Source organism: Enoplosus armatus, chromosome 21 (assembly GCF_043641665.1).
Source record: "Enoplosus armatus isolate fEnoArm2 chromosome 21, fEnoArm2.hap1, whole genome shotgun sequence".
Classification (NCBI taxonomy): Eukaryota; Metazoa; Chordata; class Actinopteri; order Centrarchiformes; family Enoplosidae; genus Enoplosus; species Enoplosus armatus.
Window position 1 is genome coordinate 10,481,543 of NC_092200.1, and position 288,358 is coordinate 10,769,900.

Sequence of the window (288,358 nt, forward strand, 5' to 3'; positions counted from 1 at the left end):
TTTCAGCTTGTTTGCTGAGAGCCGTGTTCACCCTTGAACTTCCTCCCCTCCCACAGCAAACAGCTACCCACATGCACAGGTCAAGAGATTCACTCTAAAGGTGCCCTTTGTCTAACTCAGTGCTCATTATAACACATTGGACTCTAAGAACGCCATACAAAGGAGAATGGGTGTGTGTGCACAAATGCATCTCTTCTCCATTCACATGGCACGCATGTACAGTATGTGCTGCAAGTGCATGTGCAAGATGCATTTCTGTGTGGGAAGTCATTTGCAGTGATGCATGTGTTGGTGGGATGCCTGCGATTGACCAGTGTGTGGGACTACATTTGTGTGTGTGTGTGTGTGTGTGTGTGAGCTCATATGTGTTGGCGGAGGTTTCCCTGGAGAAGCCGAGCCACAGAGCTGACCTTGCAGAAAAAAAAACGACAATAATTTATTCATTGGCATTGCACAAATTTCTTTCTCTCTTCTATCAGGTGTTCAGCTGTTATCTCAGCTGTTTTAAAGCGTCTCTTCCTGCACTCTGCGGATTATTGATTTCTCCAAACACTGTGTCTTTAGTTTAGGACAGCAAGATTGAGATCATAATTTATGATCTAATCAGCGTGCATTCAGTGGCTACTCCTTCATTCGGAATCGGTTGTATGCCTCCTCAATTCTAAAGGTCCACTCTTACCAACCTCGCTGCATTGTGTATTTCTGAATCCTGAAGCTTAACCTCGCTGTAAAAATGTCTCTTATCGGACAGGGTCCAGCTGGCAATGTCAAACAGATGGCTTTATACCCTCTAGGGTTTCCATTCAGAATAAATTAGTTCAATAAAATACCAAGAGGGCACTTAGAGAGCAGACAATTAAACACCTTGCATAGAACGCAGTCAAGCTGTATTTCAAATGACTGAAAGCTCATACAGATGAATTCAGTCATTACAACAATGGACAGTAAACACACGTCCAACCTTGAAGCCGAATGGGCCGGAGTTGAGGTACATTCACAAACCACTGTTTCAGTGTATATGAGTGTGTTACTTGCTAACGCAGAGGGAAAAGTGGTGATGATGACAACACAGTCACTGTGCTGTATAAACACTGTAATTCAGTGCAGTAATAGGACCCATCTATCGTCACATCATGAAGGATGATGGCTTTTAAATTACTTTGTTCAAATCAAACAGTAAAAAGAATTACGCTTAATTCAAAGATACTCTAAAGCATGATTAACCTCACAAAAATGCAACTTTAATGACTTTTACAATCAGTGAAGAAAAACAATATATTTTCCGGATGAATTATCAAACAGATTGCCCGCTCCTCTCAAGTGACTTTTGGCTATACATGTTAATTGGCTGAGTATGGTGGCTGTGGAAGTGTTAGTTTCCAGAACCACGTCCAAACTCCCATCCGGCAACACTTGCTGGCTATCTCACGCTGCATTATGTGCTGCCAATAACCAGGGATAACAATGAAACATTCATTGAATCCTACTCAACATAATTAAACTGTATTAACTTAATTACCTCTGCCTCTGTCACGGTAATCAAATGGATAGAGTTCAGCTGTGCGCTAACCTTTCCCTCAGGTGTGAGTTACAGAGCACCCGAGGGATAGCATTACCACCGCTGCCAAGGGCCTGTCTGTCGTTTCTTTTGAGGGCTTCATTCCTTTTCTGTCTGTCTGCCAGGCCCGGAAGGGCTTTTCCGCCACAGGAACTACTGAACGCAGGTCTCTATCACTGCCCTCCAAAAACCAGAGAGGATATTCTTGGAACAATGACCCAACTCCCTTGTGAAAGTAAGCTTGCGCCTGATCCCTTCACAGGAAGGTTAATGTGGGTGCAATGATCCAAGGACCGCCATCTGTCCTCAGGGGTTCTCCTTTACAGTGACAGCAATAACTCATTTTGATACTTCATTTCACCACTCCACTTTTGGACAAGGGTTTGGACCTGTGTTCTGTGTAGAGGGCGTGTCGAGCGGCGCAGGGTTGCCAGACATGCCGTATGATGGATGAAGGGAAGGAAGCCATAGTTACTGACAGGATCCTTTCAGCCTGCCTCGGCAGTGCGGACTTGGAAGTGCAGGACTCGTGTCAGATGTTTTAGTGCAGTAAAAATCAATCAGGGCACTGGTTTCCAAAAGCCTCTTAAGGCTGAGACAATCTTAGCCCATACACTTAACAACTTTTTGATGCATATTTGGCCATCATCACCTCACAGATACCTCAAAATAAGGACCAATTGACCTTTTCTACTTCGGGAGGAATCTATCCAACAGGGTTTTCTCTAGCTCAGCATGAGGCTATGGCGGTACATAGAGGGGCCATGGCATGTGAAAAGGTTTGGCCTTTCTCCCAAAGTGGGCTTAGGTAGTCAAAGAAAAAAAAAGTAAGAAAGAAAAGACTTAAGTGGCCTGTCTCAGATTTACAGAGGCAGAGAAAAACCTATTGACTTCTACTGATGGCTAAGTGTATTGAAGTACCAGGCCATAAATAAGTCTGTGTGTGTGTGTGTGTGTGTGTGTGTGTGTGTGTGTGTAAAACTCATGACATGCACCACACAAGCAGACCAAAATATAAGCCATCCTAAAAGACCTCACAACACATGTACCGGCAAAAGACATGAATATTCCAACATATCAACATCAAAAATGACTTCATTCAATCAGTATTGAATGAACTTCAACTTGTGAGGCAACTGCTATGGATGTTAGGGAGGTGAATTGGATGGGAAAAAACAAATGACACCTTGCCTTTCAACTGCACTGAAGGCACTGATCCCCCAACTGTTGTTGAGCTGTACATTCAATGACAGGAAGCCGGTGGTCATGCTGGACTTTGAAGGTGTGTGAATCCCTCTCCCTGGAACTCATCCCTTGGACATTACTACATGGCTACTTAATAAGGTTAAAGTTAAGGTACAACCTTTTCTTCCTCTAAAAAGACATAAAATCTTGTCTAGTCTCAGCTCCTCTGGCTAACTTATTGACTGCTGCTATAGCCCCCCCCCCCCCCCCGCCCCGACTCTGAATCCCAGCGCAGGGATAATGGGTGGTAAATATATGCACCATGTTCCAAGTGATTGAATCTGAAAGTGTCTCGCAGTGTAGCGAGGCAGAAAAAGAAACACAGTAGAACAGGGACAATTTAGAAAAGCAACGCAGAGGGATTCCCTGGACTCTGCTATTTGGAGTAAGAGAGTCCTTGCACAAAGGGTACAGAGTGTACAAAAACATGACTCGCTCTTTAATGTTCATCTGGGACGGATGGTATGACGGATGGTATGATTTTACTTCTTTGTCCCCAGCATGACCGCACTAACCAACTAGAAATGAACTGTCGGGCCCCTATCCCCCCACTTTCTTTGAAATATGTACAGTTTTTCCTATAACATTAAACGCATTATTTCATAATTACACAACATAGGAGCACAAAAGGCTCTTACAGTATCATGTTAGTTGATATTGTGCTTTAGTGGTGCACACTTGTCACTTAAACTGGCACAAACCAGTTAACATACAGTACATCTGGCACTTGGTACAGGCTTGGTCCTCAGTCCCAAATGTTCCATCTTAGTGTACCATGATACTGGTCTGGGCCAATCGCTGCCAGACACGTTCAGAGGATCACCCACCGTCAAGGACAGAAATCAAGATCAGCAACATTGACCTCTTTAATAGACTGGTTTAAATTAGAAGGTGCTTTCAGAGAGCATGTCCCATCCAGAGTCCATCAAGAGCCTTGACATCTCCAGCAGTTAGCATTATCTTTAAAGTCCAATATGTGTAACCTTGAAGGACACAAGCAAGATAAAATGATATCATTCCACCACTGGACCCTGATAGTGATTGAACATATCAAATGTGTACTTTGGACACGTCTACTTGATGAACTGGTTAATGCAAATATCCAAGGTTATCACTCACTCATGCACACACACACACAGATGCTCTGCCACAGTCCAGTTAGCTGAGGGGATGGCAGATTGGATGTCAGTGCAATGCCATCTCCCATACTTAAAGCCCAGAAGCGCTATTGCCCAATTCCCTCAACATGACCACGGATCCACATCAGCCTGAACTAGGAAACAAGATAGGACAACATCACCTGCTCCATTTTGACCTTAACACACAGATAATGTCACACGTCTGTAGTTAGCCCGATCTCTATAAACAGATTTCTGCATATGAATGAAGCATCCATAGGTTTAGGTTATGTTTTACGTTTGTAGTCCATTTGTAATCCAAGTATTATTGACCAATCACGTTTGAGCGGGCTATGGTCGCATGCAGTAAGTGTACACAGTAAGTGTGGAGAGCAAAAGAGGCAGAGCGCATTGGCCGAAATGCAATCTCGTAACCCATCGGCTATTGTCTGAGAGATTAGCTTTTTATTAGTTTTTTTAGAATGAATCTGTTTTCAAATATTTGTCAGACGATAGCCGATGGGTTTCAATTGCTAATCGGACTGTAAACAATGACACTGGACACAAAACATTGGCTGTTGCCCCCAGAGGCTAAATCATCGTCAGATGATAGCCAATGGGAAACCCATTGATGGGTTCACAGCAGGACACAGAACGCAGACATGAATACATAAATCAAGTAAATTAGGCATGGATCAAACATCAGCAAAATGAATGAAAAAGTAACGGTGGGAAAGGTGGGAAAACAGCTAAAAAAGAAAGCTCCGTAAGAATTTACATAATATTTTAATATTAGGGCACTTGAGTCTCTTAGCTTTGCTGTCATTAAACTAAACCCCAAAATTGACATAATACATTAAATGTTGTTTCAGCCAGCAAACCATTTAGCACAGTGTAAAAGGCTACGTAATTGGACACATTAGCAGTTAACTATCAATACTACAGGGGGCCATAACACCAAAGTGTAATATACTGTATGGCTAGTATCTTAACAAACTGCCCCATCATTGCCTGTTTATGTTGGAAAATACGTTTCCCGGTATAAACCCCATCAGTGTTTTGGACTTTGGATTTTCTTAATTATGTTTATGCAATTCTGCCAGCTTTAAAGATGAGATCCTTGGTGAAAAGAAGCAAACACAGTCGGCATTACACGCCAATTTAAATAGACCTCCCTCCTATTTCTCCTGTGTTCATTTGTGAGAGGAGGAAAGAATTTCCTGATCACAATATCCCTCCCAGGAGCAGGCAAGTTTTGGTTTCCTGTCCAAATGATTAATCTTTCACATTATTTTGCAGAGGGACTCATAACACCATAACACTACCTGTGGACCCAATTACACAACTGACAACAGTATCAATGCAACTCCCTGACTTATGGCAGCATAAACAACAGCAGCTTTTGTGCCACGTCAGCAAAAGTGATTTGCAGAAATTAACTGCATAGATTAGAAGGCCAGTGTGGATGCAAAAAGATTTGAAGATTTTGGAAATGTTAGCTTCTCCTGTTGAAGGTGCAAAACTGTGAGAAAGCTGATAACAATGATGCAGACGTGTCACCAGCGCCCATGATATAAAAACTCACTTTCTAAATCGTGTCAATAAAGTACAACGTAAAAGTATGTGCTCTATGTTGTGAAACATATTGTCTATAATCATTTTTATATCACAGGCAGGGTGCTGTGCGTTGGAAAAAGCAGAACATAAAAATGGCACTTTCAGCTTCAATACCTTTGTACAAGTCAGGGGCAGACTGAACATACTAAATGGTCCACCCCAGGCCCAGCTAATATGCCAGCTACACTCCACGCAACTTCATTGCTATTCATACCATGGTCTCTCTTCCTCGTCTTTCACTTGAATGTACAACACACAGTGATCACTGGAACACGCCAGAGGTGCCACACCTGCCCTGATTACATAAATGCTTACTCTCATAGGTCGACTCTTGACTGTAGCAGCACGTCAAATTGCCAGCCTGGGTACTTTTGCAGCAATTAGACCAAGTGCATTATTTTGACATTATCATTCTGCCACAAGCACTTTGGGTTACGGTGCAGCATTGAGCATCTTGTCTACCCTGCAAGTCAGAGTTATTCCCACTGATGAATGCTGATGAGTGTGTGAAATTTGGAGGTTACACTGACACTGTGCTGCGAAGGATTGATTCTGTACTTGGTAAACAATGATGCTGAGGTGTATTGCAAAGCAGAGTAAAGTGTCTCTGTGTGTTTCTTTCTGTCTGCCTGTGGCAGCGTGCATGCTCTTCTGTGCTGGACAACATGACTGTGAGCAATTGACCAGCAGCTGAGATCCCAATAATAAAAATATAAAAACAACACCCATTCAATTAGTGATCTATGGCCCTAGATGTATTATGCAAACATAACCAGCAGGACAGAGGAGTGATCAATCATGTTTGTTTGTCCCCTGCTAACAGCAGCAGACAGAAAGCTGTGGCCAGAGCGCCATGGACTACACATACGTTAAGGCAACACAGTATGTTTTTTTTAAAAGGTTGTTTTTAAGGCGTTGCTTCCAGGCTTTGATTGATGGCCGTAGGGAGTGACAATAAACACAGACAGATAGAGAGGGAGATGACATATTGCAAAGGTCCCTGGTTGGATTTGAACCAGGATTTAGTAGATGCATGGTTACATGATACGGGCTTAGACCAATAAGCCCTCAGGACACCCTGCGTACTACATCCGTATTCTGCACAAACAAATACCAAAGCATGCTCATGTTCATTGTGTTGTGTGTATTTTTGACACATTAGGTGTTGTTGGCAGCATCAGAGGTGAACAGGTGTGTTTGGTGGGATGAATGAAGAGATGACATAGATTAATGACTCTGGTCTGCAGCAGACCATTATATTGAAGGCCACTGCTGCCCACTGTGGGTGGGTGCTTGTGTGGACCTTGACATGGCCAGCAGCTAAAAATAACCAAAGAGAATAAACAGGCTGCTGCTATTGCGTGTTTCCTCCCTCTTATTGACAAAAAAAACCACACACACTCACAGGGACATACAGACGCAGCCACACACACACCCATTTGTCCATACTGTACTGCACCATGACATGCTAAAGACTTCAAACTCGTTCGTGGCCTCACATTAAACCAGTCATGGGCTTTCCTCAACTTTGAATTTCACAGAGTAATAAATGACACCTTTAAATTACGTTATATACAATCCTTCAAGTCACCATGCACTGGCAGCAGGCAGCAGAGAAATTGAGTAGGAGAGAACGCATGCTTGCAGTTTTTAACCTTGCACACCCATGTCTTTTTTCAAGTATTCAAATCTAATGCAGCTTTCTATTAATAGAAAGGTGTCCAACATTGATTGAATGCTTATTATTGTAATTTAACTGAATGTGACTTTTGCTCTCCCCCTCCTGCAGAAGCTCACAGTAAATTACAGCCATCCGCATTTCTTTCTCTCTCTCCGTCTCTCACACAGACCCACTTTACATGCGAGGCAATACAGCTTGTTTGCTTAAAATCTGCTCAGCCTTTCTTAAGAAAAACATGTTTAGGAGTACCTTTTTCATGCAATACAGCGCCTAATACTTAAAGAGCCTCCATTCTTACATTCAGCTGCTTGCAGGGAAGCTGAAAATGATTTGTGCACTGCTTCTTAGTGCATCGCTCTAATGAAGGCGTTATGAACAGATGATGGTGTGTCTCTCTCATGTGCTGACAGCGTCAGAAGCAGGAGCTGTGGATTGCAAGTGTGTCCACAGTGTTGTTTGGATGATGGAGTGGACACATTTTATGACAAATTGGAAAGGGAAAATACAGCAGGCAGTGACGGCTCAGGGATGAGGCAGCCGGTATAGTCAGTCAACTCTTTCTGGTCTGAGATTGATGAGAACACGCTCACAAAGAGAGCTGAGGGTGACTGTTAGGTTAGCTTTGCTCCTAGCCTTTGAGTTCCTCTTTATAACTTCTCTGTCGTCACTCGCAGAATGTGCCGCATAAAACTTCGGCATGGCATTCAGTCCCCATTATCACATCGCGTTATCGCCGTCAGGCTGCATAATATATTTTGATAAATAGAGACAGCAAAGGTTAATTGACCAAGCAGTTGATTCAATCACTGTCCGCCGCGCTAGTACACAAGTCTATCTGGCTCCATGGCCCAAAGTGTTTCTCGTGCATGATGCTACAATTTGGGTTGCTATGGCAACCACCCACACAAGCACACATGCCCACATAGAACACAGGAATTAAAAAAACAGCATAACTTCATCTCTTTGAACACCCTCTAGGATAAAGAAAAAGAGAAATTTGTGGTCTTTTGTAACCTGCAGTGCATCAACACACTTCTATATGGAAAGTTAGTAATTACAGATATCAAGCTGCTAACTAGAGTTATTCCGCCCACATGGTGGGACGCGGGCTGGCTTCAGCTCCTCAGAGAACCCATGCATGCAGGTGGTGTTAGTACAGAGCTGGAAGCATCTACTGCACAAAGTATGACATTACTCCACACAACACATTTGTCTGCTTTAGAAGCTGCAATCCGGCTCTGCTGACTGTTTTGTGTCACTGTCACCTCACAAATCATGACTCACAGAGTAGCTGATTGGCTGCCAGTTTGATAATAATTAATGAAAGGGGACACAGTCAATTGCCCTTAATCATTTCTCTGTACCCTAAGTAATTAACGACCGTGTCATCAGCGATTTTGTTGTCATCAAGAGAATAATTTACGTCTGTCAATTAGGGGTCAGGGAGATGCTTCACCACTCAAGTCCTGAGCACTGTCAAATGAATGTCATCATGGTATCAAGGGTTTAAGAAAGGAAAGATGCAAACTTTGTCTGGATCTAAGTGGAAAACATTGACTTCTTTTGCACCTTTGAAGCATATTTGAACTCCTATAACCCTCTTGCAATATTCAAATCAAATGTGCATGGCAAAGAGATGGAGGCAGCTTATGTGCCAGAGTGATGAAGTCACATTCAAATAATTAATCAGGTCCATATGTGTATTGAACATAAATGTGGTGTGGGATTATACAGAAAATCTGCAGATGCATTTGTGAAATCTGGACAGCGCCACAGCATTTGACCTTCAAACAAACAGTGACCTCGCAGTAAAGACATAGTATACGTTGCCCACAAAGGGCTCTGTTCAGTCAATGCGGCAATATTGATCACTTGTCACTGGAAGGAAGGAACATGGCAAGGGAATCAATTACACGTATGCAGTGTATAATCAAATTTCTGGAAAAGCGCTTGGCTAAGGGGAAATGTTCAACTGACACATAAGCTGCATGGGGAAATATCACTGCTGTATTGAACACTGTTCATATGAACTGATCGTGAGGGATAGAGAGAAAGGAGAGGACACTCCAGCAGTGTAGGTAACGATCTGAGCGATAATAAGGGATACATAATTTAATAATTCTATTAATGCATTTAAGACCAGGGAGTGGGGAGATCATTACATATTGATAGCTAATAGATGAGACGGGTTTGATTACTTGGGAGGTGTGTCTGCCTGGGTTGATCGCTTACTGCTGACTCTCAAGTGGTCAAAAAAAAGGGTCAGGCCATCGTCTTGTCTTCTGCGGATCAGGTTTCTTACTGTGGGTCAAATGGAGCATCTCTAATGGTTGCCTAGCTGTTACCTGTGAGGTTTTAGCTGTCTTGCTTGTAATGGGTGTGTGTGTGTGTGTGTGAGTGGGGGAGTGAGGGGTGGAGGAAGCAATTAGTTGCGCTTATGTTCTAAAAGAAAGCTACATTAAATATGGTTTTCTATCAGTTTTTAGAGGAGCTTCTTCATAGTGCTGCACAATAAAAGCCCGGGCTCTATTGTGCATTTACAGTCATTTTGTGGCAAGCTGTGCCCCTAATATCATCTGCCACCGACACTTCAAACCCAGCCTTTACTGATACTGATATGAGATAAAGGTTATGGCTTGTGTGTGTTTTTTTGTTTTTGTTTCGGTGTTTATACGAGTGTGTGTTTGTACTATAGCCTAATGTTATGATATCTCATAATGACTGAAACAAAACAAAAAACTCAAATCAACTCTCTTTGCGTCCGTTCTTCACCCGTATGTATAGAGCTGGTTTCAGTTTGTAGTGTTATGGAACATAATCTGCCACCCAGTTGCACTGAGGTTTCCACCTCTAGGATGTGGTGCAGCCCGTGCGCACCCCTCCGCTCCTGCTTGTGTAGTGTACAGCGGGACACTCCGCAGTTCGCTTATCCCGTTCCTTCCAGTTGCCTTTTTACGCGCACGACGTCTGCAGCACCGTGATTCAGTGAGCCCGTCTCCTCCGCACGCTACAAGCTTTGGTGAAGGCAGGACTCTTTCTCCGAGTGTTCGGATGGCGAAACAGCGCTGGTTGTGCTCCGGTGATCATTTGTAGAGGAAGACATTCACGCTTTTTGGTTTCTTCTCGACTCGTTTTTCATCAAAATGAGGGACGCGCGTTCTCTGCGCGGCGTTCGGTCGTGGCCGCTTGACTGAAGGGGGATCCCGGCTCCCTTTTCATCCTCTGCTCCCTCAGGAACCGGAGGAGTTTGCATGCAAAAGGTGGTTTACCTCGGCAAGGTGAGAGACTATTTTTCTGTGACTTTTCTGTTTTATTTGGATGCTACTTTGAACAGGGTTGAGAACATATCCCGTGCGTTGCCAGTGCAGATTATGTGGAGTGATTTACATAGATGGTGCTGGATTATGAAAACCTTACAGGACGCAAAATACGTTGTAGCGTAACAGGTATGCAGTGTTTTTAAATTTATAGGACCGCAGAACAAGGTGATCAATGATTTGCTGCTTTACATCCCTCCATGTACACATCTACTCCTAATGTCCCATTTGGATTGTACAATTGGCTGCAAATGATTGCCACAAATAACCAGGTAGTTCAAAAATGTAGCCTAACTAAAAACTGTTGCATTCAAGAAAATCTGCTTATCTCAATCCTGTACAAAGATGATACTTCCAGTTCCTAATTAAAGAGGTAACATGTGTAATTAAAGAGTCTAATATTTACAACTTTTTATGTGATTTTGAGGAGTTATCCAAGTGTAAGGGGCATTTTAATCACTCTGTTAAAATTAAAAAATCTATGCAGTGGCTACCTACCACAGAGTCCCATTTTCGACTGCACAGAAAGTAGTGCTCCAGCAGGAGTTCGTTGCCTCACTCCAGCCATCACAGTGCTGGAATGGAGTGCAAAGTAAAGCAGCCATATTGACTGTTAAAACAAAATCATTGATTCTGCCTAACACCTTCTTAGCAATGTGATGAAAAGGATCAATAACACTGTGCAACTGTTACTATTTTTGACTGACTATGTGAAGTAACAGGTGAAAGCGCTGCTTGAAAAGAGCTGGTTTATTTCTTGTTTCCTTGAAATATGCTTAGCATAGAGCTTAAAAAGGATGTTTGGTTTAATAATACATCCGATATTTGGTGCTGACGTTGATTAATTTGTGTGATCAGCCATGTTGTCATCTCACAAACTCATCTCTTTTGTTTTCTCAGCCATGGAGGGACGTCCCTAAAGAGGATCCAACATAATTCAAACATTTTTAGACTTTTTTTTTCTATTTTCCTGTTTTTTGTGTCATAACATCTTCCCCCAATAAGTCTCCTTCTCCATCACCATGGCTGAGAAGCTTGGACCAGCAGGGCTCAAGCCCACCAACACCCGAAACTCTCCCTCCCTGCCCCCCGAGCCCATCGACATCATCCGCACCAAAGCCCGCTCCCGCAGAGTCCGCCTTAACGTCGGGGGTCTGAACCACGAGGTCTTGTGGCGGACCCTGGACCGGCTACCCAGGACCCGGCTCGGCAAGCTTCGAGACTGCAACACCCACGAGTCCCTGATGGAAGTCTGCGACGACTACAGCCTGAATGAAAACGAATACTTCTTTGACCGGCACCCAGGGGCCTTCACCTCCATTCTGAACTTTTACCGCACGGGCAAGTTGCACATGATGGAGGAGATGTGTGCCCTCTCGTTTGGCCAGGAGTTAGACTACTGGGGGATTGACGAGATCTACCTAGAGTCCTGCTGCCAGGCCCGTTACCACCAGAAAAAAGAGCAAATGAATGAGGAGCTGCGGAGGGAGGCAGAGACAATGAGGGAGCGGGAGGGAGAGGGAGAGTTTGATAACACCTGCTGCCCAGACAAGAGGAAGAAGCTGTGGGATCTCCTGGAGAAGCCCGGCTCCTCGGTGGCTGCCAAGGTAGGGAACCGAAAGTGGAAGTGCGATCACACCACCCCCATCTCACATTTCACATGATCACATTCAAAGCCGAAACACTCTGCCTGGATCATAGCACATTACAAGCACACTTATTAAAGGCCTACTCCCACCTGTAAGAAATAATCATGAGTTCATCAGTTTGAATCTTAAACAGGCGTGCACTGTACTCTCATCAGGTGTTTTCTTGTGCCATCTGCCTTGTTTTCCATCTCTGTAAGTAGCAGCAGTTGTCAGGGATGAATTAAATATAGAGAAAGCTGTTTTGGGTAACAATCTGCGTGGATGTAATGGAAGAAAAGGAGCAGAAGATGAAGAGTGGAAGCAAAAATCGTGGTTAAGTAAAATGTTTAATTCTGGCACTGACAAATGAGTAGTGAAATCACTGTAAGAGCAACATTTAGACTCCGTTTGCTTTGACAGGTGCGTCAGCTTCTAGTGTTGCTTTCCTCGTGGGGATAAAGCATGTCAGTGTAGACCAGATCTGTCAATGACTTGTGACATGGCACATCTCTTGGAGGGAGCGGTACAAGTCTCTGTTCTATTATGCGTCAGTCCTGCTCGCTGATTGGTTGCGTTCCTCTCAGTGCAGGGCAGGGCTGGCCAGGATTATATTCCATGTCAGTGCGTGTGTTTGACCAAAGCAAACGTCATCCGCTCTGTGTGAGAAATGCAGCTCCTGATCCTGATGTGCTGTACGTGCCGTGTACTGCGTTGTTGAGGCTTCTCCCCTTGAAGCAAAGAATGGTTCCCTTTGGCTGCAACAGTTTTGGAAATCATGCTAGATTCAATTTCAGACCCCTGGCGCCTTGTGTTAAATTCATAGTGGCATATGATAATGGCACCACATACATAAGGTTCAGATCCTTTTATAGGCCTACTATACAAGCTCTTCCTTTCTCTATTAGTCCTGCATCAACTTGTGATTTGTGATTGACAAGGAATCCGCATCAGCTTAATAATTGTATTCCACCTCCGCGGAAGAAGCTGTATGTCACAAGAATCAATTATAAGGAGGCTGCCAAATCAAGGCAAACTCAGGTGACAGCGGTGGGGTAATTTGATGCGCTGTGTGATATTTAAAGTGATTTACCCCCCTCGATACAGCCCCTCTTTCTTCAGACACATCTCCGTATTGCTGACCTGTTCACTATCATGCAGGGGGAAGCCTGTGAAACCTTAAAGGGAAACCCCACACCTAATTCAAATTGCATTGACTTTCTGCTGAGTGCTCTACAAGGGGAACTTGAACGTGAGTCTAATGGCTCTTCCCTGTGACCGCACTAAGGTTGTACATTTGGAAAAAGACTGCCGGGGCTGCTCGACCATCACATGGCTGCCCGAGGTCAGGGAAGCCTTTTATGGGGCGCGCACCGTGCAGTGAGAACCCTTGAAAGCCCTTGGCCGAGGAAATGCCATTACTAGGCTGGTACACAGCCATGTGCTTTAATACAGAGTAACCTGAGCCCTTTGTCAAATGCAATCACAGAGTCTCCTGGCATATTCTCTCTCCCTCTCTGTCTCCTTTTCTCTCACTCCCTTCCTTTTTCTCTTACACTGCCTTAATCAGATGTAAGAGTCCAATGTTGATGCCACCTATGGCCCTCTCTGCCCTTAAATAAAGGTTAGGCATGAGGGGACTGACCTTTTCAGCAGGGTCAATCAAGCTAGGATTACATTACATCAGCAATAACAGCAGTGCACGCTTCGGGAGTACGGGCAAGCCCTTGCAGAATGGAAGAGAGAGGTGTTTAGAGAAAGCCACAAGTGAAGGCAGAGAGGTGGCGGATAGTGGTAGAGGAAAGCCCTGAGAGATAGAGTGATGTAAGAGATGCAGTCACGTAAGTTGCTCCTCAGGGTGCTGAGCTGGATCTTCGCAAACCTTTCCCAATGAATAATGAATGCAATGGTCAAAACAAGGAGGACACGGGCTAATGCGGTGGCTTCTCTGTGTTGCTGCGTGGCTTTTGGTTGGAGTGCCCTGTCGCGTGCATGAGGAGGAGGAGGGGCAGGGGAGTTATTTTGTGTCCGGTTCTATCCGGTGCTTGGCTCGTCACAGGTGAGCGTCAAGGGAGAAAAAGTGAGAAGTTCAAGTGACAACAAGATCCTGCGAGGCCTTGCACTGTAAATGTACACCAGCCGGAGCTTCCACCTGAAATTTCATTTAGTGGAACTTCCATCCCATGTGTGTTTTGGACATTTTATTTAAAATGGAATTGAAAAAATAGCAGACATTGATCACCCAAAAAAGATTAAAGTCATATCTGTCCACAGCTTGGATGCCTCTGTTGTGGTTGAGTACCTCCACTGGTAAAAGACTGTCATGTGCTATTGAATTATATTAAATTATAGCGGCAATCATGTTTAGAAAATAAATATCAGATGGATGTTGCCATTGTTTCCTTACTGTAGGCTATAATTTCTATTAATCCACTAGAACGTGTCATCCTTGATATTGAGCCAGAAGGATTTGTGCTGCCCTGACCCTCTTCTGTTTACAATGAGTCACGGGTGTTGTTGTGCACAAATACACTTAGCACAAGCTCATACAAGGAAGCCATATCCAAATGGCCGGATTGCTGTAAGGAGACTGGATTGCAGTGGCTTTTGCTTTTATACTTCCCTGTGTAAATGCATTACCATTACCAAACATAATTCCTGCGAAGACAGATCTTGGTGCATATACAACTTGTAAATGTAACCTGACTATGTTTTTCCACTGGAAGGGTCTTTTGTCAGCGTAACAGGAAATGCGATTTGATGCCGCAGATGCATTTCTTTCTGTCTGCAGATAAACACAACGATATATTAAATATCAGGACCTCACCCAATCATAACTAGTGATTTAATGAGAGCTTCAGCATTAACATATGAGTCAGGCTGTGCTCCTGCTATCGTAAATTAATGCTATTAGTTGTTACATGGATGCCTGCAGTGCTCAGTTTTAATATATGTGTAGTATAGCTTGCAAGAGCAGCATCTCTTTATTTTGATTTGTGTTCATGCAAAGCTTCTAGATAAGCTTTTCAGGATGTTAACAATGCCATGTGAAATGTTAAAGCTGTAATAAGATATCACTCTAAGAGACAAAACATTCCCCTGTTTAGGTTTTCTTCACTTCAGAGTCCATTGAGTCTGTGCAGCCCTGGAAAATAATGGATTCAGAACATTATAAAAAGAGATCACTGCTTTCACTGGCCAGACATTTCAAGTTAGGTTTTCCCCTCCTCCCTACATCAGCCATGTCCAGCCTTGTGCTTGCTCTTAATGTGGATGTGCACCATTACTCTTTCCCTTATCTAATAATCTTGTCTAGCTAGTGGGAATGCTAAGCAATGGGCCTGTATGGGCGCAGGCTTGTGCTGTTTGGTCCTCCCACGCTCGGGAGCAGCCAGAGTCAGTCCAACACAGACACTGTTGATGATGATGATGACACAATGTGAAGAAGCTGTAGCATAATAAGGTACTGTAGCAGACACATTTTTTATCATATCCATCCGTCTCAATGCAGTTTAGCCACAAAAGCACACTGTTTCGATTTTGCTTTCTTGATTAATTTATGGAATCGGGGATCTGTGACACAGCAGAAGTGACAATATGAATGCGTAGCTTTAAGCGTGACAGAGGCAAATTCAATTAGCACACTGTTGTGCTGTAACTTGGAACAGCCTGTTGTTTCGGATCACTGCAGACAGCCTCTTACTCTCCATCCGTCTGTTTCCTTCCAGGCTTTTACAGCACTGAAGCAAGCATTTGGCCTTTTGTGTGTATTGACATAGTTTCTGATATTGAGAGATGATGTGAGGTGGAGATGGGGGAAGCGAGGGAGAGGCCTTTAGTCAGCATTAAGTCAAATGATCTCTGCAATATGTGCCCACGGGTCAAATTCAAGCAGGAGGTCTTGTGTTTCATTATCATCCTTTCGTCTCTGCATGGATTGTGGTCAGTCTTCAGAAGGTTAAATCAATGGGCATTGGCATTTTATCTTTGAAATGTGCTCAACTTGTTGACAATTTTCTGCTTATTTTGTGGAAAGCCTTTGCTCTGGATGCTGACCTTGACTGTTGAAATCTGATTTGGGTGTTTGTGGGTCTCCAGTCATATTCATAAGCTTGTCTGAGTGTTTTTCAGTCCGTTATTTCCCTCAAGGTGGTGCCTCTGTGCAACCTGTAGGAGTTATTAATGTACTACATTATCTTATTTGGCCTTTAGGAAGTCATCAGGATGTATTACAGGAGAGGAGTTTGTCATTTAGGTAGAGCGCACCTTCTCCCCTCCTGCAGTCTCCTAGTTACATAAGCCTTTCCACCAGGCCTCTAATCAGTACAGCCTAGCATTTAGGCACCAGCACCTAAATCCTCTTTCCCTCGCAATCATAATCAGATAAGAGTGAACCTCCTAGATTATAGGTGGCATGAGTTCTTATAGTCTCTGCATTGGCAGAGGCAGCAGCATTTATCATCTGGATATCCCCCCTGTCCACTGCTGTCTTTCTTTTCTCTCTGTAAGACATCTGCAACATAAGGATTATCTTAAATTGAAATTAAGTTCGAAATTAAATTAAATTAATTTAAAGGTCCGTAATAATTTAGTTCAGACCAGAAATGGTTATTATACAATACTGGGGTTGAAATGATAGTGGAAGCTATAAGGTCACAGGCACTTGTTAACTAACAAGTAGTTCTTTTCCTGAACTAATTTCACTCCTTCAAAATGCACTCTGTCAGTCCTTGTATGCTTTAGCTGTTTCATTTGTTTAAAGCATTTGTAACCGTGCCTTCTGTTGTCTTCATGACAAGCGGCTGATTTGTTGTAGATACAGCGAATACTCACTAGTTCGGCTATTTACTCACTCTAAACACGACTTTCCTCATATGGACAACAACTGACTGGCGTAAGCAGTGGATAGAGCACTTTCCACTCTCCGCAGTTGTGTTAGTGCTGTTTGAATTTATAGTCATGTTACCAAGCAGCAAATATCAACTTTCACAACAGTAGAGTTGCACTTTTACCAGGATTGTGATATCAGTTGCCTGTGAAACACTAAGATTAACTTTAAAGTCTATGAAATTATGTTTTGTAGCTTAATTCTCAGCATTTCATGTGTTTACATTATATTCAGGGAGTTTACACTCACACTGTGGGTGCGTTTGATTTGTGCTGATAGTGTTGATGCACCACTGTATATGCAAAAATATAAATGTGTGTGGCATGTAATACACAGAGGGAACATTAACAGTCTAGATCTCGTTTGTGTTTTACAGCAGAGGTTTCTCAGGGTCATGTTTAAAATGAAGAGGAGGTTAGGACACTGCAGCCCTTTATCGATCCAACTAAAGCGTTGTATCTCTGAGTTTCACCCGCAGGGCTGAAAGGGAACATTTGAAGTGAGGCAAAGGAAGTTGTTGAAGACGAAGCGAAGAGGAAGCTATTGATGCTGCTGACCCTAAAAATTGATCTGTTGAAATCACACCGTTGTACGTTTTTAATTATTTCAGAAATACTCATGATCAATGTGTGCGGTAATTGCAAAACACACCTCCATCCTCTTCTCTTGTTTTTGCTTTGCTCTGCACATATGACCCACTGCTGCTTTCTTCCATCTACATGATTACCAGTGGGAACTTGCATGCAGAGGAGTTACAGTGTGGATGCAGCTCAGTGGCAGCGGTGTCCCAGCAGAGCCCACTGGCCTGTCTTAAGGCTTACTGCATTTGTCCATGCTTGTGGTGATTCATGAAAGAAGATATCATTAAATGAAACTCATGAGGCACGACTAATCTGCACTATGTTATACTCATACTTAAAGGAATTGAGAGGGGCGAGAACAACAGGCAAAACTGGATTCAGCGGCACTTCAGCGGAACAAGAAAAAGTCACTTTAACACAAGTCTAGTAGAAACCACATGGCCAATACAAGCCAAGGCTAATGAGTGGCCAGATGGTGTGAGAAGCCTGATGGCTGCAGTCTCATTAGCAATTCTACTGTCATCCACCCAGAATGCACCCTCACATTTCTTAAGTGAACAATTCTGTTTTGACCTGGGCTGCTACCAATGATGTTTCATCTGTCATTTTTTTTCAAGCAATCATTTATTCAGCATATAAAATGTTAATTTCCCTGAGGCGTGATCTTCAGACTTCAGTGGCCCAAAACTCAGAGATGATTAATATATTTTGCATTTTGTCTTGATAAATGACTTGAACTATTAATTAGTTGTTATTCCTGACGTGCACAACAACTCCACATAAACGTACGAAAGTGTTTTGGTTGATCTATCCTCAGCTCGTACTTAGTTACTACTTACTTGCTATATGGGATTTTTTTGGCTACTTGGGGGCAACAGAAAATAAGCTTTTTTGTTGTTGCCGAACTTCCAAAGAAATATTTATCTCTTTAGCTACTAAATGCTTTGCTGTGTTCACCAGCTAGTCACTAATTTTATCTGTCTGCCATTTGATGCTGGGCAGGTAGCGTACAATCTAAAAACAGCTGCTGGGCCAGAAAACCAAAACAGTAAAACAGTAAAAAGGCAACGTCAGTAAAAAAGATGCGAAAAGCTCCATAGAGCTAACGTGAGTCCAGAGAGTCTGGAATTATTTGTCTGTTGTTTCATTATTACAAAAAAAATCATCTCGTACTGAGAGAAATCTATTGTTAATAGAAAAATATTCATTATAGCGCCTTTAAATTATTAACTTTCCTTAGCCAACCACTTCTTGTTACACACTTTCTATGAGTTGCACACATCGTGCCCCTTCAGCCTGCAAAACGTCCCGTAGATGTAAATTGGCAAAAAGCCTCAAGTCTGAGCACCATCAGAGTGAGACGTAAATCCCAGTGAAGGCTGGGAGTGGCTGTGGAGCAGCAGCTAGCGGCTCTGGCTGGCACTGCCAGTTTGAGTGACACTCTGGGTAAGAGGCTAATGTGTTCCTTCCTCCTGCTGCCTTCCTCGTCTCCTCCCTGTCGTCCTGCTCGATGCCTCCACCTCTGCCTCTTGTGAGGTTTGCCCACCCTCTCTTTTGCTGTTTGCCTCGTCCCAGAAGGCATCAGAGATAGGAGGGAGATGGAGAGAGGACAGGGTCTAGAAGAGTCATCATTCTGAACGCTATGAACACCAGGTCTCTATTACATGCCTCAGTGAACCCCCCTCACACACACAAACACACACTATGTACTCACAGCCAGTTTTCCACATCTCTGCACGTACATACAATAATACACACATTATGCCCTCGGTACGTGCAGCACACAAACTGGCGTGCCCATGTGCAGACACACACACACCTCTTTATCTGAGAACCTTCAAATACTGCTGAGCCAGCTTTCTGTGGGTGCCACAACACAGTGAGTGCCACGCTGTTGTCTTCCTCACTCTCCCCATGTCATCTCTCTTTCTATATCCTTCACTTGCTTGTTTACCACCCCAGCTGCTTTCACAGCCTCCCTTTACATTTGCTTTTTTTATCACCAGTGCCCCACAATCCTCCATTTCCTCTTATAACTCTGACTTCCTGCGCCCTTTTCATCTCTCTGCTCTGTCCCCCCTCCTCTCCACATTTCTGTCTTTATTTACTCGCTGGGTGAAAGCTGAATTGTGGTCCTGCTCACCGCTCCATCTTTGAAGCAGTAATACGAGAGTATTATGTGCATTGGTATTCATTGTGGTGTTTTTACATTTGGCTCTATATCAGTCATGTTTATGATTCAGTACTGCTGGTCAGAGAAGTACTTCCTGAGGTGTCTCCTCTACCTGAGTTCCTGAGGTGCTCTGCTGCTTCTTGATACAAAAACTGCGTGTCTTTCCATACAATAAATGCACAAACTATCCAGACACCTTGAGAAATGACTTGTGGAGAAGCAAAACCCAAGTGATGCTTATTGAGAATCCTCACTAACAAAAGGGATATCCTTTGCAGAGTCCTGGCAGTCTCCCCTGACCAAGAAAAGCCCTCCAAGGGCCTCTTGAAAGAGAAAAAAAAAAAAGGAATGTGTAATCAACTTCATTTTACTTGTTTCCTCTGAAATGCTGTGTTTGCATAGTTTCCATGGTGACCGTGGTGTGCCATGGTGACTTATTGACACCCAGGGAGCAATTCATCTCTATACAGGCTGTGTGAGAGGCAGAGCAGCTGGTACCTCAGCCCCCACAGCCAACCCCTAATGCAAATGTAAGGGAAATGCTTGTGCTGTACATCATCCGCACAGTTCAGGTCTCGCTGACTTCAACTTGCCCTCAGATAGCTTTTTTTCACTGGGATGATTTTCTTTTTCCCAGATGAAGTGTTTTTGGTAATTTTCTGTTTGTGTAATTTCTACCAAATACTTTAATAGTTCTTGCTGACACTAAAATTACCTCCTTTTGTGCAGCGGAGCATTCAAATGAGCTCACACAGTCATATTCAGTGCAGTCGCTGCTGTGATATGATGAGCGTAAAGTGCCGTCAATTTTAATTGCGCCCAAGATGTAATTTAATCTGTTCTCCTCTGTTTGACACTGAAGAGAGGAAAGAAGTTGGGTTTGTGCTTATGTGAAAGAAAGAAGAAGAATGGTGTCTCTGCCTTTCTTGCGGCCCGGCTCTCCAGGCCAATCAGAGGGTCTCCGGAGCATCAGCGGCAGAACAGGGACTTGGTTTTGTAGGATAGAAGAGATTAATTAAAAAAACCTCTGCTCTATGAAGCAGCCTCTAAGGACGTACAAGAGAAAAGAGACAGATAGCAGTGGGAGGTTGCAAAGGGTTGAAGCCACTTGTTAGCCATCGCCTCATGGATACTGGCTGACGAGGCAGAAGTTATTGTGATTGGGCAAACACATTTCTTCACATTGCCCTCTCATCACCACCACCTCCTCCTCCTCCCTAGTCTTTAGCTTTTCCTGTCTTTTTCCTATTTTAGCTCCTCTGTTGGACCGCCTCCATTTTCATACACCATCTTCCCCTCTTTCTTGCTCCGCTTTTCTCTAGTGTCATTGTGCTGTTGGCGTCACTGTGGGCTGCACTGCCAGCTGTTTGCTGTCTCCGTGCGCCCCAGGAAGTGACAGAAGAAATTATTATATCTCCGGCTCTTTGTTGTGTGTGTGGGGCACCCACTGCCGAGCCACAGGAGTTCCTCTGTGCTGACCACAGTAACTCTGCCCCGCTTCAAATGCTTTAATGCACCTTCAATTCCAGTTTTCCTATATTTGACATCCTTTATGCAAAAAGTTTATCTTAAATAGTGTATTCTCATATTCAGCCATAAAAGTTTAAGCAAGATTTAACAGCTTTTGCCTGTGGCAGGAGATATTTCTGCTTGTTTCAAGAGTTTCTTTACTTGAATTTTTTGAGATATGTGGCTCTAAAGATGGCAACGTCAGTCTGTTAGTCGGTCCAACACTTTGGTCCAGACTGAAATATCTCAAAAATAGATATTCATGATGTCCAGAGGATGAAGAGTAATAACTTGTGGTAATCCCCTGATTTTTATCTAGTGCCACCAGCAGGTCAAATTGTTGATGACATTCCCATCCCCTTCAGATGTACTTTGTGTTTACTGCTAATAAGCAAATGTTAGCATGCTAAAATGCCAAACTAAGATAGTGAACATGGTCAACACTATACCTGTTTAACATCAGCATATTAGCATTTTCATTGTGAGCATGTTAGCGTGCTGTGGGTAGCATGGTTGTAGACTCTTAGTGTTGTTAAGAAAAGAAAACAAATAAAATAAAGAGCTATTTTGCTTAAAAATAGGTTAAAAAAACAATATAATGGATTACACCATATTGTTGCATATGCTAATTTTCTCATTTTAAGAAATACATTTTTGATTGAATCACTAAATTGCAGTTCCTCAAGGCAGCAGGGTCCCTGCCAGTTAAACCTAAAAACCTGTCTGTAACCTAAAAGTCACAGCTTTAATCCCCCTAACAGCTACTGTGTGAAATATTAGACAGAAACTAATAGCTTTATATGTTCCATTCATCCCACTCTTCCTACGCCTTTCAGTTTCTCATCCTCGTCAAACACATCACTAAACGTGCCTTCGACTGGAACTGTACATCTGTGCGTCTAGTCAGGCGAGGTGACAAGGAGCATTGATACAGTCCTTTAGCTCCCTAGTGTGATTATAATCAGCTTACTGCCTTTGGAGGAAAGGACCCGGCTAGCCCGAGGGCACGCAGGGACGAAGACGCACACTCAGATCATGTGACCTGTGTCAATGTCAGGAAACCAAGCAGTGGGCCAAAGGATTAGCGCCTGACACACCTGAAAGGTCACACTGCCTTTTGGTTTTCTGTTGTGTGTGTGCAGATGTGGGTCTGGTCCACTGTCTGTAGTCAAACATTTGAAATGAGTACGTGTGTGTGTAACGTGTTTCCGAGTTAAAAAAGAATGGTAACTCTGGACCTCTTCTGAAGTGTTGTCAGACACGTCACAGCACAAATTCTCTCTGTGTTACGTGGAACTGCCAGCTAAAGAAGGATGTGTCCTCCATCACTGCAGGATCAGGGAAGATTTTGGTCTGTTGGGTGTTGACATTTGGTTGAAGCCTTGCCAATCGATAGGATGACTCTGAGGTATTGACCAGTGTGCTGAAAGGCCCACCTGTCTCTTTGTATTTTGGAGTACAGGGCTGTGTAGTACGTACTGTGCAAGTGACACCAGAAGGCCAAGAACACTATGGCTGCACTTGTGCTTTCACACAGTTGGATGTTTCTGATATTTGCTGTTTCACTGCCTCAGCTCCAGCAGATATTGTGTATTTATGTCTGGATTCTTACATTTATTTATTTCTGAACTTAGTACTACTTTTTCAGCAGCTCAGCTCTTTTCTTTATGTCTGTCTGTGATTCACCTTCAGTGACCCTTTGATTATCCACATCTCTGGTGTGAAATATGCTTGTTCACCTCCTCCTCTCTAGTGTCCTCCAATCAGTCACCCTTGCTCCCAAATCACTTGCTTCCTCTTTAGTTTCCTCTCTTCTTTCTTACCAGCACTACAAAAACAATAAAGACATATGGGACTTCTCCACTTATTTGTATTTACTTTTCAATGGATGCCAGCATACGAATCAGCCAAACCCACTAGAAGTCTGGGTTCTGTTCTGTACCAGGACTTACTGGCCTCTATTTCTGGCACTGGCCCAACTAAAGATTTTTAAAGTATACTTGTTATGCAATAAATCCCCCTTAAGTAGCGTGACAGTATCTAAAGGCCACCTAGCACTCTTAAGCATCCCTAGTTTTCGCATCCTGTTCCAAGGTATTGAATAAGGTGTCTGAGAGCGAATAACAATACTAATGTTGATGGATGACTGTTGATACAAGGCAAAGTAGCAGCGGCCTTTGTCACGTTTCCAGTGTTGCTATTCTCGCCTTTTTGAGTGGTCGCTTTCCGTCACTATATAGTAAGTAGTCTTGCTCTAGTTGGATCACACTAATACCGCTTTAAAACTGCATTAATGTCGCCATAAAAGTCATCTCATGCCACAGATACACATCGTAAAGCTTAGTATTAAAACTGCTTAACACTTAGGGGCAGATGTAAAAGAAAGCTCACCTCTAAAAATACCAGGGAGGCAGCCAGTCCCACCACATTACGACACACTGTAAACAACAATATGTATTCATGCAGAGAATAAACCTGAAAATCTAGATTTTCTATTCACTGTTCAGAAGAGATTAGGAGGTCTCATTTAAACATATAGCTGCATTATGAATCGGTAAGGACTAATGCGGATTATAATGTGAAGCATTAAATCGGGTACGGCAGTGATTCATCCACCCTTGGATGCATGATTCATCCCCTCTGTTATTACTTCAATATGTATTTATTCCCTTTCCTCACATTCACAGCTGATGAAACCCTGGCCTTTAATCTGTGTTAAATTCAGCCGCTACAACGTGGAATTTTATAAAGTGACGCACTTCCAGGGTGACCTTTTGGCTGCGTATGTATATGGACAGTATGTATGTCTCTGAAGGAATACTAATTTAATTCTGAAGTAGTCGCAAGCACACAGGAGTACATACACACAGATAGACCCACAGTGTATGCACAGACACCTCCGACTGAGGAATATTCAAACAAGACAGATGAAAGACTAAAAAGATAAAATGGTGTCTGTTTCATTTCCATTTCTTAGACAACAGTTTCGTTCATTTGAAAGATCACTTTCTCTCTCAGGCAGCTGAAGAAGTACAGGGATGTAATCCTCAAAAGACATTTATGTGCATTTCCTTTGACATGGCAATTTATTTAATATTAAAACATTTATTTATTTTCTGGTTTTTGTCTCATTCGTCCACTTGAGATTCACTCCTTCACCAGATTAACAGGCTTACACAGCTGATGGATCTCCTCAGAGTTAGAGTAATGTGTCTGGAGAAACAGCACACACTTTGGCAGTGGAAAGTCGTGACAGGGGAATGCTGTTTATGTTTAATAGTTTAAAAGTTTGATAAATATTAATTTAAAAATGTTGCCGTGTTTAAGAGGCACGCAGTGTAATTTGTCTTACTGAACACGAGAAAATTCCACAAATGACTCTTTCCTAATTGAAAGTCCGAGTCTGACGTCTTGCTAGGATTAACTCTGGTGTCGAGAGGTATAAATCCAGCCTCCTGTCTGTCTGACTGACAGGCAGACACACCCCCAACCTGATGTGCCGCTACCCTAATCCCCTCTGACGACACTACAGAGACAGAGGAAAGAAATGAACTGCCCTGTTACATGGTGTCAGCTGCGACATCCTGCCAGCCTGTCATTGCAGCAATCACGTAGTCATGACGATGGTGAATCAATTAGCATTTCTGGCATATATCAGATTAAGGCTAAACAGGCTCATTAAAACGGCAGTCTGTTTTAGCTTGTCTAACAGAGGGCCAAGCACAGGCTTAATGTTAGAGGTTATGGTTAAAGTTGTTGAGGGACACTGTGTATTGCCGGGGTTCACAGCCTAATCTGGAGACATCTCTGTCTCCAGGCTGAACCAAAATCAGGATAAGGGGAAGGAACAGGTGGAGGTGGACATGAATGAAAAAAGTGGATGTTGATTTTATGTTGATGTTGATCTGAATTTAAAGCTGCTCTAATCAATATTTTTGTATTAACAATGGGTCAGATTGCTATGTGTAACATGAAAGGTGTTGCTTGCAGTGACAAACCCACTCCAAGTATCACCCAACTCTATAGTTTCCATTTTAGCGTCTTTCAGCTGTTACGGCTGTATATGTTTCCCTGTGCTACTTGTCCCTTTTTCCTCTGCTGCTTTGTCTTGCTCTGCCCAGGTGTTCATCCTCGTTGCCCAATGAGGTGCACCTGGCCTGGGCATGTGTATAAAAGGAGCCTTACCAGCATCGCGAGAGAGGCCTCTGGCATGGGGACTGCTGGTTTTACTGCTTCTCAGCCTGGGATTTTTGTGTTGCTTATGTTTTGACTTTGTTCACTTTTGGTTGTCTTTATTTAGTGTTTTGGTTGTTTGTCTTAAAGTAATAAATCCCATGGCTTTGGTTGTTCTAAAGGTGTCTCACTGTGGTTAATTGGGTCGGTGGTGGAATATCTGTTAGTCCCGTAGGGCCGCCAAAGGGTGGGACGTAACAGCTCATTGTTTTGTTTTTTTACAGCCTACAACTTTACTCCAAATTACAGTAATGCTAATGTTGCTCTGCTTGAGTGTAAATAGGCAATTATCAACCATATCAACTATCATCCCAGAGAGCAAAGTCTGCATCCCATCACAGACAAACAATGTTTTTTTCAATGTTATCACAATCTTTCTCTAACTTTAAGGAAGTGTTTGAGTTGTCTGAACTCAGCCATACCTTAAGCATGCTTAAAATACCATAACCAAACCTTATTTGCTCCCTCAACTTTGTCTTTGAATTTTGAATTGTCCAAAATCCTTTCTGGTGATATGATTGTGACATCAATGTAGACATATTTGAGGATGTGTACATACATGCATGTCCATTTGTATTTGAGTATGTGTATGTAATAATGTGTGTGTTTACATGCATGTGTACCCACATTTCTGCCTGTTTTCAGGTGCGATGCCTGCATGCCTGCAGAAACAGACGGTATATGTGCATGACTGTGTGGAAGTGCAAATGCAGCACACTGTAGCCAGCCATGTAGAACATTGCACAGGCAGCATCATGCAAAGCATGCTGCAGTTCAAGTGCTCCAGTGTGGGGCTCCATTCACAAGAATACATTACATACTATCTCAATAGTAAATGTCAAACAAATTTCCCTTTAGTTCTTTGTCCATTAGATTAAACATGGGCTCTGGTTGAGTGAACATTTTGCTGAAACAGTTTTTTTTTCTATGAATAGTAAGATATCTAATCGTAAGAATCTTATCAGTCGTAGATATCTTCTCTGTGTTCTGACAAAGGACTCGTTTGTATCTGGTAACACCGGCGGAGCACTATTCTAAAGGCAGATATAGTAAGGGAGATGTACTTTGATATGAAAAATTGATAGCCAGGACATTTACTTGAATTGCAACAAAGTGCTCGCAGACAGAAACAGGGACTTTTGGCTAAAGGAAATGAAAGATAGAGCAAGGACTGGGAAATACCATAGGCAGAAAGAGAGAGAGAGAGAGAGAGAGGTGAGCTACAGTGTGTCAGGAAACAGACTGCAGCAGTTGGAGGGATAAAAGCATATTATGTAGAAGTACAGTAGACACAGCTTCACAGGGATGGGGCTTTGGTTAAGGTTGCGACTCTGTGACCATAACAGGGAGGTGGCTCCTATCCACAAGATTTTTACTGATAGCTTCAGGGCTCGTCTCCTCCCCTCTCTCCCATGCAACTGCAGCCAGACTGCCTCACAGAGTGTTTGTTGCTAGGCCACATAGAAGACTGAACATGGAAGAAAAACACACTACTGAGGCACAATCAATAGTCCCTAGATAATTTCCTACCTCTATTTAGTTGATGTTTGGTTCGATCCAAGACTTTCATCAATATTGCTGTCAAATGAAATAATGTTATATTTGGCGATGTTAGCTGGCGACTCCCCCCTCTCTCTCTTGGCTACTGCACTTTGAGGTAAATGTTTAATGACTATGTGTGTTCGGCCTCACTCTTTCCAAAGTACATGTTCCACTCTGTGCATTTAAGTTCCAACCATGAGTGGATGTACAGTAAAGCTCCCATCTTACGTGTCTCCCTTTCTTCACATGAACTCTTTTTCACCTGACCAGTCCTTTGCCTCTCTTGTTTTGAAGTTCAAAGCTTAGGTTGTACCTCTGTTTATATATATATATATATATATATATATATATATATATATGAGACATATTTGCATTTAGCTGACTTGGCTGAAATAAGCCAGGGTGTAGTGTACAGTAGTACAAACAGAGCAAAGTCAAGGTGTCAGGTTCAGTTTAGGACTGGGACACTGAGCTGTCTACACATCAGGGAATATGTAGTCTAGAATGTGGGGTAGTGATCCACTGTACCTGCACCCAGTCCATTCATTTATTGATGCCGTAAAACAGGGCATCAACTCTTTAAATCCCATTTTAATTCCTCCCACCCACACGCCCACCCACTTTCCTCTGCTCCTCTATCCAGCAGAGAAAACTGCCCTGCATTTTACTTCTCCCCTGTGGAGGACACTGCATGTAACCTCTATCATCCCAAACAGTACGTTTGTACTTAGAGCTAGTTAATATTTCATGCAATTGTACCCGGCCATTTTTCTTGTTTCCTGGTTTTGTGATCCTGTTTGTGTGTGTGTGTGCATCCTCTACCCCTTGGTGAACTCAGGCCAACAGGCCCGTGTGGCAAGAGTGCAAGTCATCACACCACCTAGTCTGTCGCCACCACGTAAAACAATTTAGGCAAATTAGCAAGTGAGCCGTGCATGTGCTGCTACTAATCTGGCATAAACATAGAATGGGTTATTTAAAGTTCAGTTTCCACTGCGACAAGTCAAATTTAGCACAGCTACAGAAGTGCATGAATATCATTTTATCATCCTGATAACTTAATCCCTTCTTTGTGTAGTCATGCAAGAGGCAGAGATGGAGGGGGTGGAGTTAGAGGTTGGATGGGTGTGAGTGCGTATTAATAAGCTTGTGAAACTCTGGCTGGAGCAGAGCAAAAGGAAAATACTGCATACTTCTGGAGATACGGGAAGGTGATGGAGAGGGAATGACCATGATGGGCTTTAGTGATGGATGGAAACTTGTGTCTATGCTTCTGGTTAAAATGTTCAGAAAGAACGTAAAACTTGTCTGGGGTTGAAGATGAAGCAGCTTCAAAGGAGGCAGCAGGAGTGCTCGCCTCAGATAGTTGGGCATTTAAACACAACGCACTCCCACACAACTGCTTCCAAGAAACCGAACAACCCAATGAAAGTGATGTTTACTTTATTCCAAAATACACTCCCAGGCTACTGGGATATGTGTGTGCGGTTGTGTCTATGTGTGAGTGTGGTGTACACATTTCTCTGAACCCTATCACTATTCACAGTGACACTGATTAGCGTTTAATCAAGACTTTTTGCTGCAGTTTTCATTTGACTGTATGCTTACATCCCCATGCAAGACCGTATTATTGTCGGGCGGAGAGGCTTGGTGAGGTGGTGGTGAGGTGGGATATGGGAAAAGCTGATGAGCTGATGAACTGTCGCACAGGAAACACAATGTAAATGTGGGGCTGTACAATATAAAGTGGGAGAGGCATAGAGAGAAAGATCAGAAGAAGCAGCAGGAAGTGAAAGAGAGAGATGAGAGAAAGAAAAGAGAGATGGTGGGATGGAGGGCGGGGGGCCTAATGTGTCCTTCATGGGGTGATGCTGGACAGAAATGGCTCAGCGTGGAGCTAAATTGACTCCATTACAGGAGCAGTGCGCCGGAAAGCATCAGTGACATCACCCACCCATCCCAGAGAGGCAGTTACAACTCTCAGAGGGAATGATGGGAGCCGCCTATCTGCAGGATGCAGCAACCGCTGTGGTTTAGGCGTGTTTACTGCTGCTTTGCATGTTTTAACAAGCAAAACAACATGTAAGATGGAAGAAAACAGCATTTAAAATGATTTCCTTCATGCTTGTGAGTCAATAAAAAGTAAACTCTACCATAAATATCATTGGTGTCTACATTAGAGTGCACCCACAAACACATTTTCACTTGTCTCATGCTGGTGTAGTTTCATCTGCAGTGAAACATGCAGGCTCATGTTAATGTCTGACTATTGAAATACAGCAGATGCGGTGTGTGCAGTATAAGGGTCTGTGTATATAAACACATTAGCCTTCATGCACTTGAATATGTGCGTTTTTAGATTGAAGATGCTGTGAAACAGTGTGCATCAGAAGAAATATCACCTGCTGGGTTACAGCTATTTGCAAGTATTCAAATTCAATTTATCCAAGTTTAAGTGGGCATGTAATACATCTGCTGCTGGGTTGGGAGATAATATTTGACATTAGGGCTTCCTACTAACAATTATCTTCATTATTGATAAATCTGCAGATTATTTTCTGGATTAAATAAATTCTTTGGTCTATAAAATGTCAGAAAGCGGTGAAAATATCTATCATGATTTCCTAAAGGCCAAGCTGACATTATTGTTACTATTGTCTGGCCAACAGACAAAACAATACGTTTACACTCATAGAGGTCCAAGGAACCCAGAAAAAAACTATAATTTTGGAATCTGGAAACTTACTTAATTAACCTTAATTAAAAACGTACAAAATTATTTATTTTTTTGTTTTACAAATGTGATGTTTTTTCTGATGTAATGCAGTCAAACAGCAGAAAATAGTTAAGGTGATTTTGCATACATTTTCCTTATCAAAATATAATATGCATAAATATTGGTAAAACATCTTTATTGACATTGTAATATTGAATTCAACCATATCTATAAGCCTGCAAGGCCACCTCTTCATGTCCTTCTTCATGTCACCTTATCTGGACTAACATCCAGTATATAGCTGCTGAATCTGTCTGTACGTTAGCCTGTGTTTCACAGAAAACAGGTGCAGTTTGTGTAGAACACGTTCCACCATCAACACCTACACTAAAAACAGAGCAACTAAATACAAAATGCAGTTATAATTCTGTGCTAAATCCTACCTGCCAGCCAGGATCAACAGCAACACACTGGAATCTATCGGCTCGGTTCCAGTGTCGGATTGCTCATGCACAGGCTTAGGAGAAGGTCAAGCTACCACAAGTATTGGAATCACATGCCATTGTGTCATGTTGCTTTGTGTATTTGTTCTCAAGTACACAACATGTTTATGTTTATTAACTAAGCCTCATTATTGATACGGTGACAGATTTGTGTAGTTCAAATGAATCTCTGGTGTCCCTACTCACCTCCTAACTGGGATCAATACAGTTTATATGGGGATGTTAAATTTATCTGGTTTCAAATGTCTTTTTTTTTTTACATTCATTTGTGCTACTTGATGCTTCACACTGTGTTCCAACTGTTGACTCATACCAATGGGGGCTTCCTCTGAGTTCAGACCCTTCAGCGTTATTTATAGAGGCAGAAGAGACAAGAAGGAAGATGTAACCAAGACAACAGTGGATACTTTCACACTTCACACTGGATTGGGCTGAATGGAAAAGAAAGCATAGAATTATGTCTCTTCCCTTACTGTGATACAGCTGCCTGATTATAGAGACAGGACATGCACAAGCTGGTGAATACATCCAAACAGAGGCGACTGAGGAACAGAGTGTGCAGCATGTAAACACCTTTCAGACAATAACATCTCGTAAAATAATTCCACAAGCGTTTGTCTCAGTCTCAGAACTGCTCGTGTATCAAGTTTGTGCCAAACTTCTACGAAGCAGTGTTGCTGTTGGCTTTAGCCTGCACTCCCCGCTGTCCAATACAGTCAACCCTGAGTTGTCTGTTGGCTTTGCGTTATAGGGAAGAGCAACATCCAGGTAATGCACAATGAACAAGGGCAGAAAAATATGGTATGCACCAGCGAGCGACTGATTAGGGAAGGTTAGAGGAGTAATTATGCAGCTGTATGGAGTAGTTAATTAAAAAGGAGCACTTGGCAGATCAAGCGTGTTAGACACACAGAGCACAAGATGGAGGCGCCTTGCCACAGACCTGGCCAGGACAGTGGGAATTGTGCAGCTGCATTCTTTCTGGCCACTGGCCCAGGCCTTGGTTTGCGCCCGCGGACTCTCCTCCATTTCCCAGATCAATCCCCGGCCATCTACGAAGCCAGAGCACCTGGTGTCTGTGCTTACCCGGACTGATTTCCGTCTGTTCTTTTTTGAATTTCCTATGAAGAAGCTAAACTAGGGGAGGACAAAGGAGGGAGACCCTCTCATGGTTAATGCAACAGAACTACGTTGTCTACTCGTTTCATTTCTCCGGGCCCTTTCCATTATTGATGGCTTTTTCCAGAGGAATTGCAGGGCTACTGATTTCAGCCAGCTGGTCTTGATCCATGAGTGACAGTCATAGATCATAGGTCGCCTTTTGAGGGAAAGCTTTGCACAAAAGGTCCAACTATCCTTCATAGCAGAAGGCAGTGCATGTCCTGTATATCATATTTCAAATTTCATCCGGTCTACTATGAAATATTCCCTTGATTCCTTTGTTCCTACATGACACTTGATACCTCTTGATAGATCCTAATCCTCATGTTTGTCTCACTCATCTTTTTTTGTTGGGGAGAGCAGCAACAATAGAGATTATGATATGGGTTTGTGTTTGCTATGGTGAGTAGTAATTAGTGCATCAGAAGAATAGAGAGGGACATTCTGGTCTTTACAATTCACTTAACCCCCATTATCTGCACTGATTTGAACCCCCCCCCTTCCTCTCATTAGCAGGGTAATTATCGAACAGCGCCGCAAGACACAGAACTGGAGCAAAACATTTGGTAGAGCAGGAGAGCTCTGTTACCCTACCTTTATTAATTGGACATGTCCTGACGCAGCATTTGTTAACTGCTCTGAAGTTCTCTGAGTGAGTCTCCTGTAAGATCGGAAACTTCTCACACCTGTGTCAGTGTCTCTGTTGCTGGGCTATCAGTGACCTTGCATCTCCTCATTTGCTAATAACACAGTGACCCTGCTGCAAGAGTGAGTCCTGCTGCCCCCGTCATCACAGAGCGGCACTCCCATCATCACAATTAAAGCTTTATGTTTCAGGTCACCAGGTCTCCCACTCCAGAGGAGGTGAAATGAAAGACATTGGATGTTAAACGGGGCTCATGGGAAAGCGCGCATTGAGGTAGAAATGGAAGGAGGGTGGGTGTGCATTTAAAGGGTTGGGAGATTATCTGTCCTTGCATTTATCCTAATAAATAAGTTTCCTACTTCACAGTATTTGACAGAGAGGGGAGGGGTTATGTTTCATCAGTGGAAAAAGAAAAAAAAAAGGCTGATGAAAGGGAAAGGGAAAAGAGAGAGAGGTTACTTCTCAGACAATAGAAAGTGACGGAGGGAAGAAAGGAGAAAGAGCGGCAATGAAAGGCAAAGGAAAGGACAGAGGTCTTTTGATGTCGAGTTGGTTTGACTCTGGTGAGAGTCCCACCTTTATTGTTCAGGTGCACTTTGCCCAGATCTGAAACGGGCTGACTCGGACGGCTCTTTGGCGTCCTCTGAGGCTTATTTCCTTATCAAAGAGCGCTACCTCTTAGAAACCATGACTGCGGGGCTGTCTTACTGTCTGCCCTGTCAGTTTATTTAAATGAATCCAGCTTTTATGCAAGCTAGTCAGTGCGGGCGCTTCATACATTTCCATTTCTGTCTCAGCAACGGAGCACCGCCTCACTCTGCTGCTCTAGCTGATTTGTTGATATGCCTGACAGTGAAACTTTTTTGTTTTTCTTTGTTTGGGTTCAAAATATTCACTTGCATAGCTGAACACCCTTTTTAAAGTTATGAAAGACTTTCATTAAATCAAATTCAGTTTTTGATACTGTTCAGGGTAATAATTTTATCAGTAATAGCCATTAAATGTATCATCATAGTAGTTTTAATTGTTAGTGGCGGAGTCCGCTATTGTACACACGAATGGATTCACAGGAAACGATACGTGCTTGAAATCTAGCGTTGCTGTTACTGTGTAATTTTATCTCATTGATAGTAGCCTAACTGTTTATTGCTCACTGGCTGTATCAGAGCTGTAATAAGTTCTTGATAATGCAAACCGAACATTTCCTACAGCTGTTAGTTCACATTAAAAGCATTCAATTGCAGAAACGTCAAAATGCTATTCTTTATCGTGGTTGGCTGACAGCAGTCGTTCAGCAAAATGTGTCTACAAAACAGGACAACTGGCATTTTCTGCATTTCGTGATTGGTTTTAAATATCGCAGGAAGTTTTAAATACGGAAGGGAGAAATGGAACAATAAAGAGTAGCCATAGTTAGCTGTCAGATGAAGAAATGCAGGAGACATGCTGCACACCTCCAACTTCTCAGCAAGGTAACAAACTCCTTTTACCATGTCGGCTGCTGTGTGGCTAACTATTCACACGGTGTGCTGCACGAAATCAAATTGCGGTTTCTTACCGCCAATTACTTTTTTTATTAAAACAACAAGGGTTTGTTTGGCTCCACTGTAAACACCAGTTGCTCTTCTGTTGTATTTCTGACAGAGTAGCTGCTCAAGGAGTATTTGCTGCCCCCACATTTGTGGTACTGCACTTGTTGTTACCACCAGTAACCGGGGGTGTTGCCAAATCAATCAAGACTTAAATCTTAAGGATTTTAAATTTAAGATATGGATTTTATAAAGAGCTGATGACGAAAAGCTAATTATAGGCTCGCATTTTTTTTCAGAGCATTTCGGCCTGTGTTCGTTTGGTAAGCCATTCATAGTTTAAACCAGAAATATAAGAAGGAGAAGAACGTACAAGCCCGTTTGGTCTAAATATATCCAGTTGGAGGTTAAGTGTATTCTAAGGTGGAAACAGACAAGGCTGTCCCTGTGGGCACTCTGTCCCAGGATTTATTTTTATGTCTCGACAGCAGGACTGACTTTACTGTGCTCTACCTGTCCTACGAATGTGGCAGACTCCCCCTCATCCTTCTGTGATCCCGCCCACACAAAAGCAAGCCGACATGGCCGTTGGCAAAGTTAGCTTCTCCGCATCCATAAGAGAATGTACACACACACACACACACAGAAAACAAAAAACAGGCAGAGAGAGAGACTGGAGAGCGAGACTGCGTAGAGAAATGAACGACAAGAACCATAACCTGCGAGATTAATAAAGGAGAAAGACAGAACGAAGATAAAGATCCTAAGTGGTTGAACAGATATGCAGGAGAAAGAAAGAAAAGACAGAAAGGAAGAGATGAGATGATAGAATAGAGTAGAGACAGCTGAGTCACTTGGCTTCTGTCTGAATAATCAGATATTGTTATTCATGTGGAGCAAGCTGCTCCACACTGCCACGGGCCATGTGCAAAAGCTGAATGACTGTAAAGAAAGCAAATGACAAGCTAATGGACTTCTGTGGGAGTGTGAGGAAGCACTCTGAGGGAAGCTATGTGGATGTGCACACTGTTTACTTTGTGACATTTTCAACATCATTGTGGCTCATTATTGGGTTGTTTTTCTGTCTTTTCTTTTCTTCTCTTTTTTTTTTTTGCATTAGGATCAATGAGCCTGTCCAAATAACACAAGAGAAAGGGGAGCTATACTGTACCTGACCGGTTGTACCTGTTTTCAGTGAGATGGTGTTGGTGGTTTGAAAAGCAATCTCTCTTAGATTATTCCCTTCTCTTGTATTTACTTCACAGAGAACAATAACTCTATATTACATGACCCGACCAAAGCCGGGGCACACACACGCATAGACCTACACAAAGATCTACACACATATACACCCACATCCCCATGTAGAAATACATTAAAGATGCCACAATATGCTCCACAGAGAGTCATACTGATGTATTTAAGCAGATCATATAACCTACTCTATGCATAAATGCACATGCCCCTATTACCTTTGGTCTTTCTCTTTCATGTTCATACACCAAGGTGAACAGACACACACATATGTTCTCTCACCTCATCAAACCTCATAATATCCTGACATTTCATCTAAAACCCCCAGGAAGGGCAGAACCAGGAGCTGTGAACCATGTTAGAAGCTACAGTAATATCATCCAATACAGAGTCCAATTTCTCTCTCTCGCTCTCTCTCTCTCTAACACCCCCCTCCACCTCTCTGTGGTGTTAGCCCATGTAATGTACCACTCCAAACACATTGAGTGCATCATCCTCATGTTTTAACCAAACAATGAGACGTTATTGTATCCTCCTCTTCAAGTCCCACAATGCGGCAGACCATCAATTATGAACAAACGCAGGGGTTTGATGTTGCACTGAACAGCTGGATGTGATACGTGGAGAAGAGAGTTGGCAAATTTGTTATTCTTTGTGTAGTGCGAATGAATGGCTTTTCCCCAGTCTGCACTGAAGTTCTTGCTTCACCTCATGCAGGTAGTGGAGGGAGATGCCAAATATTAGAATTTGTCTGTAAGAATGCATCCGTTATACACTATATACACATATTTATGGTCAGTGTTGGACAAGTTACTTGAAGAATTTAATCAGTTTCTCATTACAGTACACTGAAAAGTATTCACATTAGTTTACTAATTACTCAACAGCACACACAGCAGCTAAGAACACACAACATGTAAATAAGACAACTTTGGAATTAGCGGCAGCCGCACTTCTAATTAGCAGGAGTTTTCTCTTTCTCCTCTTTTGCTATAGATATAGATATATAACTAAACTTAAGTAAGTAAAGTAAGTGAGCATTATGGGGATTAATAAATGTAATTAATGTATTTTAAAGTGTAATACTTTACAGTACTCATTACTGAAAAATGTATTCACATACGCAGCCTCTGTTCATAGTAAACACTAGTGGGGTCACATGCGGCTTGAACTTATTAAGAGTAAAGGAGATAATTATGCTAAATTACATAAAAACGCTATTTCAAATAATGTAATTCATATGGATCAGAAAACGCTTCCATTTCAACTTTTACCCTTGAAGGTTCAAATTCAGTGTAAGTTATCAGCTGGCTGGTCTTTACGTCCTATTATGTCTCGCTGGGTTTTAGACCTGCAGCATTTCAAAGCAATCCTTACTTACTTGGTGCGGATTTTTTGGGGGGGTTTGTTTCTTGCCTAAGGGCATAACATCATTAATACTGAGATCCACTGTGTATCTCCTGAGACCTCTCACAACTTAGTGAATTGCAATGAAATGAAGTACAACTTGTCTCATTGCTGTGATAGTTTTATGTTGCAGCCCTCTCTGGAAAAGCCAGGTGCATGTGATGAGTGATTCGTTGTCATCATTATGCTCAACAACTTACTTGTGTATGGGGAGCAAATGCAGTCATCAGTGGAGGCTGAAAGTCACAGGAGAGAAATGGCAAATGAGTTCATATAAGTTCTGTCATACATGTGATGACAGGGCCTGTGTGGCAAAAGGTTAGTGCAGGCTCTAAGTAGGCTCCTATAGCTGGTATTAATTTGATATCCAGCTATGGAGGAAGGGTGGAAGGAATCGTTACAGTATGAGGGTATTTTCCTTCTCACAGAAACCATTATTCTGTTTCATTTGTCACATGAGCCGTGCAGGACTGTGATTAATGGGCTTTATGTCAGTGTGTACATCTCCCTCTTTTTCCCCTTACATTCCTGTCTTCATTTCACCCCCCTCCCGTTTCTGTACAGTATCTCCTTACTCCATTTCTCTATGCTTGTTCTGTTTGACAGAAACAGCAGAGCATTTGGTGAATGATGTGTCCTTCTCTCTTTTTGGATGACACATAATGGGCATAATGCTTGTAGAATTTGTGATTGATAGGGATCAGGAGTGGGTGTGAGTAGGCGGCTGTCAGTCACCTTGTAGAGCATAGATAGATAGATAGATAGATAGATAGATGTATGATATATTGCACATGATGTACAGATTGGCAAATAATATCTGCTTTGCCCCCTTTTGGACTTTGGTGTAATTTGTCAGTGTTATACGACATTTTGGGAACACTGTGTTGCCCAAGGTTTGCCAAAATTCAAATACAATATATTACTGCTGTCAGATGGATCAGGGCTGATCCATAGTCTGTCCTCCGATTTCATTTTATAGGATGATGAAATCAGTCAGTTTTTCTCCCTTCAAACTCTTCGGCCTTCGAGTTTGTTGTTTTGCAGAAGAAGCTCCTCTGGAGAAGTGACATTGACTGCCTCTCCTGACCCTCCCCGTGACCTCACATCTCCGGGGGATGAGAGGATGGGTGACAGTAATTAGCCACCCTCATGAGATTGGGGTGACATTAGCCATGGTCTAATTTAACGCGAGCTGATTATATGACACACTGACACACCTGAAGGGTTTCATTGCCGGATAAAAGGACGTGAGCAGAATTTGTGGGATCCGCCCATAGTCTGATTCTATTGAAAGCATTGATTGACTATTTTATGACGAATGCCCGTAAACCGTTTCTGAGGTCCAGTGTTATTGGCAATCTTGTCAGTGGAAAAGAGGTTGAGAGATGTAATGAGGTTCAATATGGAGCATGATATAACCAACACATTATAGAACATCCCCCAAACCCTCATCCCATCAAACTGCTGGCTGTTAAGAGAGGTAACATCCTATATGTGGTTGTTTCTCAATGATTGGAGTTAAATATGCTTGATGTGTGTTTGGCAGGCTTACTAATGGTCAAGAGGCCCCGCTGCGATCTCCTGTTACTATTGAATGTTGTAATTTGCTGTACTCCACGTGAAAGCTGTCATTAACGTGAGCAGCTGAATGATGCTTTGTTGCTGATTGCAGGAAGCAGAGCAGAATAACTCCGCTCCTTGTAATACACCTTTTTATAGATTCACATGAAAAAACACGCAGAACACCATGCACCATGTGTTCATTAGGTCATTATCCTACAGGATCATCACATTACACAGGCAGACGCATAATCAAAACCCCACACACTTGCAAAGACACAGATTGCAAAGATAATGTGCGAGCGCATAGTGAGGCTCGTCCCTGTCAGCAGTGTGTCCCAGGAAATATTGACTTTATTACTGCACCACTGACGGCTCCGCCCACTGATAACCATCAGCTGCATCAGCCGCTGGTCTCAAGCACGTCTCACTTCATTAACAAGGCCATTATCACTGACGATGCTTATCGGGATGGGACGGACACTGAGCATGAATGTGTGTGTGAAGGTCTGTAGGGAAAATTATTTTTGTAACTGTCAAGGACTTGATGACTTTCCTCCTATCCAGATCTGAGGTGTGTGTGTGTGTGTGTGTGTGTGTGTGTGTGTGTGTGGTCTTGTCATGATCTGACATATAGGATGCGCAGGCCCATTCAACACACAGCGCAGCAGGTGTGACACTGCGTGAAAGGATCTGTATACTGAGACAGAGAGTTTGTCTGTGTCCTATGATGAGACCCATTTCAGGATGTTAGAGAAGCAAGTCATCATCATAACACAGCACCATTGTCCATCTCCACAGCAATTTGTAGATCCAGTCTAGTAGCCAGCACCAGCGTATGAGTCAGTGCAAGCCAATTATGATTTATCCATGGCTTTTGCCATGTGAAAATGATTCATGGCTCTACTTTATCCCAACCCATGCAGCGTGCATGGAGTCTGGCACACTCCCTGTAAATGCCTGCATTCATAAATCATGTTCTGAATAAGTATCGATTTGCTTTTATGGTAGAACTTCACATTGTTTATACATCACACAATTTAGTGTAGCATCCTCCCCTGGTGTGCCACATCTTATACTGTACTTGCAGTGTCTGATTTCTGTGGCATTACATAAATTAATGTGCCATGTAATTTATTTTTGGCGGGGGGGGGGGGGGTTATTTAGAAGAGCTATAAAGTGATTGGAAATGTGAAGGCAGTTGTCCTTTGTGTACAATGCCACATTAGGATGTGTAACACATGACAACATGCATTAGCATCAGGTTATTTGCAGTGGCCGGCCAAAAGGTTTTTGGGGACATTAATGATACACTCTGGCATCTCTGTGAGAAAGCTGCATATTGTTAGATATTGGAGCCTCCCTAAAGTCTGTTCTGGGAAATAGAGATGGTAAAAGCTTTTAGGGTGTTTTCGCACCTGACTCTGGTTAGTTGTCCCCATTGGTGTGATTCATTTGGGCACTTAGTTTGCCTAAGGTTATTTATTACCATGCCATTACTAATATGCTCCATTATTACGTTGAGATGTATTTCACATTGTTGCCCAGAGAAAGACATTTCCCCAAGTTAGTACCTGGTTGGTGTCTTGTTATTTCTGTGCTGAACCCTTTGTATATGAGCTCATCTGTGAATTCAGTGATTGTTTCATTTGTTCCTCTTTCAGTGAAGCTTTCAACAGTTTATAGAGTAAAGTGTCATGACGTACTTTTTGCGTGAGCACAAGACCTCTTAGACTCAACAGTAGAGGTAGGAGCAGTGAAGCATGCTGTCTCCAAGTTCATCATGTCTTTCATATGTACTTTCCTCCTGGGAAAGACAACAATGACAGTTAATAAGAGGATGGCTGTTGGCATCCAGCCTACCTGTCACTTTACTGAGGCTTGATGTAAAGCAATACCCAACATGTGACAAAGTCACCAAAACCACATAGTGTATAGTACGTAACTCATCCACATTTACACATGTATGCACAAAAAACATGCAGGTATACATGTCCCTATACAGTGTGTATATATGTACATATAAGAAAGGTTAAAACAGAATGAATATGCAGACCCTCTGCCACCCCTTTCTGAGATATGACATCAGTTGGCACTGCATTGCCTTTTCCACCTTCACTAGAGACAATGGTGCAGCACATCCATAATTCATAACATGATTACACATGTACATGAGGATACTCACTTTGATTTCTCTTTTCACATGTGTGTATGTGTGTGTGTGTGTGTGTGTGTATATATATATATATATGTGTGTGTTTGTGTGATAGGGAGAGTTGGGTCATGTTTAACAAACAGCATGGTCTGAGTTGCAGTACAACCTGTCTGAGTCAGTGTTGCACGTTCACTAAGCATTTGACTGAGGTTAATCTAGTGAAATGGGATTGCACCTTGCAGTCAGTGGATAGTGAGAAAGTGCTATGTGTCTGACAGGGAAGAGAAGGCAGAACAGAAACTCAGGGTCTCATTTATAAATGCTGAATATGCACAAAATAACATGATTGCACCTGTTTTTTGTTCATTTCAGAAGCCTTTTATAAATGACAAGTAACCTTTAGGAAATTTCACGTTTTTTAACCCACAACAAAGGAATCTCTCCGGTTTACTAGCAGCAAACATTCATTAAAAGGTCTCTGTGAGACTGTCTCCAATTATAGAAGCCAAACACCAGTGAAGGGGACTGAGCTCAGGTGTCCCCTGAACCTCCCCAGTGGCAGCAATGCTTTGTCGGTAAACAGCAATGCGCTTCCAACTTTGATATCCTACCACTTCTTCTAGATTTGCAGAATGCTTCAGCTCAGTGAGCTTGAAGTGTTGGTGCTGCTGTGACATTCTGCCACCTAATAAACCTTCTCTTATGACAAGTAAAGTATGACCAGCAAACAAGTACAACCTCAGCAACAGCGACCTCTGTTTCACACTCAACACTCGATTGTCAATTCCCTTTTACAAATAATATTTGTGTATTTATGCATTGTTAGTATTGACAAGGGGTGTTTCATTAACTTTTTCCATTTTTTTGTTGGAGTTGGAGGTGGGTTGTGTTCCACTGCAGTTAATCTTTACAACATTTTAACTTTATTAGTATTCATAAAGGGTTTCAAGTTCCATGTAGGAGGCAGTTTGGAATGGTTCGACATTTTGGGAAATACTTATTTGCTTTCTTGCTGTATTAAATGACAAGATTGATACCACTCTGTACAAATGTCTGTATGCTAAATATACCAACAAGAAGCATATTTAGTTGTCCTGGCTCTATAAAAAAGGTAATAAAGTCTGTACCAGTAGGTCTAAAGGTCACTAATTAGTATGTTATATCTCGTTTGTTTAATCCGTACAAAAACCAAAATGCAAAAATGACTCATTGTGGTTTTATCTGGGGTTATGTGTCAGACCATTTTACATTTTTGTACAAATTAAACAAAGAAGATATAAAGTGTTAATTAGCGAGCTTTGGAGGTGCTGGTAGGCATATTTTGTTACATTTGGACTGAGCCAGGCTAGCTGTTTCCAGTCTTTATGCTAAACTAAGCTAACTGGCCGCTGTCTATAGTTTAGTAGTTACCGTACAGTGGTATCAATCTCCTTATCTAACTCTCTGCAAGAAATCAAGCTAGTCTGTGAAGCATTTGTATTTGTGTTTTTGTTTTTGTTGCATTTTAACATGGACCTGTGCACAGTATTATGAATGAAACCCCATGTCATCAAATTTTACTTGAAAAGTAAGGTGTTAAAACTTAAAGGAGTGTAAAATAGACAGAAAGACAGCATAATAGACAGGAAACAGTAAACGATCTCGTGTTCCAGAGGTAGAGGTGATATGTGATATATGCAGGAGCAAAAAAGCATGAGAGAAGAATCATTATGACCTTTATGTTTCCTCTTGAACTTAGAGCTTTTTTGTATTGTCTGCTTGTCTCTCTCTTTCTGTTCCCATGCCTTGGAACTCATCCTACACAACCCTAATCGTGTGTTCCAATGGGGATTAGCCCAAAAAAATTCAGACTGTTCTTAAACCCTGGCATCACCGTCCTGCCTCAACAGGCAGCACCACACACATTATGTCTCAAGATTAAGATGTGGTCTATATTCTTTATTCTCACAGCCGTCTAAGCCAATTCAATTAAAGTACAATTGCAACCCTAATTGCATTCTAATTGCCATTGCATCACTGGCTTGTTGGCAGAGTCACTAAGATGTCTTGGTGTGCTTTCCGGAAAGCTGCCCACCCGCATAACAAGGAGGGATTGTACCGGACGTTTTGAGTGGATAGAGAAAGACCCACTCGGATTGAATTACTTTGCCATTACTGACCACTTAACAGTGGAGACTTTGCCCCCCCACACACACACAGTAGCATTGAGGTTATGAAAATCTGGATGATAGGCACTCTATTTCATCCACTTTCCGGAGACAGAGGTTGGAGACAGAAAACACACATTAAGCCGCCAAAGTCTACTGGAGGAAACATTGCAAAGTATTGAAGTTTGATTCATATTCTGACTTAATTGCCCTTGAAGAAGGTTATTAGGAAGCATCAGAGCTGTGGCTTGTGGTTGATTGATGGTTAAAGTATCATGGTGAGTTGACATCTGTCAGTCAATTCAGCCTTAATGTCTTGGATATAACCCACAAATCATCAAAATGTCAAGAGCAAGAGCAGGATGAAGAATCACATTGCAGTCTTGGTTTTCATGTTAACCACTGATGACAAAAACTTTTTTCTGCTCCAGTGACCACTGACTTGTGCTAAGGACAGTGTAATTTACTCTGTCAAGACTAGACATAATACCCCTTTCACTGAGCGAGTGATTTTTCAGGAATGATCTGCTGAGAAAAGTGTCTTTATTTGGCAGATTACATTTGTCCAGCCTGGGCTCTCGTCCTGGATTAGTGACTGTCTGCTGCGATGACATCGTTGTACAGGTCAAATCCTTGAGAAGAATTGAGGTCAATTGACAAATAACAAAGGCGTTCAATGGTGTCCACTGATAAGACTAGTTGCCATGGTGACTAAATGTAATGGCCACTGAGTTCTGCCATTGTTGTAATGATTGTGATCGTGATAAGATTAAATCAGTTGCAGCGCCATATTGTTAAAGGGACAAAGTGGTACATAAAACATTTTCTTGACATTTTAAAGACCCAGTAAGCTTTGAACTGGTGAATTGAGGGTCAGGAACATTGGTTCAGAATTCAACATTGGTTTTGCAAATGTTGCGTGAGTAAGGAAGTGCACTCAATATGTTTGTCAGACCCCAAGGATACACAAAATGTCCGTCTCCTTTTCATTTATACAGAGCTGTTTTGTTCTCATTATCAAAGCAAATAAAAGCAACCTGGGCATCTCCGTGTTTGCCTATTTCTCGGTTTCATGAACTAAGCCTCCCACTTTTCCTCTGAAGTGATTTATTCATTAATTAGCAGCAGCAGTGCACTTCAGAGGCAGAGCTTGTTAGCTGCTGTGCAAGAATATCACCTATTCTGAGTGCGCCAGCGCTGCTGACCCTTTGCTTGCTGCGCGGATGATTGTTTGCTCCTCACTTGGTGTAACACATTGTTCTGTTCAGTCAGGTCAGCATGGAGACACACTTGTTGTATTGGTTATATAAGTGCTGGTTTTGGAGAATGAATATTTGATTGGGGCCCTTAATGCAGAGTGAGCGTTCAGATGAGGAGGCGGTCAGTAGGCGGAGAGCAGCGAGCTGCATCTCTGTCCAGGGGCTGGCAGTATGCCAACACAGAGGAGAGCTTTTACTGTACCCACTCTTCTACTCTTCTATCTTCTCTCCAATGTTCTTTTGCATTTTTCTATTCCTCTCCTCTCCTTCATTTCTTGGCACATCATCTTTCTTTGCACTTTAGCTGTCAGTTTTCACTCTTCTTTGCCTTTAGATTTATTTTTATTGCTGATTTGCGTCTTCGTTACCTGCTCTCAAACTCCAGCGTAGTCAACACAAAGTCAGGGGGCATTTGAGTGTTTTCCAAAACATTGAAAAAAATGAGATTAGATTAATAGATGAATTCCTTGCCTGAAGAGGGTGTGAAATATGGTGGGATGTGTGTACGGGTATGACTGCACATGGCTGGGCAAGGGCTCATGTTTATGTATATGACTACATGTGCATCACACAGGAGTACAGTCACATGTATGACTAGTGAGGGTTTACACATGTCATTTAAGGTGCGTAAGCTGAAGCCTGATTACAATAATATGTAAATGTGAAGAGTTATGTAAACACGCTGTGCAACTGATATCAGAAATAAATCAATTCTAAATTAATAATAATGGTGGAGGGAAATTCCTGTAGGTCATAGCCTCCTCCACAAAGGAGTGGCAGAGGAAAGCTTTCTCCTGTAATTATCTTTTGATGCTGTTTAAATCCTGGCCAAATAATAGAGGGGTGAGCCATGCAGAGAAAGTGAAATGAGCCTCAGGGCCACATTCAGTTGTAGAATACTAACTAACTCCTCACCTGCTCCTGACAGACTGCCAAACACATTCAGATACACCACAATATCTTCAGAGACACAAGCTGAACCTGCATCATCATGGTCATGATTATTGAAATTTATCAATCAAAAAATGTCCAAGATTGTGAGGATTTGTTTCTTTTCTCTGTGTTATATCAATGTAAATGTAATATCTTCTGGTTTTTGACTGTTGAAGATGTCATCTTGGGCTTTTCAAAGTTCAGGTGGCTATGTTTCACTATTTTAGTAATCAACAGATCAATTTATTTATTAAGTATTATTGTTTTGTTTGGATGAACTAAAGTTTGTGGTGGAGGACAAATATTAAAAATTCTTATTGGAGTCAACCTAAAATTAATAGTTTGTTGGAGATTTAATTGCAACGTCAATCAGTAGGTGTGTAGGGGAACCTCCCAGCATGCACTGGGGTAGCTGACTCACGGACATAAATCTAATTTTATGTGTGTTCCTGCAATGTTACTGGTGTTTTACATTGTGCTCTAAAATGTTGCCACTGTTTCCACATTTACATTGTTGTTCTACAATTAGTTATGTATGTAAGACTGACCCCGGTCAGACAGTGAGTGATGTTTTGTCCCTGATTGGTGAAATGCTTCAGTGACTTTGGAAGTGAAGATTCAGTGCAATACTTTCTGTGTGGTTGCATATAAAAGGGGAAACACACAGTATGTTTAAGTCGTTTGCTGAACTCTGGTAAAATAGTCTGGATTCTGTTTCAGTGAAATAAGTGTTGATTAAACATGAAAATATTTGGTGTGTGAATCCTTACCTTGTTTTGTTTCAAGTTTAGTCAAGGGTACATTTTTTTCAGTGTATCTTGTCATAAACTAAACTAATGAGGAAGGCTCACAGGAGACTTTCAAAGTAATTGTCTTTTTTTAATTTTATTTATGGCTTAGCAAAAACCTGAATGCCTGAGAGTAAAGACATAAACAACATGGGTCATTTAAAAAAAGCACAATCCAGACAGGTGAGGTTGTGGTCAGGTTTTCTGCAGCTGGTGAACTCGCAGACAAGTAAGGTCAGATAGACTGCCGTAAATTATTTTACCCCGTTGACTTCCCACTGTGGACACGGTTGGACAATTGGACAGCCACAGCGTCTCTCTCTTTTTCCAGCCAGCTTCTCCTTCTGTTCATCTGGGTGTTTTTTTTTTCTCCGAGGTCTTTGAGGAAGGGGTGCAGCTGTGCACTGGCGCTTTTTCAGCTCTGCTCCCTCTCCGTTCTCTCCTGATTCGCCCGCCTTCCCCATGGGGGAGGTCAGGGAGAGAGGCGGTTTGGCTTACCACTCTGATGTCTCCCTAATTGTCGCTCCCATGTGGGTGAGCGAATGATAGGGAAGCGGAGAGGAGGGAGGGGGAAGGGAGGGGGAAGGGTCAGTTCTCTCACAAAGGCACAGGCTAATGATAGCAGCACGGACGCACAAGGAGAGCCAGGTTTTCAGCTGTGTACCCACCTCGTCTGCTCAGACTTGGTGGATGAGGGACAAAGAGGGTCCAAAGGCACCGGCCACGGTCACACGGACCTTCACTGAGCATCCCACTGAGCAGACAGCAGCCAGCCATGTGGGGAGTAAGCACAACAATGGATAAACATGCATGGACAAGAAAGATGTAGGAGAAGAGAGGCTGGAAGGGAAAGGCGACAGATTATATTATAATACATCAGTTTACAATAAGTGTTGCTGTGTCACTGTTATAATGAATAATCAGTATTTAGTGGAAAGTTTTTTCTCCAAAAACAACCATCTTACCGTCACAGCTTAGAGTACAACTCGTTGATGAGACCTTCCGAACCAATTTCCTCATAATCCAGAAGACAGCTAAAAAAGGACACCTGTGTTTGTTTTTATTTCCCCGGAGTCATGAGATACTTTATTTGTATATGCTTTTGACATTTAGTTGGATTTGTGGTGTAAGTTCCCAGTGGGTAAAATGTGCTCCACTTGTGCTGTGGCATTTAGCCGTTGCCATGGTCGTGTACCGTATTTTCCGACTGCGGGCCACAGCGAGTTCTTGACAGCTGTGTGTGTGTGTGTGTGTGTGTGTGTGTGCGTCAAGGGTCGGGGCTTATGTCTGTATTCTTGTGTTCAACACTGACCTGCTCACAAACAGTTTGAGATGTGTGAAATCAAGTTTTAGGAGTGTTGTGATTACGATTCAGTTCAAAACGTTCATCTATAAATTAAGCTCTCCTCTGCCCTTGATATTCTGTGCCCTAAACTGTTCCCAGCGAGGCCACCTCCTGCATAAATAAGAATACTTACACAACGATAAGGAGTCAAATGACTTTCTGATATCGTAATTAGGAGTGATTGATTCTCTGCATCATTGTTATTAATTTTGTTGTGAAGGGATCATTATGTAAATTAAAAGGACCGCATTTCATTAAAATTAACTGTCAGCATGAGAGGAGAGACTCATTAAGTGGAACTGCAAAGGTTTCTTGTGAATGATTTTTCTCTAGCCCTTGCTCCAAAATTGAGTTATTCTTAGCTTTGGTAGCTCTGGGCAACTGTTGCCATGCATACATATCCGTAGATACGCTTGGTGGCGAAGGCTTCTTTTTTTTCAGCAGTGGGGAGGCTCAGTGTTAAGGAGGGCGAAAAGAAGGTGATTGGTGAAATGAACCCAGGGGACCATTGATTTCCGAAGAGTGGAAGATATAGTTTGCTTCCACATCAGGGTATGGAACCATGAAATGCCCATTGTTTAACAGTAATGCTTGGATTGTCGATGGAGTGGGACCCTGCTCCTGTGCAAAAGCATGAAATAAAGTTGGAAATAAAAATATGAGGCATGGCGAAAATTTATGGGCGTAGTTGCGGATTGTGCTTGCAGTGTGCTTGTGCACGAGCAAGTACCTGCTGTGTGTGTGTGTGTGTGTGTGTGTGTGTGTGTGCACATGTGAGCACGGCTTAGTTGTTCCTCCTGGCCCTGGTGTGGGCAGATGTTTGTGGAAAGCTTCCCAGAAAAGAAAGCTCTCCCATGTAAACATTTCAACAATACCTTAAGCCTCTTATAGACTTATATGTCATAGCTGTGTTTGACCCGCATGGCTTTTAATTTACTTTTATTCGTCTGCTACGCAAAACTCTTATCATCTCAATAGCTTTCACATTTCAACGACGGAGAAATGCAGCTACAGTAATTGCAGCTTAAAGAGGAATCCTTGTGATGGAGAGGATGTAAGAGAGCTCGGTACACGTACGTTTCCTTTAATAGAATGTGGTTAGTTCACTTAGTTCGCATGCTTTTCGATCTGAAACTGAACTCGACCACTGATACCATTGCTGCTTTGTCACACATCAATTCTTGTCATCAAATTTCAGAAGCCCAGTTTGAATAAATTACTCTCTTTGGATCGTGGTCAGTTTAGGGTTAATATTGTGTGAACAACCCTGTGTCTATACGATGCTCTTCAGGATTCCTAAACTCCTCAGCTGACTGCTTGTACTCTTGTAAGGACAAATCGATGTTGGACTTTTTGACTTCCGACAACATGGCGCTTACATAAGACCTTGCTGTGCAACTGACCTGAAGTGTGCTTGAACTGCAGTCTTGAAAGTAAAAGGCAGGAAATTATTTTTTCTTCCTCTATCTACTCCCTCTCTTCTCTTGCTCGGTTTCAATGGCAACTAACCCTCTTGAAACTATAATACTATTATTACAATTAAAGAGATGACGTAGAGGGCTGTTTCCAGTGTAAGCCTCAGTAAGTCTAAAGACATTCAGATTAGGTTTTGGGGACTTTTTTGGTTGGTCGCTCTCCCTCAATAGCAAGCATGGGCTTGATGGATGGAAGCTGTATCGGCTAAACTCTCCAATGTTCGATGGCCACTGATGACAAATGAAAAGGGGAGGAGAGGAAAGCCTGTGTGTTAGCCTTGGCGGCAAAGGTTAGGACGACAGATTTAATTTCCTCAGCTTTGCTTCATCTATACATGGATTTATCCCAAGCAGGCCTTAAGCTGCCATTCCTACCTCATTAATTCTGGTCTGGAAGCGTGTGCAAATGTATGTGCGCGTGTTTGCATGTGTGTTTGCATGTGTCAGTGCTCGCTGACAACATGACGTTTCCATTCCTTCTTCACTTCAAAGCACAGGAGCAGCGTTTCATAGAAGTGTGGGAGGCAAAGGGAACTTGTCCAACTTTTAAACCCATTGATTGGCTCCTAATCAATTGGATTATTTATCTTTCAATTTCATGGGGTGTGAGTTAAGAGAAGGCAGAATGCTGTCTGCATTAGGAAGATGGGAGGAGGACAAGGAGCCGTAGTTTCCCTTCCCGTCTTCCTGTTTCTGCACTGCACCACTAAAAAGTGCTAAAAGATAAATCAAACTTGTAAATGTCCTTTTGTCACTCTGAGGCAGAGAAAAGAGTTTGTTTTTACTTCATTTCTGTATGCCCTCTCAGTGCACCATTGTCCCTCCCTACAAAGAGAAACACACCCAGCTAATGAAAGTCTCATGGGATGCCGCGTGGAAGTTCAGCAAGCACAAAGTCGGAGTGACAGTAGCTGCATTCGACTCTTAATTTAATCACATACATGAGCTGTAATGTAACTGCATAAAAGCCAGTGTCATGGAGGAGGGAATGTGCCGGGTGTCACAGCAGATTATGGTTTGTTTGCGTCAGGTTTTCCTGGGTTGTGCATTTTACAGTTTATGGAGTTTTCTTTTAGACAAAGAGAGTGAGAGATGATTCATCTTCTCTATTACCTAAAACAAAGAGCCGTCACAGACGGGCAGACTTAAAGCCTGCTCGCACCAACATTTAATACAGTGACATTCATTCCAAAAGAATCACCGCAAGTGGAATCGTTCACAAATCATGCAAAGTAAATCTGCTCAAATTTTTCATGTTGAGTTCAACATTGGTGAACTTGACCCGTGACTTTTCACCGCACCGATAGCGCGCTGTCTTGCTGACCATTGAGGGAACGGAGAGTCCAAAATGGAGGAAGCAATTGTAGCTTCTTAGTTGTGTGTCAGCATCCTCTTTTATCTAACCCTCCTCTTTTGGAGTAAAAGCTGCTCCACAAAAGAGGCTTTGTTTACAGACAGTTATGAGACAGAAGTCAGTGATACAAATAAACTGTGATTGTTCTTTTAGAAACAGAGCTAACAAGCTTGCTAACTGACAGTTATAGCGAGCAGTTAGCAAACTCTATGTGTAGTCTATATTGTCAAATTTGTTAGGCCAGAGAGCTTTTTTCCCTCTTCAATAACTTCTTATTGAATGAAATTATGTTGATCCTCAGAACTAAATGTCAGATATTCTCCCTTCCTCTTCACTGTTCTTGCCTCACCTACAGACACCCAGCCAGCACAGTTCAACATCCTCGTCCTCTCATTTCCATATTGCTGACTGTTTCTTCTTAATCACTGCCCTGCAGTCATGTCCCTGACAATCTGACCCGCCTTGGCCTCCTACCTTGTCATGTACTCGTTGGCCTGAGGTTTGATGTCACCTCTGACTCTACAACCATACGTCTTCCTGCAGTCTCCCTATCTCTCTTTAACTGTCACCGGCGGGGCTTCCACAGGGAATGGCTACATCTTCGTGATTATGCTTTAGCGTAAACATGAATGGACCACACACACACACACACTTATTTCTCTGCAGGATAATATTAGAGAGCTGCAATGTGTTCCTGTGACACAAGCATGCCACCAGGACTCTTTTTCTTTGTATTTAACACCCACAGCCTGCAAAAGCAATACCTCTGCTGCTTTCTCCCACCCAACATCAAAGTTGTGTTTTGAACTAGACTTGTGTTTTCTGCAGTTAAGAACTAATGTTAATCTTCTTTTCATGTTTCAAGCTGGTTTTCACAAGCTTATCGTCATAAAACAAGACAGCAGCATTTTATGTAAATCAAGCTGACATGAAGAGTCTTAGCTGAGTCTACTCATTCTATTTATATAGCTGGTTGGGTTTGTAATATTTATAACGACTTTTGATTTAAACCGAAGCAACACTGTGCCAAATGGAGAGATACAATGTTATGTAAAGCATAAAGACCTCTCAGTATAAACAATAAGACCACTTTGAGTGCTTTGTTTTGCCGTATGGCGCCTCATGAGTTAAAAGCTGATCCAGATATACGCAGATGATAAAAGTACTATCTGGGGAGTAACTAACAGTGATGCTACAAATCTGTGTTTATGATCAGGATCACTACAGTATGATGTTATGATCATCTGATGCTGGGGTTTAAGGGTTGAGCTATGTTTGTTTGTCTGTCTGTCCATCTGCTCCAATATTGACAAAACCTGGAAGAATGATGTGTCTTGGCAGTGTGCTCTGATATTTAAAGCTGCATTAAGCTATATTTCTGAGTCAAATGACTCTCTGTAAAAATCAACAAACCAAGTCAATGCCAGTTCCAATAAAGCTCATGGCAGCCACTCCCAGGGCAGAAGCTCACAGTAACTGGTTGAAAAATATTCAGTGCAGCTTTAAAAAATTACACTCAAAATCTACATTCGGGTTAGACATTTATTTTTTATTTTTTTTAACTTTGGTGAGATTTGAAGAAATTAAATTTTTTAGCAGTCTGTTCCAGTTTTTGCAAAAACTACATAAACTGGACAGATGGAGTGTATTTCAGTGGAATCATATTGTGATGATGATCATATCGTGTTGTGTTGCCCTAATTAATGGCACCAAACAAATTATGATTATATCCAAACAAAATGTGATGAATTCTTTCTTTTTCACATGTATCAAAATAGTGGAACAAAGTCTATTGCACTAAAGTCAAGGTCAACTTATTAGTTAATAAGCACATCTCGTATGGAAAAAACTTGTAAGTGGACCTTGAGTTTATTATATTTTATTTTAGCCTGTTTTTGATTACATTTGCCCTATGATAACATATACTGTGTTTTTTATTTCAATCATATCACCCAGCTCTACAAACTGATAGAACCAGTGGGAGACAGTGTATTGGTGACCAGTAAGTCTCAAATTGTGACAAATCTGTTAATGTTAAAATCATTGTACGCAGGTTTTTCCATCTTTCTTATCAACATTAGACTGTAGAACAAAGGATGGGATGTCAATATCTTTGCGGACTAAAGTAAAATTGGATATGTGTGGGAGATAAAGCATCCCGCTCGGCCAAAAGACACTTCAAACTAGGGTTGACATATTTGACTTTCGCTCCATTCTGTTGAAATGGAAAGTGTGTAAGGAGAAAAAGTCCCCAACTTTACAGCCTAATAGAGCAGATGACCTCATAGTCACAGACGCCCTGCCAGCAGCATGATACAGGAAAAGGCAGTAGAAAGTTGACCATATAAAGAAATATGACTGCCATAGCCCATACTGCAGATATCTGGTCATCCTTACAGGCTGTAATGGCCGACTATAGCCACCAGTTCGATATATTATAGTGCTCTACTATGGACACCTTATCCATCCTCCTGCACTGGGGGCTGCAGAAAACCGTAACCATGGTCACCTCATTAAAGGAGTAGAGGAAGAGAAAGGAAAATCATAACAGAAGAGACAGCTTTATAGCTCTACAAAATACCACACACACTCAGTCATACTCACACACACCTACACACTCGCAAGCACTCATGAGTGAGTTCATAAATGACTACCACAGAATTAAATGGGAGTTATTTTAAGTAAGTAGTTACAGGTATTGAAAGGGGTGATGTCAGTGCCGTTGCAAGACTTCAGGTCAGGGATATTTCAGCTGGTAATTGAATGCCTTTGAACAAATATATTAGGTGTACATGACAGGTGCAGTTTTGACGTCATGAGAAATTAGCTTGTTCCACCGTAACACAGCTATTTTAAAAAGCACATCAAAAGAAACGCATGTTGAAACGTTCGGATTTTTCTCTAATAGTGTCATCTCTCTTGGACCAAAATGTGGAAAATTCAATACAGCCACTTTGTCATTGTCCCTGGAATAGCTGTGGCAGTATCGATCATGGTATTCTTCCGTTTTTGGCAAGGAGTACGGGCCTCTCACTCTGGAGGACAGAGCACTCAAAAAGTATTCCCCCAAAATACACCATCCTTCAGCCTTCACCTCTTAACCTGGCTGGCTAAAAGAAACCCACAGTCAAATAATTGTATCGTTCCATTTTGTGGGGTTTTGATATTAGAAATGGATGTGAATCTTATTATCTGAATCGTTTCATCTGTGTGCTGTTTGAGTTGATGTACACTTTGATGTGATAGGTTTTGGACTGACTATGTATACTTTCATAATCTGAGAGCTTCAAATGTTAACGGCGTGAGGTCATAGGCCATTGGTGTATGTTAAGGTCGAGATGACACAGCATTTCGAGAGAATGTAATCGTGACGTATTTCCAAGTGAAACAGGATAGGCAGGCAGGACATACAGTTGAGAGGAATTTGGTTGAAAAGTGGGCGTGTCATAACCAATGTACCATGTCGCTAACTAATGAATCTCTGTACAAAGCTCTGTACCACATTGTTTTGGCATATATTGTTCAATAGGTGCACCAAGTGACCGGGGATGTGAACTGAAAGGCTTTAAAGGGCGTTTTCATTTCATCTCAACTTTAATGTAAAGCTGTGGCTCCTGTTTTATGATCCTGCTTCACAGTTGCTCTACAACTGATGAATAATTGAATGGGTTTGGAAAATCAAGATGGATGAAAGTTGAGGGACTGTCTATATTTCCCACCACTGTTAGATCAGATGAAAGTTTAATCAACCCCTCTAGGCACATTAGGAAATGGAAAACTTGTGACTCTAAAGCAAAAATTACTGCAAAAAAATCTAATGAGTGTGGAACTAAGTGGTAAAGACTTTCATGTGTTGCAATATATTCTGACCATGTTGCAAAAGTATAGCAGCTGTATCACTTCCATTTACAATGAAGTCTTCAATACCTAAAGCACTCCAATGACACAGTAGTCTGCGCAGAGTTCCTCTATATACACATACCTACCTCTTATAGTGTGTTTAGACAGAACGCAAGGTGAATTTTAGATGCAGCACGATTGCATACAATGGAAAGACACAAGTCGGTGCAATTAGTCGTGAATTACATTGTACAAGAATTGCAGTTCCACATAAGGGATAAGCAAAACTTAAAAATGCTCTGAGAAGTTAACTGAGTTCTTGTGTCGAGTTGCATTAACCATGAGTCTTTGCGATTTTACTGAATGTGGTATTCGGTGCTAAAATACAAAAAACAATAGTTCCTTTCAAACACAAAACACACAGAATATACAGTTGCACAGTACAATCTATAAAATCACTCAAACCTCCCATTGGCAGCACAAGTATTTTATCATTGCAGTCCCCCTGCCAAAAGGCTGTCTCCTGAAGACCCCTCAGATCTGTCATTTCCCAGGGAAGGATTATAAAGTGGTGCAGATCTAGACCCCTGTCAGAGCATAGGTCAAGGAGAGAGATATACTTCTCCTCCCCATATTTCCTTTCATCTGGAAACGGGCTATGTCAATCACTAGAGATGCACGGATAAATGACACAAGGGGGATTGCATTTAAATCTATCTGTGATTCTGTTTTTCTGTCTTCTCTGGTGCCTGCAGCCTGTCATTGAATTTATTTGTACTGACACACAGTAAGATCCTGAATGAAAGGTTGCTGTTTGAATGAGCAGAAACATCTTGTTCCACACTGACTCTGTACCTCGCAGTGTGAGAGAGAAACAAGATTACTCTGCAGGAGTGATGCATTCAAAATGTATACATAATTATGCATAAGCCATATGGTCATTTGAAAGTACACGAGAGGAGGCGCGAAGCAAAAATGTTCAGCTCCCCTGCAGTAGCTGGCTAATGATGCTACTTTATGCTGTTTGTTGTCCAAGGATGTTGTATGGACAAGCTGTTCAGCCCAGTCTGTGCATGATGCGAGAGCAGGCACGCTGCTGTGCTGGGATGATGCTGGATGTTCAAACTGCTTGTGTACAGTATTTCTGTGTGCGTCAGGGCTGCTGATTGCTGCATATTTTATGATCAACTATGCACACACCTGTTGTAACTGCCAGCGTTAAAGGAACAGTTTCACATTTTGGAAAATAATACTTATAATACCAATCTCATATCTGTACGCTAAATATGAAGCTACAGTCAGGAGACTGTTAGCTTAGCTTAGCATAAGACTGAAAGCAAGGGGAAACAGCTAGGCTGGCTCTGTCCAAAGTGTAAAAATAAAGATTTGTGGTTTTACAAGGAAGTAACTGCCTATCCAGCACAGAACTCTTACACTTAGGCATTTGTATGGATTAAACAAACGAGATATACTGTAAATGCTTAACTAGTGAGCTTGAGGGGTGCTAGTAGGCATATTTTTGAAGTTAGGACAGAGCCCTGCTAGCTGTTTTCCCCTGCTTCAAGTCTTCGCGCTAAACTAAGCTAATGGCTATAGCTTATAGCATACAGATATGGTCTATATGTTTAAACATATAAACATAAATAAAGGAATCAAAATGTGTGTGTTCAAGCATGCATTCTTATAGATGGGTGTAGATGATTTTTAGTTTTCTTTAGGTCACATGTGGTGATATGAGAAAATTGTGCCCCTGTAATTTGTTGTTGAATATGTATTTAGTGATTAAATCTTTCAATCAGAAAAATGTCAAATTCCTAATAGGTGTGCAAAAGTAGAAAAATGTCCCCTAAACACACACACAGTTTGCAGTTTCATAGTATTTTCTCAATATTATATACACCTTCTCAACCTTGTTTCAGGTTCTGCTTGTAAAAGTGCTTTTGACATACGTCTTCATGCACACGTAGGCTGCACACACAGACAAATTGTTGAACACACACTTTATCTCTCCACCCATGCGACTAATTGTAACAGGCTGGACCGTGAGGCAGTAAAGTGAAGGTCACCTTGTGTTTGGCCCCAGCTGATAAGCTGTAATGTTGTCTTTTATGTGATGCCATGCTCTCCAAGGACTCAGCTTACAGCGGGTGATCAATACACTAAATCACACAGTCTCATTATGGAACCCATGGGCATGTGTGTGTGTTTGTGTGTGAGTCTGTACATGTGTGCGGTGCGGGATTTAATTTTGTGCAGATTGTAGTTTGTTTTGTGTGTGTGTATAAGAGCATTTTGTATAATATTAGTCAAGGTTTGTATGTTTTATACGTGTGTGCGTGTGTGTGTGATTGTACATGCAGGCTGATGTCTCACTTTGGTAATGCAATTATTTGCTCAGTCATTGGCTTGCACAGAACACATCAAATTAAAGGCAGTTTAAGGTTGCTGAGCGGGATTTGTCTCAGTTGACATTTCAAGACATTCAGTGTTGTTAATATGGTATGAAATTTGGATTTTACCACAAAATGTCATTGTTATCAGCCATAACATTTGACATTCTTTGAGACCATTCTTCAGTTCATCAGCATATTTTAGTCTAGGCCTTTTAATGTTGAATGAATGACAATCAATTGACTCAGAAACGGTAGCAAGCAACTTGACCTTTTCATGGAAAGTGGAAAGTTTATGCGTAGCTGAGATTTGGTTGTTGTGTTTGTGTGTGTAGGTCTACATATACTTGTGTATATGTGTGTGTGTGTGTGTGTGTGTGTGTGTGTGTGTGGACATGCAGGATCGCGTGTGAGCTGGAAGAATCGAGTTCAGCCAAGTGCTTAGAGCCTGTAATAGCTACCTTGAAGGTTCACCTTCAAAACTCCAGATTACGAGTTGTACCTACCTCCTCCTCCCCTATGATTTCCTCAGCTCTCTTTATTCCCCTGTTCCCCACTTTTTTCCATCTCCCTCCCTTTGCTGTAATTCATGCATGTCCTCGAAACCCATCGGCCCACTGTCTGGGAATATCACAGCAATGAAAGCAGGAAATGCTCCTAAGAAATGCGTCCTTCAGTCTCATTGGATGCTGTGTGTGTGTGTGTGTTAGATGCCAGTCTTGAGAGCCATATAGATATGAATACTGTCGCTGTTTTGCAACCCCCAAATCTCCCTGCTCTGTGTCAGAATCAGTAATGCTATCGTATAAAGTTTCATTAGCACATCGGTAATGTGGAAAACTAGCATTTCACTGCACTGTGGGGACATAAGGATTGATCACAAGTTTATGTCCCCAACGACTGATTTTTTTTATTTAGCTCATTGTGTCCTCATCTCACACACCCAGACGCACAGGCCTGTAATTTCTCCTGCCAGCTTGTTTTTATCTCCTCTATAAATGATAAACATAATTCTCTACTCCGAGCGCATCGCAGAGGAGGACTTCCAAATCTGCAGCGGGATATGTTGCTATAAACAATCCTGCGACAGTATTTTTGTGTTTCTTCATCTCAGCCTGAGCAGTGATACACAAAGCTGGAGGAGGAGAGAGCCGTGTGAGAAAAGGTCGAGATTGTGAGCAGGAGGGCGGCGGGGAGAAAGGAGGAGAAAGTCTTGGAGTCAGCCGAGCTAAATGAAAAGAAATCCAAATCTGTCAATTAATCTGCTTAGCTCCCCTGTGGGCAGATGTTGGAGAGACTGCAGCAGGGCACAGGTCAGAGAAATAAATAGACAAGGGGAATAAAGAGAGAGAAATCAGAACTTCATTGCTGCCCCTGAGTTATTACATATCACTAATAGACCTCTACATAATCTTCTCTGCCCTTCCAGCCACCTTGTCTAAATCTTTGCTTCTGTTTCTTTTTTTCTGTCCACACCATCCATCTGGGTTCTGGGGAGTACAAATAACTCACTGGTGATGCCAGTAACGCTCAGAGTCTGCTGTGCCCTAGAAAATTACTCATCCTTGACTGCTTACAGTCTGTTGACCACTGAGACAACCTTGTTCAGTAGAGCTTACCAAATAATCATGTAATATATGTAGTATGTATCATATAGAGCTGGGCAACAGATCAATAAAACATCAATATTTCGATTCATTATTGTCTGGGATTTGGCCGTTGTATAACACTATTGACTTTTTTCAATATTTAGCAAAGACGTTGATCTTTCCCTTACTTTGAGAAGTAAGTGCTTTGATTTGCCTAAACATTAAAATAAAAACATTAATCATGCTTTAGTTGCATAGCAGATAGGGAAAGCAACTACGTTTTTGCAGACATGTTCAGTATTATTTTAGCTTATTTTATCAATAAATTGCTTCTCAATTAAATTTCCATAAAATGCACTCAATTACAATAGAATTACATATACCGTGATACAAGATTTCATTCATTTCCCTATGCAATGATAGAATATGACAGAAATCCAAGAAATATTTGGTTGTAACTGCATCTGACATTCTGCTTTTCACCTGTCTCCTCCATGTTTCATGCTGTCACATCACTTTATTTTCTCTTCTTCTGTGCACTTGTATTTCTTGCATTCTTTGTTGTCAGACATTACAGCAGGTCTCACTCGATGATAATAGTAAGGTTTGCTATGTGGTAAGACAGGAAGGTCATATTCTTTAACATCCATGAGGTGAAGACAAAGGGTGCAGCCTGAGGGATAAGTTAAACTCTTGAATTTTACAGTACCTGCAGTCCAAAATAAAAAAGGAAAAAGGCTTTTCATTTCTTCTTCCTCTGTAACCAAGAGATACTGAGGCGCACTCGGCCTTCCAATTAACCACATAGCACAGGCAAAGAAGCAAAGTCCATTTCCTCACCTAGCGGAGATCGTCTCAGACTTTAATCAGCAAGAGGAAACTAAAATCGTACGAGTAATGCTGAATACTAAATGATTAGCCAGATGCACTTCAAAGTGGGAAACTCCTATCCTCATTATTTTCCAATGCATAGAGTAATTTAACAAACTGGAGCAGTCTCTCATATTTTTAGGAACCCCTTTCTTCTCAGGCAGGGGGTCTGGCTGTAATCTAATCTACGGCTCAATTTGTGTTCCTGACCATTAGAGATTGTTCAGTAGAGCTTTAATCATCCTTGACACTCTCTCTACTATCTGATAAACAGGCTAACTTTATTTCAGGTGGACAGTGATGACAGGGACATCAGATAGGGAGAAGGGGTGGGATGAATGGAGGCAAAAAGAAAAGACAATCAAGCCTAATATTCATTGTCTGGGTCCAGACATTTGAGTCAACCTACTCCACAGAGTTAACTGATTCTGGTCTGGCATCATGACATGAAACAACGGTTTCTTGATTGAAAAAGTGATTATCCAATGAGCACCACGGGGGGGACTAGCGATTAGCCAATAAACGCCAAGGGGGGGACTAATGCTGTTGTCAAGCTGTGCTCTGCTTTGAAGGCATAGACGCCATGTCTTCTGAATATCGCCCGACATCGTAGTTTGTTTTTATTTTGCTCCGTTTCACTCTTAAAACTCTGGCTAAACCAGTATGTTGGCATGGCTACGCATCAGTGTCAACTTACAATGACATTTCAGGTGGACACGTTGGTCTCCAGTGATTGGTTAGGGAAAATCAAATCCCCCTCGGTTAGAGTGGAGGCAATATTAGACTGAAGATGGAAATCAAGTATAACGTCTTGGAAATTTTCTCTGATATCAGGCAATGATATTCAGTGAGCATATAGACTTTGAGAGATTGCATGAATACCCTCTTATTTACTTTAATGGGGCTTGTGAATTATAGTAATTGAGTTATTTCAACCAATAAGCTGAGTTTTGTTTTAAAGAATCACTCCGCACGTCGCAGTTGGTATATTAATTATGTTCATCTCCCAGATAACAAAGTGAATTGAGCCGCACAAACACTGTTACTTTTGCTCAACCGAGCACACAGGAGCTTATACCTCAGTCTACAGTTTAGGATTTTAGTTCTTCTTTCATAAGCAATAAAATTGAGATAGGTGTATGAAATGGCTTTTGCTAAGGCATATATCTGCTGAGAGCTCACTGTGTATGGCTTATCTCTTTCTGAATGCGCTGGAGTAATACCCCCTTTGATAACCTGAGATGGCCTGGGTGTGACATTGGTATCGCCTCTGCTGGAAATATTTGTAGATCTATTTTCATGGCGAACAAACTATATTGAGGGCGTGAAAAGAGTGTCTAAACTAGAGAGCTTATAGCTCCAAAGAGAGATAGATTAAGCCTGTATTTTTCTCCTCATTGCAAATGGAAATGATTGATTTGGCTATTATATCTTATAGGAAATAAAATTATGTTTTTCTGCCCCAGACTGCGGAAAAATCTCCCGTTAGGGTTTCCATTAATATTGCCTGGTTTCAGCCAGCCTGTGTGCTGCGTTCTCATTAGGGATCATTATATGGATTAGAGAAAATCTGATTCAACATAAATCTTTTCATCAAGGCTTTCCTTTCTGCATCACAATGTCATCTTAAATCAAGTAAGTCAGCCATAGACATACTTCATCCCATTGCATGGTTATTATTTTTTATTCTCACTTGCTTTTTATGTGAACTCTTTGTTGGGTATCCAATACATCACACTAGATAGTTTTTTTTACAATGTACCATTTTTGCCACATCCAAATGAAAGACTCATCTTTCATCACTGATTCAATTCTGGCTACATCAGCTTGTTATGATAAGACGTTTGTAACCCATTGTGACTAGCAGAGGCTGCTGTAGATTTAGTGTCTTGTCATGTGAGGAAGAAGCCATTCCCATAACAAGACAAAGAGTCTACAGCCATGCTAGAAGCTCTGTGAGGCTGTGCTTAGGTAAAGCAATCATTTGAGCTAAATGCTAATGTCAGCAGCTAACATGTTGATTTTAGGCAGGTATAATGTTTACCATGTTCACCAGCTTAATTTAGCATGTAACATTTGCAATTAGCACTAAACACAAAGTACAAGGTGGAATGTATTGTCATTTTCTCCATATACAATATTCAGTGTACAGGGTAACAAGTAAACAAGTACAAAGACAGTAAAGTGCAAGTAAGCCTAGTATTAAGAGAAATGAATGAGCAGTGCTGTCACACATGTAAAAGATGTGTCTGAGATATTTCACTAAAAGCCAAAAATGTCAACCTGCTGATGGTGTTAAAGGAAAGGTCAGAGGATCACGAAAGTCAGGAGGATTCATTCTCTGGGGAGCATGAATGTAGTGGTAATGCATCCAATAGTTGTTGAGACATTTCGGTCTGGACCAAAGTGGTGAACCGACTGACCGACATTGCCGTCCATGGAGCCACACAGCTAGCATGGCAAAAAACTGCATGGAACTTCCTCAAATTCTAGCTTCCCATCCTTCCTATCTATCAGCCAGAAGTAACTACATCTGGTCCCTCCACTCTGTGTGTAGCCGTGTTGTGCTTGCTAGCACCACAGCTTGCAGCCTTATTAGCACCAACAAATTTGTTCTTGACACTAATTACAGCTTCACAGTAAGCAGTGCAGTGGGCTAGACAAATGAAAGGCAGCAATCTCCCCATCGCCGCAGCCTTTTTGTAAGCACGAACAGTGACAGGTGTGGAGGAAGAGGGAGGAAAACAATGGATCCTCTTCTCGCTGCTGGGTTAAAGGTGGCCTCTTCAAAGGAAGGAGAAGGAGGAGTAAAGGATGGGAGGGTAACAGAAGCAAGGTCATCCGGAGGGGATTTCTTTTTGTCTTTATTGAGGGTTGAAATAAGTCAAGAGGAGGAGAAGTCCCTGGGCTTTAGAGCTCCATGCATCACTGGAGAGGCAATATGTCCGTGTCAGGATCTGTCCTGCCTCTGCTGCAGCCGTGCTGCTATATGTTCCCCATTTCATTTTATGTTTTCCATCTAACAGGCTTTTATAATCGACAGCAACAGGAGCTCACCATCTCAGGATGTTTCTCATTGCTGCTGTGTGAGAACAGTCTGCATTTCCTGTTATAGGTTTCAGCTCCAGTCTGTATAGGTGTATCCCCATGTGAAGTGATAGTTCGCTCAGTTCATTTCGAGGAGCGGCAACGGCCTGTGACTATGCAAGTGCCTAAAAATGGAACAGTTCCCCTGATGTCAAGTTACTCTCAACCCTCCAAACATCCACTGTGAAGGTTTACGGTGGCAAAATGTTGGCATCAGTAATGGGCTCACTCACAGGACTTACTACTTTAGAGGAGTGAGGATGCAACTGATGATGAGGAAGGTGTGTAGGTGGACCCACCAACGCTGCTGCAGATCAGTGGAGAGAGCAGCAGGCAGGAGGAGCTGCAGTGTACACACACATTCGCACAAATACAGACACTAACTTGTGCTCCTACACTCAGCTGTTGCTCTGAAGAGAAAAACAGCGAGAGAGAGAGATGATGGTGTGTGTGTGTGTGTGCGTGTGTGTGTGTGTGTGTGTGTGTGTGTGTGTGTGTGCTGGGGAGTGTAGATCATAAAGTAGATACCAGGGCTTGTACTTGTTTCTGGTCAGGGATCATAAGCCAGGCTACAGGACGCCTGGAGCATACTTTAAGCAGCTGGGAAGACAGTGGCTCTTTCAGGAGGGCCAGAACGCTTGGACTGGCCCCTTATTTACAGCTGCGTGCAGTTTAATGTCACACAAGGGTTGTTATGGTTTGTTTGAGCTGACTTTGTTGTATTTCAGGTGCCAAATTTGTCACATAGGCACCGAGCACCAGCTGGAGTCGCAGAAAGTTTAGGCAAACCCTGGAAAGTATTTTTTTCATTATACATTTCTATGAGCAACAAACATCAGGCACATCTGAATAGTGCTGATACTGTGAATGCCAACCTTCAGGCAGTCCAAGCAGCAGGGTAAAACAAACACTAGAAATGATTTGGAATGATTTTTATCCAAGGTCCACTGGATGTACACACTGTACTTGAAAGTTGGCTTGACTGACAGTGATACTCTGAAGTCACCAAATATGGTGAGGATGCGATGCAGACTCTTTGGGAGATTCCACGATCCTCCCACATGTACTCCCATCTGCAGTATTTTGTGGTAACGTGTGACTCCCCACTCCTCCCAATCAACACACACACACACTTGTGTACATGAGTTGCCTGTTCCAGATCTCTTATTAGCAACTCCCTGAAATTTACTAAGGAAATTAATCTGAAATGAGAGACTGAGGAAATTTGCTTAAGAAGTAATGCCTATTTTTGTCAGTGTGTGTGTGTGTATAGCTCATTAGTCATGAAAGGGATATTTATACTCATTTCCTCAGACATTCATGCACGTGATCCCTTCTCTTCTCTTCCATCTTTCGCTGATTCACTCTCTTGACACGCTCCTCTCTGGATCTCCTCCCCACCCTCAACTTGTTCACAGACGCATTCAAGAGGTTAGAGATGACTTACTCTCTCTCGAAGGATTGTTTTCATACTTCATTCATAAATGTGTGCGCTGTCGCTCATAAACACACATACCCTCCCGAAAACAAATAAATGAAATGCAAACTTATGCATATGCTCACACGTTGCAAGGGACGTGTCAAATATGTCTCTCTTGTAATTTTACAGTAAACAAGCAGCAAATGGTCAGTCTGTGTTAGTCCCTCCGACATCCACCTGATCCACCGTCAACCCTCCGCAGCCTCCCTTTGGGACCCATGAAAAGTCTTTAAACATTTACACTTCTCTAAATAGCCCACCTGCCAAAAGTGCTGACCCAGAACAGGCAGCTCCAAATAATGATAAAGCCAGTCGAGGCTATTTGTAACATTTCTTTACAGGAGGATCAGCATTATATGTCTGCATATCCATTAAGGCCAAAGTAATGGCACACTTGGGAGATAGAGAGGGAAAGCTGCATCAAATTAATAATTGAGAGAGATTGATTATTGAGTAAGGAATGCTTCGCCAATCTGTGTCATACATTCTATTTTAATTGGTCTTTTGTCACTGATAATCAGTGTCTGATCCTCTGAAGGTCCCAAGGGTTAACTTCAAGATCATTATAAGAAAGAGCAATTTACCTAATTAGAAAGAATATAGCAGAAGAAATGAATGTTTCAGCATATTTATTCATGCTCGTGTGCTTATTTGTGTGTTATTGCACACACACGCAGTAGATAGGCATTCAAGTGCTTAAAATGCTGCAACCCCCTTCACCCCGAAGGCATCCACATGTTCTCTGGCTTCCCTCATTCCCCAGCAAAGCCTCACACATCATCACGCACACATAAGAGAAAAGATTATTGCTTGTTTACCCAGCAGCCCACAGTGAAGCCACATGCTCACAGGCGCAATGCAGCATATGAGTGGTGCCACTTATCATCAATATCTGCCTTATTCGTGTTGATTAAGTTGACTGTGGCACACAGAGTCATTAGGGGGTTTGCTTGTAAGGCGTGATTACTCTTGGTCCTCCTACAGATGGCTTTGGCAACTTGTCTCTTTTCTTGTCCTGAACAGAGACGTCAGAGAAAACAAAGACGGTGTCACGCTGTGTTGATTCTTCATCGACAAGTGATGATGTGTTAGTTGGATGCGAGACACTGCTGTAAGGAGTTGGACTGAAATGAAGCGATGAATTGAGAGGAGAGGTGGGAGGAGGAGAGGCAAAAGGGAAGGAGGCAACCCTTAGTTTCAAGAGGTGGACACTCATTACGTGACTACCCAAAGCATAACTGTATTAGGCAGATTATAGCGTTGGGAATTACGACTGTCTGTTCCAGTCTGCGCCAGTTGGAGTTGACTGTCAGGAAGTAAAAAGTTTGCCTTATAATCCAGTTGCTACACAGTGTTCTCATTCTCTCTCTCAAGACTATTTTACAAAAACTTGTTGCTGTTGGCTTGACTGGAATCGATACCCAAAACATTGAATGTTAGAGCAGGAGAAGTAATTAAAAAACCAAAAACTGTCCGAAAGCAGAGAGAAAATGAGCCACCTTTCACCTCACTCATATTAAGTTGCTTTACAAAGTTCACAGGGTGGGTGAACCGGGGAGAAGAAGAAGAGGTCATAGCAGAAGAGCTGAATGAAAGCGAGGGGATAGTTCGAGGGGGAATGCAGTGATGGAATGCAATGTAATCTGGGTGCCAAGGTTAAAGCCACTGTTGTTCATGTGGCAACTGTGCCTAGAGCCCAAGTGACACCAGAGTGTGGTCTGCTGTCCCCAAGCCTGATTTAGCCACATATGCTGGCAGCCATGAGATCCACTGTCCCTGTTTGTCAAGCAGGAACCACTGATGCCAGCAATGACATCATCATTCAGATGCACAGGAAAGCTTTTAAACCAAAGACATGCACACACACATATACACAAGCACGCAGGCATTCAGGATCCCTGAAGGAATATCATCTTTACATGCTACAAGTGCAGTCCATGTTATTTGTGTTACACTGGTGTCATGTCACAGTCCAGCCAGTGTTTCTCCTTCTTCACTGGAGGGAAAAGGTGGTGCAGACGCAGCCTGAGAGAAACAAAGAAAGTATTTGTTTGCTTCACGTCAAAATCATCATAAAGAGGGATTAAACGAACAGAAATCTGACTCACTGGACCAGTAATCCCTGTAGTACACCTGAGCTTTTCATACCGCTTCCCTAAATCCATTATTACGAACACACACCTCCCAATTTATGCGACCACATTTCCCCACCAACCAATCCCCATTAATTCTGATGAAAATTTCAGATGGGATTTTCAGAGTAAAAGCCACATGCAGGGAGGGCTTATGTCTGGACTTAATGAAAAAGAATCAATATTTGACATTGATTGTGGGATTTTCTGAGAGTAAGATGCGCCTCAATGGGCCGTTCTAGTAGCATACATTTTGTGTTTGAAGTGGAGCGCGAAGCTGAACAGTGAGGGGAGGTCAAAACAGGAAATAAGAGGCCTCTAATGCTGCTCCTCAGTACTGGTTGCTAATGGTTGTTAAAAGCTGCGTGATTTACTGCTGGTCATTCACATACATACCCTAACACACATTCTATTCTCACATAAACGATGATGATCCTGTTTATATATTCAGCTCTACCAGACTATACTTTAAATATTGTGCATTGAAGTCAGATTTAAGGAGTATCAGATTCTATAGCAAATATCCTCAAACAATATTTGTCATATTATAATGACTTCAGTAATTTGAGAGTTCTTTTGCTTTGCTATTTCTCATAATAAAATGTGAACGTATTCAACCTTGTAAGCCAGGGGCAGAGGTTTACACTCATTATACTGTACATTATTCAGTTTTTGTGTGTGTGTCTGTGTCTGTGTGTTTCTGCAAGAGAGAGCCTGCTGTTTCCTAAAACCTGCCCCAAGCGCATCAATCGTGTTAAGTTAAGTGTTGTGGAGAGTGGTTATGTTTGTTTTGCTCGGCGAGGAATCACTTTGCGAGGTGTTAGCTCGATGTGCATCACTAGCAGGGTGAGACGGAGGGGGACTTTATGTCTTGTATCCCAGCTTAAATTATGAAGAGGAAGAGCTCCCCTGCTGTTAGGGGGATAACTATAATAAATTGTTTACCTGCTACTACACAGCTGAGGCAACACAGTGGAAAAAAGGAGAATAGGAATCAGTGATACTAGAGGAGACAAGGCCAATTATTTTGACCTTGAGTCTTTCCGGCTACGGCAGCGAAAGCAGCATCACAGTCTGAAGTGTTGTCGAACTGTTTTCTCACTCAGATTTGCAGAGCTGGGGCAAATAAGTGAAAAATAGAAGTTCAAAAAGCGGGCCAATTACTGCAAGCCTGAAAGTTTGAAAACTCTTACTAACTATTCTGAACTTTTTCACATGCTCAGTAAGAACTGAAACCACGGTTATAAATTATACATACCAGAGTTCACTAAACTTAACCATTAAACTTTTCATGAGAGCACAAAGATTTCTGCCTTTTAAAAGAATGACTGGCTTTCTGAGGGTTTCACAGTGCTCTCGCCTCCTTCATTACAACATAGTTGGGCAAATATATTCATTCTTTTAAATATGTCTAGTAACTGTATATCAGAAACAAACAAAATCGCACCAAGACGTCACTGGCTGATGACATGAATGAACATCTGCAAAATCAAATGCTTAGTGCAGACGTCCACCTGCTATATACACCGACCTCATTTTGACTGAACTTCTTACCATTGGCAATAACTTATATGGCTGTTTGAGATAGACAGTTTTCAAAGATGCTTACAATTTTAAAAGGAAGATTAGGTCACAGGAGAAGGTCTCTATTTTACAACCTTTATGCAAGCCAAAGAAATGCCCCTGGCTCCTTCTTAATCAAGATATAATCCCACATTAGCCTGTTTTATAGTGTTTTCTCTGCGTGATATGCTGGAATTATTAGGCTTTTAAAAAATGTGATAGTTCCCTACAAGGTAGCAGTGCTAGCTTTTTATTAGTCTCTGTAATAAGAATGATTAATAGACACCTAAAACCCTGGCAGTGCATTTTTATGTCTACAAAATATATTATCACCTGACAATGATAACAGATTTGTGCTTGCTTATGATATTACAGGCCTTTAAAATATGAAAAAGCATGTTAGCAGATCTCTTCATTCATGACTATTTGATGACAACTTATAATCAACTAAATGTGTCAGTTAAAAGCAGTGAGTTTTTTGAGCAACAAAGAAGATGTCCTCTGTAACTCTGATGACCTGAACGTAGCACCCTGGCCTGACACACTTCAAAGCTGTTTTTGGACCCGTACCAGGGTCATACTGATTCCTGATTGCATTAAGTTCTCAGTAGCTGACCAGCAGCATTAGAAGTAGAGCTGTTCTTCTAGCTTTCTCACCAGCAGCCACCAGCAGCAGTCTCTTCTTCTGTCTGTCTCTATCCTTCTTATTGAGTGTACCCGTCAGCCACTGACCGAGCTGTACAACAAAGGTTGTTTCCTAAGTTAATATCATCTTTGCCAAAGCTGCTGATCCACTTAACAGTTTACTAATGTAGCACAGGAGTTCTTTCAGTAATAGGATTACACATCCAAGAATGTCAGTGTGTAAAGGTTTAATTGTTTGTTCACTCTTCATTGGATTTAGGTACGCCGCCCATCCTCCTACTGTGTCATCCCAGCAGCATGAGCACTGATTATTATTATTATGATTTACTCTCTCCCTCTGTGTTATTTGTACCACATGTGGCGTTGCAGTGACAAAGAAATGCATCACTGTAGTAGGGCTGCAACTAACAATTGTTTTCACTATTCTATTTTCTATGTTTTATCAAATTAATAGTCAGATAATAATGAAAAATGTTTGTCCAAAATCCAAAGATATTCGATTTAGAATGATATAAAAACGGAGCAAATCCTCACATTTAAGAAGCTGTAACTATAGAATGATTAATTGATTATCCACATTGATTTTCTGTCAATCGACCAATTGATTAATTGGCTTTCTGAATGTTAGTATGCATGTAGTCTCATCGGCTCAATTTAGACTCAGTTTATAGGCTGTCATGGGATTTCATCTTGATTTATTATTGCGTACTACGCAGCCTTTGAGCGTCACGAGAGACACTAACACTGTCTGTACTTCCCTCCTCTGGGAGTTCAAAGGTCACGGTCAGACACAGAGATGGTCGGGATGTGGTATTGTGCACATTCAGCAGCGCAGATGCTTGCCAACATGTGCTTAAAATGGGTCTTCTGCATGAAGGGCAGCGTCTCTTTCTCACTAAACCAAGTCATGCCCCCACATGTGAATTTTTAATGTGTTCTGAGTCATGCACCCCCGACCGAATCAGCCCTGGGGCGTGATGACTATATTATTATCAGCAAATGTTCGGCTGTAATTTTTGCCTCTTTCTGTGTCTGCTCATGTATGTTCAACCCTTCAATTCTCTCATCTCCCACCGTCAGCCCCCAAACTGGGCTGTAATAACTGCGCAGCAGCGTACTTAACCCATGTTGTGCAGAAGAAAACATCGTGAGTGTTGAGAATTTACCGTCCGTATGTTGGTGCAACACCAGAGGCTCTTCTTTCACTCATCCTCTGCCTCCTGCAGGGACCTGCGATTTTGGGTGTTGAATCTGCACGGGCATTCATACCATTCAATCTGAGGATGATTCAGGATAATTGTAATAGGATTTGAAGTCTTTCTTTAGTAAGGATATAAAGAGGGTTGTAAGCAGTTACTCACTCTTTCCCTCACATGAGAGGTAATATAGCCAAATAATCTGATTGCACACCTAGTTTATCATTTTCAGCTGCTCCCCCACCACCACCTGCATGGAAACACTTGTGGTGTTTGCGGAAATGTTTTGGGGGCTTATCGTCTTATACACACAGATTTGTTAATCCTATACCTGCTCCGCCGCAGCTGTGCTGATTACCTGCTTTGACTGGGCCATAAGCCGTAAGGCCACACTGACTCACATCACACTCAAATGTTTGCCAATACGAGCCATGGACACAGACACACAAACAAAAAAATGGGAAATTCCAAATCACTTCATCAAAGTCAAGCATGTTATGTGAAAGATATGATTCTGCTTACTCTGAGACAGCTGCCTGCAATATGTTTATTTTAAACTTGTATTTTAGAATATTTTGTTTTCAGCCCTGCTAGCTGTATAGCTCTAGGGATGTCAGTGCTGGTTGGTCCACCACTTTGGTCCAGACTGAAATATCTGAAATATCAACTATCAGATGGATTGCCATTAAATTTGGTACCGACAATCATGATTCCCAGAGGATGAAGACTACTGACTGTGGTGATGCCTTGACTTTTCCCTCTAGCACCACCATGAGGTTGACTTTTTTGGTTTTGATTGAAATATCTTGACTAACTATAGGATGGATTGCCATGAATTTTGGATCAGACATTTATATTCCCCTCAGGATGAATTGTCATAACTTTGGTGATCCTTTAGCTTTCTGGTGCCAACATCAGGTCAAAATCTAGATTTGTCCAATACTTTATGACCAAAAACCTACAAAGTTAATGACACTCCCATCAGCCTCAGTTGTACTTTATGTTTAGTGCTAATTAGCAAATGTTAGCATTCTAAAACACTGAGCTAAGATGGTAGTTATTACCTGCCAAACATCAGCATGTCAGCATTGTCAATGTTAGCATGTTGACGTTAGCATTTAGCTCAAAGTAACACTGTGCCTTCACATGCGACTTTTACAATAACATCTGTATAATTCGTACACACAGTCCTACACTTCCTCTTCCTCACTACTGTGGTGGTGATTGCATGCAGTCATCTGTGTGTGTGTGTGTGTGTGTGTGTGTGTGTGTGTGTGTGTGTGTGTGTTTATGTGTGTGTGTGTGTGTGTGTGTGTATGTGTTTTTGTGTGTGTGTGTGTGTGTGTGTGCCTGTGTTTTTGTGTGTGTGTGTGTGTGTCTGTGTGTGTGTGTGTGTGTGCCTGCGTGAATTGCAAGTGTGTCCTCATTTGGATTAATTAAAGGAAATCTCCCGTGAAGAGTGGGGGCGTCCCAATCTGGCCTTCTCAAGGACAGGCAACCTATCAATAATACCCCAACCTACACACAATACTACCACCCACACAGATGTACACACACACACACATACACACACACGAACACACAGGCATACCTCATTCTAGCGCCATGGAAACAGTCACCCGGTGCCGCTCCCATGCCTGGTGATCATCGCTCTCATTTGCCGTGGAACAAAGGCTGTGAAATTCTGCCCGTTATTACAGTTCCCTTATCAGCGCTCCCTGCTTGCCTCTGCCATGAAGCAGCACTCAGCTCAATTGCTCAGTCATTCATACCGCTTTTCTTTTTTTTCTTTTTTTTCAAAGTCACATTTCTATTGTGGTCTGTTGGCTGTTCTTTTGTTGCTGACGACCACTGGGTATGATCCAGCGTGAGTCATTACTGAAGTAAACATCATGGCACATTGAGGGAGAGAGAAGCATGTGTTGTTCTGCGTAAGGGCTTGCCCCAGCCAAGATAATCGCTGAAATCACTCAGCTGATCCGTGGCTTTATTAAAACTGCAGAATGTGTGTGTGTTTGTGTGTGTATGTACATGTATGTCAGCATGTTAGTGTGTTTTATCAAGCTTCTGTAGCAAAATAAGATATCCAAAGCCTTGACGGGCACAAAGTTCTTCTAATGTTACAGTTTTTTCCTGTGATGACGGCTGCGTTTCAAACATGAGAACCGGGGATTCCATTCACAAGTTTCTATGGTTACGAAGACAAGCGTCAATATGTTGTTGACACCATGGTTGCTAAGCTTCTCTCTTTCCCCTGGAGCAGACGGGTGTTTCAAGGTGTTGTTTGGTAATTGGGATGAAGAGGAACCAAACTGAAATTGGTCTAAAATAGGAGAAATACCAAGTTGGTGCAGGATAGGAGCCATCCGCAGTCATGTAGAGGCTCTGAAATCTCAATTCACATGTAGCAGGACGGTAGTTTCATCAAAGCAGTGGGTTTATGTATTTTTTAGTTGTTAATTTGTTTTTGCTATTTGTTTGTTGGTCTTGCCGTCAGCTTGTTATGACTCTTCATTTACTTGTTCACTTACTTGGCTGCTCTTGTGCCTGTCTTGTTTCTGGTCCCGTGTCACTCATGAATACATTCATGCAAACATCATCGGCGTGAATCTCATTAGAAAAGGAAACCGTGTTGAGGGTGGTGTGTTTCTCGTGGTAAACAAGAGTTTGGTTCATTTTCATTGCCCGGTTCCCCAGAGGAGAGGCAGAAAAAGATATTCAAAAGAAAAAGAACAGGGAATGTGTGTGTGTGTGTCCGTGATTGTGTGTTTCTGTTTGTGTGAAGTATTAAAGACAGACAGTGATGGAGGCTCAGGTCTGTCCTTGGAAGTGAAGCCGAATAACAATAAATCAACCAAGCTGGATGGAGAGTTTTGCACCGCCAGCACGTAACTTGAAAGAGACTTTGTGAGAGGTACAATTGAGATTGACACAATGTGCACATCTGAAGCCAATAGTCCACATTTTGGAGTGATGGTGTTGGGATGGATGCCTATGTCGTGGGGAATATAAATGAAGGGGAGTGCCAGTCAGGGCTCAGGGTTGAGCTTTATTCTTCATTCTTTAAACTTGATTAGGATTAGCCGACTCCTCGGTGACCACCAGTCTTCTTGTGGTCCTAAATGAGAGAGAAAGAAAAGGGTGTGTTTTTCATTCTCTGCGTGAAGGATAGAGGGAATAGCCAAGGGATTATCACAACTCATCCTTTGCGCATCAAAACTCAGCAGCTTGAAACTGGAGTTTTCTATCCACCCCCCACTGACCTCCTTGCAAAAAAGGGTGAAAATCTAATCACAAAGACAAAAAAATACAAAAAAATACAAAAAATGTTTTTTCACTAGTTGAATTCGGCTCCAGGGGAAGGAGGAGCCTCCTCTTGTGGGTACTGGCACTCTTTGTCCAGCTCTTCACGAAACTACAGCCCAACAATAACCAGTGTGACCAGTGGAGTAAAACAGAAAAGTGTAGGGGTTCTCTTCACTCTCTTCACTCTCTTTACATCTTAAAAATGTTCCTACCTGTAGCACTGTAAGCCACTTTAAACAAAAGTTTCCCCTAAACTGAGACTTGTTGGAATTCATGATAGCAGAGGCTGACAGCTTTTGCTTTGAATTCCAATGCGCAGAGTAACCTCTCTTTACCCTGAAATGTGTCTCCGTCATCCCGCTGCTCAAAGGGCTTCTGCGGATCACTCAGCTGAATGGTAAAGGCTCTGCATCACACACAAAAAAAAACAATGTTTAAGTCATAAAGCTGCTTTCTGCCCCGACTTGCGCTAGTAGAGCTGCGAGACATCTCCATGGTTACAGAGTTTGACTCAGACAGCAAGGTGACACGCAGTCATTGAGGATAACAGATAGAGGTACGAGAGGGGAGGGGAGGAGGAGGAGGAGAGAGAGAGAACGAGGGGAGGGAATTCTCTTTTTCATGTGAGGGTGTAGTGCCGAGAGCTATAGGAGCCTCCTGAGTGCAGCTGAATGTGACAGTGTGTGTTTTGGATGGAGAGAAAAAGGATTGTGAGAGAGCAAGAGGCGAGGAGGGGGGGCATTTGAACAAGCGTTTGTGCTGCATGTATTGGTGTGTGTGTGTGTGTGTGTGTGTGTGTGTGTGTGTGTGTGTGTGTGAGGTGTAGAGAGGAGTTCTTCCTGTGAGGTTTTCCCGGTCTTATCTGTGAAGGAAAAGTGGCCAGGAGAGATGACAGGAGAGTAATTCTTATTCTGAGTGCATTTCTGGACACACACAAACACACACACATATATGCCTCTTCACCACTACTACCCCACCTTCCCATCCTCCCTCCGCCTCAGATGGATGATGTTATCAGGAGACTCAGGGGTAGAGGGGAGCAGGGAGCTTGTAAGAGATCCTTCCCGTGTTTGTTATCTGCATATACGCACAGGCGAGCTCTGGAGCAGCCCGGGGAGTTATTTGCAGCACTCAGAGCGCATCATGAATATTAACCATTACAGGGTCCACGCTGCGTGTTTGTTTCTCCTTCCTTCCTCCAGTCTGTGGCTCGAAGAAGCGTTGAGTATGGGGCCTTGGCCTGGTGATTAACATAGTGATCACTACTCAGGCGCAGGGGCTAGCACACTTAGCCGTAATTACACTTAGCCCTGTTGACTGCTCTCTCTGGCGCTCTCTCTCTGTCACACATGAAGGCACACAACCCTGCAGGAACACAGAGCTGCTCTGCTGAAAACACAAGAAAGTTATCAATTGTAATTCCATTGTTGTGCTTTGGTATTATGGCTTTTGTTTCTTTTTAAAAGATGCATGTTTTGCCCATACAGATAGTATAATAAGCATATGTTTAGATGTATAATTTGCACATGCATACTGGAAAAGACCTCATGTGCATGTACATGTGCATTAGTGTGTGTGAATGCTTTGGAGGGTGCTGGCTGTATCTATGGCCTGCCTGCTGTTCTCTTCCTCTTGAGGGGGGTGTCAGAGTCATATAGGTTAATAATGTTGTCATGCCATAAGGGCCGAAGGCTTGTTCTCCCCAGAAACGCACACACAAGTATATAAAACACATGCACACACGCACAATGTAGTGCATGCACAGAAACATAAGCACACATGTCCACCATCATCTCTCCTAGCAGGGAAAGGACATGGAGGAAGGACATTGCTTAAATTGGTTTCTAATGTAAATATATGTATGTATATATATATATATATATATATATATATATATATATATATATATATATGGTAAGACATTACCAAAGCTATTACACAGCAACAAAGTAATGTTAACAGAAGACAATGCTTTGGAAACAAGCAAGCCATCAGCTCTGGCTGTCTCATAGCTCACGGCATGTTCTTACATATTTTACTGCTAGAGGAATTCATTTTATTGGATTTTATCCCACTAGGAGTAGTATCTTTTGTTTATTACTGCAGGTTTTAGACTTATAAATTAGTTTTATTTCATAAATGAATTTTGCTTCCATATCTTTGTAATTCTGAAGTTTTAATAGGAAATACAGCCTTGCGTCTTCCTCACAGTTAGTACAGCCTGCTCTCCCCTGCAAGGCCAGGTCTGCCTGCGACTGCTCTCTCTCTCTCTCTCTGTTTTTCTTCCTGACATTTGTGTTGTGAAAGTCACGGGCAATGATTGGCTGCAAGGTGGCTAAGAGGGCAATAGTGATGGACAGATTACAGAGGACGGACAGAGAGAGCCAGATAAAGAGAGTGACAGAGATTGGTGCGATTAGAAGTTCGCCAGAAGTGAAAAGAGCCAAAAGTGTTGATCTCGCTCAGACTAATCAAGACATTGTTCTACATCTCAGTTTGTTCTTTGCAATTCTTTCAATTCTTTGTGGCGCAGTGTGCATGACTTTCCTCACTGCCCTTCCTGGGAGGCTTGGTCTCAGCAGGACCCACTTTTACATCCAACACTTAATTCACAAAACTGCTGAGTCGTTCACGGAAATAGCACCAGCACACTGTGGGAAATCTTTTTTTAATATTCTGATGAAGTGTTGTTGAACTGCAATCATATCTGTCCTGAAGAACTATACTGGGTGTAGAAATCTGATATCAGCGGGAGACGGCTATGTTACAGGATATACAGCAGGATGGACCAAGCATTAGGTATCTATTTCAGTCAGCGGATGGCTCAAGGATCCTATCGGAGCTTTAAATAAATGCATCAATACACTTGATTGAGAAGGAGAGTTGCAGAATTTCTCCCAAGGTTGAGTCCAGAAATGGCCTTTGCTAGCTTGTGACGTCAGGTTTAGCATTTGAAGCATTGCTCTTGCGAGTGTGAGTGTGGATTCTTTGTGTGGCATCTCGTTCATAAATGTTGGAGTTTACCTGAGTGCTGATGAGCTGTGCTGCATTGTGGCCTTAAAAAAAGCGAGTCTATGCTGGTCAGCATAGCTGGATGTAACTACAAAAATATAAACAATAAAGCGAAAGTCTAAAATCTGTGTTGCTTGTCCACATAACAAATGACATGTCATTTACATGTTTATTTGTGATACTGTAGCTTACTAAAGGGTTAACAAGCGCTCAGAACAATGACGCAGCTGATGTTTCTACATAGATCATCGACTGGAGAAGGTGCTGACTTTGTGTCTGGAACATGTTTTAGCATCATGTGTTCAATTGCATTTTTTTACAGTGTTCTCGTCTTAAAGTGAACCAGCTGGAAACAAACTTTTCAGCTGATTCACGGAATTAGCATCAGCTCATTAGCTAGCTAATAAATCTGCTAGCAGCAGTTGTCATTTCAGCCGATAAAATTGACAGTTGTCGACACGACATAAGAAGCCTTTTTCTTACTTCTGTGTGAAACCAAAGACCCATATCATCACTGGAAGAGGACAGAAGAGGTAGAAGATGGTTGCCAACCTTTGCTTCTTCTGGACTTTTCAACATTCAGTTTGAGTTCATTTGACAGGGTAGAAAGCAAAGGTGGACAAACAGTGCACTGCATTGACTTTGCTGAACTTTTCACCTTCATATTTAGTTTAGTCCCATGAGACAATAGTGTTAGGCAAAAGTTAGGAAAGGCCATCTTTTGTCTGGAAGTTGCAGGTAGTCTGCACTCTCCACCAGTACTCTTGAAAACAACACACATCTGGTATGCTACCTCCTCCGCACCACCACAATGTGACTGCAGCATCACAAAAGAAGTCAGATTCAACTCTCAGGATTCATACACTGGCACATTTCCCTCCCAATGTTATTGTTACATTGAATAGCAACAGTCTTAATGGGAATCTTTCAGAAGGGGAAATTGTCAGTACAATGTGTTAGATCATATGTAATTTTATATGTAAGATATTTCAATATGCTAATCATGGTGGCATCACTCAACTTAAAACTCTGTATGCCGCATGCTGACACACACACATTGCTGTGTTGCCTGTTGTGTGCAGGCGTGTTTGTGCGACTACCGGCCCGACGGACGAACGCACTCTATAAATATTTCATACTAGCCCACTTTCCTTCCCGGCTCTACAAAAAAAAAAAAAAAGAAAGTAACACACAAACAAATATCACTCCAGTATAAATAAAGCCTGGAAAGGAGTGGAAGGGCTTTGAGGGGGGGGAGTGAAAAGCACACGAACAATGTGTTTACAAGAATGGGAAGAAAAGGGGACAAAGTGAAGTTTGGTGAAGAGGTCAAAGGAAACATAGTACAGTAACCACAAAGGGAATACTCTCCACTAGTAGGAACAGTGGAAGAATGCGTGCATGGTGGAGGGACATTCCTCAATAATGTAGAGGGTTATTTACAATTTTATTTTTTTCTTTATTTGTTATTTGTACTTCCTCTGTTTTCTCTCTTAATATTGTGGCTAAATGTTAACTCTAGAAACACATTGCGGGTGGCCTGCAAGCTGATGAGAATTATTATTGATTATTATTGATTAAGGTTCCTCTGAAATGCTGTCAACCCACGCAACCATTTTTTTGTGCTGTTGAGGGAACCTCACATCCTCAGCATTTAATGTTGGCGGAAACCCTCAGGGCCTCTGCCGTTGCATGCCTCCAGCAAGGATAATATGAAAGTGAGAGAGAGTTCTGTATCTCTTACGGATGTTTTTTACTCAAGGCTTTTGTGCTTTACAAAAAAAATCCACAAGAAAAAGTAATTGACATGTAAAATTTGCCTCTCGTACTGATTGTAAGGCACCTCACTGAGATTGACCCTGAAATTGTGACTTTAGTCACATCATGCCGATACTCCTGACAAAGGTTGCCAAGCACAGAGGGACACATAATGTAGTCTAGCTGACTAATGACAAATCAAATTATAAGTGACACAGTATGATGATGCTGCGTTATGCCAAGACAAATGGGTTATATCCACTGCAATTATTGACTGCACTGAGAGCTGTCAAAGATATATGAACCGCTCAATAGTTTGTCTTGAAATAATAAGCCTTCATTATTATGCACTAAACTCCCACTGGAGCTGCCAAAAATAGTTAGCCAGATGGACGCTGGAGTGGTTTCTCTTATCTGATTTTGTTGCAAAAAAAAAAAAGGGAAACCATGGGACATATTTCAATTGCACACATATTGTGCCAGTTTCAAGGAATTCAGTGGAATCGGTTTTGTCCAACTTGTAATGACTGTGGCTTTCCTCTCTGAACATTGGAGGAGCTACGGGACAAAACAGTGGACGGCCTCCAAATATCACATTCCCCCTCTTTTCTCTCTGTGAGGTCTTTGGAAACTAGCCATATAAAAAGCACTTCACCAGCAGAATCTTGACAGAGTAGGTGGGAAGATGTCTTTCCTCCTTTGTTGATTAATGTTGAATCTCTCCGAGGGTGCATGAATTCAAGTCATACCCTCACTATCCATGCCTTATAAATCTCTCTTTAAGTGTGTGTGCCAGGTTCCTTAACAATGCCATATTTGCTCAGTGGCATCATTAATAGCTGGTAATGGCTCTCTAACAGAATTTGTGCACATTTAGGAGTCAAACCTTGCCATTTGGGTCTCCCTGAACCTATTTCCAGCATATGGAGCCATTGGTCTGAGTAATGAAGTGGAATTGCCCACTGGTACAAGTAAACTTAGTACAGTAATTCATTAAATTAACAAATTAACCTTTGTTTTAATGCATGCACAAAGCTGTGTACCCATGGGACACCCAACACCCGCCCCCTGCTTTGACAGGGTCATCACACTGGAAGAGATACAGTCTCAAAAGATGAAATAGCCCACAAGCCCTGGGATCAATCCACATTACCATAGCCATAATCGCCTGGATTGATTCCACAGCAAAAATTATCATACCTGAGGAATGGCTCAATTTGTCCAGCACAAATTGATGACACAAGTGGAAGGAGGGAGGAAGGGTCAGTGGGGACCTCAGAGGTGGATCATGCTCCATAAGAGCTCTGAGCAAGGAGATCAATAAGGGCTCACTGGGCCTGGCTGGCTGGTCCATAATGTGATGTGTACACAATCGATAGCCTCCCGCAGGCAGATGGGCCACTGGTGTGGCACGGGTTATTTTTCTTCCCCACAGCATCTTTCCTCCCTCAAACTGAGGAATGATGGGAATGCAGGCAGAGGAGGTGAAGCAGGGTGTAACTGTGTGACCGCCAGGCTGTCACTGCATGACAGGACATTTAAAGAGGAGTTAGTGGGCCTATTGACTGCTTCCTGTGGGAACTAAAAGTGGATGGGGGAAAGGTGATTCTTGCAATTTCAAGAGTAGCGTTTGAGATGACAGGTAGCTGAAGATGGAAATCAAGAGAGGCTCAAGAGAGCTCTTAACTCAGTGGCTCCTGCATGTTTTCTCCTCTGGATCAACTTCACACTTTCTGCTTGGGTCTCCCAGAGGATGTAATGCTACCTTAAAGGAATGGTGGAATTAAAATTGCGAGGGTGGGTGCAGGTGTTAGTGAGAGATATTAGTTAGTGAGAGTTAGATAGAGATATTCTCCTAAACTGCTGGCGCTATTTTTTAAGCTGTCCCTTGAGGAATTGAGCCAGCTGGTTTTTGTTTTTGTGAGGACATTGAGTGATTTATTTTTTCATAATGTGTTTTATAACGTGCTCGTGGGTAAAGATCAAAATATCCGGGGGGAAATCCTCAGAGTATTGTATAAAAATAAAAGTCATGTGATATTCTCTCTCTCTCTCCATCTGTCTTTCAAGTCATTGTAAATCTCAAAGTGAAGCCGTTTTTCCAGCAGTCATGCTAAGCAGTCTTTGCAGTAGAATTGGTGGGGGGATAGTAGAAGAGCCACAGACAGCTAAAGCACGTCACACATCACCTAATCATCTGAAGACATTACCCTCCCGTCTAAGCCAGTCGGGTCTCGTGACCTGACTGTGGCATCGTGAGGTCAAAACCTTCACAGGGACAGGGAGAAGGGAAGAAGGAAAGCTATACAGAGGAAGGTGAGAGAAAGGGCTGACATACACTAAAACCTGTGTCATCTTCAACTTTATTTGTTACAATTTTCTAAAATCCTGTCTGATTTATGACACCTTCCAATTAATTTTCAAATTGAGCAACTTGTAGTCACAAGTGGCATATTTCCGTTAAGGACAAAAGCAATAACCTTTTCATATATTCCAGAGGAGTCATAGTAAAATGTTACTCTCTATCTCATCTCAGACAACACTGTAGGTATGTATACAGCCAGCTTGGTCGGCAGGTAGCATTGATTAGTCTAGTGAAATGATCGGGGTACTAGTGACATTTTAATCCCTGTTGTCTTACCTCTTTGAACTCCTGTTCAATTTGCTCCAGAGATTTGAAAGTGTCCAGTTCAGTGAAATATTTAGTTTCATTTCCTGTCTCTTAGCTTTCCTACACTGGGTCACTTCCAGGTCACTTCCAGGTCAGCTGGCCCAGCCGCGCTCATTTGCGTCTTTTAATCCACCTCTCACGGCATTGCGATGCTATACTTAAAGCCACCGCACATGCAAATCAGGGGCAAAGAAGACTGAATCCAAGTCATTGATCTTCTTAACTACTCCCACTCAATTACAGTAGGTTAATGCAAGCCACCTGAGGATTGCTCATCCTCACGCTCAAATGCCATTTGCTGGTGTCCGTGAGCAAGGGGTGCATGGGTGTGTAGGAAGGTGAGATCGCATGGGTGTGGGTCAGTGAAAACATTAATCACCTTCTCTCTCTGTCTGTGAGCATGAGCGTGTTTGTGTGCATGCCCACGAGTCCATTCATTCAGCTGTTCATAGCGCAGTTTTAAAGGGCTCACTTGCTCCAAAGTGTGGAACAGTAGAAGATTAACTGTCTCCTCTGATGCAGTTAATGTGAATCTAAATAAAGAATAGTTGACCACCAAAGAATGAGCGACCTTTTGCCTGTATTTTCATAAACCATATTTATCCTTGTACTGTATCTGAAAAAATCTGCTACGTAAGCGAACGTCAGTAAACCTATAAACTGAGCAAAATCATTATCTCGTGCTCTAATCTACTCCTCTACCTCTGGTGCTGACTTGGTGCCAAGGTGTTCAGCAACAGGAACACAAGCAAAGGTCCTCTGATCGAGCGGCTTGGCTTGGCTTGGCTTGGTGAGCCTCAAATGAGCTTGCCAAAAAGTTCAGGGGTATGGAAACCTGCAATCTGCGTCCTCACTGTGACTCCACAGTCTCGGTGCCAGGTCATGCCCAGGTTGCCTCACTTAGCTGCTAATAGGTTTAACTTAATCAGCACCAGCATTCATTTAGTGATAACACTTCCTCTGCTGAGCCATGACACCCCCTTGTCTCAATTTTGCTTTCTCTCTCTATCCTTTTTTCCCTCTGTCTTACAGAAGGAATTTCCTTTCTTTAAAAACATGTTTTATACATTTACGTTGTCTGTTTCAGGCAGTGTCACTAGCCTTAAGCCACTTTTTTCCAGTGTGTCTAGAGGCTAATGGATAGACTATCGAAATGGCTGACCCCTGAACACTTCAGCAAAATCCTTGAGCTCCATCCCTGCATGATATTCACTAATATGTGATATTTGCTAAATTAGGGAAGTCTCACGGGAGATGCAGCCACTGTCTCCAGACTGCGCTGTGTATATTTATGTAAGATAATCAGTGTGTTCTGCAACGTAGTGCAGTTTGTGATTTGTATTCAGGGTGTCTTGTCTTCCTACCTTGACTGAGACTCTTCAATCTGTGTTCATTAGATTTTAATAGGTTTTATATCGCTCAGGTCATAGAGGACTTCACAGAAAAGATTTTTTTTTTTTTCAATGCACTGGATTTCAGTTAATTGTAAAGGTTATGCTGCAGTGCTGTGCTGAGTGTAGGACAGAGACTTTTCACCTGTGTGGGTTGTGGGCAGAGTTGAGCTGTGGAAAAAGGACATCATCTAATCTAATCTACTGGTTCTGGTAGGCAGGGGCTTTGATAGAATATGGAGAGGTACTTATAGAAGAAGAGTAAAGGGTGAGTGGTGAAACAACCATGTAATGCTCTGTACCAACCAGGCATACATACTCATCACATGGTGTCACAGTCAAGCATACATTTCCACTCACCATATATTGCTCACACAATCTCATTTAATAAACTCAGTCCGAACATCAAGGCCAGATTTAATCTATCGAGGTCAATAAATCCTGGGCAAGGTAAAGAGGCACAGTTGAAACGCAGCCTCATGCTGCGCTGACCTCATAGGATTATGCAGGATGTCCTTACCCCTCCCCTTACTGAGCAGAAGGCACAGGAAACCATATCAAAGCTTTAGATTTCCATTGTAGATTTCACAAGAACTAACTGTTGTTCTCAAAAACTTTTGCAGTTACTTTTTTGTTATTACTGAAGCCAATAAATGATATTTTAAGACAGACAGAGGGAGTTTTAGACTGTTGCCAACAGGTGGAGCCAAAATCCTTTTATCCATTGTAGATGGGATCACACACAAACACACTCCTCTATTTCTAAAATAGATGTCTGGCCTAGTTATTTAAATTTTATTAAAGTTTTCTCCTCATTTAACAATCTATCCGGCAATGCTGCATTCATTAGAAGATATAATCACTCTTTTGGTACCTTCTTTTGTCATTTTACATTACCATGCTACCTTCCTTTGTCCTCATAAACAATACTGTGACATGCTTTATATTTTTAAAATGCATAAGGGGGCTCATTTTCATTCAAGAACACTGCCATAGTGCCTTTTAAACAAAGACAGACACCTCATTATTCATATCATTTATACTCCACATCTTTCATCCTTTATTTATGCATCTTTTTGTGTCCCTACACCTATCATTTTTCCCAGTGTATCCCATGTCTGCCTCAAACAACTGAGCCATAATACGTTGATTGAGAGAGACAAAGTGATGGATAGACTGAGCAACACAAGATCTATATCTTCAGTCAACATTTTATGGCTCATGCATTTGTAGTGTGTATTTATATCAATTCTGAATTAATAATAGCAATGAAAGTCCTTTTTCACATTGAATTTCTTGGAATCCCACTCATGTTTTATTCTTTTCTTTGCTCTCTTTTCAGATTCTAGCCATCATCTCGATCCTGTTCATCGTCCTCTCCACCATCGCTCTGTCTCTCAACACCTTACCAGATCTCCAGGTCACAGACGAGTTCGGCCATGCCAACGACAACCCCCAGCTGGCCCATGTGGAGGCCGTGTGTATTGCCTGGTTCACCATGGAGTACCTCCTTCGCTTCCTCTCCTCTCCTAATAAGTGGAAGTTCTTCAAAGGCCCACTGAATGTCATTGACTTGCTGGCCATTCTGCCCTACTATGTCACCATCTTCCTAACTGAGTCCAACAAGAGCGTGCTACAGTTCCAAAACGTGCGCCGTGTGGTGCAGATATTCAGGATCATGAGAATATTGAGGATCCTGAAGTTGGCCCGGCACTCCACGGGGCTCCAGTCTCTAGGGTTTACTTTGAGAAGGAGCTACAATGAACTGGGGCTGCTCATTTTATTTCTTGCCATGGGCATCATGATATTCTCCAGCTTGGTCTTCTTTGCTGAGAAAGATGAAGATGCCACCAAATTCACCAGTATCCCTGCCTCATTCTGGTGGGCAACCATTACGATGACTACAGTGGGCTATGGTGACATCTACCCACAGACTTTACTTGGAAAAATTGTGGGTGGGCTCTGCTGCATTGCAGGAGTGCTGGTCATTGCCCTGCCCATCCCCATTATTGTCAACAACTTCTCCGAGTTCTACAAGGAGCAGAAGAGGCAGGAGAAGGCCATTAAGAGGAGGGAAGCACTGGAGAGAGCCAAGAGAAATGGCAGCATTGTGTCAATGAACCTAAAAGACGCCTTTGCCCGCAGTATGGAGCTTATGGATGTGGTGGTAGAGAAAGAAGAGGACAAAACTTCCCTGGACAACCACCTGTCACCTAGCCGCTGGGGCAGCTCAACCAGGCATGCCACCTCAGAGACTAACCTGAAATCCCCAGATAAAAGAAACCCAGAGTCTCTGCTGCAAAGCTCCCCTCATCATATAACCATCACCACTACTGGAAGTCCCCAGCTGACAAACAGGACCCCACAGCACCTTAATGTGCAGAAACTGGAGGAGATGTATAACCAGATGACCAAGTCACAGTCCTTCACTAACCTCAACACTACAAGCTCCATGAGCACTCTGAGCACAACTATGACCGGCCCTGTCTCACCTAAGAAATCTCACAGCCCTGAACTTACATTAAAAGAGGAAGTAGAGCTGGAGATGAAGGAGGTCCAACCCTCCTCGCCAGATAACTTTGCAAGCTGCTCAGCAGACTTTAGAAAAGAAGGCTCCGGCTCAGATGAGGAAGAAGCTGGGCCCTGTCAAATCAGACACCCCAGGGCACCACCCCCTCTAGATCTTAGCCACCCGAGGCCAAATGATGACCACAGCTCTCCTGGCGTCATACTCAAAGATGGCCTCTATGAATCCGTCAACCCAGGTGACGGATCAGAGCTCCATATAGAGGAAGGGGAGAGCTTTAACAGTGCTGTGGAGAACATCCAGAGCTCTCCACGAGGGAATAACCCACTCAAAATAAAGGGGTTGAAGGTCAACTTCACCAAACCCTCTGCTGAAGGCCCACTAACACCACCCAGCACTACCTCTCCTGGAGACATCAGCTCCAGCATCCTGGAAGACGAGTCCCCTGAAGGAGAGATGTCACCGCTCATCCCCAGTTCAGAGGAGCTGCTCCCAATCACAGAGGAGGAGACTTGCCCGTTGTCCCCCAAGAGGCTGGTGGTAGACACCCCCCCCGGCGATGAAGATCAATCCACAGAGAACCACAGGGAGAAGCATCTGATGGAGGTGGCGGGCGCAGCAGTTGCACCCTTGTCACCCAAGACAGCAGCACAAAATTGCACCCAAGGTGTGGTTGGGGCAGGCGAGGAAGTCAAGGCTGACAGCAACCAAAGTGGACACAAAGTGGAGAACCACATGTTTACATCCGACATCCACCTGATACCCGGGGATGGCAGCCTCTCTCCAACCTGTGAAACTAGCATGTGACTGTGAGAGAAGCTCTGAGGGACAATAGACCCACTGCAACCTCAGCCTGATGTGTGAGAGAGCAGGAAGAAAAGACATGGGTGCAGTTGTAGTGACAGATATTTTTGCATGGCATGACAAGTCCCTTTTACTTGTGTTGTTGTGTATCGCTGAAAAAGAAACTGCAGTGCTCCGTGCAGATTTGAGAATGACTTTGGGACAAACAGTGGATTCAAAGAGGAGGCTCTTGAAAAACAGAGGGAATTCATCAACTTATGTAGACACTTTGGTCCTCCCAATGTACATTACGACAGTCTCCTTTTTCTAGCAAAAGAAGGAAATGCACAGAGGGACTTACCTGTAAAAAGCATGCATTTAAAAAAGACAGATATTTTACGGTGCTTAGTTTGCTGAAAGCGCTCCACTGTAAATACTAGGACATCTAAGGCAATGACAATGCACAGGATGGCAAAGGAAACCTGTCACTGAAGGTACAAATATTTGTAATTGTGAAAAGGGAGGGGTGGGGAGTTGAATTGAGAGCCCTCAGACTGGGTGATGCATCGTAGCGACCTATAAAAAAAACATATCATTACCTTTTGTGGAAATGCAAAGCGTTCCCATGACGACCCCGTAATGTTTTTTCGTGTGAAAAATGGTGTATGAAACTGTAACGTTGACATTATTGCTTTTGAGTTTTCATAACGACTGTTGAACTTTCTGTTGAGCATCCGATATTCAGTCCTGGAATTAACGACAGTGGGCAAGAAGGACAAAAACACCTTGATTCCTCTACCTGTAGTTGCCAAATATACATGTAAGGACAGGAACTATCAGATACTACCACTATTGAAAACATTTATCATGTGGTTTCAGAAGTTAGGACGAGGTTTAAGATGTTTTATTCCTTGTTCGGCCTTTTGATTCTGTCCAAATCACAAAAATAAATCTTATTTACTCTCTGACTTAAGATATATACATCTAAAAGTAGTTTTAAGAATAAAATATGAAATAAGTAGGTCTAGATTGGTTATAGAAAAATTCTACAGTAGGTAAGTGAGATTCCATAAAACAGAGTTAAGACTATTTATTCATTCAGCACAGTAGATCTGGTCATTAATCCACATATATGCTTTACACTATAATTATCTACTTTGGCAATTCAAAAGGGATAGACTACCATTAAAAAAAGACAATATTCCTTGTGATATCAATGGACCAAATCAAGCACACTGACAAGCTTTCATGTATCTCAGCTGCATAGTAACATATACAGTAATATCATGTAATATGACAGTAGTTATGGGTTTATTTTTGTTTCCCTTATGGTTTGTTTACCTGCATTGTGTTCATAATCCTATCCTCAGCGCCCTGACATCGTTGTCGACATTTGTTCCATACTACTGCAAGTTTATCCGATCCTGCTGATACGTTTAAGGCGTCTGTTTTTTTGTATATCCGTAGTATCTTGGACTGTAATTTATTGTGTTTTATTGTGAACAAAACTATTTTCAGTCAAACTTAAACCCAAAGGAGTATATTTTTTCTCTCGTCTTCTTTCTCGCTTTCGTTTTACACTGACTGAAAATATCCGTTGTATGTTGCCTTTGATTCCAATTTTATTGCTGGAATATTTGTTTATTGTTTCAGCATGACACTTGGCTGAGTGTACTCGTAGTGTGTTTGTGAAAGCCACACAAACCAGAATGGTACTGAGAGGAAGTATGTGGGTGAATTCTTTGTTGTTTGTTTTGTTGTTTTCTTTCTTTTTCTTATTATTATCATGTCTTTTTGTTCTCACAGAGAGGTGTGGAATGTGCAATACCGCATACTGCAATCTATGCAGGCCAAGAATTGTGGCACTTTATTTTCTGTCTTTGGGATTTGTAAGTGTACAGGCAGAAATTACTTGTATTTTTCAAATGTTATATCTTTAATATGAGGCAAAACAGTATTACAACTACCAGAATCTCACAAACAATGCAAATGAGAATTTGACTTTTACTTTTTCATATTATATGACTGGCATATGCTTAATGCCAGATATCAAAGGACCTCAAATTTGATTATCTGTGGGAATAGGGATCCAAATTGACCACTTTTGGCCTTTTATATTGCTGTTAGATTTACATACAAATCTAACAAACGTCTTTGGAAGATATTAAGATAATCTCATTTCAATGGCCACACACAAAGGATTTTATGTTTTTTGTGAATTAACGTTGAGAATGATTCTATTTTTTCTAAACCAAAATGGAGCATGACCACAATTTCCTGCCATATGGTGGTTGAAATGATGCATGCCTTTTCATAACACTGCTGTTTATGAGAAGGTAGCAAGTCATTTTGCTTTGTTCATATAGCACTGTACAGAAAATTCTAATTTTATAGGAGAAATCAGGTCTTTATGTAATAGATACAAGTAATGTTATTGAGTTCTCAGGTTTTCTATAACTCTCTGATGTTCCGATTGGATAGATTCTCTGTTTTTTCTTTAACAGCTAATGTCTACAACTAGTTACTTCTGTACTTTTTGAAAGGTGATGTTGTCAAATCCACATTGATGTCTTGGCTCCTGGAGGAAGGAGCGGCAATATTTCACCCTCCTCCTGGGTAATCTGTGCACCACATTCAGTGTTCACCCCCCATCAGTGTTCAGTGAGGCAGGAAGGAGCACAAACAAAAGGACAGAGGTTTGACTGTTTGAGATTAAGAGCTGAGAAATAGACAGAAGGGGAGTGATGTGTCTAACTGACCACAGACAGGCAGGAAGAGATCCCTACGGTCACTGAACTGATACATCTGATTATTTCCCATGTTGACACCATTGAGTGCTCCAATCCCTGCAGTTTAAGAGGCTCTCGCCCCATGGCATGCCCTCAGGGACAGTGATCAGTGAGTAAAAGGAAGGCGAGGATAAGGGAAGGCTATGAGAGTTAACAGGAGCGGTGCAAGGGAGTCCTTCCAAATGGTAACATCGCATCAGTGATCAGTTGTGGTCCATATTTCCTTTTGTCTGTGTACATACTGTATGCCCAGACCAACATCATTTAACTCCATTATCACAGATTCATGTGAGAGCTCGTGGAATTATTTTTCATGTTAAATTATTGATCCCTCTTTGAAAACACAGATAGATTCTTTGGTACTCTCCAAAGTAAAGTGCGGGATCACTGGTGGTTGTTTGGGGTTTTCATTCATCTTTTTATTCTTTATGAGGGAAGGTTAGATGAGAACCTTCTTGTTAAAGCTCTTTTTTTCCTGTACTTTCAATTGAACCTTTTTCCTTCATCCCTTGTTTGTAGTAACCACGTCTCTGTGTTAGCCTCAAGTAATCCTTCATTTTGACAGGATGGGTAGAGAAACAAGGGATCTGGACTGATCCGCTATATTCCCTTGGAATGATGTTTGTGTGGATACTGAAATGAATTCTGTGAGCTGACAGCAAATGGACTTTGCTCTGTCTTACTGTCTCACAATGGCATTATCGTCTGTGATACTGTACAGAGTGGAGAGGGTGTGTGTCTTTATTTTCTCTGAGAGAATGGCTGTTGTCCGTGTCACTCATGCGTGCTTACCGAACCTTGCTCCCTAAAATGCATAAAGCATTGTTTCTTCTTATTTCTCTGTGTACTCTGCCTCTTACATTTTTTTGTTTTTGGTTTGTTTTTCTGTTCAGCTTTGGAGAACATTATCGTTAGACACCTTCTGAGCTACAGACTGTTTCTGTACAAAGCTACATCTTTGTATGCATGTAGTAGTCCAAACAATTATGTGACCACAGAACACTTTGTTATGGTACATGTATGTCAACATTTCTGTAGAGCATTGTACCCCATTACGTCTATTAGCATATGCAGAATAACAAATAAATGTGTATATAACTCGTGTGTTTGTGCGTCTGGTGTTCTTCTACTCTACAAATCAGCTGTTTGTAGAGTGCATTTTCAGGATGCATGTCTTACTTATGAAGGATACATAATATGATACAAATATATGGGCTTATAAATAAACATAGCACTAATTAAAACTGATATTGCATTTGCTGCAGGAAGGTATGCAAAGTTGTTTTTCATATCCAAAAGTGCAGTCAACTCAGCAATCTGGCATGACTGGTTGATAAATCATTTATCACTGGAGGGAAATGTTTTCCATTTCCATTAGATGCAATTAATGGATCTCCACATTTCAGTTGTGTACTGCCGCCAAGCAGTGATACTGAACATAAGAAACGCCCCCTAATCTCAAAACCAGAAGCTCTGGCATGTAATGTCTGAATGAAAAAACTGAAGGAACCCATACACTCTAAAAGAAAGTACAATAAGTAAGTCAATGAAGTAACTAATGTATGGGCCTATTATTTCTCTACTTTGTATTTATTGGATCTATTACATCCATTGTATCACATAGGATTAGGATTACAGTATCTGTTGCATAACAAGCTTCAATATATAATAGGTGGGTGAAGATATCTGCATTATTTTTGCTAAATGTCTAAAAGGTGTCTCAGGTGTAGCTGCAAAGGAAGGAAGGAGCCTTCTTGTGTGTGGATTTCTTATGTTTTTAAGCCAATGTTAATAACGTAAAATGTATGTTTTTTACAAGCTTCATTCTGTGGCAGAATTCAAAGTCAGCTCAAAGCCATAGCATGTGTCGCCTGGGTTGCATTTTGGCAAACTGCATAGTATAGTAAACAAGTTAATCTCGTTTTATGGACTGGCTGCCTGGGAAAAAAAATGTATCCCCAGACTCGTTTACATAAACATATTTCACTATAATGCAGTCCAATACAAGATCACCACTTGGAAAAACTGCTGTGTAGTTGAGTCAACTTTGCTCTGACAGAGTCCAAACAAGTTTACAGGGGTTTTATTTTTTAGGTGCCTGATACATTGAGTTGTATGAAAACAGTTTTTGCAGCTACTCCTCCTAAACGCCAGGGGGCGCTGCACGTCGTGAAGCGACAACAAACTAACACACAGCACCAAAGCGCGCGGAAATCAAACAATTTCCAAAGAAGAAGAAATGAAACTATTTCCAGAAGATGAACGAAACCGCAAATATAAACATGGGGCCTGAAATTAACAATGAAAGCGCTACAGATGCAAGTTGTACAGATGATAGTGTCAGTTTTTCCCGTGTTACCGCTGTTGCTACTGGGTGGATGTTTGACTTTATGTTTCTAAGTCTGTGTCGGCGTTTCAAGGAAGGCAAACTTGATGAATTCAATGAAACACTTTCGACTTTCGAGGGTGAGTTATCCACAGCCAACAAACCATTAGCATAAGCTATTTAACTTTCCTAACTTTAACCACTTATTTAAATTATCCAGGCAGCATCTCTGTCGAGTCTGGAGATATCGGCGATACAAGTTCTATAAAATTAGTTAAGCTAACTCGAATTAACGTTAACAATTCGTGCGCACAATTTGACAAAACAGGAACAACCTCTTAAAATAACTAGCCATAGCTAGCTGTTAGCGTAACCTGTAACAGTAGGTGAAATTGTAAAAACACTGATTAACAAAATAAAGTTTAAGATTTTCCTGAGCTGACGACTTTCTCATTTTTGCACTTCATAAGCAGCCTCTAAGAAAATTCAAAGACTGCTGAAATAACGCCCAATGTATAAATAAAAATGTATGAGGGCGGTGGTGCTGAGGGAGCAAGAAAAGATTTAATTTATGCGATAACATAACGCCATTAATATTAAGGGATAAATTCAGTCATTTTAGGACACCTCAAGATTCAAACACCGCTGTTGCTAACCTCCATGCTGTGGTTAAAACTCCTGAAACATACCCCAGTAGCTAGTAGTAATAATCTGCAGTACATTGTGAGTTCCTACAATAACATAACTCTACAGAGACAGGATCGTTGTGAAGTTTCTGAAGACCAAGTGGCTAACACTATTTTGTGAATTTATTTATCTTTGCTTTTTCAGCCATTACTCAGAGTCCATCTCTCAAACAAGACCTCCAAGATGAGAAAATGAGGATAGGTGCCTTGCTTGCAAGAGTCATGCATGGAAAGCAATTGGGTAAGTTGTAGCAGTCAGAAGCTGAATTACGGCCTCCCTCTTATACACCTTTCTACATCGACATACGTTATGTCTGTGAAGCGATACTGTTTGGTTTGTGTTAGTACTGCAGAGTGGTCAGAACCTACTTTATAACTTGCAGCATGTATTCCCATGAAAACAGCAGCAACGTCTTATTATACATCCATTTGTTATTCAAACTTTGTCATTCACACAAAAACATGTATGTAATACATACGAAAGTCGTAAGCCACTTATATCACTTATATGAGCAAAAGTGTTGATTATTTGGGGACCTGTTTCCAGTTTATGTTATGAGATTAAAGCTCATGTAAAAAAAAGCATAGATATTAGAGACAAGGAGTCAATATGTTGATGACCTAGTTTGTTATAACAACTGTAATATATAAAAAAAGTAACATGAAACTAAAATGGTTAAATCACATGGTTTCAAAATATGTCCTGTGCTTCTTTACTCTGCACACACACAAACTACAAATGTACACATTCTGGAAAAAATCTTAACAGCCTGCTTTTACCATGTAATACACTGGTTTTCCCCAGATGTCCAGTTTGAAGAGGATGACAGTGTGATGCCTCTGATGTCTGCCGCCAAAATATGGTCAGACCTAGAGGACTCTGTGGCAGACGAAAGCTTGTTCAAAAACATTACCATCCTTTTGCTTGTCCAGGTAATCATACAGATTATTTTGGGGGGTGTATTTGCACAGGAGAAGGGCCAGACATGGCTTTAAATGTGTCCTGGTGTGATTTAATGAGTTGAGATTAATTCTGGAGAACGTACGCTCTGCTGGCTATAATGGATAGATATCAAGGAAAAGGCACGGCTAAAGTCCTGATGGCACACAGAGATGCTTTGTCCTCATTTTGAGTTTAAGTGTCTGAAGCATTTTCCCTGTTCTTAGGCTGTGGCTGTGTGCTTGGAGAAAGGCCAAAGATCTGCTGCCTCCTCTACCCTCAAGTGGTTTGAGAAAAAACATAATTTCCCACAGGTGTGTATGTCCATTATTGTCTCTTTTCTTTTCAAAAGCACAGAGTCAATAACTGGAATACTTGTTGTCCTAGAACGATTTGAATGCTTAACTAACTAATGTTTTTCCACAGAACCTGGGAGTTAAGCTGTCGACAATCGTGACACAGAGGGAAACTTACCACCCGTTCCTCATGAGCTTCAGCTTCAGCCGCCTGCTGGAAACAATACAATCTTTCTTGGATGCCTACTTGGAGAAGAATCCCTCTGACTACCTTCTCAAGGTACAGGACCTGACCTCACCTCTTCCAAGTTCAGCCTAGTTCATAGAATGTATAGACCAGCTTGACAATCAGCCCAATCCACCTCTACCTGGAGCTCAAAAAAATGCCTGCCCACACCATAGATACATTTCCTTCAACGTGTATTCATTTCATTGAATGTGTTTCAACAGATTGTACACGACTAGACTGGGACATTCAGAAAACTACAGTTTTTTATTTTAATCATACTTCAGGTTCATTGGACTGCAGAAAGGCAAAGTGTTAACCTGTTACTTTGAAAATAGTTTTCCCATGGTAGGATTTATTCAGTCTGTTCATGATGAGAGTAAACAATTTTATAATACTGGCCGTGTAAGAGTAATGCTAATGTAAAATTAGGAATGAGAATAGCTGTGCAAGACATCATTCAGTGTTGGTGCAAGATATCGACCAAGAGGATTAGTCCCCTCCTTGCTCACAAATGAAAAATGTAGTTTGAGGGTTGTTTGATGCTTGAAAACTCTTATTTCCAACATATCATGAAATCATTTTGAAGTTGTTGCATCTGTCCTTTTAATCTGAACAAGTGTGAAAAGAATTCAGGTTTTTGCTGCTCAGCTGTTTGTGAGGTGGAGACCTTCTTCAGTTACACATGATTTCATTAGCAAGTACATGAGGTGTCCAATGTTTCGCTCTGGCTAACAGCAAGGTTTAGCAAACACATTTTAGCTGCAGTCAATAAATTTTCTCGATCTTGTGCGCAGACCTGTTCAGCTACGCTCTCGTCCTCCTGAGTAACGCCGCTTTGACCAACTGAAGGTGCTGATGTGACATTATCAGTCATAGTTAATTGACAATTTGTCATCAAAATTAGTTGGAAGGGCAAAGTGCTACATTCAGCAGAGCCTTCCTCGGGGTCTAACAGGCTCGCTTATTCATGAAAGTTTCAAGAATGATTTACATAGAGGCTGCTGACCAAGGTTAAACTTAGAAGGGTATCGTAATGACAGGCGTCATTAGTTTTGCTTTTGTATTACACCAACACTTAAACCTGAAAGTTAATTGTTTTGGAAGAAAATAGAAAGGTAATATTTGCTAACATACTTTATGTTGCAGGCAGCCACAAAGATGGTCCAGTCGTCACAGAACATTGAGAGTTTGGAGGACGTGGTGACACAGGACGGCTCTCTATCAGAACCAGCCGACGAATCAACAGAGGATAAAGAGTAGGAAATAACCTTAAACGCCCCCACTTGTATTTATAGAAATTTGCACATTTCTGTCCTGTATTGAACAATATACTGAACATTTATGTCCCAACAGGAAAAAGGAGAACACTGTATGTGTGAGGTTAGTAGAAATGAGAGTGGAAATGTGTCTTTTCAATAAGAAGTATACACTAGGTATATGTGGGGTAACAAATAATTTTACCTTACTGTATTACACTTCCACAGAACAAAACGGAGACTACTGTCAACTAAAATGACTGATTTATGGAGACCTGATTCATGCAAGAAGCCTTTTGTCTCTCTCAAAAGAATCTCCAAGAATGGTAAGTTTTATTTTCATAATTTTCTATAAAATGGAGTAATACATTCACCAGCACATTTTATTTCATATATATTTCTGAGCGTGAACAACAGCTAAAGAGAATGTTAAACCTCCCACCATCAGAGTTATCTCGGATAACATCTGAGAAGTCAGTGGACACCTCAAAGATCCAAAAAACAAGGAAACCACCTCAGGTGAGTTAGTCCACACTCCTCATTCAATGTTGTGTCTAGTTAATGAATCACAAATCAAGGGAATATGTGAGGCATGCTACCTTTCATTTGGGTCGGATTCCTGAGAATCTATAAACTTATGAGTTTCTGTTTTCTGCTTTGTGAAGAAATGGACACCCCAGCTGGACAAGTACCTCAAGAATGGTGTTAAACGTCACGGCCAGGGGAAGTGGTCTCGCATATTAATGGATTATGACTTTGAAGGACGCACTGGCACCATGCTCAAAGACCGCTGGAGAGTTCTAATGAGGGCACATGAAGTCGGCTGAAGAGGGAGAGTGCCTCTCAAACTTGTATGATGTAGCAATTTACCTGTAAATAATAACATTAACATAACTGATCCCCTCATTTAACCCTTTTCAGCCCATGGCTTAATTGCTGAAGATGTTCCTTTATGTTATTGGAGTGTTGTGCTTTGTTGCTGCTGTTTGCACCAAGAAAATATAGCACAAGAGGGAGCTCAACACAGAAAAATGAATTGGGCTATTTGCATTGCCTTCTATGATAGGATACATTTGATATAATACTTGTAACTGTGCCCCTCTAAATTGTACAGTGTAGCAGATTGCCTGTGAATAAAACAAAACATGGGATTAGTTGGCTTAACTTAACTCTCTCTCTCTGTGTGTGTGTGTGTGTGTGTGTGTGTGTGTGTGTGTGTGTGTGTGTGTGTGTGTGTGTGTGTGTGTGTGTGTGTGTGTGTGTGTGTGTGTGTGTGTGTGTGTGTGTGTGTGTGTGTGTGGCTTTGCTGCTGCTGTATTTGCACCAAGAAAATGTCATACCACCAGAGGGCTCTCAACACAAAACGTTTTTTGCTGAATACGTTCAATAAACATAGGCTAAATCACTTTTGATAGGTTCTTCACATGTACTAGAAAAAGGTAAATACTGTACAAATATAAGTGTCTTTACTCAGTATGCTGCGAAGTTACACAGAACAATGGAAATGTGCATGGTGACTGCTGTGACTTGAACATGCTTTTATATCAATGTGTAGCATGTTTGTTAGGCATAATTGCATTGCACCACCGGGGAGTCTCTTCTCAGTATTGAAAGCCTGCGGGATTGAGGCGTCGGATCTGAACACAGTATTTCAGTTTCTCTGATGAGGAGCGCTTGGCTGTGAAATGTTATTGTGGACACCAGATCAGAGCATTGTTCTGTGGTGCTGTGTTTGGATCAGATGAAGACGAAGCTGTGTTGTGGTGGACAATTGCACTGCTGGGTTTTCTGGATCTTCTTCCATGTCCCGCTGCACTGATGGTTCCCCACCGCCTGCCAGTGAAGCACAGCTTCTCTGCAACACAGTCACAACCCCAAATGTTTATGGTTCTCACACCACCATGTACAGTTTCACACATTCAGATGACATTTAACTGATTCACTGTCTTGCTCAAGGGCACATCAAGTCTAATTGTAGAGGGTGGTGGGAACTGGATAATATGGCTGTTTGACAAATTGGTTAAGAGTTAAGACATAAAGCTTCATAACTTCATACTTGTCTGATTCCTGACCGTCTCCTTGGCAGCTGCCACTATTGTTGCGCATGGCAGGAGGCTCACATGCCACACACACTTTAAAGCCTTCTGTTATGTAGCGCATCCAGTGTGTGTGTGGCCTGTTCTCCACTGTACAGTGGGGTGTCCGGGACTCCAATGTGAATTCAACGCAGAACCTGAGGGGAGTAGGGGCAAAGTCATGAGGGTCTCGCAGTCATTCCTGAGATATTAGGATCGATGAATCAAGATAGAAATAAAGTAAACACTTAATGTACACAATAGGAGGACATCATCACCCAGTTTGTGACTGGCACAGGGATCATTTGCTTCCTTTAATAATTTCCTAATTCAGTGAAGCATGGCCACGCCCCTTATGAGATGGGAATAACAATCATGCAGCCAATGGGTACACTGTAAGCTGCACACAATAACTCACCGACTGCCATCTAGGCCTTTTGTGCATGTACTTTTCATGTGACAGCCCTTATTAAAGTCTGAGTATTTCATTTCAAAGGGTTGTGGGCAGTCTCTCAGCATTGCTATATTTAATGGTCTGTAGACAGACGTCCAGGTGAGCAAACACCTACTGGTAGCTCATGCAGATGGAGAAAAGGTTATCTTTTTTCCAAATGGCTTGGATTACACGGCATAATGCTAAAATGAAGTTAACCCCTTGCAGCATTCATGATCTTTTCAACTCTTGAATTTAAAGATACCGATATATAAATACCGAGATATATGTGTGCAGTTTCAGAGTACTTAGGAAGGTTTTTTAGGAGCATGATATGAAACCTACCCAGGGTCCAGGGGGTTTCCATAGTTGTCATGCTTGGGCCGTCCTTTGCCAAACTCCATGCTGGTGATGAATGCAGGACCTGATAAGAGAAACCAATTCAGTATTTCTGTACAACATTTTTTCCTGGATTATGTGGGTCCAGACGAATCTACCCATGTAAACCACAGCATTTTGCGTCTGGATTGTGTTTCCGCCATTTAGAATTTTGTCCAAATCTGTTTTTTCACTGCCCCTCCTACAAATTTTGAACAATTGTCATCAAATTTGGCTGAACAAAGCCCAAAAAAGTTACTTTTTTAGATTTTTTGTCAAAAAAAACTCTAAATGGTGCATCAACTGCTAAGCTATGATATAGGAATCTACTAAAGTTTCACTTTTTAACAAAATTTAACCCAATTTGCAACCATACAACCAAGTTGCAACCCACTGTGCAAGTTTTCCGTCTTTTAATCATCTAATCATCTAGGCTAGATGGCAATGTATCTAGGCTGGTTGCAGAGTTGGTCGTGTGAGGTTAAACTATGTCCATTGAATTTGTGTTTAGACATCTAAAAGACCAAGGGCACTTGTATAGTAAAACCAGGGAATGTTCATGAACCTGAGTTGCGTCCACAATGGCCGCCCTGGTGGTCTCTGTACTCCCTGCAGCCGCCTCGTTCCTTCAGGCTGGGACAGGGCTCTCCGCTGTTACTGGGCTGCTGCTCTATGTGTCGGACACGGACTCGCTCTGAGGGCTGGCAGGGCTTAGCACAGCCGCTCCAAAAGCTCCAGTCGCTCACAGCGCAGTCCTGAGCTGGATGTTGGCACCCATGTTGTGGGAGAAAGATTATTACAGGATATCCTCTGTGGTAGCAAAACAATCGAACTGCAGTGAAACACAGAGATGTTGGACCTAACACTAACATGGACTCCTTAAGTTCACAGGGTGTGCAGAGGTGACGCTTCTGAGCAACAGTTAAACCTTGCAGTTTTCTCGCAGACTGCATAATTACAGTTTTCCTGTGAAACAGTGTAATGGAGCTAAATATCCAGGAAATAACTTTAGATCAATGAAGCATTGATTGTGGCTTGTTGAATTAGTGTTTCCTGCTCTACTACAAGTAGTTTGAGAGCACGCCAAGTGAGCAACCCATTCAATCACCAAGTCCTGTGATTTTTCTTTTCAGTTGCTCTCTGTGCTTGACGATCAAGCTTTGATGTATTAAGCATGCAGATTTAGCAACTACCGGTCTATAACACATATTAAGTACGCTCGGCTTGTTTGACTGGAACTGTAATTGCTACAACTGATTGACAGAATCACATTCTTCAAATATTTCTACTAATTCCATTATGTGGGCCAGTCCACTGAAATGAGGTTAGACACAGATCTGCCTTGGTTATTTGGTGGACTGATTATTGCCTTTTATTGTGATGGAACAGCCATGACACATGCTGCAGAAGAAAAATAAATGTTGAAGGTGAAGAATACAAAACAAACCAGAGTTTGACAGGACTTTGCAATGGTGAAGATGAATGTGCACAAACAATTTCACATGCCGTGGATGAATTTGGAGCGTATCCACCTCTGCCAGCTCTGTGTCATCAGAGATATGTGATAAGTAGCCCAGTGACGACCAGGTACTGAAAATAATCTTTCTTCTCCAACTATCTCTGTCTTCTGTCTGATAAACGGATTCTGAAAATATAACCTTCAGCAAGAGTTCAGGTTACCTCATGCGGTTATCAGGTTATCTCCCACCGGTGTCATATAAGTTAAGGTGTGTGCAAAACAATAAACAGTACCTCCTCTTGTGATTCATTCACGCTCAGAGCGCTCCCTCCATTCATCCCTCACCTGGGCACTCTGTGAAGTAGTCGAAGCAGCAGTCCTTGGTCCTGACACATCCCTCATCGCAGTAGCATGTTCCAAACACACGGTCCATCCTCCAGTCGGTGGCCAAACAGCTCAAGTCTCTGCCCGGGCAGCATTTCCCTGAACAACCCCCAGACACCAGGTGGTTCTCTCCCAGAGTAGAAACCACCAGCAGTAAAAAGGCAAGCTCCACAGAGGATCCCATCATGAGAGGGTCAGGCCAGACCCCTGAAGTAAAACACTAGTTGCCCTAATATATAATTTACCACTCTACCACTCATATATTTACTCCCTGCGTGGCCCTATTCTACATCTGTCATACTCATGACCGTGAGAGGGAGAGGTTGGAATACCAGCCCAGCCCCGACTGTGCTCTGCCACAGGAGCCCTTGTGACCTGGAATTCCGGTGTCCGGCCCCTCTGTTCCCCTCCAGAAACAGGTCTGCAGAGCAACCTACAGCACAGAACACCCCATTCCAGCTCTGATCAGGCTTCCATGTCTCTCATATTGTGTCTCTCCCCTCAGAGCTGGTGTCTCTCCCCCTGTTCCCAGCTGAGCACCTCCCTTCAGTCGATCAAACAAGGGAGGAGACAATGAGGGCAAGGGAGGGCTGAGCTTTGGTTCGGTGTGTGTTTTACCTCCTGTTTCTGTTCTCTCTCTCTCATACTTCGTTCTCACCTGTCTTATTGTTGTTTATCCTTTTTCTTTCTAACCCTCTCCCTGCAGGATTACTGTGACCCTGATGCCAAGTCTTGCTCAGCCACTCTCTGCCACCCCAGACCTCTGAGTCCTAAAAGAAAGGAAGGAATGTGAGCCGTTGGCAGGTCTCCAGACAATTGTGCCAGGGGGGCCCGCTGAGCGTTGTAAAGCCACCCTTTGGTTCTCACCTCTCTTCCTTTCTCCCTTTCTTTCAGGTTACTGTAATCTACCAGAAATCCCAAAACTTCAGAAATTATTTTCTCTGTTACACTTTGTACCTTTAGTTGATAAGTTAGTTATCTGATATTTTATTTAGTTGTTGTCATTTTGAGAAGTAGGCTGTGACTTCTTGTCACAAGTTAGATTAGAAGATCAATACCTCTCATATTTGTACACTAAATATGAAGCTACAGCCTGGAGCCGCTTAGCTTAGCTTAGCATAAGCTAGCCTGGTTCTGTCCAATTTTTTTAAAAATCCACCTACCAGCTCCTCTAAAGTTCACTAATTAATACATTATATATAATTAGTTTAATCCCTACTAAACTGTAAAAACAACATGTTGCCTGACAAGTGTCAAGACTCCAGGAAGTGACTGCACCTGGCCAAGAAATAGTCCAGCACATAATGCCTGTAAAACTACAACCTGACGTTTTTACACTTCACTTTTTATACAGATTTAACAAATGAGATATAAATGTTAATTAGCTTTAAAGTGCTGGTGGGCACATTTGATTTAACCTTGGGACACAGCCAGGCTAGTTGTTTTTCCATTTCTAGTCTTTATGCTAATCTAAGCTAACGGGCTGTAGCTTCATACTTAGCATACAGGCAAGAGAATGGTATTGATCTTTTAACTCTTGGCAAGAAAGCAAATAAACCTATTTCTCAAACTGTCAAACTATTTCTTAAAGGACCTGCGGTGAGACAGCATGCGTACAACAGGTGAATTCTTTCAGTTGCAGTCCTGATGCAGGGCTGTGAATCAGTGAGCTGGAGCTCCAGTGTACATGACGTTATTTGCAGACCAGGGTGTGGCGTTAATTCATAACTCTTGACATACAGTGCAGGCGAACGGCAGATGACAGATTTATTTCATACACTGTAATTCTGGAGAGGCATGTCCATGACAACCTTAGCAAGGCGAGATTGTTTTATCTCATTAGGATGGAGCTTGTCGCCGAGGGATGATTGATTAACAGGACGATTAGATTTGCTGCTCTGAGTGAAAATAAGATTCTTAAAGGAGAAATTATTCTTATGATGTCTAATGTGAGGATTTCATTATGTAAAAGCTGATAACCCATTTGCTCCTTTGCCCTATTTTTAGTCTTACATTCATGTGGTGCTGAAAGAAAATTTCCATATCACTGCAAAACCCAATGTTCAAAAGGAAGTTTTCCAATAACTGATGAATCTTCATGCATATGAAGTTTTTGGAAAAATTTAATGTAATTTTGGAGAGCACTGGCAGCATGTTTCAGTGGTATGCTTGTGCAGGGAGCCTGAATGTCTGAAGATGTTGTGAACTCAAGAGGGTCAGCTTTTATTTGAGCAGTTCCTCCTCCATCTCATGGGAAACAAATGAGGCCTCCGCAGGGAGCATTAGCAGGGAATGAGGCCTCCCTACGCCTACCACTATAGAAGGAGCAGATATTTGTAATAATCTGGATACTTTGCCTCTGCCGTCTTGAGAAACAGCTTGCGGAGAGCAGAGGGGGGTCTGTTTGGGTCCTTTGATTCCTCTTCTCGCCATGAAGCAGGTAGGTCAAGCGACAGTAATAGCCTTCATCTTCACCATAATCATCAGCAGCAGCATCACTGAGGAGCATGTGTCTGAATCAGTGTATAGTAAAGTTTGAGGGGGTTGAACCCAGACTGACCTCAGAGTCAGAAATAGTAGTACTCCACTGTGTTTTGGTCATTTTAATCTACAAATATTAAATATGATATATTTTCATATGATAATCAACAATTATCCTCTTACATACTTTATCATAAACAATTCAACTTATTTTCAATAATTTTGAGAAGGTGTCTGTTTTCCAAACAGTGGATGTATATTTTGTAAGTGTAAGTTTAGCAACGCTTTATGAAAACCAAAGGGAACACCCCTAAAATGTCACTAAGGCTAACACACACATATATTGGAGTTTCAGTGCTGATTTGATCTGTCCACTGATGCAAGGTTTACAGCTGTTTGCTATGGCTCCAGCACGTTGGTAGTGCACATCAAAGCATGTGTGTTTTACATCTGACAGGCCCCCAACCCTGGACCTCCTGCCCTCACTGTGCACTTGTCAAAGACAATCAGACTTCCCACAGTAACGCACCCTGCTTGGGGTTTTCTTAGTGTATGTGAGTAGAAAGGGAAAGGGGATTAAGACCCTGTACAGAGACCTGTAACTAAGTGTGTTTATGGTCCTCAAACTCTGTCACAAGCTGCCATGTCACAGACTGAATTCATGACAATCATACACACAACTAATTTGATTTGACAAATACAAGACATAGTGATCGGATCGGATTTAGTCGGTGTGTGCGTGCCACCACTTCTTGCACTGGGCGTCAAGGAGACAGCAGGGTGAATCCTAGCTCCATCTCGCCTATGTGGGGAATGCAAACTGTGGCTGTCCCCATGGTAACCACTGACCTGGGTTGCTATAGTTTCAAAACCGTTGTTGACAAATTCCAGAATTCACGTTTTCATTTTGCTCCACATTGTAAAGGTATGCTGATGATGTCATCTCTGACTAGGATACATATATAATAGAGTCTTGTAAAAACCCGATTGCTCAAAAAGCCTCTATATTTTGACATTACAGCAACTAATGAAAACGCGAATATGTGGTAAATGGCCACTTCTGCTCTAAAACTGGTGTTCAAAATCCAATATTTAACCCAAAATGTAACATCAATACAAAAATAACATGACCTCAAAAATATTTAACCTTAACCAAATATGTAATTAAAGAGCCAGTCAGTCTAATTAGTCCGAGTTTGTTTCCTCCTGATGAGTACAGTCAGTTTCTGTCTCATGAATGGAAGCCTTTGTCCACTATCCTCTTAACTGCTCAGCTGTCTCCTACTTCCTCCCTCCATGAGTACATCTGTACATTTGGTGTGTGTGTGTGTGTGGGGGGGGGGGTTTAAGGAGTGTTTTACATTGTGTGTTTATGTGTAACATAGTACTTTGTTAGTGTGCATTTGTCCGAATGTCCAAGTGTTTTCAGTCTTATTTCTCGTGAATGGTGTACGTGGCTATGACCCACCCATGATAAGGTGTATGAGTCATTGTTTAAAGAGTGGAGAAGTTGTATGTTTGTCTTGGCTTGTGTCATCAGAACACAGTATTCAGGTGGAGGTAGAGATAACTGGGGCTGAACAGGTGAATCCAGGTGAAAAACACAGATTTTTTGAAGTTACGTCAAAGAATACAGAGAATTTTGTAAAAAATACATGTAATAAAAAGTAATAAAATACATTTGTGGCAGTGTATCTAAGGACTACAACTTACATCATGCTCCTCACATCGCACTTACATGAGCTTCCAAGTTGATGAGCCGTCTAGTACATCCCACTGATGAAGGTCCATTCATTACAGGTCATTACTGTTTGATAGTTTATGGATGATAACACACTTCCCCAGGATCACGGCAGCAGAGAGAGGGATGATGACACTCTGGCAGCAGCTCTGCAGGCTGGCTGGCCTTGGAGCCGCGCCAAAGTAATGACAACAAAGACAGTGATATTGATGAAAGTTTTTCCCCTGCCCGAGCCTGACATCATCACTGATAATTGTCCCCTCATCAGTCAGCTCATCTTGGCACATACTTCCATATGTGTGTAAATCAATGCAGACATTAGGAGCAGCGGCAGGCAGATGAGGCAGGAAACGTGGGTGTGGAGAGTGGGACTGACCCCTGCCTCTGAGAGAGATGAAACTTGGTAATGGTACTGACTATGAGAGAGGGTGCATCTATCATGGTGGATTTCATAAATCAAGTTGTGAAATGTCAGAGAGCAGCAGAAAGGTTAGGCCCCTAGACGTGTGTGTTGCTCTGCCAAGGGCAAAGTGTATAAATATCACAAAACATGAAAAGCTATACATCAAGGACCAGCACTGAAAAGCATTTTACATCATTTCTCAGTCATGCTTTGGCTTGCATATTGTTGGCAAAAACAGATACTTTTGAGGTTAGGAATTTATGTTGGGAAAATCAAAAAAACCTCCTCACCTGGCAGCTGTAAAAACTTGTATGCAAACATTCATAAACCATGAAAAATTATCTTGGTTTTTTTGCTATCTTGAGGGATTAGACAGAGAGCGCAAGAAACTACAACACAATAAGCCCAGTTGCCATAGATTTGACATAGTTTTGGGGCTTTGCTGTGTTTATATGATGGCAAAGACTTTGATTTGACCTCTGAGTGCCCCACTTGAATACACAGACGCGCAGGTTTCTATGGGACCAGGACACATGTTGACACATGTCGCTTGTTTGCTCTATCATTTGTTTTTGATCACTGTGTAACTATCTTTTAGGATCCTTTAAGAAGCTTCTTTAGAGCCTAAACTGGTTTCACAACCGAGGCGGTGTCAATCGGAGAGTAAAAGCCTTTATAAAGAAAAAACTGTTATTGGCTGGCCGGAGGACTTTCATGTTAATTTCCTGGTATATAGATGAGATGATACTGTGGGTATGTGAGAGATAACTCACCTGATGAAGACAGCACTGCAGTGATCTATTGTATTAAATGTATCAAGTAATGCCGGTTATTTTTTTCGATTAAACAATTAACTGCTTGGTCAACAGAACATAAGAAAATAGTGAAAAATGTCCATCACAATCTCCTAGAGCCCAAGGTGACGTTATCAAATGTCTTGTTTTGTCTGACCAACCGTCTAAAACCAACAGATATTCAATGTATTATAATGTGAAACAAGGAAAAGCAGTAAATCCTCACATTTGAGAAGCTGGAATCCTAGAATGTGAAGTTACAGACCAAAAAAATGAGCTGAAAGACACTATAAAGCTCTGTAGAGCACATTACACACAAAAATATTGATTGCAGCCACTTTAACACACTAAACAGCAAACACATCATCCACATCATCTTAAAGGGAATAAAGCACCGATCTTTGTCCCCAGACCCCAGCTGGCTCTTTCCCTCTCATACTGACCCAAACATATTTAGGGCATTTTTGATTTGAGGCATTGGCAAAGTTATAATTTGGCAGACAGGCTACATTCTCTGATCCCCGCTGATAGAGGCAACTGGCACAATATCAAGTCAGGTGAAAGAGTAACACAACCTGGCTTTTCTTCGCCATAGCACTGGTTGAGCTAGGGACATACACTCTACCATCACCTTCTGCTTCTGATAGAAAATACAACATTTAAATACTATATGACATAAAGACTTTGATAGCAAATTTAAGCAAGAACTTTTTATTAAACATTTTTAAAAAATGATCTGCACCTGAACCTTAAATGTCCATTTGAAGCATGATAAAAAAAAAAAAAAAAAAAGATTTAGCAGCTCAAAATGAACCCTGGCTGATTTAAATCTGCACTCTCCGTCTGGTGCTGTCCTGGTTAAGAGTTCCATGGAACCACATTGAAACGATAAACCACTTGTGGGCAGGCCCCAGCACAGCTCTTATTAAAGACTCTCATTGTTGACTGTTTGTTCCAGGTCATTTTGTTTCACTACACTTGAAAGGGACGGTAAAAAACCCTGCAAGAAGAGGGAGACCCGGCCTCCGTTTGAGCGTGAACACAGCCCCTTCACTTAGCACGAATAAGGGGATGGCTCTGTGTTTCTAGGTCACTGTGTGTCCCTGAAATGCACACCTCACTGTCCACAGGGAGGGAGGGTGGGAGGGAGGAACACAAACAGAACATTTGACAACATCACATTTGTATTTAATAGGAGCTCAGGGAGACACGTCGTGAAATGAAACACAGTTAACAGCTGAGTTTCAAAGTGATCTCGTGCACATCCTGACAACTGTTTCTGTCCTCCCCTCCCTCTCCCGTCTCCTCTGGCTCCACTTTGTTGAATCAAATGAAAATGTCCAAAAAAAATAATGAAACAAAAGCCTTGATCTTCCAGTTGAAAGTCTTTCAGATCACCAAGAAGCCTTGATCTGTCACTCTCGGGCCCATCATCGGCCTCCACTCTGAACAATTTCAATGACAGACTGCAGGATACTATCACCCTTCAAGTGACAGCAAAGTGGTCTTGCCTCTGTTCCCCCATGCCCTTCTGATTAGTGTTGGGTAAAGCTGTGGATGGCCGTGGTGGAGAGGTAACACACATCAGACACAAGTGGAACAACTAAAACAACTTCATCTGGGACATATACATGTATTCTTTTTTTTACTTTTATTTAGTGAAACATATCATTAGTGAAATTATTAAGGACTTTGTGCTTTGAAAATATTCAGTTAACCATGAAGGTTAGCGTGTATAACTTAAAAAGAAAAGGGTAAGATTAAACCAGTTAATGTCTATTGTCATCAAGTTTAGAGGTGTGTGAGCTTCTACTTCGTCTTTCAAATAAACAAACTTTAGAGCAGGATGAGAATAATGTCACACACGATGCCTTTTTTGGTGTAATTTTCAGTCACAACCTTGTCTTTTCCTCTCCTGGTGTCCGTATGGTGTTCCAGGTTAACTATCCACTGCCTCAGGATGTCTGTGGCTGCGGCATCTGGCTTCATACCTTACGCCAATTATCACCTGTAACACACGCTCACATAACTGTTTAATTCATGTAATATAATCACGACTCTCGCCTTTCTGCTTTAGTTATTCACTGACAGGGATGCAGCTGAGTTCTGTGCACAGTAACAAGTAGAAATATTTGAAATAACAGTGTCAATGTGCAAATTGAATTATCAGTTTTTAAACGAGCACAAATGATAACTCCAGCTGCTGCATCCTCAAATCATAATGAAGTCCTCATTTCTCTCTTAACAAAAAACAATTGCTATGACTGCTGTCTTTGTCAAATACAATGAACAAGACCATTCAGAGACATGAGCTGCCCTCCATACGGCAACAAAACAATGCATTATGTGGGAAAGTACCACATTCTGGGATCTGGGGGCACAGTTTTGTGTCTGTTTTGTAGATATGGAATGCAGATTATGTTTCATTGCAATCTTTTAGGCATTCTGATTACTGTGCTGGTCGATATGTAGCATAGACACCAAAAGGAAGGGGAAGCTGTTTTTAGCCCGTGTTCCCTTTCGAAGAACAAAAATCACAACTCACAAAGGGGAAAAAACTCTTAACAATAACAAAAATAAATTTATTTAATTTCAGGAAGACGTTTAACAAGGCACAATAATGGTTTTGCTAAACTATTTAGTACATATACATTTCACTAATTAATTGTAGTCTTTAACGGCAATGTTTGAAACACTGTTGTAATGAGATCTAAGCTTTACAGCATCAACATATTGATGGTACAGCGGGAAATATGGCGGTATTACATAACAGCCATTACAAGCCATCAGAAAAGTAAAATAATTATCTTTTCATGCAGATGTTGAGTGGGAAACTACGTCATTGTAGCAAACGCTGGAATTTACCACAGTAAATACTATATGTAGTCACTAAAAGAGAGGAGCTCAGGTCAGGAATCCCAAAATGTGAAGATCAGCCATGTTAAGCAGAAAACTAATGTCACTGAGGACAAACAAGCAGTCAGAACAAGCCACTGGAATGAACACGGTGCCATAAATGTTTTATTTTGTTCAGACGTCGTTGGCACGGACTCGAAGGTTTGGATCCTTAACCGGCGTGACTGGGAAGAAGGTGATTGTCAGGACGGAGGTTTTTTAGGTTTCCTCATTTTCTTGAGCTTTTCTTGTCTCACTGTCTCACCCTCCGAAGAGGACAGCTCAGCTATCCTGTGGATGAAAGAGCGAGAGGCTCCGACCATCGGGTCCGGATAGGACTGGGCTGTAATGGCAGGAGGCAAGCAAGAAGAGAGGGAAAGAGACAGAGAGCGATGAATGGAAGGGAGAGAAGAAGAGATATTATCTTTTTTTATCTGTATCTCATTTTGTGAGTAGTATTGATTTGACTGAAGTTATATCAATTGGGGATCAAGACTTGGACACTTGGCTAATCAGTATGCTTTATGTAAAATAAAAGAGAATAGTTCAGTATTTGCACTTTAAAACTTGAGCAGCACTTTAACAGTTGAGGTAAGACCCCACACTCCACCTGACAACACTAAACACTCCCTCTCTCCATGTGACTTTGTTATGATCCGTGTTTTTTGTTTGAAGAAGGAAAATCCATAAAATTGACATGATGCCCATAAATCATCATGAGCTGTATAACCTGTAGGGGTTGAAGGTTGGATTCTCCTTTTCGCTCGCAAAACAGACATGACTTGCCAAGACAACAAATACCTGAGGACGGACAAACCGTGTACTCAAGTCTTGGCTTCACAGTCAAAGCATCAAAACAACTCACTCTTTTGATTGTCTTTAACAGTCGGGAGGTTGTTTGTTGGATAATTCACCTTAGGCCTGCAGAACAGAAGGACAGCAGGAGAGGCACAGGCCTGAGAAATAATCGAGAGAGCTATTGATTGGCTTGGTCTGATTTAGTTTATAAGGGCAAAAATACCTGCTGAGCTTGCAGTTCTCAACTGAGAAGGTGTTTCTGCCATTGAGGACTAACGTGGAGGGAAAGAGGACGGCTGGACTGGCTGCGTATCTCTCAGGGTAGCTGGAAGACAGGATTGAGGATGTTATGAACATATGAAACATAAGGCTGTCCATTTACAATAACTGCCATCAAACCAAACGGTTCCCACAAATGGAGGACTAATAGTAATAAATGACTGTGATCTCAAAATAATAGTGATTCAATTTTAGCGAAACTCATGCACACCATGTTGCCAGAATATCAAACATTAAAAGCAATCAGCTTGAAATCCTCTGTTTGTGACAGATAAATTACGTGTGTCAAAATATCAATTGTATCTGGCTGAGGGTTTTTTTTGTCTCATATTCTTGTCATATATGAGACAGTGACTCAGTCTAATTACTGCAATCTGTGCAGCTGTCTCCAGAAATATGCTACGAAGAGTACAGCTGGACTGAGTGACATTAATCCACTGGTTAGGCTACCCCAGGGTGAAGGGCCGCCCAGCATGGCTGTGGGAAAGTTCCTTGGAGAGGCTGAAGGGATGCAGGTTGCCAGGTCTGTGCACATGGTAGTCTCTTGGCAGGGGAGGAATCACAGTTCTGGTCCTCTCGAACCTCGTACCTAAAGATAAGTAGATTTAGCCAATCAGAACACATCTGACATGAAGACAGATAAAGATATTCACAGATGTTTTAAAACAAAAAGGAACACGGCAAATCTCTTGCATTCATAAATACTGTTAATTCTGATTGTAAAGTTGTAATAGCCTATCTGTACGTTGCTCTCAAGTATCAATGTTACACTTGCAGTCACTGACATGAGATCGGTTTTCATTATGTGTGATGACAACTCCACCTACTGGCTGTCAGGTTACAATCCAGGAACAGGCCTCAAACTCAAAGTGTATCCACTTTTAAAACCAATTAAATTCTTAGGTGAAAAGTGAGAAACATATTTCTGTGGGAAAATACAAAGAATCTTATTATATCTTAATCTCTTCAACTGTAATAACTAAAAGGCAACTCCTATTCCGCAATCCTTACATTTCTTATCAAAAAGAAAGTGTCTCCCACAGATGTCCTTCTCCGGGTCATTGTTCTCTGACTCCTGTTTGTCATCTTTGGCTAAGTTAGGTGACCTACACATAGATCGAAGAAAGAGAAATAAGAACCCGCCGTACCAGCACACAATAATTTAAAAAAAGGCCGGAATAATGGCACATATAGTGTAGGCCTACCGTTTGAGTTGTCTATTCTGGTATCCTTTATCTTCAAGTGTAACTGTTCCACTTTACTTAAATAAAAGTACCACAGTGTAGAAATACTCTGTCACAAGTAAAAGTCCTGCATTCAAAATTGTATTTCAGTAAAAGTACAAAAGTATTAGCATGAAAATATACAAAAAGTACTCATTATGCAGAATGGCTCATTTCAGAATTATATTATATTATTGAATAATAATTATTGATGCATTAAAGTGGACATCACTTAATTGTTGCAGCTGGTAAAGGTGGGGCTTATTTTTCTCTATGTACTGCCCGGGGATCAGTTAAGTCTCATCTTTATCCATAATAATACATCATTTACTTGCTAAGTGATTAGTAACTAAAGGTTCTGTAGTGGAGACGTCTGAAGTAGCATAACATGGAAATACTCAAGTAAAGTACAAGTACCTCAGGATTATACTTTGGTACAGTTCTTGAGTAAATGTGCTTCGTTAATGTCTGGTGGTTGTGAGTGACCCCTACAGCCAGAAGCTAACAGGACTCTGAACAGGAACATGATGACTATGGGATGCTTGACCTTGATGTTCTGAGATCCATTAAAGGATGAATGTTTTCAGCCGATATGGTTTTATTTGTGGTGCAATGGCCTTCTGTAGAAACAACGTTACCCAGACTCTCTTCCCCAGTGTTTGGATGCATTTACCAGGTTTACTGATGAAGCCATTTACTGTCTATTTTTCTAGGATTTGCTCAAATGTTGCCACATCTTACCCTCCAACTATGAATCCGCTAACCAAGGCTTTCCAATCCCTGGACTCTACAACAGAGACGAACGGTGTTCAGCGTTCATATGAAGTACCGTTAAGCTAGCTGCATCTGGCTGAATTTAGCAGATATATGGAGCACGCTTACTCACTGCTCAAGGGTTGGATCACAGGAAATGTCCTCCTTATAGGATTATTTTGCCTGAAGGCTGCTTGTCCTCCACTTGCTACCATCCCGAAGTTCCTGAATGCGGGATATCCAGCCGCATCAGGGCCGCGCTGGCTGCTTGAGCTTCTCTCTGATATTAAAGCCTTTGCGGTTGGCAGCGAGGCGTTAACCTGGAAAGTCATCATGTTGGAGCTGCCATACAGTTCTACAAGACTAACTGGTTATAGACTCAGCAGACGACACCAGATCATTATAACGGTGAAGTCGTACAAACTAGTCATCCCCGCGCAGCGATGCTAGGCTGCAGCTCACTGTGGTAAATGCTACCGAGTCACAGCGTCGCCATGGAGACAGGTTTGATGAAAACCGTTAGTCATACGTTACTCGGATCTTCTTCACGTTCCGTTTGATCACTTTTAAGTTTGTAGTCAAATACAAGACCCATTATTTTCTTTAATATCACTTGGTTTCAGAAATTATGTTTCGCAATTTCTGTCCATTTGTACGAGATAAAACCAATGCTTTATATATTTGTATGCTTTATATAATTTTAGGCTCAAAGATGGACTTATTACTCGAGGGGAAACAACACTAAGAAGCAAATTCAATAAAGTTGGGGGGGACAAATAAATATCTGCTAAATATCATTTTAAAAATCAGAAATGGGTGAGATGACAATGATGCATTAAATGACACAATCACACATTAATGACAAGACAGTTCTTTTTTTTTTCCATGTTTTTATTGTACATTTTGAGTCCTTTGAAAACCTAAAAGACAAAAAAGTAGTTATTGATTGAGACAGTAAACTTGTCTTGATTTGTTGCCAGATACAAAACAATGTCAAATAGATTAAGCTAACAAGTACAATGCCTTTTCTAAAAGTAGATAGATTATTATGAGCCCTGTATGAAAATAGTAAGGGGACCATAAATGAAATTGTAAATGTAATGTTAGGAACACATTAAAAAAGGAGGCCACAGACCATCATCACCATATTGCTTAATTTGATCTGATTTTGGAATGTTTGAACCAAGTTAGACTTGCCCTCACATTACTTCCTGTGTCTCGCACAGAATGAAGCATCTGGAGTTGTAGATAAATTGCTAAGATGTGGTTTCAGACATAGTTGGCTTATTGTCAGCTAGTTTTCACCATAGTCGATAAGATGGGGAAAAAAGATTGTGCATCATTAACCACACCTAATTAGCTACGTATACTTTCCAGAGCTGCGATGTTCCTACAACTCACCATGTCTTAGTTCATCCTCCTGATCATTCTGTTGATCTGATCCTCCCTGTTGCCAGCGTCTCCTCCCTCCACAAAGTGTGTGGTCTTCTTGTTCATACCACCACGGGGCGACGACAGCTTGAAGGGCCACAGGAAGTTGTTGGCAGGCTTGAAGTTCTTTCCAACTGTGTAAATCTCATGGATGAGGTCCTCAACACAGATGATACCATATTTGCCTGCAGATCAAAAAGCAATGTGCTTATCAAATTTAACTGCATTACTCTGAGGAGTTATTGTATCCCAACATTTCAGATTACTGCCTAGTTTTAATGTTTAAAGTTCACCTGCCTCTTAAGGGCTCAAGATACATTTTAACTTGTGACACGAAGTTCAATAAGTCTGAACACATCTGATCAGCAAGGGTGAAATCTTTTAATAACAAAGAATGCATCCTAATAGTAAAGTCACTGTTAGCCTGGCATGTGGTTTCAGACACAACTGGCTAAGTTCAGTTTTTTTTCACCAAAGTCGATAAGACGGGGAAAAAAGTGTGCATCATTAACCAGGTGTAGCACTATGGCTTAATCTAACAGATCATCAAATGGTGGTACGCCTTTGAAACCATGTACTTCGTAGCAGCAAAATCCCTTAATACTGTCTGCCATGTCTTGTCTATAATTAACAAGCGCTGCAAAGCATACCCTTTTAGCAAAAAATCACTCCCTCCTGAGGAATAATGCTCTTGTTAATCTTAATTGGTCACAAGTTCCACAAGGTTTTCTTCTAGAACAATCTTCACCTCATTTATGCATCTGTATACTGTGCTATGTACAAACTATTCATTTTGGGTTTGTCTGAGTGAAAAGGTATAATGTCTCCATACCGAGGGCCTTCTCTACCAGAGCGTTGTCTGTGAGGGCAATGCGCTGTTTCCTCATTCTGCCATGGCCACGTTTGTAGATGAGCTCACGCACAGACTTCAGGTTGGGGTATCTGTGGGAACAACAGATCAGAAAGATTATAAAAAAAGATCTCAAATCAGTTTTGAGCAATGTAGTTCACAGCAACCTAGGAAGACTTGTTGCCTTCAGGCATTAATAGAGAATTTATAGTTTGATTTCTCATTTCCTCCAACTGTGTTATAACAGGCTTCCAAAAAATGACTTAACCTAAATTAAAAATGTTCAGGATGTTTCCAAAACAATAATGAGATAATTGATGTTGTGTAGACATAAATTGTGAGTTCTTCCCCTTCATTAGAGGTATTTACAACCAGTTTAAAAAAAAAAAAAAACGAGCCTCAGAGCTCATCTCAACATATGGCATTTTGAGTCATGTCCTCAGTCAAAGGAAAACCACCTGCTCTGACACCACTTAGGTTGTGACCAGAGATGCTACATGCTTGAAGTGACTTCAACCCCTATAGAGCAGTGCAGCTGCATTTTTCTGTGACTTAACACACAAACAGATGAGCAACTATAAATGGAGCATCTCGTGTCGTATTTAGAGCGTTTCACTTCACTAAATTGAGCTATGCATTATGATAGTTAATGAAATTATGAAGTTACATGGTATTGGCATCACTCAGATGTAGCCGGACAAACCCAATCAACATTTAAGTGGCCGTGTGGGAGCATGTCCAATCAACTACACTTCAGTGTTACACAGAAGTAAGCACTGGATATTTGGGGAGGTTGGACACAGGTGACTAAGGTTCTTGTACAACCCAATGTGCACATATATACATATATAGCACTATTAAGCTTTGATCCTTTAGTAAAGGTCAGGTAATTTCATATCAGAAACATTCACTTATCTTTTACTCATAACAAGCCATTAAAGCCATGCTTTTACCTCCTGCAATTAAGACTGACATTAAGCCTATTGTTTAACAGTACTTATTTCCTGACATTTGAAGCCAAGCTAACAGCCGCATTAAATGCATTAAATACCAGGTTATCTTCTTTAAAAAAAAAAAAAAAAAAAAAGGAAAAAGCATATCCAGAGTGCCATCATTGTCTCAACTGGAGAACTGTTAGTCTGTTAAAACTTTCCATTTCTCCCATAGCAAGACATTCACAGTTAGATGTCTTTAATGTTAATCCAAGCCAAGCAGAGTAATTAACTTAATATTTTCTCCAAATACCGATGTGAACACACGGTCTGGTACATATTACTGTCATGGAATGTGGTTTCAGACAAAACTGGCTTAGTTTCAGTCAGTATTCACCATGGTCGATAAGATGGGGAAAAAAGTTCAGCATCATTAACCACATTCCAGAGATAAAACATTTAGAGTCACCAGTGACCGTATCAGCATGGACCACAATGGGAACACACTTATTTTTTTGGTTACTCTTGCCTCTATTATGGAGGTCAACATCAAGTCTTAGTGAGCCTTACCCCCAAGCGATGTATGGCTCAGCAATCCTGAGCATGTTGATTGAAGCCTTGTTCAGCTTGACGAACACACCATTGAAGATCTGGCGCAGACGGAGCAGCTGCAGAACCTTGCGAACCTTGGGGCTGACACCATTGATACTGGAAAGCAAGTGAAGATAGTGATTACCACACAAGTTCGCATCAATATACAGCTTACTCGTTGATTTTATCAATTGTGGTTTCAGAAATAATTGGCTTATTTTGCATATCAGTATCACCATAGTCGATAAGTCGGGGAAAGAGAGTGCATCATTAACCACACAACTAATAAAACATTTCAAGATCAAACAAATTTAAATCAAGTACATTTACATGGATTGCTATAATATATCATGACACGCTGTACAGCTTGAAACAGTTTCTACACAACTAGCATGCAAGATGGAGCCACAGAAGCAATGGGTTTGGAATGTGGTTTTAAGATTAAACACTAGAACAAACCATCAACACGGAAAGGGCATTTTCAATCAGTAAGTGGGCAACACTGCATGGCATGTGAGCAGGAACATGTATAGTCGCTTGACCGATCCATATCAGCAGCTTCACCTAATGCCTTGTTGGAAGTCTAGCAATCCATGTAAATGTCACTGACAAGGTTTTGTCTGACAGGTAGGGCAGTTCTGTCCCAAGATAGTGGACACTACTCACCCCCTGATCCTGATGACAAAGGCCAGTTTGGGCTCAGCTGGCACATAGAAGTTTCCCACTTTGCGAGCAGCACGACTCAGACGAATTTCACGCCTGTACATCTGCCTGTACTCCTTGTGGTACTTCTCAGCCCTCTTGTAGATCAGTTTCCTGGTCACTTTGCGGGCCTGAGAACACAATGCATGTTCATTTAGTGCATTAATCACAGACCCTACTGACATGGCTCAGCCGCACGCTGACAGACATTTACATGCATCATATAAGGTCTTTGAACGGGCAATTATAGAAGCAAGCAACTTACCTTTTTCTCAGCCAGCATCTTCTTGATGCGCATGGCCTTCATGGTGGCGAAGGCCTTTCGCCTTTTCAAAAGGCTCTCAGGGACCGCCGGAACTTTTTTTCTGTTGGAAACACAAAACCAGAACGAATTGTAAACACACCGACGATATCGACAATCAGATACCTAATTTACAACACTGAAACATCTCATTGTCGCCGCTGATAACGTTAGCTGCTAGCTTGCCAACATGTCATTTCCCGGCTTCTGTACAGGATGAGTTTGTCTTTGGGTCGCTAGTCTACTTGTCTAGAATGAATAAACAATAGCATAAAAGTCGACGACATATTCTAAAGGCTAATTCTTAACTTTGTTGTTCTTCTTAGCACAGAAACAAGCTATTTCTTGAGTGCATGGATGCTGGTGAGACAGCCATGTTGTACTACTACCAAGCAAGTCTCCACAAAGTGATCATAATAACAATAAGAAAGACAATTCTTAACAATACTATTATGATTATGATGTATGCAAACTAAACAGTCTATCCAGGATGTAAAATGAACAAAGATGGTTATTTTAACACTGGATGTGCTTAGATTTCAAAGCGACAGCAAACACTCACTCTGCGTCCGCCATTGCGTCCACCGAGAAAGAGAAATTTTCTTTTGCGCATGTGCGCGTTAAAGGATTTAGGACCTCCACGGACTGTCTTTCCAGCTGCCTGACTTGTAAATTTATTCTGTTAGCCTACCAACGAGCGAATGTTATCATATTTTTGATAAAATATGGAACTAAGTCGCAAGAGTGCTTTCTTGTAATACTGTTTGTTGAATGGCCCCCTAAATTTACTGTGTCATTTCTCGGTGATTTTTTATTTTGTTTATTTGTATAGTGGTATTACTTACAAGTTAAAAAATAGGGTTATGCTAGTGTTCATTCTGTCATGCTTTGCCATATTTTCGGCACAAATGTGTTATTGTTGTTGTCCGTTGGTGACGCTACCTTTCCATTTTCCATGCCACGGGTGATGGTTATGCACTCGCTGACCCGGCAGAGGGAGCAAACACTTCATTTTGCAGACAAAGGATTACATCGCGTCTAAAGGGGAACGTTTCCTTTGCTGAACTTTTCTGGTGGATCCTGAATCTCAGTGGAAAAACGACCACCTCTTCTACTTCAGGTGATGCACAGCCAAGTTAGAAATACTAGCCTATGTTGTAGCCTGATTTTAAAGCCATATTGAATTAAAATGCCAAATGCATCTGTTAAAGGTGTACATTTGATTTGATTCAACAGTGAGGCCTAAGTACAGTTTTGCCACACTTTTGCTTTTTTTGCTTACACTTTTACCGAGTGTTTCCATTTGCCCTACTTCATAGCTTATTTTCTTCTCAACAAAATCTTGTGCAAATATTGATAAATGCAAAATCAAATATTTCGCATGAAAACCATATGGGCTTATAGGCCTAAATGGCATGGAGAGCTACAGTATATTAAACTAATCAGCATACCCATCAATTACGTATTACTCTCCAAGAGACCTTTAGAATAAGCAGGCCTACTTCTGGTTTTAATACTAGTCCAGTTTGCCGTTAATACTTGAGCACTTTTTCTAAAGCAAAATTTTGGATTTTAACTGATTGCAATATTCACGTTTTGGTAATACGTTAGGATCTGAAAAATTCTTCCACCAGTAGTTTTGCCCGCAGACACGCCCACCAAACAGGGGCGAACACATCTGAAAGGCTGCTGCAAAACGTTTCACAACGCCGTAAGAGTGCGTGCGCCTGTTGTTCGTGTGGAAGGCATGTCTGCCTGTCTGTGGGCCATCATAATTACCTTCATGTCTGTCAGAAAGAAATGTGCCGTCTATTTGCCCACAGATACACGTGGATCACTACCGCCCAGCCTTTTTTTATTTTTTATTTTTTTTGTTACATCAGGCTGGGTGCGTAGCCCAACATTACCTTATCGATCCCCTTTCACTTTCCACAATGGACAGATCGCAGTGGATCACTGCCAGAAAATTGCCGTGATAAGTCTCAGACTGCTGAGTTTTGATTTAAATTCCGGTATTGCGCTCAAAAAACAGTCAAATCAAAAACTGCTCAAATCACATAAAGTCGGGACATTCTTTAATGAACAGCAATGGTTCTGCTTTTTCCATGTACGGACGGACATTGACCTGGACGTGTAGGATATGGCCTGATATGTGGCTGTTTGAAATCTGCATTTCGTGTTGATATCATTCAGTGTTTCTGAAATCCTAATCCCAATCCCATGCCTAAAAAATTAGGATTAAAACAAAATCTCTCAAGAAATGAATCATATAATAGTTAATCTGACATTCCCGTTTGTATAACTTTGTTTTAAATATAATAAAAGCCAAAAGAGAAGAAGAGCAGTGGATTTCAAAGAGCATGGAAGCTTATTCTCTTCTCTTCCTCTATCTTCCTTTGAGATATTGAATTGTTGGGGGGGGGGGGGGGGTCGCAACAGATTAGTGTTAGGTAAAATCATTTAGGTTACATCACCTCTGAGTGGAGTGTATGGACCTGGGCGCCTCATTCTGACAGGCGCTCAAGCCTCAGTCCTATTGGGTCCAGCATTGATGGGTGGACTGAATAAATAGCGAGGGAGATGCGGGAGAGGATGAGATGAGTGCAGGAGCAGAGGAAGTAGGAGGCACAGTTCGTAGTAGCTGCTCATAACTCACTGCAACTGTGCGTTGTAGTGGCAACTGGACTCTCTTTTCTCTCAGAAGTTGTGGTCCTGCTTGCGCTTTTCTTTTTCCTTCTTCTCGCCACTTTTGTGCATGAGCGTTGTTAGCGTTTCCTGCCTGCACTGTGATCCAAGTTTGCCGGTGTGGCCCTACCTATCTGCCGCGAACAGGTCTCAAGACGGAAACGTTCCCTTGCGCTTCTTCCCGCTGCTTATCTGAATTGATTGAAAGTCAAAAGATGATGATAATTATTGCGGAGTTCTTCGTGGTCATTTTGAAGGTGCTCTGGGCTTTTGTGACTGCCGGGGCGAAATGGGTCGTGCGGCCCAAGGAGAAGAGCGTGGCGGGACAGGTGTGCGTGATCACCGGGGCTGGAAGCGGCCTCGGGAGGCTCTTCGCCAAGGAGTTCGCCCGGAGACGAGCGATACTGGTGTTATGGGACATAAACAGCCAAAGCAATGAGGAAACAGCGGAGATGGTGCGGCAGGTATACCATGAACTGGACACTCCCATAACCAAAGACGGTGAGTCTGCTTTCTTTGCAGCAATTAGGATGTCATGAGGTTTTACGCATGGTCAGCGAAATCGCTTGCCTTAGGTCACATTCTGTTTAGTTTCTGCAGGGCCAAATTATATTTCAAGGATACTGGCTACAGTGTCATCGTAGGCAGAGTGTTACAATGAGCACATTGAAATGTCTCACATAGCAAGATATGAGGTTGCAACGCCTCACAGACATCTTTGCACACAATCTCAGATTTTCAAAGTCTGACTTATAAATACTTGCAATACAAAAGAGTGCAACACTCAGCCAGCTGAATAGTGACCTTAACATGCATTTTAATCCCTGAATAATTTGTTCACGTGCAGAACGGCAAAATCACCAATATTTTTAAATGTCCATTATATTCCCAGTTATAATAACTGGCTAAACTTATTCATTGATCTCTTTTTCCCCTGCAGGACCCGTTGGAGGGGTAGAGGAGGTCCCTCCTTTCCAGCCGCAGGTCTACACCTATGTGTGTGACGTGGGAAAGCGGGAGAGTGTGTATTCTACAGCTGAGAAGGTGCGTCGAGAGGTGGGAGAGGTGGACATACTGATCAACAATGCCGGTGTCGTCTCTGGCCATCACCTTCTGGAGTGCCCTGACGAGCTGATCGAGCGCACCATGGTGGTCAACTGTCACGCGCACTTCTGGGTGAGTTGATGACGCAGGCAATTCGGCACACCAACTTAGCTGAAAAGAGTAAACTGAGTCATTTTGAGTTGTATGTGGATGTTAGCACTTACAATATGATGGTTTGATATATCTGCCTCTGTTTCCATGAGCACAGTGTTATCAAATGTGTTTACTGTGATGCTAGGTTCACAGGAATGTTTCCAGTCTGACTTGCATGCCTATTCATAACCTTATCCTTCTGTGTGCCAAACTCAAGAATTGTGTGTGTGTGTGTGTCTCCAGGATCGAGACAGTATGACCATACATAGTTTAAATTTCAGCTCCGCTTAGTTTCATTCTGCCAGAGGAAAGTCACAGGTTTGGCTTTTTAAGTCTTGCCTTCGTTGCTCCTTGGCAGCCCCCAACCAGTGATGATCCCCCTGGTATGTCAGCCCTTCCTTCCCCTCTCCTTGGCCGCGCATATCTGCTCAAATCTGCGTGATGGAGGCAGGGGGTTCTGTACGTGGGTTGGATCTGTCGGATCAGCTCACCACATTTAGTTGGCAGGCAGTGATTTGTTGTGTATCAGATTTTACTCTGGCTCCATTCCTCAGGCCCTTCAGTGTGAATACTTATCTGAAAGGCTACGTGGACTTGATGGAGTGAATATGTTGCACTTTAGATAAGCATAAGCTGCAGCATTGAACAGGCCAGGTGCTTTCACTGTTTTCTTTTTTGTTTTTTTTTGAGGGTGTGCAAAGACAATGGTTGTAGCCTGGCAATTAGAAATCCATTGATAAGAGCAACCTTACGGATGGGATTGAGAGATGAGTGTTTGGCATTCAAGCCCCTTTCTTCTAATCCCAAATAAACCAGTAATAATGATTGATTCCATTGCTTGGTTAAGGCCACCTTTGTGGGACAATTGTAGCAATTGTGCACAAATGGGTTTATAGGCCTGCTGTGGAGTAAATTGCAGGGATTGAGAATGTGTCCTTGGCCTGGTGGCTAGGCTTTGAATTGACCGTTTCATCTTTGATTGTATTTGTCACGATATATTGAGCAATGTGTCTAGTGATGCGGATGATGCTCATTTTGAGACTTTGGCCGCAGGCTCTTCTTTTTACGGAGAACTGTATTCTCAATGATCCCACCACAGTGATTGTGAAGCTCCCTAATTGAGCATGAAAATCGCTTGTGTTGTCAGTCAGACAGGTTGTGTATTTCCTCCTTAATGGATGCTCCATTCAACTATTCATGTGCTTCTCTGCTGGCCATCTCCATGTTCTTTACATCCAGGATTTGCAGTTGGGATCCAGTGGTTGGGTGGCAGATTTGGGATTTTTTAATAAGGGTCTGTGTTTGTGTTCTCCCATATTCTGTGGAGAGCGTGATTTCTTTAGGGATGGGGGGATTAGATGAAAGGGGGACTTAATGAATGGCGACAGCCAGAATGGAGGATGTGGTTCATTAAAGACACAAGCTAGATGAATAGAGCTTAGACTAACAGGGACCTGTCCACTTTCCGCTCTTACACAAACACTGTACAGTTGCTCAATGCATGCAGGTGGTACGTTACACAAACCAGGTTTTTAGAATTGTAATGTGGTTTATGACTCAACTAATACCCTCAGTTTTGGGTCTAGTCATACAAAGTTTGAAGTGGATTTTAAACCTTGTTTATTCATGCTTTCAATGCTTTTTATAGAATGTTAAAGGGATTTTACAAAAGGAGTTTGAGATTAAATCAATGAGCCACTCAGCTCTTGTCATTTTAATTTACAGAAGCACAGAGGTTTGCTCGCGCCACTTTTTGTCACTTCTTATTTTTTTAGGCTTCAGCCGTCAGGAGTGTTCATCTTATTCAGCTTCAGCGTCACTATTTGGCAAAGGGAGGCATTGGAGAAGCAATGGCAACCCCCCAAAACTTCTCAGCCTCCCTGCATTAATCCCACACCCAGTTTCTCAAGAGCAACATGACAGCAGGTTCAAAGCTTGCCCTTACATCTAAAATGCGGCACAGAGTGTGAAATAAGAAAAGGGAAGCCCAGTGTCCTGATGAAGAAAGGGCAAATTTTTATTTTGTGTAAGTCCTCACTTGTTGGACAGTATAGTGGGAATAAGGCAGGGATGGAGACATGAGCAGGAAACGGATGGTAATCATAGCGTGTGTGTGGGTGTCTGCCAGACCGGCCCAGCTCAGACCCCACACTTCTTCTGTCCTCCTTCCACAGGCCCCTCTGACTCCTCCCAACCTGATTTGGAGGCAGTGGGTGCAGCTGCATGGCAGTCACGGAGGCCAGCTCTGTTCATCCGGCTCTGCCACACACACACACACAGACAAACCGCTATGATTCAGTCCCTCGCTCCCTTTTTAGGTTTTTATTAGGCAGGGGGTCATAGCATTTAATTTGTTTGATGCTTTCATTATTCCAGCTGGCGATTTGTGATGTTTGAGCCTCAGTTTTTAGTCATGCCGGGACGGGGAATGTGTAGTCATTTCAAGTGTCACCAGTGTTTGTGTTTGCGTGTGTGTGTGTGTCTCTAGTGGAATGACATGAAAGGAAATCATCCTCAGCATCTTGAGCTGGTTATCCAACAGGTGGTTTATGAACAATAAGCAGTCATTCCCCCGCTCCTGGAAATCGTACCTCTCTTGTGCGATTACATGAAAGAGCAGAGCGCTCGACAGTGATATGGCGGGAAAAGAGCAGAGGGAAGAAAAGAGGAAGGAAGGCAGTGCCGTCCCATCCACAGGCGAGGCGAGAGGGTAATGGTAAGCTGCTGCTGACCCACTTTATCTGACAATTGGTTTCTTGTCTGTGGATCAGCTTGACAAGATGCCAGGCGACAGGAGCCAAGTTCCGCAGGCCGCATTCCTGCTGTATCCACAGAAAGGAGGCAGCCAGGCAGAAGGGTCCTACTTGACTGGTTTTATATGGGCCCCTCCTCAGGCCTGGTGCACCTGTACCCCTCACTGGAGTTAGCCATGACTACTCCCATGTTGGGTCTCTCCCTAAGCATGTACCTGTTCATATCAAAAGGGATGGGATTAGGGCTGCAACTAACTATTTTCATTATATGTTAATCTCCCAATTACATTATGATTTCTCAGAGCCCAATGTGACTTCTTCAAAGATTACTATCATGTGACTAGGAACCGCATCGAATCGCCACATTTGACTAGCTGGAACCAAAGAATGGTTGGCATTTTGGTTTGAAAAAAGACTTTATTGACTTGTGAAAATATAGATGGATTAAATTATTAGGTCTGATTGCACAAGAACCTCAATCTAATTCAGTTGTTTGCATCAATTTAGTTTTGCTGACACATTGTATTGGATGCTGGGATTCTTGGTGTTTGTGGTGCATTGGCACTACGTAAATTGGATTCCAGTAGCACAACCAGCAGGGGGGTTTGAGGTTTAGTCAACTGTAGCAGAGGCTTACGGACTAGCATGGCCACCACAACATGACCAATCTCCATCCATCATCCCTGATGACCAGTAAACCCGACCCACTCAAATTCCATGATATGTTGTAGCATCAGACGAGCTCTTAAGCTCAGGCGTTTTTCTCTCTCTCCTTCATTCTCCCGTCCGGGGAGAAGTCAGCCCAATTAAATGGCCATCTGGTCCTACGCAAAGGCCAATATTTTGTTCATATTCCTGTTGGTCAGGCGCTAGCACTAATGCAGCCTGACACCCCAGCTGCAAGAAGCTTTGTGTGGCTTAAATGCTCCTGGGGGCATGCACCAATTAGGGGGTGCAGCGGGCAAAGCACCCCCACATAGGCCAAGGAGGCCCGACTGTGTCAGCGGGTAATTTAGCGGAACAAGGGAGCGTTGAGACCCAATTACGGCAGCTCTGATGTAAGACACGAGCCCCTGGTTGCCTTCACACATTTTGTGTCTGAGAGGTCAGCGGGGGTCATACCCACATGCCAGAGCTGCCATGAGAAGCAGGACATCACGCGAGGGTGGGAGAGAGTCAGGACATTTGTTCAAATTCAGCCCGTCCTCCAGCTGATGGAATCAGCTTTTCCTCCATCAGTTGCAGTTATTTTCAGACCACTCAGCAAAACTGTCCAGTTGTATCGGAGCGTTGGCTTTAGTCGCAGAGTATTGTGCCAGATCAAGTCTTTCCCTGCTCTCTGAAAGTTGCTGTGGGAGTGGGAAACCATGGCTCAAGCCAGGTATGGGCATATCATGAAGATTTGCTTCATTTGCACGCAACTCTCTCTCCCTCATCCACTGCCATTCTGACTGGCAGAGGCCGTTCTCAGCTTTTACCCAGGCCTCGTGTTCTCTCGCTCCCTCTCTTTGGGCCCCATCATTCAATGAGTTGAATATTGCAGGAACATGTAAATTTATGTCCTGGAAAAGTGCATTTGTTTGGAACTGAGTCAGATCAGTTATACTGTAGCTGGCTATAGAATGAACTCAAAAAAAAAAACAGTGAAGTCATCTTGCTTACCCCAGCCTTTCTCTGCACAGATCTTACTTGACTTGCTTCCAGTTTTATTCACCTCACAAAACAAGGAGAAAGATGTCTGAATACAGATGTAAAGCATAGCAGAGATTGCACGAGAAGTCAGTCGGTCCGATGCAGTTAATCTCTGGGTGCAGTTTTAATGAGGCTTTTCCTCCCCTGCCAGTGGTTTCATGGCTGTACTACCTGGTACCATGCACTCTCTGGCTCTGTGCTCCCCTCTAGCAAATGTTTACAAAGGCGGCTGAATCATTTTTCTGGCCTGGCTTACACACTATACCAACCAATGAAACTGTTACCTTTATTTTATATGACCGCAGAAGTATTGGAAGCAACAAATTAAACTGTCAAAATAATAACAAATGCTCACCCCAATTTTCCAGAAAGTGATGTCTTAAAGTTGATTACAAAAAACCCAGAGGTGCCACATTTGACTTTTTCACATTTCACATGCTGTAGCCAGGAGAAGTTGGGTATTTTTACTTGTCAAAAATGGTATTAATGAATTCTCTGTCTATGTACTTTAATCAATTTACCAAGTAATTGTTTCAGCGCCATTGGGAATCTCATGTTCTTGTGATATAAAGGTGTCCTCAGTGTTTTCATTTGCAACCTCTGACATTTCAAAGAGTTGTTGTAGGCTACATACATTGTTCTTCACTATGGCAGCGCTCATCTGACTTGAATAGATCGAGCAGTGCCCCCAACAAAAGGCCTGCTGGTTGTTTGTAGACCCCCTAATGGGAGAGTGATTGGTCAGTTCCTATCGTTGCCGTCACATGTCACACCTGCTGATTGGCTCACGCTGTGTCCAAAGTCAGCAGACGGGCAGAATGAAGAATGGATCCATAGGTTAATCATCTGAAACCACTAACTCTCTGAATCTCCTCCGCGGGGTTGCTCTTCTCACCACCTCACTAACTCTCATAGGACCGGCCGGTGGAACCACTCAGGCTCTCACGTGGCCCTCCGGTGAAACTCTTTCATCTCCGAGCTCATCTCGCCACCGATTGTTCTGCTGACTGCTGCTCGGGCAGGGCGCAAGGCTGTGTGGGTAGACGAGAGGCTGAATTGTATTGTTGAGTGAACGGAGGCCTATGATTGGTGTTGTCACCAAGTCTTTAGAGCCAGGCCCAACGACGGGCACCAGATCTGTGTGGGAAAAGAACAGATTGTACAGCAGCACACACACCACGTACCTGTTTGTTCAGTGAATACCTGAAGAGGGGAAAACCCTCATTCTTCTCTTCCCTCAACATCTAATTCACACCTATCACCACAAAGGGAAAAAAACGTTGAACTTCAATTTTTATACTTTCAAGTGCTGCACCTCCAGTGCTCAGACTGATTCGGTTTTTTTTGTGCCTGTTATGAATTCTCATTCAGACGCCTCTCTCTGCATCACCATGGAGAAGAAGGAGAACACATGGAGAGGGGGAATGAGAGGGAGGCAGAGAGGATCAAAGGGCTTTGGCACAGACAAACTGCACAAGTGAACTAACCTTCCTCCTTTTTTTTTTCTTTGCCCTTCTGTCTCTTCTGTCCTTCCCCCAGACCACCAAGGCGTTTCTGCCCAAGATGCTGGAGCTGAATCATGGTCACATTGTGACGGTTGCCAGCTCCCTGGGTTTATTCAGCACAGCTGGAGTGGAGGTTAGTATCATACACAACAACACATACACATCCCATCGTTCCCACCATCCAAAACCAGTGTTTTCTCCAAAGACCTCAGTGTGCCAGCTAGCACACTGGGCCGGGGGAGGTTAGGCCCCCTTTCTCTAGTTGTCCCTCCACCCGTTAAATTAAGGGACACAGATGAGCATTGGGGAGCCTCTTATAGATTTCTCTATCTGCAGCAGTGGGGGTGTCGGGCCCCTATTGGGCTCTGGCCCCGGGGCCAGAATGAGCTGACAGCTCCCCGAGGGACAGAGACATCTTCATCACTGCTTTGTGACAACAACTTGGTGCTCACTCAGTATTCAGCTCACAGCAGCTTTCAATGGATAAGGTTTTGGTTTTCCTTCCTATAGTTCTTTTTTTCTCCCCAGCACAGATTCTTTTTGTTATTTTAATGCATATAAAATATTTAGTGGAGTCATTTATCTCCATAATCACAGAGGGAGAAGATTGGTAGTCCTCCTAGAAGGTTTTATTTTGATATTTCGGAGAACAGAGTTCTCATTTATCCCCTTAGCTGAGAATGGTGTCATTTTCAGATGGTCTACAGGGACTACTACTCCATTTGCCTTTTGTTTTTATAGCTGCACGTTTGCTTTTGTTGTACAAGCATTCATCCATAATGATTAAGTCCCCCCTTCAAAGGCACTGAAGTTTAGTCAGTTTTTGTTAACCTATTATGCTGCCTGGAATGTGATTTCAGACGTGCACATTAATTTCAGGCAACCAAAGCCCTCGCCTGTCATGTGGGCACAGTCAAATCTCTTTATCCTCCCCATGTTTATCGACATGCATCTGTGTTTGCCCAAGCCTTTTTTTAAAGCGTATTTCCACGGCGAACCACATCAAAACCTTCCCGCCAAGCAGAGCAGTCTCCTGATGCACTGGAGAAGAATGCTAATGAAACCGTAGAGCAGCAGACAGGCTCGCTCAGGTTTTTGTGGCTGTATCATTAACAGCAAGGAGAGACTTCTGCGCCTGTGGGGCATGTTTGATAATGTTCTCTGTGGTCCCTGGGTGCGGGCAGGGGCAGAGTTTTACAGGGCTAACCTGTTCTCTCTTTATTCCCTCAGGATTACTGCGCCAGTAAGTTCGGTGCCATCGGGTTCCACGAGTCACTGAGCCATGAGCTGAAGGCCTCGGAGAAGGATGGCATCAACATGACTTTGGTGTGCCCTTACCTGGTAGACACGGGAATGTTCAAAGGCTGCAGGATAAGGTTAGCGTCAACACACACTGGCCAGTGTAATTGTTTTAGTGTGTGCAGTTCTTTTCCTTTTTTAAAAGCTTTCTTGCACCTGGGAAGACTTTGTCATCTCCAATTTTCACCATATAAAATGTCCTCACAAACACCTTTTTTGAACTTCAAAGCAGCAGCAGCTGATGGGTTGTTTTGTGCTGGAGATATTATAAAGACACTTGTATGCCGTTGGTCAGCGTTCTGCTTAAACAAAGAGGGCGACTTTCCCAGGGGAAAACCTCACCAACAGGTGCACCTGGGCAAACCCCCCAACCCCCCCCCCCCTGCTGCTGTAATAGTCCTCACTTTGTTTGATGGTTACAGTCAGCAGGTGGCACGCTCTTTGGCTTTACTGTCCCTCCACTCTCTATTACTGCTCACAACCTTTTTAAACCAGTATCACTTTATTCATGGAATATACTTTAAAGAGCTAGAAGGACAACTAACGAATGCCCTTTCAGTTTAATAAAAAGTAAAATGTCAACGTGCGAAAGCCCTTTCCACTCCAGTGTCTGAATGATTCCAATCAAATATAATAGGCTTTCCATAGCCAGTTTTAGTATATTTGATTTCCCTGCATTTTGGCCCTGTAAATAACTAATGTGTGATATTTTTCTTTCCATTCAGGAAGGAGATTGAGCCTTTTCTGCCTCCCCTGAAGCCAGAGTTCTGTGTGAAACAGGCCATGAGGGCCATCCTCACTGACCAGCCCATGATCTGTACACCTCGCATCGTCTATATGGTCAACTTCATGAAAAGGTGAGCTGCCTCCTGCATTCTGATATTCTGTTTTTCTTCCTATAAATCCCCTCATTTCAGTTTTTCCCTCCCTCGTTTCTCCATCAGCTCTCAGTAAACTATACAGGAGTATCTTGTGTCACTAATCTTATATCTGTCTGTCTCCGCAGCATCCTGCCCTTCGAGGCCATTGTGTGCATGTACCGGTTCCTAGGCGCCGACAAGTGCATGTACCCCTTCCTAGCTCAGCGAAAGGAGGCCATGAACAACAATGAGGCGAAGAACGGGATCTAAGGGGGGGGGGGGGGGGGGGGGCGCTGTTTGTTACACGAACAGAGGCACATAAACCTGCAAGCATGAGGAAACAACCACTGAGGATGAAAATGGGGAAGACGGAGGGAAGGAAAGACTGAATCTAGACTGGTGCACTTGCATTGAGCAAATGCAAAGGTTTACCATATTGTTCCTCTGGAACAAAGAAAGCTGTGTACTACACAAAGGATTTATTTGACTTTGTTTGTTTGTCTTTTTTTTTTTTAAGTTTGTTTAAAGAAACCAACATCTATATTCTGTGTCACTAGTTTTGAAATCATACAGAAAAGGTATCCAATAATTAACTATTTACGTAATGTAGTCACCAGCCTTATCTAGAGTCATTGTGGAAATATACAGTATGTTACTGTACAAACAGTAAAAGAAAATGTTTTCACTTTTATTTTTGTAGACATGCACTGTAATTTCTGATTATTTTTCTCTACACTGCCAGCATTCTCTGTGTAGGAGGGTTCAACACAGCATTTCAAACTACCCCACGTCTCCCCATGCAGAGGCTCTTTTTCAGTCAGGAAATTGGTTTACAGCTTAACATGGCTCTGATTATAGCTTGTGCCATTTAAAACAAGGCAAGAATATTTCACAATAAAGGTTTACCATATTCTGTTGTTAAATACTTAAGACACATGTAGCATATATGTTAATAATGAAGTCTATGCATTTCAAATGACACATTTCAAGACCAGATTGTGGCTCACTTAAATCTTCAAAGGGGTTTCCAGTGTAATGGGACTCATCGTTGTCCCTTTAATGGTCCTGTTATTTCAGGTAACCTCTCAAATACAAAGCGGACGAGGGAGTCAAAGTCCTGCGTTGAACTAGCATGTGTGACACATTCAGAATGTACTGCTTTGGGAGAAACTGAGAGGAAATGCATTTTTATTTCTCTCATTTGTCTATTTTCAAGATCTGTGGTGTTTATATTGTAAATTTATCTGTTACCAATATTATTTGTTTAAAAAAATTAAGTAAAATAACCCGACATAGGCTGTAACTCCAGGTGAACCGCTGTCCCAACAGTGATGTGTGGTTGAGGGGAAATGCATTAAAGACACTAGCTTTCCATTATTCTTTCCAAAGTAACACTTTAACTCTCATGTCCATTGTACACCTTGTCCAGTTAAAGTGAAATGTAAATGTTTTAATGTTGTGAATACCCCCAGTATCCCAAAATGACTGTCTCCACCATATTTGATGTATGAATATTTTATATACCTTTGGGACGACAAGTTTTTGAATTTCAACTACATTCCAATAGGCCTCATTCTTTCAGTCACGGTGATGAGCCTAAATTCTCTACCTCTTAATTTTTGCCATTTTTTTTTTGACAGTATGACATAAGCCTCTTTTTTTGTAATTTTCTGAAGACTGCTCCATAGCAGGGCAAATGTGGTTCCAATGTTTAGTGTCTCTACCTAACTTAAATTAATAAAAGTGATTTAGATTATTAAATGGTGTGTCGTTATTACCTGCTGGTCTGCATGTGAAATCTCAACCTGAAATGGCAGGAAAAAGTAAACAAACCTTGCAAAGGGTAGGGGGAAACTCTCCTCCTGACTTCAGCTTGTGATGCTGGTGACCCAAGCTGCTATTAGAATTCATCACTCGTAGTTGTGGCTTGCATTTGTTGTTCTGCATTCTGTGAATCACCACAATAAGTGACAGGAAAGAGGATCTTCTGCAATGCTGATGAACTTCTTGGACACCGTTTCCATTGTTAGGATGACACCCACCCAGCCCTTTTCTCCTCTTTATGACTGCTCTTTTGACTGGTGTCAGTATCGCTGTCCTCCCACATTGTGCCACACCATGAGTCAGGCAGCCTTTAGATATGGGTGTTGGCTAAAGAGGGCAAGAGCCTTTGTGAGTAAATATAGTGTACATACAAGCAGACATGATTTTTAAAAGCAAGGCTTACCCAAGAGTCCGAAAAGGTGACAGTCACAATGCAAATCACTAAAAAGGAAAGAGGATGCACAAAGTTGTGACTAAGAGAAAGGTTAGCAGTGGGTCACAAACATTTTTTTCATTCAACTTCACACAGAATAAAAATACCACTTGGGTGGTCTAATGGTTAGAAAACACACTCATCAATGGTTCTACCTGGGTTAAAACCCAGTTTTGGCAACAATGAGACTCCTACCATTTCCACTGGAGCTGTTATGTAGCTGACCTTGACAGTTTACTTCCCGAAAGGAAAGCAAGAAAAAAAAAGGTAGTATTTCCTAATTGGTGTCAGCTAAGTATCACATTAAGATGTCATGAGCTAGATTTGGACTCACATGCTCACACTGCTGAGTTGTTTGTGCTCTGCATGGCTGTAGTTGCCTTTGAGGTCACATCCTTGGTATTTGTCAGAAAATTTGGGGATTTTAGTGACCTAAGGTGCTGCTCATATTCTGAAATTACCAGGCTGTTGTTGAGCTTGGAAAAAAAGAGACTTGTTTTAAGCTTAATAAAAACGTTTCAGTGGGTTTTCTCAACAGCATGTAATCTTGGTGGTTTTAAAGACGTGGTTTTTAGACTTGGTATCCTTAAAGATTCCCTCCACACACTGTTTTCGACATATAAAAATACATTGACAAATCCACAATCTATGAATATGGAAATATTTTTCATCTCAAAAGTTTAACTACTTAAATGTGAAAAAAAGCCTTCTAGTGTCAAACTCAGCTCGTATGTCCTTCTGCACAGCGAAGGTCAAACATCCATCCATCCAATCTGGATTATTTTAGGCCAAGAAAATACAAACAATAACATGATTCATATTTCTTCTCTAGAAATGTCTTCCTGTACAGAAAATTAATACAATTACATTAAATATAATGAAACAGTTGATAACTGAAATATTCCAAAAACACACTTGTTAAAGCTGGTGAAGCTCTTGACCAAAATGTCCGTTGATTAACAACATTAAAATAATAGAAACTTATTTCTTCTCATCTGACAATGTTTTGCCTTCAAAATCTTAAAGCTGTTGAATCCAAAATGGAGTCTGTGATAGACACTCATCTCTCCACAGAACAAATTGATTTCTTGATGGGTGACTGCGAATACACCCATCCCCCAGTCTCTGATTGCTCACTGTGAGTTCCTCCGCAACCTCCTCGGTGCATTACAGAGACTCGCAGAGATGTCAGAGCTTCAGCCCTCAGCATGCAGCACTCCTTTGCCGTGACTAATCAGGACTGGATAAAGTTGCTCAGCGGCAGATTAGTTCTAATATGAGGGAGAGCTGTACTGACAGTTCCGATCCCTCTGTGTACAGAAGCAATCATCACAAAGTCCAGCCACTCCAGGACTCTGTGTAGCTCGAGACGGCCTGATTGTGTGAAACAGGCCTTTATTTAAGTACACACAAAAATGCTTTTGATTAATAAAAGAAAGAAAACTATTAGGATTTTGGCTTGAATCGTTGCTTGGACATTCATCAACATCTATAGGATTCCCCTCACTCTTCTATCCTCCTGTTAATACAGCTCTAATTTAGAGGACTTCAGGGGGGTCGATGGCACATAATTCAGATGGAAAAATCAATGACTCTGGCATTTGCTTTTGCGTGGCACGGACGAGCGCCACAGCCCCATTGATTTTGTTCTATTTTGGGCAGTACGGTTCACTTCCCATATTGGCTGGTCAGAGCAAGGCAATCCATCTTGGGTCTAACACGGCCTCAAGCTGGTCTGCCACTACCTGAACAAGCTTCTGGAATAGAGATCTGCTGCTAATGTGTGTGAACAGCCTTGGCGCTCCTCAATGGCTAGCAGATGTAGCTGCCAGCTGAGTCCATTAGTCAGTGGAGCTGAATTAGACCACCGCTGTCCCGGTCGCTCATTCATCTCGCTAATGGGAGAGAGCAGAGTGGGCTTGGGGATGCAGAGGTGGCCTGAGTGCCGGCGGACTGCACAGGTGGTGGAGTTACATGTAGAAGCGAGCAAAGGTGATGCAACACAAGTATGTGATAGATACGGTGAACACAACCTATCCTTGTGCTATCAGTCCAGCTGAGAGTCATAAAGTTAAAGATTAAGTGTCTCTGTTTGGAAAACACAAACTTCCCTAAGTGGTAATGACCACTACAGAATGAGGTTTCCAGTATAAAGTTGTAGTTAGTAATTTATAAAGCTAGATCTTCAAATAGTACGGGTGAAGGACAACATGAAACAGCGTCTTTGTCCTCAGAAAGTGATTCATTATTTTGGGCTGCAGAGTTACATATTAAACTAAAGACCAAAACCTATAGTTAATTGATCCTACTAACAGGTATTGTCTAGTTTTTTCCCCTGTGGGTGACATGCTCCTTCACTGTGATAAACATGGCACATGGGTTCTGCTGCTGTTAATGTTCACTAGAGTGTATTAATCCGCGGTTCAAAATAGTCCGCAACAAACGCTCAATTTACTCCCGTTTTAGTAACATTTGCTAAAAACTACAATGCCCAGCTGTTTTGGGAAATTACTGAGCGTTGAAAAATGAGACTACGTGTTTTAAAGATTTAGATTTTCTGTAGGAATCAGTGGGCGTGGGTCTGAAAGCCACAGACGAGGTAGGAAAGTCAGTAAGTATTGTGAGACGGACTCTGCATTACTGGTTTTGGTATCACAGTATTTGTTGACAGTAAAAATATCCCCAGACTTAAGAGAACTCTTTTAAGATAAGAGATACTGTCTGATACCACTGAGAGATGAGAAACCATAGTGAGCTAGGGTTGCAGATAAGCCTTGTGCTTGGAGGATCATTTATAAACTCATATACCTGCTACACACAAGCAGTAGATGATAATGTGTTTTGAAGAGAGTTGGAATAATAACACACTATTAAAATGTTTAGTACTCATTTGCTCGTTTTTTGTTGGAGCACAACTACCCAATTTGTTGTGCTTTGCTCATTAAATTTTATTAGTCATTATGACTAATGAATGCAGTAGCATAGGCATTTAAGAGGTAAACTAAAAAATGATACAATTAATGTTATTTATGAGGACAATGTGGAGTCTATTTCTCCTTGAGATGTTTCAAAATAATTATTTATGTTTCTGTCCCTTGAGTATAATCTCAGTTGAGCTGTGATTTCTGAGAATTAAAAGCTGAGGCAGGGCTTTGCATCAGGTGCAGAAAACTTTTTCCAAACTGCCTTTGGATTGAGCGTGAAAGCTCATTCTTGACCTTGGGAATTGTGGTTTTACAAAATAATCTTAACTGAAGGTCCACTTACGATCCGCTTTTTGAGGAGCTTTCAAATGCATCACGTGACCTAAGTTCCATACTTGGGTCCCTTTATCCACTACTGAAGGCTGTTAGATGTGGCTGAAAGTACTGGAAAAAGCTAGTAAATGGACCGCAAGTTAAGATTATTTTGTCAAACTGCCTTTGGAGTGTTCAACAGATGGTGGGAGGACAGCCTATTTATTCTTCATCACGTTGTTTTTCATTCTCACTTACTTGAACACAATTTCCATTCCAGCTTATGCTCTTAGAAAATGTGTGAAACAGTAGATTTAATTAGGAAACAGTGCTAATTGCAGTTGGAGTGAGATGTTGTGTTTACACCTGTTTTACACCTGAGAAAATAAAGACGCAAAGAAACAGATTTTTTTTTCCACATGAACTGAGGTGTTTTTTTTACTGCATTTCAGTAACAGAAACAGCCTTATTACACATTGCACTCACAGCGAAGAAGAAAACATGTCCTCAATGTCAGTGAACAAAGTGATTCAAAGTGTCCTTTAAGGGGAGGGCGTCTGCGAATCGGTGCGAAGGCTCTCTCCGCCCAAAGGTGCACTCCAGAATGCAGGCATTAAAAGCACCCAGTTGATGCCTTCGCGGGTCAATACAACACACACAATGGGTGTAGATGTGATCGACAAAACTGTGGGGGGAGAGGGGGGGCGATCCACTGACACAAAATCACTGGAATGGAGAGGACTTTTCATTCACTGGAGGACATGCAGTCACGCCCGTACAAAACTCTCTGGAGTTTGGACTCTAAAAGTTAAAAGTTGACTGGCATTGGAGAATGCGCGCTAAAAACTAGCCGCTGTCAATGCAACTGGCCTCTTTTTTTTGGGGGGTAAAAAGTACAACTGTGGGCTTCGCTGTTGGTCAGGTGATGCTCCAGTGATGCTATGCCAGTGTGGGGTCATATTAAACGGGAAAGTTAGACGCCCTTCAGGAAGTAAAGGTTAGTCCAACCTTCCCTCCTGGGTGGTCAACACTTCTACTGATTACTGCTAACACCAGTTTTGTCCTTTTTGTCCACATGAAAAAAAACTTTTTTTCTGTGTTATTTTTCGGAATATGATACTCTTGCAAGTCATACACATCCATATAGATAGATGAACTCTTTTTTTTTTATGTCAGCATACAAGGTAAGCTGGGTGACTATATATGAAGACAACAACTACAACTTTCACAGCACTGGCATTGGTTAATTTTAAATACAGTACTCAAGCATTGTTAGATTAATAAAATAACAAAAGAAAAAAAAAAGAAACAGAAACATAATACCCCCGAAAAAATAAGCTACTGTACGCAAGTTGGTTTCTCCCCTAAAATGTTTCTTTTGTATTTCAATGGCATGATGTACATATTTGTTTTAACCATACCAACAGACATTGATCCAAAGGGAAAATTGTCTATGCAGTGTATCACTTTGGATTTCCCTTGATTTCATACAGTACCATGCATTTATCTCATTAGTTTGTGTTCCATGTATTAATTTTTTTTTGTCCTCTAAATTTTGACTGAAATCATCAATAAACGTGTTAAGATAGCGTTGTCTTCACATAGACTCAGGTAATGGTGTTTTAGTCGGTCATTTCTCGGTGCACATCCACCCTATTGCATGTTGACAGGTTTTGCAGGATACAGTGGCCATCGTGGGGTGGGGTGGGGGGTGGGGGGGGGGAGGGGTTGTGGATAGTGGGGACACTGTGGGTTGTAGGTTATAGGAGATCAGGGTGAAGGGTGGGGTGGGTTTTTCGGGTTTGTGTATGCCGAAGGTGGGGTTCGGGGGTTGTCAGCTCCTAGACGACAGCCTTTGAATCCTTGCAGACCTGAGTGGTGGTGCCTGAGTTAGTCTGTTTAATGTCCGTCCTCCCTCCCACATGGTTCACTGGTCTGAAAAGACAAACAGAACTATGTTAGGGCAGGTTTTGTCCAAGGACTCCAGCAATGTTGCTAATAATCAGTAATTTGTCAGTCGGTAATTTGTTCTACGTGTTCCTCGGGAAGATACTGGGGGCACTCCAACTTTAATGAGTCATTCTTTCAAAACACGTCAAGTGATTTGTGTAACAGAAAACCTCCAGAGAAACTGAAAGTGCTGCCACTGTTACACTTAAGAAGTCCTTGACCTAAATCTGTTTCACGCTAACTGATCAGCTCTGGCTCCTGTTCTGTGGTTTTTATCAGAAGGAAGATTCATGAGCAGCCAAAAGAAAAGCAGCTGATTTGGAGGAAAGATGTGTATTTTCACTTTGATAACTGCAATCATCTGACCAAAAATGTGCTATCAGCAAAGTACGGGTGAGTTAATACGTTTCTGAGACCGACAGGGGAAAGACAGAGAAGAGCGAGATAATGAGCGATTAACTGCTCAGGTGAAAGTGCAATTGCTGCCATATTTGCTCCCTCTCCTCTGACGGTGACGTAAATGAAGCTGTTATAACGCTGTGGTTGTCTTTCCTCTCTTTGTTCCTTTCCTCTGTCTCTCTAAAGGAGACACGGGGCTGCAAGAAAACAGCCCTGCCTTTTTTTCCCAGGGCACACCTACTATGAAAATACTCCAGAAATGCTTGATTTCCTCCCTGGTTTCCCCCACAGCGTTGCTACTTTCCTACTTGACTCTCCGCTGTCGTCCTTCCTCCTCCCTTCCCTCCCATCCTTGTCGTGGAGGAGATAGGGAACGAGGGGAAGGGAGGGCAGGGTGCAGTGCGTGGAGAAAGCCCTTTTTTCTGTCATGACTGAGCCTTGGCGGTGATAGCCATCATGCAAAGTGTGGAGCGCTGACAGGAGTGTAGTGCATGTAAATATATACGCCTACTGTTGCTTTTCCTATGGAAAAAAAACGTTGAGCGGAAATGTTGGATGTGTGTGCGTGGGTGTGGAGGGAGGCGATGATGGGCCAGCCTGCAGCACTGAGGATTTGCAATAAGCCAGATTGGCACACACGCACATCTGGCTCCTCATTAGACAAGTATCTGTCCACCCTGACTGGCCCGATTGGTCAAAGTCCAGCACTGAGAGAGCGCCGAGCGCCTGTCTGTGAGTTTGGCGTGATCCGGGTCCTACCGTACCTTGATGGGGCCATCCACCGGGTCCAGTCCCTGCTCCGACAGCTGTTTCAAGGCACTTAGAGCAGCCTGAGAAGAGAGGGAAGAACAGATGGTCGAGTGAGTGAGGGAGGGAGAGAAGGAGATTGGGTGGGAGGAGAGTGAGTGTCACCCTTCAGCTGCTTTTCAAATAACACTTACTCTGGGAAACCTGATGCCAGCAGGACACTTTCCCTTCGCTCTGTGTTGTCTTTGGCTCCTCTCTGCTGGCTGTTTATCTAGCGTTATTGGGTTAACATTTCCACTTTATGTTTTGGCTGCTCTGCATTTTCCTAAGTCAATCTGAGTGACATCTGTATTCTCGATGACCACAGCTAAACAAATAGCAGCACGTCTGAAATACCTATAAATCATAAGCGTACCACAACACTCAGAAGAGTCTAATCTGTGTAGCCCAAAGCCCACACTAAATAATCATGAGTGGAAATAAACGTTTGTATTGTTAATTGTGTAATGAGTTAATTATGCTTAATTTGTGGTTGAAAAGGGAGGCTTTCAGTGCAAAGCGACACTTCTTAGCCTCCCACTATCAAGGAAATAGCTTTGAATTTACTGTCTGCCACATTTAGTTCATAATCACAACCAGCCATGTGTAGCAATCTAATACCACGTCATTAAAAAGCTATATACCATCTATATTTCAATGAATTCGCACTATGCAGCTTCAATATTTCACTGGCGCCTTGTGCCAAGCCTCGATCAAAAATACCATGATGTCATTTCCTTACTGCTCATCGCCCGCCTGTCTGTGCCAGCTAGAGGGGCTGCCGGCGAAGTGAGGAGGGTCCGTCCGGCCTGCTATCATAATACTCACAACACGTGTGGGAGTCGAGAGGCGTGGTGTAGACTCACACACATGCTATGCGAAGGGAGACGGGAAGATAAACAAAATAACAAACCTGAGAGGCAGAGGTGTTTTAGTCCAATTTTCTTGACATTTGTATTTGTAACAATGGAACTTGGAAGTGCTGATCCACTCCTGGAGTGACACTTACATCCACTGAGCCAAACCATTGTTACCAAACACAATCACTGTCACAAACAGAAACCACTTGATGACCACTTCATGAAAAGAGCTGTTTAAGAGTGCCCTTGTTGATCTGATCTTAACCAGGTTGCAGGTCCGATGCTGACACAGATCCTTCCTCCATCCTAAAGATTGGCCCCAGATGTGTTTGCCCTCTTTCCCTTTCTCTCTGTCTCTCAGTCTGGGCAGAGTTGGAGCAGGGGGGGTAGCTTGGGAACACATCTCCCAGCAGAACTGACACCACTGGGTCTGGCAGTGCAGACCTCTTCCTTCCATACCAACCATCGTCAGTGACTGCTGTTCCAATACTGTAGATACCAACTCAGTCTGTTATTGTGTTATCATGCTGTCTAATAAGGATCTAATTGTCCTTTAAAAGCACCACCAACTGTTCTAATTGTGTGCTTACAATTTTTTGTCGATGTGGGCGTCACTGGTTTGGAAACATTTCAGTTGCTTGAGTCCATGAACTAGATTTGTATGCTGTATGATGAAGTGTGGACGAATATCCAGCAAAGTTAATTGGTTTATTATCTGATGTACGTGCATGCAAATGGTTTGTCTGCATGTTGTTTGCACGTTTCATAACACAGATTTTTTGAGTTAGTCACGTTGATCTTGTAAATGCACGCCATCATTATTGCGGTGTCAGATTTAGTAATTTTACTGAGGTGCCCATTCCTATAAACTGGAACATGGGCTGAAACATTGTGATGCTGAAGGTGTTGAATCCTCAAATTGTATTCTTTTAAAAACATGCTGTATAAATAATGTGCTAGTAATAAAATAAATAACACTACTTGTAAATACTACATAATATAAAGTGAAAATTACATTTGACTACAGCAAAAAAACAAAAAAAAAAATTACATCACCTACTAAAGCTCCATTTTATTACTTCACTCACATCTGGTGCAACAGTGGTCAGAACTAGCCTGGACCCTTTACCCTCCATCACCGGTTAATCAGAGTCGAGATAAGACATCCACAGCTCTGCTCAGTAGATGAGTGAGACGTGACGACTGTCTGAGTGTAACTCATTATGGAGCCCACCAACGTCAGTCTCCAACTTTATTCTTATTAGTTATATCAGCTACAAAGTGCTGATGAATTAAATTCTCCTCACAAGAATATCTGAATGGGAGACATTTTTCTGATACGCACAGACAGTGACGTCTCTATGTGAATAACGGTCTGTATTTAAGCTTGTATGCAGTGAGGGGAAACATTCATCACGGTTTAATCCTGAGAAAATATAAATCCCACCGCATGGCGTATAAATGTGTCTCTATGGAATGCAATATGTAGAGGAGGATGTTACACACTATTATCCGAGTGCTTGTGCCCAAAAATAATTCTCAAAGCGTTCAACTTCAGATTATGAGTTAACATAAACCAGGAATCATAATTTATGACCGACAGGTGCAAGGGTCAAAATCTGGTTTGTATCCATCAAATTGAGAAAAAACACATCTAATACTTACAGGTACTGAAAAATCTGCAACAATAAAGTAGGACGTATTTGAAAAATTGACACTGTTGGGGTATTACTTAAGGCCTTTCTCCAGAGACTCAGAAATCAACTGGAGCCCCTCTAAGTCTCTAACAGGCAATTTATGGTGCAATGTGTTTTTTTCTCTGTGAAGATCTGACAACCAGTGAGATTTAGAGCTGGAATATACTTGCAGAGATTTAAGATGATAACCCTGTAGAACATGACAGCAGAGGGAATGCTTTCACAAACACACTGTTAATAAACATAAATCATATCTGGGGACTTGATGTAACCGTCTTTATATGTGTAGTATCATCATGTCATCTCACAATGACGTGGACTGTCCACACATACTGAAACGAAAAAAGTAATTAAGATAAGAGGGAAACCTAACACAGCCAGATTAATCTAGGTCACATGATCAGGTCACACCTGATAAACAACAGGGGAGGATCAATCCCCATTTTCTCTGGTGACCAATAAATTGTAATCACAACCAACTTCCCCATGATTACCTCTTGTTTGTTGTATTTATTCTAATGGTTTGGGACCTTTCTCTCCCTGAGTAAATAGCCAGAGCCCATCTGTTGGAGGGTGGGGGGGTAGTGACTGGAGATAAACAGCCATAAATCAGGGGCTTGACGGTGGCAGCGCTGCTGATATACGACAGGCAGGCATGAGAGCTGTGGCAGCCAATCCCTGGGCCCAGCAGCTCAGTGTAAGACACAGAGCCTAAGACAAATACTGGGCCTATCTGTAGGAATGGCAGCCAGTGAAATAATTATTTTTCTAATGAGATAAGTTGGCCATCGTTAGAGGCAGCCGCTACACTAATGCATCAACACCAGAAGAGTATGTTTAGTCTGAGGCTGTGACATGCAAGGAGGAGGTGTTCAATCTCTGTCATGGAACAAAAAGAGAGTAAGAGGTGGGTTAGGAGACAATGTGCAGAGAGGATGCTGAGTCATTAACAAATGGGAGAGGAATGGAACAGCGAAGGCTTAAAACAGGAAAAAAATTGTTAAGAGAGCTTTGTCACCTCTGAGGGCTGGGTTAAGCTAGAAATGAACTAGTTTGTTCTACGTGTTGTCATACCACATCTGAAGGGTTGTGTTTATACCTGTTTATAGCTGTTCCAAACAGCCATACTGGAAGGTAGGGTGACTGTCGGATTCAGAAAGCTATAGACATTGTCGGATGCATCCCCCAATTCCGACACTGGAAAGGTGTGGCGAGGGGGTTTCTGAAACTGTTCTACCATCCAACAAGCACCTCTGATGGAGTATACTGATAGATTAAGGCCATGTTCAGAGCAACAATAGCACTGCTTAAAAAAAAAAACAGGGCCTCATTCACTTCAATGAGACCACTGCGTTGGCACAGCATGGGTGCTGATGCAGGGGGCTCCAACAACAGAATGCAAGGTAAAAGTATAACCTTTTGCCGCAACTCAATTAATTTTCATCTGGAAATCCAAATAAATGCAAGCACAATAACTTAATTGTAATAACTTTCATGAGTTATGAAGTCCTGCCTCACAGTACTATAAAACATCGTGTGTTGTGTGAAGCTGATAACACTTCAAACTCAAAATGGATTTCCTGGGTCATCTTTCATCTTCTCACCAGTACCTATGACAGGATGCCCATACCAATGCAGGCCCTTGAATTTGCTATGGACCAAGTTCTCACCCTCATCACTCCCTCTTCACCTATCCTTTCCTCGCCCCTACTTTAGATAACAAACCAGCACTCGCCATCAATCCAAGACTGGGAGCCAACCTGAAGCGCCCCACATGGGCTCATTCATCTATCTATCTAGCTGTCCCTAGTTCAAAGGCTTGGACAAACAGCGGTCAAATGTGACGGTGTCTGAGCAGGATCTGTGACCGTGGCTGAGCTCCTGATGTGGAGTGACAAGGGCGACTCATTTTTCTGGACCTGCTGCGCTCTTAATGACTTCCCCCGACAGAGGCTTCAATTCCGTCAGCGGCTTAGCCAAACAAAAGTCCAGTCCCACAGGAGTCCCTGCTATCAGCCTGACGGATCTGATGGATCGTTGGATCACAATGACCCTGACAAATCAGACCCCTGTGTCAGCTCTCACTGTTGGACTACTGGGTTATAGAAAAGCAATGACATTTTGGGGAATGGGAGGCTGGCTGAGGAGAAAAACATAAAACGTAAAAAAGAGACAGGAGAGGGCAAGGCGGGAAAAGGAGCAGAAAAAAATATTTAAAAAATGACTGTTTGGTGGGAAAGGAAGAAGAGAGGACAGGAGGCTTCAATCCTTCGATCTCCATCATTTCACCTTCTGGCCCTTAGTAGCCATCAAAGACACCAGGGAGGTCCTAATGAGGTGAAGACCACCAGCACATCATTCAATCTCACATACTTGCATCTCTTTCTCTCCTCCTACTCTGAATCTTCAGAGTAGAAGAAGAAAGGGAAACATTAGCCTAGTTTGCATGTTCTCTTGGCTTTATCAGATCAGATCCTGCCTCTGCTCTGCTGGAGGCCAGATGAAAGCGCAGGCACTAACTTAGGGTTTAACCCAATGACCCAGTCTCAGTAGTACAGTGAGGTATTTCCCCCCCTAACCAAGCAGATCCACACTCCCAGGGCTTTCTCTGGCTCTGTACAGTTCAGCTGGACTACTCGAACCCTTCTCTAATCTTTAGTGCAGGCTGAGAGCATCAGTGGCAGTGTCTCCCATATTGTCTTTGATCCTACGCCATTGGACAAGTCATGTGTCCACATTATCAAAGGGAGCAGGAGGCAGGAGAGAGGGAATGCTTGGTTACTTCCTCAGACAAATCCCTCTTGTGGTCTTTGGCAGGACTAGAAACCAACAACCCTCAACAACTCGGTGCAGGTGCACTAAAATAGATGCATGTGGGCATGTATACAAAAATGAAACAGTAGGAGATACAATTTTAAAGGCTCAGCGGTGCGGTATTACGGGGTGTCATGTCGTCAGTCAATAGACACTGTTGTTGGATGGACATGAAGATGGCAATGCCTTTGTTATAGCTAAAAATGTTAAACTTTCATGAGCTGCTATGAACGTTTAATACATTTTGCCTTATTATGGCAATTTACAAGAATATCAAGTGAGACACACTTCCCCACTTCTACCAGGTAGCACTCCACCACTGATATACACAAACCACACCATTGTTTCACAACCACTTCCAGAACAGCTTCTTCTTAGAACTCGAGACAACGCTGGGGTGGATGGGCCGTAACCCAAACTGCTTGCTTTTGTTTCCTCAATTGTACAGTCACCATTCATCTTCTTATTCTGCTATAACGCGCTAGCTGTCAGGTCTTAATAATGCTAGAAAGAGTCTGATTAACGTTGGGTGGCTGGTTCTGAGCTGCTGTGAGGTGGGGGGACTCAGAACATGAAGGGGATGTAGGACGGCTGCTGATGAGGATGATCTAAGGGACTTCCACTAGACTAAACAATGGCCAGAGTGGATTTCAAACAGGGTGTTTAACAGGCAGGACCTGGGAAGATGGAAAAATGAGTGCCCTGTTGTCAGAGAAGTTCTGAAGCTGGATATATTGTTCTGGAGAGGGCTTGTTCCGTTTTCAAAAGGCCATATAAAACCTTGACAGTTCTCCCTCTTTTTAGCTTTCACTCCCCAACGCACAAAGAAATATGAGATACCAGGGAAGAGAAAATCCCAGCTATCTTTTTGTCCTGCGTTAACCCTGTTGTCACTACCATGCCATCACGTCACATCTTTCTCTGATGTTCATTAAATTCTTTTAAACGTTATCTATTGCAGATTTTCTCTTCTCCTTTTTTCCTTCTGTCATCTACTCTCGAGCTTCTTCTCATCCCTTGGCTTTCGTTTCCTCTAAATTCTTTTCTTTTCCTTCTGCCCACATCAAAACCCTGGACAGGGATCACTGGAACATTCCCGGATAGCTCGTGGAGAACACCTGTGTGTGCATGAGTGCTGGCAGTGTATGCTTCCATTTGTTAATGTGGTGTGATATGTACATGGATTCTTGAGTAACTACAGAGAAAATGTATTCAGATCCTCTCACCAAATCTCTTCCTCACTCTCTCTCCAGATTTCACATCCTCTTCCACATCAGAGGCATTGATAAAAGAGGCACTGTGCGCCTGGCAGTGGCCTAGCTGTAGCCTGACATGAGGTTAATTCCTCTGAAGTGGCCCTTCACATGTGCCACGCCACTTCTTGTGAAACAGTGTAGCAACTGTGAATGTTGTTAAGCTAAATAAACCTCTCTATGAGGAAATCTATTGGATTTCTGCATACTTCGCGGTCACTTGTGCATGCTGCCACATTATGGCGATCAGAATTTCTACAGTGGATAGTGTGTGTATTCTTTTGTGCGTCTTCCAGGCCTGAGATGAGCACTGGCTGCCATAGCGGGTAACGGCCGTGGGGCTCCCCAGGGGAGCAAGCCTTCGCTGACATGGGAAGCCATAAATAAGGGCCCAGGGCGCAGCGCCATGTCATGCGTCATTTGGGCCGGAGAGGCCTGCTTTATCCCCTCCCATCACCGAGCTGCTGAGGATGGCACCTCCTAGGGCGTAATACAAAACATATGGGCAAAGGGCGAGGGGCAGAAGCACCTCAGCATACCATACTCCTGCCTTGTCAGCAAAGCTTCTCAGAAGAAAAGCAGATACAGCCGAAGATGGCCTCTATGATAACACAGTGTTAGTATGCTACAATCAGACTTTGTCAAGAAACAGTAACCTAATCACTGAGCTTGGTTATTTTTGATGTTATAACATCACATCAAAAATATAAGATAACAGCAATAAAACATTGAGTAAGTTTAACAGGTAACACTACTTAGCATTTATAACCAGTATGTAAGCAATGAATAAAATTTCATTTGTAACACTCTATATTACACTACAATGTAGCTGTAAGCAGATATAAGAATATTTTAAGTGTTTTTTTAGTGTATTTGTCAACAACTCCTCCTGTATTGTTTTGCTGCTGTGTCATGCAGTACTTTGCCTTAACACCATGAAGCAATCTAGGACAAGAGTGACTGAACACTGGCAAAGTTACACATTCTCTGACCAAGAGGAGAAAGTATGACACTTTCTCTTTTCATCAAGAATGGAGACGATGACACATTTTCATTGAGAAAGGAACCGGCCACCCACAGGAAGTTACGCTGGGGAAGCTATGTTTGTCTTACTTATTCCAAGGTTTCTGACGAATCAGTGACTAAATACAGCATGAGATGAGATATAGGCCATGAAGAATGCATTAGTGATGGGACTACTGCCTGTGAAGATATTGGGTAAGAAGAGAAAAACAGCCTTGAGGCGGGTGACTCACCAACATGACCACTGACTATGCTGAAAAGCTCCCAAAAAAGAAAGGCCCCTGAATCCCCATGGACAAACACCCCCCCACCACCATACACAGATACAACCTGGATGATGAGACACAGTCTGGGTGAACTATTCCTTTATGATTCATCCAACAAACTACAATTATTTCAAGTTATGCTTTACTTGTTTTGATGACATAAAAAATACTGCCACCTCACTAATACTGTCAGTAAGTCATCCAAGGGATTAAAGATGTTTTACAAATATGGGGAAGTCAAATGTCATGCTGAATATTCACTTCCTGGGCTAATAGTAAAGTCATGGTGGGAGTTATGGGAGACACCCATCTGACTGGCATGTATGGTTCATGTCTGTTTCCACCAGGTTTCCCCAGTGACTCCAAATCACTGTTACATCACCTTATCTCCACCTGCAACGATCCACCTAACTATGCCGGGGGGGAGAAGCTTCTATAATCCTGAACAATTGGGTTCAGATTGCCCTGGGGATGTACAAAAAGCTGTGGGAAGAAAAGCCAGCCTTCAGGCACTCGCTCTCTTATCAGCGGAGAGATAGTGATCGGTCTCGAGGGGCGTCCCATTTCTCTCTTTTCTGCACTTCTTTGCTTCCTAATCTCCCTTTTCTTTCCACCTTTCTCTTTGTGTCAAAGAGCGACCATATGATCCTTATAACTGCTCTTTATGTTCATTGTCCTGAATTCAAAATGACAAACTGACACTGTTTGCTTGGTGATGCACAGCCTACTTAAAGTGGACAGTGGTACAAGTGCAGGTTGGGTGGGGATGCAAATGTGATGGCTGTGGTTGATGCTTGGCTGCTACACAACCAGAGGAAAAGACATTGTCTATCCGCAGTGTGGAAGCATGGGCAGCCCACACCAGAGGTAGAATCCACGGTCTTAATCACTCCCCCCCACCCCCCCTTTGCATAGATAATAAACTTAGTAAAGATAGTGCAGTGGGCCGTTTCAATCGCTAGTGAGGATATCAGCTTGGATGTCAAAGAGCATTGCTGGCTGTTATCAGCCCTTCCGTTAAAATTGGAATCCAATTATTTCTTCATCGTTGGCGAAGTGATGGAAGCTAAAATACAGTTTGTATTAAAATGGTTCGAACAAATGAAGAGATAGGTCGGATGAGTCATCAGAGCAGCAACTTCACTTTACAGAGTAGTTATTAAAACCTCCTATTTCCTCATAATAACAGCAGCTGGTTGTCTTGAGCTCAGAAAGCCCGGGGTGTGCTTGACACGGAGCAGCTCGTACGACATGTCGTCGGAATATCCCTGAAGGCAAAAGTGTTAATACCTCTTCTGAACGGCTACACTCGAAGCTGTGGCAAGAAGCCTGTCGTAGTAGAGAGGGGCAAGATGTGATAATGGTTGAAGACTGAAAAAAGAGCTGGAGAAGGAATTTCAAAGGCAGCCTACTTTCTCCCGTCACGCAGCACACTGGCCAGTCGCTGTATGAAGTGGGTATAATGTAAGATTGTTGATTTCTGAAAGTTACAAAAATTGTCAATCCAACATTAGAAGGGGGGTCCAGACGCTATATGGCAATCAGATAAGCATTTAGTTTGAAGCGTACTGACCACTTTACCCCGAACATAAAATGGTGACAAGATTTACAGAAGAGACTTACAGGTGTGGAAATGCAAAAAATAGGAACTTGGGGATGTGGTATATGAAAGGGTTAAGATAAAGGGTGATGGGAAAGGGGCTAAGTGTCTTACTGTGACAGCCACCAGCTGCATGCAATAATCCCCAACTCTCCATCACGAGCCCTTTATATTTTCTTGTCAGAGACAGCAGTGTATATGAGAGAGTGGATGTCTGGTGGACAAGGACATCCGGTAACAAGAGAGGACGCGCAGTCAGACAGCGTTTTACACCTTCTTCCTCTTGTCTCTTCCTCCTTGTAGCTCCCTCAGCTCCTTTCTGCACTGACGTTTAATCACCTCATACACTCAAGGGACACGCCTGTAAAACCTGTTGCAGTGTTTTATAATTTGCTATGGATCCCTGCAAGGCCTGTGACTGTTTCTCATTACCCAGCATGCTCACTGGGCCTATAAGATGTGGATGGACATTTTGTCTTATACCTAAATCCCAAGAAATATTGAGTGGGCCTACAGCTCAATGTGTGACAGGGATCGATTGAGAAAGGAGCCCCTGAAGTGTTATGAAAGCCCTACTATGTTCCTATGACAACTGGCAGTGTGTACTGCAGAGACAGATTATGTATAAGGGATGTTTACTGAAAACAATAAATTCCAGTATGCTTATATCAAGAGGCAGGCCTTGCTGGGTTAGGCTCCTCCAACCAGGCTGGTGTTCTGATGAATAGGTCCAGGGGCCACACTAACTAGCCAAAGATGGAACGCGATGGGGAAAAACGTGATGTAATGCACACTGAAAACACATGTCTCTTACAAAGACGTTAGCATAATGCCATTACCGAGTTAGCTTAAAGCCGGCAGGCCTGTCACAAAGTGTTCATAAACAATAGGAACCGATCTCAATAGGAACAAAGCCATGTTATGGGTTCAGTCTGCAAACACAGAATGGCTGACGTGATGAGCAAACAAAGATTGACGTAGGCATGCAGAATAAAAGCAGCATGACATGATCTTCTCCACAGTTGGATAGCAAAGGAAATTAAATAAGTTGATTTCAGCCAGATAATATACCTTTTGATATCAAATATCTCTATAATGTCATGCACTACGGAAAAAATAAAATGAGATTCAAATTAAATGACTGGAAGTTCTATTTTTTCCAGAATGGTGTAGCTTCCCTTTAAGTGTCTAAATAGTTTAAATGATGCAGCAGTGTCAACCACTTCCACTCTCAAAAAACAGGTACATAAGTGCTACAGTTGTCCTGCAGTGGCACAGTACAGAGGCTATAACCCATTATTCGTCAGTGATGTTGTGCTTTTATCCACAAAAGGAGAGTGAGTACTTAGTCCTCTGTGGGTAAGCTTTTACGAGCCACCTCACACATTTTTACAGCATGGCAAACAGACAGTAAACACCAGGAAGGCGCTGCACTTTAACACGTGATTAAGACACAGCTAATTAGATTGCGGACAGTAAAACTGTGAGGAGAATCATAAAAGAGGGAGCAGAGACGGGCCTGAGCGAGGGAACAGGTACAACCAAGCAGACGTTTAGTCAGGACACCACATGCAGCTGAAAAAATGACGAGCTAGGGTTTCTCATTTCTGCTGTCTTCTCTGCGGTGAAAATGTAAATAGCAGACTTTCTATGGTAAAAAAGAAAAGACCCCCTCACACACAAGCCCCCCATGTCCACCGTCCATCCATTCACCTCCTCCCTCTCCTCCTATGCAGTGGTTGGTCACACGAAACAGGGGTCAGGGTACTAATGGAGGACCTCATGGCCTTGTGTTTCTCTGGAAACAACCCCCCCCCCCTGCTCTCTTATAAATCAAGCAGGCCTCATTGAGAGTGGCAGAGTCCTCTGATGTCCCAGCCATGTCTCATTTCAAAGTCCTCCTGAAGGCTCACACGGTTCCACGTTTACTCGCTGGGCACAAGGGAGATGTGCATGTGGGGGTGAGTGCGAGACTCAAAAGAGAGAAAGACAGACAGAGAAACGAGTGAAAGAAAGAGTGAATGAGTTTGGGTTAAGAGAGAAGTAGAGGGAACTTAGGAATAGAGAAGATGTCCCAGAGGAAAAGGGGGCCTCTAAACCAAATGTTTATTTAGTAACTATGCTGCATTAGACCTCTCACTTGAAAGCATGCACAATAAATCACACCATTTTGGGAAAGTCATTACAGCATCACTCTAACACAATGTGTGTATATGTGTGCACGTGGGCACATGTGAAAGTGGTGTAGATAAAATACCTTCCTCTGTTGCACATGCAGTTTAGAGAGCATCTATAGAAGTGCAATCAAAACATAACTTCCCTCCCTTCATGGTAAATTGAGGTGTACGTTCTATAGAAGGATGAATGATTGTTGAGATAATGATGTTCTGTGGTTTCCTTTAGTCCATGCATTCATAAGAAAGCCAGATGAGTTACATATGGATTTCTAATGAATGTTTTCCTGTTGTTACATATACAGTCTTTCTACACATCATCTGAATGACGTTGAGAGCATCTAATCAAAACCAGTAACATCTATACAATCTTGAGGCGTATAAAGGGAAAAGAAAACAATACATTTCTGTGCAATCAATATAATTTAGATAAAAAGACAAAGGGTAGAGCAGGAAGAATGTCATAGACACTTACATGGAACCTTGAGGAACACCGCAATTCATTATTATGTTAAACCAATAGTTTGGCATTTTGGGAAATATACTTATTATATAACATTGCTGTTAGATGAGAGGACTGATGCCACTCTCACATCTGTGCGGTGAATATGTGGCTGGAGCCAGCTGCTGGTTAGCTTAGCACAAAGAGAGGAAACGGGGACACAGTTAGCCTGGCTCCGTCCAAAGGTAACAAAATCTGACTACCACAACCCTCATTAATTAACACATTATATTTTGTTTGTTTAATCCATGCAAAAAACAAAGTGTAAAACAACAATTCAACATTTTATGGGGGGTCATATGCCAGACTATTTCTTGGCTTGGAGCAGTTTTCCAGGACACCAGCGGAGACTGCAGGAAGTTACTGATCACGGCCAAGAACTAGTCCGGCAAATAACTCCCTGTAAAACCTCAATGTGTCGTTTTACACAATGGTTATTCCTTTTAAAAGGGCTTAACTAGCAATTCAATTCAGATTAAAATACATAAACTAACACTGTGCACCTGAGAGTACAAAGTAGTATAATCATGAGATCATATACAGGATAAATTCTTGCTAAATCATTGCAAGCCTGTGATAGCTGTTATGCAACAGGAGAGAGCAGAACTGCCTTTTGCTCAGCTAGCTAAGACATGTAAAAGAAGAATTAATGTCCCTTAAAAAAATTCTGTGCATCTCCTGTTTCACTTGCTGCTGCGATTTCTTCCTCTCACTTTTAGGTAGTGACAGGGTGGTTTGCTTAATCTTTCCTTATCTCCTTTAAATGCAAAGGGTTCGGCTGAATTTGCATGTAAAACAGAACACAAGCTGTCACTTGTGACTTTATTTACAAAGGAGATTTGGAAGATCATGAAAATACTGTTATGATGCAGGCAGGCAGACACACACACACACACACACACACACACACACACACACACACACACACACACACACACACACACACACACACACACACACACACACACACACACACACACACACAGTGTTTATTTAAACCGCAGGAGTGTGTGACACCTCAGTCGTAACTGGTGTTAACCCCCGACGTGGCTGTTGTTTTGAGTGTTTCAAAATGCTGTTTGAGGCCTGAGAATGCGTTAACATCCAGATGAGAGGAAGGTGGTTGTAGTGGGGGTGGGGGGCAGGGAGGGGGGCTCAGACAGACAGAAAAACATTCCCCAGTCGCTACGCTCATCTCCATAACTCAGTATGCAGCCACAGAGCACTGATCCTAACATGGGACATTAATGACCCCACTCCCACCACTGGAAGCGTCGTTACCTGCCGGTGAACAGTGAGGGTCATTTAGGACCCAATTCATGACTGCCATGAAAGAAAAGGCTCATCTCTTTGCCTCATGGTTGTGGTAAGGGTTAAATAAATCACTTGTAGTAATTCTGTATCTGGCAGGCGGGGCCACGTCTTGTACGGCTTTATGGACCTGTCAGCGAAATCTGAGTGATAGCCTGTAATTTCAGAAAGACATACCATAATCACATTGTGTATGATGGAAATCAAAAACAACTTTCACAAACAAATAGCATCTAAGCATCTGGGAGCTCTGATTTCAGTAAGTCAGGAAAGCAAGAAAAGAATATAATTACAACCAACAATACAGGCCATTGTGCAGTGTGTGTGTGTTTGTCAATGTATATGTGTGGTTGTTTTCATGCCTGTAAGGTGTGCCTGCAATTACTGTCAGCATGTGATTTGCTTTTGGAGCACATGATGATTAATTCTTAGACGTTCTTAACCACAAGACGTGTGTCACATATCAAGTTAAAGGGCTTCTTAAAATCCAGAGCTTTTCCTCAGAGGTTGCACAACAAATGTTCGATGCATTGTGCAACTCTAGAAAAAGTGTGACCAGACTGAGAGCATCAGTGTTGGTTTGTGGTGCTACGATGGTGGCCTGGGGAGATTGAGCAGCTTTACTCACATCGCCATCGCATCGCATTTCCTAAACGCCCAAATAAAGGAATATTCATTACTGCTCACTTTCATATCTTTGAACCAAATGGTGAACCTCTCTTAATGCCTCTGTAACATTCTTCTACCGCAGTATAGTTTGTATATTAAGACAAAATGCAATACAATAAGAGACAGTAAAACAGTTTGCATAATGCTGATTATGAAATAAAGAACACATGTTAACCTTTGTGGAGTCAAAACCTAATTGTGTTGGCGTTAGAAAAGGTGTTTTCTCCACAGGTGACATATCTCACACATTGTCACTGGGAGAAGGCAAAGCAGAGGAAAAAAGATTAAAAAGCTGGCCCTTATCTTGGGGACCTTTTCAGTGAGGCGAACTATCACTCAGTATCAAATGACATTAAGTTAATGAGCCAAAGATGCAACAAAGAGTGGTAGGTAGCGAATTAGCAGCCTGGCTTGCTTACGCCTCCCACGGGGGTGATGAGTGAAGAGAGGTGTGATTGGTTTAGAGACCTTTATCCATGCCAAATTTGTGTGTGTGGGAAATCACACACAGAGCCTAACAGCACTGAAGATTGCAAGGCTACTGCCAAAACATCTTGCTCCACTTAGCATGGAGGTGATAATGAATGTAACACCTTTGGTTGCCTTAAAGCAACCACCCTGGTCTGACAGGTCTATGAAACCAACAGGGAAGGAGAACAATTAATTTGTATACACATAAATATAGACATAAATCAGACTTAAATTCACTCTTGATACACCATCAGGCCATCAGTTGTGGACATGGTCTCTGTCTTTTCAGCTCTTTAAGTGTATCACATCTCAATTCAGCTTTCGGAGAAACTCCTGCTTATGGAATATAATCTAAATTGGCAGGTAGGGTAACACTATCCGTCATGCTCGCCATATATTTGAGCATCTGACAATTTTACACATCTCTGTCAACTAAGAAGTGTCAAGTTACTTTCTAGCACATACTTTACAAAAACATGCCAACAGCCTGGAGCGCAGACACAAGCATTTCAGCTTTGTTTTCATAAGGTCGGAACAGAAGTTATCATGTGTTATCATCTGGTTAGCCAGTGCTTGTGGGTAAATACTGTTTCTGGTGAGAGAAGCCTGCTAAATCATCCTTCTCAAATGGGTTATTTTCTTTAAGGAATCACTGAGTGTAGACGGCACAGCATGGTACTCACAGCATTAGTGCGCAGTAGAGTTCTTGCAGGCCTAAAGAGTAAAACTGGGTGATACATTTCTCTGTTCATTCAGGTTTGAGGTTCTAAACAGATCTGTAATACCAAAACATGAGTCTCATGCACACTGGTAGTAAATGCTGTCTGCACAGGAGATACATGTCAGTGTTAATTCATACTGCTCATGCAACATGACACAAGGTCAGCTGCTTTGTTGCATGGTGTTAAAGGGTCAATTCACTAAAATTGCCATATATACCTAATTCTCTCACTCTTTTTACACTGTGTTGGTATCTCTAATTATTAGATATTTATATTTATAATATATTTTTGGGGCATTTTTGCCTTTATTGGAAAATGATAGCTTGGAGAGTGACAGGAAACAGGGGAGAGGCAGAGGGGATGACATGCAGCAAAGGGCCCAGGCCGGAATTAAATTAGCTACAGTGCGCTGATGTTAAAAAAAAGACACATGAGCCCTTTTCAGATAGGGAATATGCAACATTGCTGGTTTCATTTAACTGTTAAAGTGATGGCTTTTTGGAGTTAAAACTTTTATGACTCATAAGGAAGAAGACAGTTTTCTGTTCTCTCACAGACTGCATTGCTGATTGTTTTTAAAACTTATTTTGCCATTGCAGCCTTGGTGACCATTGTGAGTGTGAGGGACCCCCCTTCCTCTAACAGTGAATCCACTCATATATTTTATATTTCATATTGTTTTCATCATCGTTATTAGAAACTCTGCTGCCAGTTTTAGAAAACTATTTTATAAAATGCTCAAGCGTTGAATGATGTTAGGTCGAACTAATGCCATGGTATGACTCAAGTGCTTATTCAGACATTAGACCAACATGTTACATTACCATCACAATAATGTCAATGGGTGCATGTGTGAAAGGGGCTACGATCTAACATTACAAACCAGTAGTACACAATGCCTGCTAGAGCACAACATCTCAGTGTAGAGTTTCCATCTTTGACACCATACAAACATACATGTCAGCTACTTCTAGTTTGTTGCTCATATTTCATATCATGTTAAAAGTAAATACGGCTCAAAGTGTTTGAATGTGTGTGTGTGACTGCACGTGTGTGTGTGTGTTCACTTCCACACCATGTCAGCCCTTAATAGACATGCTAATGTTCCAAGGGGCCACTTGGAGCTATCAACACGTCCCCTAATGGGCAAGTTCATGTTTATTCTCTCCCCACTGGTCACTGCTTCCTCTGGTGCACAAAGCAAAAAGACAGTCACTTCTATCTCCCATTTTCTCATCCCCTGTCCTCATCAATCTCACATATCCCTACTCAATCAATTTCTCTCCAGTTGCTCCTCTCCAGTGCCCCCTCTCCCTCTTTCTCTCTGAATCCTTTACCCGCTCTTCCTCCTCCTCCATCATTCTTTCACTGCTCCTCTCCTCTCCCGTCACACTCTAATCTCCTGGTCTGAAAGGTGTTTCCTGAGGAGGGCATGCGGGAAGACAGGCGGGAGTGATGGATCGCTCCGTGGATGCTTCACTTTGTCCTCTCTCCAGGGCGGGAACAGGGTGGTGTTGGGTAAGGGGAGCAGCAGGGGTCGGGTGGGTCCGACAGTGGGAGTGCTGGGTGAAGTGGTGTTGGGGAGGGAAGCAAGGTACAAGCTCCTTTGAAAGGTGGTGTTGGGGGGGAGCGGGGGGTCTCTATCACTGCCCCCCCCCTCCATGTGGTTCTGCATGATGTGAGCTAATTAAGTGTGAGAGCTCTGCAAACATGTGCCTCCTGCTGCAAACTCTGACAATAACCGTCTTATTATATATTCAATTTATTTCAATTGACTTTATTTCTAATTCCTTTACTCCCGTGCTGTGCACACAGGTAAATAAATCAAAGTTTGTGCCAGTCAGACATCAATATCAGATAGCAAAGAAGTTTTACTGTTATTCATAGATCAAACCACTTCCAAAAATTGTAAAACACTACGAGCAACATTCTGGCAAACAAATTAGGCCTCATAATATTCCCATTGCTTTTAACAACGCAAGTCAAATGTTTCAGCTCAAATAGGGATTCATATTTAACTTTTCCAGCCTCAAACAGCAGCACAAAGGTCTCTCGCCTAAGTTTAATATTATACGCTTTGTTTTTACATTTAGCTCAACATGACAGTGTCATCAGCAACACATAGTTCCCTTGTATGTTGAACATTTTTTTGATTTAAATCTCTACATAAGGCAGCGTCTTTGAGAAGTTCTATGCCCCTCAAAAAATTGGTCACTTTGCTTGGTATACTATACTGAGGCCAGCACAGATGAGTCTACCATATTGTTGATAATCTACAGTAGATAATGCAGGTGAGCTCTAGACATTTACAGTAACAGGTATCTGATCTACAGTCACCACCAGACTGAACCAAGGAAGCATGTGCATCATATAAACAAAGACGTCTGAAATGTCTCCCATGTTGTGAACGTAGCTTGTAGCGTATCCTGGGTTAATTATTTAACAGAAGCTAGTCTATTATGATACTGAGGATTCTTGATTTAATTTCCTACAATTACAGTTACTCTCAATGCCAATGCTCCAATCAACATTCAGTCTTACAGTGTTAATGACTGCATCATACTTGAGATTCACATCAAGATCAGTAGCTGATTTCCCAGTTCAGTTCAGGCTTTCAAAATGCTTTGCTGAACATGTCTCCTGAATGCACAGAATGTCAAAAACTCTTCAGCTACAAGGAGACTTGTTTTATCACCTACACTGTGCTCCCTTGTTTTGTTTTTCTTCTGTTGGGTCAGCCCTATCGAATGGTTTTTCTACTGTAAAAATGAGAGCGGTCTCCACTGTTGGTAATCTGGGCAGTAACAGTACTTACATTTCCACTTACAACTTGTTGCCATGTAGCTGAGGAGCTTTTGGACTGGCTCAGCTCATAGAAGCAACAGATGAACGCTCCTGCAGGCCAACGTTTTGGATCATTACACTCAGCTGTGACTTTTTATTAGCCAAATATTTATCATAACTTTTCAAGCTTTTGGCGTGCTATACTTTATTAAATTGTCAGGTGACAAAAACTACGGAAATACAGCTGCCAATCAACTCACACACTAAATTGTCTTAATGAAGCCTAGCGTCCTTATTTAACTACACGAAATGCTGACACAAAAATATGTTTAAACAACACTGAGGGAAGGTCTGCTCTATATTCACTGAAAACCCTTCAGGCCATGTCAATGCAGATTAGGTCCCACTCCCCTGTTTTCTCCACATACATTGATTTAGGATACGTCCAGGTGCTGTGTTTGGTTACACAACACTGGCACATAAAGAGGAGACAGACAAGATGGATAAGAAGGGAGGAGAGGCTGTCCGACAGCTGCCTGCCTGGTTGGGTAACACTCCTGTGGGACCCCCTGAGAGGAGCCCAGCCTTGGGTAACGTCTGTGCCCCAGTCGGGAAGGAAGACTTCAAACACGAGGCCTGTACAACCTTCACCCCTCTGCAGCTCCCTCTCCTGCTGTTCTCCTGAGCTCCATGGGGGATCTCTGAAGACCATCCCAGCAGTCACCACGCCATGAATCAGTCCAATCTATCCTCTTGCTGCCACCACGCTCTCCTACTGTCACTCTTCTCTCATATATACCTATTGTCAACTAGCCAAATGAATGAAGGCAGGAATGTGTGCAACATGTGTATAAATGTACTCCTCACCACTGGTCCTCATTATCACTCCCCTACAGCCCAGTTCCTTCATCCTTTGTTTCCTCAACGCAACTCTGCTGGCAGCAAAAATCCACATACCAGGGACAAGGTCAGATGCCCAATTAATTTTAGCAGAACTGTCCAATGTTTTGTTTCTGTTGGGAGGATTGGGTAACCTGACGGCATAGTTATCTATGTGTGTTTGTGAATCTGGCAAAAGATAACAAGAGCAGTCAAAAGAGCAAGCATGTGACAAATGGTGGTCTGGTAAGGTAAGGTCGGCCTTTCACAGGGGGGAATCGTGGTACCATCTCAGTAAATGAAGGCTGTTCATAGACAGGCTATGGAAAACCTAACCTTAGCTAGATTACAAACTTCAAAATGAAGAGAGAAAATAACATTTCCAGGGACACCAAAGAGACCTGGCAGGCCTGTTACAATTCACAAGATATAAATCCAGAAAAAAGTAGGCCTCATTACCCGAAAGCATGTCTAAAACACATTTTAATCCTGATAAACTATGTTCAACATGCCATATCAAATCAGCCAAAATGTGCTCCTGCTGCAGGAAACCCAAGCAGCCACAGCTGACAATCTGGGAGACAGGGCCCCCGGGACCCGGGGTGACTCAGCTGAGGACATTACTGCACGCAAAGCAACCCCACACACACATACGCATACACACAAACATGCACAGAGTCTGGTGGCAGACAACAGTCACCCTGTCATCTTCGATTGCGGGCTGCTCATGTTGGACCAGCAACACCTCACACACAGCTCAGTGGGCCTCGGCCCCCCTGGTGTCCCACTGCCGCCACAGAGAGACTGCCAGAGAGTTACTTCAGCTCTGCAGAACAAATACAGAAATCAGCCTGTCCAAAAAGCATGTAGTCCTGTCGAGAAAATGTCTAAATATATCCCAGTGCCATGGCCTTTAATTTGGTCTCGTAACTGACACATTTTTTCCTTCTCATCTATTTGGTTAAGATATTAATTAAACATTCAGAAACCTAGGCCTGAAACTATCAACAAAAATCATTTAGAGCAAAAATGGAGAACATGTTGACAAACATCTTTGGCTCCAGGCGAGTTTCAGCTAGCGTAGCAGCCTACAGGCTCACATGTGTTTGGCAGATGGCACCGAGTAGATGGCACATAAGGTCAGAAAGAGCACTCAGCTGTATATCTCTCACACATACAGGCCCTCCAGGAATTTCTACACAAGGCCACAGATTATGGCACCTCAGCACTGTGGTGTGTGTGTTTATGTGGAGGTGCTTCTGGGTGTGTGTTTGTTTGCACTTGTTGATAAAGAGCAGACCGTTGTAAAAAAAATTCACTGACAACACCTCTGCTCTTGATCATTAATGTTTACTGTCCAACAGAAGGCTATACCAAGGCTTTACTCTCAGAGCACCACCTCTGTACCTATAACAGGTAGTTCACTCTCTTTCACCATTCACATCTGATCCAGCACGTTAAAGATACACAACTCCATTTATGTCCAAACTCATTGGTAATGTTATTAAACACTAGTGCAACCCATCCTGAGGCAGAGAAAGAGAGAGGAGAACACATGGGTGGGAGGGACACATGCTCTTTGAGTTTTAAACCAAAACAACAAAGTTTTGGCCACAAATTGCAGACTGTCCCTTAAAGCATTATTTATAGTAAGCATGCTTACCATTATTACTACTGCTATTGTTCTACAGCTCCTACTAAAACAAAAACCTGTTTGAAAAAAGACGTGCTTGTGTTGCCAAATAAAGACAAAACCACAAGAATACACAATAATAGAATAATCAGAAACACACAAGTCATCAATGAATGCATTCAACACCGAATAGTGTTTTGTAAACAAGTCACAAAACTGTAAATCAAACCCAATATCAACAAGGTTTCTAATAGTAATAAATTAATCCAGATCTGGCTTACTTTTCATCAAGTGCTGTTTTACCAACTGTAATTTCCTCAGCCATTCATCCAAAACTGCAGCCCATATCCTACACATCTTTCCTTCACACATCATGGGCAGAGAAGTGTGGAGAGGATTTCCTTTGGCTGTTGATCTTTATCAATTGCTCTGGTCTACCTGACATAAACCTCCATGACAGCGCAGATAACACAGCAGGAAGTTCCCACAGTATAATGAAACACACTGGAGTCACCACACACTACTGTGCGAGTTGTGTGTGTACAGTAGAGAGACATGCTCCAGGAAAGATTTTTATCACTTCTTAGTGAAGAGATCCCCTGCTCCATCTCATCAGATTTACAATGTCTAATTACACAGATAGAAGTGCAAGATGTGTGTTTGTGTCCACGGGTGCCAAGGCCAACATGTGGCACAGGAAACACGTGGATCCCCAGTGAGCTATTAATTGGCAACTCAGAGACACGACAGATCGATCTGAATGTGTGCAACAGGATGCCTGAGATTCTCCAGCACGAGCATTGACTCTATGGGCCTTATTAGTATGTCAACAACAGGCCCACCCTCACAGCCGCCAGTGTCCATGCACCATCATCAACCAAATGCGTGACGCCTTCAGCTCTACTTTGTTCAACAAGTGTTAGGGTTTAGGGGGCTGCTGAGGGTGACCCCTTATTGTTAGGTGCTCCCTTTGTGGTCGTACTCCTCACTGTACTGAGAAGAGAAAAAGAAAGGCCCTCTCTAACAGTCGGTCATGCCCCAGTGCTCCTGGCAACAACAGGTCCAGAGGACGCAGACCTGCCTGGCCTATATTGGCTTGGCTCTCAGTTAGCGGTGGCGGCACTAGCCCCCTGTCAGCTGTCCCATTCAGGGCCGGGCCGGCCCTTTATTAAAGCTTTGAAGACTACTGAATAAAGGGGCGTCCTATGTTTAGATGATAGAATATAAGCAACTGGTTTTCTGCTTGGGCAACACAAGACAAAGAGCCTCCTTCTGAATATGGGGAGTGCGCGAGAGAGTGAGTGAGAAACCTAGAAAGGGAGGGAGAGAGAAAGAGGGGTATGCCACAAGTTGTGAAGGTACTCTTTGAGATTTCAGGATGGGGATTACTTTGATGGATTGAAAATCGTAGAGAACTGGCGGCTGTGTGTGGGTGGAACAGAGGCTTGTCAAGGAGAAACACAATGAGTGATTATTATCACAGGTGGTTCTGATGCCCTGATGATTAACAATAAAGCCACAGAGCCAAGGCTTCTCTGTTAATTAGAGGATGAGACCCCTGCCAAAGTCTTCTCACAATATGCCCTATATACTACACTGTATACACTATATGCTACACTTCACTGAACCAGGATAAGCAGAACCTAAAGAGCAGAGCCCGGCTGATGTTATCGCCCATAATTGGGTTTTCACAGACATCTCAGCATCACTGTTTACTGTATGCTGGCAAATAAAAAATTGCAGAGCAGTAAACAGCAGCAATAAATTATTTTAACATTTAAATTTTAATATCTGACATTTACTTTTCTCAATTCAGTTTTAGTTTTTTGTGCTTTTATTTATACTTCTACTACTCAAAATAACTACAGGTCCATTAACGTTTATCGTTCAAAATGTACAACCGCCTTGTTACTGCCATCAAGTGTTTCATTCAACAGCAAAATATCTGTACCCAGTTTATGTAAGAAAGAAACTGTGATATATTGCTATCTGATTTCTTTTTATTATTCTCAATTATCAAGTATCAATATCAGTATTGGCTTCAAAATCCAGTATTGGCTGGTCTCTATAAAAGAGATTATTTAATAGATACTTATGTTTAGTTGCCATAAAGAATCACCCTTAATATATAAGTCTGTCCTGGACTAATGTAACTTATAGTTGCCCATTTATCGGAGCATCAAGGTTGGTGTTACATGTAAAACGCTTTCATCACTCCACTGTAACCGCACTTTTTGATGTCCACTTTGATCTATAATATTTGATATTTATGTATCATTTTCTACAAGCAACAGCGCATTCAATAGGTGTGACACTCACCCTCGCTTCAAATGCATATATACATATACACATACACACACATATACCTGGTCATGGCTGGCTTGGAGGGTGCTCCCGGTGCCGTGGAAAGTCATTTGCACAGGGGAGAGGGTCAGATAGGTCACAAAATCCTTACCACTCTGCGCATCACTGTACTGCACCTGGAAGAGAGGGCAGAGGTAGACAAACTGAATTACCCCCAAAAGTAAACACAGGAAAAGATCAGTCAAAGCACAAAAGACAAGTGAACTGAAGCATGTCAAGTTTTCAGTGGGAAGTGGTTGGCTTGAGAGTAAATCTTGCATGTCTAATTGCCACCACAGAGCATTTGTGGACAATTACCCCACACCATACAGAGATGGCAATGGAGGGGAATGAATGTAAGGATGTGTATGTGCGATTGAGGGGGGGCATCCGAGGGGGTGGCGGTGACATCACTGGCGACCCCTCATTGGGAGGTTAACTCTGCAGGCATTCCTAAATGCTGCGCAATCAGGACTGTTATGACATGATGCTCCTCTGGGACAGTCTGCTCCTGAGATCCAAGGGCTTTGGTAATACTGCCTTGCTTGTCTGCCCTACTTCTCACTGGCTCTCACTCAGTGCACATGTGTGCATTTGCATGTGTATGTCTGTGTACGTGTGTGCATGTGTTTGCCTGGCCTACTTATGCCCACGACAGCTGCAGGCATCTTAATAAATGGCACACACATCTATGAGAACTGAAGGATGGGGAATATCTGACTGATGCAGAGAAACAAAAGACAGAAGGAACGAGAGGGAACATTACGGATTCAGGGTTAGGGTTTTTACACGTCAATGAGCAAATGAAAAAAGTAAGCTAGCAGGTATGAAGAATATAGCTATAAACACAATGGAGCTTCTAGCTACTTCAGTACAAATGGATGGCACTTTAAACTCCTCAGATAAGTCAGGCATAATGTAAAATGGGCTATTTCTACGTTTCTGAGCCATGATGAGTGGAATTTGTTACAGCCAAAACTAAATACCGCAATCATGCATTTTACATACTTTCATGGATCAATGTATAATTTCTGTAACAGCTAATATTATAAAAGGAAGATGTGTTGATAACATCTGATGTCAGCATCTGTTGAATTTATATACAATGTGGGTGTTGGTTTGTCTCTGTATATTTTTGTTGGCTGAGGAGTTTTAAGTTATTACATTCTTTTAATCAACAGAAAAACACCAAAGTGTGTGTGTCTCTGTGTGTATTATCTAAAGTTTAGCCTACAATTTATTGGCCATACATGCTGAACTCATGTGTACGCACATTAACACACACGCATACAAGCGGCTGTATATGACCTGTGACTGAAAGCTTCCAGAGCAAGGTGTGTGTGACTCTTCCAATGAGTTATGATCATATGTGGAAAAATATGTGTGTGTGTGTGTGTGTGTGTGTGTGTGCTCCAGCCAGCCAGACACATGGATGTCTGCCCATTAAGACACAGCCCCATCATAACATACGCAAACACAGATATGAACATGCGCGTGCAAAGACATGCACAAACGTGATGTTGCGTACAGTGCTTGAGTGGACGCACACATACTGATGTGCATGTGTGCACACACCTGCTGATGAGGAGATGGGCCCACAGTGATAAATTGTGGAATGCTATCTGTTATGTGTATGAGTGATGAATGTAGTAAAGTGAGCTGTGGAAAAAGCCTTCTCTGACAAGTTAATCTCTAATAAATTCTCCAGACTTCAACATTAAGGAGAGAGAGAAAGAAAGAAAGAGAGGAGTGGGGAAAAAGAGGAGGGGGACTTTTTGGGGGTAAGAATATAATTGTTTGGTTACAAGTATCAAATTTTTCAGAAGTAGGAATATGGCTTCTTCCATAATTCAACCTGTGTGTGAAGAAGTACAGGACTGTGTTTGTGCATTAGGGTTTGAACACAAAGATGTAACTCTTTGTGTGTGAGTGTGCATGCGTGTGTGTAATTGTCCAGTATGCTGGTTCATTTAGTATAGAGGCCTGTGGTTGGGAGCCTGTGATGTATGGTGTAATCATGCTGTCTGATCAGCGGGCACTTCGCTCGGTTCATCTATTGCGAGCTGTCAGGACTCCAGCCGAGGGCGAGGCCCTTCAATGGCGCTGGAGGAAACAGACGCTCTCTCAGTCTCTCACTGTAAAGAGATATATGCTTGGATATATCAAATTTCTAATAATTTCCAACTTCTCTCATTGTCTGTGAGTGTATATGCACACAAGTTTAAATGTTCAGTTGATGGAAACTACCAATTACAAAGTATCTTTGATCACGAGGGGGCAAGGGTCAGGAGGTCTCTAACGCAAGGGTTGGGTAACCAAATAATGTTCTCCTTTGGTCGTGATGAAATTTATCATTACATAAATGACATTATTAAATTTACTGTCAGCCATTTCATGACCAAACATTATAAAATACATGTTTTTAAACGCTTACAAGTACAATGTTCAAGAAAGGAGAAAAACAAGACATCAGGAAAGTGAGACCTTTTGTATAGAGTAAATAAATGGAAACTATTGTAATCCTACTGCTGGTTAATGACCCCATTGCTGTTTTTTAGATATTTACTAACTGCACATTCTGTTAATTCTTTGTCATTGCATTCCTCAAAGCTATCGGGGAGAGGGGACCCCTCTTCAAGTTTCAGGTTTCCTCCACTTTTTAGGGACGACAATGCCACTTAGGTCTAGACTGAAATATCTCAACTACTGGATGGATTGCCATGAAATTTGGTACAGACATTCATGGTTCCCCGACGAAATATCCTTATGAATTTGGTGATCCCTGACTTCTCCTCCAATGCCACCATGAGGTTGACATTTGTGGTTTTGAATGGGAACAGCTACTTGATGGATTGCCATGAAATGTCCAATGTCCAAATATTTGGGTTATGATCAAATACCTGCAAAACTTAATATCCTATCAGCCTCAGCTGTGTCAGTTTGTGGTTAGTGCCAATTAGCAAACGTTTGCATGCTAACATGCTAAACTAAGATGGTGAACATGGTAAACATTATAAATGCTAATCATCAACATGTTAGCATTTTCACTGTGAGCTTGTTATGATGTTAGCATTTAGTTCAAAACACTGCTGTGCGTAAGTACAGGCTAACGGATTTGCTAACATGGCTGTAGACTTGTTAGTCTTGTTTCCTTATTTGCCAAAGTTTTTCTTTTCTTTTCACTCATCCTCTTGGAGATCTTGAGCTGGTTCTGGAAAAACTGCTGCTGTAAGCCTCTAATGCCCATGGACACACTGTATGTGATATTGGACTACATAAATAAACATGATTTGCTCCAGCCACCAGCCAAAGTCTTGTTAAAACAGCAAATCCAGCAGATCACCAAACGTTACCTGGAGGTCTTACTTTCTTGGTGGCTTGTTGATAAAATAGTCCTGAATACTTTGGGGATTTCCCAGCAACTCTGACCTGCAGGCAGGAAAGAAAGTTGCCTGATGTGCCAGCATCAAAGAACATTACAGCATCATCTCATCTGCGATTATTTGGCGGAAAGTGAAATAACGAGCATCTTAAAACAAAACGTCTATTCTCCTATCCAGGCCGTCTGTTTTGAGTGCATGTTTGTATGCATCTGCGAGTGCATGCATTCTAAACAGGCCTAACTAATCATCCCAGGTCCCAACTCAGAAAACAGTCTCTAATCCACTTCCTTTAGAGACAAAGAAGCAGGAGAGTTACGCAAGACCTGCGATTGATCGGCGGCACTAATGTGGAACGACCTCTGACATCTGGCTTCTAAAGCTGGACGGCTCCTCTTCATATGCTCCTCTTCATTCGAACAAACACGAACATGCACAAACTAAAAAGCAATCACAGTCATGCAGCCGTGCTCGAATTTATGCATTAATATGCATGTGCACACCTACAAACTCCAAAGGAAGGGGGGAACATACAAATGCAGGCAAAGTACACCACGGACATGGATGCAAATGTCCATATCATTAGGACTGTGTTACACAATGCTGTCAAGGTAACAGCAAAAACAAATACTTATTAGGTATGTTGTCATGCTACTCAGAACACAAGCACTGCAGGACTAAGAGCTTGTTTCCAGACTCGAAGTCGAGTGCCGGCTGTGGAGAGTCAAAGAGCACGGAAATAACTTTTTAAATAGATTTTACTAAAATAAACAAGCCCTCTCAGCTAAGGAACGTTGTCATTGTTGGTGAGAAGCAATTAGACGTCCCTGACGAGCCACTTCAGTGGGAACATCAGGGGTCAAGAGTGTTTAAAGCACACTGTTAATATACCTTTCACTTCTCCTAATGGCAGGAGGTTAAGGGCAAACAAAGCTGCTACTCGAAAACTTTAAGAGCACTTCGCCCGAATCACAGAGAGAAGTCTTAAGACAACAAGACAAAGTGAGTTCTTAGGAAGCCAGTTCATTATCGAGAAAAAATAGATTTTCCCGACAAACACGTGTTAAAAAGAAATACCCGCAAAATGTCATGTAATACATTTAACATCTTTAATGTATCCGTTTTGAATGCTGAAAGCTGTCTATTGCATTTTTGAGGCAGACATCCAAGAATGCAAAAAAACAGGGATGGGTGTAAGTAACTAGTCACAACTATAGTGCCGTAAATGCATCCCAACGGCTAAACTAGCAGCACATCAGCTGCCAAGTCTTAGTTTTGTTCAAATATTTTGGCCTAACTGTGTAATAGTTACCATCTAGAAAGACCTGTGCATGTTATAAAAATGTGATCTGTAGGTACTTCTAGCATTGCTGTCATTATCCACTTGTTTCTTCAACAGCTGGAGAAAGATGAGATGATGAGTGTATGTTTTAAAGATAAGAAAGGGTTTTATGCCCCTTGTTATCCATAAAAGCTACTTTTTTGGCTTCATCCACCTGCTCCTTCAACTGACTTTTCTCCAGTAATTCATAAAGCTTCACAAAAGAGACTCACTCTTTTAAATCACTTTTATAGGTATCAATACCCTTAACCCCCCCGCCCCCATCCTAATTTAACCCCTGGTAACAAACAGAGTGTATGTGTGTTGTGTAATCGCATCTTACTATCTGAATAATGAATAATGATAAATAACAGGAAAATACCACACCAGACTTTAGACCAGGTTTTTGTTGGTCAATGAGGCTATCACTTTCTGCTGCCTCAAGATAGCAATGCGCCAACAATGCACCTGTCCACACCTCATTTTAAGACCCACATGTGGTTTTACGGGGGTTATGTGCCGGATTTCTTTGCTGGGAGCCAGTCTTTCTGTGAGGTTGCCAAGCTAAGTGGATTTATTTACCTTTGGACAGTGCCAGGCTAGCTGTTTCTACAGTGACTCTTGTGCAGATAATGAAGAATTGTTTGGATTTCAAACAAAGTGCCAGGTAAACACACCCTCCATCTCCCCATGCTGGGACTGAGCTGGCACACAACTGCTATCACTGCCTAGTGTTGAGAATTACATGAAATATGATCAATACTATCAAAATACAAAGAACAAAAGCAACTAAAAAAAAAAAAAAAAAGATTATGCTGCATATTCAAATTGCAAAATGCTGTGCCAGCACTTGAGGGTATTTGATTTAAAGCTTTGCAAATGGGCTTGATTGTGGTGTAAAAACATCATCACTCAGTTTTGCCAAACACACACACAGACACAGGCACACGCACCAACACGCACACAGAGGGCCACCATGTAAGCAGAGAGACTGTGCGCCGAGCCAGCACAGCATTAACAGTCTGATTTATACCACCGACAAAACTTGTTTTCGAAGATCGCTCTTCACACAAATATGCCGCAGAGCGCAGCTGGAAGCCATCACCCTGCCGCAGAAATCAAACGTGGTGGGATTAGCCATCCCAAAATGTATTTTCTAACGCAAATCCCAGAGTAAACAGAGAGTAGAGGAATGAGTCGATGACAAGGAAGTTGGAAACAAACTGTTAGGGTCTTTGAACGTTTGTACCAGATCAGGCGTTTGATGTTGATACAGAGAGATGAGAGTCAGCAATGGAGATCAGGAAAAGGAGGGGAAAATGAAAAAAAGGGGGAGGGGGGGGTAAAAACTGCCAGGCAGGGCACAAGGTGTAGTCGGCACCATTTGAAGTGGTTTTTCAACACAGCCAAAGAAGGAAGAGGAGAGAGAGAAGAACAAACAACAAGAAAGTGTGAGAAATCCTGGGAACTGTACTGAATGGATTTCAACACCAGCCACCCGCCAAGGATAGTGTTTTCATTAACATGGGATTTCCAACATAGAAGTTCTGATTCCAGCACAGCAAAGAGTACGGACCCTCCCTTTTCTCTAAATCCATCTCCCAAGTTAAGCCTGTCATGGCCAGATAACATAACTCAGCTGATCGCTATCTCTGCTGCGTTATTGCGTTTGGATTTAACAGGTGGACAGAACAGATAGATACAGTAGATACCATTCAACTCTTCCAGACACAACCTGGAATGTTATAGTTCAGTATGTTGATCTTTGATCGCCATATGCTAGAGGATATTAACAATTTTCAAAACGTTGCAATATCCTGTGTCACTAAGAGTTAACATTTGACCCATATAAATGTGGGATGATTCTTTTTGCACAATTTTCACAGTACACCTTTAATGATTTGAGAGATCCAACTCTGCACACGTCACATACACTCAAATAATACAAACTAATCTATCAGGTTATGCTGTATGCAGGTAATCAAAGGCTGGTTAAAATCTCTGCTACAATACACAAAGTGGTTCTGTCATATTTTCCATTTGCACAACCAGAACACAACCTCAGGAGAGGTGTAATTTCTAATTCATGCTGTAAAGGTGCTACATTCATTGTCCCTGCCAGTTACTTAGGAATATGGCTTACTGTATTATGCGCAGCAAAAATAATGAGATGCCTGCTCACTGTTCTGTGTCATATCGTTCTCATGCACCTTTGTTTTAACAAGGTCCATCTACTGTGTGTACAGTATAACCAAAAGGCAGGGTGAATGCACTTTAAATGTCAACTCAACTGGTCTTCATAGTGGACATAATCTAAAGTGAGACAGTGTGACTTTTGAAAGAAGAAATAACACATTCTTCTTCTTCTCACAAATGAAACGTTCATTCATTAGCAATAAAACGCACCATTGCTCAATTCAATACAGTCAAGAATTTCACAGCTACAGCCTTACTTGGCCTGTTACAACCAGTAGCTTATGCTGGCTAATGTTAGCTAATATTAGTAAATTTTATGTTAATATTGTTGTATATATATGCATATATATTGAACATTACTATGTCGGTTTGCTGACTTATTGACTCCACTTGTGCTACTGTTACATTAGTTTAACATTTTATACTAAGCAATATCCCATTAATGTCACTTGTAGCCACAGTGACAAAAGTTACATATTCTCGCTTTAAAATTTGGTTTTGACAATGTGGTGTCTGTTTTGTATTCCTGTTGTCTACTAACTACTGTGTGTTGCTTTAGATGAGAGCATGATTTATAGCTCAAGTGATATACAGATGTAAACAAATTAGGTCCACTCACCCAAAACATAAATCTGATCAAAGACACACATACACAGTAGGCTGAAAATATTTTCTGAACCAAAGATTAACCAAGATTATCTTCATCCTTCAAAAAAGAATATACATATATATATATACACACACACACACATCTAAAATCACGCCAGGTTGCACACATGCCCACCATTGGCCACTGATGTCACTGGGGACACACCTTCCCCACTCTTTGCCATCAATGTCTAAGGAATGATTCTCAGTATTGGTCCACAAATAAAAGCAGCATGTGATGATACACACACGCGCACACACACACACACACACACACACACACACACACACACACACACACACACACACACACACACACACACACACACACACACACACACACACACACACACAGGTCTTTCATCCACACTTCCTTTCTCTCTCTGCCCCTTTCACTCCCCTCCTCTTCATTAACTCGCTCAACCACTAAATCACTCCAACTTTGCCAGTCCACATTCAGACAGGGACGAACAGAGAGAGTTGCTCTGATAAACACTCCAGTCTTCCAAGAACCAAGCAGGTAATTGGAAATAAAGTGCATGCAAACAGGTGTGAACGGACGAGAGCAAATAAATCAGCTCTGAAGCAGAAGATGTATCTTCTTAGTCCAGGTGTGTATCATGGCTCCATTTGAAGGCGATGGGGAAAAAATCATTAGATTTCCATCAATCACTGATCTTCTATATAAAAATCTCCTCGGTTGCTTTAAAGGGAGGTAACAGTTAATAATCTGAAGCGTTGGCGGCCTGTGATGACTCCATTAAGTAATGTGATGGCAGAGTAAATGGGCAGCTGGTGACTGCAATGCTGGGGTCAAACCCTTCAACCTCTTCAAACTATACAAACAGTGAGAGAAATTAGAGAGTGAGTAAAGAAAGACCAATATATAACAATAACCAAAAAGAGCAGAGAGAGAGATACAAGGACAAAGAGAAAGAGGGAGAATCTGTTACGTGGCTCTTACTCAGTACTTCATCCTTGGTCCATGTGTTGTCTATTACCTCCTGCTTCTTTGTTTCTGTCCTACTTCCAGCGCACATACCCGCCGTGCCAACAACACGCCAGCCAAATTAATAGGAAATACACACACACACACACACACACACACACACACACACACACACACACACACACACACACACACACACACACACAAACACAGTGGAGTAAGTGCCAGCATCCTTGCTCCAAGCTGGCGTGAGTACAACACACTGTTGCTTATCCAGTCAGAGCTTCCACCAGAGGCTATTTTCCAATCAAATCAAAAGAAGGGCTTAGCAGGTAGGCCCGGGCCTTTGTCTGTGGAGCTGGATGGATGAAACAGACACTATGAGAATGTCCTCAGTGCTTGCTTAGTTGCTTTAATCCAGTGTTGGGCGGTCACTGTAATCCGCTCACTTGGATAACATAATTACATTACAAAAACAAATGTTACTAATCGGACAAGGAGATTATTATCAAATTACTAAAAAAAAAGAAGAAAAAACTTACGGTGGTTCTGAGCGCTTGTTTGTTGTCGAGCATGGTCGAGAGAGAAAGCCTGCTCGACAGAGGAATAGAGGAAAAGCAGACAAGTGCTTTCTTTTTGGCAAAAACATTTGAAATCTGTGGTGGTTTAGCCCACAAAAACACATAAGAATACATAAGCCTTAAAAAGTCCGCCTAACATGGCTTTGTAGGCAACCAAAGGTTCTCATTACAAACCCACATGATATGAAACATTCCCTCAATAGAACACATATTGTCAGCATGTCTCAATTACAGCCTGATTTCCTCGCTTAAGAAACACACACACACGGAAATATGCAAGTACACTGATGCTTGTGTGTGTATTTACTAGATCAATGCATGTAAAGATGCACAGACAAACATATAGCAAAGTGGGATATGGCTTGTGCACTATGAGAACGACAAGGACTTACTTCACACACAGGCTTAGCCCAACTCTTTCATTTCCACTAAACAGAACCTGCTGTGTGTGTGTGTGTCTGTGTGTGTGTGTCTGTGTGTGTGTGTGTGTGTGTGCATATGTACAAGTGTGTTTGGGCTTGGCCAGGCAGCAGAGCTCTCTCAGGTTACACACACACAGGAAGGCTCAGAGCAATAACAAAGGCCTTTCAAAGGAACCCTCAGCAGGTTAAGATAAAATGTTTTCGCTCAAACTGATAAAAAGCATCTGCAGCTTAAATGAACAGGCGCTGGTATCAGTGGCATGGTATGCACTGCAGATCGGCCGGCACTGATTAAAACAGACACTGGGCAGTCCTCTCTTTTACACACAAACGACACACACAGAGTGCGAACAGCGAGTGTGTGTGTCCAGTCTGGTAATGACAGAAGCACCTGTGAGGTTTAGTTCCAGCTCTAAATCCATAGCCTGCCAATAACGTCCACAGTGAGAAACAGATAGTGTGTTATCGAGCAGTTCTACTCTCTAGACTCTTCACACGAGTCCACTTGTCCTGTAGGAGCACCACTATCATTACTCTCTTATGCTCAGAAAGGTTTTTCTAAGTGGTACCGTGTTGCACAACCTCCACCTCAAATCACCTGTAACTGCTGCGTGTATGTTTGTGTGTGTAGAGCTCATGCTATGTACAGAAAGCCTGTGTCTCTTATGTGAAGAGGTTTTAAGTGGTGTGTGTGTGAGTGTGTGGCTGTGTTTGCGTGCAACTTTTCTTCTTTATAACCACACAGGCTGACCAGGAACACATTCTTATTTACAGAAATGGCTGAGAGGGACAAGAATCAGGGTAGGAATGTGTGTGTGTGTGTGTGTGTGTGTGTGGGTGTGTGTGTGTGTGTGTGTGTGTGTGTGTGTGGGGGGGGGGGGGGGGGGTGCATGGTCACGCTAACATCTGTGCTGTCACTTTAGCATGTGTGCATACTGTACGACTGTACCACAGGGTGTCTGATACTTCTACCAAGTTTAAATTATTACTTTTATTACCTAATTGATGGCAGTTAAAATGAAATACAAGCCTGCATTCCACAAGTGAAATAAATGTGAAATTGGAAACAATTGCATGCCTATCTGCATGGAGGCCTCCTTGGTGAAGAAACAAAGCACCAACATAGTGCAATGTGTAAAACTGAACTAATTAAAGGGAAATTCTGCTTTATTATATCTAAGCTCTCACTTTCCTGCTTTTGGCCATCATTTCTATCAGATACGATAACATTATACTCACCAAAGTAACTGCAGATTACTTTGGTGATATTGCTAGGATGTGAGAACATGGCTAAGTCCAATGGGACAAGAAAGAATGTAATTATTATCAATAGGAAAGATTGCCAAAAGACTTGTATGACACTTGGATTTCCATTCAGTGTTTAAGTTGTATACTTTTTTTCTGTCTCTACACTCTTGAAGTAGCACCTCCACCTTCTTGCATCTCACCTGGAAGCCCTGGATGCGAGCCAGGTAGTCCAGCTGCTGTGCAGGCTGCACTGAGACGCCGCAGCCCAGGGCCGAGTTCTTCCCCTTCATGGGCATGGAGGCGTCGGCTGTGGGTGACTGACCGTTAAGCAGCAGCTCTCTGGCCATGGTGGCGGTTGGGCTGGGTGAGGAGGCTGAGCCGCTGTAGTATGGAGGGTGTCCTGGGGGCAGCGGGGCAGAGCAGGGCCCCATGTCTTTGGACGTCATGTAGTTGACAGTGCCGCCACTGCTGCCGCCGGGGACCGGAGCACCGCCCCCCTGCTTCCTGCTGGCCTCCATCTCCTGGTAGACATCGGGGCTGAGGTGGAGCAGACCCTTCTGGGCTGGAGGGGTCAAGGAAGAGGGGAGGGAGGATGAATGCAGGAGGAGATAGAGATGATGGGGAGAGGAGAGAAAAGGAGGAACAAAAGAAGGGTTGGATGAATGGATAAATGGACAGAGATGAGGAGTAGATAGAGGTGGAATGGGTAGGAATAGTGTGGATAAGGTCACATGGTTTATAAAGGAGCAGAAAGGGACAAAGGTAGGAGATTAGGGGAGAGAGAAGAGAGAAAAAAGGGTTATTATGGTTCTCATTATTAACCATTGAAATGATTTGCACACATTCCTCTGTCACTCACTACCAGACAATGCCAGGGTGTGTGTATGTGTGCCTAACTGTGTCCATTTGTGTATTGTGTGTGTGTGTGTGTAAAAGCATGTGCGTTGGCTCCCAAACTGGCATTCCATCACCGAACGTAGATGACAGTTTCATGTGGTTTGGCACTTCCGAGCACTATCAAAGTGTCTGCTGGGAAACACACACACAGCCTCACTCTCAAACACAAACACACAGACACAAACGGAGCATCTACCAATATCAACAGAGCGGCTATGACTTCATCACTGATGGGAAACAGCGCTGTCAGCTAACCGGCATCCTGCTTCACTTATAAGGTCTCTTCAAACGCAGAGCCAGCAGAACTCGGAAGCAGGTTCGGTCTCAGATCAAGGTTCTTGTGAGAATATTTTGGTGGCTCGAGGAAATGTCCTGAGCGATTTGGATCGTGAAGGCCGCGGCACCTCTGACCAGCTTTTCTTCAACAGGACACAGCTCGATCCAGATAGGCTGTGGTTCTAGCCAGCTGAGCACAACAGCGCTCCAAGACTATGTTTCCGATCCAGACCATTTGGATAAATCTCATTCGTTTATGTTGGCTTCCTGCGCTCTGACATCACTGTCCCGAAATGGCCGTGACAGGTGGAAGGAGGGTTGAGGTTCAATACTTTTGTCACTTTGTGGCTGCGGTGAAAGTGAGAGGAAGGAATATGAGACGTGAAAGAAGAGGAAGAAGAGATGTGAAGGGGGAGAAAGGATAAAAGAAGGATGAGCTGGGAGCTGGTTCAGATGGAAGAGGAGGTGGGGATGAGTGGATGTGAAAACCATGCGGAGCCTCCGAAGCCCAGCCAAGGTCACTAGAGACAGGAAGACCAGCTGTGTGTGTGTCTGTGCGTACGTCTGTGTGTGCTTGTTTGTGTGTGCATACGGACCAACAGCTGGGAGAAAGCGCTGGAGCAAGCACATGACTGACAGGCCACTTCCTGTTTGAGTTAACATTACACACATACAAAGACAGAGACTTTTTGCACACTTGTTGCTTACTCTAGTCTAAGGTTTCTGGGAACCTGCAGACAGTATTTCCCATTATGAACAATGAAGTTTGCGCTCCTTTCCAGAGGAGCAGAAAAGCTGAAGGAAACAGCAATGAAATCCAGGACTTATTACTCATACTACAACAAACTGCACTATGCCAGCAATGACACAACTGCTATGATTGTTCCCCCCTCCCAATCATGATGACAACTTTAATTTGAATTTACGCAAGTAAAACTCACAGGCCTGCGCATTCTGAATGTATCACAAAAAAATGAAAGGTGTTAGCCAACATGACATCAGCTGTGGACAAAGAATATTGTGGTGGTGGGGGGCTGGGAAGGGGCAGTAAATGCAATCCTTGTGAGTGTGTGATTGTCTGCCTAAGTGTGTGTGGGCGTGCCTGTGAGGATGTTTGCATGTGATTGAGTGCTTGAAGCTGGTGTCAGCTGATGGCAAGCAAGAGCGTGACAGCAAGAGTGAGACAAAGGAAGAGGGACAGGGAGAGTGAATAAGTTAAGAGTGGCAGAGTGTGTTTGTACGTGAGATTATGAAATTGTGTACATGAAGTGGGAGCGAGTTAGAGAAAGGAGAGAAGCAGAGTGAGGCTGAGAAGTGGGGAATGGAAGAGTAAGGGAGAGTGTGTTTGTGGTGCTGGTTCCAGGCAGTTTTGGAGGGGTCCCACCCAGACTCGGCGTCCGGTGGGCCAGGGGAGCGCTGGAGGGAAGCCAGAGCCAAGCATGAGACTGATCGAAAACAGATAGGGCCGGAGCCCGCCGCTATAAATCACCACGGTGGAGCAAGACCCTCACATAGTTCACACATGCACACAACGCACAGACACACACACTCACACAAATATGCACAGCAGGAAATGAAATGTGGCAACTTGAGTGAAAAGCCCTGCTGCAATACCCATGGGAATAGAAGGGAGAAAAATCACTCTCTTCTTACTTCTTTTTCTTTCTTTTTACACTCCCTTCCTGTCTCTAAGCCACCCTGTTTGTTGTAGCACTGCATCCCACAGCTCACACAGGGCAAAGGACAGAACCACATACTTCAATACACACATATACATATATACAATGAGTGCTCGTGGGTGCTTGAGGGGTGTGTGTGTTTTATGTGGAAGAGTAAGAACGGATGGACAGAGCGATATATGAACAGCCTGTGACACATTTACCTATTTATGTGGAGCATAGCTGGCCAATGACAGCCATGTAGGTGTGTACAGAACAATTTGTATGTTAGCTCGAGTACAACCAAACTACTATGATACAGTTAACCTATTTTCTGGATCTTAATAAACCACACCATTATAATATAATCATAATTATAATTTTCATCATACCACACACATTCGTGATACTATTTATTGGCTTCATTTTTTCAGCAATAGCCATTCTGCATTGCATTCTGTAAGTTAATCTTTATTATAGTTTTACTGTTACCGGCGGAGTCTGTCCTTTCTGCGCAGGATTTGAATTACACACCCAATGCGCAAGGGATTCACAAAAAACAGAAGGCAAAAGCTGATGGATGCATGCAATTCCCATAATGCAGAAGACCACATTCAATCATGAGTTCAGTAGTACCGTGTTGCGGACAAAGTGACGCTATGAATCCTCCCAGCCCACAGTTTGGGCTGTAAACAGATCATGGATGTATTGCAAGAATTGGATATCAGACTCAAAAATATTTCATTGTTTCTTTTACAATCACAGGGCTTTTTTTTTTATTTTCTGCTGCAGTACCATGGTCAGCCACTGGGACAAATTAGCTGAAAGGCTGACTAGCCACGCCATATCAAGCTCTCTTAATACATCAATGAAAGAGATACATGAGTTGTTCTTATTCTGCAGTATTTCTGAAAGAGTAGCTGCTCAATGCTTTAAGCCTGTTGCACCTAAAGCCAGCATCACTGAAGGGTTGGGTGTGGTCAGCAGTGTGCTCTGCTGTGTCTGTAACCACACCCAACAATGATGTCACAGTGTACTGACACACCCTGGAGTACACTTTACACCACTGCAGCAAGGTGAGAACCACTGTTCTCTGTGAAACTGCTCCTGTAATTCAAACACTTGTAAAGTCTGTCAAGAGCTGATGTGAAAATATCAGGCAACCAGCTTTGAACTTTGATTGCACAGAAATGATTCAAGACAAACAATTCTCTGTTATTTGTTTTCTCTAAAAAACACACTTGAGCACAAACTGACACAATTATTTATCAATGATTTATCAGATAGAAAATTACATTCTGATGCCAGAGACTTATTTACTATTGATTTTCCTGCAATTCTGTGAACTGATTTAGTTATTCCCACTTCTATTCAATAAACGGCAAAGTCAATCAAAACAATGGACAAACCAGAAACATCTTCCATTCAGCAATCATAGACACACACAGAAAACTGAGACCAGCTGTATCTGTTTGAATGAGTTGTAAATGGTGTTTATGCAATAAACATTATTCAGACATTAGCGTCGTGTGAGTGTTGTGTGGTTTGGGCAACTTTAAAGAGGTAATTTGCAGATAGTTAAGCCTCACGCTGAGTGCGAGATAAACTATGAGTGGGAATGGCACAGGACCAATGGCACACTCTAAGCCAAATATAGGAATGATCACCAAATAAGGAAGACTTTGTTTCCCAGGGGGCTCTGCTCTGGAGGTATTGGGCAATTCCTGGAGCTTTGGCTACCATAGAAACCACAACCACCACAAAAGTTTATCCAAGGGAAGAAACATTTATCTATAAACATAATTTAGATGACATATCTTTCAGAAAATTGGACTAAATCACACATATGAGTGCTATATGAGTTGTGGCAGGGGCTCAGTTCTCATCTGGATTCTGTATATCGAGTCCGGACCAGCAATGAGCAAACTCAATAAGTCAGAGTGATTAGTCTTACCAATCTGCTTTGTACTTTTCAACATGAGAAAGCTGAAACATCACATTCATTCTCCTCTCCAGACTGAAGCTGGATACCCCATGTCAGAGCACTGCAGCGCTGCCAAAAACCTCCATTAGAAGCGAGTGACGACAGCACATTCGAATCTAATAAGGCTATCTGTTTGTTTTCCACTCTGCTGCTCCACATCTCACAGACTGTTCGTTTGTCCCCTAAACTCTCTCTTTCTCAAGCTGCTGGCATTTACTTTGCTGGCATCCAGCATGAAACTGCTTGCAGTGTGTCCTTTTATCAAGCTGGGACATCACAACAAATCAAGCTCAGATATTACGATGCACGTAAATCTGCTTAAGCAACACCATGACTATGAATTCTTTGCATAACTTGTTACACCTGTAATAAATATTAACTTACTTAACTCCCACACCATGTGGAATAAATGGAAAGATAACATTGCTGCCAGACTCTGGAGACCAGGAAAACAACTGAAAATAGAATGTGAAGTCTTGAAATAGCGTTGGTGAGAGGAAGGCTTTTTCATCGTTTTTATTTTGATTACAGACAGCCAACTTAACAACAAATACAGCTGATAGAAACCAGCTGTTTCCTAGTACATCCTTAGGCTTTTTTAGTGAAGAGACATATCCCCCTCTATAAATGAAATGCCTGTTAGGGCCTTCACATTCCCATGTAAATTCATACATAAATCCTGTCATGAAACTATTTTGTATTTGTCTAAAGTGAAAAATGTCCACAAGTAGAGGATCTTTTCCAAATGATAAGATGAGGCTGTCTTTTCCATGTCTGCATTTGTTTCATATCCGGTTTCATCTTTGTGAGAGACAAACGAACAGAGACCTGTTAAGTAAACAGGTTATTGTCAGCTTACTGCAGCAAGGGGGGAATCTTATATAATATAACTTTACCTGCAGCTATGACAGCATTTGTCAGCTATTAAAGGGGTGCAACCAGCACTTTGACATGCACGTTTTCAATGCACTGCGAGACTAAACAAGACTTTATGGCCACGCTAGCAGCTCCATGAGGCTACACTTAAGTTGCTTCAAAGTTCCAGTATTTTTTCATGAGCTCTTTATCTTATTTTGTCTACAGCTGGTATGTGGACGAGACACACAGCTAAGTGAGATATATCTTGCTTCATACATATTCTCACATCATGTCATCATATATCCTGCCTCACCGTTTTGTGTCTGTGTGTAGGATTATGGGTATGTGTGTCTATGTATCTGTGCTCTAGTGTGCTTGTGTGTTAATCCTGAGTGAAAGGCTACGTGTTTTTTGTTGCACAGGAAGGTAGTGGGGGGGACTCCCCGGAGGGCCTCAGTGTGCCGGCCCTGTAAGCCTGTGTGAATGAGCCTGAATTCGCAGGCTCCCCACGAGGACGCACGGCCGATTAAGCTGACAGTCAGAAGCCCATTGACCAGTCACAGAGATTAAACGCCGGGCCATCTCGGCGGCTAAAACCACCTGCGGGATGGAGGGAGCGATGGAGAACCGGAGAGGAGGAGGAGAAGGAAATGGAAAGAGACACAGGGAGACGTGCGGATACTCACTGTTACTTGTCGCTTCAGTAAATGACGCCTTTTGTCCATTCCAGCCTTTGTTGTCCATCTGTAGTGATGCAGAGAGAAGGAGAGAAGGGGGGGATGTAAGAGAGATGTAGAGTCTTGAACAGACAGCTTCTTCACGCATGTCAGACGAGTTCCTTCCTACTGTTTGTGCCACAAAGAGACGAGCGCTCACAGGAGGGGATGCTTAAGGAGCCTAGTGTCTGTCTAGGCCAGCTACTTAATTAGGGGGGTTGTCAGTGTTTAGTGACTAAAAAAGGCTCCTATTCAGTGTGTTACTTCTGCTGTGGTATGCGTATCTGCCTGCACAAACACACACAGCCACAAACACACGTGTGTGAAACAGAAAAACAAATCATTACTGATGTGTGTGACAGCTGAGGAGATGACATGGCTGTAAACAAGTGCACCCCCCCCCACGCTTTTGCACAGATCACCCACAATCCCACGGTGGGAATGTAGTGCAACCGAGCTCCCAACAGAAAGGGAGGCAGGAAGGATGGAAAGACAGAAAGAGAGAGATCTAAAAGAGAGACAACCTATCCTACAAAACAGGAGCTTGGCAAACACTGTTTAATCATTCCATAGAGCTTGGGGTTGTCTGGGGATCTAGTGAGAAGTAGGACGTCCAACTAATTCTTATAGAGATGTTTTCAGAGTTTTTCAGGCCAATACACAGCCTGTATCGACCACTAACTCCACTCTGTCTAAATATTCTGCCGTGAGTGTACCCAGAAAGGTCTCACCTCTTGCCAGGAATTAGCTTAAACAGTGAGACTGCTTATTTCCAGGACAGCAGACTCTCGTTTATCTGAAACCTTAGACATCAAAACATAGCAGTTTACAGGGCTAACAAACAAAACTTGCAATGATGTGAAAATAAATTCAATAACTTGTCTGCAGCATTTGACATTTCCTTGTCGACAGTGTGCAGAGGGTTTGACACTTTCAAATAATGAATCCAGTGAAGCTTTGGAAATGTATCAGAGGTAACTACATAAAAGACAAAACTGAATAATGTCAGAGCTCGACTGTTTAGTATGAGGATGAAGGCAAAGCGAAATATTGACTGCAAACCGGGCTGTGTGTTTCTTTGGAGAAGATGAGTCAACTTCACAGCCATTCTGATAAGAGCAATGTGTCATCCCTTAGCGTTATGGTATGGCTGTATGAATAAGATATATGCAGCAGCACATATCTAACTAATGAGCTGTCTGGGGAGCAATGAATATTCTACAGAGCGCCCGGTTATGTAACATCGTCTCTATCTGAGTCTGCTCCCTTGAGCTTAAAAACCAATGAGGTGAATAAAGATGATGGAGATCAATGGTTGCTTGCAAAACACGTTCGGTTCAGAGGAGCTGAACAGGTTGCATAATAGGTCAGCAGCACTGGAACTCGTGATGAATCTGAGAAGCGACTGAGTATCAGGATTTGTTGAATTCTGCATTCTGCACGATGCTGTACAGACGAGATAACGTAGAGACAAAATAGGAGCGGTGCAGAGAATTTCTTTATGTAATCATTCAGCATACGGCTGTACAGGTAGCCTGCTGCCAGCGTGGCTGGAATACCAATTGCTGGATGCCCTATATACATTTTAGTGTGTGTGTTTCTGCAATTGTAAGAAATGCACTTTCCTACCAACACTTGTGAAAACAGCTCAGGCGGAGTGACCTACTTACTGTATGTCCTATAATTGTGGGCATGCATCAACTGTGTGTGACTGTTTCACATATATACATTTTAACCACCTAAAATTTTGATTCTATAAATCAGATTTGTGAAATATAATCCAACTTAAATGAAAGTTAAAATACTTCAGGTGGAGTCATGAAGATTATAGCTGCAAACAATGGTTATTTTCATTATCAATCCTTGATTTATTTAATTGTCTGGTTTATAATAAAGTGAAAAATGTCTGTCACAATTTACCAGAGCTAAAGGTAATGTCTTCAAATTGCTCGTTTTGTCTGACTAACAGTCACTAAGACTAAGATAACCTTACTGACATTTTACACAAACCGGTCAATCAAAAAAAACAACTGATGGATTAATAATGTGCGATTAATGTACGTTTTTCTGGTTAAATAGGTTTTTAATGATTTTCATCATGTACAATGTTTGAATGTTTCCTTTCGTGTTACTTAAAATTGTTATTGAGCTGTTAATAGTTTATCACCCTGGGCGGAATGGATGGTTAACCACGCCTATCATCGTAGAGCCTCTTGATATATATGAGTGTGCTATCCATTTTTAAACATTTTGACCTGATGAAGATTTGTCTGGGATCGAAAAGCTGTGCACTGTGTACTGTTTGGGGTCAGTATGCTGATTTCCAGTAGCCTTGCACCCACGTATGATGTGTGAACAACTACGCTCCCTCTTATAATAAAAACAACTGTAAGCTGCAGTCCTATGACCACAGTTTGTACCTCGGTGGGGCTCTGAGGGACTGTGGAGGCCTTGTATCCCAGCTGCAGGAGCATCGCCTCGGCTGCGTTCCGCTTGGCCACCTTCTTGTTGGGTCCTGTTCCCGTGGCAACCTCATTATTCACCTTCACCTGCATGGATGCAAACACATGCACAGGTACATACACATGATATAAAGACACCCAGAATGACAATATTTATTACAATTGAACATTATGACTTTACAGATACATACTGTGATAATGAATCACTGAATGACTAATGAAAACAATATTAAATGCACTTTTCTCATGACTTCCTGTCACGCTTTCATTCATTTTTCAGTTGAGAACACTTTGCTTCGCTTGCTGGGCCGAGTCAGCCGTGCAATTCACGTCGCATAAAAAGGCTCCAAGTGAAGTGTTTGTTTTTCAGTGATCCCAAAACATTAAATCTGTCTACACAGAATGTAAGCAGATATTTCCAAGAGAATATCAGACGTCATTATGTTATGCAAACAGACAATTACACTCTACAAATAACATTCTGGGAGCCAAAGCCTGTGAACAGCCAGGCCTCAGTGCACTCACTCAAAGTGGTCTGACATGCTCACTAAGTGCTCGGCTGAATGCATCAAGTAGGCCACAGCATACAATGAAAAGGAAAGCCTTAATAATCACAATTACTCATTTATTAAATGTTAAAAGATGATCACACACTCAGAGACATTTGACACAAGGTGGAGCCTTATTCTGTAACTAGTGATGGGTTCAGAAAAAAAGATGTGAACACAGAGACTCATTTGAGCCCTGCAACTTACCAAGGGAAACAATGTGGAAATTTTAGAAGAGTGAGTGGACTGTACAAAAGGAACACACACACACACGCACACACACACACACACACACACACGCAGGGCCTAATGTGTGTATCAAAGAGGCATGGAGAATAGGTTTGAGGCTGAATTACTGCTTGATGCTAAGAGAAGCTCTGTTCTTCTGAAAGAAGAGGATTATGGAAAGAGAGACAAAGAGCCAGAGTTTGACTGAGAAAGACAGACACAGAAAGACGACTGGGAAGAGCAAGACAAAAGAGAACTGCAGTTCAAATGTTGTACATAAATTCAAATGGACTACGCCAGCTAGCTGTTTGTCTCATACGTGAAACAGACTGCAGACTGGGGCTGTAGATACACACAGACTGCGGCAACAACAGCCAAAGGACAAGAAACAAACTAACAGGGTATGTGTTTGTTTGCCACTTAAAATCAAAATAGTGCAACTGTCTTTCATTTTTTGCATAACGGACTTTAAATAACCCCATGATCCTGACGCATTCCATACATTAACTCTACATTACAACATAACCTGATTACTGTGGGTAGCTAAATTCACTACTAGGCAGACCAAGAGTAATGTGCCTGTGCCAAATCCTAACCACAATCAACTAATTGGCAGGTTTTCATCTCAAATAGTTCAAGCAACTCTGAATAAGGTAACTGTGGTATCTGATTAGATTCCTTCTCCATACAAAGTCCATGCTCTATTTACTGGTTTAGTGATAAACAGCAAATCACCCATAACTTAGTTAAGGGTTAAAGGTTGTTTGGTCGCCTGCAACAAGACCATGAAATTTAATTCTGTTAATGAATACTGGCTCCTTACTACACAGAACACAATCTAACATCTCCTGCAGTACATCAGATCAACAGCTTGAAATGGCAATTTAATAATATAAAACATTTGGCTGCTCCACCCGAGGAAAACAGGGCTGTAAAGATGGATGTTCATCTATTCTGAGCTTTTTATGCCTCCTATAAAAATAATGAATATTAAACTGAACAGAACAGGGAACAGGCGGGACAGAGAGGGTGAGAGAGGAGCAAGAGTAGAGAAAGAGAGAGAGAGAGAGAGAGTACAGGAGGTCCACACTCTAACAGTGTGCAGAAGAGAATTCCCAATTAAATTATAAAATCATCTACTACATGCAAAATGGTACCAGAGCTAAGATTCACTTGTCAAGCTTTCATATGTGGTGCAAAGCAGGACACAACTGTACTATCAACTTTGGTAAATGTGGCTTTACATATGGGAATAACAAAACTGGCAACAATTGAATCTTAAAATCTGCATTGCTTGGACACGAAGCATTAATATTTCACTTAATCTGAACATTGTCATCCTGGAATTCATAATCAATGACACAGAGGGCTCAGTTGCTGCTGATGGTCTTTGTTGTTTGTATGTTGAAGCCAATGCTGACATTGTCCGCTGCACAGCTGATAATAGAGGAGAAATGATAAAAAACATGCCTCCAAAAAGAGACCTCATACATAGGAAAACACAACGGACAGGTCCACTTTTTGGCACTTAAAAGAACAAAGCTCAGTCCAGAAATGGAGGCAGAGTGAAGGGCTGATGCATAAATATGTTTTCAAGCCGAAATTGCCTCAGGCCTTGTCCTACAACATGGGGTTTGTTGGTTGCATGAAATATGACACCAGATCATAGTCCCAGGAGAAAACCAAGAAACTTGTGTTCTTGTGTAAAGAGGTTATATAATGCTACTGCTGGTTGCCTTTGGCCAGACAGAAAGGGTATTCTTATTGTGCTGTTAGATTGTGTTTCCCCTCTTGATCAAAAATACTATACCTGCCTGTATACCTGCTCTTTACGGAGCATCTTCTCAAGCTAACGTGTACCTCCTGTGACACACTGTAAGAGTAAAATTCAGCAGGTGATAGTTAAGCTCCTTTTCTTCCTGTGCATACCTAACCCACATCCGTTCACCCTTCATCTTAATCTCACTTCATTTAGATTGGACTGCATTAGCTAAAACTTAACAAATCCCTGTGGATTAGGGAAATTGGTTTCTTATAGCAGCATACAGATAATAAGAGATGTGACAATGGAGAGAAAATGAAGAGAATATGAAATAGAATCATTTTTTACCTGCATGATGAACTCCCGGCGTCGGGGCATCCCCCTTTCAGACAGCAGCAGGTACTCTGGCTCCTTCTCCTTCTTGGCCTGCTGGATCTGGGCCAGACGACTGATCGGGTTCATGCCCTGGCCATAGTCTGGTCCCGTCTGGGAGGAAAAGGGGAGACACACGATGGTCAATTCCTATTATCACATTCATTTATAGCATTATGACAATCGTCTGCAGTCTACTGAGCTTAACTGATAGCACAGTAGGTGTGTATGTGCACTGTTTGGTAATATACAACAGTTCTCTATATGAGTGACTGGAAATAAAATCAGACTCATCCACAATGGATAGATTCAAAAGTAGAATAACACAGGAAATTAGTACGAAATAAATCTCACAATATCCTGTTTCACACATTTTTTGAATGGCACTGGTGCTATTATGTTGTCAACTTTTACCCATTTTGCAGTCAAGTCATTAAAATGATGACTAAAATGTATTATGACTGGCCAGAAGCAACACTTCTGAGTTGACTGTACTGTGCATAAAAACCCAGATGCCTTGAGTGAATCAAAAAAGATTCTGCATAACGAGAATTCACAGAGTGAAATTACAGCATGTCAGCACGCCCAGACCCCAGCTTCTCCCAGCCCAGCCCGGCTGTTGTACCTTGAGGATGGTCTTGGTACGTTTCTTGTAGTGCGTCTTGGGTTTCTCCACAGCAGGGATGAAGGGCAGCTTCTTTAGGTCCTGCAGGATGGACAGAGCGGCACGCTTCTTGGACAGTTTCTTACTGTTGCCCTCGCCCTCAGCAGAGAACTCCCCCACAGTGACGCGGGTCAGGAAGCTTTTCATGTGCGGGGGGCCACTCTCCTTCAACACCTGGGGGAGATACAAAACGAACAGGTTGGAAATCAGTCTTATTTCTTATCAGTCTTATCAATCTTAACAATTGTTTTATACTGGGTTTGTTTTAGAGAAAACAGACTAATGTGTGTTTTTGTCGTGCACGATATGTGTGAGGGAGTGTGCACGGCGCACTCTGCAAGCAGCTTCACCAGGTGGTCCAAAACATCTGTTCTCGATGGTCACAGTGCTACCCACCCATATGCGCTTGTTATTCATATACAAAGTGCACACACACACACACAGACGTACAAACACACATATGAAGAGGAACATGTTCCTAGATGACAGTCTCTAGTGTTGAGGGCTCAGTTTCCTTCCTCTAGCCTCTGGTCACCTGGGAGACCTAAAACAAACACCGGCTGGCGTTAGGTCATGCTTCTGCAATCACATCTACTTCCTGTGAAGTCCGAGAACAGTGTGTGTGTGTGTGTGTGTGTGTGTGTGTGTGTGTGTGTGTGTGTGTGTGTGTGTGTAGCAGGTGGGGTTCTCCCCAACCTTATTTAGGAAAACACACTGGGGGAAGAATTAGATTTCACACACTTACCGAGTCCAACAGTACATGTTCGGCTAATGTGGACGCCTTTTCGATTTATACTCACTGACTTTCTCCCTCTCTCCCTCTAGCTGTAGCTGCTGTCTGTAAATGCTTCTTTGGACTTTCTCAAACTCCCCCCACCCTCCTGCTCTCCTTTATTTAAGCTCAATTTGTGGTGCAGACAGCACAAATTGTAGCAATCAGATGCAATCTAGGAACAGTTAATTTGAACCCAGTGACCGATAAAACAGATGAAACTGATAAGCGGAACCTAGAGCATTCCTCAAATACTTCGCACATCAACACAGACTAATACCAGACCTTGAGGAGAACAAAGGATAATGTGTGCATACCCCACCTTCCCTACTACATAACTATACCCACACAAACTGGTGTTTTGTTTCAATTAACAAACTAAAATGGCAATGCAAGTCTGGTGCATGAAAACCAAACAAAGAAAGGTAAAGCCCAATTTATCATTAAAAGTTCAGAAATTGATAAAACAGACTAAACTATGCCCATACCTCCTACATCTTTAACACGAAACACTCAGCCTATTACTGCAGAAACATATCATGTACATTAAGTAGTTAAAATAATTTATTTACTGTGAAATTGCATTGAACTTTAATAAATAAAGGCTAAAAAAGGAGGTTATATTTAGGTTTCTTCATCCTACTCAAGTAACTGCAGGACACTCTTGTTAACGTGGCTGACACTAGCCCTGTGTTTGCTGTCAATGTACCTGTTAGCCTGCATTCCTGCACAATGAGTATAAGTATATGTAAGCATGTGTGTTGTAAGGAAGCCTTGGAGCACTAGCTGACCAAGCTAACAGCCAAACTCAGTCCCACCCAGAGGATCTGCTCTGGTCTTGCTCATCACCAGAAAAAGGAAATGTAACATGGCAGCTTCCCGTACATTACAACATTCAATGAGACTAGATACATCCTATTTCTGAACTTTTTCAACTGTGTCAATGGTGTTGATGATGACACTACACATCGCTGGCCACTGGTCAGCTGAGATTATGTCACTTGGAGAAAATAAATTCGAGCTATTAAGAGAATGTAGATGTAATTGGTGTTTGGTTGTAGACCAGCAGGCGCAGTCTCTGATGTTGATGGGATGTGCTGGACAGGAAGCCTCTTCAGTTGTTCTCGGTTCTGTAGCTATACTTACTTCAACACTCATTCAAGCTTTTTCTCTCTCCATGTCCATCATAGGCTCTTCTAAACATGTGCAACCGTTCAGCTTATGTGGTTGAGCAAGCTGACCAAGAAATAAACATGTTTGCATCCCGGTGGGTGACCACAAAGTTCCGGCTTGATTTTGACTCTGTTACATGTCATTGTTTGTCAGGCAACCAGTAGAGACTACAGAAATCTGCTGGTCCTGGCCAAGAAATAGTCTGGCACATAACACGCTGTAAAATTACGCGTTTTACACTTTTACACGTGTTTTTTTACAAACACGATATAATGTGTTAATCAGTTACCTTTAAAAGGCGCTGGGAGGTGAATTTTGTTACCTTTGGACAGAGCCAGGCTAGCTGTATCCAGTCTTTGTGCTAAGCTAAGGTAACCGGCTGCTGGCTCCAGCTACACACTTACCATACAGACGTGACACATGTGGCATCGATCTTCTCCTCTAACTCTCGGCAAGAAAGCGAAAAAGCAAAATTTCCCCAAAATGTGTTTTTGTTCCTTTGAAAAAATGTGCTGTGGACCACATTCAAAGTCAAAACTAGCCCTATTACAGTCCAAAAACAGGAATCTGGCAAAGTGGGAATGGAATTATTTTGTTAATAACCAAAGAAAACAATGACACCCTCATATTCAATGACCTATTGTAACATCATTTGCATTTATTTAGAAATAATGGTAATTTTCTTTGCAGAGATAAATGGTCAAGCTGGCTTGTTACTGAGTCTTTTTTGGCTTTTTAAGTTGTCTGCTTTCCTTTCTGCTTATCCAAAACACTCTGAACTTGCAAGAATCTGGCAGAATATGTGTCGCACTGATACGATTCTGACCTGTGCTATCTAAAGTGAAAACATGCATTTAGGAACAGGAAGCAAAACGTTGAATGTGGCCTGTATAGGTATATGGTACAGTCAACAAAGAGTATGAGACAAAGTGTGTATCTGTGCACACATGTCACACACTCTTGGCCCAGGACGGCGGCAGACGAGCTGCAGTCAGTCTCCTGGCAGACGACACGGGATCTGCGCCACACCGATGGGATTTCAGCACTTCCATTCATTTACACGCACGCCCACACACACATACATGCAAACAAACACACAAACACACCCGTCTACCAACTAATGACAAGGATCAGGTTGTACACAGGAAACACTTGGTAATTCAATGTTGATTTTTTTTTTCTATCCCCTTCTCCTCTTGTCTCTTCATCTCTTCTTTTCTCTAACATGGGAGGCCTTCTCTTCGGCTTCTCATGGAGACATTAATACCCTGAGCAGTCTGAGGATCCGTGCATGCGAGACCTCAGGTACTCTGGAAGAGGAGGCTATGGGAGCAGGGTAGGACAATGGTGGGGACTGGTAGAGGGAAGAAAGGCTCTTTTGTGACAAATGGTGGATGGACAAGCCCTCAGGGAAGCTGCTTCTTGTAAGATGGGTGGTTCTTGGCCCGGACCCTCTTCTCTTGTGTCCTCCTTGGAAAGGGAGCCTCTGATCCAACACACAAGCTGTGATTTATAGATTGGTTCCTCTTTGATGCTGACATCTGTTTGATATTGCCTGACGGGGGGATTAAATGAGCCAACTGGCTCTCAGGGTGGCGGCGACCCTCATCGTTGCGGAGGGATGGGAAAGTAGACACTCGCTAGCAGTGACTCACGGGTAATTTCATGCCCCAGTGAGGGCAGGGATGAGATGATGTGAAAACATGGTTGCTGTGAAAGGCGTTCACATGCGAGATGACCATTACAGTTTTGTGTAGGGTGCATGAATGAGTAACTGTGCCTGTATGTGTGTGAGTTTAAGAGTTTGACTGTTACTGGGGGTGTGGGAGTGTACCATTTCTTCTCAGTGCATCAAAGAAGACACGGTAAAGGGGATGTGACATGGCAGGGCGGGAGATGATGCCAAACTTTGTCTAAGGAGTTATCATGTAATGGACCCAATGGGCAAGAAGAGGCCTATAGAGACGTGTAATTCACACTTGGTCTCCGTCCACAGCGTAGTGGCAGTGTGAGAGCATATTGCATGCAATGGGCTGATTGAGAATAAAAGTGAATCTGCTGGAGAGCTATCAGGGGTATGAGGGGGAGAGGAGGGTATGTTGTGCCAGGAGGGAGAGGATAATTGCCTCATTGCAGCCTGGCCTTCGGACAGTTTAGCTTGACATGGCACAGGAAAACAAATGTGGTGTGACTGATATGTGGAGTTGAAAAGACAGCACTTAGGAAAACAAAACTGTTGGTCTAACCTGTTTCCAGAGTCTTTCTCTACTTTAAATCATTACGTTTATTTACAACACAGGAAAGGTGGAACAAACTAAGCTTAACACACAAATTACAACTTGTGCAATGGGCAAAGAATAATAGCTGCTGATGGTGAACGAAACACAAAGTGTAGAAGTGGAGAGAAGTTACTGATTTACTACAGTAATGAACAGCCAGTCTCCAGACTGACAGCGAGCAAGGAGAGGCCATTTGGAGGAATGTGGCTGTGGTCTGCTTTTAAAAACCGCCACTGTCAGCTTCCAATTTGGAAGGACTGAAAATGAAAGCGGCATGATTACTGACGGTGACAAAGACATGACAGATAATAAATCACATCAATCCAGATTTAGCTGGCTGAAATTATTAATAGTAGTTCCAGGAAGGATAGCCATGTCATACTCTGATGAGCAAATGCGTTTTCGAACAAAGAAGAGGAGAAAGAGGGAGGGGGGAGATAAAGGGAGGATTGCACATCTTTCCAGATCATTTTTTCAATGTTGTGTAAACTCTTATTAGCAAGCAAAGTCAACAGAGTGAGAAGAGTCTCCCTCCCTTTCTTCCATCCTTGTCTCGATTTCCTCTCACCCCCATCCGCCTATCCCCCTAGCCTCAACATGCAACCGCCCTCTGTGTGATTTTTGGGAGTGATGGTAGGAGAGGTGGAAGGCAGGGATTCTGTGGAGGAAGGGAGGGGGCACACAGAGTAAACTGAGCCTCCCTTGTTTTTGGCACCTTGCAGAGTGCAGTAGAAGAAGAGGGGGTGATCAGGGAGTGAATATTGGATGAGTCAGCTCTGAGATATGGCGAAAGCCAAGGAGAACGGACCCAGTGGGTCATGTAAGGACACACTAGACTTCTTCATGGATTTAGAAAAGTTGGGGGCAGGGGCTCTAATGGTTAGAAGAGCAGTGATAGGATTCCCTGTAATGTCCAGAGGAATCTTGCCAGTCAAAACTGAAACCTTGAGCAAGGCAGTTAACCCTCGTCTTATCCAGTGGATATGCCAGCGGCCAACAGTGAGAGATTGTAGCAGCACTGGGCAGCACCCAGCTGAGTTTATCGAGGTCACCAACCCTCCGTTGCAAAAAAGCTTTTCTCACAGGCAGCTGTCAATAAGAATATGTTGTCACCAAAGAAACCACCACTAATGGTCACTACATGCTGGGTGTTAAACTGACTAAGAATGTACTGACGTGAAAAGGAAAATCCCAAAAAAGTTAATAACTTTTTTCTACACAGCACTGGGGTTTCAATATCACACACACCTCAGGATTTTGGCAGCTGTTCACCTCCATCAAATTGATGACTGCCTTTGCTTAAGAAATGTATACACTTAAAAAAAAGAGCAGGGTGCTCTTTCACACATTAATTTTTTTAATCACAAAAGATGAGATGCTGTCAGGATTTGCAAGACTTGGCTCAGCAGATGACAGTGATCGATTGATTGGGAAATGTTGGAGTAACACAGCTTAGTCACAGTCCGCAGGTGTGTGACAAATAACCCAACACACATGGGAGTCTGAAAATCTCCAGCTGGAAACACTTTTTATGTAATACATTGAAATAAATATCATTTGATGCTTGATATTGAGCAGCTGTACTTGTATTTGTAATGTGTGATCGAATGTCAGTAGCTCTGTATTGATTGCCTCAATGACTCTCTTCAGAAGTTATTTAAGAGAGTGCAGGGCGACAGCTCAGCCTCTCTATCTGCCCCTCCTTTTTATTAGATTCAATTAAATGTGGAATCTGTGTGCAGGACCCGAAGGCAGATAGGAAACTTAAGCTTAAACTTAAAAATTAAGGAACAGGACTCTGTATTGCAATGTGCGGACAGCGAATAAAGCCAATTTTGGTAACGTTATAAAGTTTCTTTTGTTGAAATTGTGTGAGAGACCTTGCTTCACAAAGAAAGATTTATTGGAGGGCTCATTTATTGGATTGCTTTCAATTGTACAGATACACCTAATTATCTAGTAACTCGTGATGTTTTCAAAAAGTGCAGAAATACATGTTTTACAAACCTTTGCAGCTTAAAAAAAGATAATTTAAAGAGGAATATTGGCTGTTAAATACAGGTTTAGAAAAAACATCTAACTGATAAAGATAAGCCCATTTTATTTTGTTTTGCAGGACAGTACACATGACTGACTACTACAGGAATTCATCTTACAGTACTGAATGATCGCTCAGCACCTTATCAGCTGAGTCACCTCCAAAGACAATAGGAACAGGCCACTGGAAACCATACCGATGTCCTACATCAGTGCAGAAACACTTTAAATTTAACCATAAGAATTTCCACAAGCCTTAGAAGACGCTGATCCATCCAAAACTTCCTGTGCACATATTTTGTGACTCTCTTTATGATACGTGACAAGCAAAACTGTTTTGTGGATGTTATCAGTGTGACTCCTTCAGTTCCTAATGAGTTGTTTAGTTTTCATAATACTTACCACATTATGACATTTCACAAACCCTGATAAAACATCATGACTACCTATACATTCACCTGTGTGGCCTTATCCTCATTCATTCTGTCATCACTTACAGGAAGAACATGACTTGAATGAATTCACAGAAGTATCAATAATAATGGCGTCACAACACCATGTTTTTGTGGGTGTTTGTGGATACAATGTCCTAACTCTGTCATGTTTTCCTCACCTCGAAGTTGACAGATAAATTCCTCTTGAGGGCAATTTCGTAGACCAGGCTGATCTCTGATTTGCTGGCATCACTGCCTTCCTCTGTCTCCCCTTTTTCCTCTGGGCTCTGGAAAAGATGGAAAAAAGGTCAGGGGTCAAAATGGTAAAAGGAGACATACTGATTGTTACTGCTTGAACTAGTACCACTTTTAGGTTATAGGTTTCCAAATGGTCTATTATTCTGTAACACTAGTAATTTATTAGTAATTTATTATATATTGTTCATGAACTGTTCAGTACGCCCCAATTACAGCCAAAACTCAACTCAGTGTGAGTTCCACGTTCAGTTGTTGACTGGTAGATAAACCATATATTTCTTAGGTTAGCCTGGCTTATATAACTAGCGTCACTGGTATGGTGAACTCAAATGAGAAGCCAAAGCTGGAAGAGCCTTTAATATCATTTATATTCATGTTTGGGAGCATTATGGTCTTTGTCTGACACTGTTCAACCCACTAAATGTCAGGGAACATTTTGTCTGTAGAAATAGCTACATTAAAGTTGCAAACTCATCTGAAATAGCATCCCCAAAGCGTGTCTTTTGTACTAAAAAAGACTGAAGTGCAAGGTGTTCTTCCGATTGCATTGTGGGCCAAAGTAATAATGAATCCCATACGAGTGCTACAGATATGAAACCATATTCAGTCGTAGAGAACACAAAGTGCTTAAGGCCTGCTATAATGTTCCTTCATGTGCAGATATTTTTGTTATTAAGTTGGAGCAATATGGAGATTCAGTTTTCTTTTAGATGACTTACTAATCAGATGCAAATGTCTTGAGTTCTTAAAATTTTAAACCATGTATTATTGTCGAAGAGCCACTGTTTAATGTAGAAGTTTTTCATAATAAAAGGAAAGAACATGTATCTTGCTTTTTCCCTGCTTTTAAAACTGTGACCCCAAAAGTGTGGCACATATCAAACCAAGAATTGCACGCCTACAGGGTGGATGTCGGCCAAGCTGCTGCAAGGAGAAGCCTGTCTGTTTTTTGGCAATGATCCTTATCTGATATGGGATTGAGAACTCTGTATTCCAGGACACGACTGGTGGTCCTCTATCTGTTCAGGAAGGACTCTTAAAAAGGGGTGGTACATTAAATATGAGAATTTTTATATATTAACATGTTAGCTGTGTTAGTCAAATTATTATTTGTGAAGGTCAAGAAATGTCTCTCCCTGTGAGAAGAAATTATAGAACAAGGGCTGAAATTGGGAGTTTTCATCAGGCATGAAACAGGGAGTTGTTCCACCAAACATTAATAAGGACAGGACAGTTAAGGTCAGTGGGAAAGCAGCAGTATGTTTCATTGGGATAACCACAATTTTCTTAGATCCAGACAGACACTGCACTATTAACAGCATTGCTATGTTAAAAATTCTGAGACATTTTCTCAATCCACAAAAAATCTGATAATATAGAAGCCTAGTTCATGCTATAGAGATCATATCATCAGCCATACAACGTGGGGCTTTTTTGGTGCTTATTGTCTATGGGAATGCAGAGTGCTGTCTCTGTCTTTATCCTCTCATGTCCAGCTCTTTGTCTGAGTAAGTCTGAATGGCTGTGGTCTTTCCCTTTGGGCTTCTTCCCTCCTGCCTGCCTCATTGTGTGACCCGATACGATGCATGATTCATACTGCGTGATCTCTTGGATTTCACAAGAAACACAGTCACCTGGTATGATGCACCTACCGCACCGGGCAAAAAGACATCCGAAAGTATGGGTGCACTGTACTTTGTTACAATTTCTGCCTCTTGTATTGTAAGTATGAGGACATGAGAGAAGTGAGTCAGTCCAAGGAGCCTCATCCATTCTTCTTCCACGAACTGTTTTCATTACAATTCTAATATGTATTCATAGTTTTCACGGTTACATTTCCTTCCCCCACTATTCGTGATGTGTGTGATAAATAGTGTGAATCCCCCTTTCAAGGCTGCAATAACAAACCGCTGGGTGTAAGCGCCTGCGTCTATGGGTGTGTATTAGCGTGCAAACTGGAATGACCAAGCAGATAAGTAACCTTCCTGTGACAAAGACAAATAGAGGGCTAAATCTGACTTCAGTGCTGCTTCCACTTATAGATCTAGGAAGTCCTGGGAAAAGTAAGCAAGTATAAGCACGTGAAGAACCCATATAGTTCTCTGAGACATTAACTCTCGCCCTGAAGGAGCTGCTGTGAATGAACAGTGACTGTGGGCGAACAGAAGGCTTCACATTCACAGCGATGCTCATGGGCAATTGATTTTGTAATCAGGCAAGAGGATTCTAGATCAAAGGATGGGAAGAAGGGGTTCCCAATGGACAGGACAACATAAACTGTATTATAGAGGTCACAATTTCACAGATCTAAATATATCTTCCTTCACGCCAACCATGTCATGACCATGCAACCTTTCTCCTGGAAACTGATGATGCAGATTTCCCCTCATAAACACCCAGTCAAACCACTGACTGTGATGTACACAACATGTTTTTTTTCCAAGACAGGAAGTGCACTAACATCAGATATCATCATTTTAATAATACGACCAGCTTTTAAACTAACTGGCAGAGATTTACAAGTTAGTCAGCAGTTTCATTATATAATCTTTATTGCCTGAGGCCCTGTTAAGTTGTTGTTAAGTTTTTTGTGTTTCCTAGGGTTACATATTGTTGCTCTACCTGTGTATAAACACAACACAATTAGAGTGTCACTGATATGTGCCTGTGGTCTTCCTCAAAATAAAGGTCTGACAGCCCATGGTCACAAGGAACACTTTTAGCCTGAGGGTGTCCACACATTTACACACGTATGAGCACACACACTCATAGACAGGATGACAGACATGGACTGTAGACACAATGTGCCTCAATTTGTAAAGCAAGACTCAGAAGCAGCAGCAAACAAAGAGCACATTTATGGAGGCCGACGCCACAAGACAGCGAGTCAGGCGAGTGAGAGGAGCCAAAGCGTTTTGAATAACCATGACCGATGCCAGGCGGTGAGGATATGGGGTAATTTGATTTCCGGTGGGAGATGATAACAACAGTTAACAGCTATGCCTGAGGGGAAACGCTGGAAAGGTACAGTGACATTGGGAGTAGGCATAAAGAAAAAAGACAAAATAAAGAAAATACACTCCTGTCAGGTGCAAACTAAACTATGAAGACTGCAGGGCTTAAATTATACATTAGAGTAATTGAAGCTGAGGTGGATTTGGATTCAATCGGATGAAAGCTGGTTACGCATTCATCTTAGCAAAAAACACTGCGTAACACTTTTAATAGAGCCTCTGCGGGGACAGCACCAACAGATCAGCAGCGCAAATCCTTTGACTTTTCATTAAGGGAAGCGTTTTCAAGTAGGAGGGGGCCGAGTACAGGGACAGTCATCTGGCTTGAAAGCAGTCACAAAGTGACAAAAGTGCTGAGGGGATGTTGCAATGAGTGGAGAGCAGAATGACCTTTTAGAGACAGAATGAATGACAGAACATCAGGTTGGAATGGAAACAGCTTTGTGGGGGAGCGGCAGAGGTTTCATAAGGTTGAAATGTGTGCAAACAGCACAACTAATCATGTCCTGGTTACAGCCTCTCACATGTGAAGATTTCAAATTGCTTTGTCTTCTGTGATAGTTACCAGAATAACAGCATTTTAAGGATGTCATCTCTAGTTCTGCAAAGTCATGTCAGTCATTTTTATCTACATTCTGACATTTTATAGACCAAATAATTAACCAAGAAAGCATTCAAGAAAAATGAGTTGCAGCCCAACTACACAGAAATATTCAATTTCAACAGGACACTCACTCAAGCTGTAAATTGTAAAAAAAAATTTGGTCCTGAAACTGTTAGGACTAAGTCATCTTGACTGATAATTGTAATCACAATATTTTAGCAACAGTTTGATGTTTTTCAGTATAGTCATTTAACATACCCAAGTGAAGACACCTCAGACTCAGAACTTGGTAATACATAGCACCATACACGCCATGATGGTGTAGTGACTTGTAGAATGACGATTAGGGATCCAAAGGAAGTGGAACATTGATATGGAAATGACTTTCCCTTACAGGATAAAACTGGTGATATTTAATATTTTTCTTATTGTCAAATCCCATTAAAAGACCAAAACCAACGATGAACTGAACCTAATAATGTATTGTATGTGCAGACAAAGCCTGATGTATCTTACTCTTCCTTAATGTTGTCTAAAACCTGTTAAAATGGGTCAAAGAGTCACACTGTTGCACTGGGTGACATGTTCCTATATTACAATGAACACCCACTCTAGTATATTTTAAGTCAATCCCAAATACATCGTCCTGCTGCCATAAATAACACTTGCTAAAAATCACAGTGCCCAGCTGTTTAGCCAAATGACTTGACTTTTGAATTGTTTTTAAGAAATGATACATATGAACATGAACATATTTGCGACACATTTTGAAAGACTGACAACTTCAGTAGGAATGAATGGGTTGTGTCCCACAGATGGACTGATGAAGTCACAGAGTACTGAGAGAGCATTGTTGGTTGTTTTTTTTTTGGGGGGGGGATTTGTAAACAATAAAAAAAAAAAGATAGAATAATGTAGCCTTTAAGAATAATAAATGATCTACAGTTAATTTATTGTCATTGCATAGTCCAAATGTAATTAAAATATTATAAAGTAATAAAACAATATTTCCTTTGTTTATTAAACTAATCAAAAACACATACAGTAGTGCTGAAGAATTAATATAATACAGGGCAAGGATGAACAAATATGGTTGTGTCTAGACATTAGTCTGAAATGATCAGTCAGACAGGAGTCCATTTAAGCTTTTATAGTAATGGAGATGTACTGAAGATGGAGGCAGGGATTCTCAGAGGGGAAGTCAGCAAGTGCTTGTTAAACAACTATTGGTATGCACTGTTATTGTAAGCCTTTCTATTTATAAGTGTTTGCGTATGTGTTTACCTGTGGTGGCCGTTCGGGGATGGGTTCATTGCGCAGGGCTTGCAGGGCCTTCATGGCAGCGCTGTGTCTGGCTGCTTGGCGGGTGCGTCCCTCGCCAATAAACTCATGACTCCCCACAGACAGCTGCACATAGAAGATCTTGGGAACAGGATAATGGTACCTGGATTTAACAAAACAATAGAAGAAAAAAGGGAATAATTATTATAAAAACTCCTAGTCTGGTATATATATGAAAAACAAGGGAAGGGAGAGGCTCAGACGTTATGAGCCAAGTTATCAATTCACGCCGTTTACACCGTTCCCAAATTAAAGGCCCACCACTTCATCAGGGTCAATTACTACACAATAGCCTGTTGGCCAACCACTTGACTGATGTCTTGCTATTGAATCTCAGCTTAGTTATGCCAAACAAAGCACAGGGACATATATATCCTCTCCTCTTTCTTCTGGCCCCGAACATAGATTTTCCTCTCTTTCTTTGGGTCCTGACAGAGCGGGACTGAGCTGTCACAGAGCAGATTTAGAGGTCTGCGAGTCCGCGTGTGTGACACCCCCTCCTGGGTCAGGGGGAGAAGGGCTGAGAATGTCTGCCGGATCGAGGACAAGGAAAGAGAAATAGTGGGAAAGCTAACAAGAGAAGAGAGTAATCCAAACTTTTTAATATCCGTCTCCCTGTCCTCTTTCTTCTCTGTCAGTATACACTTATATTCACAAGGACACGCAGCCAACATATGTGGTAGACACAAATGGATAGCAGCAGCTGAGATTTATGGAACTGTGTCTTGAATCTGGTGCCAAAATGTATTCAATATGTTCATGTTTGGTCAAGGCATTGAGAATGAAATCAATCAACCAACAGTTAGTGAATGTGGTGGAATTGATTTCACTACATGCTGAGGAAAATCAAAACAAGCCTGACAGAAATGCAGCCATCCCTTTTCTCCATGTATACATTCATTTTCTGCAATACCAAAACATCCTACTTGGCACTGCAGCAGCCGTGAGATGTGAGAATTAATACTGGATTGGAATTTGGGGAACCAAAAACCCGAAAAAAAAAAAAGAACCAGAAGCTTGAAAATGTAGGACAGGAAAACCTGTGTGCACTGGAAACTCTCGTAGTTTCTTTCACAACTGCACACTTGCACATCATTAAATGATAGATCTCAAGTTATAGCACCATCTTCAAAAGCAGCCCAACAGGTCCTTTTTATATATGCTAATGTATTTAATGACTAAGAGACACAAGAGAATGAATGATTTGTAGCGTTCTCAAAGTACAAGACAAGAGTCTACAGCCATGGAGGCTATACTAAGATAGCGAAATGCTAATGTCTGTGTGCCAACATATTCAAAATGACAAAGCTAGCATGCTGGAGTTTAGCAGGTATAATGTTTACCATGTTTTCCAACATGTTTAGCACATTTGCTAATAGATCTTGGATATTATTATCTAAAATGATCTTATTTTAGCAGTTTTTGGTATCATTCCTTATGAAAATAATAACATTGTGATCACCAATTAAATGGCTGAGATCTGGAAATGAGCTGAAGACATTGCTTACATGGTGCAAGAAACATGAGCAGTCAGACTATCGTAGAGATTTTAAACAAACCCCAGCTTTAAATTGAAAGAGAAAACAAAACCAATGGTAAACTATTAGCCAAACTGTCCGCTGTAACATCCATCACACTTTACAATTGTTGGTTTGTTTACAACCTGTCTGTTGTCTACACGATTCTGTGGATCTTTCCTCGTCAGTCTCTGTCGTAGATATGTCGTTGTTACTTTGGCCAGTACAGTGTTTTCACAACTGAAAGAAACTATAGCTAAAACTACGAAAATGAGACCCAAGTTGTAATAAACTGTAATTAAACTTAAACTTGACATTTTTTCTCCAAAATACCGGAAATACTGCCTCTTTACTAACGGTAACACTTACGAGATTCCACTTAACAAAACATCTGTCATTTCTCTGAACATCTCCTCCCTCTACCAACTTATCATGTCTTTCCTCAATCTCCTGCTGAGTAGGCCTAACAATGAGTCAGCATTTCACTCAGAATTCCAGCAGATCTTTCTCCAGCCCACAGCACTCCTCTCATCCGTCTGCTCTCAGCTCCTCCTGGCCACAGGAGCCTTCCCTGGGTGGGGGCCTGCCTGGCCCTCGCACGTCAAGTGTGGCCCCAGGGTCTCAGAGGACATGCCAAGTGCAACATGGGCTCCAGCCAACAGCGCTGAGCCGAGATGGGAGCAGCTGGGGCTGGAGCGCTGAGTACAGGTGCAGAGAGGAGGAGAGAGCGGGATAAGAAAGAGAGAGGAGGGAGACTGTAGGGGGGGGGGGGGGGGGAGAAAGAGAGAGAGAGAGAGACATGGAGGGAGGCCTGTGGGAGACCCTACTCCACAACGTGGGAAAGTTGTGGCTTACACACAAGCAAGTCAGCCAAGAACACAGGCGAGCACACGCACACACATCAAAATCATGCAGACAAAAAAGGCAGGAAAATCACGTCAGCGCTCTGTGGCCAGTACAAAAATCAGCACATGCTGGCTGGATCGGCCTGTTCTATGTTATCAATTATTATTTTTGTTATTATTATTACTACAGAGAGGGAATTGGACCAGGACACCTGTAGGGAGGGTGTGGAGACTGCTGAAAGGGAAAGAAAAAATAAGAAAAAAAAAACACCTGTGTGATGACGTGCATGTGTATCTGCAGTGACTGAGGGATGAGCGTCTCGGTGAGAGAAAGAAAAAACAGACGGATGGTGCCACAACTCAATCAAATGATAACTCACCAGCATTTAGCAGTGAGTAATGAATTTGACTTTGAGGTTAGAAGCTTCCCTGTAGCTCTCTCTAATGTTGGCCACATTAGTAAAGGTTACTATTTCATCTTAATCATTCAAAAATTCATGCATGAACACACACAGAGATAGACGCATTCAAAGATACTGGAGCCCACACACAGTCCTGCTGGGAAATGGGAGATATGGTATTGCAATTATTGCTATAAATGACAGGGTGACATTTAGGCTGGAAACTATTTTCTCCTGTGGCAAGCAAAACTATTTCCTTTCTAAATGCATGTGCAGGAAGAAAAACAGCTCATTATCTCTTACTGCATGTGTTACACAGGTTAAACAGGTTACCATTATCTTTACATTTTTATCATTTTGCAGCATGTTTACATTCACAGCTATCTAACGGTGACCACGCCAGATGGAGGAGCTTGTTGTCACAGTTGGAGCAAACAAATAAGAAACAAGATGCAAACACATAGTGATACTAGAGCTTGTATAGTTCTATGGAAGTAAACTGAACATATATGGCCTGTAACTTAACACATGACATTGTTGACCAGTAGCAGATGGTTGTATACAGCGAGATGCAAACATTTCAACTGCTTTGGCTGGCAAGCCTGTGCAGACCGCAGAAACCAGAACCAAATGCAGGACTTCCTTTTGGTCATAAACCTGCCATTTTGCCCATGACAACACATTACATTCAATTTTGTTTAGAATACATCGCCACTCTTAATAAGCCCAGTCAACTGTGGTTGTTGTTAGAGACCCCAGTGGCAGTCACATATACTACTCATTAGTCATTTAATATCAAATAGGATACTCCTTAAGCTATGCAATCGTTGCAGCAGTTCATGTACATGTGCCTTAGTTATTTGATTATGTAGCACAACAATATTATTTAATATGTAGGTGATCTTTGTGTGGGTGGGCTCTTTTTGGGCTCTATTTATAGAGTCTTGGATATTTTGTCATCTGTGTGTATTTACTGGTCTATCCGTGACTGGATTGGTGCTGTGATAATGGACTTCAAAATTGGTTAGGAAATGGCGCTGTCATTTTGGTTGGTCTGTGTTGTAATCTTTTGATTACATTTTGTCTTGACAAAATGTAGCGCAACAATAAATAAGCTTTGGCTATATTGCTGGCACTTCTATGCTTCAAAGAAGAAACCTCAAAGGAGGAGGAGGAGAGTGTGGGCTTTGTCACGGCCAAGGAAAAGAAGTCAAAATTAAATGCAGATTTTGCAAAGTAAGTAAATACGTTTTTAGCAGTAGCATTATGCTAGCTCTCCAGTGTGGTATTCTGATTGGTTGGTTTGTTAACGTAGGTCGTATTACCAATCACATTGTTGGATTGTGGTACATAATTTCTGACATGGATTTTGATGCAGGCTAAATCAGCCATCAGACATGTCTCACAGTAAATCTGACGAAAACTGATTTCCCTTTCTCTCATAACTGTCAGCTCCTTTGCAGGTAAGCAAAGTGCAATTAATTACATGTTTATATTTATTTTAGTGCACTATAGTTCATAGGCCATCCGCCTCTAAAGATGGTGCAACAGTCCAACTAGCTACTGGTAGTAGCTTTAAGATAATTAAAGTGTACTTGTGGGTTGCTCTTGTATTAAGGATGGAAACATATGTATTCTACCACAGCAAAGAGCAGCAGACAGGAAAAAGTGGGCCAACCAAACACAGACCAATAACAAGACATGAATGTGGGAGCGTACTGGCCCACTTTGTCTTCCAGCGTCACTGAGCTCGACCACCAAGACATCTACTGGCCACACATGCACAACACAAATAGTTGTATGCATTAAACCCCAACTACACACACACACACTCACACAACTGACTCAGAGGGGGAACGGAGCTGTGCCGGGAGCAAAGGGGTGACAGAAATTGGGGGGGGTGGGGGTAGCAAAAACTTGGACAGGCTCCTTCCTCCACCAGCTGCACTTTCTTCCAATCTCCTGTCAGACTTTTACTTGTTTTCTCTCCCTCCCAACTTCCATACTTCATTCCCTTTGTCCATCATTGATTGCTTTGCTTCCCTTCTGCCTCACGCAATTGCTAATGTAGAAAATACAGTGTTGTGTGAAAAAACAGTCCATGTAGTCAAGTAAACACAGTGCTCAAAACACAAACTATCATGGTGTTGGGGGGGTATATTCAAAGTTCTTTGGACCCTGTCTGAGGGTAGAAGCCACTAATGCACATTCAATGTGATGGCTGAGCTGATGGTTTCACCTGAAATGATTTGTCAGGAGTTTAAACAATTAAGCAAATAATTCACGTGAAACACATAAAGACAATTTAAGGTTGATTCAACTCACACATTTCAGTCTTTTTAAAGCTGTGTTTAAAATAAATGGAAAATAAAATCAGTTATGGAATTGAAAAAGACAGAACATTATACTTAACATGATGATAATGATAACAAGACAAGGAACTTTCCTGGTATTCATTGTATTGTAAGTGGTGTTGTACATTTATTGTTTGATCATTTGACTATGTAGGCAGAATGTAATAACATTTTGTGCCTATACATACAGTAATAATTACAGGTATTAAAAATGTAACTTGTAACAGTGTTAACCTTCAGACGAGACAGAGAAAGTGTAAAAAGGAGTTTGAATGTGCAAACAAACAAGTTTAAAGTGAAAATGAAAATCTGTGCGAGACCTGTGGCGGTCTCAGAGGAATCACAACAAATATTTCGATTCAATCAGACGTCCCGAGTGGATCTGACTCAGAGATTTTATGTTCATTCACTGTGAAGGTGAAGAATTAAAATGGTGAAAGTGTGAATCTTGTGGTTCAACTTCGAATGTTCAAAATGTTCAAATGGACATCAAATCAGTCAGGTGTAAAATGCAATAAGTGAAAACGTCCATCCAAGGCTTTCAACCAGTCTCTAATAGCTCTCATGCTTCAGTTTAATATAACCAAAACATACATTCTGTAGGTTTTCATTAGAGTCTGTCATGGGAGCGGTGTATTTTCTTACCTCATATCCCTCCAGAGTAACGTACTGCTGTGTCTGTGGAGCCGACAGCTGGTGTCTCACATGGACTACTCATATTGCTGCCTGTACCGACAACAGCTATTCATCAAGAATTGCTAACAGACTCAGTGCATAAAACAGAGGTTTCATAACTTATCTTAATTAAATTGTCCAATCTGACAGTGTTCATTGTTTTTACTGTTTGTTGTGGTTTGAGTTTTTGAACATGAGATTAAAGCTCTCTCTGTGAGAGCTCTGTAATCAGTGTACCGTCTCCGTGCCCTCCTTCCATGCCTGGCTCACGAGAAGTCACAGCCCCGTGTAAACCGACCCCAGCTCTCCTGTCACACTTTATTGCTGAGTCACAGCGGTACATCAAGAACTGTTTCCAAACGTGATAGATTTACAGTGCTGTAACTGACAGGTAGCACGCTACGGAAGAAAAAAAGAAAAAAGCAAATGGGCCTACTAGGTAAAAAAAACAAGGGCTGATATTATTATGCTAGTAATAAAAGCAACCACTGGAAAATAGTATATTCTCTAATCATCTGACTAAAAACAGGCATCGCGTGAATAATTCTGACTCCTTAAGCACAGAAAAATATCAGTGAGTAATATAAGACTTGCCAATGTGTGCAAAGCAATTACATCATGTGTGCATTTATGTGACAGAGCAAAGAAACACTTAACCCTCGTGCCCTTCTAGTGCCAACTGTTAAGACTTGGCTGGCTGAGAGGAACGGCTGGCTGGGGATCAGCCTAAAATCAGACCCTGCTGTCCTCATTAAGAATATTATATTGTGACCTGCTGTTTTATGTTCATTGTCATTATGAGGGGAAAATGAATTGGTTTGTTAAAAAGAAAATGCTCCTGTGCCATTTTCTATAAAGAAATAATATGAATTTGTTATTGCCAAATTGTTCTGACTTGGTTTCTATGTAGGCCTGTCTGCCTGCAAATTATTTTACTTGGTCTCTTTACATGGACATCTCTCGGAACAACATGTAAGATATTTCACTGATTGATAAATGGTCCTTCGAAATGGGATATTGTCCTTAATTCAGTTGCTTGCATTCAGTCCCCCTGAAAATGAATGCAGCAACATCAATGAGAAGTCCAGATTGAATGTGTATCAGAGATGAATGCACATCTAAATATTTTTCTACTATAGTGTTTGTATAACAATTCTAAGAACAGTATACATGTGAAAAATAACCAATTTAGTGACTTACCAATCAGCTAATTGGTTAATTTATCAAGAAAGGGCACATTCTAGATAATTTGGTTCAATTCTCTTTACTCCTTTCGTTTGATTCATTCAAAGTCAGGTGAGAACAATGCACTCAAACTCAGATGCGCCCTGTCCCACTGAGACACCCTTAAAATTTGGAATTTCTTAGCTGAAGTGTGGTTTTCTTTTGCTGAGAACGCAACACAAAGCAATTACATGATGTAAAATACAGTTGCTCAGATTGCCCCCATTTCCTTGTGAGCTCTCAACTGGTAGGACCACCAAAGACGACGTGCAGCATCACTTAACAGAACAAACTTTGTTTTGACTTTCCCTGCTCTGAAAAGTATTATAATGACACAAGATGACAGGTCTGTGGCAGTGTGAACCCTAAAAGATGTATTTGCATAGTCCAACAGGGTGTCTGCTCCTGGTATGATTGAAACCAAAGTAAACTAAGTATACATTTGTAATAGATTTGATATTTCTGTAGTCCTCATCACTTCTTGCAGTGACACATCCAACCACAGGAGAATGATCAGTGATTGTGACGTGGACTGAGTTCAAAATGTGGTTAAAACTTAAGAATCTGTTTCAACACGAAAAATGAACTTGTCCACCCTGTCAGGTGTTTATATGAGTCTACTTTCTCCACTTCAGTTCCTGCAATTCTGAGTACAGACGCTATTTACGAGAAAATGCCTGTTCATGTGTTTTCTTTGTAAGGATACAAAAGACTTAAACATGCAGCAGTAGCCGGGATTTGCCAACACGGGGGATGAATGCGATAAAATTGCTGCTTTTCTACAGAGCTGATGAGCAACATTACTGGGAAATAGGAAAGTGGCATTGTCCAACGTGGGTAGCATGCATTTATTTACTGCTCAGCACTGATAGTGCACAGCCACCCGGGAGGTGAGAAAACAGCAAAAGAAGGGTCTAGTTTCCTGGGATACACATAAGTGGTTCATATTTGTACAAACATACAGATGTGAGTTCTTGTGAAGAAGCCCACTTACTCGCCTGACTGACCCTGGCAAACACACTGAAAGGCAGAATTACGAAAGGTATTTCTACTGATGTAACCTGCTTTGTACGTAGTGGTCTCAGGTCAGTTTTTACATTCAATACATCAGGGCAATCGGAGGAGAGGAGGACACACAAGGATACACAAACACAAAACTCCACTCAGAGGAGAGGAGATGAAAGGAGAGACCAGACTTCTGTGTCACTGAGTCTGTTGAGCACAAATCATTCTAAGCATTTGTTTATGTTGGACCTGTATTCCACTCCTCCACCCCCAGTCTCCTCAATAAAACACAGCTTTACGAGTTTACACCCATTTGTACAATTTGGACAGATTATGCTTTGTTCTGGCATGTCGCCCGTGGTAATTTATGCACTATCTGAGTGACTGCATCTGATTTACTGATCTACGCAGATGCGTGGCGATTAAAAAAAAAAAAAAAAAACTAACAAAAAAAAAACGTCATGCAATAAAAACATATTCCTCTGAAGTCTCTACTTTGTGGGCTTTGGCAGCTTCCTTTTGTTTTTGGACCGCGTTGATGATGGGATGGAAAAGAAAAACCATATCTGTGGCATGCCAGAGTGGACGAAACAGCATACAGTGTCCCAAGTAGGCTATATGAGATTCTAAAGCCCAACAGGCCAGTAAGCTATATAAAAAAAATAAACTTGAGTGGGAGAAAGTGAGCAAGAAAAAAAAAGAAAAAAGAAAAGGCGACTGTATATGTGAAGAGGACCTCAGAGGATATCTGATACCTCCACATAGGAAGAGATGAGAGGAAATGTTGAATATAGAAAAGCGCTCATGGGCAGATTTGCCTTTTCAGTGAGCCAGGTTGGCCCAATTAGAGATGTAGATGACAAAGTACACCTGTGTGTGTGTGTGTGTGTGTGTGTGTGTGTGTGTGTGTGTGTGTGTGTGTGTGTGTGTGTGTGTGTGTGTGTGTGCTGCAGTTTTGCTGTCTGATGTTATTCTGATGTCCTGCAGCCATGAAAAGGGTATTCATTTTTCAAGGATAAGTATCTTTCCATGGCAGCTGTCTCATAATACACTCACACACATCACTGAAAAATACAGGGTTTTTTTTGTTTTGTTTTTTAAAAAAAAAGGAACATTATGGTTTACAAGATTGATGTCGCCACATTGTAGATGTAGTTCTCTCTTGTGGCAAGGACGGCTCATAAAATGCTTCTGGTAACTGACAGTATCAAGAAAAATGGGGAGAAAACACAAATAAGCTGCTGATCAAGCACCGAAGAGACAAGTCATTATCAACTATAGTGTGTTTATGAAGCAAAATCAAAATGATTACTTTAATATTCAAAACCCTAGCCCTAACAGGTGAGGAATTCACAGATTTATTTCTTTTAAAACTGCATTAGCAGCGCAGCAAGCTGTAAACACAACACTGGTATATTATCACCTTATAGTTGATAAGTTGATATGGCCAAAGTGTTAGCAAACAGTCACCTGTTTACACATTCAGCAGACACAGAACAACATTAGCATATATTTAGAGTCAGACCTCTGGCCACCTGGTGAGAATAAGTCCAATATTCACTCTCGTTTTAACTCTGGTTTGGTCTCCACCAACTCTGTCTCTTCAGCTTCTAAGTGCTCCACTATGTTCACCAGCTAGTCGCTAACTTTGTCTGTCTGCTGTTTGATGCTGGGCATGTAGCGTACAGTGGCTTTATCAGGTTGTCACTGAAAAGAGAAGACAGAAGAAACGGGGACGACAAAACAGTAAAGATGTAGACCGAAACATCCAAACTATGAACAGGAAAAAAATTGGAAAAGTGGATCTTGGATGATAATTCAATATGGGTTTGTCATTACGAGCAACAAAAATGCGCTCATAGTGGCGTAAAATGCCAGACTGGCCAATACAACATTACTGCAGGTACTGAATCCTCTGCAGCACAGATGACCCACTCTTCCTCTCTGTTTCCTGCAGAGAAAGCAGTAACGGCCAGCTCAGTATCAGAACATCATCACAGGAGGAAATGTCACAGAGCAAAGCACCCCCAGTCATTCAGCCCACTGTTCTTCCAGCTGACATAATGTTACAGTCATAACCAAATGAGGGCTGGGAGGAGGTGGGCGGCTTCTGACTGTTCTGCTTTACTCCAAACAGGGAAAGTCCTATCCAAATCCTAACTCTGACAGAATGCAGGATGCAGGCGCCCCCGCCCCCCTGGGATCAGAGCACCAGGAGGGAAGCTGGGAGCGCCATGGATAGACTGGAGGAGCCCAGTATGAGTCATCGGAATCAGGTGTTCCAATGACAACATGGGAGTCAGGGATTGTCCATGAAAAAGGTTGATGCAACCACATTTCTTGATAAAAAAATATTTTCCTGATTCAGTGATCATTTATGTGAATCATTTGGGCTGAATTTACATATAATGTTTCACAGCAGCTCACAGTGACTGATTGCATAAGTTGAAAAGCACGTATCATTCTGAGTACGTCCAGTATTTGAGAATGAACAATGGTGTGGTTATGACTGCAGGATAACAGAGATGAATCGGTGATATAAACGTGGACTTGGATGGTAAGAGATTATGCACAAGCCCTTCGCCATAAATAAGATTAATTAAGACACTGATGAATGCACATTTCATATTATCGCCATTCTTTCTCATCAGGGCACTTTCTGAATGAATCAATACTGGTCTTGGTGGTGATTAGAGCGCTGATGGATCAGAGCCAGGCTGCCCTTTTAATGGTAAGATTTTCCATCAACATGACTCCGGATCACTCTTATTCATCATAATAGGTAAGGACATGGGCATATGGAAACCTTCGTTTCCCTGCAGCATCATTAAGGTGACCGATTGTGGATATGGCCTGTCACTCCGCCATATAGTCAGTCGTCTGATGAAGAGAATTCATATTCAGGAGGTCTCGCTTTCATTAATCCGGGGCTCGACTACACTGAAAGAAAGAGACCTGATGAAAACATAAGTGACCTTGGGATAATATATACTCCTATGTCTTTTCTGTTTCAGACACACACACATCCCCTCACCTCTCTCCTCCTTACAAAGTGGCATAAGAAAACAAAACAGACCATGAGGAACACATACAGCCTGTCTCTTAGAAACCCATCACTGTGACATATGACATTGACAGACAGATGCTGGAAAAACAGATTTTCTCCTCTACCCCACAGACATTTGTCTTTCACCCCCTGTTTGTTCCTGCATGGATCAAATAGTAGAAGATGTGAGCCAGATGCTAGACTGTCTGCTGACTAGACTCAGTTACCCAACACAGTTACCCAACACTCCAACTGAATCCCTGACTTTTTCTGGCAACATATCCACATTTTAAAAATAAATCCCACACATTTGGCATCAGAATACCTTACCATAGGACTTTAATGAGCCAGAGTTTATGTAAGAAGCAAAACAGACATGCATGCTTCTCTGTTACTGTCTTCTGTGTTTAGTGCTTTAATAAGCAAGGCTTTGTAGATAAATACTACAGATTACACTGCAGATCCATACCTATGAAAACCTTGATTTAAATCCCAGCATTCCTATGTTGCCTCTTACAAAATGGGTGCTCAATCACCTTAGAGGAGCAGTTCTATAGGATTTTTTAAAATGAGGAAACACTGCCATCTGGAGGGACTCATAATGTCTCCTGAAAATAACTCCATGCATATCAAACTAATAACCTAGACGAATACTGGCTTTATGAAATTTGCCATGTTCTCAGGAACAGTGTGTGATCTGGAGCCACATAACTCAGCTCCTGTAAACTGTATGCACAACTTAAGTAACCCTGCCTCTGTATTTAAAATTATATCATAATATTTAGAACACTAATAACACCATTAACAACTATGGTAAAATGATATTTATATTACGCTGACATTTTGGTAAAATCGTAACAAAAGGATAAGCCTACTATTTGAAGACATAAAAATATTTACAATATTTATGCCTTGCCTTTTAAACATAAGAAAAAGATTTTCACATGTCTCTTCCACAACACGCTTTACAAAATACCCAAAAATTGCCATCCTGCCTTTTCTTAACTAAGAGTATCACAGTGTACCTGCATTATTACGCGCTAGACAAGTCAACGCATCCTAAAGTCCTAAATAACATTCCTTCACTGAGGGGGGGGGGTCATTAATTGCACCTCTGTGGCATTTTTATGGAGTTTTGGAGATGGCTGGATGGCTCCAGTAAAGCAAAAAAAACGAAAAGAAGAAAGAAAGTCGACAGAGACTGAGTGCAAAGAGACCCCATGAGGGCACCGCATTCATCAGTTTGGAAAACATATGGAGAGGAGGGCCACGTCTGACACACATCTGAGCCAGTGGGATCAAAGAAACAATGCAGTTTGAGGCCATCAAATATATATAGTAGGACACATCTCAAAGCTCAACTTTTCCTCCGTGTTTTAGCCACCTATCCATTCCACAAAGTCAACGCTTCAGGCACCTAAATTGACCAATTCAAAAATGCTAGTCTCTCTTTTTAATGAGGAGTGCTTCCATTGACACAGTCACGTGGTGTGTGGCAGTAATGTTAGCAAGACAATTTACTGTCCCCTCTAAAGCTTAACAGTCAACCGTTCAGGCAGCAGGGCAAGTTCACGTTTTGGAGCTCACCTTTGGTTGAACATCCCTCTGAAGTTATAGTTAGCTCTGTAGTTGGGCATGGGCTTGGGATCCAAAGGCCTATAGATAGCTGGCTCCCCTCTCTTCATGGCCAGACCATTCAGCTCCACTGTGGGTGTTATACTGCCTGTGTATTAGAGTAAATATGAAAGATTAAAACCTAGGCAATGATAGCTATCTGAAATCAGCAAATACAACTTATATACACAAGGAAAAAATAGTGAAACTTCAAATTCAGTTTTTAGAATATAACCCAGGAGCAACAACTGACTTTGAGTTGTACTCTAATTAACATTTTCCATGTTAAAATATGAGGATGCCTGAATTCTACCTAAAAACGGTGGAAAAACTACCTACCTGTCTGACTGTGTATGATGCATGCACTGCTAATCCCACAGCTCCCCACCGATGTTGCATAACCTATCACAGGGCTTTCTTAATCCCATTAAGAGCTGGCTATGAGGTCTTTCACCACTGCAATGCCACAGAGGGCAGAGGAGGTAAGACAAGCTAGTGGTATTAATTTGGCATGAGACAAAACATAAGCCCGCACTTAGGCTTTATTGAGAGGGTCTGTGCTGGCTTTGTTCTGAACATGGATTATCTAAATATATCCAGTGGCTTGAGTGCTACACCTGGAAACCAAACTCTTCCAGGTAAAAATCCGAAATACTGAAAGATTCCATTAATAATGGAGACAGAAAGGCACCATCATGCCATGTTTCTTCCCCTCACTCTTAACCTCAGCCCTCTTCTTTATGATTACGCTCATACATGAAAAGTAGTGACATTCCAAAGCAAAACGCTGCTCTCAGAAGTGACTTGAGGGCACTACCTCCCCATCTTTCTCCAAATGGATAAACCTCAATTCACCAATATACTTAGCTCTTGAAAAAATGAACAGTAGAGGGCACTAATGCAACCTTAAAGGTAGTGCGGTTTTAAGGTTTTAAACCACAACACAAACAGTTGAAAACAGCTTCAACCATCCACAACATCCAGAATTTAACATCTGAAGATAAATAGTGTTGTGTTTTTCTCTCAAAACTCTTCAGTGACTTTGTTGAACAATTACATAATACAGAGAGGTTAGAGGAGAATAAAGAATTGTAACTACACTAAAAATGTTGCATTCTGTGTTGGATGCTTACAGCCTTTTTGTGCATGGTGTTTTGGTTTAAGATGTCATTGTTAACTGGCCCAACATGCTGCAGTCTGTCTGACAAGCTCCAGGCTGACTGGGATATTTTGAACTGATGCCTGTGCATTTATAGTAGTACCAATGACAAGCAAAAGACCTCCATACCAAGAGCAAATTTCTCATTAAAAACACTTTCTTACCACAAATACTTAGTTAAAATACAGTACGAATACTAGCTGCCGCAACCAGCTTATATGAAAAATTAAGCTCACTACTGACACCCTTAACAGGTCTTTTTTCTGACAGGTCATTATTCCATCTTACTTTGTCTGGCTGCTGTAACCAGCGCCTGTTATCAGCTGCTGAAGCTAAGGCACCGCCAAAGTAAAAGAAAGTGGTTATATTTTCAATTGAAATCTTAAAAGCATTAAACTTAAATTAGACATGGATTAGTCTTTGCACTCTGGACTGTCTCCATTTGCCAGGAATATTTTACACTTCTTGCATTCATGGCAATGCTGATGACAAACATTAACTTGCTTTGTAGCTTTTACCAATTCAGTCTGCCTCAGTTATAATAGCCATCTTGTACCTGTATAGCATCAGTTAATAACACATTAGTAACAAGATGGTTTAAATATGATCCTTTACAGACACATGTTTAGTAAACAGTACCATGAGATTTTGTTGTGGTTGCAGTACCTGGGTTGCTGTTGATGTCCACTTTAGGGGAGCGGGGCGCTGGCCTGGGAAGGACGCTTTCGTCCAGCGCTTTGGCGGCTGTGGAGTGCTGGGCCTTTTTAATGCTGGTGCCCTCGGCCTCCCACACCTGCTCCCCAAGAGTCAGCTGCACTGTGAAGATCTGAAATAGTGACACCCAGAGGACAGCAACTACCTTTTTTACCAACAAGCCTCTGGAACCCATATGGAAGGAGCTGTGTTCTGCATGGCAAATATTCATTTATGAAGTACTGAAAAATCTGTTGATCATTTCAAAAAATGCTTGCTGATGTTCACTATCATTTCAAAAATACATAATACATAATCCTGAGACTTTATAAATGAAGTTGTTTCAACTTTCATAATAGGTAAATGTGATGTCACGCCACCATCACTGATTTAGTGAAAATTAAGTGTTGTTGCTTGAGTGTTTAAACAGATGAAAGACCAGTTAGTAAAAACCTTTCCCCTTAGCACAAATTTTCCACACAGTCTTTGACTCCCTTACCTTAGCATGTGCAGGGCCTCTCTCATTGAGGAGCTTGTACTGTGGTTGGATCCTATTGAAACGGGCTAACTCATTCACCAAACACATTGGAGTTTTCTCTTTAGGGTTTGCCATGTTCTCCTGGGGTGGGCCTAAGACAGAGCACAGCAGAATACATGGTGTACTGAGCAACATGTTTACGGTTACATGAATTATTATCATGTATTGACTAATATGGGATAGCATGCATCTTGCGCAGCATTTACAAATCAGAAATGCTATATAACACACATTGCAACATGTAATTATCGTGTCTTATGCACAACAGACATAATTCTGTAAACAAAACACTCACGAATGAGCCAATTTGTATGGAAGAGATATTTTCCCTCTTCAGCAGATGGGTAGGGGCTTAGGTGTGTTTCGATTTGTCTGAAAGCTACAGGATCTATGGCTTATAGTGCAGTCAATGTAATGATATGACATTTTATCGGGGTTATCTGATCAACACCGTAAGATTCTAACAATAAGCAGCGGAGAGAACAGGAGCTGCAGATCTGTAATTACTTGCTCGGCCCATGTTTTTATAGAGCAACACGTTTCACAGGCAGGTACAACATTAATCATGAGGTAGGTTGTCTACGTAGGGCGCTGGTGAATGCAACCCGTTACCACTGACAACTGACCTGCATCCAAAGCGGGTCAAGAGCTCAAGAGCAGAAAAGGTTTGTGAAAAGGTCTAATGATGGTGAGGTCTTTTCTGATAATACAACTTTCTTTGTAGCTTGAATTGATGTCATTCTTTTCTTGTCATAGAATGAATATTCTTATATGACAACACAATATTTGTACAGTGCTGGCACATTTGCAACACTGAAACATTTCTCCTGTTTTACATAACCTGTGGCATAGTTAATTATTATTTATGCTTATTAGTTTATTTGTTTTCTGATAAATAATTAAGACCACAGAGTCTTGCAAAATGATCATTTAATTTCCCCTGAAGGGAAACTATTCAGTTGGCGTTCTACCTGGCGATGTGGCAGACACAGGGGCGTCCCCATATCCGACTGCAGGAGCAGGGCAGGCGGGTGTGGGGGCCGGGCCTGTGCCGTTGACGGAGGGCTGCAGACCCAGGGGTCCTGGGCTGGCCATGGCCGTCGGGGGAACTCCGGGGGAGAGGCCAGGACCAGCCAGGGGTGCTGAGGTCTGTACTTTCACTTGAGCCATGCTCTATTCCTGAGATCAGACAATAATTAACAACTTAATCATATCACTTTAAATAGACAAGTGCTGTGCAAAAATCTGAGTTTGATAAAAAGAAAACAAATTCACAAAAAAAGATTAATAATGAAGTGTGCATCATTAAGAATGCATTTCCCTACACATTTACTCAAGCACACACTATTCCACACCAGTTTCTGCACAATTTAAAGCTGTTCACTGTCATTTGACAGATTTCTGAGGGCAAAGCCTAGAGAACAGACTTCAGACTGAGCAGCCCTAGGCCTATCTCACATTCTGATCCACCGGCAGCTAATACACCCAGACAATGAACCTTTATTTGAAGGAGCTTTGCTCATGTTACTGCTGCTAAGCTCCCCGGAAAAAGGAGAGAATCCTGTGATAGCAGCCTGAACAAGACAATGGACGCTCAATCACATTTTATTTGAAACTAAAGAGACAAAGAGAGGTACGAAGTGCCTGCATGAAGTATACATAGGTTAACATGAACAGCAGAGAGGGTCTGACAAAACCCACATTAACTTCTTTCTATGCATGCATGCAATATTTTGGTGAATGCAATTACAAACAGGTCACAGCCTGTGGCTATGCAACATAAGTAACATAAGATGCTAGCATGTGTTTTTCATCAACTAAAGATGAAGATAGAGTAAGTAAGATTAATCAGAAAAGCACAAACTGTATCACAACATCTTGCCAAGATGGCTCCACTACTGGTTCACATTGTGGCAGGCACTGAAGGAATATGAGGGAAATTCTTTTCACGTCCCCACAGAGGTCAGAGCAAAAGGGTCAGACACAGAACTGAACCCCTGGAGTGTGGAGAGATTGCACTTGGACACTTGATGAAATGCTGGCTCTGAACCTGGCACCTCCAGGCGATGGACAATATCTTCAATCACCATGTCGCCTTGAAATAATCCATAAGAGCATTGAATAGAGTGCACAAAACATCAATATGTTATTCTTTAGTCAATAGTTTAAATGGAGACAGGTGTTAGATATCACAGGTGTTAGATATCACATGGTCAATGGAGACAGTTTTCAGCTTCACGTTTTCAGATGTGAACTGTAAACTTGTGATTATCATGTCCACTGTTTACAGTTGAGGGCCATTATCGGACCGGTGTAAACAACAGAGCAGCAGCATGTCCATAAAACAAAACAAAACAACTGTTATCGACTATATCCACAAAATAAAATGCAAGTTTTACTCTGATCCGTGACCTTAAATCATGACATGCAATCGATTGTTTTTCCTGTTTAAATCTTCGTTGCATCTTGCGTGCTTCCTGAGGTCACAACCTTTCTTGCTTTTCTTTTCCTCTCTCACAGCAACATGCGCAAACACTATGCCAAACAGCAACCCGAATGCATGGTTGTCTCAGACAGTAAGTTGAGTATGGAGGGGGTGTTGCATTAAGGTTGACTGACAGAGCTACAGGGTTGTCTGCAACCCCTGAACCTACATGATAGCTTCGACTATATGCAGCTTAGCAGGAGGCTAACGTTACCAACGAGAAAACGGCATTTCCTGCGAATGTCAGCTCCTAAAAACAAACCAACACAATTGGCAAACATACATGCTGTCATGAATATGTCATTGTGATTTCTCCTGATGACTATACACTATCTAGCGACCTCCAGTAACGCTAGTTTAGCCGGTTAACGCTCATCATGGCTGATCGGCCGAGCACCCCTCTTGCTAGCATCTCCATACCGCCCCATCCTCCACGAAAGTCTGGGAGATTTCAGTCCACCGCAACATCATATACGGACTGTTGACAGCGTGACGAATAATCCTGAGACTATTCAACAACAAAGGGACAAATATTTTAGGGTATTTTTTACCTTTGTCCAGGGCCAGACCCCAGTTACACCTCCGACATTGGCAAACACTAAAGAGAACTGGATGGAAGAGGGAACAGACCACGTTATTTGTCTGGGTAAAAAACTGAAATATGTCCCATTAGAGGCAAATGACTAGTCATTTTGATGTTTCATATATAAAGTTTGTGTTTTGCTTATTTGGTCAGTGTTGAGTATTGCGTATCGCTAACTTACCATCATTACAGTTTGAGGCAAATCTTGAATGAATCAGCCACCCCCGCGGCGATAAGAATGGTTCAGTCCTGGTTTGCTTCCTCAGTCTGAAACGGTGTAACTTTGATTCAGAACAAAAAAGAACCTAATACCACTGAAACTTCACATAAGGGTCTGTGTTTATAACAGAAAAAAAGAAATACTATTTTCTCTCAGGGAAGCTTCTTATTGGGCGAGTTTAATTAAAAAGTTAATGATAAAATTTAGAGATGGACTGTATTCTTTCCCAGAGAGCACATAACCACCTACATACAGAACAATACTCCCTTCTGCTGGAAGGATTGAATGCCTTTGCTCAAGGGCACTTTGGAGGACAGGTGTTTACCTTGGTCTTGAGAGGCCCACAGTTTAGTGATTCTGTGTCACCAACCTCTTGGTGCAAGAAACTACATCCAGTCAGCGCTCTTCTGGCTAAGATGATAGGTGGTGATGATTCTGGGGCCCCACAACTGGAGAGGAGAGGGCCCACTTAAATTCCAGTGGGAGCATTTTATCAAGAAGTGTGGAAGGGAAAAGGTAAGAAATTGAATTTTGGAGATTTGACAAGAGCACTATAGTAATGTGACCTCTAGATGGTGCCACTAAACTACCGTTTCTTGTGTTATTGTGGTGAGCTTTCTGTCATAGAGGGACCAGTATTCTCTCCTTTACAAAGATGATATTGTACATGGTGTTTCTTCTCTCACTCACATGCATAGTGACACAAAATGAAGCAATCCTTCGAATTTCTTTCATGCAGGGAAAATCTAGCACTGTAAAGGTCATGACTCGTATCATAGCGAGTTGTTACTGTGCTTAAATAAATAATTTTCAGCATATACAAAACTGAATGTTTGAATAATGAATGACTAATTGACGATAGACACTTTTTCCAGCTTGGCCAACAACATGCATATACAGGATGCAATTAAGACAAAAAATACATGATGTTTGGCCTATGTTAAATACATTTTAAAGAGGAGGGCAATGAATGCATCCATAGCCTTACTGTACTCAAGTATGAGAATTAATATTTCTGAAAACCTTTTTGTTTAAATTACTGAAATGATTGGCACAAAACTTTTTTTAAATGATTGTTTGCCTGATGTAATTTCACATGGTTGATGGTGTGCCCCACATACTTAAACATTTTTATGTTGCAGTGCACAGATAGCTTTTTTTGAATTTGGCAGTTATCATCCTTACCCCCACCTACACCCCCTTTAAAGGGGGGCTATTAAGTTTTAATTTATGTCAGCATAAAAGGCTTTTACAGGCTGCAGAAACCCCCTCCACAAGCATTATATATTCAAACATTGTGCAAATCAAGGTTGAATAAAAGTGAATCTTTGCTTTTATTATTGATTATGAAAATGAACAGGCACCTATTACATGGAGCTTGCACATCCCAGAACAAAATTTCAAATATAAATAACACACCCTCATTAGTGTTGATCACTCACAACAACCTGCAAGCTAAGTGTTCAAACCACATGGAAACAGAAAAATAAAAACCTAGGAAGAAAAAAAAAAACAAGAACATGTCACATCCAAACCCTGTAACATATTCACTCGCAAGGTTTTCAAATCTCTACTGATCCACTGCCCACTGGGTGAAGGCTTCCTGTCCCCTCACAAATGCTGTTGTGACTGCATTTACACAATCATTTCAGTCCTACTGTCTTTTTCCTCACGGCACGGTGACAGCAGACAAGACCATTACGATGAAGCTAATAAAAAAACATTTAAAAAAATCATTGGTTAAATAGATGTCTTTAAGTTATCAATATAGTTTTTGAGATAGCGGTGTGCTGTGGTAATCTCCTCTACAGTATAGAGTATCATCACATTCACTCAAGTTCATTCAAGAAACTCAGCTAGACCCTGGAAAAAGCAAATGCAATACAAACAAAACCCAAGATGGAAAATTCAAGTATCTCTGACCGGATGGCGATAAACATTTCTTTAGGAATGGAGTGATTATAGTCTGAAACAGCCTCTGGAGATGAGGTTTGTAATATCCATCCCATAAACCATTGCCTAAGTTATGGAAAGACTAAAAGCTGTCACAATGTCTGATGCCAATAAGAAAAAGTAGGGTTTAAAATTGCATGCACCCCCACTGTAAAACTACTAAACTTTTTTTTTTTTTTTTTTTTTAACCAACAGTAGTGTTTGTCGCTGACTGTACACATCCTAATTAGCAAAAGATGCAGGCTAACTTCCAATGAAATAAAGCACTCCTATTATCATTCTGCTATAAAGTAAATGCATCCTCTGCTAATATCTTTCACATCATCCAACAATGCAAAGACTTATATACAATAGTTTCAGACATGTTATAAGTTTACAACATAACAGTCTCTTTTGGTGAAAATATAGTTAAATTCAAAATATCTGATAGGTATCTTTTTAGAGGTGATCTCTTTATTGAAAAAAGTACCTGAGCCAAAACTCTGACCAGGGGGAATCACAAAAGCCTTGTCTTTACAACTTCTATAAAGACTCTCCTTTCCGTCATTCATTACCATTCTAGAGAACGAAGATTTAAATTAAATAACAAATACAGAAAAAGAAAAAAAAATCCAAAACATACTGACCCATCAAAACAACACCCCTTTTCAAAGTATCAGCTAGTTGAAAACAGTACAAAAAAAGAACTCAAGATATTTAAAATCAAAACATTATAGAAGATTAAAGCATTAAATTAAAAAAAAGTATCACACAAATAAAAATGGATCATGCGACAACGTTCTCTTACAGACATTCTTTAAATGGAAGAGAGGCCGCTGCACATCTTCAAGGCTGGACTAGTGAACACTACACGAGTTCAGCCCAACTTTACGAGGAGATGTACACCGAGAGGTCGTCTGCTGATATATCGTCACACCTGTTTTACTCCCATCTGTGCCGACATTCTGTCCAACAGCAGGAAGAACTGCAGCTGGGTCTCAAGTTGGAAGATGAAGATGAAAATTGTATTTACTCTTGATACAGTGTTGCAAACTAAAACCCTTTAACCTGATAAATAAGTGGAGGACTGGTTACAGTACCACTGAAAGTTGGGAATAACATACTATTAGTGCCTTTTTAAACTAGATACTTTCACAGTGCATATAATTTAAAAAACAAAACAAACGGATGAAGCATTTTCTTGGGGTTATGATGGTCAGATCCCTTCCAGAAAACGATCAGATTTGGATTTTCTCTTTGTAGGCCCAAGCATGCATCCATCAGTTATTATTGCACAACACAAGGACCTTAAAATGCACCCACACACAAACAAAAAAGTAACAATAATAATCTTAAAATAGGAATTATAATTATCTCACTACAAATCCACCTTGCTTGTTCGCCTACTGCATTACTACCTTTTTGCCAAAAACAATCCATCTTGGGTGCATTTAAACGCTCCGTTATTTTCGTTCTCTATATTACAACCGACTAAAACATGCATCCAGTTGTCCATGGGGGAAATGCAGTCAAGAGCCTCCAGCGCATGGTGTCCATTGTTCCAGTCAAAGGTCAGAGTTCAAAGACTGAATGATTAAAAAGTGCTTTACGTAGGTCAGTAGGACTTCTTTCTTCTACGATTATTACAAAGTTCGACATTAGCATGTATCATCTGTGAAGGCAAGCAAAAAACATTTAAGTGACATCACCTTTAGAATAACAAGAAGTTGCATTTGCGTCCTCCAACCATTAAGAAACGATTGAAAACACTCACCATGATACCACCATTTTGTCTTCTTTGGATTTTTGTTACACGTTCTTACATAAAAGGAGTTATCAGGCGGTCGTCTCTGCAGAAAAAGAAACAGACATTTAGATGTAACATTTAACAAGCAGATAATTTACATGAACATGAACATGAATCCCTATATTTGTCCTCCCCAGGCATCATTACAGGTTCCCTACCTTTTCTTTGCAGCTGGACAACATGCTGATAATGCTAAGACAAACTGATTGCACTGAGAGGGCTGGCGACCAATCTTCCGTTAGTATAGATAGACAGATGTGACCGTTACTATACACATGAGGGTGGACAGGTATATTCTCTCCTGTGAACATTACCTGTGAAACAAAGAAACACAGATCAGCAGTTTGTGCAGTTTGTGTTGTAATAATAGGCCTTTGAAGGTTAGCATTAGGGGAGTATTTGTTGGCAAAAAGATGACCTTAACAACCGTTTATACATATTTCACTGAATTGAGGGCATTTTAGTGGTCAAAGATACAACTTGGTAGAGTACTTGTCTGGTAAAAGTTGAGATTTTTTTCATTAATGACAGAAAATAATGAGACTTGCTGTATAAGCTCAGGCTTAGCCCTCTACAGCAACATGAGGCTCTGGGATTAGGACAGAGAGGCCGGGATGGGGTGAGGGGACGAGAGAATGGGAGACTAAGAGAGGAGACATGTTTTATTGAAAAAAAAAAAAGAAGTCATGTTCTATAAAAAGGAACGGAGGATATTAGCCAGTAAAAGGGTGCAAGAGTCAGGACTAAACAAGAAGATACAGAAAGTGTGATGAGGGGAGAGGAACTCAAGATTGAGGTGCTAAAGTAGAGAGAAGCGGGGAGTCAGAATGGGTAAAGAGGGTAATGAAGGGTAACAATGGGTTGAGGCAGTCTGGCACCAGACAGGGCCTCACAGGACAGTGCAGACTCCACATCATGGGGCTGGAGGGGGGGTGACAGGATGAGTGTTACAGATAGGAGCAGAAAGTAAAGATGGCACTATACTCAAAACATCAAGACAACTCCTCGCTGACAGAAAGTTAAAATATCTACTGAAACGTCTGATACACTCAAAGGTCAGAGGACTGAGCGTCGGCAGACAGGTACTGTAGATAGCCTACATGTTGCTTTCCTATCTCAATGTTGTATTACAGCTACTCTTGTACTACACCACTAGTATCCTGCTGTGTGCTGCTTTTGCCGATTTGTGTGCAACGGAAGATTCAATAAATATTTTCACTTTTGCAAGCCAAGGACCTGCTCATTTTCTCTCTGTTGTAACTCTTGGGCCTCTTTTTTTCAAAACTGTACACAAGTATACTCAGAGCAAAATCAATTTCAACTCATTTACACAGGCAAAATGGCAGTTTAGCCACCAAAACAGGGTGCTGATACTGGCTTTGATTGCATGCATTCACCATGTAAGGAAACTATATAGCCAATAGACAGGAATATACTCAAAACACAGCCCTAAAAGACAATATTAAAAATTGTAACCAAACACATTTGTAACAAATGTCATGTGGTGGACAACGCTGTGTGAAAATTTCACCAATATCAGCTGGTCAGCTTTATGCACAGTGTGGCAAACAAAATACATGTGGCATGTTTTGGCAGCAAATGTACAGTTCTTCCTGTGAACGTGTGACAGAAATAAGTACAAGAGCACCTCTATGACGGAGCACTACAGAAGCAGAAGCTGTTAATGCAGATGTTATCAACAGACTTTGAGTAGGCCAATGGGCATACTGTTGTTGTTTTTTCATGACAATAATAGCATTCACTATGGGGGTAGGGTTCCACAATCCTGCACACAAACTATTACAATTACACATTTGTGCAATATAGATTTACCACTGAAACTCCTCACACAACCAATAATGCACTGCAGCAGTTAACACTGAAGTTCTGAAGAGGGGTCCAACAGAGGGCCTGACTGTCCTTCCTGTTTGAGAGTTTATCTAATTTTCTCTACACCGACTCATTCTCTATTTTTAGGTGACCGGGCACCTGATGAGTGAAACAAGATTGTTGAGTTAAACTAATCCTCTCAAACATGGCTTCAGTGGGAGCTCTGTGTCGGTGTCTCTGTCAGTGATTCCTGGCTCCAATGTTTCCAAGCCGAGATTCAAGCCACTAACAACTGCAGAGCCGATGTGTTTCATGTGATTATTGCAGGCATCCAGACAGGATTGTTTCCACAGGTTTTCAGTGTTTGATTCTGTTTGGAAGAGGACACCTCTGTACACTGCACCTGCAAACCTGCAGTGTATGAATCTCTTTTGGTAACCACTTTCATAATTAAGAACACACTCATGAAGAATGGATACTGGACATTTAGTCGGGAAAGCCACACCCAGCATCATGGTTGAAGCAGACAGGACTTTGTAGGTCCTCAAGACAAGATGGTAAATGCACTGCACTTACAGCACTTTCCAAGCTGAGAGACAAAGAGCCTCACAATTAACACATACAAACAAACACACACTGATGGTTACAGAGCAACTTCTGCTTACCTGAGGTGAATCAAAAGGATATCGACTACTAAATTTGAAGAGCAGCTGAAATTTCTCTCCTTCATACAGTGTGCCAGGTGCTCCCTCCATGTCTACAATCCACCTAAAAGAAAGGCACAGTATTAAAATATATTTAACATTTCACTCAAACAAAAAGAGTAAAAAATTATACCGATCACCCAACACTTAACCAAAACTCAGGAATTTTTTGTTGTTGGTTAAAAAAGGCTGTATCGAGTACAGTCACTCTGGAATTTAAATAACCAAAGCATCCAAGAGTTTGAACAGACTAACTGTGAAATGGGTCATTTGATTTTCAATGTTGTTATGTATTTTCTGCACCCTACGACAACTTTAAGGCTGCTCTGTTGCAAAATAATGGAGGTAAGATAAGGGAGCGAGTAACACCAGAGTTATTAAATTCCTCCTGTCGAGTCATGATAACGGGTTAGCACTTCCTTTTACAACAAACCTTATCTGTGCTTTGGGAAGAAATGGTTTTATACAATACAGCGTTTGTTGCAATCTATGGATTGCAACGTCAGTCTGTCGCTTGGTCTGCCCACCACTTTGGTCAAGACTGAAATATCTCAACAACTAGTGGATGGATTGCCATCAAAGATACAGGTACAAACATATTTGACTTTAAATTTAAATTTGTCCAATAATTTTGTTAATGACCAAATACCTGCAAAATTAATGACATTCTCATCAGCCTCAGCTGTACTTTGTGTTACCTGCTAATTAGAAAATTTAGCATATAACTCACTAAACAAGATGGTGAACATGGTAGATGCCTATACCTCACAGAGCTGCAAGCATGGCTGTAGACTCTTGTTTACTAATAATTAATAACATGATCTCTGTTCTATCTCATCATTCCGGAGTAAACTAGTTGGAAACATGTACAGAATGACTTGCATGGATTACATCTAATTACAATTAAATAAGGATCATACAAAATGTGTGCTGCCAATGCTGCAGTAAGTGTGTAATCAAAAAGCTTTTAGTCTGACTCATTCCAGTGGCATTCAATGTACAGCTGGGTTTTGACAGTGCTTTAGTAATAATGTGATACTCTATTGATTCACTGGACAAAATCTATTTTCGCTTCAGGGTCCGGGCTACAGAACTGTGCTGACAGAGCTGCGAGGGATTCAATGTCTTGCTCAGAATGGGAGATGATTGCAAACACAGGGGCTTGATCCTGGGTCTTTTGGATGAAGGACAGGCTAACTGCTCAATAGACTAGATGTTGCTTCACTGGCAAAAAAGTCCAGTGCAGAACATTTATGGGGATTGCCTGCTCACAGTAGAAACCTCTGAGGAGAAGAAAAAGGAGCACTGGTGGCAGCCTCACAATCTCTGGCCTACTTTCTTCCAGGCAAGCAGTGCAGAAAGGACACTAAAGAGACTTGTGGCTGTTGTTCGGGTTTATGGCTTTGTGTCTCTTTCAAATCTAGCCTCGGGCACATGATCGTTTTAGCCTACATGCACGATCAATCCTGTTTAAAACTTTGCCCTTAGAGAGTCCAATGGTCAAAGCGTCTGAAAGGAGCTCCATTTCTCTTCAGGAAGTAAAAGCTTAGAGGGAGGCAGCATCACTGTACATGATGCTGCGTTACACCTGATGCAACCCACACTGAACACAGGCAAGGACTCCAAGGACATTTTGCTCAAATTGCTCATATTCCCCATAGCCTGGTGATTATATGATCCAGTCAACAAAAATAACACTGAGCCATTTGTGAAAATGAGGAAAACTGAGCACACATATGAGAGACTCTGCAGTGCTTTAAAGCAGCAGTTTCCTTGTTTGCAATGGCTGACTCATTACAGCATCAAGCTAGGCCATCTGCACTATCACACAGTGAACTGAAAGACATTGTAATCTAATGAGCTGCACTGAGAGACAAAGTGTACTATATAAACAAAAGCTATAAAACTAAAAACACATGTCACCTTATCACTGCCACACGCACAGCATTGTCACTAGGGAGTTTTTCCCCCTGTGTTTGTTTTAAAAAAAGGTTAGCTTCAATATCAAGCAGGAACAGAGTATTTGTATTTGCAAATCCATCCAATTCCTATGAAGGAAAACTAACCCAGGCTCAACAGACCTTTCAACGTCAGAGCTGATGTTGACAAATAGATGTTGCAATGACAAAAAGGCACACCCATACCCACCATCTCAAACCAGGAATGAACAGTGAACGCGGAAGCCAGCTGAACTGGTTCGGAGACTTGTCAGTCATGCAAAATACAAAACATTCATTCAGTCTGAGCATGTGATTGTTATCTAATGAGGCAGATGCCAATGCAATGGATTTTTCATTGTTACATTTTCTTAAGCTAGATACAAGCACTGTAACATGTATTGTTTCTTTAAAGACGGTAAAAGTGCCAAGCAGTGATGCTGGAAGACGGCCAGAAATTTGTCCATTTGAGTCCATTTACAGGATCACAACTCAGTTCATCTTTACTGCTTATCAGACACAATTTGACTCACTCAGATAGCATAATCACGGGTGTTTCAGGGAACACCAAGACACCCAGACAGGAAGGTCAGCTAAAGCAGCCTCTGTTCCTTGCTACCCTAGCCCAACTCCTGCATGCCAACTGTTACATATTTTATAAGGATGAATAGTGACACTGTGCATTAGAGACACTCTACTGAGGGGCCAGAGCTGCCAGTCACTGGAATGACCCCGATTCCTCCTCACCAGTCGCTGCTGAGTCTTAACACCTCCTAGCACTGATATTGCAACAGTTACCTTTAATGCATGTGAGGGTATGCTCACCATGCTCCTCTCTCATAGTGATGAAACATGACATTTTACAAAGCCCCATGAGATTTGTGTTTATTCATGGATGCAATCCTTTTTCAATGACTAATGTACGTGTAGGGGATCATGTCCTAATGTTGACTGTTAAAAAACACACACAAATGAATCACATGCAATTAAAAAAAACAAAAATACTTACTGTGTAATGGTGTTCTGCACACTTTTTTCGTTAAGAGTCATTCCGGGGGGTGGATCATTTTGCAGGGCTAATAATTCCTTTTGTAGCCTTTTCTGTAGGAAAGAACATGTTTGGGTTTTCTACCACACTCAAAAATGTTGAAATATAACGTTAGCATCACGGAATTATACAAACCATAGCAAAGAAATAGAGGCAAATCAAATAAAAACAAATTAGCGTTTCGAAAATATTACCAACTAGTTCCTTCGTATTATTTAGAGATCCAGAATCAAACCACCGTAAAATATCAATGCTGTTTGGATTTATTATTAAATGACGGCGCAAATACAGCTAACGTCCTGTAACGATGAGTGTAAATGCAGTTTAAGCAAGACTGACACGAATCTTTTACCGTGTGTTAGATAAAGGCAACCAGTTCATCAGTAGATAAATTTATGAAGTAGGCTTTATGGATTTTTAGATTTAATTCGATTCATAGCTATCTTAAGGAAGCGGTGCACCTGTTCAGCTCAAGAGGAAACTGGACAATCTGCGCACTGTCTCGTTAGCTAGCTAACATCAACGCCAGCCAAATAGCAGCTAGCACTTCATAAAAATATTAGACGGAATTTCAACCCATCACACTCCTTGGATTATCATCCATGTATTGCTGCGAAAAAAAATACATCGCCACTCATCAATATAAATATCCAGGAAGCTGGTTTCTATGCTAGCCTCGACTTGGTGCTGTTGATGATGATGGGCTAGTTGTATTGCTAGCAAAGACCTAGCGCTAACCCTGAACAGTTTAGGATCAATCTCGTCGCTTTTGCTTTAATGTCATCACTACTTCGAACATATACGTGTACCTTAATGAAGTGGTTAATAAACTACCAGGGAAGACCAGGCTGACGGTCAGGTAAATTATAAATATGCGTTCGCTGTCAATTGTATTCTTACCTGCATCGACGCCATGATGGAAACCCCCCTGCATCAGCGCAGAGTGGAGGACTGTACGTCAGGGAGTCACGTGAGAGGAGAAGTTGTTTTGACAGAGGAAAACAATCCACTGATGCGCACCGTCACAGCCAAGAACCCGGTCACCCCTCACTCATTTTATGTCGTTAACGGAATATTTAGCAGCTTTACAACACAATTTCATAAAATAAAAAAATAAATGTTGTGTTAAAATCCATTGCGGTCACATGGGACATTAGGGAGGGTCAATGACCTCTGCTCAAGGAGGGCTGACATCCCTGATCAAGAGTTATACCGAATATTCTTTTTTTCATGTTTGTCTTTTAGTTATTAAAATGTTATCACAATCGGGGAAATACTTAAGAAGTGAAATATTAAAAACACACTGATTAGCCATATTATCATGCAGTTAGATATTCATCACTATAAATGGAGTAGTGCCTTTTATCATAGAATCTCCCAATACACTTGTGTGATAACATCGCCTTTCTCTGTCATCCAAGCTCCCTTTTATTTATTTTTATTAATTAAAAAATGGGTGTAATCTCCAAGAAGCATACATTTATAACTAGTTTAAAACCTCATATCTTTTCATTGACCTACATGAAAGCCAGATTGTCTAAGGCACATGAAGTATATTCATTTATCTGTCAGCAAAGTTTTATTCAACTGAAGTGTAATTTGAGATTTCTGCAAAAAAAAACCTTTCACTCTGTAGCCATTGATAACTGAGATGTGACATGAGCTCCCACCTGATATGGTTGACCACAAGGAGGAACGTAATAAGTCAGATAATAGCTTAAAAGACTCACCACATTCACTACAAGCATTACAGTATATCATGCAGTAACATGTGACCACATCGAAAATTTGCTGATATGTGAGTAAGGACATATATGCATGTTCAAAGCAACATTTATTCATAATCATGAGATCATGTACATCAGCTTGTACTTCTCACTTTGCCACATTTGCTTGATCATAAAGCCATTTTTTCACTTTCTTTAGTGTCTAGAGTCTCTCTAGTTCTCTATAAATCAGAAAAGGTTACTTAAAATATCATGTGTTCATAGCTTTCTTCTGCAACATGTAACATATACCCCTCCATCAGCCCTAAATACTTAACTGTGGTTGAGTTCACAAGTGCATTATTGACTATCACGTCACCATCTTCAAAATCAAACTTTTTTGATTTTTTGATTTCTCTAGCTGACATATCAGTGGATCACAGGACCATCGCAGGCGTGTGTGACCATAAAAGGTCATGTAAAATTAGATTATTGTCAGTATCCCAGAATCCTTTTTCATCCAACATATGAAATTCTGTTTGGAAGATCCTGCACTAATTAACCTTAGAAATGATAAGCCACCACACTTGAAGTGTACCATATTCTTGTAACACAATTTCATTCTCACACCGAAAACAACCACTATGGGTCTCCTTTTACGAACAATAAAGGGTATAATGACATACATTATTCACTTTGAAATATTTTGTAATATATGTATTCTAGTGTATACAATATCTCTGCAAACTGTTTTTTGTGGTCTTTCAAACATTTTGTAATGTTTTACTTGAGCTTGACCAAAATATACAATTAAAGAATGATGCAGGTTTTTCAAGTCAGATGCACTTCATAAGGAACAAGGTAGCGACTGGCAACAAAGTGCTCACCAAACAGGTCTTTATTAAGCTGGAGAGGTGAGGAAAGATTTACGGGGCAGGGGCACATTTATCACATTCTGGGGCAAGTGATGCAGCCTGCCCTATCCATTTATTACATTAAAATGAAATCCTTTAATACTAATAAAATTTTGACAGAAAGCCAAGTGCAAAAAAAAAAAGTTTCATATGATGTAAATGGCAAAACAATTTAAATATTCAAAAAAATCTAAAAATGTTTTCAGCTGCTACATTATCTCTGTAACTTTAGCAATCCAAAAAGTTTGCAGCCATGAGCAGTTCCAGTGCGATCTCCGGAGCGATGGGGAATTCAGGTATTTCTGTGGAGCTGTTGGTGTAACGGACCTTGTAGGTGAAGTACATGCAGACCTTAGACAGGACATGAGACGGAATCTCCCTGAAGTTCACTTCATTGGTTTCATTCTCAGCAAACTGACCTGCAGATGGAGGGTTACAGCGGGTGTCATGAGTAGATAATAGTAGTAAATTCATGCAGTTTAAGAAGTACACCTTTGACTAGCCTATCCTAGAGGTAGCTATCAAACAGAATAATTCTGCAAGATGCTGCCTGCCAACAGGTATCAATGAAAGATAAGAAAAGGTATAATCTTTAGTAGGAGGCAACAAAACCGTTTTATGGAGGGAGCATAGTGCCACCAACTGGACAGGCAGAATTAACTAGACTAAATAAACATCAATACCTTAAATCATACAAAACATCACTACTGTACACATTTCCTATACAGAAGTTACTTCTCCCATCAATCACAATTTCCATCACGCTGCTAAAATCTACAATTTCATGTGAAGTAAACAATTTCATTAAAAAAAATCCTGTAATTGACATAATCCACCTTGAAAAACAATAATATTTAATTATACAGGCATATTCAACCTTTTTGTTACTGATAGGTGTCTTGTAGTAAAAAGCTAAACCTGACCATTCTATGCATGAAATTCCAGAAAACCATTTCAACAGGATAAAAACAATGACAGGGATCCTTTAATTAGTCCATATGCATAGGTGTGCTCATTCTAATATACAGCTGTTTGCCTGACTCCTCACCTGGCCCGCTTAACATGGCTTTAATGGTCCCAGATGTCAAGGCGTGTTCTCTTTTCACAATGAATTCGTGACCATCTGAAGAGATCAACTTCACATACATGGCATCTGGCCCTTCACAGCCGCCGTAGGTTCTCTCTTCACCATCTGTGAAGCGATACAAACTGACAGTCTCAAACAGGTGTACCCCAAATGCTCAAGTACCACACACACACACTTGAACAACTGTAATAACTTAATAAATAATGACTTTGCCAGATTCTGCTAATGAAGAGAAACGTTAACAGACGAAATCTCTGTGAGTCGGCAAACATCACTCTGGTGTGGAAGATACTCACCCATTCTGTTCCGACGTTACTGTTTACCCTGACAGGGAACATAGAAACATCTTATTTAGGACACCAAGACCCTCGAACATACAATTACGCTATGAAGTTGCCACTGGCTATATAAAGCTGTTATATAGTGTTGAATAATCACTCTTACGACAGGGTTTCCGTTAGCTAACGGTAGGCCTTACATCTTTTGTGAATTTGTGAAAATCACCGTGTCACATTATGATTAGCCAGATCAAACGAATAGCTAACCTACCAGTAATGTACCGCAATGTAACGTGTCTTTCGTCAATACGAATCCGAATAACTACAACTGTGATTTATCTACTCTAATCCACTTTAAAGTTGGATTAGTGGCCATGTCTTTCTCTATCCAAAAATGTTTTTTTAAGTGAGTTCGCAGCCGATGGCGTTAGCTAGCAAGCTAATGCCATGCCAAACGAACGATAACGTTATAATTTCTTTTATCGATTGTTTAGTGTTTACAATTCATATCAGATAAACAGACAGAGACATACCAAAATACAACAGCATGTAGTCGAAACACAACACAGTTTCTTACCACTCTGTAGTCGAATGTGGAGTGGAGATTGCGTTTCAGCTAGCTAATGTTAGCCACCAGGCTGTTGATACACGGAACTAATTTGTAGGAACACCCGTCCGCGATAGATTTCTTCCGTAGAGGTTCATCGACAGAAAGAAACGGTCCCCTTTACTATATGTCCTGCTCAAATGTCTATTTGAAAATTTAAACTCAGTTAAATATTTTTGGCCCTCTTCAATTTTCTAATGAGACAAAACGTTTTTTTATAAAATAATATCTGTTGTAATCACAAAATGCACAGGTGAAAAAATAATGTTCATGGAAGAGGTTATTTCTGGATAATGAACATATACACCTCCGCTGTTCGATACAAATCGGTGTCACTGGATAATAAGTTCAGATTAGAGAGGGGAAATAAGGATATTAATTTTTGATTTTAATAAAGAGCTGAGATGACTTGTCAAATTTACACTGGTTTACAGGCCATCCGTGAGGAGATGAGATTGTCCTTTGACGCCGATAGGGGGCGTCTGTGTTTCAGGTTACCCTCCATGACTGTCTCCACTGGCTGAGATGAGCGAGAGCAGGTGCTGATTGGACATGACAGAGACATTTTGCAGGCCCATAAATCTGGATTCAAGAAAGAATGAGAGAGAGAGAGAGAAAGCATGCACTCTGCACTATCATAAACTTTGCAAAGTCCAGTGAGTAGAAGTCAATCACTTCAGAATGTTGTACATTATTTTGATTACAAAAGTATGGTGGGACAATTATAAGTATTCACTGGTGTTAATAGAGTTATAACAAATCTAAAAGACCCACATTTTCTAAACTAGATCATTAGGTTTGTTGTTTGTATTAACAGCCAAACATTACAGCTCATAAAGTGTCTTCTAACAGGTAAAGTTGTGTCCGTCATAGATCAGAGACAGTTGAGAAGTGGGCACATACTGTAGTCACGGTCAGGTTCAGAATGTGACTTTGGCTCGATCCTGCCTGGAGCCCTTTCATGCAGGAAAAGTGATGACTGTTGAAATCTGAGGCCGCTAAATGGACGCAGAGTTATCTGAGCTGTGACACTAAGAGTAGACCACTGCGCCTGTAAATTGTGCCGTTTGACCCAGAGGTGGGATGCTCCTCATGGAAGACGCTAAGGAGTTCTAACATTTGTTTCCCCACTTATACTGTTGTTCATTTACACACAGATGTTAAGGATGCACAACTGACTCTCTTGGGGTTAACGGAGACCATTTTCCCAGGCTGCTCTGGTCAGTTTTACTTAATTGGCTGTGCTTATTACTACCACAGATGTCAATGGTGACTTCTGCAGAGGTGACACCTGACCTGGTATTTGTCTTACAGTAATGCCAGGCTTAGCTATGCTGTCAGGTTTGTGTTCCAGAAAGTTCTAGTTGCGTCCTGCCTGTTGACTGCCTGTGTTGCCTGTTGACTCACACTCTCACACACGCACTTACACATACTCAACCAAAAACAATCACTGACCTTCCAGTCCCCCATTACACCATTAGTGCTTATGATCAGAGCAGACGGGTGGCGGCAGCGTCTTTGATGTCTCTCTGATACAACCCACCCCACTGCAGCTGCTCTCAGCTCTATTTTGGGGAGGCTGCTGTGGGACCTTACAACAGGGCTTCCTTAACACACACAAACACACAATATACGCAAACTCTCTTGTGATGCCAAGTGATATCATCCATCCCTTTAACACATCAACTACACACTCTCAGATCACACTGTCTTGCACACTCCCAGGCCCTTCTGGAAATGGCATGGGATGCAGTTAACTTGCTAGAAAAGGCACTTGTCCATCTTTATGCTTGTTAGTCTAATTAAACATTGGTTTTTGTCTGACATCTTAGACAGCACGGTTTACATTCTTGAAGGCTAGCAAAGGTGCAGATACAATGATGTTCACTTGGTTCACACATGGCTTAAACATTTCCCCCCTTTTCCCCCACCAGCTTCAATACCACAGAGTCGGTCAAATGTCAATACACAGGATAATTTCTGAACAGTACAATAGCTTAGTTTCAGAGGCCCTGAATGAAACCAGGTCAGAAGTTTAGTCATGATAGGGAAAGATGGGGGAGGAGTGTCTTTGGGCACTTCTTCTCTGAAAAGAGGGAAAAGGCTTGTCACAATGAATTTGAGGGTACTGTCCCTTTTGCCTGCAGCATGTCACGGTGCCCTGCAGTTCTCATGTTGGTCCTAATCTAATGAACCTTTGCTGGAGAGGAGCATCATTAACCCATCGGCATGTCACAAACAATAATGTCTCATTAGATGAAAGGTGAAAAAATTATATGAAATGTAATAAATAATATATTTATTATATATGATATAATAATAAATTATATATAATATAATTAATGGTATTTATTTCAATACTATTAAGAGACACCAACAAAATCATATACCTATTTTGATGAAGAGCTTTTTTCTATTTTTCATCATGGAATTTCTTCAGGTAGCCTCATGAAGAAGAAGTTATAATGTGTCATAATGTGTTAGAAAGACATATTAGACTTTGGCTTTATTGCGTGATTTCAAGCTCAAATACACTGAAGCTTATCAGCTCTCGTTGCCACCACAACCACAACACCACATACAGTAATATCATTTGGTGATAGTTTGAACACTGACTCACACGGCACACATCTGTCATGTGCGATTCTTGGATGGACATAACGTCTGGCAAATTGTTAAATCATTAAATTCTTCAGGAGTCTTATTACAAGCCGACGGTGGACATTAGCATCATAAATTTGCTCACACAATGACAACTTAACAAAAAAAAGTGTGGTTGTCATGATTGCCGTTCTGTAATGTGATATTCTTGTACCCAAACAGTGGTGGAGTCTCTAAATCATGTGTTTCTTGGATAAATAGATGCACAGGTAGCAAAGTTTTTTTTACAAAATAGACATGGACTCATAGACAAAATAGGCAAATGTATTTTATCAAAATATTTCTGAAAATTACAGCGACAGCAGCGAAAGTACAGAGTCAGAGACTCAATGCACTCTGAGTCACTGAAGCAACATTATTATGATCGTTGTTGACAGTGCACCCTGCAATACAATAATGATTCAAAGCCACCAACTTATGCAACCATAAAGACAAAGTGGATTGCTCATAACCTAGTCACGAGCAGAGAATGATGCACAGGAGAAATAACATCTTCCCAAGTCATAAAATGATCTGAAACGTCCATCAAAAGATGTTCCTGCTTTACATGTTTGTTTTCTGCTAAACAGTGTCAGTTTATTGCCCCTACTCCCCACATGATGAAAGCTTCAAATGGCATAACAGACAGATGAGAGGATGTGACAAGCCTTTACTTTCAATAGCTTAAGGCTAATGCAATGTGTTGAGGCCTTGCTTGCTTGAACTTTAATGACTCACCCAACAGACCCCTATGATAAAACCTCACGTCATTAGATAAACAGGACATGAAAAGTCTTATGCTTAAATGGTGCATAAGTGAATAGTGTCGTCCATGTGCCATCCCACAAAAAACAGCATATAAGCATATGACACAAAAAGTGCTGCGTGTTTAAATGACAAACCGATGATAGTTTACTTTAGATGACAGAGTGATAGGTTTATGGTTGTATAACTGAGATTTGTTTGTGTAAATATAACAGATGAAGTGATGCTAAGCTAACCCAGCTATGCAAGGCATGGAAAGGGGATCTGCTTAATACTGATGTCTTAGCAACAGTTTTTAAAAACGCTGGGCACTGATATCCCCTCACTGCTTACAAGCCTTAATCCAATTTTAGAAGCCCAACCAAGTTGCATTTTAGTCAGACGGTGGAGGCTTGGTGGAGGGAAGTTAAAGATCCCCAACCCTCCTTCTCCTTCATCAAAAATCCAGAATCTATAAAAATAAGATGAACTTTGGACAACAGGTGTTTCCTGCTGTAAAATCCATTCTCAGTGTATGTTTGCTGGAGGATTCAAGTTTCCACGTCACACTTTTGCAAGTTGAATATTCCCAACTATTTATGATGTCAAAAATGTCACTTAGGCTCATCCCTAAAAATGGGATTTTCAGTGAGCACAGAGAAACTTTCCACTTTCAGCAGATGAATGTGAAAACATAATTCTAGTGTTAAATCATGCACATACATCATTCTGTATGGTGACGCTCAAACATTCAACTGTAGGAACAAGAAGAAAAACCTATTTTCGAGTGGAGGGGAACTTTAAATATACACATGAGAAACTATTGCTTTTATCTTAGTGGGTATATGCCAGACTTAAGATGCCTATACTGTATGTCCAGGCCAATCCTCACAGACACACAGAAGATAAAGAAATATAATTCTTATAGTTGATTATTCTTAATCACCCATTCAGCAACAAATTGACACTATTTACCAAATCTGTGAAAATCCGTAACAACCCCCGGGTTATTCAGTTATTCAGGTTTAAAATGTATGAAGATAATTCATTATATATAAAGTACACCTATGTGATATATTGTTATGAAGCATTATATAGATATGAATGCCTCATAGGAGGAGTTATAAAGGAGGACATATTGTTGTCAACAATACATTGGGAAAGACAAAAAATGTCAATATATTACTATTTAACATAAAAAAACACTTATTTATTTTTAATACTGTCTGGGACAGACAATGTCTTAGCACAATTGATGATTTATACAGTGAAGGCTCATTCTCCAGCTTTGCTAAGTTGGGTATTACCTTCAACCTTCAGCAATCTGAACAATTAAAAATTGTTCACAGGGTTAACTACTGTAAATCTAGACTCGCCAAGATATACCTGAATATGGCCGACACTTGTGACAGATGTTCCCAGGCTCCTTGTAATCTCAATCATGTGTTTTGACTGGGGGAGTATGGGAAGTCTTATTTCAGTCATTTCAGTAATATTAGAACAAGTAATAGAACCACCCACACGGATTGCTATATTTAATATACCTGTGACAAGCAAATGTAATCTCCTAGTTGTAATCTATTAGCCTGTTGGAAAAAGGGGGCGGGGGTTGGTAGAGGGAGTGGGAGTGGCTGGAGGGGTTCATTATTGGAACAATGCATGTCACTGTATTGTTTTGTTATGAAATGCCAATAAAATATGTTTATAAAAAATACTGTTTTAAAGCACTAAAGAGGGAGGTTAATGTCATCTTCACAAATTTTTTGTTTTAATTTGTAACAAATTCAGTGGTTGCAAAATCCAGTCCAAACTGGTCTCGCATTATGGAGGACCACAAGTGTGATGTTAATGATTATCAAGCATTTAATTGACTGATATCTGATAGGACAATTAAAATCAGGAATTAAAAGATCTTTTAATGAATGAATCAATATATAAATAGTCTTAATTAAGCATTTTATTAACTAATATTTAAATGGATAATAAAAAGAAAGTAAGCATTAAAACAATCAATAAATATGTAATTTGAAAATGTATTAATGAATGGAACCTGTCACCCGTGGTCCTCCATAGAACATCTCTAAAGTTTACTTTTTTCTTCTGGCAAAATCAAGTTCATCAGATGACAAGTGGGAAGCTTTTAACAGGGCAAGGAGCAGTGCGACCAAAATGAAATACATGTCAAATGCATGCCAGGGTCAGGTTGGCATGTGTACTGCTGCTCCGTTGTCAACCACAGTGCTGCTGCAGTAAATTCATATAGAGTCTGTTCCCTGTACTGTAGATGGTACATCCACCTTTGCTGAACATAAACAAGATAATTGTAGATTCTCCACCCTGGTCCGGATCGTAGCTGTCACTGGAATTTGTTAAATGGGCTCTATGAAGGTAGGATACACTTATAAGGTTTTGGTTTATATTTGTCCAGGACTGCTTGAGCAACAACATCTTGTCCAGCATGCTGTGCTACATCAGAATAGTAACACAGATATTCTATACTATTACTGACAAGTGCCAGGATTATACACTCTTCAGAATATTCCTTCAGAGGCAATGATACTATAATTGTCAATGGCAATAATGACACCTGATATTTATGCTGTAAGACAAAATAAACAAATAAATAATGTAAGAACTTGCCATATGCAGTTATGGTAATAGCGATATAAATTATTTAAGAACTGAAATTGACTGAGCCCAATCAGCGCCACAGAAAACCAAAATTTGCACTACGAAACAGCATGAGAGGAGAAAACGCTTTGCAGGTTTTGCGGCGTCAGGGCAGAGGGCACAGCAAGTGCACAACATAGCGTTGCTGATTCCAGGCAGGTGCCGCTGTTGGTGTAACACTACACTAATCCAAGGCTAATCAGCAGTGGAAACAGTACGAACTGACCCCAGACAAACTGGGGCACCTGCCTGCGCTTGCACTGTTAATGTGAGACCCCGACGAAGATACTTTGATTTCATGCCTGCTCTTTTCCCCCTGGATCTCATTATAAGAAGGTCACCATAAGGCCATCATTGCTAGGAGGCTAAGCACAGATGAGACGATGAACCTCGGAAACACATTGAGACTGGAATTTAAAACATTCTGATAAGACAAGAAATCTTTGCATCTGTCTATTCAAATCCATTTGTAGATTTTATGCCCGTGTAACTGTATATGTTCCTTTAATGTTTGCTGTATTGTGTTTTATTATACATTGCTCATGTTCACACAGCAATCAACATATCAAATCATGACACCTGGAAGTTTGAAAGTTATGATACTTGATGTGATGATGTGTATTAGTGTGATAGTATCACATATATCAGAAATAAGCAAAGTGTATTTTAACAAGGCATAACATCTTTATTGTTATACACATAACTTCATCTCCAAAGACTTTGCACAAATCAGTGGGGTAACATGAGCCTTGAGATATCAAAAGTCTCCCGCAGTTCCTCGTTATATCCTAAAATATTCAAACAAGTACATCTGCCGTTCACATCCCCAAATGGTACATACAGTACATCCAATTAGAAATAAAGTACTTTTTTCCACTGTCAAACATTATCATATGTGCATTACATTACCAATTACAAACAAGTTATATTCATTGTCAAAATACAGGTGTGCAAATTGTTAGAAAAATACCAACTCATACCAGATTCTGGATTGTGCTCTGTAAAAATCCTTACAAATAGTATATAATAATCTATATATAAATGACTCCGACATGCAATGTTGCATTTCAAAAAATATCCCATAAACAGGCTGTTTTGTTAAACCCTCCGAAACTCCAGTCTTCACCATGCTGGTGTGAAGACAGTTTAAACAAGAAAAGGAGGGTGTAGCAAAGAAAGGGTGAAAATCGTTATTTAATGCATCACATTTGTCATATAACAAAGTTTTTGAATAATTTAGTTTCTTGGTCTGCTTTTGTCTATTTCACTTTGAATATATTTTAATAGTTAGTTCCCAGTAGTTATGTGGACAGTTTGCAAACATGTAACTGGCTGAAACATTCTCCAAATGCAATGTGCTGCTTGTTGTGTAACAGACAATATATTCAAGTTGAACTTCAAAACTGATTGCAAAAAACTGCAGCAAAGAAAACCTAGCCATATTAGAAGCCCTTTTTATGATGACCAATGTTCTCAAACACATCAGTTGTACAATGAATAAATAATTAATCTTGGTAGTGGTGACAGTAAATGCCAACCATATAAATAACCACTTTTAAAATCAAAGAAATTCATGCCATACCTGCTACAAAGACTACAAACAGCTACGATGAGGCAAGTTAAAAGCATGATTCAGGTGATGACAACAGTCAAAGTATCCCCTACACGACAAAGTTAAGACAAGGATGGCATCTCTTTCCCTCCCCCCCCTTCCTCATCTTTTTCTGAGGTAAACAGAAGTACTGTTAAAGACTTTTAAAGGCATCTCTCCTTCTCCCTGGTGCCACATTCCCCATGGCCTCAACCTGAATAAATTCAACTTCCACTGTCCAAAAGACTGTCTTGATCCAGTCTCACAAGCACGCGAGCACTGCTGGGCCTACAGAAGCAGCCGCGTGAACTGCGTCTTTGCATTTTAGCGGTATACTGAAACAATGAAAGCAAAGATTAGAATGAAGGAATTCACGCAAAATGGTCTAGGCATGTACAATGAAATCATTTTCCTTCTGAATTTAATAAATAACATAAGACATGTGTTACACTCTTACAGAGCTAGGTAGCTTTTAAAGTGTGAACCTCCTTCCTAAACACGATGCCGGCTGTTAATCGGCAACCTCTCTCAAAACCGGTCTATTCAAATAATGAGAGTCTAACAAAATAAATGGAACATGGGATTTTTATAATCCACCAACCCCTTTATTTTGGCAAAATATACTATAAGCTTTCCTTTGAAAAAATAAACATATTGCACTTTTAGTAACATGAATGTGTAATGTCAAATTACAAGTCAATTGTCAGAAATGAGTAACATTTCAAAATAAAAAGGGAAAACAAATTTATTTTCTCATTTTTGCAAAGAGAAGAAATTTCCTTTTCAACCACAAGCATATGACTGCAGGTAACCAACATATAGAGAACAACAATGAACAAAATAAAGCTACAATAAAACAGAAAACAAACAAAAACAAAATGTTAAAACTGTACCATGCACGGGGAGTGTTTCAGAGCAGTGTATCCTGGGTTACAATGGACGGAGCTCGAGAAAGCTGCGGTGATGATTGGGTAAACAGAGTAAGACTGGCTAGTGACCGTGCTAGCACTGACTGCTGGCAACGGCCCTGCCCAGTTTCCTGTTGCAAGAGAGGTGTGAACCCCAGAAAAACGCTCCGAACACCTGAACACCCGAGCGCGTTCCCGCTGCGACTGCTCCCCCACCCCCTGGCCACCGGGCTCACATCTCCCCATCAAAACGTCAGATGGCAAAATAGAAAGGCAGCTGTTTGCTCCCGTCATCTAAAAGTGCATCTCCACACTCTTCCAGAAAAGTCCGTCAGCCCACCACTATCTCTGCCTTGGCAGTGGGAGTGGGCTACAGAGACCAGTGCTTGGATCAGCACACGTGTGGGTTTCAATTACTTCTTTTTTCAGACTGTGTATGTTTGGTTGTATTTTTAAACTTTTTTTTTTATATCTCACTAGACACGACATTTCACCTCAGCTTTTAGAGAAGCCAAAGGAGTGCTAATTCACGGGGCTGGCCCTAAAGAAGGCCCATGACAGGTTGGTGGTAGTGATGCCTTCCTCCTGATTCTCTTCGGTGTCATGCTGATTCCTAAACACCTACGGCCGCCTCCGTGTCTCACTGGCGCCATTTTCATTTTTCAAGGCCGGCGATGCAACTGTACCGGTTGCCATGGTTTCACTGCAACATAAAACAGTTTGTTTGGATTTAATTGGCTGCTTGTCACGTTTCAGACACACATTGTGGCACACAGGACACATGAGACAGGGCAGATTCATCTTTAGAAAAACATGAATTCATCTGCTCCTCGTTGTTGATTAAGAAAGGTATTGAGGAAAATAAATGAACTTACCTGAGAAACAGCATCATCATGTCAGAAAATGGACAAATATAATTGCAAGGCCAATGTTCAACAGCATTACCATAGCAACAAGGATCGAGTTAGGACCCTGCAAAACAAAATGACGTAAAAATCAGATATCACAAAATAATCAAATGATCTGTACTGTCTTCACATTAAGAACCATTTGGATAGATAGAAGTAGGCAGTATTAAAGGATTATTACGCATTTTTGGAAAAAATTGACACCACTCTCATGTCTGTATGGTAAATATGAAGTTAGCTTAGCTTAGCACAAAGACAGGAAACAGCTAGCCTGGCTCTGTCCAAAGGTAACAAAATCCGCCTTCCAGCATCTCTTCAGCTCACTAACTAACTTGCATCACTCTTGCAACTGGGACCAATTGCCAGGCAACCAGAGGACACTCCAGGAATTTGACACTTCAGATTTTGTATGGATTAAACAAACAAGATATAGCGTATTAATTAGTGAGCTTTAGAGGTGCTGGTAGGCAGATTTAGTTACCTTTGGACAAAGCCAGGCTAGCTGTTTGCCCCTGTTCCCAGTCTTTGTGCTAAGCTAACCAGCTGCTGGCTCCAGCTTCATATTTCCCGTATAGACAGTATCCAGCTTCTCATCTAACTCAGCAAGAAAGCAAATAAGCGTATTTCCCAAAATGTCAAACTACTCGTTCAAAAACACTTTTTCCTTTCCTAACACTGATACTTACTGTTTCTTCCATGCTTTCTGCAATCTCCATACTGGCTTTCTTTGTGTCTGCGAGGCTCTTTGGCTTTAGGGAATCCTGCTTCCTGAGTTTCTGGTCGCTCTTGCTCTCCCGTATGGAGGCTGGCTTAGGAGTTGGGGTACTAAAGGACCTAGGGGGTTGTGGGGGCATACGTGCCAGGGCCAGGGCACTTGGTTCTTCTTCTAGATCTTCCTCAGGGTCCGGGGGTGGAGGGACCCTTGAAGGGGCCTTAACGTAGTAACTGTGGTACTCGCTGTGGAGCTCGCCATTGACTGGAATTGCAGGAGGCTGTGGAGGAGGAGCAGGTGCTGTGGTAGACTGCTGAATTTTAGCAGGTTTAGGTGGAGCCTCAACATGCACATGAGAACCTTTAGGGCCATCAGTGACGGACGGCCTCTCCTCTTTACTCTGCTTTCTACTAGACCGCTCATCCTTACTGGTCTTATGACTTGACTTCTCTTCTTTGCTTGTTTTGCGGGAGGGTTTTTCCTCTTTGCTGGTTTTGCGGCTGGTGCTATTGGCGAGCTGACCCTTCTTCTTGCTGGAGTGAGGCGAGGGGGGAGGCGTAGCTACAGGACTGGACACAGGGGAGCGGGGAGGAGTGGTGCCTTTGCGGTAAAAGTGGGGAGAATCTCTTGGGGACCTTTCCTTCTTTTCAACAGGGACCTCTTTAATCTCCACAGGCTCCTTTACTGGTTGTTTTATGTAGTCAGGTCCTGCAGAGGTGAGGGAGGTGACACACATTAACATCATACATAATCAAGTGTACTAAGCGAACTGGATGCTGGCATATTTATCGTACTGATGTGAGAGTGGTACCTGTTTTTTTGTCTAACTCTCTAATGAACTATTGCTCTACAGGATTTTGGAAATAGTTTCCAAATTGTGGTAGATGTAGCTAGATGGCCTTCTGGGTTTTACAAAGATCACCAGTGATTTACCTTTCAGAAAAACGGATGTTTTGCTCTGTGTCTTGAGTGTAATGATAATACATGAGAGGCACAAACTGGGGCTAACACATATACCGAGAGTACAACATACAAGAACTACCAAGATTCAAATACCCCATTATCTGAGGTTCAGGCATAGTTCAATGATGACACAGGAGATTCAATCAAACCCTGAACCAACACCAATGCTATTCTGAAATTTCTGATCCAGCCACTGCCCAAGAAGCCAGAATGGAGGGCAGAGCACTCTCAATTTTCTATCCATCCTGCCTGACTGGAATGTTGCACCACAAGCTAGATTTAAACCAGAGCTGGCCCTAAGCATAGTTGAACTTTCAAATAAAATATTCATGAATTAACATTATATATACAATCATTCTGCAAAGACTGAGGCAGACAGGGGAAAATAGACTGATTAATGCAGGGTCACAAACACCATTTCACAAAGGAAGCCTCCTCTGCAGGCTCGTTATCATCAGTCTTTCTCTTTTATCAGTATGTTGTTTTCCTGGAAAGGCCCTTTTCACATCAGTTCTCAGCATCCAACCAACACGTCTGTACAGATAAAGAGAGTAGACCTTAAGGTGCAGCGATGCCTCTCTTTTTTGTTCGGGGAAGCTCATACTGTTGGCTAACTTCCTGTCTCTATCAGGTGTTTACGGACTGAGGTCATGGGTTAGTGGACACAGATAGTCTAACGATACTGCTGCATGTACACTAAATGCACACTCTTCTTTTAACAATATATCTTTTGAATTTTAATTTTGGACATTAGGTCCTCTAATGTGTATACAATGGGGCCTGAATCTGAATGTAAATGGCTTTTTGCATGTGAGAAAAATGACACTTTATCTGTCCCTTTGTTCTGTACTGAATTAATATTTATTAGAGACATCAGGCTCTTTGTTTGCCTGTTTTTTTTCACTTCGCCTAAATTAGATGGTGTCAGAGTGACTAACACAGGGACAATGCTGCTTTGTTTGAAGTGCATCAGATGGTATGAGCAGAGAAGGATCCTCCGCATCCCATATAGCCAATTTGAAATAGAGAAAAAAAAAATCAAAATTATATAGACAATCGATTTTATATGTTTATGTAGAAGGAAAGATGTTATTGAGCTTTTTCTTGTTTTTCACCCCCACCAGATACTATATGCACAGTCAATGTGAGGTGATGTGATTCTATTGACTGATTAATTGGGTTGGAAAACGAGTTAATCTCAGAGATCAATCAAAAGGATTTACGAGACATTTCCTATATGCATGCACCTTATAAGCTTGCGAGCTGTAATTCAATGGAAAGAAATTCATGTTGATTTAGATTTGACACTCATCACCTCTAGTTGTGCAAACCTCAAATCCAGAAGGGAACAAGTGCATCCAATCCCATATCAGCGTAAACTGTCTGACTGAATCTTTTTGGGCCTCAGTACTCATAAGCCAAAGTATTATTTGGCTGAATGGCATTCTTAATTTGTTTCATAACTGTGACAGCCAATAAGACCCACTACAAAGAGATGGGGGGACATTTGAACATCTGCGGGGCTTAATATATCTGCCGAGCTTAATTTCACACCATAACTCAATAAGAGTTAGGGCTCCGTGGGCGGGCCCGAGCAGTTTCCCTCTGTTTGGGGACAGATTCCTGTGAGGGGTTCCAGGCATTTTCTGAATGGTTCTCGGCACTAAAATGACCCCCAGCCTCACAGTCACGTAGAAGAGCAACAGTCATTAAAACTACTTCCACTACACTTCTGAAGCCATGCTAAACTACAAAACATGCTGAACATGGACATGCTTTTTGTGTTTGTTTCAACACTAGAAGCTGCTAAAGAATCTTTAGGAAATTTTACTTAAATACTTAAAAGATTAATCTCATTATTTGTTACATATTTTATCATGTGTAGATATTGTTGTGATGAGTGAGTGAAGATTTATTAGATGTACTCTACCAAGGAATCCTGCCAGGTCAGCTGGAACATGTACTGGGACTCAATTACCCGAACGGCCACTGCGTTTCTTTCATCTGAACATTGATCAACTGGGCTCAGACTGCAGCCCTCAAAAGAGGGTCATTAAAATAGGCCAGCACACTGGAATTTTTCGTCAAATTCAAGATATGTGCATATCAAGAGGGAAAGCTCAACTGTAATATGTACTGAGTCTTTTCCCTCTAGCCTCATCATTGTCTCTTTAAGGTTATTAGAATACAAGCTTTTGTTTAAGCTGTTGCTGCCAGTTCTGTTCATGTTAATCCACAGCACATTTTCTGCTCCAGTGCACTCTTAGCAAAACACACGCGCTGACAGACACGCGCAATCATATACTCACACAAAACACCACGGATCGGCTGTTTAAGACTCAGCCTAACCCCTGCTGACCTTAATATGAGATGAACAGCAGTGGCAAGAGGGAAGCTTCAGTATGTGTGTGCATGCATGAATGTGTGTATATAGGGGGTCGGGGGTCGGCAGAGTACAGTATGTACTATTATCACATCTGTTGCCATTGTGCATCATTCTGGTTCGACGGAAGATTCAACGGGGATAGTAGCTTATAATCTAGTGTTACAAACCCCAGAGTTGAAAGGCCATCATTAAGCAACTTTGGCCTGAAAGGAAATATCTATTTTCACCATTTGAATCTTGTTGTGCACTGACAATCAAACACTCACCCAAGGCTATTGTTGTTATATGAATGATGACAGGTCTTGGTTGCTGCCTTGACTTTACATCCTTGTCAGATGCACAGAGAAGTCAATGTACATTTCCTAAGGCAAACTGTTTGCTTTAGTGTCTATATGTCAAATATAATAGCTTCTTCCAAGTGGTAGTGAAAGGCATTTGCATTTTCCTGGTTTGTGTTCTTGTTGTATTATATATGTATTAGCCTGTTCTGTGGGCTGTGATCTCAGCATTTTCTCTACATTTACTATTCATGACTCAGTTCGTAGCATTTTAGATTTTCCCTTTCTTCCTCCTACTCACACCGGCAGATGGACAGGGGGGAGCTATCATTGTTTGGCCAGATTACTTCCACTACTGTTACATAGATGCGCACACACACTAACATTTGCACTCATACAAATGCATGCAAATAAAGTGTACCCCATTGTCTGTGGCTACTGGTTGTGTAATCACTCTCGTGTTGTGCTTCGTTTGTTAAGTGGCAGCATGCAAAGAAGAACATGGAAGGCCTCATGTTCACAAGAACTGACATGTGGTTGATGGAGACATGGCATGCTGGGAGAGGCTGCACGAAAAGAGTCAAATCCAGACGAGGAAACAGCAGCAAATACCACAGGATTTTTCCATACACGCACTTCACAATTTACGGATGTGAATACGTCAGCATATTTGGGGCACCATTTTAAAAACAAATGTTTGTCATGTATCTTGGAAATTTGCCTTTCATCCAACTGTGATCCACTTATTTCCACAAACACTCCAAAATGTTAGATTCAGCCTACTTTCACAAGTTCTCCCAGACTTTTCGTGCAGTAAGACTTTAGGAGAGGACTTGGATTTTACCTCTATCATGAGCGGCTGACACAGTAATGTCCCATCTACTTTACTTGATGACTACCGTTTCCACGATAGGGGACAAAAAGGCTTTTGACATTTGTTTGGAGAAGGATCAGATCAGTGGTATCTTAAAATACTTTATATGCTGTATCCTTGAGAGTCATAAGAAGTTGCTGCATGACTTTAAACTTCAGCTGAACTACTGTCTTGAAACTTCGCGACACCTGCTGCCACGAATATAAAGCAGCACCTGCTCATGTCTGGTTTTCAGCCCTGACAGGTCCAGGCTTTTATGGTTCCACCTGGTCCAAGTGTACCTTGACTGGGTCAAACAGGGCGGAGTGGGATCCCTGCTGGGCCCCCCAACCTCCAACCCCCCCAGTGACCGGCTGAAGGAAGGGACAGCTGCTCTGCGTCAGCCCTTGAGAGGGGCGAGCGCAGGACCGAGCACCTCTCAGTGCATAAGGATTTCAGCTATGTCTCCATTAGACCCCAGCGAGGACCAAATATAGCCCAATTAACGTCACGGCACAGGCCACGCCCAGCTAACCCTCACTGCTCCCCCTCCAGGGTGCTGTATGTGAACCAATCATAAAGGTCAGGGTCCTGTTCCCTGTGACCCTCTCTTCCCTTTTGAAGTACACACTCCCAATCTGGGTGATAATCTGCTATGAGTCTGAAATGCCAATTACAAACAACAAGGGGTTTAGGCCCCTGGTTGTTACCCTAGAGGACTTATTAGAAGCTGAGGGATGGGGGTAAGTGCGAATATTTCCACTGCAGAGGTAGACATTGAGGAAGCAAAGCAGATTAATTTGGAAAAGTCACGCAGGTTCCTTATAATGCTTGACACATAAAAAACTGGATTCTACTCCCTCTTGGTTTTTTACACAGGACGTTTTCTCTCTTAGGTTAACAACAGTGGTGGTCATTTTGCCAGGAAGATGCAAATAGGGGAAACTGTTTACACTCAAACATGATATCCCGCCTGAGGACAAACTGTGAACCAGCAACAAACCTAGAAGTAGGCCATTCTTGATTCTCTAAACTGCTACTAAGACTTTCATAAACTACAAATGAAACAAATGTATGGAAAATGGGGTATGGCTATTTGTAGCTTCCTGTCTGGCTTTCGGCTGGGCTTACTAGACACGCTTACGCTGCGGCTCAGATGTCTCCCTGTGCTGCACATTATTATGACATCGGCCACTTTCTCATTCATGATCTGACTTATAAGGCAAGGACACTCTCCACACAGACTTGTGAACCCGGAGATCACCCGGCCTGCCAAGCATGACCACTGTTTTCCACAACACAAACAAGCCGCTGGATGACTCTGGCTGGGGCTGGCCATTGCTGTGGCTTAGTGGAGGGACATGCTTGAATGGGTCCCATTGTCAATCTATTTGTCACCCACTATTTTGTGGTGGCTCTTGGCAAGGGCCCAAGGTCGGCTAGCTCATAGACCTAAATATATTACACACAGTGGAAGAGGCGAGGCTAGTTTAGATCTTACGCTGTAAATAAAAATAAACAAAAAAGGTATGACATAGCACTTCTGAATATGATAGCATTTTCAAGCAATATTAATAGAACTTATCCCTCCAAATGATGGCTATAGAACAATGTCAAATTTATTCAGTGTAAGAGTTTGCTTTCTTTAAATTCTTACAAAACCTATAACCAAATACTGGCTGATGTGGTTAGTAGATGAATCCTTGCCCGAGTTTTTTTTGTAAGAATTATTTCTCTGAAAATTACATGTTAAGATGAAAAATCTGCTCTCAGAAAATACCACAATTAACCAAGAGGGGAAATAATAAGGTAATGCTACATTAAAACCTCAATTTTGATCCAGCCTTTTCTGATCTTGCCCTCTTTGTGCCCTTGTGTTCCACCTCTGACCTCACAAAAAAGGATCTGTAACCCTCACTATTTATGTCGTATTATATGTCCGGCATTGCCTTGTAAAACTCAGCTTACCTTGTAAATGAACTAACAGAGTTGAGTCGACACCCTGTGAGCTGCTGTATAGTATGGCAGCGTGCCTGTTAAACCTCCGGGCAGAGGAAAGATGAGAACTGCTTTGGTATTAGGAGCAGTAGGTTTCCTTTACAACCACTCATATACCTCTTAGAAATGTCTAACCTCCACTAAAGCACAAGTTTGATATGATCTGAAAAACACCACCAAAAAAAATACTTTTAGCTTTTCTTTCTTTTTTTTTTGGCAGAGTTTGTGGCTGCAGATTTTAGCAAGTATTTCCGAGCAGTTACAACAGGCCTTTGAGGCTTCCATCCAGAATACAGTACCCTGCTTCAAGCTGACTCTGCTTTGTCTAAGCTGTAACACAGTCCTGCATTGTGGTGTTAGAAGTCATCCTCAATACCGCTAGTCTTCGATTACAGTCCTGGAACACCAAACCCTATGCTTTTGTGCACCCACAACAAGCTCATTACTGACTCAGACACAGCCTGTGTAAACAACTCTAAAACTGTGCAAACATCATTATTCATACAAAGTACCCAACCTCTTACTAGTTACCCAGTTTCTAAAAACGTGGTTTGAATGGACAGATCGGTTGCTCGAGGATTGTGTAGCTAAAAAAGGCATAGTGGAGGTGAGTGAGGATTTTAGAATAGCTTGGCTGGGTAAATGTCCCGCTGTTGGGGGTGAACCACTCATGTGTTAAAGCCTCCCTCCAGGCCCCTACGACAGTCTTAGCAAGGGCTGCAACTTCATCTCTGGGTCTTGTCTAAAACCTTGCTTGTTTAAGCAAATGGATCCACTTGAAATAGTCAAAGTATTGTATTTCATGTGCAGTGAACATGTAACCTCCCTAGCCCCTCAGTGCACCTGCAGTCCAAGTGTTTCTTATTCAGACTGTAGGACACATATCCCTCCTAAGGCTGTGTGATGTTCACACTTTGCCACTGGGAACATTCTTTAAAACATCAGACGTGTGTTGTGTACGTATGAAGGCTTGTTGGTAAAGGTTACCTGGTTGGTAGAAGTTGGGGGACAGCTCCCTAGCAACCGCCCTGGCAATTTCAGAGTCGTGCACAGCGGAGAGGGCGGCCTGCTCTGCAGCCTCGCTTTTTGTCCTGGCATGGGCCGTTCTGGAAAAACACAAACAGAGAGTAGGGTTGCATGGTAACTCAGGGGTAAAGACATAAAGAAGGTAAAAACCACCATGGTGGAAGAACGCGTGGTAGATAGAAACATACATTTTCCATTTTCCGTAATAATTCATTGGTCTGGGACTGTGTCTGCATGCTGTCATGCCATCCATGACACTTTCATCATCAAGATACAAGACACAACAGCTTCCCTCTACTATCTCTCTGACCCTCCATCCCTCCCTCTTTCTCCTCATCTTTGAGCTGTATCACTCAGCCTGTCCCTCTTGGGGATGACATAACACCTCCCCTTGTGCTTCTATCTCAAATCCAAATCCTGATTTTCCAAATGGAGTGCAGCCACAACCAAGCAAGACCTTAATCCAGTCTGGAGCACTGCAGTGCTGCTGGACCACATGGGAGCAGTGCCCAAAAGGCACAAACACATGTAAACACACATATGATCATATCATATCGTATAATGTATAAACAGCAGGTGGTGTAGTGAAGGCCTGTTGGAACCCTATGGTGCTCACTTCGGAGGGTATTTTCAATCCTACTCTATAAACTTTCATACAATGAGCCTCAAACAAAAACAAAACAAAAGTGGCACTGACAATTTAATAGCCCTGCCTAAACACTACCATGAGAAAAGCTTGCATCCACATCTGCTCTACGATGCTGATGTTCAAAAACCAAAAGGCAGAAGAGTAATACGTTTTGGGATCAATGTGAGCTTAGCATTAGCACTGAGAGGTATTATGGGAGCATACCATGGTTAGACAGACAGAGGCAGAGGGGTGACCTGCTTAACAAATCCCTTGAAAACTCCACCGAAAGATAGTGTACATGTACACATGCAAACACACAAATACTGACAAACATGCACTGGCGAGGGACTGTTTCCCCCTCTCCTACCACCAGACTCCCTTTGAAAAAGACAAAATTATTCAACAATATGAAATACATCAGTTAAATCCAGTGCATTAGTCATTTACTGTATGAACAGATAGTGAGTGAGACCCTTACACAACACATGACAGTACAACATGTAATGCAGAGATCCAAATGGGCTGTCCAAGTATCACTGTAAGTATTGACAGCTGTGCCTGCTGCCCTGCTTAACCCCACTCATCCATCGTCCTCTCCCTCTTTCTTTCACCATCCCTTCTCTCTTTCAATCAATGCTCCTGTTTTTCCCCGATCCTTCTTCATCAGTCTATTGACGCTGCATCCCCGCATCCTCCCTCCTCCCCTCCCTCTGTCTTTCTGTCAGAGTGACCCCAACGGACAGATGTCTCTATTTCAGACTACTTCTCTGTCCTTGGACTCTGGGCTGTCCTGTTTTTGTTGAGCTGGGACAGTGAGATATTAAAATGCATGAGGAGCCATATGCTGGCGGGAGAGATGGACAGTTTCCTCGCCAGAAATAAGTCCCTGCATCACCCACAGACAGAGGACACACTCAGGCTGTGTTTACCGGCTGCACAGCTACTGGAAACCACTGACCAGCCGCAGATATAAATTCAGATTTACAATCACACACAGTATGACACACAATGCCTTGCTTCTTGTCATGAGTTATTACAAACATGTAGGAATTTCACTGGTGTGGCTAAAAGCAGGTACAGTATAGCTTCATGGTCTTATTTAAGAGCACTTCGCTATTAAAAACTGACATTAAAGCATTCCAGTTACATCACACTACGACACATATACTGCGGACATCCACTTGCCACACATGCTACCACAAGGACATACATGCTTCTATTTCTGAAATGTGTGAAATGTGCAGCCAAGTGTGAGGAGGCATGTATACAGCATGCCCACAAGATATCCTAAGGATCTTAACAGTTCCCTTTAGGTAGAGATGGCATGAAATCATGGGCAGCCACAGGAAGCGATGTAGACTGTTCACAGACAGGATGTCTGGTGGCGGGAGGTGACAGGCGAAGAATGATGGGAGTGTGATAGAGCAGTGGGACAAGAGGAGAGTGAAATGAAAGGCGAGAAAATATGGGCATGTGGAGCGTAGAGGCGAAAGGGTTGGTTGGTTTTCTTCCAAGCGTCCGTAAATTCAATCAAACTAGTGAGGGACACCAACACCTTCCACAACGCATGGACTGTTAAACCCACAATTTTTTTCCCACTTGGGGGCAGCGCAACAAGCTGTAAACACAACATTGACTTAATATCTGTTTAACAATTTGATATTGTGAACGCAGCTAAAGAGCAACATTAGCAGTAATTTGGAGTCATGTTTGTGTACACCTGACAAATGTAAGTCCCTTTATTCATTCCCCTTTCAGCTCCTGAGGCAAATATCAGGCTCTTTTGCTGCTAAATGCTGCACTATGCTCACCAGCTAGTCGCTATCTGTGTCTGTCTGCTATTTGGTGTTGGGCAGGTAGCGTACAATGCGTTCATCACTAACAACAGCTGCCTCAAGTGGTGAGAGTGAATCTTAACGGTTGCAGCTGTAAAACCAAAACAGTGAGCTGAAAGATGATAAAATGCTTCATATAGCTGAGGGACATTGCGTCAGGTGGGTTTGTCACTACGAGTGACTCCTTTCACATTACACATAGTCATTTGATCCATTGTTATGTAAAAATATGCTTATAGCAGCTTTAAGTGTGACTGGCCACAGTAGACAGACACATTTTTTCATTCCAAATTATGTAATGCAGTGTCTTGTTAATCAAAGGTTCAAGGCAAAAAAAAGTCTGAGTAAATAACAATATGCACACTCACGACTGACCTTTGAAAAAGTTTTAACTTCTATACTGAATATAAAGCAACACCTGTTCACGTCTAGTTTTGGGCTGTGCAGGCACTCCTGTGCAGTTGAGTGCTGGGGATGGGTCCAGGCAAATGCACCTGCTGGCACTAATGCAAATATCACACAACAGTTTGTAGAAATTTGGACAAAGTGTAGAAAGGAGCAAAGACTTTGAAGCAATTCCTTTTGGACTGAAGCTCCGTTTGAGAGATGATATTGCCGAAGGCCTGGTGAGACCCGTGGTTTTTTCATTACTGTGACAAATGAATTGTGTGAAAAGTGTTGAGTCAGTTTGGCAGCCAGTGCGGCGGACGCTCTTTCTCTCTGCGGAATGTGTGTGTGGCTGTTTGAGATAGAGGATGAGGGTGAGAAAAACAGGGAAGGTATGGAAATGGAAAGACAGACAGAGAATAAGATTAAGATTAAGATTAAGATAGACTTTATTAATCCCACAGCGGGGAAATTTAAAAGTCACAGCAGCAAAGACAGAAAGGTGCAGAAACACACAGCAGACAAGCACTGTGTCAATGAGACCCTCTAAAGACTCCTGGGTATTTAGAACTGCTGAGGTATGCATCGCAGCCTCTCTAATTTTACCGTAGGGTTCAATTTCAAACCCCAGCTCGCATGCGGCACGGTGCATCCTCCTTTAAGGTTTGTCATACCTCGGTCTCCCGCAGAATACATGTGTGTATCTGTATTATGTGCCTATTGTGTGAGTGTGTGTTCAATTCTGTGCACATTCCCCTGAGTGACTCCTCAGTCCATCACTCCCCAGGCTATGGCCTATTTGAGGAATCTCCCTCACATATGCTGACACAGTTCTGCACCCCCTTCGCCTCTTGGTCCCCTCCACCCCCCTTTGCTTCATCCAAAACGCCCCCCTTTCTCTTTTCCTCATCTTCCACCACACTGACCCATTCCCCCTCCCCGTCAGTCCAAGCTTGGTAACTGGAATGCTGACTGGCACGGTATATAATAAGATAGGAGATGAGTCTTGACCTTGTCCGTGGTAAAAATCCACACTCAACAATCTTCCTATAAACTTCATCACTCTCATTCACCGCCCAGGACCAAGACAAAACTACTATCCAGCAAGAGTCATATTTCAAGATCATGCTCCATTTGGGCAGTGATGCTCCTGGTCTGAGCGCTCAAATCTGCTCATGAAAGGATATTATACATCAACAGAAATTATCACCCTGTATCTTACCCAAACAGTCCCCTGGTCCAAAGGAGCAGTGCAGAACATCCCAGAAAGTGCACAAATTAGCACTTAGCTGGCCCTGCACATATCTCTCATATCCTTCCAGGCCTGCTATTGAATTCCCTGCTGGTGCTAATTCAGGATTACTCAAGCATGACTAACACCATTAGTGGTTAGCTAAAACCGACTCTGAAATTATTCAGGAATTATTCCTGGGCTGAGGTCTGGGCTCACATTACCAGGGGGTGCAGTGGTGAGGGACAATAGCTACAGCAAATGAGGCTTTAAAAGGGAGACGGAGTGGCTGTTATTATGAGATAAGCTAACTTTATCCTGAAAAGAGAGCTGCGATGCTGTATAATGAGAATATTTGGGCATGGCCACGTACTGTACGAAAAAGTAGAGATGCGCATGCTCAAAATAGAAAAACAGCATCTAAGATCAATTAGGCTTATTGAATTGGATTTCTTATGACTGGCCTAGCAAAATAACATGCTTTATGAATCTTAATGTTTTTCTTCACATTTCACCTAAACGTAAGGTTTGTCGAACGTAAGTACACAGAGCACTGCAGCAGCATGAATGAGTGCAGGGAAATGGCACAATGAGTGAGGAAAACACGTGGCGGCAGATTGTAGAAGAAAAGAATACAAGAGAAAGGACAAATACTCTGGAATCTCTGGAAAACACAATGCATGGCACTGTATCACAAAGTTTAAAGTAATACTAGTAAGACTATATGAAGCTACAGCCAGCACACAACAACTTTTGTTGAACTATTCCTTTATGTATAGTTTAGCCTTGAAGTAGTTTTGATCTGTACCTTCGTGACTTTCAGATTCAGAATCAATTTGTATTTACTCCTACTTAATTTATCCTGTTTGCTCATGATAGGCCTACAAAGGCTGACCTGACCAGAAAGATTGAAATTCCCCATTCCCAAACAAGACTTAGTTTCTGAGAAGAAGAATGAGTAGAATCAGTTTTTGATTAAACAGGAAAAGAAATCCCCAAACTCTACTGACATTTTAGGCTGTGGATTACAAACTGACCTAATCTCCCACTGGTGTTCTCTGTGCTGAACCCTCCACTGAGACTTCACCTGGCCTTCATCCAAAAACACATGGTTTCAGGTATGTGTACTTCAGTGTGTGAATGTGTACGGGTGCTTCTCAGAAATGATTGTGAATATGCATACACTAAACTACTGTATTATAATAACTACTGTACAAGTGTATGGTCACATGTTTGTGTAGTACATGTTTAGAGATGAAGGTCTGAAACGTTCTCCTCTGAGTGCTGATATGCATCCGCTGAGACAGTGACACAGAATCCCTTGCTGAGATGATCCCTTTGGTTTTGGTGAAGGGCAATGGCAGGGATTCAGACCTCAGCTCAGTGCTCTTTGTGTCAACACTGCTAGTGAAACATGGCCACAGCTGATACAGCTAATGACACAAAGGGGGAGGGGAGTGATGGTGGCTAAACCATACCCTACAGAAAAACGTGATGTGGTATCTGTGTGTGGATTTGATTTTTAATGTCGCCTTCATTTTTTTTAAACTGTAGGCAGACGATCCTGAGGAGGGATGAGGAAACAGCAACCATTAAAGCTGAGACACCTGTCAATCAAGTCAACACAGCCCCAAAGATACCTGTTTCTTTAGCCTTCAAAAAGGTATATCTAAGACTTATTTAAAAACAGGAGCCTTATTTAAGCCTTATTGTCTAAATAGAACTCATTTTTAAAATCGCCAACAAGAAACACATAGAAATCATAAATGAAAACATGAATGGGCCGCTTACTACAGGTGGAAAAAAAATAAAAGAGGCGTAAGGCACCTGAGCTGACTTCACCTTGTCTGCTCCTAAATCTTTATTATATATAGTGTATTCAACTGACATGTCACTCATATAAGAAACTGGAAATTAATATAATTACTGGCAATTATGATCATTGAGTGAAGTTTATAGTTGAATGCATTGTACCACATCACTGAATACAAAGTTTACAGGTGAAAGGACAAGACCTTTGTGGATTAGCTCCTAAAATCTAAGGATAGGAAATCCAAAATGATCCGTATTAAGTAGGTTGGGTGTCGGCCAGTTGGCCAAATTCAGTGTCTCCGCTATATTTGTTGAGTCATGGCGAGACGCGGACTCAGCTTAATAATGTTACATTACAAAAAAATGATTCCAATGAGTCCCACGCGGTGAGGTAGACAGTAGGTAGGAGTTGAGATATCGGGAGAAAAAAGTTGGATCGGTGCATCCGATTATCAAATTGATATCAATTGATTATCAAAATTGTTGCTGATTAATTTTCAGTCGATGGACTAATTGACAAACTGAATAGTTGCTTCAGCTCTAAAATGAAAATTGAAACACTAACTAAAAAAAACATCACTTAAGTCGATATTCTGAACTCAAGATGAATCTCAGGACCGGATCTTCAATTTCTGACAAACACGGAAACACACAGGGCTCCACCTATGCCGATGAAGACATGTTGTTACATGACTATGCAAACGTTGCACACCTACAACATATGCACATGCAAACACACATGCATGCAAAAGCTTTTGACATCCACCTCAGAAAGAATGAGCTACCTCTCGTGCTAATGACTGTGTTAACTCTAATTTACTCACACACACACACACACACACACACACACATCAAATCTGCATGTTGAAAAGGACCATTAGTGAGACATGCCATAATGAGGCCTACTGAGAATCAGTGTGAATAAAGGACACGCTGAGGTAACTTCATAGTGTCGTCTCTATAACAGCCCATAAATCTTTTGTAAATCTCCAACTGGAACCAGACACGTTGAACAAGCCTGAAAGGATGAATAAACACAATGTTAAACTAACGCCTCTTCACTCTACTACTTCATAAAGAAAATCAACAAATGGCTGACACGATGATGACGGCGGTGAGGCAGTATCCATGGTAACCACCAGAGACACTTGAGCAAGCTGTCCAACCAGGCATCTGGCCTGTATTAATGAATTTGCAAATGAGCAAACCCACACTACAGCCTACTGTATGGGTATAATCTTGCACATGCACGCACATAATACACACACAAACACACAAACTATCATGGACACTTAAGGACACACACACACACAAATGTGATAAATTTAAGTGTGCTTTGACAAAGTGAATATACATTAAAAGGTTTACAACTTGGATGAAAACAGGGAGACACAGGTACAGAGACACACACACACACACACACACACACACACACAAGCAGCCGCTCCATGGTGTGTCTCATTTAACTACGAGGCTCAACATCCGAAGCTGAACCTGTGTGAGTAAAGGTCACATTGCCTGGCAACCACTTGAGCTTAAGGAATAGTTTTAATTATGGTCCGTGCTCTCTCCTCCAATCTCCTGCCACCATTCACCCCGCTGTCACACACACACACACACACACACACACACACACACACACACACACACACACACACACAACCATCAATTTCCTCTTCAGTGCAAAGCCAAAAGGAGCATTAGCATTAGGTCACATCTGCCCATAGCTGAAAAATTGTGATGCAATCTGCGTTCAATCTATCTTTTATGGTTATTTCATAACTAAGTGGAAGACGTGTGCACAAACAATGCTGAGAGTGACATAAAAAGTCAACTATTATTGCATCATTACAATAATATAATCCAGTGGATTATTGTGAAAAGGTGACAGCGACAAATTCTACAAATCCTAAAGAAAATGCGTCACGAACACGGCCACACACGAAGCATTATCTATGCATGTGATTACAAGAGTCTTTACATGCCTCATGGAGGGATTCTGTGTGGAAAAAGCAATACTCTGAATCAACAAGAGAAGTGATAATTCCATAATCCAATCCGTGAACATCTGGAGTGAAAGCAGCCTAGCTAGCCAATCAGAGTGGCTGAACAGATTTAGCAGGGCACATTAGTACCCAGAGGTTAAAGACACGGCTGTGGTAGTAGGTACAAAAAAAAGCCAACTTTTACAGCTAAATCTGGTGCTGCTGCAGTTCTTTATTTGTGCATTTTAAAGACATTACAGGTGTTGGTCTGGTGTGGATATTACATGTGTGTAATGTTATGTATGAATAGGGTTGGATGATACGAGAACATGTACTGTGAGACAATCCAAATGTGTCTACTGAGATTTTCCCATACCAGTCACACCTATGTAGCTTTCAGTTTATTAGGCCATTGCCGTTTATTATGTGATGAATAATCGATTTGAAGATGTATCTGGGACCATTCTGATAATTGATGAATTGTTTTGAGTCATTTTTTGAGAAAAAAATAAAGCCACAATTCTCTGGTTCCAACATCTTTGGGTTGTTGACTGTTGGTCATACAAAGCAAGACATTTGAAGATGTTGCTTTGGGCTTTGGGAAATTGTAATGGGATTTTATAACTGACACTTTATAAACCAAATGTTGAATAATAAAATAATCAACAGATGAATTGATGATGAAATAAATTGCCGAATCAACAAATACTGTGATAGAAGATGTCACATAGGTATAATATGTGCAAAAGTCTAGAGAACAGTGGTGTATAAGATTGCAAAAATGCAATCCAATGCATATCTATTTATAGACATTGTCACTGTCACAGCTCAATTAAACTTGTGACTTTTATCTGGATTCACCTCACCAGCAGACTTTAGAGCCACTGATCCTAACATGTGGCAAATGTAAACAGCTCTTGAACAGGTGCACAGAGTTAGACACAACTGCACATTGACATTTGGGATAAAATTCTCAGGAGGATGGCAAAAACACACGAAGACACACACACGCAGAGGGAAATCCCTGGAGATCAAGCTTACTGAACAGAAGCACTATCAGCTTGCACTCATTATTTCTCTACATGTTTAATCACAGTGTGTCTAATACAATATTTAACTCACTCCACTGACTTATACTCTCATTAACCACTGTTACATACACAATTAACACAGAGACAAGAAGACACACCACAAGAAAGAAATAAGCAGTGCATCACATTTACTGTTTAGTAATGGAGGGAGTACAGTCTTCATAAACCAAGTCAAGGAAAGATTGTAGAGGAAATGGAGGAGTGGGTGAACCATCTGCAGAAGGAGTACTTTTACATTTTTAATGATTGCAGGTGAACCACTACATGAGTTAACCTCCTTATAACAGCCTTGGACTCTACATGACTCCCCCCTCTGTCCGCCTGCCTGACTGACTCATCCCAGCCTTCTTCTTGAGAAGTAGAAATATGTACCATTCTCAGAGAGATTACAAGCCACAGCCACACAGTGTAATGGCATGTTGGTGAAACCAAATCCTATCGCCACTGCTGTCGACACAGCCCAGCGCTCCACTAACATTTACACACACACACAGCCATTTCCCACAGGCTATTCTCCTCCACTCCCCCAGGAACAAAGCTTTTCATACAGTAACTGTACGTCAGGTCCCAGCCTTCATCTACACACACAGTAAACTGTAGATTCTTAATTTGTTTCTTCATCAAACCTTCTCTTTAAGGTGTAAACTCCTGTTGCTGGACCTGCAGGCTAATGATTGATTTCTGCCTAATGTCTCCCACCATGGAGGAAACATATTAAGAAGGGAGTGGAGAGAAATATAGCTTTTTACCCTCACTCTGAAACTTCTTTCTACATCATTCCTATTTACTGAGATATAGTGTGGCATCATAATATGTATCAATAGTAGCAGATGCATCAGACTCCCTGCTTTAGTCATTTATTCCAAGTGGTGTAGATGAGGAATTAACTTTTACTAGACTGAAATGAGTCAGTGCTTTTATTTGGTGCAAATCTGCTCCCCTCTGTCTGGTATATGCCCTGATTTGTTACAAGTGTTTATGTTATATGTTTTAAATTCTCTGTGTTTTGAACTGTAAATTATTATAGGTAAGGCTGCATAATAATCAAATGTCAAGAATAAAGGTGTGCTAGTGGCTCTGTGAGCTAAATGCTAACATCAGCATGCTAACACACTCATAAAACAATTTTGTGTTGTTGGTTTTGCTCTTTAAACTCTAAATGCTCACATGCTGATGTTTACGAGGTATAATGTTTGCCTTTTTCACCATCGCCATCAGTTTAGTGTGTTACCATGCTAACTAAACACAAAGTACAGCTGGGGTAGATGGGAATGTCATTAGTTTTACGCAAAGTATTGCACAAAGTTCCAATCCATCCAATAGTGGACCAAAGTGATTGGACAGATCAACCAACACCAGTCTTTCCTTATATCACTACTTAAACTGCTGCCATGGCTTCATCCATCGACATATTTCAGGCTGCTAACTGCTAACTATGACTTTATATAACAACCATGCTGTGAAGTACAGAATAAGATTACATTACATGCTGTAATTTGATTGCACATTTGAAAAGTGCTTGACTAACTCATGCACCATTGCATCAGCTACATTATATATATCTTTTTTTTATTTGCAAGATGGCTGATACCCCTGCCATTAATGCTACAGGCAGATGTGACCGGTTATTTTATGAGTGCGTGAGATATTTGATTCTGTCAGAAATAAATGTTGTGTTACGTCACACCATCACATTGCCATAAATATGTCGGGGATAAATATACTGTATGATGCGGCTTGCTGTAGTCTGACTCGTGATTCAGACGGCTGGCAGTCCCTCCCACAGTTACGGTTACTGTACGCTCCGTGTCTCATTGCTACTGTACATTTTGTCACTTCATAAAAGGACAAACTTGACGTGCTTTTGGAAGGTGTGTGGCGCCACGTCATAAAAAAACTCCATAAGACACATGCATGCACAGACACAGAAGAAAATTAACCCAATTGCACCTCTGCCCCTATTTGGAGCAGAAGAAGTCATCGCCATCGAGGACGGCCAGGATGGAATCTTACATGATGTACTGCGGGTCGGGATTATTTTGTTCACATGCTGAAACACAGCCTGATCTATAACTCTCTCCAAAAAGAGCAGGTGGTGAGTGGCTGAGGTCATCACACAGCAGGTGATAAACAAACACCCCTGGACACAAACGCACCACACACACACACACACACACACACACACACACTGAGCACACTTTCTCTGTTCTTTTGCCAAATGATAGCAACCTTATCTCATCTCTCACATCCAAACAGACAGGTTCCCCCATTCTCTTTAAATCTTTTCTTTCCATTTATATGGACACACACACATGCATATACACACACACACACACACACACACACACACACACATACACACACACACACACACAGACATTTGGGAGAGATGATAGTGTGAGTGAGATGGCGGGCTGCTATATCAGTGGTGGGACGGGTATATATTCCTGGCTGGTGCTGATAAGCCAACTGATGCCTTGCCTTATTTAGTCAGTACTCACTGCTGACACACTAGCAGAGTAGCACACACCTCATGCACTCTCACTGTATGCATTTGTCTTGTGTGTGTGTGTGTGTGTGTGTGTGTGTGTGCGTGTGTATGTGTGTGAGGTGGTTCTGTGTGGACAGAGGTGAGTTCTGATTAAGTGAATGCATATAGATAGTCTGTGTGTTTGTGAGGGAGTACATGAATACATGTGCATAAGCACACCTAATGTTTTACTACTATTTCTACTACTATATATATATATATATATATATATATATATATATGTATATATATCTTACATCCAAACATGTCTTTCCTATCACACACAATTTATATTCAATTAAATATGTGATATTTTAAGGATTTGGAATCATATTATAATCCCTGTCACAGTTAGTTTTCAACATATATAGTCAACAGTTATAATGGTGCAAATGTTCATTATCTCATATTTTGTTCTTGATTGCAATCAAATTATACTCAAAATCCCAAAACAAAGCAGTTGAAGTTGGTACAAGGGTTTTTTAATCATCTTGTGAAGTGAAAAAAAACCCCAGTTCTGAACACATTTTTCGTATTCGAGTATAAGACAGTGAGCTTCTTCAACCTATGGCCATCTCCTGCACAACTATCAACCTACAATCAGGTATACTTTGGATTATCTAACGGCAGAAATTCCAGATCGGATCACCACCAAAATATATCAAATTTCTTAGCCAATGTCCTGTCTGAAAATTGAAAGGAAATGTATTCATATGTGTGACAGATAGACAAACAAAACCAAGAACAACCTTACTGGCAGTGGTAATAATGTGATGATGGTAAACATTCCTGAATATCATTAGTCCAAACTGTTTGCTGATTGCTGTGAAGAAAAAATAAGCATCATATAAATATCTTTCCCATATCTGGAGGACCTGCATATTAGATGTTGGTTAACCTTTGACGAGCGCCTGCAGAGCAAACAGTGCTATCACAAGGAAACACACATCATTCTTAGCATTGTAGTGGCTTTTGTATGCTAGTTAATATAATATAGAAAATCAACACAGTGGACACTGAAAAGAAGGTCAAGTATGTAGAAATTTAAATATGCAACTTTGCAGCTTTTTAAAGGTCATTTTAACACTTTACACACACTTCATTTTAAGACCTCTGCTTGTATGAGATAGCACAGTGAATGACAGGAAGGTTTAGGTGTAACAAAGGCCATTACAGTAGATTACACAGTGTATATACTGACACAACACTGAGCCACCGGGATACTTAAACTGCTGATCTGTAACAAAAAGGCTTTATGGGTGAAGCATCATGAAATGTTTCAATGGCACATGAAACACTTATCTCAGTTCACAGGCCTCAGACACAACACACACCCCCACACACACACACGGACACAAGAGTATGTAGAAGTCCATTTCACATAGATAAGAGTGGCATGGGGGTCACAGACACAGCACTCCACTCCACCTCATCCCAGCAGCTCTCTATCGATTGGCTGATTACGAGCATGAGGTCATCCGCTCTACCCCAGAGGCTGATGGGATAACTCTTCTGTACAGTAATTCACAGGGGAGGGGTGGGTGTGTCCCCTCTGTGCCCTTTTTTTAAATTCTGCTTTCTTTTCATTTCTGTCCGCTCCAGACTCCTCAGAAACCTCTTGCTCAGCAAAGTTGCTGCACCCCCTCCCCTCCTCCATCTTATCCAATCAGCATTTATTCCCTGGCTGCCTCACTTCAATACATTTCCCCCCTCTCAGTCTCTTCTACCGGCTCTGTCTCCCTCCCCTCACTCCCGTGGATCTGCCGGGTAGGGTTAGGGTTATGGATCGATGCGAGTGCATCTTTTGCCATGCACTGTATAATGAGACTTACATAATCTGCTTACACACAACCGCCACAGTCTGCCATTCTAGCTGTTTGCAGCGCGATACAGCCTTAAAAAGAAAAATCTTGATTTCAGTCAGGAGAACAGAAGAGCTTGCTTTGAGATCTCCAGCGGTGCATGATGGAGCGGCACGTACCAGGCAGTAATTTGATCACTTACTACAGCACAGGGGACCTTGTTTGCTGCCATAAACACTTTGTATCAGCCTGAATGCTTTTACTGTTGTTGCCTTAGCGCTTTGCATCAGGTCATGTGTTTCCTTCTGCTGTAGATTGTTGCTCTAATGCTCGACCAAAGAGGGGATCTGATGGCTCTTTTCCTCTCAACACATTATCCATTTTTCTCTTTTCCCAGCAGGTTTATCTCAAGCTCACTGACACAGACAGACTCATAATATCATGGGTCTTATCTGTGGGACAAACAGTATGCAGGACTTTTAATATTAAGCATGTTAAATCCACCTTATGTAATCTTTATCTTATTTCCTTGAACTCGGCAGAATAAAGCATTTTATCTCCCCGCTCGCCGGAGAGGAATTATTATATTCTAAAAGAAAGTCTGGATATAATAATAAAGCCTGCTATTCATAAAGTCTGCTATTACTATGTTGTTGTAAATGGCTGGGTTCAGCTCGGAGTCAAAATACTCTTATTCATTGTCTCCCATGTTTTACAATGTTGAGTGTGTGTATTTTATTTAATCAGTTACAATAGATTGGTATCGATAGATTAGTAGATTATTAGAAACATAGATTAATAGATTATTAGAAACATAGATGAATAGATTAATCACTTAGTCTAGAAAATTTTAAAGAATGTTATTATTGTTTAGCTGGTCTGAACAGCAGCCACAAATAAATATAAATATTATTCTTTTAGCCACGCTAGTGACTCTAAATATGGCAATGTCAGTTTGTTGGTTGGTCCACCAGTTTGTCCAGACTGAAACATCTCAACAACTGTTGGATGAATTGCCATGAAATTTGGTAGGCCTACAGACATTCATGGTCCCCAGAAGATGAACCCGTCTGACCCTGATCCTGAAACTAATATTCATGGTGCCCAGAGGATGAATATTTTGGTGGTCCTCTGACTCTTATTGTTGCACCACTAGCAGGTCAAATTTTTCCCTTATCCTGAGAAACATCTCAACATCTACCTGTCTACTTGTCATAAAATCTAGTTCAAACAGTCGAAACAGTCATAGTTTCCAGGTGATGAATCATAATAGCTTTGATGCTTCCCTGACATTTCTTCTGAGGAAAAAACATTTTTGGTTTTGAGTGAAATGTCTCAACAACAATTGGTTGGATTGTCATGAAATTTGGTACAGACATTCATGTTCCCAACAGGATGAATTGTGATAACCCCTTAACATTTCGTCTAGCAGCATCATCAGGTCAAACTTTTATTTTTCTAATACTTTGGTTTATGACCAAATGCCTGCTAAATGTGCTTAGTGCTAATTAGCAAATGTTAGCATGCTAAAACTAAAATGGTGAACATGGTAAATATTTTACTTGCTAAACAACATGTTAGCGTTGTCGTTTTGAACATGTAAGCATGCCAATGTTAGCATTTACCTCAAAGCACTGCTGTGCTCACAGCACAGCCTCACAGAACCACGAGTGTAGCTGTAAACTCTTAGTCTAAAACATAAAACATACAGAAACAAACAAATATCTGCAAATTTGTGAAGCTGTGCCCAGCAGGATAAAAGACTGACTGAAATGACTCATTGATTAAGTAAAATTATAGTTCATTATGTTTCTTTAATTATTTGATTGACTGGCTAATTGTTTCAGAAGTACCATTGTTTGTGTGAGTATTTGTGTGTAACAGAAACACAATAGACATGACTTTGCTTACGCATATTATGCTTGTTAAAGTGTTTCCATGCATGCAAATTCATGTGCACCTCATGAGAGAGAGAGAGAGAGAGAGAGAGAGAGAGAGAGAGAGAGAGAGAGAGAGAGAGAGAAAAAATCTAAACACCCGTGATTGCATAGAGACCTTTTCACAGCTTGTACACATCCTCAGTCTTCAGTCTAATAATTCCCTGATGCAATGAAACCAGAGGATGTCAAAGTGATGCTGCACACACTGAACTGTGTCCCAGTAGGAGGGTGGCTTTAACTGAAAAGGTCACGTCTCATCCACCTGTTAAAGAGCAGATGCCACATCAGAGCAACACTTGGCAGGAGGAGCAGGTATCGTTATTGGGCACACGAGACGCACTTGGCGCGGGGGCAGGTATGGCTATACTGCTCACACACATGAACTCACAGGCACACAAATCTCTCTCACACGCATTCACAGACCAACACACACACACACACACACACACACACACACACAAGATGCTTAACCCCTCTCCCTGGGAATGAAAGATATGGGTAGAGAATAGAAACAGAACCTTTTCCAGGGATGATCACACTGGCTACACAAAAGCCTTGACTGTTGATGATGTATAAAGGTCGGAGCTGTTGTCATGGGACTCCACTTACACAAGACTGAGCCTTCAATCAGTCCGGGAGACATTTGTCAAACAGGCCACTGCTGTGACTCTTCAATGGTGAAAATAAACTCCAGGGGATGTTCGCCCTGTCTTAGTTGCAGAATACACCCACATGCACATACAGAAGCATGAATGAACTCATCCACACACAAACACAGTACCTGGAAGCTGCTATTTCCACTTTACTCCTGGCAATGGCTGCAGCCCTCTGCGCCCCCTCCACAGCCCGATCCACCTTCTCTTTGGTTTTTGGGTTCTTAAGAGGAATCAACTGCTTCCTTATTCCACGCACCAGCACGTTATTTTTGTACTTCCCTTCTTCTTTGGTGCCATCTGGGAAAACCGTGCACCCGTAACCATGGCGCTTGTTGTTAAGCCATTCCCCTTCATACTTCATCCCGTTGGATCTCTCTGAAACACCAAATCCATTGCGCTTGTCGTTCTTCCACTCGCCCATGTAGGTCTCAGTTGTGGTGGCGTCCACATGGTCCTCTAGAGGAAAGTCCTCATCTGGCAGCTCGCCATCACCGATGGATATGGTAGAGTTGGCGTCACTGGAGCTGATGCGGCTCATGGCGGCATCGCTGCGTGCAGAGCTGCGCTTGCTGGAGATAGAGGTCCGAGAGTCAGACTTGCGCAACTGTCGGAGGCTGCCAAAGAGTGACCCCCGGCGGAACAGGCCCTTCTTCTTGCCGGTGACGACCTCGCTGTCTGAGTGGAAGTTAAGGACGAAGCCGCCGCGGCTGCCTGTCGGCGTGTCTGCAGGGGAGGAGAGGTCCTGGAGCACTGTGCCGTTGCTCTGCTCGGAGCGCAGGGAGGCCAGAGACGTGCGGAGAGGAGAGCGGATAACGGTGGCCATGCCATAGGGAACGCTCTGGCGCACGCCGTAGCCATGCCGCATCCCACCCATCCACTGGCCTTGATAGGTACCTGAGGAACAGGGAGACAGAATAGTCACAACTACTATATACATCTGATCCTATCCCTGTTTATGGCCCCTTTAAATGAAGCAGTGCCTGCTCGTGACCTCTCGTCACATGTTGCATATGTCAATGAGTTGTGAGTAAAAGAGTGAAACTAATTGTTTTTTTGAATACTTTTTAGAGGCCTAAAGAGGTTAAAGTATCCAGTTCTTCACAAGAAACAAGCAAAGATTAGACAATTGTTTTCTTTCCTATCCTGTACATAAACCATCTTGAGACCCCTCAGGCTCATCTTGTGTCCCCTTAAGGGGGTTCTGACCCCAAGGTTGGGAACCACAATAATGCTACACAGTATTGACAGAGTCATCCCAACATGCATGACACTTCTAACATCATTTATTTATTTATAAGTGTTTCAACATGTCAAAAATGTATTACTCCCTTTCACAGTCCCTAATTTGAAATGCTGTATCTACCAGGTAATGAGGGAAGTGTATGAGCGAATGTAATGTGACAAGAGTTTAAAACTGTAACTTAGTAGTTCAACTGTTTCTTTTTTTCAGAAAGCTCTCTGCCAATACATATTAGAAGATACAGTATATTCTATTTTATGTTTAATAGCATTATTTGGACAAATTAAATTGGGCCTCACTTCCTAATAAACATTATCTCTATTACCCATCAGCTCCGAGAAGGGACAGTTGACATTGGCTGGCATCATAAAGCACAATCAGAAGCGGTCTCACAATGATTTTAAGAAGCAAATGTGTATTAAAAGTGCTGCTTGTGTGTGTGTTTGCTTGTGTGTACAGTCAGTTTGTCTGTATAGTGTATAAGCCTAGAAATATACAGTGTTGGATTTTCACAAACTATCTGAGAAAGACAAAAAACAAAACAAAAACAATTTAAAGTTCTCCTCGTGGTTGAATCCTTTAGGGGAGTGTTTGCACCAACACCAAAGGTAACAGCTGATTATTTGAACACGTTTGTCTAAAAAGCTTAACCTGTTTTTTTTCCTTCATAGTTACAGTGAGTTCGTACTTATTTTGGTGCTTGTGGTGACATTCACAAGCTTTTTCTTTTTCCTCTGTTGTACACCTTGCATTTCGCTGGCCAGTTATTTTCTGTATATCAGCACTAAGCCCTTGAAACAGCATTGCATGTGGGAACTCAGAGGAGCCTTGCTGTAGGGGTGCAGAGTATGTCAGCCAATGAAATGTTTTCTCTCCTTCCCCTCAGATCTGGGACTGTGAGCATAACTAACTCAATCACAGAGATTTGATTAAGGTACTGATACTGAGGATCACTTGGGATGAATGTGAATCACTCAGCTAGGAGCCTATTTTCAGGCAGCCACTAACTCCCCCACTGACAGTAGGCACATTCACCACCATCCGTTTGTCTCTGACGGCAGGGAATTGCTATGAGTCACATAATGAGAGGCATACTTCATTAATCCCATTTGGTGCTGCTGAGCCCAATGATCATGTGCTGGCCTACTGTAGCTTCTTCAGAGCATCATGTTACAATCCTGATCCGAATAATAAGAAAGGCTTGTTGATCCAGCGCTTGAATCTCATTGACCAACACAATGAAATATGCAATAATGGTCCGATTCTAACAGAAAATGATATACCAGCCCTGGCAGGAGTTTAGATGGATAAACAGTGTGAGATTAACAGGCTGGCTCCGCGCTGCAGTTCAAATCGGTGACCCTGCAGATCAAGTTATCAGGATGTTGCAGGGTCAGACAGCCAGATGTTCTGTAGATCCTCTAGGATCAGCTGATTTCCAAAGCCCAGCCCTCGGTAACCGTCATATGTGAGGCATTTATATTGCACCATAAGGCCTCCGTAAGTGGAGATGATGCTCACAAATCACCCAACGACTTGGATGTTTTATAACCACAAAAGCCTGCCTGTGATAGGCATTCTGCGTTGCTTGCAAGCACTTGTGTTGGTGGGCCTATCAGGAGGCTCCCTCCCTGATCACACAGGTCTCCAGACAATCTGTGAATACACCACTGATTAGTGAGATCAAAGCTCTGAGAGAGGCTTGCACTGACCTCTCACTTTCAGCAAGTCCAAGAGTGTATCCTGTGCATGACTTAACATGGCTGAATGCACAGATGATAGATGTATTTGTGTATTTTCAGCACACTTGCAGAATGGCTTAACTTTCACAAGAAATGGGATTACACAAGTTAATTCTCAATGGAAATTGCAAAAGATACACTCTTGGAGAGGTGTGTTATTGCCGCGAGGGTTCAAATGTGAAAATGACAGAGAAGCTGGTGATAGTCTGGCTATAATTGGCTTCAAACTGACTGATTTGCTGTGATTTCCAAACTCCTTCTAGTCGGGGCATGTTGCCACTGAGCTGGCAACAGGAGTCACTCTCCTCCCACTGTCATAGGAGGAGCAACCGGTAGTTGCCAAATGAGAAGGAATAAGAGAGGAACAGTTAGCTTAAACTGTATCCAACAAGTTAACATCACCAGGGTAATAAGTCATCGTGTTTTGGGTGGGTACATTGGCGCTTGACCACGGTGCGCAGTGCGCAATCTCAGCTTCAGCTCAGATCAGATGAGATGGAGATTCATGCACTGATGTATTTCCATTAGCCTCCCTCAGTTTGAGCATCCTCACACACACACACACACACACAGGCTACATAACACATCATCAGCCTCAGCCGTTAAAGCGACACACACGTTAACCAAACATTGGGCCGTATTTATAAGACAGGGCTTCTTACCGCCATCGCCGTAGGTTTCGATCCCATATCCATCCTGCAGCCCGTTGCTCCAGGTGCCGTCGTATCTAGCAGGTGTGTTGTGGCTTTGCCGGACACCGTACCGACCCTTAAAACCGTGACTCCACTCTCCGCGGTACATCCACTTTCCTTTATTCTCCACGCCGAGCCCATGCCGCTTCCCCTGGGACCAGTAGCCCTTGTAGGTATTCCCGCTGGGCCAGGTGTACACCCCTACTATCTCAAAGCCGTGCGACCAGGACCCGGCGTACTCGCCCTGGCCCTTGGGTCCGGTGCAGATGCCGTGTCCGTGGGCTTTGCCATCCTCCCACCCCCCGCAGTAAGTGCCGCCGTCGTCGAAGTCAAACCTTCCGCCCGTCATTCAGATATAGGCTGGAAATAAAGCAGATCGTGCGCTGCTGCAGACTCAGGCGTCTCCAGGACCGAGGTTGGGGGATCCAGGACCGGTGGAGAGATGAAAGGATGAGCCGACAAGATGATGACTAGAGGAACAAAAAATAGGAGGGTGAGGACAGAGGATAGTACTTCCAGACGCTGACATGCAATACAGAAGGCATGCGTAATGGTAAGTGCAAAGGTATGAATGGTGGGCGTCATTTACCGGAGGCGCACGCCGGGTTCTCCGTTGTGTGCTGCTCTTCTCCCCCCTCTCACCCACTGATCACAGAGGGAGAGAGAGAGGCGTCGAGTCCCTGCTAAGGAAAGACACTGGGCCAATCGCAACGTCACGCCACAGGGACCTCCCACTCCCCCCCCCCCCCCCCTTCAGTGAAGAGCCCGGATCAATCAACCCCCCCCCCGAAAACAAGGCACCTCTTTGCCAAACCCCGCTATACATCTGAAAGACGCGCCTCTCTTTACAGGTGTGAATCCCCACATTACAGTTTCCCATAATATCCTCAGAATGATTGTATTTGTAAACTATAAAGGCCATTGTTTATGATGACTGATAATATTTTATATTATATTGTATCTTATCGCCCATATTTACACAATAATACTCCTCCTATTTTGTGAGGTGATAATATATACTAACTGCATAAAGCTCTATTACGTTTTAGAGATGAGATCATTTTTGTACAGCATGTAGGCCTAATATCACTAATATTCCTATGAGATAGTATCACATTTCTGTTGTATTCAGTTGCTACATTATTGTTTGATTGTATAATTTGGGCTAATATTTCTTAAATTATTATTTTTTTTCATAATGTCTTTTATAAAGTTTTCCTTTGCAGTGAGTGGGTGTAAAAATGTTTTAAGTAATGATTGCAAAGAACTTCGTGACTTCAAAATGTCATTCCCTCTCTAAAACTTTTTTTTGTTCACCTTACGTGACACTCTTTAATATTACCATTTTTTTTGCACAAAAAACAGCCTGTATAGACCAGCAGGTGCTTACACGTTGAAGGAATAGATAGCAGCGACCTCTGCTGTCCACATGTAGTTATTGCATATCTGGAATCGTGTGATAAACAGTAGCAGGCTTAAGTGTTGAGTTGTAATGTGTGAAGTGTAGTCATGTGTAGTTTTACACTGTGAATTTTTATACATACTTACATTTTAGATATTGTACTGCTAGCTCATAATGGTTATGTTGGCAATGGTTAGTTAATAAAGCAAATTTAAATTTGAATGGTCTAAGGGTAAAATATACTGTATTTCAACCATTGTTTAAACTCACCGTATATATCTATAGGTTATCGCAAAATAAATGTATATATTCTTTTAAACACTTTGTACAAAATTCTTTCAAAATGAAGAAGCGGGTTGATGTTCCACTCCGAGCCAGCAGGGGGTGTATTTTGTTGACTGTGATATGGTACGCTGCCCTCACTTGTCCCCTAAAATACTAACAGATAAAATGGCGTCCGAAAACGGCTCTGAATCCCAAGATGAGAAGGCGGCTCTTATAGAGACGGGCTCAGAACAAGATGTGCATCAGGAATGTGATACAGTTGCCAAACAAAGCGAATCTAAATTAACGCTGTATCACTGGACGCAGTCCTTCAACTCTCAGAAGGTGAGTGTCTTTACGTTTCAGCACCACGATTCAACGGACAGCTCCTCATCAGAGGGCTGAATAGCTGTAGTCTAAGTCATCTAGTAGAATCCTTCTGGTGTTATAATGTTTGTCAGGAGATATGTAGACATCCTAGTTACCTGTGGACACTTCTGTTGGTCAAATCTGCTTCTCCTCAAAAAAGCCCACTAACCATACAATTCGTACTTTATTGTAAAAATAATAATATAATACTCTCTGCTCTGGTCTTACATCTGGTCACAACTAGAAGTTAAAGGTGTCTTTTTACTATGATTCATCTGTATTATCCCTCCTAAGTCTGTCTACAAGAAATATATCAGTTATATTGAAGGTGATTACAAGCAGTACATTAAAACCATTTTGTACTCTAAGTGCTAAAAATCTCGTAAATCCTTACATTTATGTACTTTATTTGATATATATTTTTGATATTCTTGTCCATTGAGTTGTCACTGTGATAGCTGCGTTTGTTGCTTCAAGAGAGCAAAAGGCACAGAAATGCAGAAACAGACAAAGAGACAAAAAGAGATTCAGTTATTCATAGTTCCACAGGTATAAGCGCTGAGATGTCTGAACTTGTTTTGCAGGTGCGTCTGGCCATAGCAGAGAAAGGTCTGCGCTGTGAGGAATACGATGTGAGCCTCCCGCTCAGTGAACACAACGAGCCCTGGTTCATGCATCTGAATCCCACGGGTGAGGTGCCGGTCCTAGTCCACAATGACAACGTCATCTGTGACCCGACACAGATCATGGACTACCTGGAGCAGAATTTCAATGGTGAGACTAAAAACTGTTTGGCAGCCCCAAACTCTCACTAACTGTTAATACGGGGCAGGGCTGGATAGGCACAAGGTGAACTCCATTTCCTACTTGTTTTCGTACGTTGTTTTCCTCTTTCAGCATTTTTTGTTTGATTTTTAGTTTTAATTTGTTGCACGTTTTGTATTTGTTGATTTTTCAATCATTCATTCATTTTTTTTTTCATTTTCTCTTGGTTTGCACTGATCCATGATAGCTTTGTTCTAAGGGTCTCATCCGGTCGCCTTAAAAGGAGAGAAAATATGGTAAGCATGAAACTATTTAAGCAAATGAAAAATGTGTGTTTAAATTCCCACTGTTAAATTAAACATTAAGAAACATAACTTTTCCTAACCCTTGTGTATTCTCCTTTAGGCAAGCTTACAGTGTATAAAACAAGATTCGCTATTGTCTTTAATTCACGTTGATTTTGTTCCTTCTGTTTTTTAGAAGAAGTTGGAGAGAGAAAAGTTGTAAAGAAACAAAGTGACACCTGACACCATCCATCCTTTTCATGACTTGTTTGTCTCCAGAGGGTACTCCCAAGCTGATCCCTGAAGAGGGCAGTACATACTATCACAGAGTGCAGCACTACAGGGAGCTGCTGGACTCACTACAGATGGATGCCTACACCCATGGCTGCATCCTCCACCCTGAGGTCACGGTGGACTCCCATATACCTGCATATGCTGCCACATGTATACGAAGTAAGACACACAGACATCCGCAATCTGATATTATCATGTTGACATTTCTATATTAAATGTCCACAATAAAGTTTTGTAAAAATGTCATTGTCTCTAACATGATGCTGTGTTTTTGTGTGACAGCACAGATCGGAAACACACAAACTGAGCTGAAGAAGCTGGCAGAGGAGAACCCAGAGCTGAAAGATGCTTATGTAGCAAAACAGAGGCGCTTAAAAGTAAGTAAAGTGCCAAATAATGAAGAATAAGAAAACTTTTTTTTGTGATTTAAACACTGGGGGTTGTACCCTCCAAGAGCCATGCTGCCCTCCAAACCACTAAACCTGCTCTAAATAGATAGATGGACAGACACCTAGCACATGGAATCTCTATAAACTAGGTTTGTAAATAATCAAAATAAAGTTTTATGATAACTATTCTCTTAAACAAACAGCTGAAAGAACCTATTCTGTTTGTAGATGCTGCAGAGTGCAGTATTTTTGGGGTATTATGTAGGGTTCTCTGTCTACAATGAGTGATGGAAGTAAATGTACGCTAATGCATTTATTATGTGAAAATGTTTCTGCAGTCCAAGTTGTTTGACCATGACAACATGAAGTACCTCAAGAAACTTCTGGATGAATTGGAGAGTGTGATGGACCAGGTGGAGACAGAGCTACAGAGGAGGGTGGAAGAAACACCAGGTACACAACCACAGTAGCTTGTCACTTAGCAACCACTTTACTATTAACAGACAAGCAATAAAAGACGCAATTACATTTTTATGACTGTAATAATATGAACACATGTGCCAGTGGTGACTCTTGCGGCACAGTCAAATATTGGTGGCAAGAGCATTTTGAATGCCATGTCATCTGTTCTTACGTTCTCCATGTCTCCTTCTCGGTCCTCCACTCGTAGAAGAAGGCAGTCAGTCCTGGCTGTGTGGTGAGTTCTTCAGCATGGCCGACGTCTCTCTGGCAGTGACCTTACACCGCCTCAAGTTCCTCGGCCTCTCCCGCCGCTACTGGGGCAACGGTAACCGCGTGAACCTGGAAACGTACTACGAGCGCGTGGTGGAGCGCCCAGCCTTTAGGAGAGTGCTGGGCCATGTCAACAACATCCTGATCTCTGCGGTGCTTCCTGTGGCGTTTCGTGTGGCCAGGAAGAACGCGCCGGTTATTCTCGGCACCACTCTGTTGATAGGTGTTCTAGGAGGAGCTACATACCTTGCTTTTCTTTACATGAAGAAGAGGCTGACGGTCTTCAGCTGAGGGAACCAACCAGCTTTTGAGTTGCTTTGGGACTGAATTGGGGATTAGGAGGTAGATAAACACAGAAAAATATGAGAAATGTCGCCTGCATCATAATTTAAATTGTATTAAAGTATATAGAGAAATTTTATCATTCAGTGGGCATCAGTAATATGTAATTGAAACAAACCTTAATTGACCTGTTTTCTGTGTTGCCGATTGCACAAAATGCACTTTTAATCATCGTCAATACGTGACTGCTGCATTACATGCCAAAGGATGGACCAAGAACCATACTGGTACTTTTACATGTTTTTGCCATTTGGTATAAATCACATGCACCATATCTTGCATTAGCTTCCAAACAGCATTGTATTCACAAGCTATATTATGGTAGCAGGTGTGAATAAATTAGATGGAAAAAATGAAACTTGGCTGACTTTTTTCTTTTAGCTTGGCAATTTGTTTTTATGATCCATATGATAGCACATGAATGTACCATTCCTCTCTGACAAAATTAAAAATACATGTCCAAAAATGACTGTGTGCTATTCAATTGTAGCATAACTTTAACACAAGTACAACTGTACTGAAAGTAATGGAAAGCAATGGCTGCCTGGAGGAAGATAACAACAAATTCATACATGTAAAAAGTTGTCAGTACTAATATAAGGCATACTTGAGTTATAGTAAATGGGCCAAAATATGCAAAAACATCAGTATGGTCAGACATCTTTACGTGTACTTAAATCACAATTAAGAGCCTAATATGTTGTCCCCAGTATGTGCTTGGCCATTTATTATTTCAGTATTTGCATGTTAGACATTTTAAAGTATACTAAAAGCCCGCAGCCTGATTTCTGCTACCAAGTCTGCCAGCGTTTAACAAACCGATCCACCCAGCAATTCACATTCTGTACGTCAAAACTCCCTGTTATCGCGCGTGCGCTCATGTTTTACTGTATGACTGACGGATAATTATTTGAAATATTCTCTACGCAGTTGAATGAATGCTTTTCCAATCTCATTTACGTCTTCTTCAGACCATCATATCCAACATCTGTCTGAAATTAAACTGCTCGCAAACAATCTGCAGTGTTTCCTGTCCATCAAATAGAATTGAGAATGGCATTAAAAATTCACAACTCAACATCATTTAAAAGATCATATATCATAAAGGTTTAGGATTTCATAGGGAAACATTTAAAGGCTGCTAATCACATTTCCCAGGGTCTGGATGTAAGTCAACATCTACAGTAATTTGTTTGCCCAGTCAGAACCTCCAGGCCAACACTGACATTTAACATATGCTCAGCTTTAATTTAAACTCCTCCTCACGTGAGCTCAGCCTCACATAAAACAGACACATGCTAGACCTTTCAACAAAGTCTGGCCTTTGTTTTCAGCGTCCAGAGGGCTGGGTAGTGTGGCTGTCAAAGAAATGCCTCACACGTGTTAAAGCCACATGTGAGCCAAGCTGTCAAAGGGCCATAAGCTCATACTAGTGTGTTAGCTCTGGAAAATCATACCCCTGCAAATGGCAACCAAAGTGACATCATTTTTGCTACAAGGTTGTATCACACAGGTGTAATGTTAAGGGATGAGGGTCAAAGTCATAAATAAAGTGCAAATGTTTAAAATCTATCCAGAGACAAAGTTAGTCAACTACATTTCAAGTATTTTAGTGCCACATTAAAAACTAGATTAGGCTAATGCATGCCATTATATATATTTGACGTTTCCACAGAAGACTGAAGACTGTTGTAATTTCACTACAGAAACACTATCAAAAGACAACCTTGAGTGACACAATACACTAATATATGGCCAATATGAACCAAACCCCTAAAAGACATTTTAGGTTGACATAATGTGTCCCACATTTTTGAGATTAATAGTTGACTATAGACATTATACATTTAAAATAGGAAGTTAAAACTAATTCTGCGTCTGCCATTAAATAAAAGCTTGAAAATGTGTTTTTCTGTCTGATGAAAATAAAGACGTAAACATGTATGTTTGTTCCCACTAGGGGGCAGTATTTCCTCAAACAACGCTCACCTCTGAATTATAGGGAGAATACCATTCATCCCATAATTCACAGGGAGGGGAGGTGTACTCCCTAAGCATCTGTGTGTTTGAAAGAAAACTACTACTCTTTACAACATGCAGGGTGATATGCATGCCATTTATGCAGTGTAAATGAATTTTTGTGTGGACTGCTATATATTAGATCTGCAGTTACAGCCAAAAGTGCTTCAGCCTGCTGACAAAATAAACCTCTTGTTGGACCTGGTCGTGGTCTCATATTGATTTAAATGATTGGTCCTGACGTCTCGCTATTCTGTTGTTTAAAATCCAACAGGTGGTTCACAAAAATTGGACAAAGTTCTCTTCACTCAGACTGTAAAACAATGGTGATTTTTTTTCTTTGTTGCAGAGTAAGTGTCATGTAATATTGGATGAAGCTGTCAGCTTATTAACAGTCCCTTTGGCCAGACTAATACAACAAAATATTTGAATTGCTCTAAACAGTGGGTCAACTGTTAATGGGAGCTGCTGACAGGTTGATAAATTAGCAAAGACATTTAAAAGACATGTTATAATATATATTTATGATAAATGCTTGTTTCTTTGGCTTTTACTAATAAGGGGATCACAGACAACTTGGAGAAATATGTTGGTTTCCTGATGAACTATAATGAATCATATTCATTTACCTGCCAAAACAAGGTTTATGAATGTTAGAATTGTGACATCCCCAAATTGCAATGTGCTGAATTAAGAACAGTCTGGGACCTGAAAAACACCTCTGTCAAGTATTTTTGGGGACAGATTACTAAAATGATTTTGAACTGAATACGTTTGCCTTCACTGTAGGTGATGATAATACCTTGAGTTTGAATATGACTGAATATGAGAAATGTGGCTAGCCAGATCTCCCACAACAAAAAAAGATGAAGGCAACCACAGCAAATCTTTTCAAGCTGTATTATATTATATAACTGTTTATAATGTTATAAACTATGAATTAGGTTTTGATCTGTGCTGATGAGAAGTTGTAACAACTGATTTCAAGTAGAATAAAAGTGGTAGGAGAGCAGAGTCTTTTGGGGCTTTTTTAAATATAAAAACCTGGATTAGAGACTGGATTAGGGAGGTTTAAGGGTTCAGTAAACTTCAGATGATGTAGTTTGTACAAAGTAAGTATCTATAGCTGTTGTCAAATAAAGTGAGAGAAGTTGTTTCTCAACTCTGTATACTTGTTGGATTGTCAGTTTCAGAAAGTTACAAAAATGTCATACTGACGCCTTTAATGGTCTTATAACCACCTTATGGTTGGGGGCTGCATTAGGTGAAGGATGGGCTGGGGTTGCGAAGTGGAGCAGAGTTTGTCAGCTTCCAGGCAAAGAAGCTTCAACAGACCCCCCCCCCCACAGTTCCCCATCTGTACCTACATAAGACTTGCCCAGTCACGTCCAAGCAGTGTCAAAAGTTCTGCGATGAATGCTTCTCCGTGAATGACTAGAAACCATACAGTGGCTGACGTCCTTGATGATGTGGCTTTGGACTTGAGTCACCTCTGTACCAAAGCTTCTGTTGTACTGTAACACGTAGTCCAACTGGTGGATTATTTGTATTCCCATTTAGAGCGTCTTTAAACCCCCCTGGTGTACATTAGCGATGGTGACTGGCGTCAGGTCAGACCACTAAGAGAGTTGTATGCAGTTTCTTCGCTGCCATTCAAATAAACAAAATCAACTGCGTCTCAAGGCGTCACAGACTTCCCTCTATGTCTTTCTCTCTCTTTCTCCCTTTAACTCCCTTTTCTCCGAACACAGTTCTTCCCTATTGCTTTTCCTAGTAGGGAGCGCCTACGTCAGTGGGGATTGGTGGGGGTAGTGCAGGTATCTGTTTTGGGAAAGGGAGAGTTGCATGGAAACCCCCAGCAGACATGTGTACCCACAGACAAAGACAGACAGAGAGTGGAGAGGAAGAGAAAGATGGAGTGTGGTATGGATGGCTGGGAGTGATGGATGGAAATATGCATGGTGATGCAAGTGAAACAACTTCTAAAAGGATTTTCTTTTTCATTAGAGTAATAATCATCAGAGTAGGGATTTCTTGCTGCATTGAAACTCTGTGTTTTAAGTGAGCGAGGCAGGTGGACACTGGGGTGATGATGTGTGAGCTGCGTTGGATGCCCACAGACAGGCTGGCTGGGTAAACAGAAACCCACGCAGCAGTCGCTGACGGCTAAGTCCGCTTGATGTGGCTCTTGCCCCTGCGACTGAGCGAGTGGGCGCTTGGAAACTTCCACGGACTCTTCTTGCAATCAGAGGCTGTGAGCTGCATGGGTAGCGGTAGATTTAGGAATTTCATGGGCAGAAGGGAAACTGTGATATAAACCAGAGGAACAATGAAGCATCAGGAAAGAGGAACAAGTCGGCATCATCTCATATTCTCCTTCACATCTGCTAAACCAATAGCAGGCAATTCCTCTTGCCCTCCGACTGGTCAAGACAAATGGAAAAGATGTTGGAGGAGATAATAAGCTTCATTTGTTCCTGTGTCTACACTGGCATTACGTAATGACACTGTAGACATAGGAATGGCATGGCAAGATGAAGTACCTCGCTGAATGGAGCAGCAGCTGTTTTGCTCTTTGTATAATATCAACAGCAGTTTTGTCACTATTGTCCAATGAGCCTTCTTGTTGCATCAGTCCCCAATCCTACTCTCTTATATCTCACTCTGCTATTGTTCTTCTCCTGGTTACTTTGGACACACTGCTTAGAATCAGTGAAGGAAGATGTCCAAAGCCTGTTGGCACCACCAAAGGTGTTCTGAGAAAACCATCGGGCCTTACCAGAAGGCAGCCGTCACCGCCTTTCAGAGCGTCTGCGATACACTGTTTGCTGAGTTGACAGAGGTGGGATCTCATGATGTTGACAGTACTGTTAAAATGACCCCCCGCCAGCTTGCCCTTCACAGCTTTATGATGAAATCCTGTGCCACCATTCATCCCCACATGTGCTCCTCAAATATTTAAACGCGGGCTACATAAACACTGCTGCGCAGGAGAGATGACACTCAACGCCGCTTGGAGCGAACCTGCCGCATTATAAATCTCTGTTCTCTTGGCCAGATGTGGCCAAGTCAAACACACCATCAGCTTTTTTGTTGTGTTAATGAATTTTCTGTGTATGATAGGTTTGCCATTACCATGCAAATTAACCACAGTGATCTCAGCAGGGATCTGAGGTGATGGGAGGAATTCTTTTTCCGACTCTTTAAGCTCTGCTGTGTCTGCATGGAAAGTGATTTGACAGGTGGTGTTAGACTTTGGTTCATTAAGGAGATACTGTACAATTTCAGGATAACTGACTCATTTGTGATCAGAGTAACTGCACTTTAAAGTGTTAAAAGTGAGTTAATAAAAAATAAGATATTGAAAAAGAAGAATAAAGACACAGATTAACGTCCCTGTTGCTGTAATGTATCGTCTGTCTCGTCCCAGAGGTCAGTGAAGGTCGCTCCACCTGCTGTGACTGTCGCAGTGAACAAACCCTGCGAGGGGGCTGGACGCAGCTGAGGCCATATAAACGGATATCCTAATGTAAATAGTGAGCTCACCTCTCGTCTTGAAAACGCTTCCTCTCCCATGACCCCCTAAGGCAATAAGGCCTGAGCTTATAAGCATTCACACAACCTCCAGCTCCAAAACCATGTGATTCTGAAGGTGTTAGCAAGCCAGCTAAGTAGACAAATCATGTAAATGAAACAACATGAAGGAGTCCCAGTCCTTCTCTTATGGTAGATGTTAACTGCCTCCCCACACCTCCAGCCCTTGAGCCAAGTAACACATAAGTACCAGTCTTTCCACTGAATGCAGATGAATGAGACCAAATTGATATCAAAGTCAGCAAACAAGACAACTACAAAAATATCAAATTAATGGGGTGTTACTGGGATTAGTAAATGCACTGTAATCTGATTTTTTATCATAACCCCATCAAAAACTGGGGTACCTGATTGGTGCAGTTCAGGGAAAAAGCAGTTGGACACCACTGCAGAGACCTGGGTTCAATCAATCCCCATCTGCAGTTGGTGGGAAGCCAGTGAGGGATCATATCCTTGCCTTGTCAGTACTGTTCCTCCAGGCATGTTATGTCGTTCTTGTGAAGCACCTTGTAATCAGGTGAAAGAAGCCAATGGCGTCTCCAGTGTGTCAAATATATAGGTCCACTTTGTCCAGTCCAGTTAGTGTAACTATTACGCACTTGGCGTGCAACTAGGAACATTAAGAAATAGCAATTCAAAACATATCGAACAGGAAGGGAAGAAGGAAGAGACTTAATGGTCCTGTAGCGGCTTTGCAGAGATATCAAGTATAACTGTCTAGCATGTCCCTCTGTTTGGCATGGGCTTACTGGTAACGCAGGGACATAAAGCAAAGCAGAAACGATTTCTCAGGTATCTTCTTTGATTGTCTGCAGACAGAGGAAACACATGCAATATGGTCCAACTTCCTATGAGATATCCAGGACTCTGAACTCTCAGTGAATGGTCTTTCTTAAGGATTGCTGTTTTATAGTTTGACTTTAACACTACGGACATGCCAGTAGCATGCAGAGACATACATATAATTAAAGAGAGATGATCTAAATGAGAGCAGAGTTCTGAATCTTACACACTATCAATATAGATTTCTACATGCGTACGTGCTCAGAGCTTCAATACCAAAATAACAACTCATTGTGGTTTGAAAAACGCCCATCATCGGCAGTAATCAGTGTAAGTGAAGTTGCTGCTGACAATTCATATTTTGTGAAACCACATGGTGTTTTCATTTCTTAGAAAGCAGCTGTAATGCCATTTACTGGTGGAAAAACATGAAATCTGGACTAGTGTAATTGTAAGTGGTGTACTTGTTTAAATCCAGTGTGGCCAATCTGATACGCCATTGCTGAATCTGAAAGATGAACACAAATATAGTAAAATGACTGATTCATTTGTTGCTGATTTTGGTTCTGCACAAACAGGCAATTCTCCTCAATCACAGATAAATAAAAGCAGTCAGAACAGGGGCGCCTCGGTGGCTCACCTGGTAGAGAACGTACCATTAAGGTCGATTCCAGCCCGTCTGCAGCTGTCTCTATCCAATAAAGGCAAAATGCCCCAAAAAATAAGCTAAAAGAAATAAAGCCAATCATAACATCAGCAGATATGGCTTTCTTCACACATGCGTGCAAGCACTCACACTGCCCATTGGCTTTTGCTGGCAGTGTTAATGTTGGCACCTGATTTTTGTTAGTTTTAGTCTAATTATAGTCAACAAATACTAAAGACATTTCAGTCTATTTTTCATCAGTGACATGTAAGTCTCATTTTTGCCATGCAGTTTTAATATTTTATGTCTTCTAAGCATTTTCAGGCTATAATTCTCAGTGGATTGGAAATTAATTTAGTCCATAAATCTGTTTCTTCCAAGAACTGGTAATGTCAGATATCATTACAGACAGAGACAGAAGGTAACTGAACACAAGATGCTTCTTATCAAAGGTAGTGTAACAGGTAAAGCAGCTAAATAAACTTCTAAACGAGATATTTTGGCTGACAGAGGATACTGATTTACTTACCAGGGGCTAGGCTACAGTGTGTGATTCTGCAGATTGCAATTAGTTCATTTGTCCATTCGTACACATTGTTGTTTATTTTTTTATTTGTAGGTGAAAAATGTAATGCATTTCGTCACAGTTCTCATGTTCTCAAGTTTTCAAAGGTTACTTTCTATTTAGTTTCAGTCTCGTTTTCTCATGAAATGAACATTGTTTGGTAGATCTCTCTGGTAAATGTGTTCCTCTCTGTAATAATGCTATCATTATTTCCTATTCACATGTGATTGTCCTGTTCTGTTATTGATATGTTGCTCTGTGTTAGAGTGAACTTGTTTTTCAGAATCAATCTTATGTTAGAACATAATTTTTCTTGCCTTATCAACACAATCTCCGTTAGTCAGAATATGTCAATGAAAACATTACACAAATTTAGCAATTCAAGATCAAGGCAGCAAAGAAAACTCTTGTCACGAACTGAATTGATCAAAATCAGCTGACTCATACCGTTGGTGCTCAACCAAACAGCTCGTCCTCTATGACCTTTTAAAGGCAATGACTCAACACAACAGAACAATCTGACTATTGTTAGTTGCAAAAATGTTTTCCTGAGGGTAGTTCTCTGTGACAATGTGAAGATTTGAAAAAAAATCCACTTTGAGGAGGGTAGTGCATTGTCTGTGCGTGTGATGACTTGCTGTGATTGTTGCCTGTGTGAGCAGATACCATTTTGGGTCATTTTAACTGGTGGTTTAAATGTCCACATATCTTCAGAGACACTCAATTTACAGAGATGAGTCAAGGCTGGAATACTCTCATCAGTGTGTCACAAATTCCATGTCTCTGTTACAAACCAACATGCTATTTTCAAGATGGCTGCCAGAAAAGAAGCTTCAATGGGAGCAGAGCATTTAATATTGAAGCTGAATAAATTTCAAACCCATCTTCAGGCTCACAGTGTGATCTTTTAACAGTGAATGCACACTCTGCAACTGCAGTTGTGCAGGGAAAAATGATAAAACATGATTACTGGAGTAATTTTGATGGTACGGTATTTTAACTCATTATTGTTAATTGGGGCTTGCTCAGTATTTCTACCTGCCATTGATCTTCTTGCTTCACAGTGCAAAGTAATGTCAAATAGTTGTACCTACAGTACTACCAACAAATTGTAGAGGTCACTGGGGACAAACCAAGAAGATCAGAGGAGTATGGTCTGAATCTGAACTACTCTGAAAAGAAAAAGTAACAAAAAGAACACTTGAAATTAAATTAACCATACATGCATGAGACACTTTTTTTCATGGGATATCAGCCATAACATACTTCTAAAAACTTAAACAAAGGCATGAAAACATGCTGACTGTGTGGATTATCTCCGAGAATTGAGCAGGATAACAGGTGAAACTATATATGGTATTCTAAGCAGGCATTGGAAAGCAGATTTTGCATTGGCAGGACTTTTGTGGCCTCGTTGCCAAGCACAATACTCGACATAATGAGAAACACTTGTTTCAAAATGAACAATCCACCAAGCCTCACAGCATTCAAAAGCAACTGAGGGAACTGAGGTCACATTTTACTGTATATCATTAACATTGATTATGTTTGGTGGCCTTGGTTCAGAGCCATAGAAACATTCCCATACAACATCACCCATAAAGATTAAAGGTCTGTCTGCTTTATAGATGCCTGAGAGGTGTAGATCATGGCTGGAGAATAGGAGGTGTGCAGTACAGTATTTTGAGGAGAAAACAAAGCTTGCAAAGGAAATGAAAAGAGAGAAGACTGTAAAAAAAAAAACTGTTTCCCAGGAAACCTGCCTTTCTCTTCACTGCTGTCTTATTGTGAACACTTTCTCCTCTGCAGTCCAAAAGACATGCCCAAAATGACATACTGTTGTGGAAAGAAGAAATGAATAAACAATAAGTTTCCAAATGTCGTCCAAGAGCGAATGAAACATAAATCAATAGAAATAACAAAATCATTTCTGAGCATAACATCCTCTGGTAGCAAAATGATAAATGGAAGAAATGGCATAAGCACAGTCATCCTGTCAATGGGTTTGTGTGATGCCAAAGGTCAATGCTATGCCTACCATCTCTGGAACAGTTCTCTAATTACAACACTGGGTTTTCAAAGTTAATGCATCTGTGGGAAAGAGATGAGGAAAATTGCATGGTAATATCCCTCCGACCAGAAACAAAGAGATCCATACACAGTCCCTCTGTGTTTGTTTACTCGATGCCAATTTCAATTCTGTTGACTTGTAAAAAAAAGAGATAGAAATGCTGCGTCAACTGAAAATAAAATGGCCTTTTAAAGTTTCTTGTTTGGCCGTGTATCTCAGCAGTATTTCACCGTTACAAAGAGAGGCATTAAATGGCAGAGGGTTTTATTGACACGGCTGTATCCATGGAGGATTAGAGAGGTCTGTTTTCGCTGAGTAGCCTGAACCCATTAACACCAGCCAAGTGGAGAGAGACATTTTTTCCACTGCTTGGAGTTCTCAATCTTGCGGCTGCAGCCAGGGAAATGAAGTGCTAACTGTGACCCTGTGAGGGCAAAGGAAGTGATAGTAATGATTTTGCAGTGAAATTCTTCCTGTAAGGTGCTTCCAGGGAGCTTGTGCAACCAAGCTTGTTGCATTTTTATAACTTCCTTGGATCAATGGACAAGAGATGAATGCCATGAGTCTCTTTTTCGGTTATTTTGAGAGAAAACAAGTGTTAGTGAGAACTCACAGGACAGGTTAATCTAACTGGGTTTTGGGAATCATTGTGCAGGAACCTAGTAGTTACTGGCCAAGCTCTAGGGGGAGAGACTGTCGGAGCCAAACTACATGGTGGTTTGGTCTGGACTGAAGCCTGCTGATTCTGATTTCAACCACGGGAGCTGACGTGTATTTATTTATGGTTGCTAATAGATCTCTCTAGATTAGTACCACCGCTGTGGCCTCAAGAGAGCATGCATCTCTGAGCTGTCAAATTAACATCATCACGTTCTCATTCATAATGAAAAGGTGCCGTGCTGACAAACACCACACTCGCCTCTGATTTTGCGCATCGCCCGGCTCTAAAAGGCAGTGAGCACTAACTAAGAATTGTGAACTTCGGTACGTCAGTGAACTCTGCACAGCAAGCTCATTGTCTACAACCAAGCTATTGTACCACAGGCTGGAGGAGCTATGGTGACCAGATGTCCTTTTTTACTTTTTATCCCTTGTCTTGCGTCCCACATATTGAGACGATGTCCTGTATTTTGATTGGCTCTAGTTTTAAAAAAAAAAACACTGCTGGACAATGGCTGTGAAGAAAGCCGGTAAGGCTGTCATCACAGGGCTGCGGTCAAGTGCAGGTACCCCGTCACTGTCTTTGTTGCCTACGCTACGCCCAAAGGGGAAAATTGTAAGTCATCGCAAAGTCACAAGCCATGCAGATTTAGGCTGAACATATACTGAAGACTACCACAAAGAAAAGGAAATGCAGCTACAACAAAGACTGAGAAACAACTTCTAACTGGGACCAAAAGAACTGTGAAACTTTAGCTTCCCTTTATGCTTACTGTATTTACTTAGCATGGGAGTTAGAAAAGTTGCATTCAAATAAAAAATATTTGTTAAGTCCTTCACATGCTAAAGGCCTAACCTGTAGGCCTAACCTGTTGTATGCTACTGAATCAACCACAGGGCAAAGATGTTACGAGCTAAGGGGCAAATTAGAAATGTTAGAATATTTTTTAAGCTAGATATACATTAAATCAACATTTTAAACTCCCTCTCAGCAACGTGTCCCACATTGTCCCACACAAACATATTCTTTTCCCACATTTGGTTTGTTGGGATCTGATCTGGTCCCCGTATGAGGAGGTGATGTGATGCTGGAAACTGCTGATGGGCTTCACCCAGCTTCCAGCAAAGAGCAACTGCAACTGGACTGAATCACATGTGGTAGAATACTGCTACTGCACTGCCCTCCGTTGGTCAAAACTTGTAAGCATCTTGCACGTTGGCCTCAACACAGTGAGTGATGTCACAGGCTCACAGCAGGTGTTTCCCATCAGTTGCTGTGACATGTTGTGACAGTGATGTTTAAACTGATCAAATTAAGTATGATGAAATATTCCAAACTCAAGGTTCATTTACTAGCTTTTTCTAGCTTTTTCAGTCTTCATCAGCGAATGAACTGGCTCTGTATAGTATGACTTATGTTTATATAACCCATCTTGCTTGATACGTCCACTCTGTTAATAATTAGAACCAAAAGTGACTATATACTTTGCATATACATTTTCAGAAGGCATTGTTTTTTAAGTGCAACTTAACATCGGCTGAAAATTGTGTTTTTGCTGACCTCCAGTGGTTTAACTTTCCGCCTCGCTACACCGATGTATAAGTGTACTCCAGGGTGTGTCAGTACACCGTGACATCACTGTTGGGAGTGGTTACAGGTGCGACAGAGCACATTTCTGACTACACCCAACCATACTCTGTGATTTTAAATTGGAAGAATACAGTAATTACGATAGATATGAACTATGGGTTTCATTGTAGCCCTGGAAAGAAATGAGGCTGCAGTCTTTCCAGTTGAATCTGACTGTTTAGCTCAGGTCTCAGAATGAACAAAAAGCAGATTAAAAAAGTTTAATGTCTCCTAGAAATCAGTGTTGAGTGAAACAAATTAGCCGTGTGTTCCTGTTTTGTGGCATTCAAGGTGTGAAATGAAAGACCGCACCGGGGACCTTATTCTTTTGGAGGTTTGGTGCGAGGGCTCCATTTCTGGATGGCAGTGCTGTACTAACAAACATTTGCACTGATATGGAATTGCACTCAAACCAACAAACTGTAAATGCAGAGTTTCAGGCAGACTTCTCAGAAAATGGTACACTGCTGCCATCTAAGTCATGCCTCCACACTGTTGTATTATTCTGTTTTGATTTAGCAAGATCAACTGGACCTAAGCACACTGATAGAAACTGAAACCCAATCTGAGATGATATTTAGAAAATGTAATGCTCCAGAACACAGCTGTTAAAAGTAAAGGGAAGAGAATCTATTTATATTGTCATTCAACAACACACATTTGAGCATACATAATGCTGCAATGTGTTAAGGTCAGATGGGACGAAACACTAACATTCTGTTGTTCTTCTCATCCATCATTCCTCTCTCTACGCTCACCTTGGGACACAGGAGAAGGAGAAAAGTAGAAAATGTATTAACGGAAAGGTGAATAGGGACACAAGTCAATGTCAGAAATAGGAATCATGGACATAACAGTAATGTGAGACGCTGTCCTCTCCTTCACCAATCTCAGAACCCATCTAATTTGGTGATTGTGCATGATAAAAAAATATTTTGGCTCAGTATATGAGGGGCCAAGAGGAGACGACTGCTGTTGTTCTGAGAGAATGTGTGTAACTGAATGAATGTGGGGCACTGCTGAGAAATAGCGCTTTTGTATGTATGTGAGTATTTATGAAAAAGATATTTCAGTGAATCAAAATGAACCCACAGGCAGGCAGACAGGGGAGGAGCAAAGACATAGAGATTGTCCACAATAATGTCACTCTCACCCGCACCTCACACTCTGTTCAGTCGTGCAGACAGATTCAGTTTTTGACCGCTGCTTGTTCCAGCCCTGCCCTTGCTCTGTCCATCTCAGGCCAATCCAGACTAGACTCAGCCCAACATAGGCAGTGACCGCTGCCCCCCGGCCAGCCATCACAGATTTTGAGTCCTGCAGCTCACCTAGACAGCAGTGACAGGCTAACCAGCAGCGGGAGCTGTGCCCATAGCAGCTGGCCAGGGCACAAGACAAAGCAAAATAAATCCTGTCATCAACTGAATGAGGTGAAACTCAAACATAAATAAAAGGAAACACCTACACAGTTGGACAGTATTTTTGTCTCGGAGGGGGAATGCACATCTTATTGAGGAAAGTAAAACTGGATATCCAAGGGGTGGAATGAGGTAAAGGAGGGATTGTATATCAGGCAATTACATTTGTGTTTGGCTTTATTTGGCCTAAAATGTGGGTAACCATTATTTTGATTTTGGGTTGGATGATGTATTGTGCTGGATAATTTTATTTCCATTCCACTCAAGCATACTGGTTTAGCGAATGGATTATTACTGTACAAACATGACTGTGTCCTCAGTAACGACCTGCTGCCTGAGTTTCACTTTCTCTCAAGGAAGAGTTCATACTACTATTGAAAAGGTCAGAGGGATAACACTGTGTAAAGAGATCATCGAATTACTCAAAAGTATTTTGGATTTCAATGATAGTTTGTGACAGTAGTCTGTTCATGGACACACCAAGATAGGCATGCACACACACATACATACACCAAGGCCTATCCATCTGACATGTAATTCATTTTTTCATTATCTTCCTTCTGCCAACAATCCCCACAGGCCGATTTAACAATCTCTCTTTCTCACTGTACATAATGTGCCCTGGTGTGTGTCTGTGTGTGTGTGTGAACTCCTACTACACTAGCCTTTGTGCCAGGCTGCGTCATCTCTCTAATGACTCTTTGCAATAACACTGGCAGAGTTACGTCAGTTACCTCCATGGGGAATTGCAGAGATTCGGGAAAAGAAGCAGTCATGAACACACTTGGGTTCAATAAAAGCCCACTAACCAGACATGTTGAACATGTTAACGTTCACAAATAGAAACATTATCTGTATCAGTTTTCAAAATATTATTCTTATAGGAAAATGCCAAAAGCTAAATGATGGTCAGGATTGCAGCATTTGTCTTGTTGATCAATGAAACCATGTGATGCGATATACTGAAAAAGAAACGTGACAGTGAGTTGAGGTGTGCACAATTTCAGACCTGTGACGTCCATGTTGTTTAGCTTATCTGAGCCGTTTCCCTGAAGCAGATGCGGGAACATAAGAGCAGCCAACACATCTAGCATTCAGCAAACTGAACAGACAGGATACAAATCTTGACGCTCTAATATTCTTCACATGTCAACTAACCCAAACAAGCGCAAGCCATCTTTTATTGCCATTTAGAGGTACTTGCAAATATGTTATGCATGTCCAACCTGCGAGGCGGGGTGAGAGGGAAAGCAGAGAAGAAGGGAATGCTGTTTGGGGATCTTAATAGTATGTTCTTTGAGCGTGTTTTACGTCACTACCACCCACTGCTTTTCCTCTACATATGGTTGAGTTCCAGGAATGTGTTTCCTTAGCCTGCTCTTGATGACATGGGTCACCTCACTGACACTGCACATGCTGGGGAGAGATGGACTGACAACTCATGGCTTAGAGCACTTGAAGGATGGATATTGTTTTCAGTGCTATTGGATGATAACCTTGAATTTCCAAAAAGTCAGGTTTTCTAATTGAAAACCTAAACAACACATTATTACATACGATGAGATAAGATAAGATAATCCTTTATTGATCCCTCAGCGGGGAAATTTGCATTGTTCCTGCAGCATACAGGACAGTGCAATAGAAACTAGTAGTAGAAAATCAAGATATAATAAATAAGAACAATAAAGACTCTTAAAATAAAATAGCTACTAAAACAAAAAAAAACAACTGTAGTTGTTAGAGCACAAGAGCTAATGCATCATATTTACTAGCTGCCTAAACCAGAGATGTTTTTGCAGCAAGGTGGCAGAGCCATTTAAAGGAATAGTTTGACATTTTGACATTTCACTAACTTTTTTGCCACTAGCTAGATGAGAAGATCGATACCAATCTTAAATTTGTCAGTTAAATAAAGGGCTGCAGCCAGCTGCCAGTTAGCTTAGCTTAGTATAAAGACTGGAAACTGCGAAACAGCTAGCTTGGCTCGTTCTAAAGGTAACAAAAGCTGCACAAAGCTCACAATTAACACATTATGTATTGTTTTTTATATCCATACAAGACTTCAGGAAGTCACTGCCCCCAGCCAAGAAAGAGTCCGCATATAAGCCCCTGCAAAACCACATCTTGTCGTTTTTACACTTTGTTATTATACAGATTACACAAATGAGATATAAAGTGTATTCAAGATGAATGAAATGAAACACAACAAAACTGCAATTTCATTCAAGTCTTCATCTCAGGTCCGTCATGTGACAGTAGAAGTATAGTGGTTCCTTGGTTGAAACAGATTTACCATTTCATTTTTTTCCCATGATAGTTCAATAAATGAGAGTGATGGAAAAAGACCAGGTCAGGTCCCTCTTCTGCTGGAAGGGTGGCTGACTTTACTTTTGTTGGCTAGACCTCTCATTTCTTCACTCCATATGATGAATATGTTACACTCTGTAAAAATTACTGAAATTCCCAGAAAGAGGAGCAGTAACACAATAAAACTCACAACTTTCATAAGGTTGGAAATCCCCAATTTAGTGTACTTTAAACCAAATCCAAACATGTCATCAGACGGCATCTTACTCTTTCCCATACTACAGCATTATCTCTGAGCCTGGAAGTATCTTGGATAGAAAGCATATGTAAAGTAAAGAAAGCTTTATTAAATAATCCATTTCACCCCCGGTGGTGCTTGGTGTAAAGACTGCCTCGGTGTCCAGCTGGAGGGGATTTGAGGTAAATCTGGAGCTCAAAGTCTTCCAGTTAAAACAGACTGCGGCAGCCTGTGGATTCCCACTTAGATGCCACTTGGATGCAGCTGAATGCTAAATTGAGATATTTATGTACAGTTGGCCTATGTTTACATACTGTGGTGTCTGCACTTTCCAGATTTTGCACCACATTTGTAGGATCAACTAATATGAGGGGTAAGTGTTCAAAATAACCTCTTGCTGGTAGCAAATAGACAATTAGGAAAATGCTTTTACACTGATATATATCTGTATCATCTAATTACAGAGGCTGAGGCTGTGAGCAATAAACGGAATAAGCATTAAGTGATTTAGGGTGGTTTTAAATAATTCAAAACTAATATCAATATATCACAGTTTTCCAAATTGTGGGCCAGTGTACCTCAGTTCATTTCCATTTCTAGCAGTGTGGCTCTAAGGACTGAAATATATTAACACCTACTGAATGGATTGAGTTTTGCAGTTTGGACCTTTATGGTCCCCAGAGGACGAATCGTAATCACTTTGGTGATCCATTGACCTTTCCTCTGGCGCCACCATGAGGTTGACATTTTTGTTTTTTTGTGAAATGTCTCATCAATTATTGCATGGATTGCCAGTCACTTTGGTACAGATATTCATGGTGCCTAGAGGATGAATCCTAATGACCTGATTTTCATCTAGCACGGCCAGCTGGTCAAACTTTTCAATTTTCTTATGAAATGTCTAAACATTTATGAGTGACACAACATATGATTGACATTTATGGTTTCCATATCATATATCTAAATTGCTTTGTTTCCCCTGACTTTTCCTCCTGCACCACCAGAAGATTAACATTTGTGGTTTTAGAGTGAGAAAACTATTGGATGGTTTGCCAGGAAATTTGGTTCAGATGCCCCTCAGGATGAATTGTAATAAATTTGGTAATTGTAATCAGGGCCACCATCAGTTCAAATTGTCAATTTATCCAATGCTTTGGTTTATAACCCTCAGCTGTACTTTGTGTTCAGTGCTAATTAGCAAATGTTAGCTTGGCTTAGCATAAAAACTACCAGAAATCCTCAAATCGGACTACCAACACCTTTAAAACTGATTAACACATTGTATCTGATTTTTCTAAGCAATACATAAACTGAAATGTAAAAATGACATGTTGTAGTTTTACAGGCTAAGCTAAGCTAACTGGCTGCTGGCTGTAGCTTCATATGTGCCGTACAGACATGAGAGTCATATTGATCTTCTCATTCAACACTTTTCAACTTTTACCTCAAAGATATATCCAATTTAGCCAGCTCAGCCCGCCCAGAAGTGAAAACTAATCCAGCTGGTGTCTGATTCATGGAAATGTTGGTGACCAAGAGTCTTACTATGCATTAAGAGAAAGCCATTGAAAAAGAAAAAGATATTTTGCCAACTGTTCTCAGTGTAGAATTTTAAGAGTAGGTAATATTACATAATTTGTTGAGCATATGCGTCCTGAGAGCAGTTGACACCATCTGGATCTGCGTCCAAAAAAGACCACCTTTTCCCAATGATCTCTCCAGCCAAACACGAGAGAATGAGAGAAAGTGACCGCTCCACATTGAATGATCATTGTCGAGACAGTTATTTTTTGGATATGTCTTCCTCCCAAAGGTCTCAAGGGTTGGTATTCCACGTCTTTCTCCTACGGACCGCAATCATGGCAGCTGAGGTGTGCCTGACATGTGAATGGAGTGAATTTTCACAGAGCACCTGTTTTTCTTATTGATATGCTTGTTTATACCATTAGCGTATCCACACTTGTTGGACTGTATTTTGAGGAACGTTCACAGACTGCGTTATTGGCACAGGGGAAATGTAACTGGGTGAGAAGTCATTTGATAGTGTGGACTCAATACCCTTCCTTAAACACACACTGTGTTGCACATAGATTGGAATGACTTTCACAGAAGCTATAAAGCTTTGAGTGAGGAAAAGAAAAATCGGCTCTCTTACATATAACACCTGGTACTGTTTTAAGTCATGGATTTGATTGTCTGCAAGTCTGCATCAATCAAACAGGTCACAATGAAATATGGAAACTGCTTTTTAAATAGAAACGGTTAAAGGCAAGTTGGGGCATAAGACTAATTAATCTGAATGCATAATCATAACTTCACTGGTTTTACTGGGATTGGCCAACCCTGGAATGTGATTGAAACCCGAAATTGTGGTGATGAAGCTCTGACAACGACGCCTTTCCTTCCACAGACTCCCTCCATCTGGAATCACTCTGCTACTGTGTCTGGGGACTGAGCTCTGTGGGTCAGAGGGCAGAGAAAGGTTTGTCATTACAACAGTGCTGAGAAATACCTCGGAAGGACACTGCTACTCTGCTGAACCGTGCTCCATCCAATAATAACAATAGACATAGAGGAAAAAGTGTAACGCTAGCTGATGGGAAAGGCAGTCATTGTGAACAATGTGCTAGAATAAAAACATGATAACAAAAAAATGAGAGAGAAGTTTCAAGAATTAATCAGAGACAAAAGCAGGTAGTCTCACATAGAAGAATAGCATACTTGCCCTGTGGAGTTTCCTTCAGTGTTACTAACCAGCTTTATTCACTTTTTCCTGTTTAACCATGACTAAAGCCTGTCCCTAACTTTAGTTTAGTTTAATGAATTGTTCAACATTTTGTGAAATCACTAAGGAAGTCATTGCGCCCAGCACTGTAAAATAGTGGTGTGCGATACTGCAAGATTTGGTATCGATCCGATACCAAGTAAATACAGGGCCAGTATCGCCGATACCGATACTTTTTAATAATTAAGGTTGATACATCATCAAATTGCTAAATCTGAATGAATTTTCATGACCATTTAAGTGTTTGTGATTTTTCCTTTGGATTATTAATTAGTTAAAACCCAGGACAGAATTTGGGCAAAGTTTATAGGTAAATAGAAAATACTTCATAATAAAAGTTTTTGTTCAGAAATAATAGAACAGTAACAAAACAATTTTTCCCCATACATTGTCATGTCTGGATTTTTTTCTTAAATAAACAAAGTGCACAAAATTATCACTCGAGAACAAATTAAAACAAATTATTTTTTTGAGGTATAGTGTTCAGAAACTACAATACAAAAATTTAAGAAAATTTCTCCCTTCATTGCGCTTCTTTTCTGGATTTCTGGACTCTGTGCTGCTTGTGTGTGTGTGTGTGCTGCTGGCCGGGCCTGGTGGCTGAGCCTGCTCGCTTGTTTGCCTGGCGCCGCTGAGTCACGTGATGGTACAACATCAAAACACAAGAGGGGGGAGGAGGAGCAAAGTGTCCCTGCTCCGCGCTGTGGCAGCAGCGGTACTTGAAATCAGCGGCACTTACACAGACACAGGCAGCCAGGTCGCCTCTTTGATGAAACCGCAGCAGTGCATACAGGAGAGAAACTGAAACTAAAGTATCGATCTCATTACACTGGTATCGATCAATATCAATACCAACGTTGGTATCGATATTATCGATATTTGGATCGATCCGCCCACCACTACTGTAAAACCACAATTTTATCGTTTTATACACATTTGTTTTGGTACGGATTAAACAAATGAGTTATAATATGTTAATTAGTAAGCTTTAGAGGTGCTAGGAGGTGTATTCATTAATATTCAGACAGAGCCAGGCTAGCTGTTTCCCAGTTTCCAGTCATTGTGCTACCATACAGATACGAGTGGTATCTTCTCATCTAACTCTTGGCAAGAAAGCGAATAAGCATACAGGTATTTCCCCAAAATGTCAAACTATTCCATTAACTAGTTGAACTTAAACCAGCAACGTCCAAGTTTTTGGGCCACTTGGGGCCAGTGGAAACAAGTTATAACACAACATTGACATACTATTTAAGTTGATATTGCAAAATGGTTACCAAACAGATGCTTATTTACACAACCAACATTTGCTCCACTACATTCACTGGCTAGCTGCTACCTGTGTCTGTCTGCAGTTTGGTGTAGTTTTGGTGCTGAGCAGGTAGTGCTTTTTTGACGAAAACAGCTGCCTGTTGCTATAAGTGAACCAAAACAGCAAGGTTGTGGGCTGGACAGCTAAACAATGAAGCCTTTCAAATTGTTTCTTTTTTTCCCATTGTTATTTTCAATACATTGATTATATTGATTTATAAATATATCTATTTATTATATTTATAAGATTCTGGATTATAGGTACTTTACCTCTAACCTTAAGCAAATGTGCTTTAGTTGCCTAAACTTCACGTAATGAACAGGTAAAAAGTGTGAGTTCTATTTATGCTACTGCTATGTGGAGGAATAAAATGCTCAGTCATGTCTGTGTTTGAATTTTAAGTCAAGTAAAGCCAAGTTTATTTGTAGGCCAACATCACATACAAAGTGGGCTTTACAGTTCCCAACCCTGCACAAGCTGTCTAAGAAGATGAGCAGTGTAGAGTGTATCATCCTGGTGAAGTAAAGTCCACTGAAATTGAGCGCACAAGGGAAAAAATGGAGAAAACCTCAGGAGAGGAAATTCAAAAAGAGACCCCCCGGAACCCAATATTAAAAAGTCCAATAAAATACATCCTAGGAACAGTCAGTTCTTCACATTGTACCAAGTCCAAGGTGCCAGGTAGGTGGGGTAGGGGTTAGAGGGAAGGGTCAGCGCACAGGGAAGGTTGGAGGATGTGCTGTGAGACTGTAGGACAGCAGGATTGGAGTCGGGGGGCAGGGAAACTTGAAATATGGAGGAGGCCCGGCTCTTCCAGACACAGAGAGAGGAGCAGCACAGGGGCCTCTAACCTGAGGAGGAGGAGCCAGCAGGGCACATGGCAGACAGTGGTAGACCAGCAGACCTCAGGCCACAGATGAACTTCACTACCTGAATATATACTTTATGACAGGTGGTAACCAGAGATGACGTCTGGTGTGTCCCGGGAGGACAATAAAAAGGTAACGGGATCCATGTAAAGCACATGTACAGTAGAGTACCATAAAATGCTATGAGTATCCTAAATGCTAGATCCTATGGCCTATCTGCTAAGCAAGCAGCTGACTAAGCATTACCATGTTCCCATATTATAGAGGCTGTGTTCATTCAAATTAAATAAAAAGTTATGAACACTCATATAGAGAGAATTAATACATTTTTGAGTTTACATTTAAAGATCATACAAGAGCCAACTTCTCAAACGGCAGCTGGGAGTTTATTCCAAAGAAAAAGGGCACTATTTCCTCATGATTTTGTCTTAGTTCAGGGGCTAATTAAAAAGACTGCCTGCTGAAAACAGAACATAACAGGTTAAGGGTTTGTTATGTATAGCAGAGTAAGATCAAGTAATATTTTACATTTAAAATTAGCTCTTGCATGGATGGAAGCAGTTTTCAGAGCTCATTTTCCAAACTTAAAGGCAGTGTTACAAGACATAGACATTGTAAATTAGTTGTAAAATATGTGTGTGTGTGTGTGTGTGTGTGTGTGTGTGTGTGTGTGTTGTAGGGTGGGGCAGTCATAGCATCAGACTCCTTGTTGAGCTGTGAGGACAGTTGTGGATATTTTGGCTGGAAGGAAAGGAAATCGCCGTTGCACATCTGTCAACGAAATCACCATACATTTTCTTCTTCTTTTTTGTCATTTTTGGACAAATATCCGCTTATAAAATGACAGACACGGTTTGATTTAGTGCAATGAAAAAAGAGCATGGCTTTGAAATCTCTGCCTTTTCTTATTTCAGCGAATCCTACGACTGTGAAGTTGCTCTCATCAAACTGACAGCTGTAGGTTTTTCAATACATTCACACTGCTATTCCAAGGACTGCAAATTCTCCAGTTGCTTCGGCAGCAATCCCAGAAAGCAAAGTATCTGCAGTTTAGGTTTGCTCTATTTTCATTCCTCTAGTGGCCTCAGTTTCAATTTTATATTCTGAGATGATGCTCATTGAGTTAAAGGCAATAAAAACAGACAATAAGACGAGAAAAGACCTTACGCTAATTGTAACCATGTGCACTTTGTGGGAACCCTGACTACTTGTGCAGCAGTGTCTCTTGATGAGTCTCTATAGCACTTTGATATTCAACAGGAAACAGGCACAGGAAATGTGCATTGGCTTCGGGATGCTGGGATACATCTTACGCACCCGCTGCCGAACAAACCAGAGCAGAAATCCAGCAGCTGGTTGGATTTGTTTTGGCCCAGGGCTGATCAATCCAGGGCCTAGCAAGACCCAGACAAATTTCCTGGTTGATAACAAGCAATTTCTGTCACAACAAGCAGCACAGCTTTGGGAAGATAGA

General features: G+C 41.7%; 10 protein-coding genes and 3 non-coding genes across 15 annotated transcripts; 4 read left to right on the plus strand and 9 right to left on the minus strand.

The window, feature by feature from the left end:
• The first annotated feature begins 11,558 nt into the window (after positions 1–11,558).
• On the plus strand, positions 11,559–83,583 carry LOC139304060 (potassium voltage-gated channel subfamily B member 2-like). The gene is made up of 2 exons (XM_070927895.1): positions 11,559–12,143; positions 81,592–83,583. The coding sequence occupies exons 1-2, from the start codon at positions 11,559–11,561 to the stop codon at positions 83,581–83,583; spliced, it is 2,577 nt and encodes an 858-aa protein (XP_070783996.1).
• Positions 83,584–88,630: 5,047 nt separating this feature from the next.
• On the plus strand, positions 88,631–93,235 carry terf1 (telomeric repeat binding factor (NIMA-interacting) 1). Its single transcript, XM_070927896.1, has 10 exons — positions 88,631–88,814; positions 89,506–89,601; positions 90,166–90,293; positions 90,528–90,614; positions 90,727–90,876; positions 91,972–92,081; positions 92,179–92,205; positions 92,310–92,407; positions 92,530–92,600; positions 92,747–93,235. The coding sequence occupies exons 1-10, from the start codon at positions 88,631–88,633 to the stop codon at positions 92,906–92,908; spliced, it is 1,113 nt and encodes a 370-aa protein (XP_070783997.1). The 3' UTR covers positions 92,909–93,235.
• A 321-nt stretch (positions 93,236–93,556) lies between these two features.
• On the minus strand, positions 93,557–96,997 carry LOC139304527 (somatomedin-B and thrombospondin type-1 domain-containing protein). Its single transcript, XM_070928463.1, has 5 exons — positions 96,772–96,997; positions 95,533–95,727; positions 94,935–95,013; positions 94,138–94,314; positions 93,557–93,936 (listed from the first exon to the last, which is right to left on the minus strand). Exons 1-5 carry the CDS (start codon positions 96,995–96,997, stop codon positions 93,819–93,821), a joined length of 795 nt encoding a protein of 264 aa, XP_070784564.1. The 3' UTR covers positions 93,557–93,818.
• A 12,050-nt stretch (positions 96,998–109,047) lies between these two features.
• Positions 109,048–113,581, minus strand: rpl7 (ribosomal protein L7). Its single transcript, XM_070928111.1, has 7 exons — positions 113,547–113,581; positions 112,949–113,048; positions 112,648–112,814; positions 111,961–112,098; positions 110,441–110,550; positions 109,579–109,793; positions 109,048–109,097 (listed from the first exon to the last, which is right to left on the minus strand). The coding sequence occupies exons 1-6, from the start codon at positions 113,558–113,560 to the stop codon at positions 109,585–109,587; spliced, it is 738 nt and encodes a 245-aa protein (XP_070784212.1). The 5' UTR covers positions 113,561–113,581; the 3' UTR covers positions 109,048–109,097; positions 109,579–109,584.
• LOC139304678 (small nucleolar SNORD12/SNORD106) lies at positions 109,438–109,530 on the minus strand. The gene has a single exon (XR_011599150.1). It is a non-coding gene; the product is annotated as a small nucleolar SNORD12/SNORD106 (small nucleolar RNA).
• LOC139304679 (small nucleolar SNORD12/SNORD106) lies at positions 110,037–110,126 on the minus strand. Its single transcript, XR_011599151.1, has one exon. It is a non-coding gene; the product is annotated as a small nucleolar SNORD12/SNORD106 (small nucleolar RNA).
• Positions 111,743–111,834, minus strand: LOC139304677 (small nucleolar SNORD12/SNORD106). Its single transcript, XR_011599149.1, has one exon. It is a non-coding gene; the product is annotated as a small nucleolar SNORD12/SNORD106 (small nucleolar RNA).
• A 2,268-nt stretch (positions 113,582–115,849) lies between the features above and the next one.
• On the plus strand, positions 115,850–125,245 carry LOC139304318 (retinol dehydrogenase 10-A). Its single transcript, XM_070928238.1, has 6 exons — positions 115,850–116,170; positions 116,610–116,845; positions 122,851–122,949; positions 124,047–124,192; positions 124,841–124,972; positions 125,122–125,245. Exons 1-6 carry the CDS (start codon positions 115,885–115,887, stop codon positions 125,243–125,245), a joined length of 1,023 nt encoding a protein of 340 aa, XP_070784339.1. The 5' UTR covers positions 115,850–115,884.
• A 5,635-nt stretch (positions 125,246–130,880) lies between these two features.
• On the minus strand, positions 130,881–209,839 carry stau2 (staufen double-stranded RNA binding protein 2). The gene is made up of 15 exons (XM_070928244.1): positions 209,794–209,839; positions 207,729–207,936; positions 206,719–206,849; positions 206,193–206,352; positions 204,341–204,476; positions 191,630–191,789; positions 186,649–186,756; positions 179,736–179,948; positions 179,087–179,224; positions 176,159–176,287; positions 173,709–173,766; positions 167,550–167,911; positions 156,628–156,741; positions 133,582–133,647; positions 130,881–132,403 (listed from the first exon to the last, which is right to left on the minus strand). Exons 2-15 carry the CDS (start codon positions 207,925–207,927, stop codon positions 132,368–132,370), a joined length of 2,010 nt encoding a protein of 669 aa, XP_070784345.1. The 5' UTR covers positions 207,928–207,936; positions 209,794–209,839; the 3' UTR covers positions 130,881–132,367.
• Positions 209,840–211,355: 1,516 nt separating this feature from the next.
• ube2wb (ubiquitin conjugating enzyme E2 Wb) lies at positions 211,356–220,230 on the minus strand. 2 transcript variants are annotated; one of them, XM_070927933.1, is made up of 6 exons: positions 220,204–220,230; positions 219,265–219,356; positions 216,280–216,382; positions 213,943–214,098; positions 213,752–213,827; positions 211,356–212,099 (listed from the first exon to the last, which is right to left on the minus strand). In XM_070927933.1, exons 1-6 carry the CDS (start codon positions 220,216–220,218, stop codon positions 212,065–212,067), a joined length of 477 nt encoding a protein of 158 aa, XP_070784034.1. In that variant the 5' UTR covers positions 220,219–220,230; the 3' UTR covers positions 211,356–212,064. The 2 variants fall into 2 exon arrangements, with proteins under 2 accessions (XP_070784034.1, XP_070784035.1); XM_070927934.1 differs by having other exon boundaries at positions 211,356–213,649.
• An 890-nt stretch (positions 220,231–221,120) lies between these two features.
• Positions 221,121–223,961, minus strand: eloca (elongin C paralog a). The gene is made up of 4 exons (XM_070928056.1): positions 223,866–223,961; positions 223,307–223,334; positions 222,972–223,115; positions 221,121–222,342 (listed from the first exon to the last, which is right to left on the minus strand). The coding sequence occupies exons 2-4, from the start codon at positions 223,308–223,310 to the stop codon at positions 222,152–222,154; spliced, it is 339 nt and encodes a 112-aa protein (XP_070784157.1). The 5' UTR covers positions 223,311–223,334; positions 223,866–223,961; the 3' UTR covers positions 221,121–222,151.
• An 8,777-nt stretch (positions 223,962–232,738) lies between these two features.
• On the minus strand, positions 232,739–261,781 carry LOC139304225 (junctophilin-1-like). 2 transcript variants are annotated; one of them, XM_070928113.1, is made up of 8 exons: positions 261,736–261,781; positions 261,117–261,616; positions 257,598–258,366; positions 241,534–241,652; positions 234,421–234,776; positions 234,043–234,348; positions 233,324–233,420; positions 232,739–233,151 (listed from the first exon to the last, which is right to left on the minus strand). In XM_070928113.1, the coding sequence occupies exons 2-7, from the start codon at positions 261,493–261,495 to the stop codon at positions 233,340–233,342; spliced, it is 2,010 nt and encodes a 669-aa protein (XP_070784214.1). In that variant the 5' UTR covers positions 261,496–261,616; positions 261,736–261,781; the 3' UTR covers positions 232,739–233,151; positions 233,324–233,339. The 2 variants fall into 2 exon arrangements, with proteins under 2 accessions (XP_070784214.1, XP_070784213.1); XM_070928112.1 differs by having other exon boundaries at positions 234,043–234,776.
• A 1,217-nt stretch (positions 261,782–262,998) lies between these two features.
• On the plus strand, positions 262,999–265,936 carry gdap1 (ganglioside induced differentiation associated protein 1). Its single transcript, XM_070928358.1, has 6 exons — positions 262,999–263,157; positions 263,766–263,955; positions 264,510–264,683; positions 264,807–264,901; positions 265,252–265,366; positions 265,584–265,936. Exons 1-6 carry the CDS (start codon positions 262,999–263,001, stop codon positions 265,934–265,936), a joined length of 1,086 nt encoding a protein of 361 aa, XP_070784459.1.
• The last annotated feature ends 22,422 nt before the right edge of the window (positions 265,937–288,358 follow it).

Bases quoted from the DNA above. Each gene is read 5' to 3' on its own strand.
- LOC139304225 (XM_070928112.1), bottom strand. From the start codon at position 261,495: ATGACGGGCGGAAGGTTTGACTTCGACGACGGCGGCACTTACTGCGGG. The intron at 234,777-241,533 runs GTAACCTTTACC...TCACCTCTGCAG, and splicing joins CCCCAACTTCTACCAACCAG to GACCTGACTACATAAAACAA. The intron at 233,421-234,042 runs GTAAGTATCAGT...TTTGTTTTGCAG, and splicing joins CAGAAAGCATGGAAGAAACA to GGTCCTAACTCGATCCTTGT.
- LOC139304060 (XM_070927895.1), top strand. From the start codon at position 11,559: ATGGCTGAGAAGCTTGGACCAGCAGGGCTCAAGCCCACCAACACCCGA. The intron at 12,144-81,591 runs GTAGGGAACCGA...CTCTCTTTTCAG, and splicing joins GCTCCTCGGTGGCTGCCAAG to ATTCTAGCCATCATCTCGAT.
- ube2wb (XM_070927933.1), bottom strand. The intron at 216,383-219,264 runs GTAAGTATTTTT...CCTTTCTTTTAG, and splicing joins GTGCAGAACACCATTACACA to GTGGATTGTAGACATGGAGG. The intron at 213,828-213,942 runs GTAGGGAACCTG...CTTTTTCTGCAG, and splicing joins TGTCCAGCTGCAAAGAAAAG to AGACGACCGCCTGATAACTC.
- rpl7 (XM_070928111.1), bottom strand. The intron at 112,815-112,948 runs GTAAGTTGCTTG...TTGTGTTCTCAG, and splicing joins AGATGCTGGCTGAGAAAAAG to GCCCGCAAAGTGACCAGGAA. The intron at 112,099-112,647 runs GTGAGTAGTGTC...CTTGCTTTCCAG, and splicing joins TTTGTCATCAGGATCAGGGG to TATCAATGGTGTCAGCCCCA.
- LOC139304318 (XM_070928238.1), top strand. From the start codon at position 115,885: ATGATGATAATTATTGCGGAGTTCTTCGTGGTCATTTTGAAGGTGCTC. The intron at 116,846-122,850 runs GTGAGTTGATGA...TCCTTCCCCCAG, and splicing joins ACTGTCACGCGCACTTCTGG to ACCACCAAGGCGTTTCTGCC. The intron at 124,193-124,840 runs GTTAGCGTCAAC...CTTTCCATTCAG, and splicing joins TTCAAAGGCTGCAGGATAAG to GAAGGAGATTGAGCCTTTTC.
- eloca (XM_070928056.1), bottom strand. The intron at 222,343-222,971 runs GTGAGGAGTCAG...CTCCATCTGCAG, and splicing joins AGCCATGTTAAGCGGGCCAG to GTCAGTTTGCTGAGAATGAA.
- stau2 (XM_070928244.1), bottom strand. From the start codon at position 207,927: ATGGCTCAAGTGAAAGTACAGACCTCAGCACCCCTGGCTGGTCCTGGC. The intron at 204,477-206,192 runs GTACTGCAACCA...TCTAATACACAG, and splicing joins GGACATCAACAGCAACCCAG to GCAGTATAACACCCACAGTG. The intron at 132,404-133,581 runs GTACGGTAGGAC...TTGTCTTTTCAG, and splicing joins CGGTGGATGGCCCCATCAAG to ACCAGTGAACCATGTGGGAG.
- LOC139304527 (XM_070928463.1), bottom strand. From the start codon at position 96,997: ATGATGGGATCCTCTGTGGAGCTTGCCTTTTTACTGCTGGTGGTTTCT. The intron at 95,728-96,771 runs GTGAGGGATGAA...GCCAACATCCAG, and splicing joins CTACTTCACAGAGTGCCCAG to CTCAGGACTGCGCTGTGAGC. The intron at 93,937-94,137 runs GTATGAAGTTAT...ACTGTGTTGCAG, and splicing joins GACGGTCAGGAATCAGACAA to AGAAGCTGTGCTTCACTGGC.
- gdap1 (XM_070928358.1), top strand. From the start codon at position 262,999: ATGGCGTCCGAAAACGGCTCTGAATCCCAAGATGAGAAGGCGGCTCTT. The intron at 264,684-264,806 runs GTAAGACACACA...TTTGTGTGACAG, and splicing joins TGCTGCCACATGTATACGAA to CACAGATCGGAAACACACAA. The intron at 265,367-265,583 runs GTACACAACCAC...CTCCACTCGTAG, and splicing joins GAGGGTGGAAGAAACACCAG to AAGAAGGCAGTCAGTCCTGG.
- terf1 (XM_070927896.1), top strand. From the start codon at position 88,631: ATGGGGCCTGAAATTAACAATGAAAGCGCTACAGATGCAAGTTGTACA. The intron at 92,408-92,529 runs GTAAGTTTTATT...TCCCACCATCAG, and splicing joins CAAAAGAATCTCCAAGAATG to AGTTATCTCGGATAACATCT. The intron at 92,601-92,746 runs GTGAGTTAGTCC...TGCTTTGTGAAG, and splicing joins AAACAAGGAAACCACCTCAG to AAATGGACACCCCAGCTGGA.